Source organism: Equus caballus, chromosome 6 (genome assembly GCF_041296265.1).
Source record: "Equus caballus isolate H_3958 breed thoroughbred chromosome 6, TB-T2T, whole genome shotgun sequence".
In the NCBI taxonomy this organism is placed as follows: Eukaryota; Metazoa; Chordata; class Mammalia; order Perissodactyla; family Equidae; genus Equus; species Equus caballus.
The window spans coordinates 20061310-20297250 of record NC_091689.1 but is presented as its reverse complement, the minus strand read 5'-3'; the positions used below and the strand labels follow the sequence as shown (position 1 = coordinate 20297250).

General features: G+C 49.2%; 3 protein-coding genes, 1 long non-coding RNA gene and 2 other non-coding genes across 14 annotated transcripts; all 6 read right to left on the bottom strand.

Annotated features, from left to right (window-relative positions):
• Positions 1-205: 205 nt before the first annotated feature.
• SAG (S-antigen visual arrestin) lies at positions 206-35278 on the bottom strand. 7 transcript variants are annotated; one of them, XM_070269488.1, is made up of 16 exons: positions 28801-28915; positions 27997-28127; positions 24332-24392; positions 22448-22492; positions 20577-20770; positions 18940-18999; positions 16473-16549; positions 15342-15477; positions 14773-14857; positions 12086-12158; positions 9432-9569; positions 6492-6569; positions 5354-5377; positions 3171-3226; positions 1096-1111; positions 206-439 (listed from the first exon to the last, which is right to left on the bottom strand). In XM_070269488.1, exons 2-16 carry the CDS (start codon positions 28069-28071, stop codon positions 331-333), a joined length of 1227 nt encoding a protein of 408 aa, XP_070125589.1. In that variant the 5' UTR covers positions 28072-28127; positions 28801-28915; the 3' UTR covers positions 206-330. The 7 variants fall into 7 exon arrangements, with proteins under 7 accessions (XP_070125589.1, XP_070125590.1, XP_070125593.1 ...); XM_070269489.1 differs by having other exon boundaries at positions 27997-28099; positions 28801-28911; XM_070269492.1 differs by lacking the exons at positions 1096-1111; positions 28801-28915 and adding an exon at positions 35175-35278.
• Positions 35279-38544: 3266 nt separating this feature from the next.
• ATG16L1 (autophagy related 16 like 1) lies at positions 38545-76191 on the bottom strand. Of its 3 annotated transcripts, XM_070269486.1 has the most exons (19): positions 75868-76191; positions 71804-71897; positions 67473-67578; positions 66648-66721; positions 65489-65740; positions 61373-61438; positions 58889-58975; positions 58171-58227; positions 57901-57951; positions 57170-57272; positions 53978-54083; positions 50507-50577; positions 49760-49831; positions 44494-44614; positions 44117-44222; positions 41855-42004; positions 41683-41730; positions 40757-40858; positions 38545-40061 (listed from the first exon to the last, which is right to left on the bottom strand). In XM_070269486.1, exons 1-19 carry the CDS (start codon positions 75980-75982, stop codon positions 39968-39970), a joined length of 1875 nt encoding a protein of 624 aa, XP_070125587.1. In that variant the 5' UTR covers positions 75983-76191; the 3' UTR covers positions 38545-39967. The 3 variants fall into 3 exon arrangements, with proteins under 3 accessions (XP_070125587.1, XP_023498366.2, XP_023498367.2); XM_023642598.2 differs by lacking the exon at positions 57901-57951; XM_023642599.2 differs by lacking the exons at positions 57901-57951; positions 58171-58227.
• Positions 45128-45389, bottom strand: LOC111774085 (small Cajal body-specific RNA 6). The gene has a single exon (XR_002808928.1). It is a non-coding gene; the product is annotated as a small Cajal body-specific RNA 6 (non-coding RNA).
• Positions 55965-56240, bottom strand: LOC111774087 (small Cajal body-specific RNA 6). The gene has a single exon (XR_002808929.1). It is a non-coding gene; the product is annotated as a small Cajal body-specific RNA 6 (non-coding RNA).
• A 21044-nt stretch (positions 76192-97235) lies between the features above and the next one.
• LOC138924885 (uncharacterized) lies at positions 97236-99727 on the bottom strand. Its single transcript, XR_011440238.1, has 2 exons — positions 99527-99727; positions 97236-97705 (listed from the first exon to the last, which is right to left on the bottom strand). It is a non-coding gene; the product is annotated as an uncharacterized lncRNA (long non-coding RNA).
• A 2015-nt stretch (positions 99728-101742) lies between these two features.
• INPP5D (inositol polyphosphate-5-phosphatase D) lies at positions 101743-224945 on the bottom strand. Its single transcript, XM_001495662.5, has 27 exons — positions 223323-224945; positions 207312-207375; positions 172641-172791; positions 170213-170384; positions 166230-166370; positions 157794-157881; positions 153563-153643; positions 153355-153426; positions 152136-152259; positions 143084-143190; positions 140922-141024; positions 138778-138974; positions 138202-138319; positions 134438-134534; positions 133721-133859; positions 131082-131190; positions 130829-130917; positions 126377-126458; positions 122460-122549; positions 120083-120196; positions 118699-118781; positions 115808-115895; positions 112666-112815; positions 110255-110354; positions 107979-108245; positions 103914-104499; positions 101743-102895 (listed from the first exon to the last, which is right to left on the bottom strand). The coding sequence occupies exons 1-27, from the start codon at positions 223454-223456 to the stop codon at positions 102893-102895; spliced, it is 3549 nt and encodes a 1182-aa protein (XP_001495712.2). The 5' UTR covers positions 223457-224945; the 3' UTR covers positions 101743-102892.
• Positions 224946-235941: the final 10996 nt, after the last annotated feature.

Sequence of the window (235941 nt, the reverse complement as noted above, 5' to 3'; positions counted from 1 at the left end):
CAGCAGGCCCTGCTGGGTGAGCACCTTGGTTTCAGGATGGCTTCTTGCCTCCATGGGCCAGCGCTGAGCCGTCTGTGGAAGGCTGGCCTCCTTTCTAGATGCCGCCCTCCCCCCGCCCCAAGACTCAGGGACCACACATAAAGGCTGCAGCTTCTGTGCCAGTGACGTCACTCAGCCTCCCCAACAAGTCAGCCTGACTCACGACCAGGGCAGAACAAACTTTATTTCTGTAACAAAGACTCACACTTTGGTATTCAGCATAACTAAAGGGCTATCTGTGGAGAGTTGCTCATGCTGCTGACTACCGCATTTCCCCGCGGGCCGACCTCTTTACTCATCCACGGCTGCCGCCTGGTGTTTCTTCCTTTCCTCCATTTCTCCTGCGTCTTTCAGATTTTGGCGAGCAAACTCTTCAAAAACCAAATTTTCATCTTGACAACTGAAATAAAACATAGAACATTTTATTTTTCTGGTGAGGAAGACTGGCCCTGAGCTAACATCTGTTGCCAATCCTCCCTTTTTGCTTGAGGAAGATTGTTGTTGAGCTAATATCTGTGCCAATCCTCTATTTTGTATGTGGGATGCTGCCACAGCATGGCTTGATGAGCGGTGTGTAGGTCCGCACCTGGGATCTGAACCTGTGAACCCCAGGCCACCAAAGCAGAGCGCTACACCACCGGACCAGCCCCCAAAACAAGGAAGATTTTGATCGTGGCACACACTTTGAGGCTTGCAGTGAAATCTCCAGTAAAACAAGATCCTTGATCTTCCTTTGGCAGCAAAGGAACCGATGAAGATTTTCCTACATGATGGAACACGGGACTGCACCATTCTCTGCATAGCCATTCATGTATAATCTCTTTAACAAACAAAAATAAGAGAAAATGAAGGAACCCATGAGAAGACATACATACTCAGTATAACCCAGTGTGCGTGTGTGCATGTGTGTGCCCGTGTGCCTTGGTACTAGGGAGAAAAAGGAAAACCAGGACTGAGCGGTGTTGAGAGCATGAGCTGTGTACAAAAAGACCAAAGAAGGGGTTGTGCTAGAGGACGAAGTCCCAGAACACAGGGAAACCCAGGGCAATGGCTCACCTTTCCTTTGCCGTAGCTATAAGCATGGAATAGAGAGAGAGAGAGAGAGCTCTGTTAGCATAAATTCTGTGTAATAGCTGTACCTGGAAAATTCCTTCCTTGTTTAGGTGACTTTAAAGTTGGAGGGATAAAAGGCCTAGATACATGCATTTCCTGAGAATTGCATGTAATTCCCGCTTCTTTGCCTTTTCCCACTCTGAGAGCCTCTCTCCCTGCGTCTTTAACCATTGTCTCCTTTATAAAGTGCCACAACCTCACGTCTGGGACCCTTTCTCTGGTTAGCCTCTTCTCCTCTCATGTCACTCTTCTCTTTCCACGGCTCTTGTCTCTCTCATCCACCTGGAAGCCAGCACTGGGATATGCACCGCCTGGGCCAGAACCATCCTGGACCCCTACAGTGCTGAGCATAAAGTTGTACTAACTGGGACCACCAGCATTGAAGAGAACCAGTTCAACGCTCTGCATTCCGTACGGATGCTCTTGACAGGGGATAGATGATAAAAACTTGGTAGCATTTCCATAGCACTTGTCATGCACAAATTACTTGGCCCCTGGCCCTAGCAGGGCCTCTTAACTACAACTTACACTTTCTCTGCTTAGAGTCTCCCCTTCTAGACTCAGGGAGCAGGGAACTAGGCAGGTGAGAGGTGAGCGCGAATCTGTGAATGAAACTGGGGACTCATAAATCTCTGGGAATCGGAATTTTGAGGCCATGGGGTGATTCGTCCTTTTTCCCTGAAACCTCACAGTACAAAAGATCATTGTTTAGTCTTGACGTTGTGATGTTTCAGTGTAAGAGCCATGACGACTGGAACATGAAAATGTCATCTCCAGAAAAGGAGTAACTCCACTCCCCCAAGGTAAGTCAGAAAGTCTGTCCACAGCTCCAGAAAACAACCTGACATAAACTGTGCCATCGACGCAGGTCACGGTTTTAAAAAATCCTTTTAAAATGTCCTTGAAAGGAAGCAGAATGCATCTCAATCTTGCATTGGCAAAAAATAGTATTTTAATGATATAAGCATAAATGAATAAAAAAAAAATACGACCAGACTGTATTTATTCCCCAAGGGAAGGCTTTGGCAAAGTACGTGGAGTGTTTGAATCCAAAATATTTGGAAAAGATACTTTGAGACAAAATGTTTTTAAGACAAACCCAAAATGAATATGGGGGCTCATTCTGATATGTTTAAACGCCATTTCATTGTCAGTATAGAAAAGCTGTTTATAAAGTATAAGAAAAATTAACCCAGCTTGTTTATGCCACTTTTACTTAAAACATTCTTCATCACTGATAACTATGGAGAGTTCTCGTAGAGACAGGTCCATTTTTCTTTCCTGCCAACTAAGCTACCTTAACTCACAGTGGGAAGTTTTTCCTCTGAGTTTCTGAGATGGCACCTACATTATTTTTGCTGCTCCACTTATCTTTTTTAAAAGAGCCGTATTGAGACCTAATTCTCATACCATACAATTCACCTATTTACAAGCACAGTCCCGTGGTTTTTAGCACACACACAGGCTTGCACAACCATTGCTTCATTTGCTTTCAACATCCGTGCAAGAGCCAGTGGATTTACAATTGAAAGGAGCCCAGGTGTCAGGAACCCAGCCTGACCCTCTTTTCTAGGATTTTCTGTATTCTTGTCACAATTGCCACTGTCAAAAACACTCATCATCTTCTAAATGCCTGTTCATGTTTCCAAATGAAATGCAAAAGCCTCAGCCTCTCAAATTTATTTTTCACCTAAATTTTCCTTAAATCAAAATCCAGCTCTGTTCACAGCAGAGCCGCTTTCAAATCATTCTTGATAAAAACTAACGAGACAGTCTGTGTCCAAGAGCAAGGATGCTACGTCCTCCACACATTGTCTGAAGGTGGACCAGCCACCTGGCTCACGACTGAGTGCATGAGCACTCATTCCCCGGCCGGACCAGGCACCTTGAAGATGACATGGCATCTTGTACACCTGGCCACACTCCTGCTCAGAGATGTGGTCAAGAAAGACGAGCAATGAGGAAACACTAAATCTGCAAGTAGTAATACTAGAAAGCCAAGACAATTCGTGACTGACCTGGGTCCTCAGGCTGGGGGTGCATGAGGCGGAACGGCACCTCAGTGGCCACTTCACTAGAAAAAGGAAGAACGCACATCGGTGAGAACACGCGCGCAATTATAAATCGCACAGCAAAGAGCTGTGGCTGCCGAGATTCGCAAAAGATCCCCAGGCCCAGGCTGAGAGAGGATTCAGTGAGGTTCAAAACAAAACAAGCCAGAGATCAGGAAGTGGTCAAGTAGGAATTTTAAATGTATTCCCTGGAATGTGGTCCAGAAACTTCACTTAGGCCTGGCAGAGGCTGCAAGGATGTTTAGGTTCCCTTCCTCCTGGTTGTTAGTTTCAGGGACATGGAATTGTGGGTAGAGGAGAGGTGAAATCCTGGAGAAAGGAGAGTTTTGAAAAATATCCTTTGCAAAAACGTCCACTATTTTTTTTTTTTTTTTTGATGAGGAAGATCAGCCCAGAGCTAACATCTGTTGCCAATCTTCCTCTTTTTGCTTGAAGAATATTGTCCCTGAGCTAACATCTGTGCCAGTCATCCTCTATTTTGTATATGGGATGACACCACAGCATGGCTTGATGAGCGGTGTGTAAGTCTGCACACAGGATCCAAACCCCTGAGCCCCAGGCCACAGAAGCAGAGCGTGCTAACTCAACCACTACACCAGGGGGTCAGCGCCTCCACTATTCTTCATATGTTAAATCACTGTAAGGCTGGTGTGCTGGAGGCCGGGCACACAGTCTCTTGCTAGGGACCAGAACACAGAGGAGCAGGGTCTGCCAAATTCCAGGAGCTAATGGGCTTTGGGGCAGCTTGGAATTTATGCAAAAAGAAGGAAGGAAAGGAGTTGAGAAGGAAAGCAGAAGGGAAATCAGGACAAAGGAAGAATGGAAAGGTGAGGGATGAAAGAACAAGGGTCAATCATCGCTTCACCCAGGACCCCCTGCCTCCTGCCCCAGGGTTACCCCTTTGGTCAAAGCAACTCTGTATACAAGGCCACTTTCGGCAGACCCCGGGGCTGATGGAGTCTAAGAGGAGAGGTGTCCCCTGGTTCCATGTGAGTGAAGGAGATGATAACAGATGGGTGAAGGAGTATGTAAGGTCAGTGCCCACCTCGAGCATTTCTTACCTGCTGCCTCTTTGTCAAGGATATAAAAGGTAGCTGTCACCATTCACAACAGCCAAAAGGTGGAAACAACCCAAATGTCCACCAACTGAGGAATGGACCAACAAAATGTGGTCTATCCATGCAATGGACTATTACTCAGCCATAAAAAGGAGTGGAGTTCTGATACATGCTACACATGGACAAACCTTGAAAATGTATTGCTAAGTGAAAGAGGCCTGTCACAAAAGGACAAATGTTGTCTGATTCCATTTATATGAAATATTCAGAATAGGTAAATCTATAGAGATTAGGGGTTTCCGGGAACTACGGAGAGGAGACAATGGGAGAAACCACTTAATAGGTATGGGATTTCCTTTTGGGGTGGTGAAAATGTGCAGGAGTGGGGCCAGCCCAGTGGTGTAGTGGTTAAGTTCACATGCTCCACTTTGGCAGCCTGGCTTTTGTGGGTTTGGATCCTGGGTGCAGACCTACACACCACTCATCAAGCTACGCTGTGGCAGCATCTCACATAAAAAATGGAGGAAGACTGGCACAGATGTTAGCTCAGTGACAATCTTCCTCAAGCAAAAAGAGGAAGATTGGCAACAGATGTTAGCTCAGGGCCAATCTTCCTCACAAATAATTAATTAATTAATTAAAATTTTTTTAAAACGAGCAGGAGCTAGAGAGTGGTGATGGTTACACAACACTGTAAATGTAATTGATGCCACTGAATTGTACGCTTGAAAATGGTTAAAATGGTAAACTTCGTCTTATGTATATTCTACCACAAACACACACACACACACACACACACATGTAAAGGCAGCTGTGTGGAGTGTGTCAGTTTCCTGAGTGTGTGCGTCCTTGCCCAGGTGTAGACCCAGCTATGGTCTCAGAGAAGCAGCCCCAGCCTCCCACCGATCAGCCAAGATTTGTGTTATGCATCCGAAAGGCAGTGGACATCATTTCCTAACACCTCTGAGCAAAACCACCAGGGAACCAGATCTCATGGCTACTGTTGGAACCCCAGGGTTGTTCCCCTGAGATCCTGGGAATCCAGCAGAGAAGGAAGGTGACGAGGCTTACCTGGAGGTGAGCTCTCCCAGAAAGCTAGAAAACACAAAAGCACACATTGCTGCGGTGACGCGCACAGTAGTAAAACAGGACCTCACTTCCCGTCATTCAGAGGCGGGACATGCCCAGACACCCCCCACTCACAGCATCCAGGATCCTTGCATCCCTTACACTCAACTCAACGGTTCCCTCTATTTGAGAGTTCATCTCTTTCTCAAATTAAAAAGAGGAATCACTTAGGTTCAGGCCCTGATGTTCAAGAATAAACATTCCTTTCTCACGGCCACAAAGGTCATCGTGAAATACCTGTTATTCACTTGTCTTGACTGCTGAAAGAAACCCTACTGTTTTAGATTCTACTCTCTTACAGAAAATGAAAGAAAGCACTATGCACTTTGAAAAACACGACAAATACAAACACCATGTTAACGAAATTTGCAAAATCAACCATGTTCTACTTTGCTGCCCAATCAAATGGGGGAACTCTTTATCTGCTTAGAATTATGGAATATACGCATGCGCTTGCCTTTATGGCTGAACCACGGACGCTCATCAGGTAAAAGGCCAGAGCCTTTGGCAATGGAATTTGAAAAGGAAAATGAGGATTCAAGTTCTTCCCTTTTGATGAAATTTTAAAGATGGAAGAAATTCATATCATAAAGAAGTGGAAAACCATTCCCTCGGGACTCTCAGATTTCTGTGCTCTTGTATGAAAAGGAGACTCCCAAATCCTATGATTCCACGTTGGCGAGGGAAGGAAAGCGCTCCTCATTGTGGAGGGATGCCTCCTAAGAGGCACGTGAATGAAGATGAATGAAGAGTACCTTTCATAGCCATCCTTTTCTGAAGTTTGATATAACACTAACCTGATTTTTCTTTTTTGCACATCAGCTTCCACCATGTGAGCATTTGCACACCCATTTTTGCCAAGTGGTACTAACAGTGCACATGTTTCATAGTCTACTTTTCTACCTTTTTCCACGTGATGTTATACCTGACAGCACTGTGAAACTAGACCAAAACTACTTGGTAACCGGTAGAATTTGCGGGCCTTGCTTGCTTTCTGTCTCCCAATCATTCAGGAAAGGAACAATTCAGACTGCCCAAGGCCAAGACAGAGCAGACAGAGCATTGGAATGTGGACACTCACCCTGACACCATGAGCTTCACCTTGATCTGGTAGGACACCAGGATCCCCATGACGGTCCGGTCTATGCCCTCCTTGACGCTGCCCAAACAGAAAGGAAAAGGAGAAGATTGCAGAGGAGCCATGGAAAGCCAAGACTCACCTCACGCAGGCATGCCATCATCAGTTCTTGGGGCATTGCTGAAGTCAACCAAGCCGTCAACGTCCTGGAACTTTCCATACTCGGGGCAGGGGATTCCTCTCCTGCACTGTAGCTTGGCGGTTTCCCCTCTGGAAGTCCAGAGGGCAGAGCGTGTTTCTGGTTCTCCCTGCTCTGCTTCTGCTGATTCTCACCCACCTGCTTGTCAGCCAGAAACTGTCCTCCTCGCTCCTCCCTCTGCCCCGCGGCCATCCCTGGCCGACCACTGAGTCCTCCGCTGGCTTTTCCTGCCTGGATGATCTCAATCACTTCACCACCACACGCCAGGCACCTTCCCTGAGCTCTCCGCCGCTCTGCTGCCAGAGAGATCTTCCAGGGTCAAGACTCCGCGTGGCCCGGCAGGCAACCTTGAGCTGGCCTCTGCCTGCTTTTGCTGCCTCATAACCTGCTGTGTGCCCTAGTGTCTCCCGTGTGCCAGCCTCGCCAAACACAAACCCGCTCTGGAACGCCCTCCTCCTCCTCCGCCCCCCAAGAGCTCAGGTTGAAGTCGACCCTCCTTTGTGAAGCCTCCTGGACACCCGCCAGGTAGCGTGGGTCTCCCTCCTTGACGCCCTGGCTCTGCATCCCCAGCACCCAGCATCATGTTGAAGTGAAGGACACGGCACGTGAGGTCATTAGACGTGCCCCAAAGAGACAACAGTCTAAGTTTCCTCCAGAGAAGCTTCTTTCCAGATTCCACCAGCAGGTATTGACTTCTATCTGGCAGGCACCACGCTGGGAGTTTTAACACAGACAGTTATCTCATGTGATCCAATGTGGAGACATAGATATTTCAGAATATCCAATTACAGGAATTAAGATACAGAAAATATCATGAAGTGCTCGGTAAAACAATGTGAATGATGAAAGACGACCGTGGCTGAGAATCCTGAAGGCTTGAGATGAAAGGTAGGGCAGGGTTGTGCTGAGGGGGTCTGCGAAGGGGGCTGAGAGGGTGCAAAGTAGGTTCTGGACCTGGAGGAGACACCCGGGGAGCCTCCTCACGGGGGCCAACTGGGACACAGCTTCCAGGACCACAAGGCCCCCCAAAGAGCTCCATCGGCTCATCGGTGGCCGTAGCTGCTTGAAGAGGGTAAATGCCTTTATCTGGAATCATGGAGTGTGTCCACACACTAGGTGGGGAGAGGTTGCCACCCAAGGGGAAAAAAGGGGATGCAAGGCTGAGGGCCATGCCTTTGCAGGACTGACTCTCTACCTATCCTGGATGAGGCCAAACAGCTGGGGACACACTGTGCTTCATCTCGTGCCTGAGAACACCCTGCAAGCTTTCTCCCCTGCCGTCTTCCTTCAATGGGAGAGTCTGAGACACACAGACACATGTGCACACTCACAAGCACGCACGCACGCACAGAGATTGGTTAATCCGGCTTCTGCTGCGGTTGTCACTTTCTAGGGCCCTGGAAGGCAGCCCTGAAGGTGGTGGTGAATGAGGGACTCAAGGTTAGGAGTGGACTTTGCTCTGCCATTAACTGACCAGGTGACCTTGGAGGAGCCTCTCATCCAGGCTGAACTTCAATTTCCTCATCCACAAAATGAGCATAAATTCACCTTTCTCACAACAGCGTGGAGAGACTCACGTGTTTGTCAAACAGTCCCTCCACCATGAAACATTTTTCCAAAGGCAGTGTGCCCTTGTGGGCATCACAATCAACACGCCCTCGAATAAGTCGATCCAGAGCATCAGTCTCCCTTTCGTTCTTGCTCCCAGAGCTTCACAAATGTGCTTTAGAATCGAACACAACAACTTCGCAAGTTATCCTCAGAAAGTCCTTTGACTTCCACCATCCTGCTTTCTGCCCCATGTTCGCCAGCCCCACTGCCTGTCTCGGAGAACATGTGCTGCTGAGCCCCGGGGTCAGGGAGGTCAAACATGAGGGCTCTTCTGGATGCCATCACCTTAGAGGGTCCACTGGGGCCGTGGAGGGGACCCCAGCACATCACACGGGGGTGGCAGCAAATGGGCCTTGAGCCTGGGTCACAGCTCCTACCCCCAGCACTCAGGGCTCACCAACAGACACGCTCCTGGGAATGGAAGCCTCTCAGGATGGCCAGGAGCAGCCGTGGGTGTTCGACTCTGAAGCTTCACTCCAGTTTTCGCTAGATCTGCCCGCTAACTTCGGCCAGTGGTTCTCTGAGTGGGGGTCAGCAGCTCGGAGCTTAGTTTCAGTTAAACTTAACCGACATCTGTCGCTATCAGGACCTCCTGTTCTTTCCCTTTCCTGATGGAAATAAATACATGACATTTCCACCATCCCTGTCGCCATTGCAGGACTCAGCTCATATGCTTAGGGCACGACACTGGCTAATGATATTTTTAAGAGAGCTGACATTTCTGGAGCACGCACTGTGTAGCAGGCACCAGGTTTTACAGAGATTGTCTCACATAATCCATGTAGCCTCTCGAAGAAAAGGAACTGCTTGTCGGTGGCACCCCACTTTACAGACAGGATGACTGAGGTTCTCAGACAGCTCTGGGGATTTGCCCAGGGCGGCCCAGATGGTACACAGTGCAGCTGGAGTTTGGTGCAAGGCTGTCTCCAGAGCCCTAACCACCATGTCACACCAAGGGTGGGACTGGGGTCCCTACTTGGGCCACTGGGTCTGTGCTCTGCACCACAGATGCCAGCCGTCATGCTGCACGTGCAGGCTGGTGAGCCAAGGGGGCTGAGACAAGGAGGGAAGCAGACCACTGCCAGCCCCGCACTGAGTCTCAGGGGCTCATCTCCTGGGCTGCAAGGACTCACATGGTACTGGAAGCAAGATTCGTGTCCTCATGCTTGATTTTCCCGTCCAGGGCAATGCCCCTCCTTTCTCGGTTGTTTGCAAGCAAGGGCACCAGCGTCAGCGTCGTGGTCAAAGTGCTGTTTGGTGGCACTTTTTCTCTGCAGGAAGAAAACAGAGAGGATCTTTGGCTAATTGCTCTTATGGCCATAAAGCCACCATCGATCCCGAGACCTGATCTGCCATCGAGCGTTTTCCAGGATCCAAGTTCCCCTGCAACTTATTGGAAACATAGTTCAGGTGCCTGTGCGTCTGCCTCACAAGAAGCAGAACAGTGTTAGTGACATCTCAAAATAGGCTGGCAGCAACATTAGGACAGTTCCTCAAGTCTTTCGGCCTGCTCTAAGTGCTGAATGTCTAGAATGTTCTGTGGAGTTAAATAAGAGCAAGTGGCCCAAGGGTCAGGGACCACACCCAGTCTCCTCCTGAGACTTCGTGAACCACGCAGTGGGCTGGCCAGTACCAGCAACAAGCCCAGGCTGGAAGTCACCTGTCATCGAAAACTGTCGTTCTTGAGGGGATCTGTGTGTGCCCAAGAAGGGCGAGGCAGGGTCCTCTGCTTGTGAACCGTACATACTGGACTGGTTTGGGTTCAAAGCAGCACGTGCTCTTTCTCTTCCAGATCTTCTTCAGCGTCAGTCAGAGCCTCTGGCAGACACAGGGAACCCATGCCAAAGGGTGGGTGTGGGGGGTCTGCCCTGAAGCTGGGGACACAGCAGCGTGGGTTCCTCCAGGTATGGCAGCATCGTTGGCTCTCTGAGCAGCGTCTGGGGCTGGAGAGTTGGCTCTGCTCCTCACCCACATGCTGCACACGAGGCCTATGCCAAGAGCCTCCCAGGCAGCCGTGCCTTCTCTTTGATGGCAGAGCTCGGGCAAGCCAGCAGCCTGTGTCGATGCTCCCAGCACCCCCTCCATCCTTGTACCTGGACATCAGATGGCAGGGCTTGGCCCTGAAAACACTGCCAGGAGTTGACCTCAGGGCCCTGCTCCAAGACAGGCTGGAAGTCTGAACTGCCACCCTGGGAAGAGCCTCCCTATTTGATCTCCCTGGGGAGTGTAAAGCATCTGTGGCTTCTCCTGCCTCCAGGATACACAGGAGGCTCCTGGGCATGTGCTTTACAGAACCCTGCTTGAGCCCAAGGTGGCCCACATCCTCCCATCTGGGCCCCGGTGGAAGTTCTCTTCATGAGCTTGGTTTGGGCAGCAGAGTGACAGAAGTAGAAATTATATTGCAAAGGTGACCATAGCAGGGTCTCCAGGGGTTGGGCTCAGATGACGGCCTTTCCTGCAGCAGAGCTTGCTGAAGGTCTGTGCCAAGGCCCTGGGGCTTCCCAGCACCTTCAGGATCTGGGATTGGGTGATGGGCAGCAGCTGGGGGTCAGGTCTGACCTGGTTCGCAGAAGGCCTGCCCACTAGAGCCCGGGAGCCTCGGGGTTCTGGGCCGACAGCCCATGCTCTGCGGCCCTCTGAGTGGCTTCTAGTCTGAGACCTGTTAGCGCAATCCAGCCTAGCTTTCGGTCTCCCTACCCTCACCCTTGGGGGGACCCTAGAATGGTTTCCAGTTTCTTTGGAATCATTTGGTCCAAAATGCACTGAAGAGCTGAAAGGAGGACCAGATAACCGGGAAAAACTCAGCCAAGGGCCATTTTCCCACATCGTTGTTGGCCATATGCCAAAAGATGAGCCAGGAAGAACCCCAGGACACACAGATGTGCAAGGATGCTCCCCAAAAGGTAGAACAACCCCGGCCTGGCGCCAAGGAGGCAGGCGTGAGTTATGCTTCCTTCCTGCCTCCCTCCCCTCTGGACCTATATTTAAACTTGGGTCTGGATTGGCCTCGAGTAACAGTTTCTCTTGAAGTTGCCTTTTAAATATTATGTAATGTTATCTTGCTGAACCAGTTTGCCTTCCTCTCATGCGTTGATATTTTTGCATACAACGGTGCTTAGCACAGGCCAGCAAGACAGACAGAGAAAAGACCTTCCCAGGTGATCATCTGGGGCTGGGGGCTGGGGGTGGGGAGGCATAACCCCCAGCAGCCTGCATGTTAAATGACTATATGATTGCCCAGCACAGCAAAACTGGGGGGGCGGGGTGTCTCTCACGCCCCCATGAAAAAGCCAGTGCAGGATTCTCATTTGTTTTGAATCTAATGAAGGGAAAAAAGTCATTCACGACAACGGGCTGAGAACTGAGACATCATTCTAATCCAGTTGTGATTGGTACAAGATTTTCAAATTGATGAGCTCAAAAGATAGGGACCCCCTCGCCTGGGCTGACAGACCATTTGATTATCTGCTTGAGGGGCAGAAAGAGTATCAAGTTCCCACCAACTGATTCCAGGGGTAAAGAGGAAAGCTCCCACTGTGACATTCCCATCTTTCTTTCTCTGCTCTCCATCCTTCCTCAGCTGGACCGACTCTCAGAACTCTGGTGAGTGAGAACAGAATTGGGATGCTGATTTTATTTGCAGGCCTTGAAGTGGCAGAAGGGGAAGGAAGTGAAAAGCTAGTAAGCCAGCTGAGCGTTCCACTTCCCTCTTCAGCGATGAACAAAAGGGGAACCTGACAAAGAAGCTCGGACCGCCCAGGAAGCAGAAACCCAACCAGCTACTCACTGTGTTTCCTCCGTGGCCACCGGCTTGACGTAATAATCACTCGAGTAGAGAACCACATTGGCCACTTGTTCCACTGCAAAGGGAGGACAGGGGTGGGTGACTCAGGGTGGGGTCCTGCATGCACATGCATGGTGCCTTCTGGGGCCGAGGTTGGGCCTCCCTCTCTAGTGACCATTTGAGTCTGCTTCTCAGGCTCGACTTTCTCAACTCAAAGCTTAAAGGCTGAGATTTCTGGGGCCACGTCTGTTCACCAATAAGCTACTCTGTGTCCACTGCCACCCATGGGCCAGTCTCCTAACACTGCACCTCCTGGGAGACCCCTCCTCTCTGCAGAGCCCATGGTGTATCCCTGGGCATCCTTCCATGGCACACAATCCTCCAGCATCCCAGAACTCATCTCTTTCTCCCAACACACCCCCTCCCAACATTCTGTGTCTACTGAATGAATGTCTCCTTCTGGTTGTCCATGCTGGACACATCTGGAGGTGCATGGGATTGATGCACGGGTGTAGCATGGCGGGTAGGAAGGTGGCCTCTGGAGCCAGACCGCTTGGGCTCAAATTCCAGCTTAGCTGTCAGCTGTGCCACGAGTTACTTAACTCTTCTAAGCCTCAATTTTCCCATCAGCAAAATGGGGGTGATCATTGCATCTAACTCATATGTTTGTTGTGGTTTTTGAAAAAGATGGTTTTTAATCTCCATTAAAATCAAACTTGAGGGGGCTGGCCCCGTGGCTGAGTGGTTAAGTTCGCGCGCTCCGCTGCAGGTGGCCCAGTGTTTCGTTGGTTTGAATCCTGGGCGCGGACATGGCACTGCTCATCAAACCACGCTGAGGCAGCGTCCCACATGCCACAACTAGAGGGACCCACAACAAACAATATACAACTATGTACCGGGGGGCTTTGGAGAGAAAAAGGATAAAATAAAATCTTTAAAAAAAAAAAAATCAAACTTGAGGGGCCGGCCCCATTGCCTAGTGGTTAACTTCAGCTCGCTCCACTTCAGCAACCCGGGTTTGAGGGTTCGGATCCCAGGCACAGACATACATGACTCATCAAGCCATGCCGTGGCAGCAACCCACATATAAAATAGAGGAAGATTGGCACAGATGTTAGCTCAGAGCCAATCTTCCTCACTAAAAATAACCCCCAAAAATCAAATTTGAGGATTAAAAGAAACAAGTTGTTGAGGGACCAGCCTGATGGCATAGTGGGGTTAAATCTGTGTGCTCCACTTGATGGGCTGGGGTTCATGGGTTTGGATCTGGGGCACAGACCTATACACTGCTCATCAAGCCATGCTGTGGCAGTGATCCACATAAAACAGTGGAAGATTGGCACAGATGTTAGCTCAGGGCCAATCTTCCTCACCAAAAAATAAATTAAAAAAATTTAAAAATAAATAAAATGACTAATTAAAAAAAAAAGAAACAAGCTGTGTGACGCTCTGAGCACTGTGCTTGGCCTGTAGAAGCTATTAACATCTTGCTTCAGAAAAGTCACCAGCTTCTTTCAAAAATTAGTGGCTTTCATGTTAGGATTCATAAAACTTCGAGAAATAATTTTAAATCAAAGTATCAAATGATACTTTCTCTGTCCTGCTACTTTGTGGAACACTGTACTGGACACTACATACAACATGCTAAATAAATAATGCCAGGTCCTACAAAGACTTAAAGGCATATGAACTAACCTAACATAAAGCCATAAATGAAGCATTCATATTAGCATTAAGAAAAATCTAGAGTTCTTTAGTATGCATGCATCAAAATTCCTGAACCTTATCTATGATGGACACACAGGGAAAGCGGAAAGTAGTGGATGACACTTAAGGTGCCCAACAGTCCTGATTTGCCTGGGACTCGCCCCATTTAGCCCTTAAAGTCCCCCAAGCTCAGTCCTGGTCGACCAGGACAGCTGGTCAGGCTAACACACTGTAAGTCTAACTTTGTCTTGGTCATTGAGCGTTTGAGTTAGAAGTGAACTAGAGGTCACCCTCCAGGTCATTCTATTGTGTCTTTTTTATGCAGCCCATATAAGACGGTCATATGAGGCCATCCTCTGCATTTTGATGCCCTTTGAGCTGAGGAGGTGTGTAGGAACAGCAAGGGGGAGGCGCCTCTCTGCAGGATTCTGCGAGGCTTGGCCATCACATCCCGGCGAGTCAACGGTAGCGCTTTCCCATTTATAAAGCACTTCCGGTGTGACCAGTCCTCCGCGCCTCACAAACCTGGGAGGCGGACCGGAAAGCACTGCCGTGGGTGACAGTAGGGAGTCAGAGAGGACTTGCAGCACAAGTCCCCAGATTAAGCCAGCGTCCTCTCTCTGGTGCTTTTCCCCCTACGCTGCGCTGCACCTGTCATCAAAACTCATCACCAACCCAGGAAAGAAAACCCCGCTCATGGCTTCCCCTGAGATCTGGCACAGGGGCTGCTCGGACGGGAAGACGGCCTGTCAGGGGTGTTGTCCCAAGACAAAAGATGCCCTAAGCTGGGCGCGAGGCTGCGTGGGGTGACACTGAGGGCTTTCCTCCCTCTAAGGTTCTGCCGTCCATGACAACAGAGACAAACAAGCGGTTCCAACGACCCAGGAGGGCCTCATCCCACCAGAGGTGAGACCCTCGGGAGACACGACCAGATTGAGAAATTCTAGAAGACTCTGCCCTCCAGTTTGGAGCCAAGGTCCTACCTAATGCTTTAATCTTCTTCACTGTCTTCTCTGTGTTATTGGTCACCGTCACGGTCACAGGAATGGGTTCCCCGTGGAAATAGATCTGAAAAAGTTGGCAGATATGTCAGAAAAGGGGAACAGAGGATGGTACTATCTTTAGTCTCGCGGCCTTCCAAATCCGTCTCAATCCTCTAACTAGAATAAAAGTGGCTGAATTCCCATACTTTGAAGGTAGATAAAGTGATGGCAACATGTTTTTTTAAAGAAGGGCCTGGAACACATTCTGCCCCAGCTGTGGGATGCTGTGGAGGATGATGGTGACCAACATGGAGTGGAGCAAGGGTGCTCACACATGCATGTGCGCACACACATGTGCATACACAGAGGGTGTTAATGCAAGCCAGTTTGACCCTACTCTAAGGGTCCCCCTTACGAGCTCCAAATTATGAAAAAAAGCCAATCGTTCACAAATGTTGGTTGTTTTTCCCTAGAAACCAGACTCCTTGCAACACCTACAGCCGTGAGGGCCCCGGGGCCTGTCCCCAGGCCTGCTCCCATATGGGACACAGCCATGGCCGGTGAGTTACCTCTTTGCTGAGGGAGACTGCCAGGTGCAGGGGTTTGTCGGACATGAAGAACTGCCAGGCGGCCTCTGCTCGGGGCTGGGGACCCATCTTGGGGGGCGCATGCTGTACTTTACGGATCAGTAAACTCACGGAGCTCCTGCAGACGAGAGGCCACCAACAGTGCTGAGACCATCGCCCTGGACTCCTCAGGATGCCCTCCCAGGTCCCCCTACCCACACTCGTGTCGGGATTGCTCAGGAATGCTCCCAATAGACACCGGAGGAACAAGAAGAAGTTATCAGATGGTGGGCTGGGGGTGGGACCTGAGGACCTGGTTTCTGGTCCTTTTTCTGCGATTTCACTGGCTGGGGGTGTGGGGCTGGTCAGCTCTCTGGAAGGTCACTCCCACCCTTGGTTAGGATCCTGGCTCAGCCCGCTCTGCGGTGAAGCTGATGTGGGAATGTGTCATGTGCCTATGTGACAGGCTTCAGAGCTCTCTAGAAATGTGATGCACTAACACTGCTACTTGTTACTGTGGGTATCGGCAGGTGCGTGTGTTGAGGACGAGGAGAGAGTGTCAAGGGCACGACTGGAAACTGTGTTCAGGTATGAGAGGAACGCTGAACACTAGGGGCCAGGAGCACGGAGGGAGGGGAGTTATTGCCTAATGGGTGGAGAGTTTCTGTTGGGGTGATGAGCACATTTCGGGTATAGTCTGGGGTAGAGACAGTGGACAGGGGTGTCACTATGGTTACACAACACGGCGAATGTACTTAACGCCACTGAATTGTACACTTAAAGATAATTCAAACGGTAAACTTCATGTTAGGTATATTTGACCACAATAAAGGAATTATGAAAGAAGAAAACTGAAGAAAGAGGGAATCGGGCAGCTGTTAGGGGCTTACATGAGCCCTTGCGGTTGCTAACTCCCCTGCCATTTTCTTTTGGATTTTGCCCCAAATGATCAGCCATTGACCCCCACCCCGTGTGTAGCCAGCTCTGTCCTGACTGCCCTGACCTGGGGGTGCTCTATGACTCCAGCCAGGCCCCATGGGAAGAGCTCTGCCACGCAGACAGAAAATGAGGGGTGGTTTCTTATCCCCACTCTTTGTCCCGTAGACCCCTCACCTATTCCCACGACACTCTTACTTCTTGGGAGTTTTGTCCTCTTCGCCATCTGTGCTGTCTGTGGCAAACGCTTTGACCTCGAAGTCAACACCACAGCTCTGCAGGGGGCAAGAGAGCAGGCAGGCCCAGGTCAGCACTTCCCTTTCCGGGGGCCGCGGCGGGTCGCAGGGCACCTGGGGAGGTTATGTGGCCCTCTTTCTCAGCCACATCCTTTCAGGGTTGCACCATTAAGACGCGATTTTGAAGTGTGCTAGTAAGGAGATAATGACAGTAGCACAAGGAGAGTGCCATGAGCCCGCGACCCCCAGAGGAAGGGGACTCAGGACTCTGGATGTGTCTGCGAAGTGAGACTCACACATCCTGGCTGGTCCCCGCCTCCCACCACCTCACACAGCGCACAGGCCCCCGCCCCGACATTTAGTTGTCCTTCTTAGTTGTGACTCTGTGTGTATGTCACTGACAGGGCCAGCAGGGAGTCCACGGATGCCCATGCTGGCTGATGCGCTGACCCCAGCGGGCAGCTGCTGTTCAGCGGCAGCCAACTGTGGCCAGGCTGGAACAGGGACCCAGTGCCGGCAGCTCTTCCAACTTTTGCAAAGAAGCTGGAAATTGGATCCGGAGTGAAATTTTTACATTACTCCTGATTTTGACACTAACTAAATTTAAAAAATGCGTGTGCTGGCACCTTCAGCCCTCAGCCCCAGGGTGTGAATTCCTCCACAGCCTCGCTCATCGCTGCACGTTAACACATGGGATGGGGTGGGGGGCACAGAGGCGGGCATGGGCCCTTCACCAACGGCCTACAGAGAAAAAGAGGAATGGGCAAAAGCGCCTGCAGCCAGTTGTGTTGACAGTGGCATATAAGCCACAGTTTCATTGGTTCTGCAGCCATGGAATCACGGCAATCCTAAAACCCAGCTTGAAGAGCAACCACACCATTATGAACCATCACCCGGCATTGCTTAGCCGTGCTCCCGCTGTGCTCTGCTCTGCCCCCTCCCTTGCTTCTGCTCCCCTCTCCACTCCCACTTGATGCTGCTCCCTGCACAAGCCATGGCTTGTCACCCGTCTACCCTGGGCACAAGCTATCCCTTCCTCCTGATATGCCCAACGCTTCTCTCTCTCTTTTTATACCTGACAAACTCCCATGTATTCTCCGGGCCCCAGCTCAAAGGTCTCCTCAGCTGTAAGGCCCCGAGGCCCCCAGGCATGTGAATACTCTGCTCCCGGCCTCCTCTGACTCAGTTCATACCCCCTTTCCCAAAGCCACCTCGACACCTCCTCTCCTGGGACAGAGGAAAGGGTGGCACTATTTTTGGTGGCCCCCACTGTGATTAGTGACCTCACCCTCCTCCATCTTGGCTGCCCGCATTCCTGTTTTCCTGGACCAGTGGCTTTCAAACGTTTCAGGCCACTGTCCATGGGAAGAAGCAGTTTATAACGTGTGGCCCAGTAAACAGACACGCGTGTGTGAAATGGCTCTCATGAAATCACACTTAGCTTCGCTGGGTGTGACTCACTCTGAGATTTCCCATCCTTTTCTGCTTCGCGTCATTCCACCCAGTCCCTTTGTTTCTCTCCCTCAGGAGCTCACGCTTGGCCAACTCAACCTCACTCTCAGCACTGTGGCAAGAGGGATCTTCTGGAAAGCTAAGTCAGAACATATCGTTCAGAGCCCACAGTGGCTCCATCCACTCAGAAAAACAGTCTACGAGGCCCTTCGTGATCTGTCTGCTCCTCCCCACACCTCTCTGACCTGCGTCCACCACCTCACCCCTGCTCCCGCTCCAGCTGCCCTGGAACACAGCATGCATGGCGTTCCCACTGCCCAGAAGACTCTGCCCTAGGATGGGATGGCTTCTCCTTCACCCTCCTAGGGAGGCCTTCTTTTTTCTTTTTTTTGGGTGGGGAAGATTGACCCTGAGCCAACATCTGTCGCCAATCTTCCTCTTTTTGCTTGAGGAAGATTGTCGCTGAGCTAACATCTGTGCCCATCTTCCTCTATTTTGTATGTGGGATGCTGCCACAGCATGACTTGCTGAGCAGTGTGTACATCCGTGCCTGGGATTCAAACCCCCCAACCCTGGGCTGCCGAAGCGAGGTACGTGAACTTAACCACTACACCACCGGGCTGGCCCCGAGAGGCCTCCCTTAAACATGCAGAACAAGCACCCCACCAGACTCTCCATTCGCCTCTCACAAGCCTCTTGTTCTCCACGGTTCCTGCCGTCCTCGGGTGTGGCCTGTCCCTATTTGCTATTTGTTCTTACCTGCTGTTCTCCACTAACCCATGAGACTCAAGAGGGAAGGGACCCCACTGTTTTGTCCACAGGGTTGCTCCTGGTTAACACTCACTGAAGACAAGTGGTTGGTCCATTACGCTGTCTCTCTACTTTCGTGTATGTTTGCAATATTCCCTGATAAAAGGCTATTTTAAGAAGTCTTTAAAAGGAATGAATAAATCCATGGCATTTCTTCTGGAACTAACCTTCCCGGTATCCTGTGGAGCTGGCTGTAACATCACGGAGCAGGGTAAGTAGTCAGGAAACTGTGAAAAGAAAGAAAACAACATTGCTTTCAGAGGGGGCTATTCCACAGGAAATACATATTCCTCGTGAAAGATTGGAAAATGGAGATGAGGAGCAAGCAAAAAGGAAAACGTGGCCACCCATATTTCCAACATCAGGAGTAACGTTGACACAGCTATCCAAAATGTCCTATGTGCTCCCACACACACAACTGTATATGTGCATGTAAGTGTTGTGCAGGAATGGGACTGAATGCTGCACATGTCCTGTTGTCTGCTTTGCTCACTGCACCAATCCTAACCCTTCTCAGAATGCATCATGACCATGTTTCCACGCCGTGAAATAGAATTCTGCATTACCATTTGGAGGGCTTCTGTAACACCACGTGTAATTTAACCCATCCCCATGGTTGGCTGGTCCTTCATTAAATGGTCTTTATTTTTTTGTCTTATAAACAATGCTGCAATAAATATCCTCTTTCATACACCTTAGTACAGTTCTATCCAATTAACTCCATGGGCTACTCTCCTAATAGGGGATTGACAGGTCAAAATCACGTTTTTAAGGTTTCAATACATGTTGTCGCCAGTAGGTTATGTCACTTCAAACTCCCAATGCATGGGAGCACCTAGGTCCATAAAACAATTTTTTTTAATTGTGGTAAAATACACAAAACATAAAACATACCACATTCAGTGGCATTAAGTACAGTCACATTGTTCTGGACTCATCCCCACCATCCATCTCCAGAATGTTTTCATCGTCTCAAACTGAAGCTCTGTACCCACTGAACACTCACCCCATCCCTGTCCCCCAGCCTGTGGTAACTTCCACTGTACTTTCTGTCTCTAAGCATCCGACTACTCTGGGTCCCTCGTATGAAGGGAATCATACACTGTTTGTCTTTTGGGGACTGGCTCCTTTCCCTTAGCATCTTGTCCTCAAGGTTTATCCATGTTGGAGCATGTGTCAGAATTTCCTTCCTTTTTAAGGCTGGACCATATAACTCTGGAGGAGTCTATAATCTTAAGACACATAAGCACACCAGTACAGAGGGAACGAGAGCTTTCCCCACGTGGAGTTCACGCCCGAGTCTGAGAAGCATGATGCTGGCACGTGTGTAGCCAGGTTTCATGGGGGGAGATGTGGGGCCTCAAGAGACAGGAAGTGGCTTATCCACCGTGACCCACAGAGCTATAGACAAGGTTTCTTGTTTTGTTAAGATCTCCTGCCCGAGGGAGCTCTGTCCTCTTTAGAACTCCCCGGGGCCGACCGAGGGGCACTTCTCTGAGCTTTCTTTTTATAGATGAGCAAGAGAAAAAATAACGCAGGCACTTGTAATTAGGTGGTCGGGTGAAAGGAAATATTTAAACCGTACTTTGAAAGGGTGCCTTCGAAGGCTGAGAGGCTATTTTCAAGGACTTAAAAAAAGACAATCACAGCCCGTGCAATCCAGAATTTCCTCCGAGGGTGCAATTTGAAGGCCCACAAATATGAAGTCATTACCGTGTCCCCTTTCCTTGGTTCCCAGGACCATACAAGGTGCTGTGGGCAAGGGAGCCCGGGCAGGGGGTGGGTGGGGAGAGGGGTCACCCACCGTGAGCAGGAAGGGGTATGTGTTGCCCCCCAGCTTCTTGATCAGGCTTTCCTGCAGTTTTGTGTGGGTGCCGGCGGCCCCCACAGGAGGGAACGCCTGGACCCGAGAGAAGTACAGGTCCCTGCGGAAGGTCAGGCCCATCACGTCGATGTCTTCCTGGCCGTAGCGGAAGGCGCAGGTCAGAGACACGTACACTGGAAGGGAGACAGGGAAGGGTGGGCTGGGTGGGCAGGCACGGCGCCCCCTGTCTGAGCCGAGTGAGCATGCGGCCACCACCGACACTGTCGGTCACGGTGTCCGACCTGTAGCATCTGGAGGGGGTGGGAGACAACAGCCATATGCCCAGCCAGTCCACACACTTTGGGAGAACCAGCACCTTCCTCGGGCTTGTGTTAATTACTCCAGAGGGGCGTGTCAGAGGACTGCAAGGTACCTCCCCGAACCACATCATTTTACCACCTGACTCCACTGCTTCTTCCATCCCTACCCCTCCCTCCTCTTGACCCACCAGCTCAGGGACCTCGGGAGATTTTTCAACAGGGTTAAGTCGCTTGGGTTCTGAGGGCAGGATGTCTGGATGGAATTGAGCGTGAAGGTAAGAAGCAGAGAAAAACAGCGCCAGGAGCAAAATCCATCTGTGCCAGAGCTGGACGCGGGCCCGTGAGAGGAGCTGGAAGGGGCTCTTGGACCAAGTGGACGATGAAATCAAATCCGAGAAGAAATCCTCCTTCTCGCATTGCTCTGGAACGTGGGAAGCATCCCCTGAACCAACTCTTCGGAAAATTGTTTGATTAAACAGATGTAAATTGTGCCCCCCATGGACCAAAAGAATGATGCGTGGTCAATAAAACCACACAAAGCACGCTCTTCTTGAACATAAAACGTATCAAAAGTGCCCCCAAGTCCTTGGGAGTCGTTGGCTGAGCATTTTATCTGTGTCCGCCCCGAGGATGACCGTCCCTCGCTGCTAAGCTTAGAGAAGCCACTGATCACTGGCCTGTCCCTCATCCGATGTTTACAAGAAGGGGCCCAGAGGTGAGCCGGCTGTATGCCTCCCTCACCCGACAGCGCTGTCCTTAGAGCAGGTGCCCTTCCCTGGCGAGCTCATGGGCCTGCAGGACTCCAGCCAGGCTCCTCCTGGTGCCCGAGAGGAGCAGCGCCCCCAGGAGGCAGTCGGAGACAACGGAGGGAGGCAATTTTCAGCCACGATGCTGACAGCCCCACATCTGACACACTCCCTTGGGCACATCCAGGGTTAGGAACAATCCCTCACGGTTGCCGGTAGCAACCAATCAAAAAGGCATATTTAGAATGGAACTGACTCAGCGACATTATCAGAAGGATAACTTGAATCTGCTCTAATTTAGTTTACGAACTGTTATTAGTACCAAATTACTTGTCACACACATCCCAGCTGCCGGAGATCTTCGAGCGGGCTGTGATGCTGTGGTTCAGAACCACCGCAGTAAACAGAGAGAGAAATTCTGCCTTCCAGCTGGCTCAATCTCCCCCTTTGCGGGTAAACGCACCGAGGAGCCCTCCTGAGTTTCCCCGGCACTGAACTCCGTGACACAGGGGCCAGCGCACAGCTGATGGAGCCGACACACCTGGGCTCCAGCTCCGACTATCTTGCCACCCACCCAGATAGGTGGCTTCACCTTCATCTGGAAAATGGGGACAGTGAGCTCTGACGTGAACAGGACCCGTGACATGAGGATTATACCAGGGAGTGTGGGCAAAAGGGCCTGGCGGCGAATGGGTGCACAGGAGAGGGCCAGCTGCTTCCCCATCGCTCCTGCCTCACAAATGCCTCCTTCCGGAGCCAGCGGGAGACTGGGCTCTTCCACGGAGGACAAGAAGCTCCTCCTCACCTTTCTTTCCCTTCACCAGCTCAGGATCCACAAAGACGACACCATCTACACCAAAGAGAGAGAACAATGAGGACGGAGGAAATGAAAGAGACAGAAGGCCTTCTTTAAATGCAGATATATGTAATTGCACATGTAATCCATCTTCATTATATTAGAAAACAAAGTCACCCAAACTTCCACTCCCCAGAGATACCCGATGTCAAGATATTAGGGGAGAATTTTTTTCAGAGGTATATACAACTATATGAATGTTTTTCCTAAAAAAATGAGATCCTATTATACCTATTGTTCAGTTAACTGCTTTTCTCACTCAGCTATATATTGCAAATATCTCTTCAAACACACACACATGTATATAATATGTACTAATTACGTTAATGGCTGTACATTCCTCCATTGAATGGATGCACCATAAATTATGTAATTAACCCCCTCTTGTTAGGGCATTTGGTTGTTTCCAATTTTTTCCATTATCATTAATATTGCGATCAACATCCTTATACACACATTTTTATACACATCCATGGTAGAATTGAATTTGGCTTTTGATAACATACTGCCAAACGACCTTCCAGAAAGGGTTTTGCTGAGGGACATTCTCATCCTCAGAGCCTAACATTGTCCGTTTTTTACACTCTTCTTTTCTAAATAACTATTTGAGTTGAAATAATTATAGATTCACAGGAAGTTGCAAAGATAGTACAAAGAGGTCCCCGCATGTCCTTCATCCAGTTTCTTCCAATGGTTACTGCTTGTAGTGTAATTACAGTACAATATCAAAACCAGGAAGTTGACATGGATACAATGTGTTTATGCTTCCAAGTCATTTTGTTACATGCGGAGATTTGCTTCACCACCGCTGCAATCTGGGTACAGAACCCTTCCCTCACCGTAAAGATCTCTCTCTTAGGCTCTCCCTTTATAGTTGCACCCCACACCATCACCATCCTTAGCCCCTGGGCAACTACTGGTCCATTTTCCATTTCTATAATTTTGTCATCTTGAGAATGTTTTATAAATGGAATCATACAGTATATGGCCTTTCGAGATTGGCTTTTTCCAGCCAGCATAATGCCCTTGAGATCCAGAAGCTGTTGAGTGTGTCCACAGTTCACTCTTTGTCATTGCTGAGTGTATCTCATGGTAAGGAGGGGCCACACACAGCTTCTTTAACCTGACTCATCTACTGAGGGACATTTCGGTTCTTTCCAAATTGGAGCTAATGCAAATACAGCTGCTATGAGCAATCATATCCACATTTTTATGTGGACCTCAGTGAAAATAAATGTATCATTTAGTCCTGATAAATGCCCAGGGATGTAATTGCTGGGTCATATGGTAAGCATATGTTTAGTTTTTTAAAAAATTGCCAAACTATTTTCTAGAGTGACTGTTCCATTTGATGTTTCCGCCAGCAATGGATAAGTGATCTAGTTTCTCCACAGCCTCACCAGCATTTGGTATTATGACTATTTTTTATTTTAGCCATTCTGAAAGGTGTATAATAATATTTCATCATGGTTTGAGTTTGCATTTCCCTAATGACTAATGCTATTGAACCTTTTTCCATGTGCTTACTTGCCATCTTTATATCTTTCTTGATGAAATGCCTCTTCATGTCTTTTGTCCATTTTCTAATTGGATTTTGGGGGTTTTCTACTGTTGAGTTTTGAGTGTTCTTTATATATTCTAGAAATGAGTCCTTTTTCTCCCCTACACTTTTTAAAATTGTTTCTAATCAGCCAGTGGCACCTCACTGATGTTTTAATTTGCAGTTCTTTGATTAGATTATTAGCAAAGCTGATTTTAAAAAGACAAAACTAGCAGTTGTCTGCTGACTTAAAGGAAAACCAGCCTTAAAATCTTACTCCAAATTCAACTTACCCACAGGCTCTACTTGGTCCACATGGTCTATATAGTCTCTCTTCCCCAGGTAGATGGTCACCTGTGGGAAGAACAGGTGTGGACTGTAAATGGCCAGAGGGCGCAGTGAGCTAAGGCGTTCATCTCAAGAATCAGCAACAAACAAAACATTTTGATGAGTTGTGAATAGAGGAGCTGCCTGGCTTTGCAGCTCATCTGTCATCTCATCTCCCTCTGCTCTGCTGTGGCCAGAGACGGTGGATTGCAGGCAAGGTGTGCTCTTTCCTCGGCCCTCGTCCTGTCTGTTTCTATGACCCTGGCAGCAAAGGTCTCTTTACCAACCCCCTTTGTGGGAGAGCATGGGTTGGTTGACCACCACCCACCACTTTAACCCACAGGACTGTGAGTGCCTTGGTGGTCAGAATTCTGCCTTTTATTCATCGTTCAGCCATCACAGTATCTACCACAGTACCTGGTACATAACAGGGATTCAATCAACGTTTGCTAAGTGTACCGAGTGAGTGCATGCACCCCGGCTAGGCTTCTTCTTCCCTAAGCCTCTTAAATCCATATTTTTATTTCCATGAACACCCAAAAGCACTTTTGTTGGCCTTAAGTCATCGCCTATATTTGCCCCTCATATCAGATGTTCTGCAGTGAATCCCTACGTCTTCTGGGTTATTTGTATTATTGACGTTGAAGCGCCTGAAGGACAGCATGGCCAGGTGACCGGGACAGGGCGTGGGGGAGGTTTGGATGTGAGTGGATGCTTTCTGGGCAAAACTCTTCAGTGTATACGAAGCCCAGAGCCCAGAGGATGCTTCTGGAACTGTCAATGCTTTCACCTGCAGGTGAATGGCCACCAGATGGGGACTGGCTGATGCCAGAAAGGGTCTTACAAGGACCTGACCCTCAAGAATCTAGGAAGACGTTGAAACATTTGAAGCAGGATGACAGACCTGCAATGAAACAGCATTTAGAGTGCTTGGCATGAAACAGCCGGCAGGAAGCTAAGCACTTTATGCTATTTCAATTACCCTCACAACAAACCTGTGAGCTAGGGATTAAGCCCCTTTCATGGAGGAGAACACTGAGATTTGGATCATGTCAGCAGCAAAGTAGAGACCGCATTGGCAAGGGGAAGCCCGCTAGGCAGCTGACTGGCTGGGAGGAGGGGGGAGGGAAGAGTAAACGGGCACGAAGCAGGTGGGTAAAGAGAGTGAGTGTGTCTTCTTTAAGCTTTGGCTGTGCAGGAAGAAAGGAGAGCTCGAGAGGGGAGAGGGTCAAGGCAGGTTTGTTGTTGCTGTTTTATAAAGAACTTATTGTTATGCTCAGGGAAAGTCCTGGTAGAGAGGGAGAGGCTGCAGACACAGCCCAGGAGGGAAGTGATGGCGGAGGACCCTAAGGCGGTGGCGGACCGTGGGACCCAGGGTGTAAGCGGCACGCATCTCAGATGGGAGCAGAGGCCCCTCCTCCTTCTCCTGCAACCGGAAGGGGAGGGAAAGGACAGGGCCAGGTAGAGAAGTGGGGCTGGACAATGTGAGTCTGCAGCCCACCTGCTGCTTGCCCACCCGACAGCCACCTGCCCCTTCTTCCTGAGAAAAAGTCACCAGATGTGTTCAGAACCCACCACCCCCCATGCGGTCGTGTGTGAAGGAGGAGGCCAGACCCAGAGAGCAGTTTTTGATTGGCTGGATCCAATTATAATCATCAAATTCCTTTGGCTCGGGATAGGTTCAGGGTGGGCATGTGACCCAGTTTTGACCAATGAGATGTGAGAGAAGTGTGCAGGAGGGCTGCTGGGAAAATACATCCTCCCTCTTGAGAAGAGACCCCAGCAAGCAACAGCTGCTTCCTTCTCCTGGAAGGAAGTGAGGCTGAGATACCCAGAGCTGGGGCAACCATCGTGCCACCTGCCATAGGATGAAGCTCACAGAAGAGGGGAAGGTGGAGAGAATCCCAAAAAATGGACCCAGAGCTCTGGCACACAGTGCCTGGGGCCATACAGGAGTTGTAGTTGAAACGCTCCTAATACGTGAGATGTTAATTGATGACTTACTTTTCCCCCTATTTAGAAATTTAGAAAAAATTCTAAATTTCTTGGTTCAAAGGATGTCCCTCTAGGTGTAAGGAAGAAAAAAGTGGGAAAAAGGTATAGCCCAGCAGGAATGGTTTCTTTCCTCTTCTGCCAGAAGTCAAGATAAAGTGCACTGGAAAGACACAAGTTGGGAGAGAGTCTGGAGAAGAAAGATTGAGGGGCACTTAACTTGTCACCCCAAAGAATCAGAATACTTGATGAAAAGGATGGAGTTCCTCAGCCAGGAGAGGAGAGGGCAAAAGGACAGGGTCCGTGCAGAGCCCCACTCTCGTGTGTCATGTCAAGGATTAGAGTTTCATTTGGGCCAGGATAGGCTTCCGATGTCAACTAGAAGAACGACCTAGATCCACACTGTCCAATATGGCAGCTACTAGTTTCAGGTGGCCACTGGACGCTTGAAGTACGGCCATTCCAAATTGGCATGTGCCACATAAATGTAGCATACACACCAGATTTCAATGACTTAGAAAAAGAATGTAAAACATGTCGTCAAAAAATGTTTGTATTATTTACATGTTGAAATGATAGTTTTTTGGATACATTGGGTTAAATAAAATAGAGTATTAAAATAAATTTCACTTGTTTCTTCTTACTTTTTTTTTTTTTTTTTTTTGCTTGAGGAAGATTCGCCCTGAGCTAACATCTGTGCCAGTCTTCTTCTATTTTGTATGTGGGTCACTGCCACAGGATGGCCATCAATGAGTGGTGTAGGTCTGAGCCCGGGGAACCGAACCTTGGTCACTGAAGCAGAAAACACCAAACTTAACCACTAGGCCATGGGGCCAGCCCCTCTTCTTGCTTTTTTAATGTGGCTACTAGAAAATTTAAAATTACCTACACACTTGCACTGGATAGCACTGAGCTAGCTGGTCGGCCCCTAAGAAGCCACAGAGTAGAGCAAGGAGACCCCATCCATGGAGGCTGTGGGGTGGACCCTCCATCAGGCTTCCATTTCAGGAAGTTCACGGCACACCTAGAGCATCTAATGGGCCCCTGATGGAGCCGAGAGTGGCATCATCTCTGTTGAGTATGCAGGTTGCCAGGATATTAGTGGCTAGGCAGCCACACTGCAGAGTGGTGGAAAGGGAGCTGATGGGCTCCCTTATCCAGTGGCCCTGAGGCCCAGGGAGATCTGAGAGCGTGGCGGCTGGGGTGGGTGCACAGAAGGTAGCGTGGTATTGATCCAGCATTAGGGCTTTCCCCACGTAGGGAGGTGACATGATAGACAAAGGGCCAAGCGAGTGACAGGTGTCGACAAAACAGTGTTTGAAATGGTAAGTCATAGGTTCGAGGCTGGCTAGGAAAGAAGTAGAATTGGGAGTAAGGGGGTGAGGGCTGAGAGATCAGAAGAGTATTAAAGGTCTCAGGACTAAAGTCATGATGAGATTTGAAGAAAAGTTGTATTTCTGCAATTCACTCATTCATTTATGTCTCATCTATCGTCCATCTCAGACAGAGATAGAAAATAGGCACAGAGCTTGCCTTGACCTCACTGAGTCTTGGTATTGATTGTGTCTATTCTTGAAAAAGCTCCTTTTTTAACAAAAACAATAATTTCCATCAAACTACTCATTTCTGTACCACTCACCGACTTGTCCCGGGACGTCTTCTTGAAGATAACACGGTTTGGTGTAGCCCTACTGGTCTTCATGCTGGCTGCCATGTTAGCTGTCCCTCGCAGCGTCTTCCACCTTGGGACGCACGTCAGGTGTTAGAGGGCTGGGAAAAGGTAAAGCCATTCTAAATATAAAGTCGAGAACATTCTGGGTATGAAACCTCCTCCTGAGATGCTGTGCATCCATTGGACATCTCCTTTCACCTGCCTCAACACCCACGTTTGATTAAGGAAGCTCTTTGTTTAGTTTCTATTTCACTACAGTGCACTTCTTTTTTGAAAAATCTGTTTTATCTTATTTTTTTTGATAAGCCCCAAATATTTCCTAATGACCCTCACCGGGAAGTCCCCCCAGATTCTTTCTGACTAACCTTTGGTATTGTCACACTTGCCAGGTTGAATTTCAAATTCTATCAGGATGATGTCTTATGGCCATTAAATAGAATAAGTTCCTGAAAGCCGCAATACAGCCACTTCACAAAGATTATTTCCAATATATATGAAATCTCTAAAAGCTCCAGCAAGCCATTCAAACTCAGCAGTGCTTTCCTGTTCCTGCTCCCAGTCCCCAGCTTTCCAGACACTGAGGAGGCCGCCTTAGCTGTCTGGAGTTCGGTGCGCTCCCAGTTTCCTTAACAAGCAACGTCTCAGGGAAACTACACAGAAAAGGGGGAACCGGGACAGACTGGCTCCATGAGGGCCTGTCACCCTGCCCTTCGCTTTTCCCTGGGGTTGCCCCGAGTTTCTGAGAAGGTTTGTGCGAGGGCGGGCACATACCTTGTGTGACCGGCAGGGATGGGCCCAGGAGGCTAGGAGAGGGTCTCTCACCCTCCGGGGGAGCGGCCAGCCCTGCTCTGTCTAACCAGATGACCCAGAAAGGCCCCCGGCTGACGTGTGTGGGCAATTTGTAGGGAATCTAGGAGAGGGGGCCCAGCACCCAGGTCTCAATGTCCCAAAGCCAAATCCCATTTAAGGAGCAGAGTGGAAATTGGATTAGTGTTGAGCTGGGTGAACTGGTGGCTTCAGCAGTTCTCAGCATTAAGCGAGGGCCCCCCAGCCTCCTTCCAGAGGGGCCCATGGGTGCGGGAGCCGCCAAGCTCCAGCAGGGAAAGCGTGGAGGGAGGGACAATGACAACGGCTAAATGAAAGCTCCTTTTTCCCCTAACCCTCTTTGGGTTCTGGAAATAGATCGATCATCCCTTCGCTCCCACTATCACCCGGACAGGGGATTTTGGAGTGCTCGACAAACTTAATTAAACTCAGCAGGCAGCTAATGCAACCTGGGGATGGGGAGATAAACAAAAAGGTCAAGGAGAAATGTCAGCCTTAAGACAAGCCCTCGCGCTACGCAAGCCCACTAGACCTGTCCCTCTCCTCCGTCCCATGTCCTAACGGTCATGTCACGAGTCCTGTCAATCTCCCCCAGGGTCCCTGGAACGCGCGTGCTCCTGTCCCAGCACCTCCACCTGCTCCTCCCATTGCTCTCCCGGACTGTGGTGTCTCCTGCGCCCGACCGCGTCCGTCTCCACCCTCCAGGCCCTTCTCCGCACCGCAGCAGAGGGGCCTTTGGAGCCCGGATCTGTCACCCTGCTTAACCTCTCCCACTGCTCTCAGGACACAGGCGCCACCTTTAAAACTCTACCTGCCTTCCGCAGCGCCCCGTACCGCACTCCCGCTGTTCTGGAACAATCCTCTTCTCCTCTCCTTACTCGCTGACCCTTTTTACCCTTCAGATTTCGGCTCAGGAGTCCCTTCCTTGGGGGAGCCTTCCCCAACCTCCCGGACGAGGCTGGAGGCACAGCTGCTTTGACACTCTGTGCTAGACTATTTGCCAGTCTATCTTCCTGTACTCGACTCCAGGCTCCTTAAGGACAGGGACCTCAAGGTCCTGAGACCGTGCTGTGTGGTCTCCCTCACCTTTGTGTTCCCAGTGCCCAGAACAATAGCTGCTCCTGAGAACACTTAGGGAACGAATGGATGGGACGTTGTGGCCACTAACACATTTACTAACACACTGGACTTGAATGAAGCAAGTGTAAGCAGAAAGCCTGTTCTGACCTTTGAGGTGTTAGCATCTATTGAAACACTCCACTGGCATCCCACCTAAGTCTGGACAATGCCTGCAAGGCTCTGGGTGATCCGGCTCCCCTGTGACCTCTGACCTTATTTCTCACCACCCCACCCACTTTGCTCCAGTCCACTGGTCTCTTTGCTTTTCTTCAAATCTGCCTCAGGGCCTTTGCACTTACTGTTTCCTCTTCTGGAACACTCCTTCCACATATAACCACTTGGCTCACTCCCTTACTTCCTTTGGGTCTTTACTTCAGCGTCACCCTATCCATTTATACCCTACAGGTACACCACTTGACCCAACACTTCTACCCTCCAACTTCTTAGCACTTATCACCATCTGACATACATGACAATTTAACTATTGCCTTGTTTCTTGTCTGTCCCTCTACCCCACCGTTACTAGCATGTAAGCTCCAGGAGTGTTGAGATTTTTAACCATTTTGTACCTATCCCATCTCCAGCATCTAGAGCAGGGACCTTAATAGACTTTGAGCAAATCAATGAGCCATTGGATTGCAACAGTGTAATAGCTGGTAATAGCTACAGTTGAGGAAAATCTTTTTAAATTTCTAAGGGAGAATTTTTTTTTTTTTTTGCAGAGGAATGCCAACTTAGAAATGTAAAAGAATGATAGAATTAGAAAAACATCACTTGACAAGCTCTGATGGCATTAATCGTACCTTTTGATTTTCTGTATTTCTGATATGTTGACATCTGGGGCCTTGCCGCCCTGGGAAAGACTCAGGCTGGCCCTTTCCTAGGGGGTAAACGACTGCCTTTCCTATGCAAGCTAACCAACCCAGAGCCCGTACCCCCCGCCGCCCCCTCTCCTCCTGTCTGGCTCTGTTTGGAGCCACTGCTGCCATGCCTAACCATCCAGGCAGGCATCAGGCAACGAGGGGCAGTCCCTAGCCGCCAAAGCCCGCTGAGGTTCTTCAAATTAGCCAACCTCAAGCCTGCTTACCCCGCCCCTCAGTTCTTTCCCGTGGACACCACAGAAGACTCTCTCCCATGTTTTCTCCTTGAGCCCTCTGCCTCCTGCCCAACCCTGGTGCTTCCCCATGTGGCTCTGTGTGGCAGGGCCTGCCCCCTCCTTTTGGGAACTGTGAATAACAAACTATCTTTTCAATGGCAACTGTCTCCTGATCTGTTGGCCTCATCGTACCTGAATAATAGTAAAACCTATGTGTTAAACACTGATGAAACTGTTGTTCAGACAAGGATCGCTCATCGGTGTTGAAATCGCCAGGTGAAGAGTTGGTAGGGAAACGGCCGGCCCCATAGCACCAAAGTGGTGCCCGTGGATCCGGGCTCACCACGAGGGGCAGGCCTCACTGCGCAGCGGGGGCCGGGCAATCTACATCTCAGCAGCACCACTGGTCCGACCACACGTGATGTGTCACCTCAGGTTACCTGGTGACATGACTTCCAGTTTATGGGAGATACAGGGAACAGAGGAACAAACTAAATGACACGGCAAAAGAGCTACCAGATGAATCTGGAAAGCAGCTGGTGTCTTTCCTGAGTCAATGTCATAGAAAAGGGATGTACTAGATTGAAAGACACCTAAAGGACTCAACATCCAGATGTAACGTCTGGTCCCGTGTTGGATGCCTGATTGGACAGACAGGATGTATAGGACACTTTGGGTCCATTGGGAAAATTCAAACGTGGTCTAGGTGATAGGCAAGATGGAAATTACTGGAATAGTAGAGATTGTGACTGAAAACAGGTCACAGGACGGTATGTGTAATATGGTCACACTTTGCAAACACATACATATGAGCACAGATATGTGTATATTTATACATGCATGCACACACACATATAGGCGCACACACGGATACTTATACATATGTGCAAGCACACGTGTATGTTTATACATACGTGTATACACACATGCGTGTTTTCACACCCATGATATGCACAATCTGCAAGGTAGGCACTAAGGAGCTAACACTAGTGGTCTGTGTGATGAGAATGTTAGGTTTTCACTGCTTTAAAAATTTTTTTTCTTGTCTGTAATTTTAAAAATTTGTACAACAATCATTTACTGCTTCTATAACAGGAAAGTTACAATACAGCATTGTTATAAATTTAAAAGAATATCTCATTTTTCCCTTAGAAAATACAAAAATAAGAGGAAGACAAATGGCTAGGGCCCTTGTCTCAGGGTCCCCATCAGCGGCGCTGCCCTGAGCTGCAGGACCCGGCACGGGTTTGCAGCTGCGGGGGCTCCTGGGCCCCCCGCTCCCCTACAGCTTTGTTACAGCAGGCGTCCGGGAGGGCGCAGAGGGACAGGGCTCACTCACTGACCTGCCCACGCCTGGCAGGAGGGGACTCTCGGGGGGCCTGGGCGCCAGCCCTCACTCTTCTTGGAAATGTAGTCTCTGGTCGTCACTCCCAGCTGTTGGTCTGTGATGAATTTTCCTCTGGTTGGTGGGGAAATGAGGAAAATGACACTGGGATGTTTTCTTCATCAAGCCAAATGCAGTCACTATAAATGATTGTCCTTTTTTCTAAGGTTAGGAGGTGCTTGATTTTTTGATATTAAAAGTTCCTTCTTCTTTCTCCCTATCGAGGTACACTTTACCTACAGCCACATTTACCCATTTTAAGTCTCCAGTTTGAGGAGTCACCCATGACTATGATCAAGACACAGAACATTTCCATCGCCCCCGAAAGTTCCCCGGCAGCCATTTCAGGCACCTCCCCCACCAACTCCCCCGGCCCCAGGCAACCACGGATGTGCCTTCTGCCTTTCGTTTTGCATTTTCTAGAATTTATTATGAATTTTAGAATACAGAGAAAAGTTGGAATAATACAATAAACACCCACATAGTCAACACCGAGATTTGACAATGAACTTTCCCGGGCGTGTGCTCATCTGTCTATCGCTTTCTTCCTTTTGAATCATTTGAAAGTAAATTGAAGACATCGTGACACTTTATCCACAGTATGTCAGGACGCAGCTGCTAAGCATGAGAACAAAGTGTCGTTTCTTTTATGAAATAAAGATGAAAGTAGATGGTAGTTTAGGAAAAAAAATCATTACTTGGCCAAAATAAAAAGTTGTCAACCTTCCCCTACAATTCTTTTGGAAATTTACTGGTCCGTGAATTCAAAGTCTGGGAACCACGGGCTCCAGCAATATTTGTTGCTCTGGAGTCGGTGTCCAGCGAGATGAAGCCACAAGCCCCGTGTTTCATCTCCCAAAACCAAACACAGCACCAGCTCCAGGGGGCGGGGGACGCTCAGCTAAGCAGCTTATGGGCTTTGGGGTTGGGTTATCGTCTTAGGGGTTTATTCAGGCACATGCACGAGGAAAACTGGTACACTCTGCTGAACAGCAGCTACAAGAAAACCTCATGTTCTCATTGCCTCAGTTTTGCTGCAACAGAGAGCACTTGACAAGTTTGTCAAATGCATCTACGAAGCATGCCAGGGAATTAGAGCTTTTAAAAGCCACCTTAACTGCAACATGTTCCTCTCTGTCAGTTGACCTAAAAAATGGAGGGCTATTAAAGGCTGGGCTGGTTAATATCTGAAATCATAAATGGAATCCTGTGGGTTCTCAAGGCAGGCACAGACCCTTAACTGGCATTTTAGTTCACACTCCATCCCTTGCTTGGATCTTGCCTACAACATCCACAACAAGAAATTGTTGGATGCTTCCAGGGGTGGGGAAATCACTACCACATTTCTTTGAAACAGTGTGAAGCGTGAGAAAATTATGACGGAATGGGCCTCCCTTCTACTTCTCTCCATTGCTCCAAATTGATGTAGTTTCTTCCAATACGAACCTTTCATGATGAGAACACAGGTGCTCATTCCTCATGGGCGTTGAGATCCTCTCCCCACCCTGCTTGACGTATTGTGCTGAGAATGGTACTTAATGCTCCAGGTTCCGTGTCACAGGAGCATCTTGGGCAAACAGCCTCAGACTGGAGTCCGGGGGTCCGTGGCCCACGGATGAATCCACCGTGACCTTGAGAAGGTAGCTTGGCCTCACTGCTAGTTCCTTTTCTTCCTGTGTGTGTGTGTCGGGGGTGGGGGGGGGTGGCCCATGGCCTGCCCTGTCATTCAAAAGATGAGCCCCGTGCAGAGTGGAGGCAGAAGGATCCTGATGGAGGCTCTCACCGGCCCTCTCGGAGGGGAGGCCCCCATCTGCCTCAGGGGCTTCCTCACCCTCCACCATGCCACAGGGGCCCCGACACTAGAGTCGTCCTTGATGGCAATGAGGCTGCTTCCACAGACGAATGTGGGGTAGACCACCCACTGGGCTGCTGACTCTGAGGCTCCCGGGTGGGCTGTGGGATCTGGAAACCTCCTGAGGTTGTGCAGAATCAGGTAGAGGCCTTTTGGAGGTCTGTTACGGACTGAATGTTTGTGTCCCCCCGAACTCCCATGTTGGAGCTCTGGCCCCCAGTGTTGTGGTATCTGGAGATGGGCCTTTAGGAGGCGGTGAGGGGAGGATGAGGTCATGGAGGGGGGCCCTGCCCCGGCAGGATTAGTGTCCTCTACAGAGGCGCTCACTCACTGTCCCCACTCTCCACGTGCATGGAGAAGTCCCGTGAGCACACAGAGTAATGGCAGCTGCCTGCAAGCCAGCAGGCCTCAGAACGAAACCTACCTGGACCTGGGACTTCCCGCCTCCAGAACCGTGAGAAATAGATTTCTGATGTTGAAGCCACTCTTCAACGGTAGCTTCAACATCAGTCTGCGGTCTCTCGTTATGGCTGCCCGAGCCGACTGAGACAAGGCCCGTGCTCTTCTTCAGATAGATCAACCGCTATAGGTCAAAAAAGAGAAAAACCTGACACTATCCCAGTGTAAGACAGACCCTTTTTTGCTAGAACTAGATAGAGGCGGCGATGGTTGTACATTAGGAATGCACTAAATGCCACTGAATCGTTCACTTTAAAATGGTTAACTTGGTTATGTGAATTTCAACTCAATACATTTAAAACCAGTATAAAATAGTTTTTATACTGTGACCCAGTACATACACACATATATGGACAGAACAAAACGTCTATGAAACAATATTCACCCTCACTAACGTGGTTTTTTCTTACCTTTTTAAACTCCTCTCCCTCTTTCTCTTTCTTTCAGAGGGTTCTGACCTGCTATCTTGGGGCTGTTCAGTTTGTTTCTTGCTGATTCAACTCCACTAAATAAACACCTCACTCAGTGTCACTCTGTGCCAAGGACTGCTCGGCGCCAGGGGTAGGGCTGCTCCTGAGACGGCTGACTTAGCACCTCTCAGAACCACCTGGGCGGGAACCTGGCAGGGGGTGGTGGCTACAACAGGATTCATGGCACCTAACTAGAAACCAGACTTTTCACAGCCTCTCTTCTTGCTGGCCTGGCTCACAGCATACCTATCTATCCTCTCTTGAATCCATGTCTCTGGCAAAAAGAAGCCCAAGGCCCGAAGTCACCCACTCTCTTCTCCACGTCCTAGGGTCAGAGCAAAGTGATGGAAGCCTGGCACCCAGGGCTAATGTTCCCATGTGGGGAGCCAAACTTACTGCCTCTACGAGGAAAGTCAACCGAATCCAGTGAAGACAAAAAAAGTCAGCAACAGACACTGCTCTGGAATAAAAGACTTAGGAGGACAGAAGGCAGACGGACCATGGCCAACTGCCAGAACGGCCATCAAGATTCCCTCTCGTCCCCACACTGAGGTGGGGCTGCCGTGCCACCCACCTTAGCCAACGGCTCTAACAAAGGCGACTCAGGCAGGGTGACAGGTGCCCGCACACTGACGCCTGTTTTCTTGCTGTGTCACCTTGTTCCCCTTGCTGACTGCACGCCACCAGCTAGACACGAGGCCACCCTCTGCCAGGCAGCCGGAACCTGGCCAACCCACAGAATCCTGAGAAATAATGGTTAAATCATTACATTTGAAGGTAGTCTGTTATTCAGCAAAAGCTCACTGGATCCTGAGTCAAACAAATCAATTATAAAAAACACTGTTGAAGCAATCTGGAAACGTGAATACTGCGCTGGATGGCGGACGACAGACTTCCGGAGAATTCTGAGGTACAATGACAGTGTGGGTTCCTTCTGTGCTGACTTGGGGGGAAAAGGACGTGCTTGAAGTTTGTTATAATATACTCTTGCAAAATCGCTGGTGGCGAGCGGGAGCTCCAGGGTTCATCACCACTGTTCCCTCCGCCTCCTTCGGGTCCGGATCTGGCCGCCCTCGGTAGCAGACCCCAGGGCGACATGCACCGAGCAGATCGGGGAGGAAGGGAAGGGGGCAGAGGCCCGATGGAAGTGGGACAGCCGTGCTCTGACAGCAGAGCTCCCCGAGGCACGAGAGGAATCTCGCTGAGGTGAGGCAGGTGAGAGTCGTTCTCTGCATCAGTCTGATCTTTCACTGGAGTGCAGCACGTATCCTGTGTTTTTACAGAATCCGTGGAAAGAGGCACATTCCACTTCACCCGAGATGTCCAAGGTTGACTGGCTTGAAAATGTGGGACGTCTAGCGGGAGTGGGACTTCCAGCAGCACACAAAAGATGTAGTGGAGCGAAGGCAGGAAGGCGGCCCACCGGCCCTCAGGCCCAGGAGGTGTCGTCCGCCCGCCCCGCCCCCCGCCAACCTCCAGCACCACCGCCCCCCTGGGGGTCGGGAGTCTAGAACAGCTTCTTGTTTGGCGGTGAAACTTCCCCCTACTTGTGAAACGCGATGCGATACGATTCAGATCTCACAGAACTTGAGAGCCACAGGCTCCTCACCACCCCCCAGGCACCTCAGAACAGAAAGGTGGTTCCTGCAGCCCCCAGGCAGTCTTGCACCAAGTGTGTGTCCTGGTCACTCTCCTCTCCCAGGTAAGTACAGTACACATTCCAAAATGCCCAGTTCCCCATGGTAACAGTGCTGCTGTAGACGAGAAGACTCACAGGCAGGCCCGCTCACCTTGGACACTCCGCCATCTGGAACTTCCCAACCAACCTGCCCTTGGGGCTTGGGTCAGCACCCCCAGCTGACAGCAGCTTCATCCATTTCCCCCAGTGTCCACACAAACTTCCTGGGTGCCATGACGTGGAGATGCAGAGGGCCTTTCCAAGATTTAAAGGATAAAGGGCAGTGCGGGCACAGCATGTGCTTTAAGAATAAGGCATCCTTGGGGTTGGCCCAGTGGCCCAGTGGTTAAGTTTGCTTGCTCTGCTTTGGTGGCCTGGGGTTCACAGGTTCAGATCCCTAGCACGGACCTACACACCACTCATCAAGCCACACTGTGGTGGTGTCCCACATACAAAATAGAGGAAGATGGGCACAGATGTTAGCTCAGCGACAATCTTTCTCACCAAAAAAAGAAAAGAGAATAAGACATCCAACTTCACTTATCACACTATTTTGGGAAATGACTTAAGGAATATAAGCTCATTTAAAAAAATGGTTTAAAATTCTCAACTTCTGAGATATAGTAACACAAGGGAGCACACCAGCTCTAACCATGTGGGAGTCATCCAGGAAATTTAAAACTCCTGTGCCCATCTCCCACCCCGGCCAATGGAAGCAGCAACATGGGGTGGGGTCCACAATGGTTTCCACAGATGGGAGGGTGAAGACCATGAGCTGGAGGGAAGTCACACTCCACTGCGGCGGGGGCCCACACCTTTAGCTCAACCCTGGCGGTCGGGTGACCTGGAGAGAGCTGTCAAGTGTGGAGGAATCACACACGGAAACATGTCCGTTAACAGCAGAGCACAGCCGTGCCCCGTTCCAAGTTCAAAGAGAACAGGGTGACTGGAGGCTGCTGCGACGCTCGCTGTGGGCCTCGTAGAGAATGACTCGCCTCCTTCAGGTGACTGCAAAGGGCACCTTCAGCTTTGGGGGCGGCCAGCTGCCTCTGTGGCTTCAGATCACACGAATCTTGACTCGAGCCGCAAGGCTAGGCAGAGGTTCAGCCGACTCCCCTCAGTAGACAGCGTGGTGGCAGAAGGGGACATGTCTCTGGGGGACTCCGGGGCGATCCTAATTTGTTACGGCATGGGGCTGCTCGTGAGATCTGAGCTCCAGGAACAGACTGCCCCTCAGGGAGGTAACCCACGCCCCTTAGCAAAGAAGAGGCCAGGAGGCACTGAGAGCTCACCATAAGCCGGGGCAGTCTCCCGAAAAGGGGCTGGGAGTGACCCCGCAGTGGAGAGCAGCAGACGGCAGGAGCGACGCCAGTGTGCGGGCTCCGAGGCCGGCCGGTGGAACTCTGGAGATCCTTTGCAGGTTTCAGTGAAGATTTGCAAATGACAAGGAGCTGCAATGTTGAGGTTTACAGGCGTCCTTAACTTGGGCTTAAATGAAGAAGAAAAGGAAGACACTGGGAAAGTATTAAGCATTATTTACAAATGAGAAAGTATCAGGAAAACAAATGAAAGAAACAGCTTTTTTCCCCTTAAGCATAAAGGAGAGTAAAATCACCACCAGGAGGCATAGAGTTTGAAAAGTATATAACAGCTTTTTTATTTATTTACAATCAAGTTCTGTGGGGCAACATAATTAAATAAATAAAAGATGTGCCCTGGCCTGTGAATTCGAGTTCTCTGAATGGCAAACAGGAAAGGGGACGAGGGCAGGAGGAGAAGGGAGACGAGGCCCCTTGTCGAGCAGAAGTGCAGCTCACGCCCTCACTCCTAGCTTGTGCATCCACAACCGTCCAGAGAACGAGTTTAGAAGGGAAAAAATTAAAGTGCAAACTAAAAAGTGATAAAAATATTGGTGTTTCAGTCACTCAAGGAACTACAGTTTCATATGCAGGTAAAATGGTGAAGATATATGTTCTAGAAAATGCCAGAGGCCTGCTGTTCCCCGGCCTTAGCCACAACTCCTGAAGCCTACAGATGACAGCCCAGGCTCCCTGGAACGGGCTTCCTGTGCTAAAGCATCAAGGGGGTACTGCACGTGGGTGGCAAAGGGACAGGGACCCAGAAGCACCGGCTCCACAGTAACGCATCGGAGGCCGCAAATCCCTTGTCACCAGCACTGGAACGCAGGGACGTGAGGAACGGCTGTGGCGCGGGCACCGTCTGGGACCTTATAGATGGACACGGACACGCTCCTCACTCCTGCAGCACATCCACTTCTCTGGACTAAGGTTTCTGCACTTCCTCTTTACCTCAAAAGAATATTTTTAACCAAACTGAGACTTATGTCTTGACCAAGAAACAGGTCTGCAGAATTGGCGGGGGAAGGGGAGCCAGCAGCTCTGAAGAACAGGTGCTGTCCCAGAACACTGCAGGGCATCTACGGGAATCCAACAGGAACCACATGAGCGCGGAGTGAGAGCCTCGTAACAATGACACGGCCCAGCAGGGGCGACACCCCACGTCCCCTCAGACGTCAGGGCAGCCCCTGTGGACTACCTGAGGGCAGGAGCCGGCGCGTTCGGTTTCTGTTCGTCCACTGATTAAAGCAAGCTCACGGGAACGGCCTGGGGGGACGGGACATGCACTGGGCCACAGCTGGCTTTGGAAGGACGGGAGGAAGCACGGAGGGAGCCCCGACACCCGGCCGTGCGGGCTGTTTGGCACTGCCGCCCAGTGAGGACACCAGCGGTGCCTGTGCGCCCCCCACTGAGGTATGGAAGATCAGAGCCAGTAGTGTTTCCCACCCGAGTCAAGGCAAGAGCCTGAAGCTCTGCAAGTGGCTGCAGGCTCAGATCTTTTCACTGCTATTCTTTCAGGGCATCAGAGGCCTCAGCCAAAATCCTCAGGAGTCCTGGCCAAGGCAGGCCACCACACCACATGGCCCAAGCTCTTCTCTGGATGTCAAGGCTACACCCAGCACACCCCCGGCCAGGACAGAGCTGGAGGGCCATGTGTCTCTCCGACTTCGGATCCGCTCTCTCCCAGGGAGGTGCCATCAATACTCCGACCACAGCACAGCTTTGCTTCCTTTGTCCACACTGACGACGTGGGAGCCGGACGGGGACCACGCCACTGCATTGATGGATGAGCTTCGAAGGGAGAGGTCGGAGCATCTGTGAGACCCTGGTGACCTGAACACCAGGCCCCCTCGCACTCAGAGAGTCGGGCTCTTGCCAGCCCCCCTTTGCTAGCCAGCACTGCCCCTGCTCAGAGGCAGGCTTGTCAAAGGAACCCTGCACTGTGTTTCTGGAAGAAAAGGAGTCAGGTTGTATCGAGTTTAGCCTAAGGGAGCAGCTCTGAGCGAACTAAGAGAGTGACATCGCAGGACTCCAACAAGGGTGTGAGTACTGAGAGGCGGTCAGGGAGGAAACCGGGTCTGTATTCTAACCAGCAGGTGGGCTTCGGGGACAGAACAAAGCTAAGAAAAAAAAAGGGGTTGGCTATAGATGGAAGATGAAAAAAACAAGTATATGAAAGTCACCGTTGACAAGTTAATTTACTGAGAAAAGGGACTTAGAAGGGAAGAGGTGCTATACAGTCAAAGGGACAGAATGTGTTGCTCTGACTGGAATCTTCTGTAACATAAATAAGCAGAACACTGTAGTCTGTTGTACTGTGTGAAGGCCCCAGCTTCTCGCCACCAGCCTGGCTCACAGCAGAGCAAGTGAGCAGACACTGCCCTCATGGGGCCGACACAGGCCCACACCTGAAGAGGACATGGCCCCTGGGATGAAGTCACAGGGCCCGCTCACAACCTCAGTGGGGCTAACTGGGCTCATCTTACCCGTGCTGCTTCGAAAGGACCTTCTCCACTTTCCCTGAGAGCACACTCCAAACGTAGAGAGAGCCGTCGGCCGAGCCTGCTGCCACGTAACTGCCATCAGGGCTGGAGGACACAGGAAGATAAGGGTCAATGGCCTGTCCCTAATTCAGTGTCCTCAGGGACCTCTTCCCAAGAAGTAATGTTTACTCTTCATTTATGAGGCAAACACATGACCCTTCTCGTGTACCCAAAAATCAGAACGTGCTATTCACGACTCTTACAGCCAAAGCTGCTTCAGCCTGTTATCTCGGCCTCACCCAGCTATGAAGATTGGTGCCACCGCATTACTTCTCGAGGCCACAAGTCCCTAACCAGCTATCAGACTCCAGCACGGCACATAGGGAGATCAAGTCAACACCCAAACGGCCAAGGACTGCCTGGTGACAAGGTTCAGTGAAGAGCAGGAGAGGACAGGAGGAGGGAAGCATCGACTGTGGAGGAGCTTCTCCAGCACACTGGGACTGACCATGGCAACGTATCTGGGAGAAGCGCCACGTGTGCAAGAAGGGAGAATAGGACGGGGACCGCCCCCCTCCAGAGAGCTGCTTCAGCTCGGCCCGGCAACCTTCCCCTCCCCTAAGAGCTCTCAGAGTGCTTACAGAAACGCATGACGTGCTCACCCCAGACTGACCAGCCAGCCCCCCACTACTTTTTGGTACAACACACTTACTTTCATGCAACAACAAGGAGACACTAGAGAGAAAGGAGACAGTGACGGTGACCCCAGTACTGAACTTAACAGGTTCGCTCCTGGACACTCACTTGGGCTGAGACACCGTACTTGAGCTCACTCCCCCGTGGGAAAATGCCCACACTCTAACCTTGGACTGACCCAGGCTGGGGGGGGGAGGGGGGGGCGGGCCAGGGCAGGAAGCAGCACCACGAACCTGAACACAACTCTCGTCCAGTCAGAGCCGCACTTGAACCCAGGCGCGCTGAAACAGACGACAGGGCACTGTTACCCCGGGAGCAGCACACGCAGGACGTGAGGGCAGGGGCAGGGCCTCCGGCCATCATGCAGGCCTCAAGTGAAACCCAAACCAGCAGGCCCTCAGTTACCTAAAGGTCTGCCTGACCGCGTTTATCCGCAGGTCGATAATTTTCAGCAGGTCGTCACGGGAGCAGCTGAGGAGCTCAGTCCTTTCTGGGTTCAAGTCCAGGGCAGTGATCTTCCCCAGCAGCTCCATCTCTCGGACAACACTCTCTGATCTAAGAAAGAGATGCAAAGTCTGAGAAAATGTAACAGAGAAAGATCACAACTCTCACATTTTAACCAGGACGTTGTGCCATGGAGAAAAGCAGGGAAAAAGGCAATTCAACTAGAACGCGATACTCTTCAAGGGCGGGGAATGTGCGCCAACCTCACAAAAATAACGTCCGTGACCACTTTAATTAGTTTCCTGTCAACAGGTTCTATGGTAGTAGTTTTGAATACTACAACTCTGAACTGGGTAAGAATTAATTTCCTTGTCCATTTTGGGAATGACACAATTAACTGCCAATCAGAGCTTCTGATCAGCAGGAGCTAAGCATGGCCACTATCCCATTAGAGCTATTTCAGTTTCATCATTTCAACCCTTCTGGAGGCACACAAACTTGATCAGGTCTGGACTGTCTTACATGGAAGATGTGTGCTCTCCCGCAGGCTTCCTACCATTTGGAGTTCAGCTCAGGGGCCCTCCAAGGCCAGCTCAGTGACTCGCAGCATGGACCTGCGACTCCACGGCAGAGTCACCACCCTGAGTATCTCCTTCCTTTCATTCTCCCTGCTGCTCTCTGGGCCCCAGTACTCACCAGGTCTGTGACAGCAGTCCTGGGCAGGGCCCTGTTGCTGAGACAGCCAGAGGACGCACTGACCTCTTCTAGAGTCATTTTGTTGTAAGCTTTCAACGAAATTATTTCCTGCCTCAAACCTTAACTGAGTTTATCTTTTTATTGCTAAACACGTGGCTGGAAGCAAGCCACTCCACTTCCCTGGGACTAGAGAGTGTTCATCTGTCAAATCAGGGGTGGGCCAGGAGACTCCCAACATCCAGTTTAACTCTACAAAATTCCACGTTTCAGGTTCAAATTTCAGGTTTAAAAAAGCTAGCCAAAGGTTACGATTGCACCGTGAAGAGGTGTCTGGGAGCCCTTCTGAGCCGCATCTATAACCACAGGCTCTTCATGCCCCACTCTTCTGCCAATCAGATCACCCACTTATCTCCTAACCAAGAAGCCTCACCCTACTGGACTCCTCCTGCCACCCGACCCCTCCACGCCCCTAACTGTGGCTGGCATAGGGCTTTCCGGCTGGCTCGCTTTCTTCCCATTTCTGGCCGCTCCTCCCGGGGCAGCTCCCTAAGTGCTGGCCTCCCGTGGCTTTACGCGTCTTCAAGTAAGCCGTCCCCACGTCTTCAAAGGCCTCCTGCTCACTGAGGCCTTCTGATCTTTTCCTCCCATCCAGCTTCTCTCAAAAGTTCTGCTCCTGTTTTTCTGAACATCTATTAGAAACCACAAACTAATGTCCTAATCTGAACACGCTCTCTGCACCCCACCCCCATGTGTCCTGTATTCTCCGTCCTGCTTTACTTCCCCCTTCCTCACCCTCCACATCCAACTTCTCAATAAGCCCCGTCCAAATTCTCCCTCAACTGATGCCCCCTCCACTGCCTTGAGCTCAGATCCTCACTCACTCTTTACCATATCGCTGCTCCCCAACGCACCCTCTAAACTGCCACCAAACCCACTTGGCTCTGGGGAGCCATCCTTTGCAAAACACCCAATGGCTTACCAGATCAAGTCATTTACAAATGGCACAAAAAGCCTGTGGCAACCTGATCCCAACCCACTCTATTAGTCTCATCTGCCCGCCCTGACGTGCCCTCTCCAGCCACCCCCAGTGGCTCTGCTGTTCCGGTCGGGAACGTCTGTCAGGGCTTTTCTGCAACGTGAAGGCTGCTTGCCTGTCATTCTAATCCTGGGAGGCGCCCTCCACCATCCTAGACAAAGGAGCCCAGCTCTGCGTCAGCACACTGTGCAGACCCGGGTGTCTTGCCTGCCAGACTGCAATCGAAAGCACCTCCTACCGAGTCGTTCAACTGTGTGTATTTAGCAGCTGGGAAAGAGCCCAGTAAGTACACAGTGCATGCTCACAAGCGACGTGGAATGCAACAGTCGCTTCATGGTGAAGAACAGCACACGGTTAAGATAAACCTGAGCTGAAGCTCATTTCTGCCATTTCCGGGGAATTTAAAAACAACCCGTATACAAAGCATCATCATGGTTGTACCACGTACAGACCCCCTCATCTGCCTCCCCACCAACCTCTTGAGTATTTACCGGATGTCCCAGAAACGAATTTTCTTGTCAAAATGTCCACTCATTACACACTGCTCCGTGCAGACTATATCATTGCAGCTGGATCCTGCAAACACGGTCTTTATGCCTGAAAGAAAACCGAACACTGGTAATCAAGCAGAGGCCCCTCCATGGCTGTGCAGACAACATCCCGCCCTCTGACCCTGAGCAATTAGAACCACCCATTTGAATGAAGCCTCAGACATGAGACACTGTCACTGCCCCAGCGCCACTCTGAACATGAAACTGGACTTGAAATTCCCACTGAATCACACTAAAGGCAGGCTTTGACAGGAAACAAACACCTCCGTGGATACTGTCTCGTCATACAGATAGATAGAGAGAGTGAATTTCCTCACAGACTTTGCTGCGTAGATCCCAGAGTTTGAGGGTCCGGTCATGACTTCCAGAAACAATGCGCGCATTGTCCAGCAGGAACTTGGCCGACAGCACTTTGCCGCTGTGTCCGGTGAGTGTGTGCTGGGAGAGAGAAGAGGGCCAGGCTAAGCCTGGGGGCGCCACGTTGGGAGAGTCAGCTTCTCCGACGCCCCCAGATCCAGTCAGGAATGCTCAGAGAGGACAGGACGCTGGGGAAACACCCAGAAAGCCATCTCTGGGTGCTGTCCAGAAGTGAGTTATCAAGAGGAAGAGGATAAACCTCCTACCACAAATAACACTGAAAAAGAAAGTCCAACACTAGAAGTACAAATGCCACGTGTCCCCATCCTCAAAAAAAAGAGGGGCAGTGGGAGGACTTATTTGAAACAAGCTCTATTACAGACACCTGTCTGTACTGTTCTTGAAGCTTTTTTGTAAGTCTGGATTATATCAAATTATAAAATTCTAAAAGCCTAGATTTTACCCAGCGCCTCTGAAAGTCAGTTCCCTATCTAAAGTCAGAGTAGACAGGTTCCCTGCAGGCATAATTTACAAAAGGAAACATCAGGACTCTTTAAATAAACAATTAACCTCCCTGGGGGTTTTTCAATCAGAGGCCTCAGCTTGAACCTTCCGATCACAACCACAGATACCAGCACTGCCAACAATCAAATCCCTTCGTGACAAGCTGTGGGACGCCAACTACGCCATCGGCCCTGGGCTTGCCAAGAACACAGAACTGGGACCTCACGGAGTGTCAGCTGCCCCTTTGCCCATCAGAGCATCACTGGAGCCGGATGGAGAGAGGCATCTGGGGATGATGAAGACGCAAGGAGGGGACCTGGGGAGTCAGCCTTTTTACTACTCATCACTGACCTCTTTTCAACGTGGATCAACATGTTTATATGTGCAAAATTTCAAAGGCTCAGAAGGTATTCACTGACATTTGTTAATTAAAAAAAAAAAGGAAAGAAAAAAAGCCTTTAAAAGACTCTAATAGACTTCCCTGCAAGTGCTGACTTCCTGAGTTCCAACCCCCACTCTCGAGAGGCTCCTAGTTGTTAAACTTTGGAAACTGATCTTTCCCCTATGCACAGTGGAGCGACTCCACGTTACACTAGAACAGAAAACTTAGGCCACATGGACTTCTCCCTTTTCAATGGGCGATGTCTGCAGATTCTAAGACTCATTTCTCCCACACTTAAACCTCTCTGAAACCGGAACAGCATCTTCCAACCGCTGCCAGCCAGGTGGCAGCTGTGCCAGAGCTGTGTGAAAACCTCCCGACCCTTCTGGTAAGATCAAGAATGCTCCAGCAACGAAGTGTACATTAAATACAGCACAGGAAGAATGATTCTGTGCAGTATAAGGCACTGTACAAATCACGGGGAGAGACAGAACAGGTATGTGTAAATTCAGTTCTACTTTAGTAAAGAACCATTTCATCATAAAATGCACTATCTTCTTTCTTACTACAAAAGGAAAATTACATTTCACAAACACAAGGAGGAAAAGACATTGCTCACAATGGGCTATGCGATTGCACTCATTTTACATACTCTAAATGCACATGTTAAAAGTTAATATTTCCATAAATTTCATGTGAAATATTCCGAAAATTTATCCATTGCTCTTTTGACATTATAGCTTAGGCAATTTTTCATGTGACAGCTGAAAGGGCATGGGCTTCGGGGTCACACTGATTTGACTTTGAACGCCCTGGGTCTCTAACATCTATGAGACTAAACCCGTCCTCAGGCTGTTTCAGTGAGGATGCAACACGGTGCCCTGTGACAAGGCACACAGCTGACAGCGTTATTTCTCTTCCTTTTTGCACACTCCCTCTTAAGAGTCTTCATAGCTACTTTAACAGCTAAATAATCTTCACGTGATGAGACCACAACTGAATTGAACTGTCCTTGGCCAGCACACACTTAGGTCACTTTCAAAGTTTCAGGATCACAAATGATGCTGTAATGAACATTTCTGAGCATACATCTCCCTCTTGACTTACTTCCTGGTGGACTAACGGACAAAGAAGAGAGACGTTTTTATTTCCTGGCGCTCCATACAGAACACGAGCTTGCTTCTGAAAAGGTCTGGACTCCTACTGATCTTGTTCTTGGTGGAAACCGAGTCCCCGCCTGAGGCCGACCAGGCTCCACCTCCATGCCCTCATCACCTGGAAGCCAGCCCTAACGGGGGCCACCTCTCCACATGACCGTCAGAGAAGGAGCAGAGCGGTTTCTCCACCCAGTGCCTCAAGTCACACCTTCGAGAGCAGCCAGGCAGTTCTGCACTATCCTTTTAGTTTTTTTAAGATTTCATTTTTCCTTTTTCTCCCCAAAGCCCCCCGGTACATAGCTGTGTATTTTTATTGTGGGTCCTTCTAGCTGTGGCATGTGGGACGCGGCCTCAGCATGGCCTGATGAGCGGTGTGTGCCATGTCCGCGCCCAGGATCTGAACTGGCGAAACCCTGGGCTGCCGAAGCAGAGTGAGTGAACTTCAGCACTCGGCCACGGGGTGGCCCCTGTCCTTTCGGATTTTGAAGGGAGTCTGTAACACCTGATACTGAAGAGTCCTCCAACAGACTCCTTTCAATCCTAGGCTGTTCCCAGGACACCTCCACTGAAAGCACGCTAAAGCACCCCCAAGCAGCTGCTCCCTGCATGCGAGTCTTTCCCAACACCACCGCTCCTCATAAAAGCTAAGGAGGCCCTGCCCAGGGCTTGGATCTGGAGTCTCAGAACATGGGTGTCCATTCATGTCCTCCAACATCCTCTGCTCACTGGGGTCTAAGCAGAAGCCAGAACCTCCCACCGCAGGGAGCCTTCTCACTTCCTGGAGGTGGGTAACAGCTCCCTGCACTTTCTCTGGGCATGGAGAACCTGTTTAAAAGGCCTCCTGATCTCCTTCAGACATTTACCGAGGGACAGGACACAGGTGGGAGCAGACAAGAGGCCCTCAAGACCAGCCAGTCCAGCAGACAAGCCCCAGCATCACCCCCCAGTTCGTCAGCCCACAGCCTGCACATGGTGCCCCAGCCGTGGAGAGCACCCTCTCCAGTGAAACTCATCCACCTCTGCAAGCTGGCCGAGTAGGAAAGCTTGCCACATGACCTGTCTCCCAGGTCTATCCTCCTGCCTCCTCCAGGGCCCCTTCTTGCTATTTCGGACCCAAAGGCTGATGCCCACCTAAAATATAAGGAAGGCTGCATGTTCGTCTTCACTAATTAGACAGATTTACTGTACCTCAGTCTAGGCTAACCCAGGCCAAGCAAACAGAGGAAAGAACACAGGCCTCAATTCCAATTCTCATCTTATTTGTTAACTGTGTGACTAGGTAATTTTATGGGCTTATCTGAGCCTCAGCTTCCTCATCTACCTACCCCACCTGGCTCCTCCTGAGGATTAAAGCTGTAGGTACACAATATACCTCAGAACTGGGTCAAACGCACAGAAGCCACTCAAGAAAAGTCCCTTCTCCTTTAGGCAAGAAACATCTGCAGAAGTACTCAACCCTGTCTTAAATGTCCAATAAGAGACAGACGCTTAAATCAAGGATGGCATACCGCAGGCCAGACTGGAATGCCGCCCTGAGAACAGGCTGGGCATCTTTTCCGCGTTTAGGGTGCAGATCTACAGGCCTCCCACTGAGACCTGTGCGAGCGTTGGCCAGATGGGAGCTGGTGCTTGAGCAGTCCTGGCCTGCCCGCAGGCCTCCACAGTCACCTCTCTGTGCCCTCATTCAGATGAGAACACAGGGCAGGCCCTTCAGCCTTCACGAGAGAACATCATGTTTGTCATCTTCATGTCTCATACTCTGCAAACCTAGCCCTGGACCTTCTTTCAACTAAGAATAAAGAATTACCACCATCTTTCAGGTATTGGCTAGCACCTAATACTGGTAATTTTGCATTTAGCTGCTTCAAGAAGATGGAAGGCCTAAGTGATGTTAACTGTGTCTCTAAGGATTTTTCCAGCTCCATCCCTACATCATCAAATCAGAACACCAGAAACCACCTAACGGACCATTCTAGCGCAGCCCCCGACAACCTCCCTGTAGATTTATCTTTAAGAAGTTCATCTCAACATCACGCCATTTTCCATGTGAGTTGATACACAAGAGCTTGTGTCAAACATTTTTTGGTAAAAAGCCTACCAATGTCAAGTTCATCCTCCATTTTCTCCTTCAGTAGCCTTTATTTAGTGAGCTGAAGTGAAGACTCCTTCAAGCTTAAGGAGAAAAGCATGTCCACATTAAGCTGTTTTTCATTAGAACAAGGCGATATAACCACCAAGTTTTGGTCTTCATCGCAGAATCCAAGAGACTCCTGGGCAGGTTTGGGTTCAGATGCAGATTTCCTGAACATCTGAGCCCCTTGTTCTCCCTTCCTGTACACTTTGTCTCCTAGCTTTTATTTCAGAGCTGTTTCTCTTTATCACAAGCGCATCCTATTATGTACTTACACGTCCTACTTTCCAGCTATACTCCGTTGGGTAATTGCTAAGTCTTGGAGCCCATAACAAACACAATTCATATGCTGGTGTTAAGATTGCTGAAGTTCAGCTAAAACTGGTAACTATCAAGTTTCTGGTTCCTATAAGCAGGAGTATCCCAAATCTTTCACAGAAATGTCAGTGTTTCCTACTGCAATTTTCTTGTTTGCTTTTTTGTGAGGAAGATTGGCCCTGAGCTAACACCTGCTGCCAAACTTCCTCTTTTTGCTTGAGGAAGATTGTTGCTGAGCTAACACCCGTGCCAATCTTCCTCTATTTAATGTGGGATGCTGCCACAGCATGGTCTAATGAGCAATGCTAGGTCCGTGCACAGGATCTGATCCTGCAAACCCCAGGCTGCCAAAGCAGAGTGCACAAACTTAACTACTATGCCAATGGGCTGGCCCTCCTACTGCAAATATTTTTAACTGAATCTTGGACAAAGTAAGAGTATAAAGTAGAAATACAAATTTTTCCAATGAGAAAAGGCAGGGGGAATCAAGTATGGTTTTCAGGAAAACACACACTATTCTCTTCATTAATCAACCTGCCACTTCCCACATTTTGTGCCCCAGTAACCACTTGAAGTTTGGAGATTATACTCTCGGCCCTCCCTACCCGCAGATGTGGAACCTGGGGACACAGAGGGCCAAGGGACTCGGGCATCAGTGGATTTTGGTATCCACAAGGGTCCCTGGTACCAATCCCCCTCAGACAACTGTACTAATTTTCTTAACTGCATCTTACCCGCAACCGATAATCATCCACAGTCCAGATTCGGCTTGCAAAATCATTTGAAGCTGCTAAGAGGTAAGATCCCTATAGGAATAAAGGGGGAAAACAAATTTTAGCCACAATAGTGGAATTCAGTTCACACAATACAAACTCCCCAAGAGTCAAGTCCAAGGAGCTCTAGATGCCCCAAACCATTCACCTGATCCCAACACCAGGCATTATCACTGGTGTGCTATCAAGTCCAGACCCTTCTGAGCTCACTCAGCCTCGCCTGAATGCTGCAGACCCTCCAGCTCAAAGTAGAACTCGTCCTCCCTTGTTCATTTTCCCCGCCACATTCATGAACAGCAAATGCTGGTTTTCTCTACACACTGTCAAAGCCGGAGAGCCCAGAGGCACTGACTCTCCCCTTGCCTCTCTTCCCAATTAACCCCTGGGAGACCTGCTCATCTCCAACACATCTAGCTAGACCCTCTCCTCTCACTTGCACTGCCCTGGCCCAAAGCGGGGCTTTTCTCAAGTCTGCAGACACTGACTGCTGGGTACCGCAGACCTGCCTGCCCCACCCAGGCTCCAACATGGTAATGGTCAGCATAGGATTTATAATCTACCTGCATCCTCCTCTAACACTGATTTGACTTAAGACAGAGCATAGCAGAAAAATCAGATGAGTTACGTTTAAATTTCAACAACGAGACATCTTAAACTATTTCTAAAAACCTCTAAACTTGCCTGTCTCCATGGGTATTAGATACTCACAGCACTGTCAAATTCAATGCTTGTAATGCCTGCGTTGCTGCCGGAGAGGGAACCCTTCAATTCACATTTGTCTGCATAAAAAGAAAGATTGAAGAAAGACAGAAAGGTAAAGCTAACAGGTAAGTTAAAACGGAGCACCTGAAATACAATGGGAGCCGATTACTTTGTTACAGAATCAAAAACAGCAAGACAGACTACTAGACAAAAATATACCATTCGTCAGTTTCGAAGAGCAAGGAAGATGGACGCAGAGGCAGAGCCTAGCATCCTGCACGTGTCCTTAAGCTGTTCCTTTCAAGAAACTTAGTGCCATAGATTCTCTTCACAAAGAGATAAGTGCAGGATTTTGAAAGCATGTCAACAGACCTAGAGGCTGAGTTTATTCAGTTCTGTTATTTCTCAGTAAAAATTTTTCTTTTTTGAAGATCAGCCCTGAGCTAACATCTGCCGCCAATCCTCCTCTTTTTGCTGAGGAAGACTGGCCCTGAGCTAACATCCGTGTCCCTCTTCCTCTACTTTATACGTGGGATGCCTGCCACAGCATGGCTTGCCAAGTGGTGCTGTGTCCGCACCTGGGATCCGAACGGGCGAACCCTGGGCCGCCGAAGCAGAACGTGCGCACTTAACTCCTGTGTCACTGGGCCGGACCCTCTCAGTAAAAATTTCTAATTTACAGAAATACATCTTTGAATTTGATCAGTATTTGTGTCAACTTAACAATCCCTTTTGTAGAGCCTGACCATTAAATTTTCAGAACCCAAGGTGTGGTAATTCTCATAAAGATCTGAAGAGAAATTTTTTCAGTTCTGTGTTACTGGCTAGTCATTAGAATGCCAGTAAAACTAGTCTGGAGTTTCTGGAATTTTTCGTTACACTTACTCTATCTCCAGGAACCATATGCTGGCAATCTAACTGCCTGCCAGGGCGCTCCCCGCTCTCTCCCCAGACCCGGCCACCCACTCCCGGGCCCTGCTGTCAGACATCTTTGGCCACCCACACGGGAACTCTAATGACGATGCAGGCACAAACTCAGAAGTGTAACAGTCACAATGACGATGTGATTAAGTTCCTTTTTTAAAGGGTAGCTTAAGGATGACCTATACAGACAAGCTAGGAAAACAACTAGGAAACCACTCTAATGAAATTCATAAAAGGGGTGCAACAGAATAGGGAACATTTCAGTGAATACTCAGTACCTCTAAATAGTAATAATGATATGAATGCTGGTTTGGAGCTGTCAAATACATTTTAGGGCCAGGATTATTAACCTGGTCAATGAACCCCTCCTCTCAATTTACTTGCAAAATATAGCAAATTTAATGCCTTCTCCTGGATCCTAGCTTTCATTAGATTTTCAAGAGTCAAAAAAAAAGTCACCCACTAATTAAGGTCTTCGTTTAGACTAGACCTTCACAGATAGAAAGATAACAGCAAATTCTAAGAAATACCTCTTTGGCTTATGCCCAAAATATCGGTCTATTTGTTTGGCAGTTAACACAATGCCAAAATGCAACAAATGACCCATAAATATCATTCTACACAAGAGACTGATCTCAGAAGACCAAGCTCCTTATTAAAGCTGTTTTATCTAGAAGGCGCCAGGGGAGACTGTCCATACCATCTGTATAAGTAATTCCCAATGTTTCTCCTTTTGACAGAATGAGCAAGGACACACGCTCTACTGGGTAGAAAGTGCCATTCATCTGATGTTTTTAAAGGGTAAAAAACAGGACCCCTGAACTATTCCATAAAAGGCCTCTTGGACTTGGTCTCTTTCAAGATTCAATAAATATTAGCCAAGGGGAAAACCCTGAAGACTCAGGAAGTCCTCTGTGGAAGAAAGGCCCTATAAAAAGCTAGGACATGACTAATATTTGTTCCTAAAGACTATAAAAAATGCTGCCAAACATTCTGTTATTTCTGTAGACCGAGTAGAAACATCTCAGTTTATTAACACAAACTCTGTTCTGGCACAAATTATGTCAATATTAATTTTGATTAGTGTTGATTTTCTCTTCAGCAGCAAAAAGACAAGCCTATTACTAAAGGTCGGTATCCCTAATTTTCTTACAGGTATTTTTACTGACCAAGGAGTAAAACAAAAATACCTCCAGCGTTTTCTCTATTGAATTGCAAGGCATAATCAAAACAATCCGCTTAGATTTTTAAAAACCAAATTGCATAAAATTCCTATTCTTATGATATGGATTCTAGCATTGTTTTCTGTAACAGTTTCAGCAGTGATCACTTATAAGGTGTTTCTGGGCACAACGCACACATTTTGATGGGCTTCAACCGGCTGTAACGGCCAGGGATTTAATTACTGAGTCACTTTCCTGAAAATCAAGGCCAGTGAAGACAAGTGTGGTGCTTTACTGATAATCTATTATAATCAAAGGGATAAGAGACTGCTTTTGCCCTGAACACGTCAAAAGCAGCAACCACGCGCTTCTTGAGCGGCTCCACAGCTCAGAGGAGGCCACAGTGGAAAGCGAGGAGGGCGCAGTCTGAACACCCAGCTCAGGTGCTGGTTCTACTGCTCCCTTGCCAAGGGAATCATTTACTAGCCACGGAAATCAAGCAACTACGGACAAGCAGTGCTTCAGAGTTTCTGTGCTTTCACCTAACAGGGGCGACGCCCACCTTTCTAATCACACAGGGCTCCTGAGATCAGAGGAAGTAACGTGGACACAGGCGCACTGCTCCTCTTTGTGGCCAGACAGTGAGCAGGTATGTGCTACAACTAGGCAAACCTGACAAAGTGGCTCCCATGGAAACCTTCGGCCTCACTGGTGACCTTGCTTTATTGAAAATACGTGTATACTTACATGAATCTCAAGAGGATGAAATTGGGCTATGCCCAGCTTCAGAATTCTGAGACAGGGTTTCATTAACTCCCATTTCCTGTTTTAATGCCATCCCATTTCTGAGTATCTGAGGTCATTTCTGAAACAAGGTCTAATCAACGAGACTGAGTCTTGAGCTTAGGGCCCTTGTCTGAGAAGCTGTTTGTTCAACACATTTTTCCTAGTGACACACCCCTCTTCTCTATTCCCAAGCTCAGATACGACTTGAGTCACTTTTTTCTAGGCTATGGCCGCTGGCATTATTAACTGCATAAAACACAGCTCAAAGCATAGTTCAATTATAGAGTCCATGACTAAGATTTTGTATTTTCCTTCTAAAACCAGTACTGTCTGGGAAGAGGTTCTGATCAGTATATATCTGAGAAAACACAAACACAAACCTATCCATAACTTAACAGCATTTTCCAGTCACTACTTGGAAACCGAGCAGACATCCACTCAGCTGTCAAGAGTGACTGAAATGGAATGATGCTTTGGTCCCATGATTCTTTACACAAAATGCTGGATGTTTTGAGAAGATGAGTGATTCAAAGAATGTGTGAAAGCAAAGTCACCCAGATGTCACCAACACAACTTCCTTCTGTGCACTCCGATGGCATCTCACCTCCAGACACTTCCCAAAGCTTAACCCTCCGATCCATGCCTCCTGTGGCCAGCAGCCGGGAACCTGGACTGAACTGCACAGCGTTCACCTCCCCGTCGTGAGCATCCTGCAAGACAAGCGTCTGTGTCAAACCCAATCACTGTCATTCCCAAGAGGACTGAGCCTGATACAAAGGAACACTTTGGACACCTAATCAAAGGTTAATAAACACCCGCCCTTACAGAGAGGGATCCAATCATAAACTGACTTGGATTCCTAGCCCAGTGTCCCCTAAGATTCTATGATCATTGTATTGTTTTTTTTTAAAGATTGGCACCTGAGCTAACATCTATTGTCAATCTTTTTTCTTCTTCTTCTTCTCCCACACCCCTCAGTACGTACTTATACAGTCTAGTTGCAGGTCTTTTTGCTCGGCTATGTGGGATGCCACCTCAGCATGGCCTGATGAGCGGTGCCACATCCACGCCCAGGATCTGAACCGGCAAAACCCCGGGTGGCCAAAGCGGAGAGTGCGAACTTAACCACTGGGCCACGGGGCAGGCCCCTGATCATTTTATTCTTACAGTTACTAACTGCCTAAAGCTTTTCTTTGCATTAATTTTATTTCTTCTAAAAATAATGCAACTTCAACCTATACTCTACTATGATCTCAACAGCTCAAAAGTAAACCTATGATTAAGTGCCTCTCTTTGGTCTCAAATGCATTAATACTACACACTAAACTACATATGTCAAGTATAGTATGGCTTCTCATGATAAAGCAAGCTTTTATGGCTTTCCGGAGTATATGCAATGCAGTCCAAACATGAGCAAATGCCAGTCCACTGCTTCCCCTCGGTATTATAGTGGGATTCTACGCAGCTCTTTCTGGAGACAACATGGCACTAATGCCTGCAAGCAGTGTGACCACTGCCAAGTTTCATAACTTCCCAAAGCCTCAGTCTGCCCATCTATTAAAAAAAGACTTTGTAAGGTTTGCAGCCTAAGACTGTGCCTGACTGTGAGTAGGTCTTCAATAAAAATAACGGGTTATTTTGGGAGAATTTAAATTCTTCAGAAGGAAATTTCTGAGACTAATATCCACCCTGGAACACATAATCTGAGAAGATGGCTTCTGTGTTCAGGATAAGAAGGGAAACCAAGTAAAAAGCATCCACTCTAGAATGGGAAGAGAATACTAGAAGATGTTGCCATAATCTCTCTCAGAAGACCACGGACACTGAACGATTTATGGATGAGACACAACCTCTGGGATTTGTTTTAAATTGCTGTAGCAGAAGGGGGACAGATACACGAAGATGGGCAAATGTGGCTCACTGAAGCCGCTGACTGGACGGTGGTACCTGGAAGTTCTTTCATCTCTACCTCTGCCTATAACTGAAAAATTCCATATTAAAAAGAAAAAAAAACCCAAGGAAAACGTGGATTATAAATATTAGATCATTAAACAGGTCATCAGGGGGCCGGCCCTGTGGCCTAGTGGTTAAGTTCAGCAGGCTCCTGCTTGGCAGCCCGGGTTCAGATCCCGGACTCGGACCTATACCACTTGTCAGTGGCCACGCTGTGGCGGCGACCCACATACACATGTACCACATGAAGACTGGCACAGATGTTACTTCAGGGCAAATCTTCCTCAAGCAAAAAGAGGAAGACTGGCAACAGATGTTACCTCATGGTGAATCTTCCTCAGCAAAGAAAAAAAAAAAAAAGTCATCAATCACATGCCTAAAAAATCATTTTGGGAAGATAAAATCTAATCTTCACATTTGCTTGGGACTGAAAAACTGTAAGATGCTTGAAATACTGAGAGTGTGACTCTATTAACTGACAGGGGAATAAGCAGCACTTTATTATTACTTTGCTTGGTGACCGGATTTCCCAGCCCCCTCTTGTGGCCCACTGCTCAAAAGCTGTAGGACAGGTCACCAAACCTTTACTCCCCGCAATTCCCTTCTTTTTCTTTTTTATGCTAACTTTCTAAGCAGGAGGTCTCAGATTGAAAACTTGAGATCATGCACCGTCACACCCAGGGCTGCCGCTCATCAATCTCCTGCAGAACTGGTTCTGTTGGATACTTGTCAGCTGTGACCCATTCTCTCTCAGAAACACATGCTGACAGAATCCCCAACTGTCAGCTGCTCCATTATCCCAGACACATGACTTCAGTGTGACAGGAGGAAAAAAATGGGCTGCTGGGAGTTGAGGGCAAGGAAGGGACTGTGACATGAAGTGCAATCAGACCTTTTACCAATCATCATCGACCTCCAGGAGCCCAGGCCCCTTAGGGAATCAGAGGAGCGGAGTGAGGACGAGAAGCAGCCTTAATGGCCCCCAGTCCAACTCTTCCTCCAGAGCAGACTCTCTTGACAATGTCCCAGATGGTCAATCGCTCAGCCAGTTCACTGTGTGGTCATATCTAATTATTAAAGTTCTTCCCTATGCTTGGAACTGAACACACCCCCATATAACTCCATCCACTTTTACAAGAAGTCTTCTCTCCGAAAGCTGGCTCCTCTGACTCACTCTACACAACCCAAGTCAGCCCAACTACCTGGGCTCTCTCTGCTTTTTCTGCTTCACCTTCCACCCCAAATCCCCCGATACATCTGCTAGGCCTGTCCAGGGACTCTACATGTCCCCAGGCTGGTTCAATCTCTGCTCCATCACCCTCGCTGGGATCGGATCATCCTTTAGTACCAGGAGGCAGCTCTGAACTCCAGCTGACAGCCCTGGTATCACAGTGGCTTCTGCTCAGGACTATGTCCTGATTCAAACCGTATGCTCCTAATGGTCAGAGGTCATACAGATACAGGTGTAATTCAGGAAGCCAACAGCTGTCCTACTGGGCTTCCATAATAGACTGCCGTCTACGATCTCACTCTAAACTGGAGCCAACTGGTGACAACTGGATGAATTACTCCCCAATCTCTCACCATCCCTGATCAGTCTTCCCTTGCCCCATCTCTCATCGTACTGATCTCTCCCTCAGCCAGCCCTGTGTTAGGAAGAATGGTTGCAACAAGTTCCGTCCTCCACAAATATCAACCCCTTCCATCAGTCAGAGCCAACAGGTGTAAAGCCTGATAGAAATAGAACAATACAAGGCTTAGCTGCAGCAGTGGAAAGGATACTTTAATTGTCGGGCTGTTCCCATACGGAGCTTGGACAGGTTTGGGGATAAACCATACTCACAAAGACGCACAATGCAGTCGTTGGCACCCTCACTTCTTTACTAGAAGCAGGATGAGCATCCACGTTATCCTGGGGTGCTGGAAAGGAAGAGACAGAGCGCCTCCTGAGGAGTAACACGAAGGAGAACATTAGAGAGGACTGCCCAGGCTTACCGTCCGTCAAACCTCAGAAGGGACTCAAAGATGACCTTGGTCAACTGCTTCTTTTCCCTTCTCAACCCTTCAAACCACAGAACAATTCACCAAATTAGAAGCAGCCTCACTCAAATGACAGCTGCTAAGATAGCATATAACCTGCACGCTGCCTGCTAACTCACGGACTCCAAAAGTCAACACTGAAAAGCAGTCCTCAGGAACAGCTGCTTCCTCAGTCAATTAACTGCTAGAAAACTTTCTCAACAGAATGTAACTGCTAGCTCTGAGGAAGCTTGTTGGTATTTTTGTAAAACCACCTTGAGATGATTTCTATGCCTAGTTACAATCGTCCTCAGTATACACTTGTGGTCAAGGCGGAGTGGAACACATGCCAAAAGAAAGAGCAACGAGAGCGTGATTACTGCACAAGGAGCTCCATCAAATCGCCCTGCGCAGAGGGCAAACAGCAGTCCCAGCGACATGCAAAGCACCGGGTTAGCACAGGTACACTCGACGATCGAGGCAGTGAAGCGGTGATCAGTATGATTACCAACGACCCACACTTGCATGCTGGGCTAAGGAGGATAACGTTTTCACCTGGCAGCATCAGAAGAAGAGTGATGTCCCAAAAGGGGAGACTCGGACAGACTAGAGAGTCAGGCCAGAGATCAGCGCGCAGCGAGGTTAAGAGAAGGGAAGTTGAGGAAAAAAGGAAGAAGCTAAATGAAAAGCTGAAATCAAGGCATCTGTATACTCTGCACCACTGAAACTCTGGTGTACGTTTAAAAACGGTAATAAATCATGTACATATACTTAGGTATATTTACACACACAGTAACAAGGGAAGGCGAAGGTTTTCTAACCTACCCAAAGATATTAGTGATAGAATCCAGAAGGCCTCCAGCAGGCTGCGAGAGTCGCTTACTAAAGAGGAGGGGAGGATAGGTTTAAACCTTAGAAACACTTTGCCCAAATAATCAATCAATAAAAACAGTCCACAAAAATAGGTACCAGGGTGCATATTTTCCATTGAGTTCCCAAACCCCAGCCAAGAAACCCAACACAGTATTGAATCACCAGAAAACAGTGGGAAGGTAGGAGGGAAAACCCAGCTGGAAGTTTGAAAAGATACAAGGTTCCCTAGTGTTAAAATAATGTCCCTGGAAATAATGTTTTAGACAATGAAACTAACTGACCTAACCACGTCTGGCTGTCAATAACCAATCCCCATTCTTTTGGTCCTGCTTTAGCAAATAAAAAAAATCCTGGAGCTCAAGTATGAATGAAACAGGACGATCTAAACAATCACCCTGCCTGGGTTTAACTGTCCATCTTTCAGGAAGCCAGTACACTTTTTTCTGCTTAACGGCTAGTAGCAGCACTAAGGGACGGCTCGCCTACCTAAAGGTGACCTGAGACAGACAGGGACACTCAGGAAGTCACAATCCCTGTGGTTGTGCAGGAGGGGCCAGGTGTTCTAGCAACGGGGTCTGAGGGCATCAGACTGTCCTTCTGTTGTGTCCATGAACGTCCTCTGTCAAACTACAGCTCAAGCTCCCCTCTCAGGCCCAACCCGTCTACTTACGTGGCTGCCCTGCTGATGGCTCGCACGGGAGAGGTCTCCTCTGCATGATCGGTGGTTTCATCCACGATGACTTCAATGTCGTCATCCCTGGAAAGAAGGGTGAGAGGCCGAGTCTTTGATCCTGCTAAACAGGAGCTTTGTGATGAGTCTGTCCTGCCAAGGCCACACCATTTCCTAGTCACACACAGCCTACATGAGCTGGCTGTGGTGGTGACGGTTAAGAGGTCTCTGGAGAAAACGGAGGCACTGCCATGCTCTGAGCAACACAAGGAGGAAAGGTTTAACCTGTTCCAATCAAATCCAGAATTCCAACTGAAAATCACCTTAAATGTGAGCTTCTGATCCTTTTAGGTCTAAACACAGCTCCCACTTGGAAAGCAATCAAATAATGGCTTATTAAGTCTATAACCACTAACCAGTACCAACGTAGATTCTGCACATCAGAAGAAGTCTGGTTCGCAGCTGAAAGGCTCCTGCACGTGAACAAGTGGATGGCAGCCCTCATGATAAACAGTTCCCCTGAGATACGCTGAGCGGCACAGAGGATCGGTAGCGGTAGCTACGGAGTGCTAGGAAATGACAGTGTAGGGAGAAGGCCCAGGGGACTAAGAAAAGGGACTGTTAACAGGGCAGGGAAACTAACAGCTGCATTCACATCCCAGTCTTAAATATAACTTTAATAATAAAAACCAGGAGAGCGAAATCTAAACGCAGTTCATTGTTGCCTCTGGCTATTTTGTGCTTAAACACTAGTGCCTCTGACATTTGGGGAGCCCATCACAGTTCACACGAAGTAATCAAGTGCTAGGAACACGCTCCTTTGCTGTTGTTTATCCCACCGGATGCAAAGCACTTCTGGAATTCCCCCTCCTCCCTGTTTTCCTGGTTGGAGGGAAGGCAAGTAATTATTTTGGTCTTAATGGACTCCCACCAAGTTGCAATCTGCATGGAGAAGTAAAATAACAAAATGTAATAACCTAAGACCATCTCACCTCATTTCCGGATTCATAAGAACCTGAAAGCAAGATTTTCCCAGGATTTATTATCTGGATTACGTAAATATAGACTTAAGAACTTGTTACCTAGCAAGTTAAACTAGGTCGAAGTAAACTTATTTTCCTTGGCTCTTGACTCTCAGATTCTGTGTAAGTGAACCCAGTCTTGGCCAGGATGCAGATGAGAACAAAGGCAGGCCTGAAGAAACAGAACACGGCTGAGTGCTCCTTCCTTCTCGGCTGTGGTATGGGGCAGTCACTTGTGTTCACACAAGGGCGACAGCGGACCAGTGGAGACGGTGAGAGTGGCAAATCTTAGCTGAGCCCATGGAAAGGCTTTAAGATAGAATTTTACAGTCATAAAGGTACTTGGAACTGTGCAAAGGCCCAGGGCCATGAAAACCACAGGATGTGGCAACTGGTTATCAAAACCCATCAAAGATGTAAATGTCCTTTGCCCCAAAAACTCTACTCTCAGGGAAGCAAGAGATCAAGAACAGGCCTGTACAGTCTGATAGCCCTAGGTCTGCATCTTAGCTCAGCCCCTTCCTGTGTGATCTTGAGCAAGATGACTGACCTGTCTGTTATACCTACTCACCTGTTTATGCTGGCAAATAGGAGGCAGACAAATGCTGCTTTCGTAAGCTGTTATTTTTACGGAACCGACTCTCATTTCCAGGTCAATTATTTATTTACTCTGTAGTTTCGGGAAAATAGATGAGATTCATTTTCCACATCTGAGAGTATAGAAGAAATGTACATATGCTACATCTGAAGCAGAGGCTTAGTATAAGAGCCTTTGTTTTCTTATAAATGAAGAGCTTTGTCCGGTAGGCGACTCCTAACTGAATTTAAACCACTCTCCTCCATTTATAAGGAAGCAATCAACATTTAAAAAAATAGTGGATCATAATTCTAACACTATATTCCAGAATATATTTCAATAGAAAATACCTACTGAACTAGAGCAAAGGGAATTTAGTTATTAAAATATCCACCACTCTTAAAACAAAGCTTCAAATCTTAGGGAAGATCTTCCATCCCAACTCCAGATGAGAAAAAGCTCCAAACTGATTCAATTCCTTTTGTTCCAAGAGATCCTAGTTTTCACTTACGCTTCAGAAGTTTGTCCAAACCTCCACTTAAAGTCACAAACCAAGGAGAGAGCAAGAGAAAGAACCCAGGCCCAGCACTACACTGCAACAGCCCCAACGAGGGGCAGAAAACGGATCAACATGTCAACAGGAAGACAGTGATGCTGCCACTTGTTAAGGCTGCAGAAGTCAGAACTCATGCAGCTGATGAGGAGCATAAACTGGAACAACTTTCTGGAGGGTAATGAGTTTTTTAATTTTCTCCCTTAAACCTTCTGGCTTTCTTTCTCAGATCTACACAATGGTTTTATAGCAATAAAAATATTATAAAACTATTTAAAAAGAGCAAATCAAATTATTAAGAGCACAGTTTTGATTCATGTATCTCTACTTACTGTTCAACTGGTAGAGGTTCCTTTGCTGCTTCTGCAAGCTCTTTCTGTAGCCGGGCTTGGCGCCTCCTATTTTTAAGAAAGCCCATTATTTATGTCTGCTTAAAGAAAACATAGAGTTTTGGCTCTCAATAAACTACCAGTTCTGATAACACATTTGAATATTCAGTGCTTGTTAAATAACAGCTACCTTGGACAAAGACACCAAAGGCCCAAAGCCACGCCTGTAACATGAGCAGGGCTCCCATTACAAAGGACTGCAGAGCAAAGCCTGGAGGGATTATGTTATTAGAGAAAGCAGAGACCCAGCAAGGGAGACGCCTGCCTTCTGTGGGGACCCAGGCCCTCAGGACAGGAAGACCCATGCAGTTTATCCAGGGTCACTCACAGCCCACTTAGTTTTCTACAGCAAATCATCTTACACTAACATACCAAGAGCAAGAACAATAATAAAGATTTACTTAGAACTTCCTGGTACGTGGCACGGTTTTATTGTTTGACAGGTTTTAAGTTACTTTTTTAATCCTTATAACAATGCTTTGAGGTTAAGTTCTATTATTCCCATTTTACAGAGGAGGGAACTGAGGTACGGTGAGATTCCTGAACTGTCAAAGTGTACACAGCTTCCATTTACTAAGGCTGGACACCTCAGTCTCAGCTGTAGCAAAATTTTTCCGCAGTCAGCAGTCGCATCCGCTCTCCCCCCTCTCAGAACTATTTCTGGCTCTCCTTCCCAAGTCCTAAATTCAGCAGCTCCCTAATTTCTAACCTCGGCCTCGTTCTCTTTTCTGTGGCAGTTTCACCTCCAAGTGTGGCTTTACTCTCTTTGTGAAGGACCCCCAATCCAGAACGCTAGCACTGCTACTGAGCTCCAGTCAAGAATCCTGCTGGAATTTTTTTTAAAGCTTCTACCACAGTGATAATTCCCAAAATGAGGAAAAGTGCTCTGGGTGGCATATCAGAATCAGGAAGGGATGAGGTTGTAGCTTGAAAAAGTGCATTACACTCTTAATTTTATACCTGCAAGATGAAATGTAAGGGTTTTTGTTTGTTTGTTTTTGGTGAGAAAGATTGGCCATGAGCTAACATCTGTGTCCATCTTCCTCTATTTTGTATGTGGGATGCCGCCACATGGCTTGATGAGCAGTGTGTAGGTCCATGCCCAGGACCTGAACCTGGGAACCCCGGGCAGCAAAAGGGGAGCACATGAACTTAACCACTACGCCATAGGGCCAGCCCCTGAAAAGTAAGTTTTACAAGACAAACAACAAAAAATACAGCTTAACAAATTTTTCTTAGCTGGAATAGAAGACCTATGAACTATTTCTGAAGGAAAACCAGAATCTTAGTGGTAACACTCCTCTACCAGAAAGGCACCTGTCTGAAAAGGCGGATAAGGAGAGACCCAAGGTCACAGAGAGAAGACACACCTGCAGGCTGGCCTTCAGCTGAAAGGAAATGTCCTTCTTTAAGAGCTCACACATTCCCCGAGTATGTCTGCCACAGCAGCCACCGTGCCTGACTGTGGGGACACTCCTCAGCCTAATGAGGGGGGCAGAACATGAAGAGCTATTTCAAAACAGCGTGCTCTGCAAGGACCCAGGGAAACAAAGGCTGCTGGAAGGAGGACATCCAACCTGGGGGGTTGGCAGGAAGGGGCGAAGCTTCTGAGGAGGAGCAGAAGCCATCTGAGGGAAGGAATGAGGCAGAGAAGTCCCGTGCCTCACATCCCATTTTCATGAGAAAGTCTGAATTACTCTCCTGCTCCACTGTGGAGCTCAAAGCCGCCTCCTCAGCCTGCCCACTGCTCCCTCAAGCAGCTTTTCAATACGCAGCACGACAACTCCCAGGTAACCCTGCTGTCTTCACCACCCTCAGCTGCCTACGAGCTCCACGGCATAAGCCAGGCCATCTGACTGAAAGTAGACATGAGACAGAAAGAATACAAAAGTCATGTTTTCTTAACACAACAGAAACTTAAGAAAGTTAGAAAATATAGAAAAGTGTGAGAAAACAGAAACTATAATCTCGCCACCCAGAAATAACACTATTAACAATATAATTCCTTCTAATCTAACTCATGTAAAACATGGATGTTGTAGAACAAGATTTTATATTAACATTATATTAACTTATGTATTTTATTATACATATTAATATGTATTTACTATACATATACATACTGAGGGATACACTGCTTGTAATTTGTCACTTCCATGAATAATGTGCTAACACAAAATATTTGTGAACAAGTCTCATTACTTCCTTAGGACGAAGTCCAACAAGTTGGAACACTTTTCAGGCCCCCGGACATCCCCAAGTGCCCTTCAGGAGGTTGTAGCAGTGCCCTTTCCACCAGCAACATGAGGAGCCCTTTTCCCCGCCTTCTATGAATTACCTATGCCTTATGTCCACCTGTCTGAGTGCTCACCAATTCCTTACTTTATCCTAAGAATATTTATTTTATAATAGCATATCCTAGCTGACTGTTTTAGTGTTCTTTGATGTTAAGAAACCTAAAAATTTTATACAGTCCACTCTTTTTTTTTTTTGAGGAAGATTAGCCTTGAGCTAACATCTGCTGCCAATCCTCCTCTTTGTGCTGAGGAAGACTGGCCCTGAGCTAACATCCATGCCCATCTTCCTCTACTTTATGTGTGGGACACCTGCCACAGTATGGCTTTTGCCAAGCGATGCCATGTTCACACCCAGGATCGGAACTGGCAAACCCTGGGCCACCGAAGCAGAACCTGTGAACTTAACCTCACTGCGCCACCGGGCTGGCCCCGACAGTCCACTCTTTATTTCCATTACTTTGAAAGTTTAGAAAGCCCTCCAAAACTCCTCTTTAGGAATTTTTCATAAAATAGTCACGTTTTTTACTTCTACTTTATGGTTTCAGCTTTTCTACAAATTTTGAAATCTACTTGACTATATTATTTAGTAGGGTTAGTGCCCATTATTCTTCTTTAAGTCTTATTTTCAGTTATTCATTCCCTCAGATTAACTGCAATAATCTTTTCCAATTCTAAACTACTGGCGTGGGGATTTAAACTCTTAACGTTCTAATCTCTGTTGAACTCTTATTACTAGTTTCTCAGTTGGTTTTCTTAGATTTTCTAGGTGGATAATCATAACCTCTCCTTTATTCTAGTGACCCCGCATTTGGTGTCCTATCTGGTTGATCGGCCAAAACACCTCTCTGAGTCTCGAGAGGGCGCCCTTCCGTCTCCTGCTGCTGGTATTGACGGGCGCGTCTGGAGGAGGGCGCCCTTCCGTCTCCTGTTCCTGGTACTGATGGGCATGTCTGGAAGAGGGTGGCCCTTCACCGCCCATGTACTAGACTCTCTGGGGGGAATTTTCCACACACAATTCCCTCCATCCAGACTCCAACTCCAAGTGTCCTGGGTGGGAGGCTTCCCTGCTAAGTACACTACTGGCTCTTGGTTACAAACAGGTGTTTTTATTGAAAGGTACCCCCCCCCCCCCCAGGTTAAGGGTTTTTATCAGAACTAGGAATTGAGTCTGAGCAAATGGCCTTTTTCGGATCTACCAAAGTGGTCATATAGTTTATCATCTAATGTGATACATATAATTGATTTCCCAACAAACCATCTTTTAATTCCTGGCATAAATCCTAGCAGTACTGCAGTCAATTTTTTTAAAAAGCACCACCAAATTTGATTTGGGAATTTCACATCTACATCCATGTGACGCTGGACTATAGCCTTCTTGTATACCAGCAAGATCAGAATTTTTGGTACAGGTCTGAGCAGTTTTATAAAATGGAGGGAAGGGCAATTCAATCTTTTTCTAATTTTGGTTTAATTTATATTGTTCAAGAATGAGCTTTTCTCCTTGAAACAATAGAACTCCTCACTGGCAAAAATAGTAGGAGCCAAAGCCCTCTGGGGAAGTAATCCTTTGCTGAGCTGTAAGAATGTTCTCATAAACCCCAATCTCCTTTATATCCACCAGTGCAATTTCTAGTTTTGTTAGTGTTTTCTGGTTTCCCCCCCGACCTGTAGTTAGAGCTGTCGGGTTTGTTTCCTTCCTTTCAAAGAACGAGGTTTTACTTTCCTAACACTGGACACCAGCAACTGTGCACTGAGCTCCCACCTTGAATCCTTCTCATTCTCTGCATTTAGGCGGTTGGCTTCCTGGGCTTTCTCGGCCATCCATCGGGTGACCAGCTCCTGGTTCTCCTCAGTGGTTTTCCTCAGTTTCTCCTCCAAGGCCGTAAAAGTGATCTGCAGGGCATCATATTCATCCTTCAGGGTCTGATTGGCTTTCTCAAGGTCCTGCAGCTTACTGCGCAGTTCTTGGCACTCTGTCTCTAGGTCAGAGATGGTCTGCAAGCATTCTGCAATTCTGAAAAGCATGATATGCAGAGGAGGGATGGGACCGTGCAGGAGGCTGGCACCGATGGCAGAGGGCCAGACCGGGTGCCCGAGCTGCGAACCTGGGCACCAACAATAACCTCAGCCATCACACAGGCATGACGTGGCACACTCATGTTTATCACATCTCACTTAGCTAAGCCCAGCCCCACTGGTTCACAGGACAAGCCCAACAGGAGAGGAAACACCTAGGGTGAAATTCATCCAGACTGACTAGTTAAAGCACCTTTCAAAAAGCAGGTTTGAAGAGGGAGCTTTCGATACTTAAACAGAGTGGTAATGGGGGCTTCAAAGGAGGCTGGCAATCCACCAGCTCCATCATTCCCTGCGTGAGAACATCTGAGCAAGTCCTCCACCTTTCCAAGCCTCTAGACACCCTGTTCTGCACAGTACGGAAAGAGGCACAGACGAAACCCAGACTCCCCTTCCAGCTCAAAGTCCTAGGACTGAGAGCCCCTGTTTATCTTGTCTATCAGGCTTCTCCCTGGTCAACAATAATCCTGCTCACAAACTCATCTCTGTTCCCAAAGGCCACACACTCGGACATCTTGGCACAATCTCTACCACACAAGATACCAGCCCCCATATGCAGTGGCCACAGGGAGAACCGTGAATGCCTCGGGGACACCTCCAAGGGCCAAGGTTACTTCCCAGGCGTATGCTGGGAACCTGGAGCCTGAGGGCACTGTCCCGGCCTCTCCCACCCTTGGAGCAGGTAGAACAGGATCCCAGCTGTGCACGCACAGAAAGGAAACTCTTGCTGAGTCCAGTGCGGCTACTGTTTGCCACCAGTCACCAGTGGCCCGCTCACAAGAGTACAGTAAAACAGGAGTTGTGATCCCAGAACCAGTCCCAAAAAAGGTGTCGTCTCTACTCACTTTGCTTCATTCATCTGCATCTCCCGGTCCTTCTGCTGCATTTGGTTATTCAGGTCAATCACCAACTGAGCTAACTTTGGAGTAAACAAGAACATTTTCATAAATTAGCACCTCAGTTGGGAACTAAGTAATAGTGGGTTATTTCATGTGTAAGAAAGAAATGTTGCCCGTGGGGTTGGGCCAAGGCGCCAAGAAGAAAGAAGCTGGGTGGCAGAGAGGAGCTGAAGGGCCTGGGTTCACTCACGGGAACAGTGTGTGCTGTTCGCCGCTGAGGGCAGCCTTGGGTGGGTGAGAAGTGCTCTAGGTGACCGCCAGGTTCCTGCTGAGGACACCTGTCTAGCCCTCCACCCTGGCAAACTATTCAGACTCTTCAGCTGATGAAATGATCCATTCAGCTGAACTGACAGTAAACTATTTTTTCATAATTTGCCATCAGACCACTGTCCAGAGTAAACACGGCCCAGGACTTAATCCTTTCTCATGAGTTTTTCTGAAACTGCAGGGTTCATTCTCAAAAGCTTATGAAGGTGTAAGACCTTCAGTGGCCCAAGCCTCCTTTCATTACAGTTTCTCCACTCGTACCTTTCACGCCATGTTGGAACATGACAACCGGGTAGTTATCTCAATAGCTGGACAAAAAATAACCTCTTACTGATGGAGGTAGAGACATCATATCTTTCCAGTTGTTTCATTTCCACAGATGGAGCTGATGATGCCATATGTAGCCAAGACAGCTGCAAATTCTAGTGGAAGGGCCTGCCCGCCCATCCTCCCCACCGCAGGACCCGCACAGAGCAGAGGACAGACGAGAGCAGCTATCTCTACCTCTCCACGTTTCTTGTGTAATTCAGTCAGTTCTTCCTGGTGTTTAATCCTCAGCTGGGCCATTTCCTGTAGCTGACTATCATTCCACGCACCGTCATGTCCAGGACTAAATCCCCAAACCAGGCAGATGAAAAGAACATCCAAAAAAAGAGAGGAAAAAAAAATCAGACCCCAAACCCCTTCAATCAGGCAGTGGAACAAGAACTTCAGAATTTCAAACCTTTACGTGACAACACAGCCACGAAAGCCATTCAATTCCTCCAGGCAAATGCAGTTTTAAGCCACTACAACCCTGAAGTAGAAAGTAGGACATATGAGGCCCGCGGTAAATAAGCCAACCACAACCCAAACCACCAGTCGTGTCAGCAATGAAGGACGGGTTCCAGAACGAAGTTTTGGTAAACAGGGAAGAGACAAGGAGGTCCACCTACTCGGTAAGTATCTGAGTGCCAACTATGTACCAGGCACGGTTCCTGGAGCTGGGGGGAAGGCAGCGAAGACAATCTGCTCTCACGCAGCTGACAGTCAGTGAAGAGCAGACAATGAACAGTGCATCCAGGTGGTCAGATGTGCTGTGAAGGAAAACTAAGCAGGGTAAAGAGGGGAACAGGGCGACAGGGCTCCCATCCTTTGGAGGGTAATCAAAGAAGGCTCCAAGAGGTGCCCCACGATTGGAGAGTGGATAGAAGCGAGGAACAAGTCACACCACCCCTGGGGGTGGAGCCCTTGTGAGCAGAGGAACAGTAAGTGTCGGAAAGGCCCGGAGGCAGCCACACAGCCAGTGTACTCAGGAGGAAGGGCGACTGGAGCCCCTGGCGCAGCAGGCGGTACGGGAGATGGGTCAGGGAGGGGTGGGGAGATCACGCGGAGCCTTAGAGTTCCTCTGAGGACCGTGGCTTTTACTACACACGACTGGAAGCCATTGGAGGGTTCTGAGCAGAGGAATGCCGGATCCAAGGGATCGCTATGTTGCTGGGTGGACGGCAGACTGCAGGCGGCACGGGTAGAGGCAGGGAGACCAGTTACAGGCTACCACACAGTGCAGACTCGAGAGGGCAGCTCCGATCAAGGTGGTGGCAGTGGAGGTGGGGAGATCGGGCAGATCCTAGCTAGATCGATTCTGAAGAGAGACCACAGAATTCGCCTTTGATGAGAGGTGGGGTATGAGAGAAAGATGACTCTAAGGCTTTCAGCCAGAGCAACGTTTCAGCCAGATGAAATGGAGGCGTCACCTCCTGAGAGGGGAAGAACGACGGGGAAGAGCAGGTCTCGGAGGCCTGAAGGATTCAGTGTGGACATCCAAGTGGGTATGTCTAGTGTGAACTGGATGTTAGAACCTGAACTTCAAATAAAGAGGTCCAGGCTAGAGACTGACATGTAAAAGCTGTCGGCAAACAGCTGTACCTGAGGCCATGGACTGAGTTCAGATGACCTCAAGAGTCAATGGAGTTTTGGAAACTCTGCAGGGGTTTGCACACTAAATCAGAAACAGCAGTAGATGAGTAGACCTGGGGATTCACAGTTTAGGAGAAGGGTTTGGGCTGGAGCTACAGATATGCATTATCAGACTATAGCGAGTAGCTGACACCATCATCCAGGGAAAGCAGAGAGAGAGAAGAGGAAAAAAGCTGGAAAACTACGATACCGGTATCTGAAGGGAGGGGAGAGAACCTCCTCCTCTACATGTCCTATCATAAATAAAGGGGGCAAAGGGGGCAGGATGATGCTCCCTCCTAATTTTATGCTTGATCTACACTAGTATTTACTACACGTTCTAAGCAAATATGTCACCCTCTGAGGCAACCCAGTGCTTTCTCAATCTCAGCCCATGATGCAGAAGCCAAGAGAATAAAGTGGAACATCCCTTCCAAGAAACCATCCTAATTAGGCAGAAGAACCAACAGGCCTGGGTGACTGACTGCATATGGCGATTAGAAGGACTAGAAATTATTTTCATCAAATCCCTTTATTTTAATGCAAAGCAATGTGGAATATGCAAAATGCAAAGCTGGTCCCTTCTTCCAAGGAGCTGGGATTCTAGAGAAGAGATTAAGGACAGCAGAGCAAGGTCACTCATTCCACAGCTCAAAGCCTCCTACCACTTCCAATCTTAATCACAATGAAGCCAAATTCCTTACAGGAGCCCACTAATAGCCTTCACCAGGGAGACAGACAAATCACCCAGAGGGCAGGTCTACACACAGAGTCCTGGGCCCACCCCAGGCGCAGCAGATGTGAGATAAGGCCAATCCCCTGTGTTTCCAACATGCCCTCGGGTGAGGCAGCTAACTCACAGGCACTCAGAGTGCCATGGACTGAAGCAGTGGTTCTCAGATAGTCAGACTCACCTAAAGGGTTTCTTAGAGCGAATTACTAGGCACCACTCCCAGAGTTTCTGATACAGTAGGTCTGGGGTGGGGCCCAAGATTTTGCATTTCTCACAATTTCCCAGATGCAGTCCAGGAAGCATACTTAGAAAACTATCAACTATTTCCAGGCTGAAGAGTTTAATCTATTCAGAAGCAAAGGGATTAAAACACTTAAGAGGGGAGTCAGATAACTGATGCAGATAAAGCTTTTTAAACAGGGTGTGTCTTAAGATTAATTAGGACAGAGGGGCAGGATTTAAGGAGAGACAGAAGGAGGGAGAAGAAAACCAATTAGGCACCCATCTTCCGTGGTGCACTATCACACTAGCATTGGCCTCCCCACTAGACTCAGTTACTTGAGCAAGGACTCTGCCTTGCTCCTCTCTGCAGCCTTAATGCACAGCTCACACTGCAGTCACCAAATGTCTGAGTGGACAAGACTCCTGCCTGCCACAGTCCAGGGATGAACACATAGATAATAAACCAAGGGGGTGGCAAAATTAACGTAAACTAAGAGACAGATGCACAGGAGACTGTGGGCAAAGCAGCAACGGGCCTGGGTGACCGACTGCGTGTGGGCAGGGGGAGGATACTGAGGGAAAAAGGAATCATCGATGACTTGTGGAAAATACGGATCCCATTAATAGAAACAAGGCAGTCAGGAGGAGAGGCCTGACTGTGGACACAAGTGTGCAGGAAAGGAAGGACCCCCAACTAAGGAGCTCTTATCACCCCAGTGATGTCCAGTCAAAGGAACTGTCAGATATAAGATACAGGAATAGTCACCGAGAGTCTAACCAGATAGAAGTAAAATGTTTTAAGTTTCCAATTGATTGAATTTAGATGAAAAAGGTAAAATGGCACTCTCTACACCTAAAATTGACCAAACACTACAACTACTATTTTCAATACTACGGAAGACCTCTCAGAGACACAGCCAGGCACGGTCTCCTGTGTTGTTACGAAGCAGGGACAGAACCTGGGCCGGGCCCTCCATCCGTCTTTCCCACTCTGGTCTGCCAGGAGATGTCCTCAGCAGATGAGGAAACATGGACGGCAGGTGCTTATACGGCAGATTCAGCTACAGGAATAAACACACCGCGCTATCCCTAGCATTTCTGGGTTTTTTAAAAAAAAAAAAAAACCCTAAATTACTATCAACTTTATTTTCACAATTGCTAAATGTTAACTGATATGCAATACACCTAGGTAGATTTTAGAGCAATAATGGGTACCGTTCCCATACAAACCATCCAATTTAACGTGCAAACACGATGAACATACAGAAAAAGAGGGCAGTAAGACTCTAGAGTGACTCCATTTAAGCTGTTTTGATGAAGTCTGGCCTTCAGATTTTTTGAATCCTGACCCTCAAAAAAAAAATACAGTTTACAAGAAGAGCCCAAGTAAATACAGCAAACTCTCTATCACAAACACATAGGTGCATATTTAATGAAACAATACCCTTCCTATTACAATGCAGATTTTTCCTGTTCTTAACAAAAAAAGCTTCTTGCAACCTGCTAGTCTGATTTCACAATCTACTAAAATATGTTGAAAAACTGAACTACAGACCTATCTTGTATAAAAACCAATTCATGTTTCTGAGTCAATCAATCCTGCATTAACAAGATCCATGTAAATCTGCTTAAGAATGCTTACTTGTCTGATTATTTCGAAAAAGTGAACTCTGGTAGGCCAGAGGAGGAAGTGGCCTAGTTACCCACCTAAAGCAGCTTCTCAATCTTACAGCATTACGATCAGCCTTCTGGGTGGGCAGGGACCTTCAGAAAAACCATTTTAGTTACTTGGCTTCAGCAGTTCTTATTTGAAAGAAGCTGACAGAAACTGGAGCACAGAAACAGAACCTGGTTTGCTTCTGAGTTAGAGAAGTGGTAAGTGAACCGAGACAAATTTCAATTAAGGAGGAGATACAAGCAAGACAGGATAGTTTCAAAATACCTTATCTCATGCCTGTTTGGTGTGTCATGCTTGTCAGCTTGTAGCTTATGGGCCAGCACTGAATGAAGATCTGACTTCTCCAGCAACTTGTTATCTAAAAAAAAAAAAAAATCAAGTAATTTATTATAACCTATGTACACTTTATGTTTACTATCTTATAAAGATTCAGACTAAAAAATAACCAGAAGATGACTGGGTAGTTTTCACTTTTATTAGGTGTCAAAGTATCATGTACTGCACTTTGTCACCGATTGTAGCAATCGTCCAAAATGCAGACACGCACACTCCTTGGATATACCCCAGACTAGGCATGGGCAGCCCTGCCAAAGGAACCTGTGGGAATACCCCTGCAAGAATGTCCCCCTATTAAAGGCAGTCAAACATGCTTTCTACTCCCAGTCACCTATTTGTACCCCAGGAGGAAAAAGTAAAAAACATAGCAAAACACAATGTAAACATGAAATGCTATGCACCTCTCAGTAATACGAGAACTTTACCTTATTATTACATTTGGAAATTTTTAAAAAATTTTTCCTTTCTATCCCAAAGCCCCCCGGTACATAGTTGTGTATTTTTAGTTGTGCATCCATCCAGTTGCGGCATGCGGGATACTGCCCCAGCATGGCCTGATGAGTGGTGCCATGTCCGCGTCTAGGATTCGAACCGGTGAAACCCTCGGCCGCCTAAGCAGAGCATGTGAACCCAACCACTCGGCCATGGGGCCAGCCCCTACATTTGGAAAATTTAATTTTTAGATCAGGGCACTAGGGATACAAATAGGAACGAGAGGCCCTGACCTCAAGGAGCTCAATTTCTCGGATGGTTTCACAAGGGAAGATGACAGTCCAGGCAAGACTAGAAGAGTTGTCTAAATGGCCAGAAAGAAACGTTGGAGCCAACACACGCACGGGCAGGATGAGAAATTCAGACCTTTTCTCACTGGCAATGGGGAAATAAGAGATTTGACAAGCAGGCAGTGACATGAACAGGTATTTATTAGTAAGAAGTCAAACATCGGGCTGTGTAACGGTTAAGTTGGTACGCTCCTGCTTCAGTGGCCCAGGGTTTGCAGCTTCAGATTCCAGGTGCGCAGCTACACGTGGCTCATCAGGCCATGCTGCGGCGGCATCCCACACACAAAGGAGAGGAAGACTGGCAAGAGGTGTTAGCTCAGGGCCAATCTTCCTCACACAAAACAAAAAAGTCAAAGATCATTCTGAGGTTTCTTACTCAGGCAACTGGGCAGAAGATGCCAAGGTTGTCAGAGAACAACAAGAGTGGACAGCGTAAGGAAGAAAATGAGTTCTCTTTCTGAATGTGATAAATGTGAATTCCAATTCTTGCTAGAAATGACATGTAAGAATGACAGGCACACAGGGGGCCAGCAGGTCAGATGTGGATGGGAGTTACGCTAAGGAGAACAAGAAAGCAACCATGGGAAACTTGCAGAAAGGCTACACCTGATGGGGGTGTCACATCTCCCAAAAGTCTGAGATTAGAACTGCTCTAGAACAAAATTTTGATAGGGTTATGCCAGTGACTACTCTTGTTAGAGGAGCTTATCTTTTCTCTTTTTTTTTTTTTTTAAAAAGATTTTATTTTTCCTTTTTATCCCCAAAGCCCCCAGTACATAGTTGTATATTTTTAGCTGTGGGTCCTTCTAGCTGTGGCATGAGGGACGCCACCCCAGCATGGCCCGATGAGCGGCGACATGTCCGCGCCCAGGATCCGAACCAGTGAAACCCCAGGCCGCAGGAGCGGAGTGCGCAAACTTAACTACTTGGCCACGGGGCGGCCCATATCTTTCCTCTTAAAGTAGGACCCTCTTGAGTCCTACTTCTCCTTGATATCTGAAAACGGAACTCCTGGGCAGAAATAGAACGACTCTCTTCATCTCTATTAATTTAATGAATTAGCCCAGCAGAACAGGGAAGTGGTTTCAATCTTGGATATTCACCAGTGTCAAAGAATTCTAATAAGATCTTCAAAATGTTACACCAGAGCTGGGTGCCCTAGGATTACATTAGGTCTCTCAAAAGACACGAGGTATTCAAGAGGGATCCTTCCTACTAGTTCTTCTCACTAAGAAGAAGAATGGAGACCGAGGGAAGCCACTCCTGTCCCCACAGCCTCTCTTCAGGCTGACAGGCAGGAACTGCACAGGAAACACTGGGTTGAATGAGGGTCAGAGCGTGACTGGCCTGGGAAGGCTGGAACGAGGAGTGGGGGTGTTCCACAGTCAAACTTTGAAGTGATCTCTCTATTGTCAATCCCCAGCCTAAAGAGATTTTAACAGGCAGAAGTTGTCTTACTCTCCTGCCCCCGTAACTGGCTGTCACTCAGTCTCCTCTCCTAGCCCCTCAAGCACACACTAATCGCCTTTTAAAGCTATTTGAAGATGTGTTCCCTCTCTAGGATCCATTGCTCCCCACTTTTCTCCTGCATCCTCCCACCCCATCAATATGTCCATTTTCAATGCAGAAACACCATTCCACTTGTGTCAATGCAATTACAAACGCCTTCCGTTTATAGACAAGTACAGAGATGGCTTTGAAAGCACTCACACACTATTTTTATGAAGCAGGTAGGGCAGGTTTCACCCCCATTTTATAGATGCAGCAAATCAGACTCAGAAAGTAAGTGAAAGAATTAATAAAGGAGTGAGTGGAAGCACACCTTCAGCCCAATTTGCCTTGCAATGTGCACCAGCTTTTAAAGAACAGGCATTTAATAAACACCTGATGACCTGAGTGTACACAACCTATGAGAGCATCACGATTGAGCAAGAGAGGTTTCTTATGCTTCTGGCTTTCTGAAAGAGCACTTGTCTGCCAGGGCCTCTTAGAGTATAAGGAATGAGCACAACAGCGGAGCATCGTCCCCCTTTCTTACTATCTTTGTTAAGAGAACGGGCTCAGCGAAAAGCAAGGAAAGGACATTTCCCGGGGGGACCCAGTGAGAAAAGTAGATACCAAATGCCCAAGTTAGGAGCCATTAAGTCTGCGTTCAAATCCAGGCCCCACCATTAACCTGCTGTGCCTCCCTAGAGAACCTACTAATCTCTCTCAGCCTTGGTTTCCTCATGTGTGAAAACGGCAACAACAGGACCCACTTCATAGAATTTTCGAGAACATAAAGTGAAAAGCACATGCCAAATATTTGCCACAGCACTCAAACTTGTCTGCACATTAGAATTACCCGGGGAGCATCAAAAAAATACTGACACCTGTGTTCCAGCCCATATGCTGCGATTTAGTTGGTCCGGGCTTAATTTTTAAAAGATTCCCACGTGATTCTAAGGTGCAGCTAAATTTGGGAACCACTGATTTAGCACAATCTGAATTCAATAAAGGCAACCTATGACTGTGAATCCCATCATCAACATAACGTAAGAGACTTGTTAGGCTTACTTCAAGGGGTAGATGGAACCATAGGACAGAAGAGTACCCGTTTCTGCCCCCAAATGGGTCATGAGCTACGGTAAAATTGGGGGGAGCGGCAAGGAAATGCTAAGACGTATCCAAGGGTACAAACGTTTTTGTACCCAAATTGCACCGGGAATGGGGGGGGCCACCATCTCTTTCATATAGAAGTTTTCAGTAACAGTAAAGACTATCACGTCCCTACTAAAAAAGGGTGTTAAGAGTCACATGTCTAACAGTCAAAGAACGCCAAGGTGGAGTAAGGACGAGAGGTCTGAGGAAATCAAGGCCGAACGTTTCATTACATTCAGAGCACGACGTTAACCGCGCGAATCGATGCTTAAAATCAGCGCCTGTTTCAGTAACACGATGGGCGCAACGGGACGTTTCTGGAACCTGCCCATTTAAGTGCATCAGCACTGTGCGAGCTGCTGGGATTCACAAACAGAAGCATGAGCGGTGCCCGCCAGAGAAGAACACACAGCTCAGAAAAGGAAACCCTCTGCGGTCACCCCAAAGACAAAGTGAAGAGAAGAGGAAAAGATGTGAAAAGGGGTGGGGCGCCGGGGCAGCGCGGGGCTCGGCCCCGGGTTCCCGCCGGTGCCCCGCGTGCTTCTGCCCGACCGCCCGCCAGCTGCTCACACTGCAGGATGATCTCTTCGAACGCCTGCCTCTGCAGCCGGTCCCGCCGCCTCAGCTCCTCCGCGATGTGGCGCTTCCAGCGGGGAAAGTCGGCGGCGCGGAGGCCCGACGACATGTCGCGCGCTGCCCCGGCGCCTTAGCGCCACCAATCCGAGCGGAGGCTGGCGGCCGCGGCCCGCGGCATGAGGCTACCGGCGGGCGCGGGCCGGCAGCTTCAACACTCAGCTCCACGCACAGGCCGCCCCCGAGGCCATCCGGGACGGCCTTCCGGCTCCCGCCGGAAATGACTTTCGTGAGGACCGGAAGGCCCGCCTCCTCGCCGACGTCTTGCGCCCACGCACGCACGAGGCCGGCGCCAACGGAGGGCGCTCGCTAATGACGCCCTCCCGAGGCCGGAAACTCGCGGGGCAGAGAGGCGGCCGCTGGGAGGCGTTCGGGCCGCGCTGGAGGCTCAGCCCAGGGCGGGAAGGAGACAGGAAAGGGGCCGTTTCCGCCCGCCTGCTTGCCTTTCCGGCTCTGCTCTACCTCATTTTATATTTTCTTTCTTGGCCTGCCTCCCTTTTCTTCATCTCTCTTTGCAAGCAGAAGTGGGGTCCATCCCCACATTGTAACCGTGTGATCGTAGATGAGTGACAACCTCCCTAAGCCTCAGTTTCCTAATCTGTAAAATGAGGACCGTGATGATACGTACCCCACGGGGTTGCCGTGAGGACGAAAAGGCATAACCTATGTAAGGCAGTTAGCACTGTGCCTGGCACACGATGAGCCTAACTTTACCTGGACACCAGGTATCCTTCCTAGGTCGACCCGGAGTCTGGCCGCTTTAGCAAGAGCGACCCACTGACCTTGGAAACAGGTTTTTTGCAATGAAGAAATGGAATGCAAAGAACAGCTGAGAAAGAAGGGAAGAGATTGGCCATGTTAATCATTAGAAGCCTAGAAATTATCTGTGATCTCACAGTAAGTGGGTCCTTGGAAAGTAATCTAGGGGTGGGGATACACACAGGACTTTGAAAGAGGAAAAGGACAGTAGATGTTGAAAGGAGTCCATGGAAGATGCAGACTCCGGAGAAGATGGCGTTTGTCAGCTCAGCGGAAGGGAAAACCACAATCTGTTATAGAATCATCTGAGCTCCATCTGCCTTTGACAAGTTAGTGAATTTACTGCAGGAAAATGGAACTGGACAAAGTAGGAGGCCAGAGGAGAGAAAAGGAATGTCAGAAACTGCCTTCTTTAATAGTGTGTCTCAGACCAGAGGGAGATCCTTCAGAGACAGTTAGGAAAGCCTTTCCTCTCCTATGGAGCCCCGGAGTGGGACAGCCAGGCGTCTAGAGCTGAGGTTACAGATATTTCGTTGGCCGTCAGTATGGTGTGATCTGAATTTGTGGAAAGGACTCATGGGGATCAGAAATAGAAGGGAATTCCTCACACGGTGAAGACAATTGAGAAGTAGGTTCTTAGAGTAGGCACAACAAGAGTGCCTCCAAATTTGATGGTGGTACCAATCTCAAAAGACTGTAGCCTCATATAGCATCAAACCTTGACCATTCAACATGCTAATTTCCCAGACAAGTTATGATTAAAATATGTTAATGAATTTTCAGAACTAGCAATTCCTCTTGTAGGGATTTATGCCAAGAAATATTTGAACAAATGTCCAGATAAAAAAAGTTGGTCATGCTATTTTTAATAATAGTGGAAAGTTGGAAGTAATCTGTAGATCCAACAATAAGAGATAGGTTTAATAACTGTATATTTATTGCTCAAAAAATATTCCTAATAAAAGCAGCATATGGAATGAATCCAATTTATGTAAAATAAGCGTGTTGGTGGCTCCTCGTAAGCAAAATTTGTTGAGTGAATAGGGAATATAGTTTCTAAGCTATGGATACTAAACTCTGCTAAATTCTGCCCTCTCCCTAACTCACCAGCTTTATCTGGTGCGCACTGCGCCCCACTGGGCCCTCTTACTCCCTTCTGTGCACCATGCTCCCTCCCATAGCAAGGCTTTTGGATTTACTGTGCTTCTCTTGGGTACACCCTTCCCTTCTGACTTCTCCAAGTTAATTCCTATGATTTAATGCTCAGCTCGACTGTCACTGCCTCACAACCTTCAGATAACAGACTTTCACGGCTAGGTCAGATCTCCCTCCTGCACGGAGAGGTTAAGTTACTTATCTGAGGACACCTCGCTAGTTAGTGGCAAGACCTAGGTTCAAACACAGACAGTTTGACTCTAGCGTCTGTGCCCGTAACCATTGCCCTCCACTGCTCTGTCTCTATTTCAGCTGACGTTGCAGTTTGGCTTGACTAGAATATGTAAAACAGAGAATAATTTGAAATGATATGTAATTAATTCTTAAATTAGCCAATAGGCAGGGCATCCCGGTGAAGAGCAAAGTCAGTGATGTGAAGGCCTCAGGTGTGTTCCCAGGACCTTGATGGGAGTGGCTGGAGGGGGGATGAGTAATAGGAAGGAGGAAGAAATGAGATTGTCTGAATATTCTGGAAACAGATTATGGATCTTAAGAGAACAGTTTTTCTTTTTGTTCTCGGAAATAATGAATGTCTAAAGGATTCAGCATGCTTTGCTGGAAAACAACATCTATGTTCCAGAAATGGATTCTGACTGCCTATAAGGGATGTAAGAGAAATATAAAATATCCCAAGATTCCTGCAGCAGTGTGTTAAGCAGTGCAAATTTGCTCACAGAAGAGTGGAAGAGGCATTGCCTGTCCAAGAACTTTCTTTGTGGAAAATCCAGTCTCACTAAAGCAAAGTATGAACAGATTTAACCTAACAGCATTTCCACTGCTAAAACGTTCCAGGAGATTTTCGCCTTAACCATCAGTGCCTCCGCATCCCGTCTGGGAGATCCTCTAGAGATGCTCCAGTTCTGAGAAATTCAAGACTCACTTTCAGATAATTGTCTTGTTTGCTCTTGTCCTTTCCTTTTGGTCTTCCTGATTTCCTCCATCTTTCAGTCAGATGGGAACAGTCTGGTCCTAGAGTGGATCAGGCTCAGGGGTGAGCTCCCCGTGGGAGACAACGATAGCCCAGGCTCAGATCCGGACCTCAAGGAGGTCACTCTTTGGCAAGGGAGATCCGCATCTATGAGTGTAAGGAATGTAAAGTAAAAGAGGGCCGGCCAGAAGGCAGTGCCAACAGATTTTCTTCTGTTCTTTTTTTCTCTTGCTTTTATTCCTTTCTAAAATACGATTTCTTCTTTTTAAAAAATTGCTCTTGATCTTTAATTCTTTTTTTTTTTTGAGGAAGATTAGCCCTGAGCTAACATCTGCTGCCAATCCTCCTCTTTTTGCTGAGGAAGACTGACCCTGAGCCAACATCCATGCCCATCTTCCTCTACTTTATATATAAGACGCCTACCACAGCATGGCCTGCCAAGTGGTGCCGTGTCTGCACCCAGGATCCAAACTGGTGAACCCCAGGCCCGTCGAAGTGGAATGTGTGAACTTAACAGCTACGCCACCAGGCCAGCCCCGTGATTTTTAATTATTTCCACTCCTTTTCAGCTCTTGCCAAAATCTGATCACTAAAGGTGAGAGTAAACTAAGTTAACCGTGTGGCTGTGTTAACTGTCTGCTGTACAAACCTATTACCTGGTAGAACCAAAGGGTAGCCAAGAAACCAACCAACACAGGTTTTCAGACACTGATGATCCCTCCAAATGTGGTTTTTCGTGACAGTAATGATGCTCCCTTACAACCATATGTTGCCTGACATTTGGCTTTTCTCCGTTCTCCTTAGTATTGTTGCATTTGCCTATGTATGATACTACAGAAAAATCTCATTAGCAAGCATCTCTTTGAACATAGTAAATCACATGTAGGTCTTGTCCTCCACTCCATACGTGTGCTGACACTCAGATTTGATATTTTAATAATGACAGTGTCTGAGATGGGTGTTATCCTTATACCCCAATACAAGCATTATAGGAAAGTTCAACTTTCTTAGAGGAAGTCCCTGTTAACCCTCCTATGTGTTGGCGGCCAAGTATTGGGAGTGACACTGGAGTGGTCAAAATGACACGTCTAACCACCTGGGAATATGACTCCTGGCTAGAAAGTATGCGTGTTGAGGGGGGAGTTATCTCCCTTGTTTTGCTTCTTGGATCTTTAAAGAGATGGTAAAATTTCTCCCAGACACTACTGCCCTCTTCCGCTATCAATAATTGCTATCGTTTATTGAGTGATTTTTATATGCCGTGCACTGGGTTCTACAAGGATTAAAATATAGAATTCTCCCAGCACTGTAATGTAGGTGCTATTAACACTTCCTTTTACAGATGAGGAAACTGACACAGAGGTCAAGTAACTTGTCTGATGTCGCAGAGTTAGTAAGAGACATAACTCGGATTCATTGAGGAAAACTGGCAACAGAACCCACCCATTAAATCGTGGCACTGTGCCGTGTGTCAGGGTACCAGGGTTGTGACTGTTTTTTAGGATTAAATAGAGTATCAGTTAGAATACTTTTTTTTTTTTGAGGAAGATTAGCCCTGAGCTAACTACTGCCAGTCCTCCTCTTTTTGCTGAGGAAGACTGGCCCTGAGCTAACATACATGCCCATCTTCTTCTACTTTATACGTGGGATGCCTACCACAGCATGGCTTTTGCCAAGCGGTGCCATGTCCGCACCCAGGATCCGAACCGGAGAACCCTGGGCCGCTGAGAAGCGGAACGTGCGCACGTAACTGCTGCGCCACCGGGCCGGCCCCTGTTAGAATACTTTTGATTGCAAGCATTAGAAGTGAAATTTGAGCTTCCTTAAGGGAAAGTGGGGGGTTATCAGGATATGAGGTGTTGCACAGAGCTGGTAGCAGGGATGTGGCTGGACACCAGGAATCACTGGAACCAGGACACAAATCCCATCAGAACACTCAGCCCTTTGCATCTGCTTCTCTCTGTAAATTGCTGCTTCCTTTTCCTCTTGTCTTGCAGCCCAGCTCTTTTTGTTTCCCAGCCCTCCCATCCTGATGGTGAAGAAATGGCTCCTTCAACATCTCCTCAGTACAAGCAAGCTGCATACTGAGCTGGTATCTCCGAACCCCAGTTCTTAATTCCTGGGAGAGGATTCCCATGGACCAGCAGATGCCCATATCTGACAATCAGGGTGGCAAAGGGGCGGGATCAGTCTTCCCTCCTCTGGATGCGGGAGGAGGGAACAGTTCCCAGAAGAAGGGAAATGTGGGACACATCATCTGTTCAGACTGCCCAGCTCCATTTCCCTCGTTGTTTTATTAACAGATTCCACCCTCCTGGCTACATTCATGGTATTTCCATGCCCCTTCGTGCAACAAATTGATCCCAGGAGTGGGCACAGGAAACCTTGCCAACCACTGTCTTCCATGGGGACTTTTAAACTAGATCTGGGAGAGCGGAACGATTTTCTCCTTTGGTTAGGAAGTCTGAGGATATGCAGCAGGATCCACTAGTGGCCATGCCCCCTCTGATGTCTCGTGAAAAGTTTAGTCTGAAAACAATGGAGCAAAGGCACAGGGAAAAGAGGAGACGAGAAAGCAAGAATCCTGATGGCGTTGCAGACCCTTGTTCCAGCCACTCCGGCAAGGAGCCCAGCCCTGTTCTCCTCCCAGTCTGGTTACGTGAACCAACACATTCCTGCCTTTCATTAAAGCTGGTTTACACTGGGGCTTTATTTTCGCCTGCCACCCAAGAATCCTGACTAACACAGCAGGCTAATACCAAGACGAATGGCATTGCCCCCACAGGTGGTCACTAAGTCAGGGTTTTCCCCTTTAAAATCTTGATGAAATGGGGAAGGACAATCCACTGCCCTTCTCACCATGCACTTTTCATGTTCACCAGCAATCCTCATCCAAATTCTCTGGGAAAAGTTTCTGGATCTGCGATCTCCTGAACTGCTGAGGAAGTTAAGCTGCCTCCTAAATACTAGTGTCTGTTGGTGATAGAAAAATTTTAATAACCCAAAGTTATAATTAGAAATATGAGAACAGACCTGGAATATTAGAAATTACTCTTGCCATGTGTTAGAAATATTTTCTCTTTCCCCCTAGAAAGAAAGTGAAGGGATACCATTTCCAAAAGCACTGTTCAAATGACTCACGAGATATTAATAGCTCTGCTGGGTGTCCCACCAACACTGGCTTCTCACGCAGGAGAATGGCACACAGCAGTGGAATAGGATTTTGGTTAAATACATAGTGCATGTGATGAGATTTTTTTTCTGAGGTTTTAAGTTGATTTTGTCTTTAAAAAGGCCTAAAATTGAAACAGCAATTTATTGGACTTGCTCCCCAAATCCAAATGCTAGGCGTTTTCCCTTTGGGAAGCCAATCCCCAAATAAGGAGGAACCAGCCAGGGGTACAGCATCCTACAGAGATGGGGCTCAGGACTGGCTGCTCTGTGGTGGGTGACTGTACATGCATTCCAGCTTTTTGAACAGAACCTCTTTTTTCCAATAAGGAAATTTTTCTATCCCAATGTACACACTGGACCTCAGTCTCTGTTAAAGATTCCTTAGAAATCCTTGGCATGGCCCCCTTAATTTTGTCGAGGACTACACATGGATAAATGGCTGCTCCACTAACCTGGGTAACCCCAGCACAGCGCTTGTTCTCCTGGAGCGGAAGCAGTCCAGTCCAGGGCAGAACGGTCTAGCCTGTGATGCCTACGTAGGATCTTGGAAATGTTCGGTTGTCCTTCCCAGCAGCTTCAGGTGGTCTAGTCCAGCCCTTGCAGAGTCTACCTTGAGGTGGAGATTCAGGAATGGCTCCTCTGGTCTTTCCAACTTGTCTCTGAGATCTCCCATGAGTCTTGGCCCTGCCCTGGACCTTGGGGGTGCACCACTTGACCAAATCTGGGGTGAAGTACCCCACACTCTCTTCCTTCCACAATCTCTCATTCTCTTTCTTCCCTCCCTCCAATTTAATTCTTTTTACCTTTTTTTTCCCTCAAGGCCCCATCTCCTTGGTGTCCAACACGACTTCTGCCCCCATGAAGATTAAGTTTATCAACCATTCTCTGCTCCATTCATTTCCTCAGTTAGGAGTATGTGTATGTGTTTGTGTGTGTGTGTGTGTTAGTATGTTGGAGGCAAAAGTAAGTGACCTTTCTGGTCTGGCCGGGAAGTGGGGCAGTGGGGAAGTATCTAAAAGACAATCAGATCTTTGATTCTTGCTAGCGAGCCCCCCATACCTTATTAAACTGTAAGATTCTATTTCTCTTTGCAGGTCTGACTTCTGTTACAGAAGCCCTGCCCCCACCCCATACCCATTACCTTAACCTTAAGTTAGGAGCTTCAAGAGGTGAGGAGAGGATGAGAGGAAAAGGAAAATACCCATTCTTTCATGCAAGCAAGAAGGAAAGTAAGATAGGGTCTGCAGATTTGTGAGCCTGAATGTCGATGGACCAATTTCGATGGGAATTAGGATGACAAGCAGCCCTAAGTCAGCATCCCTGTGTCAGTGGTACTTACCCCTTGTAGAAGTTAGGAGGGTTTTGTCTGCAAGCAATATAAACCTTAACTTGTAACTTAAACCAGGGGTCAGCAAACTCTGGGCCATGGGCCAAATCCAGCCTGCCTTCTGTTTTTGTACAGCCCTTGAGTTAAGGAGAGTTTTTACATTTTTAAAATAAAGGAGGGCCTATGTGTTGGCGTTGAACTTGTGCCTCTCAGATCTCCTACTGGGGAAGTGTAATGGACTGACACCCCAGCTGCTGTGCTCTGAATCCACCACCACAGTCCAGCATGTCCATGCTCCCATGGATGCCCCACCAATGGCCAAGCATGGCTGGGATGCTAAGGCAGGACTGCTTCTGAGACACGTGGGACTCCTCGCATGCCCCCAAATTTGTGTGCCCCCAAAATTCATGTGTTGGCGCCTTAACCCCCAATGTGATGGTGTGAGGAGGTGGGGCCTTTGGGAGGTGGTTAGGTCCTGAGGATGGAGCACTCATGAATGGGATTAGTGCCCTTATAAGAGGGGACACCTGAGAGATGACCTTTCTATCAGTGGCTGTCTGCAAACCAGGAAGAGGGCTCTCACCAGATTTAGAACCTGCTGGAAACTTAATCTTGGACTTGCTGGTTTCAAGAACTGTGAGAAATAAGTCTCTGTTATTTGAGGCCCCCCGTCTATGGTGTCTTGTTATAGCATCTGGAACTAAGACAGACGCCTCATTGGTCCTGCTGAAACTTCGTTAAAATGTACTGCAGGCTGACAATCTTCCTACCCAACCTCCTTTCTTCCCTCTTTCCTTCCCTGGATTCCGACCTGCATGGTGGTCTGACGGTTCTCCTAGCCTTGTCTGGCGACCCCGCCATCTTTCCTCCCAGGCATCTCCCTCAATAAATCTCCCGTATTGAATTCTCCTTGGCATGTGCTTCTCAGGGAACCAGAGGAGGCTGCTGTGAACCCCAAGTGCCAGGAGAAGGGTGGGAAGGAAGGAACCGCCAACTCTGCTGTAGACATTTGGGGGGGCCCTGCCCCTCCCCAAGTCTGTCCTCTTTCCCTCTAGTAACATCATGTGCCTGGGTGGTAATGTTTCTACCACGTGACTGGACCTTTCTGACCAATCATTCATTGGACAAGCAATGGACTCTTGACCCAAGCTGGGTCAAATTCCTTTTCCAGGGGTCTGAATGTGGGGAGCTGGACTTCAGGGTCTGGAGCAGCCACGCTGAGCCAAGGCAAAGCCAGGGAGACTGGCAATGCACAGAGGACCATCTGTGGGACAGAAGCAAGAAACAGGTGGGCAGAGGAAATGTCCAGGGAAGACCAGGGTCCAGGCAGGAGCCACCCGCAGCCCAACAGCCCTGTTCCCAGTGTGTGTGCCTGAGGCCTGCTCTTCTTTAGCTCTCCTTAGCCTTACGTTGCTTCATCTCCATCTGTGGCTGGTTTCTTTTCCTTGACTAAATGGAAATTTAGAATTTTACAGCAGGAAAATCCCTTAGACATAATTTTATGGCAGAGACTCAAAGCAGGAAATTTCCACCCCATCCTGCCTATCTTTGCCAAGATCTGAGGAAATGAACCCATGTTTCCTGGAAGTAGCACTGAGTGCAACTCCAGGCCCTAGGTCAGGCGTAGCGAGGCTCCCCAGCAGAGGGAAAATGGCGTTGCTGTGCCCTTTCTCAGGCCCTGATCCATGGTGGGGAGGTGACGGCCTCTCACACAGCAGTGGATAAGGGGAGACGTCTGCCTGCCGTTTCTCCCATATCTTAGGATGACCTCTCGTGTGAGGGCCAAGAGGGCACGTCTCCTGCTCGGGATGAGTGGAACCTTCTCTGCTCCTCCCCAACATCCCTGCATCCCATGTCTCATGATTCCACAGCATCTCCGAGATCAACAGCTGAGATTTCGCTTTACCATGAGGAACCAAACAGCCTATTTCCGTTAATTTTTCCAAAGTAAATGAAGTCTGAGTAGACATTTTTATGAAGTCATCAGGAGGGCCTCTGCTACAGAGGTGCCACCTCCAGAAACTGGAAACTGCCGACAACCGTGTAAATAGCTTGCCTGATAAAAACTAAAAAAACAAAAACTTAAATCCCATTTGGGATGAACACGTGTTTTACGGGCTGAAGCTACTTTTTTTTTCACGAGTGAATGTCTTTCCTGAAAAATAAAGTATTCATTGTTGATGCATCTATTCTAGTTCAGAGAGAAAAAAACTCCACAATTTTGGTTATTTTTAGTGAGTGAAGTTCAAAGAGAAAGAAGATCAAGAGAATTCAGAGAATTTTTTAGATGGTTGTTTTGAATTTTGAAAATAGACTAGTTACTAACATGGCTCCATGTTAATAAGAGCCATGCACAGGAGGAAGTTTTTAGAACTATTGGAAACATGACCCAACTGTCAAAAGCACAAGAAATCAGCAATTCCAATTATGAAACTAAATGACAGTATTCTATTTGTCGGGCCACAGGGAAATGTGACAAAAATTGTCCTTGCATGCACGGGCGCATACACACACTCACACACAATGTTTTGTGAAGTCTGTGTCTGCCATATCTGGCATTTGTATCCCGGGGGAAATGGTTTGCATATTTTGATGCTGTATTCAGCTTCATCATCTGACTTATGGGCAAAGTCAACTTCAATGAAGAAAATGTGTGTAAGTGGCATTTCAGCCTGAGTTGATGGAGAATGTGGCAGCGTCCCACATACAAAATAGAGGAAGACTGGTCCAGTTGTTAGCTCAGGGCCAATCTTCACACACACACAAAAAGTTGTCCTTGTGAAAGAAAGTTAAACCAAAGAAAAATTTTGAAGGAATCTGTCACCAGCTTTCATGAGTTTTCTCTCTCTCTCTCTCTTTCTTCCTTCTTAGTCCTGCTATAAACCCCTATGGCTGGTTTCAAAAGGCTTTTCTTACCTGAATTTCAGGTTATTTTGGTAGGATAGGGTTCTGACTCTAGTAGGTCGGAGGTTATGAAGATAGCAAAGTCTATAAATACATCTAGCACGTAGTTTTCCATTAGCCTTTACCACTTGACACTTCCGTGCATGTGTGAAAAGATTTTCTTCACCAGTTTGTTAGTACAGTACAAAATCTTTCCTAGTTAGATAGATGACAATCGTGTCTGACTGTTGTTTTAATTTACATTTCTTTGGTTAAATTGAGCATTCTCCCATCTACCTGTTCATTCATCATTCATTCTCTTTTGGGTGATGTCTGTCTAATCCTCTGCCCGTTTTCCTTAGGCAAGAGATAAACAATTACCTGGGAATTGTTTGGGACAAGGCTAAGAACAGATGATTTTTGAAAAAGCATTTTTCTCAGCATTTGTCTAAGATACCTTCTCTGTAAGACAGACAGGACGTGCGTCTCAACTTGGTCCCTCAACTTCTGAGCGCGTGCACGTTAGCAAGCATCCTCTAAGGAAACTGTGAAAATTCCTCACTTAGTGTTTATGAAGCATCGCCGTATCTGAGTTATTCCATATCTTAGCATTTCCATATCTTTGGATGAAAAGTTCTGCTACCTAAGCTATTATCATCAGGGTGGTCACACTTTTCCCAAGCTGAGACTTCTGAGGGAGGGTAAAGACAAAGTTATTTTAGAAGAGCAAGTAGAAACTTCCCACCTTCTCAAGTACAGCAGCAGTGGAGGGTGGCACGGCTTTGAGCCGCCACTCAGAGTACATTGTAATGAGGACTTTGCTTTCATTTGGACTCAAAAATGATACCGTCCATGTCCTCCTGGAGGTGGGGGGCTCCTCCTGTAGGCCCCACAACACGCCTACTGGCTGGGCTAGTGCCCTCTTACACCATCTATTTCTCTAGGCTCTTGACTTTCTCCCTTCTTTGGGTCAGGGACCCTTTGAGACTTAATTAATTAATTCAACAAGTATTTATTAAGTGCTTAGTATACGCCAAGCACTATTTTCGGTGCTAAGGCTAGGCCAGTATTTTTGTCCCTAAAGAGCTTTCCTTCTAATGGGGAGAGACAAGCCGTAAACAACTGAACGGGGCCAGCCCGGTGGTGTAGTGGTTAAGTTCACATGTTCCACTTTAGTGGCCCAGGGTTTGCAGATTCAGATCCCAGGAGCGGATCTACACACTACTCATCAAGCCATGCTGTGGCGACATCCCACATACAAAATAGAGGAAGATTGGCAGATGTTAACTCAGGGCCAATCTTCTTCACCAAAAAATAAAATAAATCCAAAAACAACTGAACATACCAAAGAAGTAAATTATGCATGTGTAGGGTGGTGAGTACTGTGGACCAAAAGAAAAAGTGGAGCAGAGAAAGGGTGACGAGGAGGGGGTGGAGGTGCAATTTGCACATCAATAGGATGGCCGGGGTAGACTTCACTGAGAAGGTGAGGTTTTAGCAAGGACCTGAAGGAGGAAAGGGAGTGAGCTAAGAGGCTACCTAAGGGAGGAGCATTCTGCACAGAGGGGTCAGCTAGAGCGGGCTCTGGAGCAGGTGCACTGGAGCCCAGCCAGTCCTCTTAGCAGCCAGTGCACCCGGCCCCTGCTGGAATGGGTGTTGGCTGCTAAAGGCTCACGGACTTCTCTGGAGGCTTGCCCTTGGCTGACCAGAGCTGGCTCCCCTCCTACAGATGCCTGGGAGGTGACCAGTAACTGACCGGTAGGAGGGGGCATAGGAGCCCAGTGCCCTTGCCTCTGAATGAGACGCTCTCTGTGATGTGATGTATGTTCTGGAGCTCTGCACAGGACAGACGGAGGCTAGACTCCTAAAACTACAGTTCTGCCTAACCTCTTCCCCTGAGCCATCCTGCTTCCCTTAATGCCTACCCTGCTGCCTGGACTGAGAGCATTTCCTCAATAAATCAATTGCACAGGAATCCCAGTCTTAGGTTCTGCTTCTAGGGAGCCCAGCCCAAGGCAGCCCTACGGCCAGAGCTTGCCTGATATGTCCGAAGCCCAGCAGGGAAGCCACTGTGGCTAGAGCATGCCTCCCCAGGAAATGTGCACACATACACACGTGCAGACCGTTCTGCCTGAGGCACTATGGAACCAGAGTCAGCCGCCACAGTGTCTTTCTGGGCCCTATCTAAGGGCTGCTAACCCTACTGTTGACTTCCTGATCCACCACCCATTCCTCCACAAAAGGGTTGGAAGGGGACCTCCTCAGATAGAGTTTTCTGTATTCAGTTAGGAAAAGCTGCCCATTTGCGTCTTTCTGAAGCTGCTTTCCTGAAAAATTACTGGATCCATTTCCTATGAACTGAGTTGAGTCCCCCTAGAAATTCATGTGTTGAATGGCTAACACCCAGCGGGACTGTATTTGGACATAGGGCTTTTGGGAAATAATTAAAGTTAAGCGAGGTCATAAGGATGGGGCCCTGATCCAATAGGATCGTTGATCTTATAAGAAGAGGAAGAGAGAGAGAGATTTTCCCTTTGTCCCTGCCATGTGAAGACACTGAGAACACAGCCGTCTGTGAACCAGGAACTGAACGGTACAGTGTTTTGTTATGGCGGTCTGAGCAGACCATCAAAACTACAAACCCATCAAAACCACTAAAGTCAGTTTGGGAAATTCTGGAGTTAGGTTTGTGAAGATTACTTTTCTGATCCACTTGGGAAACAGCTCCTGCAATGCCACCGCCCAGCTCCAAGGAGCCAAGCCAGGGTGTCCTTCAGCATTGACAGAGGATTTGAGAACCAGGGGCACATCAGGATTCAACTTCCTTTTCTATTTCCATACTTAACCATAAGATGGAAGCATTGTAAAAGGTCTGAAGATGGAGACCAACGCAGACTTTTCTTAGAATTTTAATTATTTCCTGTGTAGCTGCTGTTCTGTGAATACAGAAGTAATCTCCTCTTGTATAGAAAATTCATTCTGAGAGGTAATTGGTTTATTTTTTTATGTAAAATGCTTAACCCACCTCCACATATCCTGGCATTACAACCAAACTCTTGACAAGGGATGGAAAGAACAGTTTTGGAGACTGGAGACTCAGCTCAGCGACTCGGCTCTCCACTTTTCTTGGGTGACTTCTGCCAAGTGCACCAACCTCCCTGACCCTCAGTTTCTTCCTCTATAAAATACACATAAGACCCACCCTACAGAGTATTGAGGATCAAGTCAGGAATGTGTATGACTGCATTTTTATTTGGTCCAAAGGCATCCAGTATTCTCACCTCTCTGAGCAATCCCTGAGGTGGGTAACCTGCTCTGTTTGTGTGAATTTACCTTGTTTGTGATTAGATTGTCATGTGGTCAGGCCAGGAGTTGAAGCGCTTAATCCGAGATACGCACCTGCCTCCAGGCCAGCGCTGAAAAGGATGCCTAGGTTGGGAGTCTGCTCACAGGTGAGGGAATAGGCAGGTACAGTGAGGGAGAAAGAGCACCTCCAGGAAAATGGACTAGTTAGTCCCCAGCTGGCTCCATCAGCATCACTTGGGCACTTGTTTAGAATGCATGTTCCCAGGTTTCACCTCCTCCCACCCGGAGCTGCTAAATCGGACTCTCTGTCGGTGGCCCCAGAGCCTGCATTTCTAAATGGGCTCCTCGAGCGATTCTTCCTACACCCAAGTTTGAGAAGCGCAGATCTGGTAGAGTTACATCAGGTTATATAGTCACTAACAGGTTCCTGTAGATTTTGTACCTAAGTTGTAAGTGAATGTTCTGAATGGTTTGCTTAGGATAGATTGCAGTTCAGTTATTCCCCACAATAAGCAGTATTCGTAGGCTACTTATTGAACAAAAAAATTGGAAGCTCATTATAGGTCATCTAGGATTAGTAATTACATTATATCAAATATTCCTCAAGTCCATATTATCACTACTCACGTCCAATTAGGGTGATTTAAGAGGAACAATTGGAAATTCTTTTTACATTTATTCACTGAAAGTCAATTAAGTAAAAGAATAAGAGAGACCCGAAGTGTTAGTTAGAATCTGGGCATAATCAAAACTGTTGCATTTATGAGTTCTGATAGTCGCTTTACTCCTTGGAGGTCTGAAGCCAAGATGCACAGCCAATTAAATGGCAACAAAATGTGTTGTGCAATGAACGGAGAGCAAAGGGCTCACTTAAATTTAGCATTCTGACTTCATTAAAAATTTTTATTCCAGCACATAGAACACGCTGTGAAAAAGAAATCAGAATGACATAAAACAACCCCTCTGTCATCCGGGAGTCTATATTTAGAATCATTTCTAACTGTTTCTGCACCACTGGGACTGTGCAAAAGATTTTCCTTTTCATTATGTTACATTATGAACCAGAACCAAAAATTTAAGACGGGTAGTTTTAATATTTTTCGTTAACAACATATTGTTGAATGATATAATGCCAACGGCGAGAGAGAATGGGTAAAAAAACCCTGTTGTCCATATGCTTGCAGGATGAATAATAATTTCTTGAGTGGAAACAAGGCAAGAGTGAGTCTCAAAAACTATGAAATAGAGGAAAAACAGTGTCTCATGGTGGGGTTCAGTGAGGGCAAGGACGCAGTGCTGGACATCAGGTGTCATCCGCATGGATCTTTGAAGGGAGGGCTCCCAGAGCCCCATCATCTTGAGAAAGGCTGGCTCAAGAAGCTTCTGGGTACCAATAGGCGGCGCCACTATGTATTAACCATGATTTTTGCTTTTCATTTATTACCTCCAAGTGTGCCCTTACGTACATCTGTTACCCTTCCTGCAGATGACAGTCAGAGATGGTAACTGGCCTCAACCAACCAATGGTGAAGTTGGGATTTGAACCCAGCTCTGACTTCAAATCATTCCTCCACTTTATCTCTCACACCACTCTCCCTCCTCTGTGTCTGAATCATGTGCCCAGACCTTGGGACAGCATTTCCCCAAATGCGATGCCCTGAGCACCAGCATCAGAATGATCTGGAATGCTTGTTGAAATTCAGATTCCTAGGCACCACCCAGACCAAGGGAATCTGTCATTCTGACGGGCCTGGGAATCTGCAGTCTCATAAGTTCTCCAGGTGATTCTCACGCATAGCAAAGTTGGAGTGTCACTGTTTTTGAGGAATCGAGAAGAAGCGCGAGATGCTCTGGCTGTCCTTCATGCTTTTATAGACCAGGTGGAGAGGGCGGCCCTTGTGAAACCAAAGCAAAACCTTCCATTTATTTTTGCATCATCTGCAGCAAATTGTGAAATATCAGCCTGGTTTCCACCTGGCGCTCAGTGTACTTTTGCGCCATCCTGCTTTGTGATGAGGTGGTATTTACTTGAGGAATCAAATCCTTCTATTAACATAAGCAAAACATAATTAGAAAAATCTGTTATAAAAACCATTCTGCTTTCCAAGCCAAATATAAATTACTTTGGAGTAAGTCATGCCAGGAATCCCACTTCATTAGTTCATGTAATTAAGAATGAGCGTCACGCCAGTTGCTGTCAATGTCTATTTTTCTTAATTGTTTGGGCATGTGCCCCCCACCCCATCTTTTACTCCCAATGTATGCATAGTTTGAAAGAGTTGCCGTCAAAAGATGATCTTAATTTTGAAGCAAGTTGGGCTGTTTTTTCTCCCTTTGCTCACCCTCCTCCCCATCCATTCGCTGCCCTTCCCAGTGTGTTCCTAGTCTGGAGGCTGAACCCTATGAGCAGTATCACCACCTGGGCTCCCTTACCCTGTGGCCTCTAGTTGGTTTGGCCAATGGGAAGAACCAGCGAGGGGTAAGTGGGCAGGAGAAGAGGGAGGCCAAGGGGTTTTTAACCCAAATCCTTCTTTACCGTGCTTGGTTTCTTTCATGGCCGCAGCTTCTGGCAGGGGCCCCTCTTCCTGGGTCCAGCTCTCACTGCCTTGGGTAACACCAAGCCCTGTTCAGATCTATGGGAGGTGATGGCTTCCTGCTGTTGCTAGTCCCTGGGTGCCTCAGCATCCTTTTCTGGATCTCTTAACTCTGCCTGCACCTCTGTAAATAGTGTCTTCATGAGGGTGTCCCTTGAGTGTGCCCTGTTTCCTACACAGTCAGGTGCACCATTTCTATTCATGGGTTAAGTGCGCACAAAGATGTCTAGTCTATCCAAATTACTGGGCTAACTTGCAAATATAATTACTGAGTTAAAAAAGTTCTGGGTTTATTTTCAAATGTATAAATATACATTGTATACATGTACACACATATACATAAAAAACATTAAAGAGTGACAACCTAGCCCCTTCCAACTTCTTAAGGAGGAAAGACTTCGTTGGTTCCATTGAGGAAATTGACAGAGATGAACTATGGGGAAAGGGAAAAGGTGAGAGTCTAAATTTAACTTGATAAAAAAGGGATTGCATGAGCTAGGACAGAGAAAGGAAAGTGGAAAAGAATAGGAGTAGAGGTGGGTGGAGAGGGGAGGGAGGGGCAGGTAGAGAGGAGCGGGCAGCAGGGTGCCATGAAGTGTGGACACATGGTTCTTGGGGAGAGAAATGAGAATGAGGATTTTAAAGAAGCTTTCTGTGGATTGTGTAGTATGACTCCTCTCCTCACTGCCTATCAGTTGTGATCAACATTTCTCTTCAAGGCTGTGGGGTTTTAAAACGTGTCTGTGAGTTCTTTGACACTTCTCCCATCAGAAGGTGGAATCTAATTCTCTTCCCCTGGAATGCGGGCTTACTTAAAAAGAATGAGGGAGGAGTTATTCTGTGTGACTTCAGAGGCTAGACATAGGTCTTCCAGCCATAACTGAGGTCCCAGCTGACAGCCTGCATTAACCACCAGACCTTTGAATGAATGACCCTTCAGATGGTTCCAGCCCCCAGCTTTCAAGCCCACCCAGTGATGGTGAATGGAGCTGGGACAAGCTGTCCCCAACAAGCTCTGCCCAAATTGCAGATTTGTGAGCCAAATAAGTGTTGTCGTTGTCTTAAGGCATGAAGTTTTGGAGCAGTTTGGTATGCAACAACAGTTGACTGGAACAAAGCTTTTACAGTCAATTTGGGTTTTTTAAACTGGCCTGAAGGTGGCCTAGCGTTTATCAGTGATAAGATGCTATGGAGAGAACAGTTTTTATCCTCTTAGCAGCCTTTCAAAAAATCTTTCTTAGGGAGAGTTATATATGTAATATTAGGATGAGCACCGTGTGACCAGCATGTGGGAGGTGCTTAATAAATTTATATTTTGGATGAGCAAAGAAGCCACGTGGAGTGGGGAGTGGGACCTTAGGGGGGATACTTCAGTAACAATAGCTATCAAGGGAGGGTTTTGATGCCTCTAAGGCACTCATTTAGCTCAGAACCTGGATAAGTAGATGATGTGAGTTTGGGTTGAAGCTCATTTGCTCTGTTTAATCGAGGAGGGAGCCAGGAGACAGCGCGATGGTGTATCTCTATGTAGGAGGAAGGAAAAATGAGTTTAAAAGCTACTAGTGGATTTTTCAGAGAGAAAACTATTTTTTTGTAGCAGAACGTTTTGGAGAGTGGTAGCTGTTTTGAAGTGATGACCCCTGAGACATGCCCACGATGGGCTTTGAGTGAGATGGAGAACCGTGTTGCTCAATAGGACGAAGCGAGAAGATTGTGGAGAGTTTCCAGCAGAGGGAGGGCCAGTGCAGGGGGCAGGGGGCCCTCAGAGAAAGTAGATCAGAGAGGAATTTCTGGTAGCCAGACGACTGAAGAGTTTTAAGGGCAAAGATGTCTAGTCGTTGTTTGTAAGTTGCTGGTTGTGATGTTCTGTGATGTAGCAACGATCCATTGCCCCAAATTTTAAGTGAAGTCTGTCTTACATGTGGATTTTTTTGATGGTGTTTTATGGAGCGACAGAATCAGGGCAGGGTCCAGCATGGGACAGGAAAGGGGCAAAAAGCCAGACATATGGAGGAAATATGCATGTGAAACTGGAGACCACCAGAAGAAGCAGAAGAATCCCCTTCTAGAGATTAAAATATACATCTTTAACACTTCACAGTCTATTTAGAGTTAATATTGCCCATTTCACGTAAAATCTATAAACTTTGCAATCGTACAGCTCCATTTCCCACCCTCCTCTATGCTACAATTGTCATAAGTATTTCACCTATATGTTTTATAAACCCTACAATGAAATGTTATAATTATTGCTTTACGCTCATATTTTAAAGAAATTAAGAGAAAAAAAGTCTTTTATATTTTTCCATAGATTTCCCATTTTCCATGCTTTTCCTTCCTTCCTGAAGATCTGAGGTTTCACCTATTGTCATAGCCCATCAGCCTAAAGAAATTCCTTTAGCATTTTTCAGGAGTAGATCTGACAGCAACAGATACTCTCAGTTTTCTTTGATCTGAAAATGCCTTTATTTCACCTTAGTTCTTGAAGGGTATTTTCACTGGGACTAGAATTCTGGGTTGACTTTTAAAAATGTCTATCGCTCTGCTAGATTTCCTATCTTTTTATTTATTTCAGGAGTATTTTCCTTTATGTCCTCAGGTGTCATAACATCCCATAACATCTTTGTCTGCTAATTCCAGTATCTGGGATGGAGTTGATCTCTGTGGCTTATTGTTTCTTTTGAGATAAGTCACATTTTGCAGATTCTGTTTATATGAGGCAATTTTGGATTGCATCCTGGACATTGTGAATAATAAATTGCACATCCTCAGAATTCTGTTATGTTCCTCAAGAGTATTGACTGTTTTTTTTTTTTTAAGGCAATTAGTGTGGGTAAACTCGAACTACAAATTCTATTCCCCCTGAGATGTTAAATAACTTGTCCGAAGTCATGCAGCTAATAGGTAGCTAACTTTAGGTAACTTATGAGTTAAATGGAACTTTGACAAGGAATATTTACTTTTCTCAGTTTTCATTTATCTTTAAAAATTCTTCCCTAAAACAAGAACCCCCTTAGCTTCCATTTGGTTCTCTTTGTTGAGAAGCCAGAACTTGCAGTCTGATCTGCAGTGGTGTTATTTACCATCACCGCTCTTTGCTTGCTACAGGCTTGTACCTTATACATTCGAAGATGTAGTGCCTCATTCCAGCTGTGGAAGCACAGTAGTCCTCCGACTTCAGGGGAGGGAGCATTTACCTGGATCCTCAGATGGATGGACCAGGGTTAGGGCGGCCAGAAACAATTCAGGATTCTCGGTTAAATTTTAATACCAGATAAACATATATAAATTTTTAGCATAAATTATTTGAACCATACTTAGTGTAGAAACAAACGGAGGCCAATCAAAGGAGAAAAGCAAAGGTTATTTATTCAGAGCTCGCAGCCACCATCCCTGGCGTTTTGGCAGAGACTCACAGGCGGACACAGGATGGGGAGAACCTTCTGGTGGAAAAAGGGAAGGAGCCAGGTGTGCCCTGATGGGAGGCTGTGGGCCTGGGGAAGCTGGGAGTGGCCAATTAGAAGTGGGGCATTCCATGTGGCTGGTTAGGGGTGAATATTTGGCTTTCTCCAATTGATCCAAAGTTGGAAATGGGGACAAAAAAGAGGGAAGCTGTCAGTTATTAAAGCTCTGGCCATTTGGGGCAATTGTTACAGGGCTTGTGGTTTGGCTTCCTGCATGGTCATAGAGACAGCGGTCTGACTTACAGCCGGCTTCCTTCCTGCCCAGTTGCTGTAGATACAAGGCAGGCTGCTGCAGGTTGTGGGTCAGAGTTTTATTTTTGTGTATAGACTGGCCACTGTCCATTGGTATATTCACGCTCTCATTATACCGTTTGGGATGTGCTTACACTGAGTATCTCTTCAGAGATTTCTCTCTGAGCACCCAAGAATGTCAGCCCAAAGGCACAGAGTAGCAATAGGAGAGGCCAGTGGCCGGTGGGCTGGCGTGATTCCAGGACTCTGTCCCGTAGTGCTGATCCTATGGGGTGATGGAGCAGACACATCAGTGCCCCACCCATGCCATTCCTGTCAGTCCCACCTCCCACGTGTGGCTCTTCGGGCCTGAGAGCTCTCTCTGGCCGCTGGAGTTGTCTGTGCTGCATAAGTCGGAAGAGCTGAGGAATGAATGCCTCCCAGAGGTAGCCCTTCACTGGGGCTCGTGCGAGCTGGTGGGTAAGCACCCGCTCTGTCCTCTCTGGATGGAACAACGCAGGCATGTGCTCCACACTGGCATCCACCGATTAAGCCCCAGTTGGTCACCACAGCACCCTGCTCCTGGCGCATCCTTTCTTGGCTTCCTTCCTCTCCTGGTCTCAATTCCCTGCTCCCTTACTAGTGTTTCCTGGAGTTACTTCCAAACACTTTCTTTGCACTTGAGTCTTTGTCTCAGAGTCTGTTTCTGGGGAGCCCAAACTAATAAGACAGGTGGAAACTACCCAAGCCCAAATTGACCTCCTGGGAGTTTTAAATGTAGGACATCTCACAAAAGGGCCAGGACTGTGGACCAAGTAGGGACAAGAGGCAGCAGAGTGGTGAAGATGGTGGGTCTATCACGGAGGGAGGAAGAAACGCTGGCTTCTGATGGGATCTTGAGACGGGGGCCCCGGGCTGACTCTGAGCGTATGAGGGCCTTCTGTACCCTGACTGCTGAGGGGGCGTTATTGCCGTTCCCCTGAGGCAGGACTGTGCAACATCCTCACTCCCGTGCACCCTGGTGACAGACCCTATTCCCTGAGGTGATGCCCCACATCTTTGTCCCTTGAAATGGAAGGAGCCTAACAGGCCTGGCGATGTTTCTACAGATGTGTGGGGAGCACCTTCTTCCTCCCTGTTTCCTGCTTTTGGCTGCTGTTGTTAGGCGTTGAAATTAGGATCCTTATCTCCTTCGAGAATGAATAGCTCTTTCTCAGGGGAGGTGTAGTATGGCAGTTATTCATTTCCGGGGGTCATTTTCCCCTCCCCCTCCCCCATTGGGGCATTTGGCAATGTCTGGGGGGTGTACTGGCATCTAGTGGGCAGAGGCCAGGGATGCTGCTCAACATCCTATGATGCTCGGGACAGCCCTGCCGCAAAGAATGGTCTAGCCCCGAATGTCAATAATGCCGAGGCTGAGAAACTTTGCCCAGTGGTGAGAAGCCTTTTTCTTTATTTTTAGTTCTGGATGGGTTCCTTCTTCCAGGAGTTAACCTGAAAATTGGAACTTGCTTGAGCCAGGTCTGCTGTTGCTTTGTTCTAGTCCATCCATGGCCAAGCAGGATTGGGAAAGCATAGGAGGACCAGGGGAAGGAGCGAGAAGACTGGTGCTTATGGAGCCTTGCTGGCACCAGGTGCTGGAGCCGGGGCTGGGCTTGGCAGCTTGGGCTGGTTGGTGCCTAGTGCCTACGTCATTTCTGGCAGACACAGGGCATCCCAGGCATCATGGGCGCGTCCTGAGGGAGTGACCAGGCTAAGGCCATGCAGCTTTTCAGATTTGGAGCCAGGACCTGGCCCAAGAACCCAAGCATGAAGGAGTCACCCAGAAGAGGGTGTTGTGAATGGCAAAAACTTATAGGAGCTTCTACATAAGTGGCCTTTGTAGCAGCTGAGGCTGAAATGGAAACATGAAGAATTACATTGTTTTTGTCAGATCATCATGTCAATGACAACTCATGTATACTGAGGGTTCACGGACAGTCAAGGTTATTTATCACCAGTAGTTCGTTTAATTCTTACAAGGACCCCATGAGGCTGATGTCATTATTCTCTTCTTTTTACAGATGGAGAAAAGGAGGCAATGCCAGGTCAAGGACTTAGCCAAGATCATACGGTGGGGCAGCGGTGGGGCTGAGATCTAAACCCAAGCAGTCTGACCCCAGAGCCCAAGACCCTCACCACTAAGGTAGTGATCCCTCTAAACACTAAATCATCAAACGTTTTCCCAGCTAAGTCTTGAAGGAAATTCGTCTCCCAGGGCTTTCGTCCGCAAACCTCTTACCACGTGGCCACAGAACTGTTAGCTGGGTGTTTGCCTCTTGTGGAAGATGGGGGTATTGCCTTATTCCTCCCGGGTGTTCACAGCCTGGCATGGAGCCTGGCACCTTTTGAGGGCATTTAGGCAATCCGGCTCCAGGATTTGTGCTTTTAGCCACCGGAACTGAACACTATTTTAAAATAACTAAAGCAAGACAAACCGTTTCTGGGGATATGCTCAAAATTAGGTAGGAAAATTGAATTTGCATCCCATGCAGTAAAACACGATTCCGTGTAATGCAGAGGGCGGCTCTTCTGTGTGCCCCTCCACCCCTACCCCCTCCTTCACAGGGCCACTGTCGGCTGCAGGTGGGAGGTCTCTGCCTGTCACTCACAGTCATCCAGCTCCTCCTCCTCCTCCCGGCTAGGCTGAGGCCAGCGCTTCATTCAAGGTGGCGCAAGTTCAGGTGGGCACCTGTACCTTTCGCACCAGGTGCCTCAGCCTATTCTTGACCTTCCTAAACACATGGGCAGCACATCACTGTCTGCTCGAGTCCCTGTGGCCCCCCAGTCCCTGCAGGATGCAGCACAGGCTCGGAGTCATTTACTTGCTTAGGGAAGTAGGAAGAAGAAGCCGATGGAGGGAGAAACAGAGGTGCCGGAGCTGGGTCTCACGTGGGACAGGCGCATCCAGAACTGCCATTGGTCATGGGCTGTTGTGTGGTGACTGGAACTGGCAACACGTCCCGAACGGCAAGGAGCGCTGGCGGGCACTGCCCTTGAGCTGCGGCTGGGTGCCTTTCCAAGACTTGCCACGTCCGCTCCCACTGGCTCAGGCAATCTGAGCAGCTCTGGTCTGTGTAGCTAAAGCAGTCCTACTAGCCCCTGGCCTCTACTAGTCCCCTGGATTCAGCTACCCTCTCCTCAGCTTCATCTAGACCATCTGGCCTCAACTAGTCGCCCGTCTCCAACCTGCCCCTGGTTTCCTGCCTTGTTTAGTCATGCTCTTGACCACACCTGTGAGGCTTTCACCTACCTCCTTCTAGAACATTCCTACAGTCCCTGGAGGCCTCACTGCCTGCACCTTTTCCCTCCTGCTCCCTTACGATGATCTCCGAGGGGCCCTCCCATGCTGTCTCATCTCCCAGGCAGGGAGGGGGCTAACGACCAATGACTGACTAACCTAGTCAGCACAACCGCACCTGCAGAAGCCATCTTTCTCCCCATCTTACAGACGAGGAGACTGAGGCTCAGAAAAGCTGAGGGCCAAGTACGAGATCAGATTTTTAGGAAATGAAAGACAAGACATTTAAACCCCATTCTGTCTGATCCCACAGCCCAGGATACACCACCCCTCCCCACCATGGGCCCCCTTAGTAAACGTGCTGGCCCCTACGGCCCAGCACATGCCACCAACATGTGGTTGAGGGAACGAAGGAAGACCCTGAGCTGTACACACCAGGTATGGAAGGACTCGCTGACAAGCCCAATGGTTTGGTCCCCTGTGACCTGAGAGAGAACCGACCAGTGCAGACGAGTCTCCCAAACAGAAAACAAGAAAACAAATTGTCCTGCACTCTTCCTGGCAGTGCTGGTCCTGGCACAGTGCAGATATTCCAAAAAGGGACCTTTCAGGGGGCGGGAGGGGGGAGTGCCACTCTCAGGCTGAGGGTGGGGTTGCCTATGCGGGTGAGACCAGACATTTGCATCATAAAGGGTCTCTCTGTTGGAGTGAAGGCTGGGAGCTGGGCTGCTGCCTTGCAGAAAGCTCTCAGGCCTTCAGATAGCTGCATCTCCATGGAAATTAGTTTGCCAGAGAAAGGAGCTATTTTAAGCCCATGCGGAGAAGACGAGAACCTGTAGGCTGGGGTTAGGGAAGGTAGCTGTGGGAGAGAGCTTTTCTGAATGACTCACTGATTTCCCTCCTATCGAGCTGGAAAAACTGGCATGGAAAAGCAAGCAAGACCCAGGATGGAGGGGGAGCCTGCAAGCCGACCCTTTTGCTGGGCCGAGGGCACCCAGTGCCGCAGCTGCCCCCAGGCCACGATGATGACAACACCTTCCCATTGGCATAGAATCTGCTGTTTTCAACCAGCTGTCATAGCATCATGCAAAGAAGGAAAATTTTGCTGCTTAAAAAGTGCGTGCAGCAGCTCCTGCAATCTCAGAGGGCGACAATTCAGCTTAGAGGGGTAGGGAGCAGCTTTGTAGGAAACTTGTTAATTAATCTGCCTTCTTGGTTAGGGCGCTGGATGAGGAGTAGCTGAAATGAAATAGAGGTGAATTCCTTAGGCGGTAAAGAGGTGGGAATTTCTAGGTCCCCCTCTCATCCTGCTGTAGGAAGGGGAATGGGGTGTTTGGGAGGCCTAGGGCCCCAAGAGATAGTGGTGGACCAGAGCCCAGGGAGAAAGGTGGTCAGGGACCCTGAGGGGTGGGCACAGGGCTGAGCAGTTGAAAAGACAAGGATGAAAATTCTTAAATGGCACTGTGCTTCCAGCTTCAGGCGTCGCAGTGGGCCCTGTGGTTCATGAACTCACAGTCAAAGCCCGGTTGGTGCTCAAACGGCCTCCTGGAGCTTCGGGGAGAGGAACAAGGGGCACCGTGCTTGCTCAGGCGACTGGAACTCAGAGCAAAAGTGATGGGGAGTGCAAGGTGCACCCCCCACTGCTGCCTCTGGGACCCCCTCAGGACTGGCGAGGAGGGCCTGGATGTCCATTCTAGGTGGGCATGGGAGCGCACGCTCTTTGCTCTTGCTGTGGCTGGGTAGCTGCAGGCACCTGGCAGCCCAGCATGGCAGCCACAGGCTTCCCCAGGTGCCACGGCCTCAATGCCCTGGGATGATGGATGTAGGGGGGTCGGCCTAAAGGATGTTTGGGTGTCTCCAGCTGTCCCTCCGCCCTGGCCCTTGGCCTATTGAGTCAGAAGGCTAGTGCCTGGGGCTCAAGTCGGGTTCGGTGGGGGGACTGGGAAGTGAGCCTGCAGGGCGAGGGGATCCCATCTGAGTTGGGTGAGGGGCTGCGGTTGCAGTGGGTTTTCAGCCCGGCCCCTGCTAGTCTCCATGTGCCATCGTTGAAGGGCAGAGAATGGTTTGCTCCGTGGCTGTCAGGGGCACCACTTCCTCAAGCTCTGCCTGGTGTCCAGGCCTGGTGTCTGTGAACCAGAGCAGAGGCCAAGTACCCTGAGGTGGTGGGAACAGGAGCCCAGGCCACAGCACCCTGGAAGTGGGGCCAAGCAGAGCTCACACTGGCCTTCCGGGCTGGGGACTGCTGCTTGACCCATGGGCAATGCAAGCTGCCCCTGAAAGCAGGGAGCTGGGGGTCCACCACCTGGGGGTTGTTTATATCTGTTTCATTTCTGCAGTTTAGCAATGAACACTTGTAAAAGCCAGGAGGAACTTGTGGCTGCAGGACAGCTGGCGGTGGGGGGTGGAGGCGCAATGCTGGTGGAAGTTGGATGGCTAGAGAGTGCCTGGGGTCCCACAAGGATGTGTGGTGCTCTTCCTGGTCCGCGTCCAGCGTCAATCCGGTTCTCCGGAGTCCTTCCTGGACAGGGCAATGCTTGCCCATCGCCACCATGAGCCTTGACATCCTCCGCTGGTGGCTGCTCCTCAGTCCCAACAGCCTGGAAACATGCCTGTGGCTGAATGTCAGGAAAAAATGCCACACAGACGGGAGCTGAGAGAAAGGCACAATTTATTGGTCACACAGACTGACACACATGGGCTGTGGGGTGCGTACCCATCCTCCTTCACTCACGCACTCTTCTGGATCTGGTTTCCTACATTAATTCTGTTATGTCAAAAAGCAACACAAGAAAAGACATCACCAATCTATTCTCCTAGTAACCAAGGAAGCAGGGCCGAAAGCCATGGAGTCTGGAAAGGAAAGCCTACCCTGCTATGAGAGCTGGGAACTGAGATGCCAGCCGTGCCTGGCAGCCAGGCGGGAGAGCTTGGCTTTCAGGAGCAACAGCAAAGACTCTTCTATTAGCTTGATAAGTGTTGGGGGCTCGGCTCGACCCAGAGCCTGGTGGTGGCTGCCCATCTGGAGGAGGGCATGGGGGACCTGGCACGGGCCTGGGCATCTCTAGCCTGGGCTGAAGCCGGATCTTTCCCCCAGAGAGTGGGAGCTGATTTTCCCTCTCCTTCCAACTAAAGGACTGAGAGGACCCAGAGAGGTTGCTGCTCTCCACACCGGCTCTGTGGCATCCCCCCTGCTTTAGCTGAAGCAGCGGGCGTCACTGAAGCTAGACGAGGCCAGGTTCGCAGTACCCTAAATGAGCCACTCGCTCTTCAGCTCCCTACAGCTGGCCCCGTCTCACTCCAGGAGGGCACCGGCCTTCACGTTAATGCTCTGTCCAAACCACTCAGGACATAGCGTCCTGAACGGGGAGGTCTGGGAATGTGGTTTTGGTTGGCTGAAGAAGACTCAACTCAGAATGTTCGGAAAGCACTTAGCGGAGTACCTGGCACGAGGCGAGTGCTCGATACACGTAGCCATTATTATTATTAATATTATTATTATTATTTATATGTCCACCCAGAAATCCGCACTTGAATTCCTTTCTTCAAAATGGTGACCGGAACAAGGCTCTGGGGTCCCAAGTACCAAGATCAAGCTGGGGGCCCAGGTGTGCGGGTCGGCTGCTGTCCAGTGGGTGCGCTTGTCCTTCCAACCTCGGCACTTGGTGCCAAGTGTCGCAGCAGCGCACTCTGCTGAGCACGCAGAAGCTGGGTGGGAGGAGCCAGCAGGGGGTCCCGGGAGAGGGTCCGAGCGGCTTCGTGCTGCTCCTCTGGCTCCATCTCGCTGGCAGCTCCCCAGGGGCTTCACTGTGGGACAAGAGCAAAAGACAGTCAACGCCTTCATCCCACCAGGCCAGATTTAACTACAGGTCCCCGCGTGCCTGCACACTGTGGGCTACGTCGGGCTTCCTTTAACAGAGCGCCGAAAAGAGCCGCCACGCTAAATACTTCAGATATGTTCTCATATACACGTACATATGTTGTATATATACACAGTATATAGGAAATGATACATAATGTATATATCCTATAGATACATTGTATATTTATATATACAAATATATAATGTATATTTACATTATAACATATAGTGATAATATATAGTAAGATTTACTCTTCCCTCTAAACCTATAAGGCTGGCCCATCAATAACTCCCCTTTTACAGATGAGTAAACTGAGGCTCAGGACATAGAGCCAGGAAGTGGGAGAGCTGGGATTCAAACCCAAGGCAGCCTGGCTCCAGAGTCTGTTCTTAACCACTACTTGTTTGCTCAGAAAGAAATCTATTTTATAGGAAGAATGGGGACATTGCAGCTGAAGTTTCCAAAATATTGGGAAAATTTGATGATAACGAAATATGTGATTTGAGCTCTTTGTATCTACGGAAGCTTATGCTATGGGTGGGCACACGAGGGCTCAGAGTTGATCGAAACCACTCCTTTAGCACTTTCAATGTAGGAGCAAGGACTGTGGGGACACACAGGCCTGGGTTCAGATCCTGACTCCACCCCCTTCCTCAAGGAGCCGCTTCCTGAACCACTGTTTCTCGGAACCTACTCCTGGGCCAGGTTGGCATATTATGCACATGCACGTGCACACACGCACTCACATGCATGAGAACCCATGTGCACTGGAGCACACTCCTGGGCGCGGTGGTTGTATCACATGCACGCACACATGCATGCATACACACTCACATGCACCCAAGCACACTCTTAGATGCGGCAATTGTATCACACACATGCACCATGTGCACCCGAGAGCCCTCCTGGGCATGGTGGTGGTATCACACCTGCACGCATGCGCACCACACCCCTGAGCGCACCTGCATGGCGGCCCTGGCGAGCGGTGGGTCCTCGGGCCGGGGCTTGCCGTGGTGGGGGAGCTCGGTGTTGTCGCGGTAGTCGCGGCCCTTGGAGTGCTGCAGGTGCAGGACAGCAGGGCTCTTGACCGGGAGGGGCGGCCGCTGCTGGCTCAGTTCCGACCTGGAAGGCTTGATGGGCCTCTTGGCGGGCACTGGGACTTGGGTGCCGGTGGGAGCCTTGGGCTTCCCCTGGCTCTTGTCCCCGCCCGCCGGGCGGCCGTCCGCGGACGATGAGCAGGTGAAGGAGCGGAGCCGGGGCGTGGGGCTGAGGAAGGGCGCTGGCGGGGGCACGGGCTTGCCTGTGCCCTTGTTGCCTTCGGTCTCCTGGGCTTTGGAGAGCAGGATGCTGGGCGACGAGATTCCTGGGTCCGGGCAGGGTGGGGGCTCCTTCCTTGGCATTTTGGGGGATTCCTGCTCTTTCCTGGGAACCAGCTTAGGGAAGGAACTCACAGACCCATAGAGCGGGTTCTCGAACATCTCGGGCTTGGTGAGCGGTGGGTCCTCCTGAGGCAAAGGTTCCGCCATATTCTTCCCCACGTCGCTGGGCCTGGAGGGGGAAAGAGGAGACATGCAGAAGAAACGCACATGGGGAATGTCTGCTTAACGGGTATAGGGTTTCCTTTGGGGTGATAAAAATGTTTTGGAGCTAGATAGAGGGGGTGGTTGCACAACACTGTGAATGTACTGAATGCCACCCAACTGTTCACTTTAAAATGGTTAATTTTAGGTTCTGTGAATTTCACTTCGATTAAAAAAGTTTTTTTAAATTGGAGAAGGTACTGTGTTACTCAGATGTTGATGATCTCGCAGGTAAGCCCAGTTCTTGCCTCGGAACTTTTCCGCCATAGAAACTGTTGACATCAGAGCATTAGGGAGCAAGGAGGGCTTTACCGAAGGGAAGAGCGGGGTTCCATGGCATCCCAAATATCAAAACCACCCCCTCAATGCTCACCAGAGAAGCCTGTCTTCCAGTCCCTGCCCCTCACTGCTGTTAACAGATCTCCCTTCCTGGCTTCCCCCCAAAATCCCACAGCCTCTCCTCTGCTGCCTCTGGCAAATTCTGTCCCAATGCTCAGGGGAACAGAATCCTTGCAGGTGACCAGATCTCCTCCTCAGTGACCACCTGTGCTACTCGAGGGTCCCAGGTCAAGGAGCTCCATTTAACAGAGGTGTAGGAGGCTCCTATGTGTGAGATGCTGCCCCAGGCACAGTGAGCCACGCAAAATCTGTGCTCAGGAGGCTAACATTTCCCAATTAACCCAGTATTCTTCCCAACGGAGTAAAGTCCTCTCCCTAGAGAGCCCCTGGGGGGGACGGTTTCCTTCACTTCCTCACATAGAGCCGGAGGGAACAAACAGCAGTCATGCTGAAAATACGAGGGAGCCTGGGGAGATGTGATCCATTACCGGGGAAAAGAGCCAGTAGCCAGAAAACAGGCCAGTCTGACTTCTGGGCAGAGAAGGAAGTGCATGCTGTAACCCAAAGTAGGTAAGAGCTGCTTTGTTTGTTTCCTGATTTATTACTGCTCTGAGTGAAGGTGATTTCCTTCTGAGCAAATCATGAGGACCAGGTATGGGGACACATTTTGCTTTCTGTCCAATGTCTTTATCTCCCAGGGGAGCATTCTGGGTTCTGGTTTCTGCAGAAAAGGAAGCTGTCATGAAGAAAATGCTGGTCCCTTGGAACCCACTGAACTGTTCAGGCCGTGACACCTCTTACTGATGGAATGTGTGCTGAAATGCTGCTCAGAAGTTGCTGAATGGCCAAGGCTAATAGACTCTCTGGGAAGAAGGTGTGGGCTCAGGGCACGGGGTGAGACGGCATCCTTGCACAGGAGCCAATGAGACAAGATGACGTGGGGTGTCAGGGAGGGTAGCCTTAGGGATGTGCCAAAGGGGGCTTGCCTGTAGACTCGGGTTTTGCTCATTACTCTTTGGAAAGACGTGGAAGCAGCTTCATAAGCAGAAACGTCAGGGCCTCGATCCAAGATTTTGGAAAGCCCCCCTGCCCCCCGCACCTCAGGCCATCCTCTGCACCCCCGTCTGGATCCTCAGAGACCTCTGCTATGAGTTAGCCCAGGGAGGAAGGTGAAGGAGGTACCAGTGGCACTGACTAGAAGTTTCTGATGAAGAGGCAAGGAGAAAAGAAAAATGCACGGCTGGACACCCGCAGCCCACTCTCAATGACTGAGATAGGAGGAGGGGCCTTGCCTCAGAGAATTCCATGCAGGGCGGGGAAGAGAACCCTGGAGGCGAGTCAAGTCTTCCCTCCAGGAGGGGGCTTCTCAGAGAGGGGAAGGCCCGGCGGGGGCAGGGGAAACCAGGGAGAAGCACAAAGATTCCTTTATAAGTCGTTTCCTTGACCAATGCTAACAAGGAACTGACTGCCATATAGGCCCCGGGGGTAGAATAAAGGAGCCAATATCCAGGGCACTGAGTTCATTCCTGTGGCCAAATGAGTCCCCTTTCCAGATTCTGGAGCATGTTCTTTCCTAAAGAAGTGAAGCATGAGCAGAGTCTGAGAAGGGCCTCTTTCTAATCACAGGACTGTAGTCCAGGCTGACCAGTCCAAGGCTTTTTTGGGACGCGGAATTTCTAGTGCTGAAATGGGGACAGTCTGGCAAACCGGGATGGCTGGTCACCCTACTTGGGTCTGCGGCAATGGAGGGAGGACACAGAGGGTGCTCCAACACCCCCTTTTCCACAGCCTTCGCTCAGGCTGAGCCAGGGGCCGGGAGCAGTAAAGAGGGCTGCAGGCAGGTGTGGAAGCTGCCGGCTTCTGGTATCTAATCACCTCCTTGGTGAGAAGGGAGCTTAGCACCTGACTCCGGGGCCCCTTGCCTACTTCTGCTCCCATCCTGAAGTTGTCACCCGTGAAACACATTCCCCGCCCAGTTCTAAGCTGTGTGCTGTGTTCCAGCTGTTAAGCACAAAGATACATTGACTTTGGGAACTCAAAAACATTCCACTTAATAAGCTCCGTGTTCTTTGCGGTTGTTTGCAGCTCCATTTCTTGGGGGTCACCAGAGATGACCTTCACCAGAGAGGCACATGACCACCCACCATACGGTGGCTTCTCTCCTCCTTTTTCCAGGGGAAGAAACTGAGGCTGTTTCTCCTTCCCCCATATTTCCTACAGAATGACCAGAATCCCAGAATATTATCAACAAATTCTGAAAACTAGAGGTACAGAGAGACGGCTGAACTCGGGGGCAGGCCTGTATATTTATCCTGTTCTCTCACGTCCTCTTCTCTTCCTCCAGCCCTTCCTTTCTTCCACTCATCTCTCCATTTTTTTTTTCTTTTTTTTTTAGAGAAAAAGCTTAAGAAATAAAATTGTAAACCGCCCCTCCATCCAGAGGACTGACAAGTGGCTGTGGCTTTGCCTGGCCAGGTCTCCTCCTCGGCTCCCATCCTCCTAGCACCTGCTGCCTGGACCAGTTCTAGACTCAGGTCAGCTTTCTCTAACTCCTGGTCTTTCTGGAAGTTTCAGAGCCAACCCCTTCCCTCTGCAGGCTAGCTGCTCTCCCTGCCTTTGGCGTTCCCACCCCCAGCTGCTGCTTTTTCTAATCATCCTCAACAGGACAGACGGAAAGTTGCACACGGGAACAGGTCCCCTCGTGCATGAGGAGAGGGAGGACCCTGGAGCTGGGGAGGCACAGCTACATGGAAATTCCCACCTCTGTTCCTTGCAGCCTCCATGGAGTAGGTCGTGCCTAAGGGTTCACTGGTTATAGAAATGCATTTTCCAATAAATGTAGTTTTTACAGGAGTGTGTTTTTCTTTGTCAGTATGTTTAAAATTGTGTATCCTATTTTAAAAAAATCTTTCAAGTTTACACCAATAGGGTAGGAACTGGAGATTTCCACACGCAGTTCTCGAGTGCTACCGTGTTCCAGACCATGAGGGTGAACCAGTGAGCAGAATGGACACACAAACCTGCCTTCACGCAACTTCCACTCCAGGGCCGGGTTTCCTGGTGGTGAAAACCAGGGCAGGGAGAGGTCTTGGTGAAGAGAAAGCTCACCTTGACTCCTGCGTCCTGGGGCCGGGGATTCGGCTTGTTGTCGAGGAGGAAAACTTCTTCGGTGATATGGGCGGCTGGGAGGGCGGTGTTGGTGGGCTCTCGCCCCTGCCAGGCCCCAGGGAGGAGTCCTTGAGCGGCTGGTCATAGCTCCATGCTGTGGGCTGCTGGTCGGGGGACAGGGTCTGCTTCATGTGCCCGAAGGGCGCCGCCCCTATGTAGCCGGGGTTGATAATTTCAGTGATGCTGGAGCCACCACACGGAGGGATCCTGCGGGGAGACACACAAAGTTGCACCTCAGGGCTCTCTTCCCTCCTCCGGGTCAGCACCAGCCTGAGGACAGTGTCCCCTGATGTCCCTCGGGGCCCCTGAGGTTCTCCTCAGCTACTTCACTTTTTGGTCAGGAGTCATCCATTCATTCATTCATTCATACAACAAAATAGTTACTGACTGCCTTGTAAGCACCAGGCCCTGGGGCAGGAGGAGGGAATGTGGTCATGAGCGAGGCAGCCATGGTCTCTGTTCTCAGGGAACCCACATCTGATGGGAAACATGAACAAAACAAGCTCAGTGACTGAGAGACACGGTATTTTGACAGTGCTGAAGTCTGACTGAGAGTAACCAAAGAGGCAGAGAAAGACCAGTTGAGGGTTGGGACCAACTGGGAGGGGGTGGCCAGAGAATGCCTAGCTGAGGAGACAAATAAGAGGGAAGGGAGGGGAGACAGTGGTCAGAGGAAGTGCAAAGGCCCTGAGGCGGGAGGGGCCTGACCTGTTCCAGGAACCATCTGAAGGCCTGTGAGCAAGCAGGGAGAAGGAAGGAGAGGCTGGCGAGGCTGGTGGGGCTGAGTGAGTGTGAGGGGAGGACAGGGTGGCACGGAGGTAGATGAAGAGCTCCATCTGGGACAGGTCAGCTTGCAGGTTTGTGTGTGAGGCATCAGAATGGAGATGGCCACGCGGTTGGAGTCACAGAGGTCAAGGCTGGAGCCTTGAAGGTGGGGGAGTCAGCTTAAGGCTGTCGAGGGGATGGCCCAGCCCTGGATGAGGTCACCCTAGGAGACACACACATTGGGCTACCTCTCAGAGATGGAACGTTATCCTTTGTAAGGCAGTGCTCACATGAGAACTAACTAGTAGAGTTCTGAGTCTGTAGGTTATAATGCTCCCCAGTTCCCATCTGCTCAACCAGCCTGGTTCGGCACATCTCACCACCATCCGTAGACGCCTCCTTAAGAAATGTGATAATTCTAATATCAGTCAAATGGAAAACCATTTGTTGACCTACACTGATCCTGATTCTGGAGGCAAGCAGACATTTGAGAACTAGGAAGCCTTCACTGATGGGATAATAGTGGGAGAAAAAGATTGAAAGGGAATACCTTAGTGCCCAGGCTACAGCTGTCAGAAGCTGGAAGTGGACTGGGGAAGGGGCTGGAGAGCGGAGTTCCAGGGTCCTCAGGGGGTGGGGTGGGTGTGAGGGCGAGGGCTGGATGGCCAGGGAGCATGGGGCCGAAAGGAGAGGAGGAGTAAGCTGGGCTCTGCGGTGGCTTCTGGAACTCTGCTCTGGCTAACGGGCACAGCTTTGCCCCCTCGGCAGGGAGGCTGGCACAGAGACCGTGACAACCCTCCCTGGCTTGATTCTGGAACTTGAGACCACATCAGCGAGCTGAGGTGACCCTGCTCTTTGGGGACTGCTATCCCGTAGTAAGATGGACTTTAATGTCTGGATTCTTCCTAGTCCAGTCTCTGCCAAGAGCAACCTACATGCATTCTCCCCTAATGATTCTTCCCCGTAGTAAGAGGATGGGGTTTGTTGGCTACAGAGCCACGACTGCTGATGTCCCCTGTCCAGGGGAGACACGGCACCCATTCCATGCACTCATCTCTGCAGATGCTTCCTCCTGGACTGGGCATCTTTCCACTAGGCTGTGAGTTCCTGAGTCCAGGACTGCACCTAACTTGCCTTGGTTTCTCTGGAACCTGACACATAGTTGGTGCTCAACCAGTGTTTATTGCATGGAACTGAAGAGTCCAACACAGAAGGTTCTCCCAGGCCCCGTCATGGTCACGCCAACATCCCCAGAGCCGTGGGTTTGTCGTCAGAAGCCTCAGAGCTGGACAGCTCCTCTCCTGGCCAGAGCCTCCTCTCTCCTTCTGGGTTCCTTTCTCTGTCTCCACTTACCTTCTCCTGGGTCCCAGGTCTGCAAAGCCAGACTAGTGTGTAGTGATGCCCTGCAATCCCCATGCTCTACCTGTTGGCGGGTCCCCCACCCCCCATACCTGTTGGTGGGTTCCCACTGCTTCATGGGGTCGTGGCTGGTGAGGCTCTTCAGGGACTTGGGCCCACTGGACAACTCATCTCGCTCAGTCTTCACAAAGTCTGCAAGGAAAGGGCCAGGAAAGATCATGTGAGGGCCCAGAGCCCAGAGTTTGGCCAGGATGGAAGAGAGATTTCCATTGGCCAAAGCTGGACAGTGACTAACGGCTGCCTGGGGAGGCAGGCTAAGCAAGATGTTGAGGCCTCATGAGTTCAGTGATTGATTGGTCATGCCTGCCATGGCTCCAGAGGGAGGGGTGTTGGCCCGTGTGACGCAGAATTGTCGTATCCTGGGACATTTCTAACTTGTTGGTGTCAGCAAGGCATAAAACAGGCAAATATTTCTTGGCAGACCTGAATAAAATTTAACAAGCTTGCTCCACAAGAGCATTTGGACCCAAAGCCAACAGAGCGGCCAAGTGCCCCTCACCCCAACCCACAGTCCTGCTAGAGAAAGGAGCTCCCACAGGGCAGAAGGGGGAGCCACACCCATGGGAGGCAGCACCCGTGACGGCCCAGAGCCTGCCCAAGAGCCGAGGAGGCCAGAAGGTCCATATGCAGGGAGTCCTACTGTCTCGCTATTCACATGAGAGGCAGGAAGGACCCCATCACGTGTATGAATTCCAGCTTAGCAGTGGATGAACTTGCATTCTCACCTTGGGCTAACTGCTTACTGGGTACTTGATCTTCAGCCAACCCCTTAATCTCTCTGTGCCTCAGTTTCCCCATCTACCAAACAAGGATGATACTTGGCTGTCAGGGCTATTGTGAGAGATCAATGAGAGGACATTTCATACATTGTCCAACTGTATAAAGTTAAAGCCCAACTCATTTTAGGCATTGTTCCTGGACTGCTTTTGAGCAGGAATTAAAGCGAAGAGGAAAAGGAAAAAGAAAATCACCTGTTGCCTGTGTGAAAAGGAGGAAATGCCTGATCAATAAATTTTGAGCAGTTCTGTACTTCTCAGCTCTTTCCTTATTTCAAGCAGAGCGGTTTTAGCGTGATGGATACTATTGAGAAGGACACATGTTAATTGCCAACTTTCAAAATTTTATGCAGGATTCACAGAACATGACAAATTCCACTCTGGACACTTCCTTGAGTTCTCTCTCTGTTAGTGGGGTCTCTGGGGCACATTTCAATATTCTCACGCAACGGAGTAGGGACAATTCTTATATCGAAGAGATGCAGCATCTGAAACTGTCTGATGGGAACCAGCAGGGTCTTCTTTGGGGACAGAGAGGGGATGACTCCCTGAGCTTGGCATTTCACATGGGGTTAGGAACGCCTGTGATGAGCATTTGTTCCCAGGTGTTGCTGCTTTGGTGTCATTTCTGAAGGCCACGATAAACGCATCCTCCCAACAGCCAGCCAAAGTAAGCAAGTGGTGTTTAGCAGGCCAGAAAGATTTGAGTGCAAGTTAAAAGAGGTGTTGGGGACCCTCCCAGGGAAGATAGGGCGACAGGTGCTGCTATTTTGGAGGGTGGCTGGGGCTAGAGGAGGGAAAAGCCAAAGAAATGTGCTAAGGATGAGAACAGAGCTTCTAGATGCATATGGGGTGTGTGAAAGCAATCTGGAAGGTCCAGAAGCCCTGGGTGGGTACCACGAGGGCAGGGTGCAGGGTACGTATATATATATATATATATATATATGAGTGTGCACCATCCGGCCACGAGGAAGAACAGGGATCACATGGGAAATTTAAATTTCACCTGCAGCCATAGCTTCAGAAAGAGTTTCAGGGTTAGGGTTATTACACAATCTTGGTCCTTCTGGTGGAGGTGCTAATAAGGAGAGATAAGGCCTGAAAGACTGATGTAAGGTGAGAGCAGAGACCAGGAAAATTCACAAGCTTCACATCCTTAAAGACCTAAGTTAACTGGGGTCGGGGAAGGGTGATTTGTGACTGTGGGGCATTTTGGTTCTGCAGGGAATTTTTTTTTTTTTTGTGGCAAGGAGGATTGGCCCTGAGCTAACATCTATTGCCAATCCTCCTCTTTTTGCTTGAGGAAGATTGTCCCTGAGCTAATATCTGTGCCCATCTTCTTCTATTTTGTATGTGGGATGCTGCCACAGCGTGGCTGGATGAGCAGTGTGTAGGTCCATGCCCAGGATCCGAACCCACAAACCCTGGGCGGCTGAAGCGGAGTGCATGAACTTAACCACTATGCCACCGGGCCAGCCCCAGTAAGGAAATTCATGAGACAGTGAAGGGTTGGGCCAGACTGTCTCTTGGGATCCCTTCTGATACTGGGTTTCTGTTCTGAGGCCATGGCAGAGAGACTATTCCGCGGCTTTGCCAAGAGGAACTTCACTCCTGTCCCTAACCCAGCATCATAGATGGGGAGCAGGGTGGGGGTGGTGCCCACTTACCATAGAGCTTCTCCCTCATCTTGCCTTGTGAGGTCTGCAGCTTAATCTGGCCCCGGAAGTGACCCATCATCTCTCCGTGGTGGGTGAGAGGCGTGTGGATGGGCAGCAGCGTCTCCGTGGCCTCTAATCGGAGAGCAATGCAGCCCTCGCCTAGGGAGGTGGGGGGACACAGTCACGTCAAGACCCGGCCATTTCACAGGAGAAACTGCACATTCGGCTGGAGATTTAGCCCCACCACCCAAAGACGATCCTTCGAAACAACGGCCAAGGCAGGGATTATCAAATAAACCTTTTAGATTTTCTCAACAATTTGGGGAAAACATCTCAAACCTTGCGGCAAAAACCAGCTCCACGTGGGTTAGTCAATATAAAAAGAATTAAATCGTACAAAATCCAGCAGAAAAACGGAATGAAATATTAATCTGACTGCTGGAGGGAATAATAGCTTTCCAAGGTCTGAGCAATGTAAGAAAGGACAAAACAAGACTGACAGATAAGAGGATGTAAAAGTTTAAAACTTCTGCCCAGAGGAAAAAGCGAAAATGAAAAGGGGATTGGAGAGAGAACATTCCCTGCAGTGGGGGAATAGTCCTCAAACTCTTCAAAATCAAATCCCCTGCAGATAAATGGGCAGAGAACCCAAACAGACGTTGGGCACAAAAGAACTGTAGCTGGTTCATTTCAATAAATGGAAACTAGTGCAGCTTCCCAGCCATCAAAGATGCAAATTAAGGCAGCGCTCGGCAACTCTCTCACAGACGTGAAACTGGCACGAAATAGGAGAAAAAGAACACCCAGTGCCAGTAAGGACCTGGGAAACCTGTACACTTGGACAGGGTGGCATCAACCTGGCGACACAGACCCTTGACAGTGATCAGTTTGATAACAAGTGCCAAGAATCCCGAATATATTTATACGCTTTGATCCAGCAAACACGGCGACTTTTCCTAAAGAGATGATCCAAAAGAAAAAAAAATGTGGCTGAAGGAAAATAAAAGATGTTCACAAAAGAGATCAATCTCAGCGTTATTGATAACATTAACAGAAATAACTGGCAGAGCCTCCATAATAGTAATAAGGAATACTTTTGAAAATGAGGATACGGGAAATCCGTGGAATATTATGAAGCCATAAAAAGCAACAACCATGAAGTCTGTGTAGGAGGATCATGGAAAATGTGCATTATCTAATAATAAGTGAGGAGAGCAGAATATAACATGGTATCTTTGTGATGATTATAAATATAGAAATCTATGTATGTCTATGATGAGGATGGAAATTGGAAACCAAAATAAAAATGACTCTGGAGTGGGAATGAGACTGTCAGTTGACTTTTATTCTTTGTTATTACTATCACATGCTGTTTGTGAGCATGAATATCAAGAGGAAGAAATAAAGGAGGAATACGGTATTTGAAGAAGAAAGTGGAATCATTAAGACCTGTGTTCCTGTGTCCTGCCACTGAACCATCAAACATTCTGGCACCAACATGGATCCTTTCTCTCTGTCCCGTCACGAGGGACAGGAGATCCCGATCCAGGGCCAGCACACCGCTCTGGCTCTGCCTGCCCCCGCCCTGGCTCAGGGACCCTCTTTCCAGTGCTGCACTGGGAGTGGGTTGAAGAACATCGTTCTGGAGCTGGGCTGCCTGGGTTCAAGTCCAAGGTCACACAGTAGCTTGTCAAGTCACTCAGTGGCTGTGTGACCCTGGGCAAGTCCCCTTAAGTCCTCACCTCTGCAATGAACGTACGTACACCCCAGGGATTTTGGTGGAGTCTGCACAGTGTGGACCCACGCACACGGCGACCCTTGACATCTACAGCCTCTTTCTGTGTCCTGGCTTCCACCAATCGGCATTAAGCACCACCTTCAAATCCCTCCCAGGAAAACGAACACCCTCCCTGGAGCCAGGTTCGCATGCTCATCTGCCTCACGGCCTCTGCCTCCTCACCCCCATTCACTCCCTACCTGCCTGTGAACATTGCTCTCACCAAGTCCACACGTGGTCCCTGAGCCACTGGGTCTAAAGGACACTATTTGGTCTTTATTTTGTTGGCTCTCTCGGCCACGTTTGCTATCATAACCATGCCCTCTTCTCGAACCAACTCTGACAACGTCCCCAGCACCACAGCCCTTTGCTCTCCTCCCACTTCTCCGGCCGCGCCTTCTTAATCTCCTTTGCCTGCTCCACCACAGCTGACCGGGTTCAGGAAACGGAAACATTAACCCTGCTACAGAAACCAAGAGCGTGGGGCCATCCTCGACTCCCCTTGTTCCACAATTCCCATGGTCTAACAATTTCCCTTCTCAATTCCTCTCTGTTTTATCCTGCCTCTCCATTTTTACTGTCACTACCTTCATTCTGGCTCCCTCATCTCTTATCTCGATCGTTGCAAACACACATTCAAAGCTGATCATCTCACTGTCTTCCTTGATCTTCAGTGGCTCCCTTCCCGACTGCCCCCAGGATAAAGTAGCATTTACCCCTAGCCTGGCTCATAGGGAGCTGCCTGATCTGGCTCCTGCCTCCAGCCTCTCTCTGGCCGCTTGGCCCTCTCACTCCATGCTCTAGCCACACAGAATGTACCAAGCATAAGGCTCAACCTGACACTGGGCTGGAGCCACAGGCAGGCTGAAGAAGACGTTACAGAAAACGGTGTCTCTCTAGTAGGACAGTTGGTGGGGCCACAGGCTGCCACAAGCCTGCCTAGTCTGGGCACTGAGCCATGCTGGGCAGACCTGGGTTCAAATGAGGGCCCAGCCAATTAGTACTTGTATGACTTGGGAATGTCCCTTAACTTCTCTGAGACTCAGTTTACTCATCTACTAAATTGGGAGAACAGTATCTGCTTCATAAGGTCTTGTCGGGATTAAATTCAATCAGACCTGCAGAGCCCGTGGCCCAGAACCTGACACAGGAAAGGCTCAACGAACAGGAGGTGAGTGGCTGCTGGTGTGACTCCCAGAAGCCCGCTGGGGAGGGAAGGATGACTGACCGGCAATTGTCGCACCACCAGCCCTGGGATGGGGAAAGGAGTGGCAGGCGGACTTTGTGTGAAGGAGATGCCACCACCACCCTCACGTCAGAGGCCACCGGCCAACAGCAGGTGGGGCACCTGCAGCCGCTGTCCTGTGGTCTTACCGTAGGATTCGTCGCTGTCGGAAGACTTAATGCTGATCAGGATGTGCTGGTCCAGCAGGTACTCGGGGTCGGAGATAATGGGCTTCAGCTGCAGAGAGACGGGCACAGCATGAGAGTCGACAGGTGGGGACCGGTGGGGGAGGGTTGCTGGCCCAGATGAGGGGAATGCTTGAGAAAAGAGGACTGTAGATATTCTTATTAAACAGATTCGAATCTCTGCTTTTCCTGCCCCCGAGAGCGGGAAGGAACCCATAGGTCCACACTATCCAGCAAGATGGGTTAACTTCCTTTCCTGTCTCCCCGTCACACTGCACCCCAGGCCCCAGGGAGAGGGCCTGATCCTCGCTCCATCGCCTCCCTTCTCTTCCTTCCCCTCCTTGGCAAACCCCAGGATCGTGGGGAGGGGGCCAGGCCAATTAGCAAATGGTAATGGGACCAGGAGCCAGGTCTGAATGCACCCCACTCCCCTCCCCTTGCTTCCTCGAGCAGAGAGCAGTCCCCTCCTCGGCCGTTCCAAGGACCACGGCTGCATCAGAGGTGGCACCGCAGGCCTGCCCTCCATCTGGCCAGGAGGGGGCCTCCGTGTCCACCCACAGCAGAGCCCCCCAGGTTGGCCTGGAGCATCCTGACAGGACAGATCCAGAATTCCAGCCTGTCCCCGACTTCCTGCTGCTCTGGCTAGGGGCATGTTTATGTCGGGCTTTGCACACTGGGGGAACCCAAACCTCACCAGCGTGGGGCCGGGTCCCCAAGCACAGGGAGGAGCTGTACGTGTGCACAAGCTCCTAGTGCTGGCTACATTGGTGACTTTTCCACAACTTCAGGCTGTTCCTCACGCTGACTCCAACACAGAGGGGCCTCCTAAAAGGGTCCTACGCTGTTCCAGGCTGGCCTCTTCCTTCCCACCCGCAAATACTGAGAGACCCCTTGTGCAGGCCTCTGGGCACCATATTGACTAACAGGGTCGACTCTATCTCCATTTGGAAAGTTCCAGAACAAATGAATGAAAATCACAGTGGGCGCTTTGGGGCATTCCAGGCTTTCAGGGCCACCAACCACTCGGTTCACTGACTTGTAGGGACGGCTGGCTGGAAGTTAGACCCAGGGCTGGGGTACTGTGGATGCGGGAAGACCCAGCTCTCCTGGGCAGCAGTGGGAACAGAATGGCAGACCTCTGAACAAGGCTGTCTGTGGGGGACAGAGTCACCATGGTGGGGGTGGGAGGTGGAGGGGAGGGCGCTTCTGTCTGGGCGCCTCGGTGGGGTTTTAGAGGGTGAAGAGAGAGGAGGCCATACATGACAGAGGCAGGGCGCAGGCTCAGGGAGCAGGAGGGAGTGAAGGCCCCCCTGAGGTGCTGTGTGAGCAGATGAGGCTGGAGAGTGAGGAGGGGGCTGGGAGCCGAGCTGAGGAGCTTGGGCTTGTCCCATGTGGTACCAGTGAGTTGACCGGATAAAGAGGGGGATGCCAGTATCAGAGGGGCATTCCAGAAAGATCCGTCAGGCTTCAGGATGCCTCAGCAAGAAGACAGGAGGGCTTGGAGACCCCCAGAAGGGGGCAGTGGGGTGGAGAGGAGGGGACAGAGGCAAGAGGAGGAGCGGGACTTTGTAGCATTTAGGAGGTGGGGACAAGGATGCCCTAGGGGTCCCTGGACTGGGCCAAGGGTGGCCCTGTGTGGACACTGGGATGCTGGTATATTTCCCTACTTGACTGAAGGAGGAAATAAGCCGGTTGGGTGCTGCATGGGAGAGGAGGAGCAAGGGCATGGGGAGGTAAGGCAGATGTCACCTTAGACTCCAGAGCCGCCAGGACTCAGATCCCTAAAAATAACCCCAAGACGGGGACTTCTGACAGCTACGCTCGAGCCTCACGGAGGACCAATCAGAACTGTACCCGAATTAGGAGATGCTCGTCTTCAGGCAGCTGCTTCTGAGATGATACGGCCTTCTTGTATGGCCCAAGAGTTGGCCCCAATCAACAATTATGCCAGCATGGTGGCCCAGCCGCCTGAAACCAGCCTGTCCACCCCAGCCTGAGGAGAGAACAGGTCCCTCCACCTGTAGAAGCCACCCTTTAAAACTCAGCTTGGGCATCACCTTCGAGAGAATCTTCCAGGAGAGCCCCCGAGACCCCCGCCCCGTGCGACAGATCTGCCCAGCCCTGGACTCCCCCTCTGCATACCCTCCATCATTATGTAACAAAGAAACAAGGTCCTACTCCACGGTGTACCCAGGATGAACTTTGAAAGTGTCCACTGTCAATTTAACATCACAGAAGCATTTGTGAGTTCCAGGTAGGAAACCATTTTTTCTGCAATAAAGACGGATGTGTTCCTCCTAAGGTTTGCCTACATGTTTTCAATGCGGGGCCACAGACACGTCAAGTTCTTTCTGCGTTCACGGCATTTGAGTAGGAGCCACTGGACTCCTCACAACTTTGCTTGATCCTCTGAGCCTGGGCTGAACAGGCAAAGGAGGATCACAGGGGAATCTGGGCCTTGGACATGGGTGCTGAGTCTGGCACTGCAGCTGTGTGATGGTAACAAACCTCTCTGGGATCTGCCTCAGTTTCCCTCTTTGCAAAGTCACATGGTTAACTGAGGAGATCTCTAGATCCTTTCTATGATCCGTTAGGGGAACTGAAATCCATTTAGGAATCTTGGGGCCGCAAGGCACAGGCCCAGCTGTAATGACTGCTGAAGAGTGTGTCTTAAACCGCCTCGAAAGAGAGCTCGCCCTAGGTGTCGGCACGAGGTCAGAGGTGGCCTCTTCTGCATTTGGCCAATGGGATTCCTGCTCCCTCTGGCCAGGCCTGGCTGGAGCTCTGCCACTGGCCAGCACCGCTGCCCTGGTGATTGCGAAATTCTCCCTGGGGACGTCCTGCTCTTGAATTACCTTTGGAAGGGTCTCTCCAAACTTCACCACCAACTCCCCTTCACTTCCTTCTTCATTTTCTCCTTCTTGACTCTTGACAAAGCCTGTTGGAGGACAAGAAGGCTGGCTTTCAGAAAACAGAACAGGAACCAGACAGAAAAGTCTCCTTGGGTTGTTCCACCCGGACCAGCGACGATGCTCTCCCTCCTCTTGTGTCTGTAGGGGCCTCAGCATCCTTAGGAGTCAGGCTGGTTGGGGATTCTGTTTTGGTGCAGGGGATGGTCATTTGCCAACACGGTTTAATTATTTTTAGGAGAATCAAAGTGATTCCCCTCCTTTTTGGCTCCTCTTTGCAACAAACCAGGCAACAAAGAAATCATCACCTCAGAGGCAAGGAGACTGGGAAACATGACAGCTCGTCCCACGCCACTCAAGATAGCAGCTTTTTGAAATGCTAATTTAAGCTGCCTAATATGCTGTTTCCATAGAAATGGATGCAAATGTCTCGACAGTTTATTAAAAACACCCGCATAAAATCCTCATCATTTTTGGAAGAGCTGTGCCCCTGCTCGGTGAACTGGGACCTAGGGACTTCACGGAGAAGGCGGGTCTGCCACCAGGACTGAGCCCGGGGTTGAGTTGGTGGCATGCCTCTTCCTGATTTCTGGAAGCATCCATCATCCCGCCACAAAATGCCTCGTCTCGTGGGGTTGATTCTGCACCCCCTACCCTCAGTATCCAGACCACCTCAGCGGAGCTAGAAACCACATGGATCTTCTCACCGTGTAACAGCTTTAGACAATATGCCTAGAAATGTCACCCAGAAAAGGTGTTTCTGAGTTTGTGCTAACTGTTGCTGGCCGAGAGAAGCCATCATCTCTAGCCTGCTTTCGGATGCTCCAGATCAACTGGGAAAGATGCCTGGGATGAAAGAAAAAGAGGGCCTTGGGAAGAAGGGACGGCTGCCGGAAGCTGCTCAGGCCCCGGCACGGGCCTCATCGGATGCTCCAGATCAACTGGGAAAGATGCCTGGGATGAAAGAAAAAGAGGGCCTTGGGAAGAAGGGACGGCTGCCGGAAGCTGCTCAGGCCCCGGCACGGGCCTCCACTCGGCCTTGGGGGCAGGGAGAGCATCCAGCTGTCCAGTCGCCTAGAAGGAGCTGAGGGGCGCTGCATCAGTGACTGTTCTGTCCCTCGGCTAGAGCAGCAGCATTGCAGGCCACTGGGGGACCCCCCACAGGAACTGGCTGTCCCCTGTCCTCTCCACCCACGTCTCTGACCCCCCTTGTGGCCCATCCGTTGAGTCCTTCCCAGAGAGAGAAATGGGCAAAGCCATCAACGAAAAAGCATTTATGAGAAGATGTGCCTGCCCCAACCTAAAGGCAGTCCCACAGCTGGCCACTCACTCTCCAAGCAGCTCGAGTGCAACTCTAGGTAGAATTTGGTCTGCGACTTGGTCTTCAGTGTGGCGTAGCATCGGAGAAACTCGATCTGCCCTTGGCTGTCGACAGTCCCGGGGCCTGGAATGGGTGAGAACAGAGATTCGGTCCCACAACGTGCCTGGAGATGGAGCGTTGCAAACCAGCCCCCCAGCACCGAGCTCCTCCTGAGGGTCCAGGGAAGGTGACAGTCCAGGTGGGGGAACTTTCCCTGACATCCCACCACCCACAGTGAGCCCCTCGACGAAGGAAGAGCCTCTGACGAATCACAAGCTGGTGCAGAGCAGAGCGGGAGGAGCAAGGAGTGAAGAGCCCTGCCCTCAGCTTTGCTACTAAAGCAGCGTGAACGCCCTTGACCTCACTACCTCGGTCTCCCCGTTTGTTCCGGCACAGAGAGCTCGTGTGATGGCTCAGCCGCTCGGTACCCAAGTCTGTTCCGTTTCTGAGTTCAGGTAGGGAGGGACACCCGCTCTTCCTTCCCAGACATAGTTACCTCCACTCCTCACTCTCATTCACGCTCAGTTAACTTGCCTGTAACGCTATTCATTTAGATGACGCTCTTACAAGCGTCCTCAGGCTGACTTTGAACAAGTGTTGTCCTTCCATAGAAATTCTGAGCCACTTCAGAGCAAGGACGGACATTCCCTTCCTCTACGCCCCCCATCCTTCCTTCTTTCCTTTTTTTTTCCCCTCCAGCTTTACTGAGGAATAATGGACAAATATAATTAGTGTACAATGTGATGATTTGATAAATATATACAGTGTGGAATGACTACCAATATCAAGATAATTAACACATCTGCCACCTCACATGGTTGACTTTCTTGTGTGTATGGTGAGAAGGTTTAAGAACTACTCTCAGCAAATTTCAAGTATACAATACCGTATTATTACCTGTAATCACCATGCTGATATCGGATCCTCAGAACTTATTCATCCTGTAACCGAAAGCTTGTCCACTTCGACGTACATATCCTCATTCCCCCACCATTCTATTCTATTTCTATGAAATCAGCTTTTGTTTTTTTTAAGATTCCACACACAAGAGATATCCTAAGTACTCGTCCTCATCTGCTTGGCTTATTTCACTTCGCTTTCCTTTCTTTTTTCAAACCCCACAGCACCTAGGCCAGGCTCTGCTCAGGGAGACATTAAACCAACATTCAACCCAGGTAATTGGTATTTGTGAGCATGCACTCTGTGCTGACTTCCAATGGAAGGGAAGGAAGCTAAGCAACACTGAGGGTGCTGTGATGGTCTTCATCGAAAGTGGGACAGCATGGGCTATCCCATCAATGCTGCAGGAACTCAGAGGAAAGGAGAGATGGGTGGAAGCCAAAAAGGAAGTGGAAGGTTCTGGAAAGGCACAGTGGCTAGAGCTAGGAAGGAGACAAGATGGTGGGTCAAAGCTTTCACGGAGAGCGGAGGACACACTGCTGGGGCTGCAGACATTAGACCCAACAGCATGGAGAAGAGAGTCCAGGAAGACTGTCTCAGCCTCACCACGTCCCATGTGTGCAAAGGACGTAGAGTGATAAAGACTTTCCCAACCAATACAGGTTGGAACCACTTAGCCTTCCAAAATGAGCCTGGACTATCTGCCGACCACAGAAGTGGGGAGTGAGCAAAGAAGGTGACAACACGGCTGCCCAGTCACCCAGACCCAGGGCTGGACATGCCACAGAGAATACCCGGCCCGTGACGGGATGAGGGTAGCCCGGCGACCAGGGCTGAGCAGGATTATTTGAAAAATTACCTGCAAATCTAAGTATTATTTACTCTAGCATTTCCCAAAACTCAGTCCTCCACAGCCCATCTTCACAATTTTTACCATTTCCGCCTACCACGCACCTGCACTAACATTGACTTAATATTTTCTTTAAATAGACTCTGTTTTGGAACTTAAATAAATGCATTTAAATAAGAAAGTATATCACAAGACTAAATGGGAAACCAGTGTTGCTTGCCTTACACAGCTGAGACAAATTTAAAACATATTAAAATAAATGCATTACTAATAAATGTTTATCCATGGCCCACCCAGAATCATCTTTGGTGGCAGACACACTACACCTTGGAAAACATTTATTTACCCAACTTTAAAGACTGTATGAAAACCAAGGCTTAACAAGCTGTCATATTTGCCAGAGAGAGCAAGAAAATGCTCTGGACTGAAACCGTGATGTGGTTTGGATGTGAAGAGACCCGACCGACGGACTGAGGACTTGTCTGGAAGGATGGGCCTTCCTCTAACACAGAGGACTGACCGCTCTAACCAAAGATGAGTGCCCACAGCCTCCCATCTTTGTGGAGAACAGAGGGATGGACACCACCCACGACTTACCATTCTTGGAAACAAACTGGGAGGTGACTCCTGCCTCAAATGTGGCAAAAACAGGGCTGTGGTCACTCGTCATGATGTCGCTGGTGCTGCCTGCAGGGGAGGGAAGGCATTTCTGATTAAGGAAGGGGAAACTCTTCTGGTCAAGCCAAGGATGGCAAACCCAACTTACACTTAGGGAAAGTTTCACGGTTTTGCACCTGTCGTCCAGTTGGCCTTCCACAACCACGCTCAAGAGGCTCAGTAAAAGTGTATGACGTTGTCTCTTCTGTGACTAAAATATGCTTGTGCCAGTTTTTCCTAAGACTTGTGAGTTTTTAAATAGATCGTGGCGTGTGAACCGTGGAGGTTTTTCTGGTCTAAGCACTTTATTTTATTGATGAGGAGCCCACAGTCTAGAGTGGGGTGGGAATTTAAGGTCACTGAACCCATCAGTGAGAGAAATGGCACCTTCCTCTATCCCACAATGCCTTGCAGGGGCAGGAGGAGTGGAAGGTGACGATGTCTAGACACTGAGTGTAGACAACACGCTTAAGGAGCTTACAGCCTGGTTGAGAAGGGAAGGCAGCAGAGCATATATGAAGGGGCTAAGAGAGAACACAGTTCTAGAAATACTGAGTTCTAAGTGCCTTTGATACAGCCAGGGGCAGATGTCCGGCTGGGTACACAAGGATGGAGACTTATCTTTAGATTTGGAGTCATGAGTTTAGGTGGAAGCGGAAGCCGTGAGGATGTCTGGGCTCCAGAGGGAAGACATGAAGGATGAAAAGAGACAAAGATGAAACTCCAGGATACACCAGACATTAACGGGCAAAGGAGAAACGGCACAGGAGACCGAGAAGGCCACGAAACAGATTTATATCCTTTTCGATAAAGCTTTTACAAATCGGCAAGAAAAAGATCAACATGCCACCTCTCAACCAACCAAAGGATATGGCAGAAAATTCATAATGGCTAATAAGTGGGAAAAAAATGCTCACTCACTAACGACCGTCAGAAAGACAAATGGAAACAATGAAAGAGAAGACAACAATGAGATGGAAAGGACAGAGCAAGAAGAAGGAAGAAAGTGGGGATAGCGGGACTGGGGGAGAGGGAGGGACTAAGGGCCCAGGTGACAAGGTGAGCCAGGAAGGGAGGAGGGCTCCCCTTCTCTGAGACACGAGGGGAGAGGTGGGAGGGACAGCAGCCTAAAACACACTTGGACATGGGCAGGAAGGAGCCAGAGAGGGTCCAGTGCTGCGTGGAGCAGGAGAGGATGGAAGGAGGGGAACGGGGCTGGAAGCATGTGGTGGCAATGGAAGGGGGGGGTCTTCCAGTGAGAAGTGACAGGGTTGACAAGCAATTTAAAAAAAAAACAACTCTCAAAACATTTTAGATACGTATTGCAATATATATAATATATATGTAATATGTAATATTACATATACATATGATATATGTAATAGCAATAGTCCTGTACTAACTGGGCCCTGAGACCTCGGAGGTGACTGTCACCTGGGTCACCTCCCTGTAACCACACCCTGTGCATCCCCCCTCTCCCAGGGAGTCTGGGCTTGGCCATGGAACTTCCTTTGGCCAAAAGGACATTAGCAAATGTGAGGCAAGCAGAGACTTAAAAAAAAAAAAAGCACTTCTACATCTGGGACTTGCAGCTGGGAACCTTGGGGACCAGGAAGAAGCCTGGACTAGGCTGCTGGATGACAGCAGCTCATGGCCCCTCCCCAAAGCCAGCCAACCCTGGATGTGAGTGGACTCCGGCCTGCGTGTGCCCAGCCAACCCCAAACAGAGATGAGCTGCCCAAGTTCAGCCCAGAGAATCGTGAGCAAATAAATGGTTCTTGTTGGAAGCCACCAAGTCTTAGGGTAGTTGGTTACGCAGCAATAAATAACAGACACATCCTGTTTTTGTCAATCACCATAGGAAGACCCAGGCCCCCATGGGAACCCCCATTTCCTGAACTCTGGACATCCATTCCCTGTTCTTTCCCAGTTCCTTGTCTCTACACCCCTTCCCGACTCGTTAAACACTTCTACTGTGGCCTCTGCCACTCAGTGAAACATTATTAGCAGCATTCCCTTTATGTTCAACTTGCCCTTCACGTTCCAAGCCTGGCCCTTCTGGAAGACTCTGCAGCTCCAGGTGAGCTCTGGTTTCCTCTCCCTCCCTCATACGTGGGCCCAGAGCAGGGGAAGGCGTGTCCTCCTTGCTCCTCACCGCTACTTCCAGAACAATCTCCCTCCTTTTTCCTAAAACCTTCCATTATGGAGCCATTTTGAACGTCACATTTAGGTTTAAAAAGCGGTCATGCTACTAAGTCAGCACTTTCTCCTGAAGCTCTGCAGAGGCCAGCTGGAGGAGGCAGACAGTTCAGTCTTCCTAGAGAGGAGAACTGGCAGGACTCATGGAGTTGCAGGATGTGAGAAACAGCCACTGCTGAGAGAGGACTGGCGTGGCTGACCGCGGCGTCCAGGCCCGGGAGGGGTCAGGGGCCTGGAGAGCTCCGGTGTGGAGAGGGGCGAGAAGGGAGTACACAGGCGAGGAGGCTGCGGGACAAGGGTGGGATATGGGCCTCTGCGGGTTTTGCAGGTGGAAAAATTCCTTGGATGTGGCTGCGGGGTGGGTTGCCTTTCCGCACATCTAAGCTGTGTGAAGTTTGTCTAGTGAAGTCGCTTCTGGGAGACACAGCTTAGGAGCGAGGGGAGTGCAGGGTGCCTGTCTTAAACTATCCCAGAGGAGTTGCTTGGGTCCCTTCTGGACATGAGGAAGCACGCACAGAAGAAAATGGAAATCAGCTCAACTTTACGGGGCTGGAGTTAAATGTGGGAGTTTGTCGGCCCCCCAGAGACAGGGTGGGAATCACAAAGGTGGCCATTGGACAGAGTAAGCCCCCCTTCTCCGGGGGGTTTGGACAGGGCTGGAGGGCCACTGTGGGACAGGCCTGGGGTCCTGAGCAGCCCATTACAGGACCCTGGCCTGTGACTTGGTACATGAGGTGCATGCCGGCGACAAGGATGGCCCTCCTTTGGATGTCAGTCTGGGAATTTGCAATGTTTTAAAAATAATAACACAGTTCTGAGTCAAATGTTCAAAGCAATTCTGCTCTGTGAATTTTTAAGGACACAGAGCGGAGCGGTTCCAGATAATGGAAACTGACAAGCAGCTTTAGAGGAAGTCCCTGGAGCAATTAAGAATTCCTTCAGCAAATCTTAAATTTCTGGGGTCAACAATTATTTGTTTTGATAACTTTTCCATAATTATTTATTTTAATATTGCATATTCTGCCTTTTTCATTAATTTATCTTTAAATCTCCCCAAATACGTGTGTGTAACCTTAACGATACGTATAAGGTTGAACCATATGAATGTCCTATATTTGACTCTTTTTGACCTACAAAAATACCACTTTCGTATGGTTCAAACTTAATATGTTCTTTTCAAAAGAAAACTGGGATTTCTTTTAAACAGTGTCCCATAGGGGCCGGCCCGGTGGCTGAGTGATTAAATTTGAGCGCTCTGCTTTGGTGGTCCATGGTTTTGCCAGTTCGGATCCTGGGCGTGGACATGGCACCGCTCATCAGGCCATGCTGAGACGGCCTCCCACACGGAACAACCAGAAGGACCTACAACTAGAATATACACCTAGGTACTGGGGGGCTTTGGGGAGAAGAAGAAGAAAAAGAGGATTGGCAACAGATGTTAGCACAGGTGCCAATCTTTCAAAAAAAAAAAAGTATTCCCTAATTCAAATGTTTCCCAAACCAGGGGATATTTATTATGTTGCAGCCCACGATGCGGGAGGGTGCATCAATTCTCTTAGGTCACCTGACCAGGGTTGCAGGGAGTTCTCCCATTTCACGGACGGATGGACTGGAGCCCTTCAGTTTAGGGCAGTTGAACCTCCCACCTTGCCACTCACCATAGGACTGACACACCACGTGCACCAGGGGGTAGGACTTCCAGAGGACCCGGTCACACCAGGAAGGCAAGTTGTACTTCATCTGCAAACAGAGCCACAAGCTTTGTCAAATGCCTGCTATTTTTCATACGTGTCAGTAAAAGCAAAGATTAACTCGTGGCCTCTGTAATCCTTGAATTCATCTGCTGTTGGTTCTATAAAGAATTTCCCCATAGGTGACTTTAAACCCTTGTCACTTGCCTCAAGTTCCAACTCCACTGCCACGCCCCGCACATTCAGATGCCCTGGACTCATGTTGTAGAATAAGATTGATTCACCTGGCTGTGCTCCCTTACCTGTCCTCCTCATTATTTCAGAATCTCTTGTATTTTTACATTCTCTTACTTTTTTTCTGACTCAGAAGAACCCCACTACTTGTATTTTTCAACCCAGTCTGTGCTTATCTTTTCCAGCTACTTCCTTTAATAACACATTCCAGCCACTCTCCTATCTACCTATTCACACATCCATCCACTTATATACTTATCCATCCCTCCACCCATCCTCTTATTCATCCACCAACCCATCCATCCACCTATCCATCCATTTATCTATCCACTCATTCACACATCCATCCAGCCATCTACTTATCCATCCATCCACCCATCCATCCACATACCCATTCACACATGCATGCATGCATCCATCCATCCACGTACACATTCACACATGCATCCATCCATCCATTCATCCATCCACATACACATTCACACATCCATCCATCCATCCATCCACACATCCATCTAGCCATCCAACCATTCAAACAATATGGACTACAACGAGCCCTCTCCAGGCTACACTGGTGAGCAGGATGTCCACTGGGAGTGATAGACATGGCAAACTGGCAATGATAATAACCCTCCTTAATCAATATCCTTATCCCCTTCAGTTCTAACTCTTTCTCCTCTGCCTATCAACATAAAGGTACTCATTCTAAAAGAGCCCACCCCTGCCATCTCCCTCAACTACTTTTGTCTTCTTTTCACCAATTTTCTTTCAAGAATATTCTATTTTCACTGCCTCTACTTCTGAACCACCCATCTACTTTGTTTTTTAACTTGAGGTACAACTTGAATACAGTAAAGTGTACAAATCTTAAGAGTATAGCTGGAGGAATTTTTACATTTGTATACACCCATTTAACCACTACCCAGATCAAGACAGAGAAAATTTCCATCATTCCAAAGCTTCCCTCATGTCCTTTCCTTGTCAAGACCACCACCTCCCAGAGGTGAACAGTATTGTGACCAATGTCTCCACTGATTAACTTTGCCTCGTCTTGAACTTGTAAATGGACTCACTGAGTATATATTCTTTCCTGTCTGGCTTCTTTCACCCATGTTGTTGCTTGTAGGAGTTCTTTCATTTTATTGCTGTGGTTGCCTTCCCCTGTATGTATACACATTTATCTATTCTACTGTTGACGGAAGTAGGGTTATTCTCAGTGTTGGACACTGTGAACAAAGCTGCTATAAACATTCTTGTACCTGTCTTTTGGTGAACAAATGTACTCATCTCTCTTGGGTATTCAGCAAAGCGGAATTGCTGAATCATAGGGTAGATGCGTGTTTAGTTTCACAAATGCTGCCAAACTGTTACTTCTTAACATTGCAGTTCTCGGCATCGGCTGCCCCTGAGAGTTACGGGTGGAGCTTCACAAAGAGACAGAAAGCGGGGCCCCACCCCAGACCTATCGTCTCAGAGCCCCTGGGGATGAGGCCTGCACATCTGTATTCTGCAAAGCTCCACCAGTGATCCATCCACACCCTTGGTAAGGAGCCGCCCTATCCTCTTGAAGTCTGGATTTCACCTCCAAGACTCTGTGCAAACTGTTCTTTTCAAATGCACCTTTAACCTCTGGAGCACAAGTCCAGCCCCTTATGCAGGGTTCACAGGAATGGCCCACGTTCTCCTTGATTCACATTCCATACTGGTGACTACTGATTCCTGAAGGTCGCTCACGCTGCCCGGCTTCTGTGATACTGAGCTGCCTGGTTGGTCCTCCTGCCACCAACCTGAGCACTCTTTTTCTGTCTCCTGTGTTGTCTCTGCTTCTTCCTCTCATCTCTGAAGGTAGATGGTCCCCACATCTGTCCATAGCTCTTCCCTTCTCATCTTCCATGCCTTGACAACTCATCTACCCCTATCTTCTCTGTTCAGACAGCTCCCAAATCTATGACCCAGCCCTGGCATCTCTCTTGAGCATCAAGCTAGTATGTTCAACTGTTTTCTGGATGTTTTCTCTGAGATTTTCCACGAATGTTACATAAGTCTGAAAACAAGCTCTATTTTCTCCTCCAAGACAGCTCTGCTTCTGACTTTCCAGTTTTTATCAGTGTCAAACATGTCTACCAACATATCCTGATTTTCTCTTTTTCTTTCACTTTCATTATTTTTCCCGGTCCAGGCCCTAGTCATTTCTCAGTTGGAACCACCACACCGGCCTCCTCCTTGGTCCCCTGAATCATTCTCATCTTTACAACAGGGCAGACCAGTCTTCTCTATGTATCACTGTGACTTTAGAACTTTCAGTGCCTCCTGTTGTCACGGGCTAGTGACCCCAAGGAACTCAAGGGTGAGTTTCGATATTTTAACTTTTCCCAAATTCTTCTTTTTCCTGCTGTTATGTTAAGGAGATGCAATCACCAACCTCCCTGAACCAGACCAAGCCTCACCACAAGCTTTGCCTTATTTGAAATGCTAAGATTTCTCCAGGAGTAGCTTAGGCCTTATTCCCATAACCTGCGGTGTATGTGGAAGCGTGTTTCCCAACTGAGCCTGCGTAAGCGAATACCCACCTCTCCCTTTTGAATATTCATTCCCCATCCCAAATAAAGTTCCCTGCTTCCCTTTGTTTGGGGACACCAGGACTTTGGAAATGACTCCTCATGGTCTCCTATTTGCCGCATATATACTTTACTTTGTGAGACAACTGCTTCTTGGTGGAGGGTCTGGTTTAACTCACCAGGAGGGAACCCACTTTGGTTTCAGTAACCCTGTTGCCCATCAAATAGCTTTAAACGCCTAACCCGGCACCTAGGACCTCCCTTTCTCCCACTGCAGGCACCAGTCTGTTCCTCCTTATACTCAAGTCAAATGGGACCATCCCCTCGCCTCCCCCAAACGTGTCCCCATGGAACTGCCCTGACAGTGCCTTTAAACCAGGTGACCCCACTGACACAGGAGCCAGCGGACAGCTCTTGAGAGGGTGTCCTGCCCTGGGGGTCTCAGCCTGGTTCATGGCAGCAGCCACATCTTTTCTCCTCCTCTCAGCTTTTCGGTTTCTTCTCTTTACCTCCTGCTCTCTTCTGGCATCTCCCCAGCCCTTGGTCTTTCTCTCCCACTTCCAGTTCCCCACTTGCGCCTGAGGCCAGGTAATGCCCTGAACTCTCTCCAACAGCTTTTGCACTGCTCTCCATTTCCCTAGGCCTCCAGTGGCGCCGGAGGACTCACCGCTCCAGCACCTCTAACCCTCAGGGCCCCACCATGGGCTGGCTTCCCTGGGTTGGGCCCTGGGAGGTGACGGACACCAGAAATTCCTGCCTCGGCATCTGCTCTGGCAATTTTTTCCATCTTAAATAGATCAGCCCCCCTAACCCCACGTCATGTCTATTTGTCAAAATCCAAGATGTCCTTTGAGGTACCACAAATGGCCCTTCTTTAAGAAGACCCCCCCCCATCCTTCCCTGCCATAAACGGTCATTCCCTCTTCTGACGGCTCCTCACTGCATTTGGCATCAGTATATTCCTTCTGGTCACAGTTAGTTGCATATTTGGCTTGTGTTTCCTATTATCAACTCCTTGGGGGCAGACATCGCACTCATCTGATCTCCCACCACCCAGGGGAGTGCCCAGCCCACAATAGGTCATCAGTAAATACTGGTTGAATAGGAATAAATGAATGCTTTATTGCAGCTTTCCCCAAACATCATTCTTTGGAACACAATTAGCTTCATAAGCTATTAATTGGTATTCCATGACCAACCGTGTTTGGCACACAAATTCCTCATGGAGAACCACAATGCGCATAAACCCATAAAGGCTCTGATAAGTCCTGCAGTGAAGCTTGTTTAATGATGATTCCCTCAGCAGATTAGCAGGTATAGTTGATCAGAGGACTTAAAAAAAAAAGAGTTCCAGAACCCAGTTAAGGAAATAACACTTTAAATCCTCTCAAAATCTTAGAATATCTGGACAGAAGGTTGAGTCTGGTTGCCCAGTCTCTCCTTAGGGGAGGGTTTTGCTCCGTGACACAAATCAACATGGGATTTCTATTTTTTTCTGTCTTTTTTTATTGCCTAGTGGACAAGGACGCTCTTCATTTTCTGCTCATCTTTGTGGGAACAGACACAAGAGGGTGAGACGGGCAGGGGGTGGAGGTGGAGGGCAGGGGAGGCGTCTATGAGGACTCACCCCAGTGGCTTTCTGCTTAGTGTAGGCGTACTTGTCTCGAGTCAGTCTTTCAAAGCGGTAGGTGGGCGCGAACGTGATTTCTTCCTCCTCTGAAACCAGACAGAAACGTCGTTTTGGTTTTGACGCCCCCCATTTCACATCCGGTCAAGTTTCCTTCTTCTCCAGGCATGGTCGTTCCCCCATCAGGATATTTGGGGAAACGGGGACAGGACGAGGGCTGGCGAGGGCCGGGGAGAAGGGGTCGGGCTCTTACCAAAGTGCAGGAAAACCTTCTGCTCCTTCCTCTCCATGAGCAGCTGGTCGTGGGACAGGAGGTCCGCGTACTGCTGCTGCCTGATCTTCTGGATGATGGTCTCTGCCTCCTGGAGCAAGGACAGGGCCAGCCTGCCGGTGAGACGCCCCCTCCCGCCAGCGTAACAAGGAGGCGCCGCCACCCGTCTGCCCGCCGTGCCAGGACCCAGAGCCCCCCAACGCTGCCCCAGACCCTGGTCCCCGTGTTTCTTAGCACTCAACCGTTTTATACAGGAAATCCAGCGAGAGTGGTCAAATTTCAACCCGATAACATAAGTTCCTGGCTGTTCCAAATTTGCAGAGGGACATTTTATTTTTCCAGACAGTCTTTTTTTTTTTCTTATTAAGGTTATGAAAGTTAACATCCTTGTGAAATTACAGTTGTACATCATTATTAGTCATGTTGTAGGTACACCACTTCACCCCTAGTGCCCTCCCCCCACCCCCCTTTCCCCTGGCAACACCGATCAGTTCTCTTTGTCCATATGTTAACTACCACCTATGAGTGGAGTCATACAGAGTTCGTCTTTCTCTGTCTGGCTTATTTCACTCAACATAATACCCTCAAGGTCTGTCCATGTTGTTGTGAATGGGACGACTTTGTCCTTTTTTATGGCTGAGTAGTATTCCATTGTGTATATATATATATACCATATCTTCTTTATCCAATCATCAGTTGCTGGGCACTTAGGTTGGTTCCATGACTTGGCTATTGTGAATAATGCTGCGATAAACATAGGGGTGCATGGGACTTTTGGAATTGCTGATTTCAGGTTCTTAGGATAGATACCCAGTAGTGGGATGGCTGGGTCATAAGGTATTTCTATTCTTAACTTTTTGAGGAATCTCCATACTGTTTTCCCTAGTGGCTGAACCAGTTTGCATTCCCACCAACAGTGTATGAGGGTTCCTTTTGCTCCACAGCCTCTCCAACATTTGTCACTCTTGGTTTTGGATATTTTTGCCATTCTAACAGGTGTAAGGTGATATCTTAGTGTAGTTTTGATTTACATTTCCCTGATGATTAGTGATGATGGGCATCTTTGCATGTGTCTATTGGCCATCCGTATATCTTCTTCGGAGAAATGTCTGTTCATGTCCCCTGCCCATTTTGTAATTGGGTTGTTTGATTTTTTTATTGTTGAGTTGTGTGAGTTCTTTGTATATTATGGAGATTAACCCTTTGTCGGATAAATAACTTGTGAATATCTTTTCCCAATTAGTGGGCTGTTTTTTTTGTTCCAGACTGTCTTTTAATATCATTTTTATTAACACTTCATTAGATAGGTAGGCATGTCTCCTACTCTTTCTTGTTCTCTCTGTGGGAACTGCGAGCCTGTTGGAAGGTCATGAAAGGATCTGGAACCCCAGCCCTCAGATCTGTGAGCATCAGGCCTCCCTGATCTGGGCTCGGACCCCGAGAGTCGGTGTGACACCAATGGGGCGTGCTGGCCTTGGAATCCAGCCGTCCTCTCTCCCTTGGCTTATGTTACCTCTGCTCTGGCGAATACACTTGGCTGAGCTCCTGGTGAGTGAATGGCTGTGACAGCCCCTTAGGCTGTGGAGGGGTGGGGGTGGGGAGGGTCCCTGTCCACCTCGCTCCCATCTTCCCACTCAGTCAGGAGGGCGAGAAGGAAAGCTGCCTGAGGAGCATCTTGGGAGGGACGGAGTGGTCGGGGAGGGTCAAAGGGCACAAACGGCCCCTACACTCCTCCTCAGTCTCTGCAGAGCCGCGAGGCCCAGAGGCGGCTGAGGGGTGTGGGGTGGCTGGGAAAACATCTGGGAAGTGGAGTCAGAAGGTCCAGGCTCAATCCCAACCATTGGAGATCTGTAACTGACCCAAGGCCGTTTTCCTAGCCTGTCTGTGCTCCAGGCTCTCCCTCTGCTGTAAGGTCAGTTCAGTTTCTGCCGACCTCCCCTCCACCCTCACAGGACGGCAGTGCAAAAGTGTTCCACATCTCTGTGAGACAGCGATGCAACGGGCTATTAACCAAGGCCTCTGGGCAGACAGGCACGGTTCTGCTCCCATGCCCGGGCCCTGTCTCATCTTTTAGAAGCACCAAAAAACAACCATGTCTGATTCGAGACACGTCCGGCAGCCATGCCCACCCACCCCCGCTTCCTGGGAAAGCCTTCACCCTCCCTGAGTGAACAAGGTCTCTGACCACTGCTCACGGGACCGGGTTGGGCATCCAACTTAAGGAATGTCTTCCTTAGGCTGGCAGATGACCTGTGATTTGGGGAGAAAATTGAGCTGGTCTCCTCAGATTCACCTGCCTTGGGGATTTGAGACCAACCAGCTGGAGGACCAGAGTGGCAGGTGGTGGTGAGGGGCAGCCAGGACAGTTATGTGGGATCTAGGTGTGAGCAGAGGTGAATCATACAGAAAGACTCCATAATGGAAACAGCATCGAGTCCCAGACGGGGAGTAGCTGCCTTGGCCCAGCTCGGTCTGTGGGGGTCCACGACCCTCTGCTCTGAGTGGACTCAAGGGAGCCTCTGTGTGCAGCCCAGCCCCGGGCAGAGAGCTCCTCACTCGGGGAGCAGCCACAGCCCCAGCCCCAGGCAGGCAACCCCAGCCCCACGCGGGCAGCTCCTTACCCAGGTGGGCAGCTCCACACGGTAGTTGAGGTCCCCGAGCCAGAAGAGGTGGGTGAAGCGGTGAGTGATGTTAAAGGGACTCAGTTTCTTGTCTCCCAGAGCCAGAAACCGGAGAATGTTCATATAGTTTTGGTTTCGCCTGATTAAATGAAAAAGCGGCCATTTAGCATGGGGTCGTTGGTTCCCTACTCCACCATGGGTGCTGGGGAGTGGGCGGGACCGAGACCTCAATCTCCAGCCCCTGCCACAGCAATCCACCCTTACGTGCCGGTGGGGCATGGCTGAGATGCAAAAGGGCCTTTTGGGCTGAACTGGGAACACAGGGCAGGGGCCCTGGGAGCATCTGCTCAGCAGGACTTCGGAATCAGGAATATTCTAGATGGCTGTCTTCATGACTGGGCCACCCAGAGGCAAAATGGACTTTGATCTGTAAGGTCCCCCAGATGAGATTTTCCCCTGGAGAAATGAAGGGGTATTGGGTGTCTACTAGGTTAATGATACAGGAAATGTCTGTTCTGTCCATCACGCAGGCTTTATCCACACGGAAGGTCACTCTTGTGCTAAAGCTGCCTTTAATGAGACCATGGAAAAAGCCCTTAGAGGCCAACAGGACCGGGTCCCAGCCTAGGGCTGGGCAGTCCTTATGGTATTGAGGGGGGTGAGGTCTACCTGGGCAAATGACCCCAATATAGGTTCTTGGGGGAGGAGTGCCCTTACCTGAGTTTCTTTTCGCTGCCGGAAGTCAAGTGGCTGTTGACAAATCCCAAAGAGGTCCCATTGAACATGAACGACACCCCCACAGCTCCCTTGTTCCCTAAAGAGGGAGGGAGAAGGAAGAAGTCAGAGTAACAAACAGGCAACCTTGCCACAGGGCAGGAGATGAAGATGAAGGAACCGTTTTAATAAAGAAGGAGAGAAGCAGGTGCGGGGAAGTGGAGAAGGAAGAAAGGAGAACAGGTTCCCTTGGGGTGGGAGATGCAACAGGTGACAGGGAGTCGGGGCTGAGATTCCTCCAGGACAACGAGAAAATGGGGTGAACGGCCAGCAGCCTCGGGGCTCTCCGTGGGGCTGAGGGAGGGGGCTGCTGGGGTGACCATCCCAGCATCTCTCTCCAAGGGGGCAATCAGTTACCCACCTGCCAAGCAGGCAGGATAACCAAAAGCAGCCAGAAGCCTTGGAAGGAAGATTCAGGAGGAAGGGGAGGCTGCAACTGGGTGGCTGACCTCCCACCCAGCTAACTCCAGGTTCCTGGGGAGACCAAAACGCTCACTGAGACCTCACTCTTTTTCCTGTAGAGTTTTAAGCTACCAACCAGGGGTTCTCAAAGTGTGTTCCCTGGACCAGCAGCATCAGCGTCACCCGAGAACTTGTCAGAAGTGCAAATTCTCAGGCCCCACCCTGGACCTGCTGACTCAGAAATTCTGGGGGTGGGGCCCCGTAATCTGTGTGTAACAAGTCCTCTAGGCCGGCGGTGGGCAAACGCTGGCCCCCTGCCAGCGAAAAATGGGTTTTACTTTTTAAAATAATAAAAAAAAAATCAAAAGAAGAATATTCTGTGACACGTTAAAATAAGATGAAATTCAAATTTCAGAGTCTGCAAATAACATTTTACAGGAACACAGCAACGCCCAGAGACAGAGTGGAGTCGTTGCGACAGAGGCTGCCTGAGCCACAAGGCCTAAAATCCTTATGACCTGGCCTTTTAAAGAAAAGAGTTTGCCAACCCCTGCTGTCAGGGGTTCTGACACATGGCAAAGTCTGAGAACCAACGCTGCCCAACACAGCAGCCATGAGCCCCACATACTGAGCACGTGACAGGCGGCTGGTCCAAACCGAGATGGGCCGTCAATGTTTCGTCGAAATTATAAGCCTCAGTAAGAAACTGAATGTGCAATATCCAAGTTTTTTATATTGAATACCTACTGAAATGATAATATTTTAATGTATGAGGTTTGATAAAGTATATTATTAAAATCGACTTCACCTGTTTCCTTTTAATGCGGCTACCACAACATTGACAACGACCTCGATGGCTCGCGCTCAGTCTGGCTGGACAGCACTGGGTAGGGCCTAAGCAAGAGGACCTTGGACACCACCAGAGCCTGCCTCTTTGGACCCGGGGGGAGCCGCAGCCCGGCCAGTGGTCCCCGCTCACTCTCCACTGCCCTGAGCATGACCAACAGCCCTGCTCCCCGCCCCCAGGAGGGCTCCCCTTTTGGCTTTCTCCCCCTCCTGCAGCATGGCCTGCATCTAAATCCCCGCCTACCACTTTCTTGTCGCTGGGCCTCCGACAGGTCAGGGAACATCACGGTGGCCTCCAGTATCTTGTCTATGAATGGGGTGAATGATGGTCCCTGACCCCACAAGCATTTGTGTTAAATGAGATAATACTCTTTTTTTTTTAAAGATTGGCACCTGAGCTAACATCTGTTGCCAATCTTTTATTTTTTCCTTCTTTCTCTCCCCAAAGCCCCCCAGTACATCGTTGTATATTCTAGTTGTGTGTCCTTCTAGTTGTGGCATGTGGGAGGCCACCTCAGCGTGGCCTGATGAGCGGTGCCATGTCCTTGCCCAGGATCTGAACCGGCGAAACCCTGGGCCGCTGAAGCAGAGGGCATGAACTTAACCACTCGGCCACGGGGCCGGCCCCATAAATGAGGTAACACTCTTAAAGCATTTAGCACATGGCCTTGTACAGGGTATACATGCTAAGAGGTCTTAGCTCTTTAAGATCAGTGTCCCAGCAGTCAACCAGCCTTCACCGAGCTCCCGCCCTGCACTGACCATGGCTGGGAGCCATGTTGGGGGAGCAATGGGGTAGAGGCCAGCCCCAGGGGAGGTGAAGGAGGGGCCGGTGCGTGGGAACTCCTCGCCTCCAAGCTGCCCTCCATCGGCCATAAAGCTTAGACTCTGTCCAGGCCTCCTGCCTCCCTCTCTGGCCTTACTCCCATCACCCACTGAAGCTGCAGCCCAGCGGCCTCAGGGCCCTTGCTTCACCATTTCTGCTGTGTGGAATGGTCTTCCCACACTGACCCCTCCTTACCCCTCAGACTCAAGTCCCAGTGCCCCTTCTCAGAGAGGCCCCTCGACCCCCCATCTCAAGAAGTACCTGGAACCCCTGTGCCCTACACACCACACACTCCTTTGCCAACACACTCACTCGCAGAAGCCATCCTGCTGCCTGTCTGTCCGCGAGAGCAGGCTCCTGTCTGCTGTGGTAACCAGCCAGAGCCTAGCACGGTGATGGGGCGGGGGTGGTGGGTACAGAGTTGCTCAGTCACAATGGAAGAGAGCTGGGGCAGCAGCCGGTGGCGAGGTCTGGCCGGGGAGCGGGTTCATCTCTTAATGGAAGGTTCAAGAATATCACACGCTGTTGGGAAGGGGCCAGTGGGAAGGAGGCAGGCAGCCCTGGCAGAGATGGAACAAAGTCTAGAAGGAGGTTCCTGGGCAGCAGAAGGGCGTGAGCTTCAGAGCAGAGCAGCCACTGTGACAGGAAGGAAGGAGGGACAAGGGGGTGTGGACACGGGCAGTTTGCGGTTTGTCAGCAGAAAAGTTGAGCTTTTCATGTTCGATTGCCGCAATTATTCTGTTTCCTGTTATCTCGGGGCCTCTGTCCTGTCCCTGACTCCAACCAGCAGAAACCGCTGGCCTTGCCCTCAGCTCCACCCACGGCCCCTGTGTGGGTGCACCTGCCCACGCGCACTCATAGACTTGCACACTCACATTCGTACACCTATGCACACACTCATGCACAGGCTCACACACTCCCAAACACAACTCATAGACTCACACACACTCACGTACACACCCACACACAGACTCTCACACTCCCAAACATGCACCCTCACACGCAGACTTACACATTCACTGACACACACACACACGTTCACACATGTTCATGGGTCCTCCCCTCTTATTTCAGTTCTCTGAAGCACTCTGATTGTCCCCACTGGCTCACAGCTGATACCACTGTTTCCAGATCCCATCCGAGTGGGTCCAGATCTAGACCAGGGGTTGGCAACCTACAGCCTGTGGGCCAAAAGGAACCCACAGCTGGTGCTTGTAAGCAAGGTTTCACGGAACACAGCTGAGCCCACTCATTCTCATGCTGTCTACCGGTGCTGCTGTGTGAGGGCTGCAGGGGTGAGGAGTTGCAGACGGCCTGCTAAGCCTGTAATATTTGCTATCTGACTCTTTACAGCAAGTCGGCCCACCCTTATTCTAGGTCCCGGATACTCAGGGCCAGCAGCACCAACACCACTGGAGCTTCTCGGAAACACGGAATGTCGGGCTTCCCCTGTAGCCGGGTCCCGATGTAGACCAGGTGATTAAGGCTGGGGGACAACCCTCCCAGCTTGCCCAACACTGAGGGGATCCCAGGACTTGAGACTCTCAGTTTTTAACCCAGGGAAGTCCCACTTGGCCCAGATGGGACGGACACACGAGGCAGCTTTGGAGAACATGGCCCCCTCCCTACTCACCCAGCGTGTTGGCGATGCCCGTCTTCACGTTGTCTGTGCAGATGTGGCTGATCCGGTTCTCGTGCTCCGGCTTGGCCAGCACCACGATGCGGATGTTCCAGAGGGTGTGGATGGCGATCTAGCAGGGAGGAAACATTGTGACCCTGGGCCACGGCACTGTGCTTGACCCCAGAGCAAGTGATTCACACCCAGCCCTCACCCTCCAGGTGTGGAGTATCTGCCTGTAATCCCAAAACTTCGGGGGACTCCTAATGATGCCCTAGAGAGGAGACACAGCATCTTAAAGATGAGAGTGAGGACTGACAAGATTTTAATGAAGGAAAGATGATCTATGAGCCCAGGCAGGGAAGAGAAAGCACTCCAGTGACTTTCAGCAATGCCCATGGGCCCCATCAATTTCTGAGTATATGTGCCCTCCTCTAGCCCTAGAAGGTGGGGGGCACCACTGAGCACCCAGGCGTCTTTGGAAGTTGAAAGCCGATAGGCTGAGCGCGCCCTTGCTCTGAGATGCTCCCAGCCGGTCTGGCGGAGCTCACTGCCCCAGAGTCCCACCCAGGGCCGTGGCCAGGTGCTCACTGTTTTAAAAGTCATGCTGGTGATTTCCTGAAGGGAGTGTTTGAGGATCTCCAGCCACTCCTTCTCTCCCAGGGGGTCCTCCTGGGTGCCGATCACGTAGATGTCGTGGGGGATGTAGTCAGCAGAGTCATCCCGCGTCTTCCCCTGCCCCTTGGAGAGAAACCAGGACGTGATCTTCTTGGGAGGGGGGGCGTTACCTTCAACAGCAAAACCCAACACCAAGTGAGTCAAACGTACATCAGTTTTGAAATTCAAATTCAAAACAGAGGTGGGGGGCAGCGTCAGGGGGTGGTCACATAGTCACTGAAAACCATTCAGGCCACCCAACGAAACACTTTAGGTGGAGAACTGGGTACCAATATCACCCAGGATGTCAGATAGGGTCAGAGGTCAGTTAAGTTTCTTTTTAAAGATAACGTTAAGTTTCAAAGACCAGGAACACCCGAAGATTCCATGTGGTGCCTTGAACTAGCTGCATGAGATGTCAAACACTGCCCCAGGCCTTGGGGCGACACTGGGAACTGAGACACAGTTCTGGAGGAATTTATATTCCACTGGCAAGACAGCCCAGCAGGCTGACAGGTTTAAGATGGAGGCTTCTAGCCCACAGTGGGAGACAACACTGGCTTCCTTGCAAAAGAGAAATCTTAGCCGAGAACAGAGAGATGTGCAGGTATTAGCCAGAGAAGTGGGGAGTCTGGAAACCCTCCTCCACCGCCATTTTGAAAAATGAGTTGAAGCAGCTCAATAAAGAACTGATGAAAGATTTATTTCTCCTTGCAATGCCCTTGAAGGTTGAGTAAAATTTTTCCCCAAAGACATAACCTTCTTGGCTCACAAGCACCAAGAAGCCGAGAACTGAAGTGCCTTGACCGTTGCTGAGTTCTGTTCCCCTCTATGGTTCATGTTGGGTGCACAAGTGTTGGGGTCTGGTGGCCTCCTTTTGGGGAAACCCTCCCACCCCACCTAGTATAGTCAGCTCCTTCCACACTGTCTTCTGTGTGAAGGGCCCCTCCTGAAGTGGTGCGACAGGACGGCCTTAACCAGGCCCAGCCAAATCTAAGACCTCCAGGCTCACAGAGGAAACATCGGAAAGGGGGCCATGTGCCCACGTGTGTGAACACCAGAGGTGATGAAATCAGGCGGCCAATTAGAAACACTGGAGGGGATAGATGGGGACATGGGACCCCAGGGCACAGACCAGAGTCCTCCTTCAGTGCCGCCGTGGCCCCTGGAATATCTGGGCATGAAGGCCTGGGGAGGGCCGGTGGCCGGTGGGATCAGGTAAGGAGATCTCCTGACCGCCCTCCAGGGAGCCTGGCCCATCCTCCACTCGGCTGACTGGCCAGGAGTCAGTACTGTGCTTTCATTCCAGGTGAGCCCCTGCCCCTCCACCGTGGGCTGCTGCTCACCCCCTCCTCCCCGACGCTGCTGGGCATTCTGTATCTACTTATTTTTTTATTTCTAGCTGAATACTTACACTCAACAATTACTTAGTATAACTTACATGTAGTATATAAAAATATATAAGTATATAGTAGGCATATTTAGTACAGTATATATTTGGTATATATTCAGTAGTTATTTCTAGCTGAACAGTTACACTAAATACTGAGTATAATTTATATTCAGTATAGTATATTTGTATTTTAGTATATACATATATATAACAGCATATATATTTAGCATAATTTGTATTTAGTATGTACGTATTTATTTCCAGCTAAATACCTATACTAAAAAAGTATTTATTATTTACATGAAATTCAACTTTAATTGGCCATCCGCTCTCTCTGTCTCATTCTGACAACCCCACTCAGGGAGAGTTCCTTATTCCAGGCCTGGGGTGCCCGGCGAGCAGCCTAAGGCTGGCAGATGTCCAGGAGCCCCTACACCTAGATATTCAGACTCTTTACTTAAAATTTTCCAATTTAGACACGCAAAGCGGCCCACTTCAGCTGCTCTTGGGATATGAGAATCCCAAAGCTCGTTTCTCCTGCTCGGTCTCAGGGACAGTGCGGAATTCCCTAGACAGGAGGCTGTGCAGGTGGGCTGGGGACAGTGGGTGGGGAGAGAGGATGCTAAGGCAGCCACGCAGAACCCAAGGAGAGGTGACGGGCGGCAGGGCAGGGATGTGGACCTACCCATGTTCCAGGTGCCGATGAAGATGGTGATCATGTCAGGCTCCGGCTGCTCCGAGTGCTTGTTCTTCATCTGCTGTAGGAGCTGGCAGAAGCCTTCTCTCTTCTAGGGATGGAAGGGCAGACAGACTCAGAAAGGCTTCTGCCTCCCTGCCCATTACACTTTCAAAGGACTTGGTCAGCTTCAAGAAAACTGAGAGCAGCGCAAATCAGTACGAACTTCCAGGAGAGGAATCTGGAAACACGTGTCCGGAGTCTTAAGAAGGTGGCTTCTCTTTGACTCAGCCATTCCTCTGCAAGGACCTGACTCTAAGAAAATAACCAGGAACCATACAAAGACCCAACCACATCACGGGGACTGCAGCACGTGTCAGTACAGAAAAGATTAGAAACAACCTTAATGTCCAATCTTAGGGGATGAATTCATAATTGTATCATGGGCCATCTATACACTAGAATACCATAGGGTTTTAAAATTTTCGTGCAGAAATACTTTATCAACAAGGATAGATGGTCAAAATATATTGTTAAGTACAAAAGGCCAGTTGACAAAACAGTATGAAGAGCATCACTGCATTTTTATCAAAAAAAAAAAAAAAAATCGGGAAGGGTATAGTCCCAGCTTCCCTAGTGGTATACGGATGTATTTTAAACTTTTTGCTTATTTGTTACTTTTTCACCAATAAGAATAGATTACCTATGTAATGAAAGAAAATTTAAAGAAACCGATTAAAAAGAAAAGGACACATGAAGGCTGTCAGAACTTCCTCAATATTCCTCCCTTTATTTGCCTGGTACACAGGAGGCAGGCACAAAGCAGACGCAGCTCTCTCTTAGCTTACAGTCGAATAGGCCAGGTTGACTAAACAAGCGTGCACAAAATTTTAGGTTGTCCCTGGTGAAATGACCAATTTTTGAGTGTTTCAGATCTACAAGGATGGCAATTTCATATGATTCAACCTAATAATGGCAAATCTCACTAAGTCTCCTAAGAAACAAACTTACAAAGATGTTATGATGGCTGTCTTTGTAGAAACCTACCCTTGGCTGGGGATGGCTTAAAATTCGGTGCCTGGGGCTGGCCCTGTGGCTTAGTGGTTAAGTTTGACGTGCTCTGCTTCCACAGCCCCAGTATGCAGGATTGGATCCCGGGTGCAGACCTACACCATGCATCGGCCATGCTGTGGTAGTGACCCACATACAAAATAGAGGAAGACTGGCACAGATGTTAGCTCAGGGCTAATCTTCCTCAGGAAAAGAAAAAATTCAATGCCTCAGTTTACCACTGTGTCTCGATCCTTCTGAGCTTGCAGCAATGGCAGAACTGGGTTTTGGACCTATGCCCATGTGCCCAGAATGCTGCCCAGTGAGATCTTTCTCTCTGCCTTCCTCTGCATCCTCGTTTCTCCCAGTCCCTTCTCTATCCTTTCTCTCAGTCCTTCCCACCCTCACAGCCAGCTCTGGACACCCCCCGGACCTCCCACTGGCCTCCCACAGTGCCTTGCTGCGTGGTCAGCCAACACCTGATGTGGTGGGAGCTTTGTGCCCTGAGGTCCATTTTCAGTGCCTCAAGGGAGCCGTACACTAGAGGATAAACAGGAAGGAGGTGATTGTGAGTTCTGGCCCCTGGGTAGCACATCAGAGGTGAGGGATCAGGTCACAGAGAACCCTGTCTCTGGCTCTACTCAGGCCCCACCTTGATGCCTGCAGACCCTGGGTTCTTCCCACCTCTTACCCACACCACCTCTTACTCCAGGAGCCCATCCTGGCAATGCATCCAACTTCTGCAGAGTGGGGCAAAGTGTGGAGATGAGGGAGTGCTGGTTGGGACTCAGATTCAAATCTGAGGTGCTCCAGCGTGCAGCCTAGCGAAGGGGAAGCCTCCCAATGGGGCTTGGGGCTGGATAAGATGCAGGGAATAAAGGATGCACCCTCTCAGGGGCAGGTGGCGTAGCAGAGGGGGAAGATGGAGCAGTGACTGCTCACATCCCAGCTGGCCTGGAACATGTCCCCTAACCCCTCTGGGTTCAGCTTTCCCAGGTGGGAAATTGGCTGTGAGAACTTAGCGAGCTGATGGAGCCAACTTGTGGGCACGTAGCAAAGCACAGGAAACGTGCGTCCCTCACTCCCTTCTCGGCCCCTCTTAGAAGTATATTGTCACTTACTTTGGAGTCAGCAAAAACGTATTCCTTCCGCAGGGTCTTCTCCTTCTCTGTTTCCACCAAAATCACCAACTTGTTCAGAAATTTCTGAGACTTGATGAGCTGCAGGACTTAAGACAAATGCAAGTTCGTTTATTCATTCATCCGCTCACTGCCCAGTGTGTTCAGTCTCCACTATATTCCAAGCAACTGACCAGCCTTCCCCGCCTTTCCTGTCCCCAGGCTGAGCCCAGAATGGGTGTTAGTCTCCAGGTCCCTCAGGTCCCTTAGCTCCCAGCTGCTCTTCCAGGGAAGGGCTTATGTGTGAGAAGGGTGGTGCCTGGAACAAGCAAGAGGTGGCCTGGCCAGAGCAGAGACAGTGGGACTGTCCGTCTTTTTCATCTTCTTCCTTCCCTCCCTTCTCTTTATCCCTCACTCCTCCTCCTCCTCTTTCTTTCTTTCTTTTTTTTTTAATTGCTTCATCATCTCTAGTTCGTGGCATTGCTGCTGAGAAAATCAATGTCGTTCTGATGCCCCATGTGCAGAAGAGAGTTAACACGGCAGGTCTGGCTGTTATCCTGATGGGGAGATCTTTGGGGAGGGCTCCCAGGGTCCCCTGAACTGATGGGAGCTGCTCTCTGTGCCTGCGCTGTTGGTACAGACAGTGTGGTTCATGCCTAACACCCGTGTTCTTCCTGGGAGTCTGGAATCTGGGTAGTGCCAGGCAGAGGGTGCCTGCACGACCAGCCCCCGGTAAAATCCCCGAGTGCTGGGTCTCTAATGAGCATCCCTGGTGGACGACACTTCGCACGTGTTGTCACAGCCCGTTGGGGAAGGAATTAAGCACATCCTGTGTGATGGCATTGGGAGGGACTCCTGGGGTCCTGCACCTGGTGTCTCCTGGACTTCACCCTGGGCGCCCTTCCCTTGGCTGATTTTGCATCATATTCTTTTGTTTTAATAAATCACAGGTGCACGACGCCATGCTGAGTCTCGAGTCCTCCTGGCGAATCACTGAACTTGGAGGTGGTCCTGGCCGCCCCCCCACCCCGACCCCGGCATGGTCTGTAATCTACCTTTTGCCTTGAAGTTTTAGATCTTTCCTTTGAACCCAGGGTTGTAAGACTTTCCAAGTTTGTGTGCGCTCCAGGGCAGATCTGTTTCCCTCCATTGTGCTGGGCACCTGGGGGGCCATTTTCAATCTGGAAACTGGCTTTCTTCAGTCCAGAGAATTTTTCTTGTGTGGTTTCTTTAATGAATTTTCTCGCTGTTTCTCTGTTTTCTCACTGATGCTTGTTATCTTGGTATTGGATCTCCTGGATGGGTCTTCTAATTTTTAAAAAAATCTCTTCTCTCCTACTTTCCTTCACTTTCTCTTTTGTTCTGCCTTCTGGGAGCATTCCTTGACTTTCTCTCTCCACCTTTCCACTGAGTTTTTATTTTTCTAAGTTTCCTCTATAATGTTTCATAATGTTTTGTTTCCCTTTCTTCTTCTCCTTCCCTTCCCTCCGCCCTCCTCCTTCTTCACTTTTATTTTGTTCTCGAATGTTCCTTTTTGAACAGCATTCTGCTCCTGGTTCATGGTCCCGTTTCTTTCCATCTGCATAACTTGTCTCCTCCAGGTTTTTCACCTTTTTGCTTTTTTTTTTGCCTTGCACCTCACTGTCCCCTATTCTAGGGTCCCCTCCAGGGTCTGGTGATCCCTGGCTGAGAGTTCCCGCAGTGACGGTGGGGGTCTGTTGAGCAGGGCTTCTCCACTGGGTGGTCTCATGGGCTGACTCATGGGGAAACCTAATGGCAGCATCTTTAGATCTTTGCCCCTGAGCTGGTCACGTGTTCCAGAGAAAAATCTTCCTGCCTCCCACCTGGAGGGTGTGGGCTTGGCTGGCAGCATGCCTGGACCGGACAGGGATGAAGGCTGGGGTCTCAGCATCCAGAAAGAGACTGTTATTTAGTTCTCTATCGCCAGTAGGCTCCTTTGTCCTCATTAAGGCTGGCGTCCCCTCATCCTTTCCCTTCTCCAGAGAATAAACATCCCATCTTCCGCCTAATGAGTGAGGGAAGCCACTGGCTGTGTGGAGCGGAGAGAGATCTGGTGCGTAGAACTCTTTTTAAAAAGATTTTCCTCTAAGCCTGCTGTTTATAACCCCATCTTCACCCCCACTCGAGGGGCCCCTGATGCTATCAATTCCTGCGCCCTTTGTGGGTTCTGTGGTATGAGTCAGCTGTCTCAGTTTTTCCTACTACACGCTTAAAATTTAGCTTTTTTGGTTTCCACAAGTCGGTTATTACTATCTGTCTGCTTTTTAGCATTCAGAACTTCGTTGCCATCATTTTCTCTCCTTCTCTTTGCCCTTGTGAGTTTTGCCTTTAGGAAGGGAACCGACAGTGTGTGCATTCAACCGCCACCTTGACCAGAAGTCTCACCGAGGGAAATTGTGGACATCCTGTGCTCTCAGAAATCCCTCCAGCCTCGTCAGCAGCCATAAAAGTCCCACGGCTTGATTCCCGCCGCTGCCAACCGGGACACCCCGAGACTTTTCCAAACATGCTACTATTACGCCACACCTCCTTCCCTCTGAATTTCTGGTTTTCCTTGACGTCCATTTGCAGGACCGTGTGGCTGCCCCCGAGATGGGACTGTGGGAACCTGGAATTGGCCACCCCAAGATATGTCTCTTTGGCATCAGGATTATTTGAGGCTGATTACTTTTGATAAACTGGGACAGGGAAGGAGGCTCTGAGGAATGGAACTTGCCCTTCCTTGGGACACATTTACATTTGTAAGGTAAATCTCTATCTGTAAAAGCTGCCTCCCTCTCTGTACCAGGAAGAAGAAAGGAGATGACCTTCTCTCTAAAAACTCTTAATCAATACCAAAGGCAAAGACTTAAATCTGCATTTTATTGTGCTAGTCTGGTAACCTCCTGTAACTGACTTCCCTCCCCCTCCCAACGCTGGCATCTCCTTAAAGATTAAGCATCTTTCTTTAGGCTGGGAACCGATTGCAGCGCTCATCTGTGACCCCCCAGCCCTAGGTAACACACCTGCCACCCTGCGGCGCTCACTGAGACAGCAGACCTATCTGCCGTTTCCATCAAGAGCTATGCTGACAGAGCAACCTCGTGACTGTTGTAAAAGGGACATTTCAATCACATGTGAAACACCTTGTTTGGGGGTATATATCCACTATGTGCACCCCACTTTTTTGGTGCCCTTTCTTCCTTCGGGAAGAAAGGCCCCGGGCCATGGTTCCTCATAAAGCTTTGTTTAATTTTCTCTTGCTATTCTGTCTCATGTGAATTTAATTCATTCTCCGGCCAGACGAACCCCCATTTGGGGAGAGGAAATGTCCTCCTCCCCTACAGGACATTTTGCTTGACCAGGATTAGCGTTCTCCCAGGGCCGCTAAGTGACCCACTTGTCCCCACACCTAGTAGACAAGTCCCCATTGGCCTTGCCCCTCTGCATCTCATCCATCGGCAGGTCCGAGAAGTTCCACCTGCAAAACATTCACAATCTGTCCATCTTCCCAACCATCTCAAGCCACCAGCATCTCTTGCCTGGCCACTGTCATGGCCTCCTAATTGGTCTGTCTGTCTCCACCCACCCCCTGCCATAATTTATTCTCAGGAGAGCAGCCCGAGTTCATTTTAAAGTGGGATCACACCACGCCCCTGCTTAAAACCTCCTAACAGTGGCTCATTGCACTTAGGACGTACCCCAAGCTCAGGGGTCACTCAGGGTGACACTCAGGTGTCTGCTCAAATGGCACTCCTCTGTCATTGTCATGTCACCCAATCTAAATTTCCAGCCTAGAGTTTATGACTCCCTGACACTCTCTTGTTTTATAGATTTGTGTCCTCACTTATTTTCTCCTCAACTCTTACTTGAATGTAACCTCTTTCAGAGCCAGGACCCCACCTGGTTCGTTCACTCCTGCATCCCCAGCGATGACCCATAGAGCTGCTCAGTGAGTGAATATATTACGATTTCCTCATACGGCAACTGGCTTCTCCTAAGCACAGAAGACCTTGATGCCAAAGCTACTAATAAACATGCTGACAGGAACAGGGCAAGGAACTCCAGCACCTGAGGCCAAAGATTTCTGCCGGGTGGACAGCACTTCACAGCAGCCACGATTCAAATTGACTGTGTCCGGGACAGGTAAGGACACGCCCTGTCCCGGTAGCCCTCACAACCCTACAGGAAGCCCCATTTTATGGATGCGGACCTTGAGGCTTCATGCAGTTAAGTAACTTACACATGGCCATACCGTTATTAAGCCATGGAGCCAGGACGTGAATCCAGTTTACCCGGAGCCCCTCACCCATGAAGCACACCGTCCCTCAGTGCCACTTATAAAGAAGACACCTGAGCACACAGCCGCAGGAACCGTGTTATTTCACGGGTCTAGAGTTCATGCATTCATTCAGTACATATGTATTGATCACCTACTCTCCGCCTAGCACCGTTCTAGACTCTAGCAATTTAACAGTGAATAAAAAAGACCCAGGTCTGGCCTCTGTGGAGCCCACCTTATTGGGGAGGGGGCAGGGATTTATGAGCAACCTTGCAAGCGCTCCAGCCAATTGGCAACCCGAGATGCACCTGCTGGGTACAAGGTCCTGTGATTCCATGGTGTGTAAGATAAAGACCCTTCTTGCTTTGGGGGAGGTAATTGTGTTCTGATGTGACAGATGCCAGGACAGAGGGTGAGCAGGGCTCCATCAGGACAGGAGCCAGGTAGGCCAGGCCCTCAGAGTCCAAGCTGGCAGGCTCTGGGCATCTACACTTCTCACAAACCTGCCCCGTAATAATCCATTCTTGACTTAAGCTGGGTTTTTGGGGGGCCTCTCATCTCCACCTTGGCTCTTCTACCCATCCCTGATTGACGGCAACTTTCCAGCTGTCCAGAATTCCACAAACGTGTGTATTCACCCTCCAGCCCATGGGAGAACATCTCCAATCCTTACTTTGGCATTCAAGGCCCTGCCCACATCTGGGACCTCATCCCCCACTATTCCTCCCTCCAGGGCCACAAGTGACATGTGATTTCCTTAAAATCCTGTTCAATTCCTTGCACTTGTCATTCTCAGTCCAGATGCCTTCCCTTGCCTCATGGTTGGTGAACTCCTATTCATCCTTCAAAGCCCCCAGACAGAGCCATCGATATGGTGTTGTCTCCCAGCACCACCCCACAACAGAGCGAATCGGTCCTCCCTCAGGGCTCACCTTGCATCTGACGCACGTTCTTACACAGGCCCACCTGTCAGCTTTCACTTCTAAACTGCAAATTCTTTGAGGGAGTACTGTAACTCAGTGCTGGTCCTTGGAAGATGCTCAAAAGAAAAACGTCCATGGAATTAAACTGCCAAGAGCTCGCAGTGCTTCTCAGAACCCTGGGAGACATGTCTTTCAGCCCAGAAGCGTTGAGTTTTTTTATAGCCATCAGGCACTCTGACAATCTCTTCACTCATCTTAGGCTTCCATTTCCTCTTGTCAAAGTTGGGTCCACCCCTTTCAGTGGTAACTCATCCTCCACGACAGATAACAGCAAAGTGTGGTTCTAAGCTGATCACTTTCAACATGTTCCAGTCCTGCTCAGACCCTCAGTAAGTCCTGGTTTCTCCTGTCCAACTTGGCAGTGGACAGAGCGGCCCTATGATCTCAGCTCTGTGTGGATGACAGCTTGTCACACTCCAGGCTCTGGGGACTTCGCTTCCTGATCCATCCTCCTTGCCGCTCTGTTCTGCCTTCCTCAGTCACCTGGGAAGATGACCGTAATGATGGCAGTGCTGGGAGACAGTTTTATTGAGCATCTGCTGGATGCTGGGCACTGTGTACTTTGATGTTTACCCATTTAAGACTAAGCAGCCCTACAGGATGCTACTGTACCCATTGGACAGAAAAGTAAATTGAGGACCAGAGAGAGGGCAATAGGCCATAGGTACAGGTGGCTGAGCTGGGACTCAAGGCTGGGCTCCTCACACCTCCTGTGCTAGCTACACTCTTCCCCTTGCTCCATCCCATTTCCTGCAAAGTCTGGTCCCCAGACTCCCATCCCTCCTGCTGCCCTGAGGGCAGCCCCTGGGCCTTGGTGCCACAGCCCAGGGGGGATTCAGGAGCAAGTGGTTGTAGGACGGGGCAGACCTCTCTCCCTGGCCTCTGCCTGGACATTTTGCCATGGGGCCAGCGCTGCTGCTGGGCACACGTGAGGTGCTGTCACATGCATTAGTTCATCTCTGCTCAGACAACCCTATGAGAAATCTCTTATTATTATCATTTCCATTTCACAGATGAGAAAATGGAGGCACAGAGAGGTTAAGTAACTAAGCCAACATGATACAGCTCGCAAGTGGCAGAGCCTAGATCTGAACCCGGGCAGCGTAGCCCCAGAGCCCACCTGTGCTTTTATCCTCTGTCCTATTGTGCCCAGCACAGGGTCTGGCACTGAGTCGGTGCCGAATATGACCTCCCTTCTCGCCCCTCTGGAGGTCCAACCCTAGGGGCTTCTAGGGGCAATGGGCATTATTTATAGGGCTTGGCTGTCAGGCCAGATATTTGCCAGCTGAATTGACAGCTCAGACAAACTTTCTGACGGGGTGAGGCTGTAGTGCGTGTCTTGGACCCTAGAGACCCGCGTGGGATGGATCCTGAGGTGCTGCCATTTGCCATCTCTGCTGGAGCCTGCTTCAGAGCTGGCGGTGCTGACCCAGGACAGTCTCTGAAGGCCACTCCACTCCTTGGGCTAAAGGCCGAGGGGGACAGTGTGGAAGTGCAGCCTGGGCTCCTTACAGGGCACCTGCGTGGCAAGGCTGGTGCATCAGGATTCTCTCAACTTTCCAACTCTGGCCATCGCCAATGGCAACTAGAACCTACTTCCAGAACATTCCACCCCACAGGCAGGCTTCTAACATAACCAGACGAGTCCTCTGCATCCATACAGCAGGAGAAAGAAAAGCTTCCAGCTCAGGGGCTTGAGTCCTTTTATATTTTTGGCCTGTGACCCCCAGGAAAAATGTTTCACATGATGACCCCAGGCACACAAATTTGTTATGTGTGTGCGTGCACATGTGTGTAACTCCAGCACGAGTTCATGAAAAAACGTTTACCTTTATTCTTCACAAAACCACTCTGATATTTTCTATTTTATCCTCTTTTGTTCTTTCTTTCTATTTTTTTTCTACTCCCATACTACTTTATTAAGAACAAAAGATGCTGATCATGCCTCGGATCGGCAGATAAAAGATAGGATGCCCAGCATTTTTCAGAAAAAGGAATAATTTTTTACAAGTATGCCTCAAATATGCCTGGGACACGTTTATACTAAAAAACTACTTGTTGTTTATCTGAAACTCAAATTTAACTGGGCATGCTGTATTTTTATGTGCTAAATCTCACACCTCTAGTTATGTGCTGCTAACCGGATTTTGAGACCCTCAAGAATGAAAAATACTGTCTGTAGACCAGAGGGTCTGAAAATGTCTTGAAATGGGATATAAGCTGTTGTGTAAAGATGGGAATTTCTTTCAGGGGAGAGTCCACAGCACTTTGCAGTGTCTCGGGGGACCTATTGGCCCCATACAAAAAGAACCACAGCACAGCAAGTGGTGACACCTGTCAGCCAGCTCAGGAAACTCAGGTGCTTTCCCAAGTCTTCTCGTCCCCACTGCTGGCAATCACCAGCCCATGTGGCCTCCGGCCGGGAGCTGGCATCTCCCTGCTCCTGAGATCCTGCTCGGCCTCCCTCACCTGGGCTCCTTGCCTGCCAGCCCCTGTGGGGACCAAATGCTGTGGGTCAACCAGACCTGGAACAGAGATGTCCTCTGAGCACCATCTCTCTCCTGCATCCCCTCAGTCCAGGCCGTGTGTAAGTCCTCCATCCCAGGCCAGCAAGGCCAACTCTTCCCACGGTCCAGAGGATGCCCCGTCTGAGCTGGCTTCTAGTAACTCGCATGTCCCCAGGCAGCGGGTGGCAGGGCCACATCTTGGCATTTTTCACTCCTCTGTGTTGCCATCCAAAGCCCAGCTGTCCTTTAGGGGTCGCTCCTCTGAGCCTCCCTCCAGGGCTCAGCCTTCCTTCTGAACCCTGGCCACACTGCCTGGCTGTCACTTGCCATCCTGCCCATCAGGGCTGCCAACTCAGTACTCTGCCCCCTCTAAACTGCCTTCCACCCCCGCTTACTCTCTACCGTTACCCTGTTTTGCTCAGAGCATTTACTCAGTAGCTGAAATCATCAAATCCATGTGGTTGAGTACTTATTGGCTGCTCAATGCATCGGAACGTAGATTCCAGGTAGGCAGAGGCCTCATCCATCCTGTTCACCCTGGATCCCCAGTGTCTTGCCCGCAGCAGCTTCTCCATAAGCATTTGGCATGTGAACATTTTCCATTTTATTCATGAACTCGATCATGTAAAATGCAAAACCTCTGTTGTCTAGATCGGCTTCTGCATGCTAGGCTCTTCCCTAACGAGCCTTATATGTCGATTATTCACTTGATCCTTATGATCCCCAGTTTACAGATGAGGAAACTGGGGCCCCGAGAGGTTAAGCAACATGTCCAAGGTCACACAGCTGCTCAGTGGCAGAACTGGGATGTGAATTTAGATAGCTTGGTTCCAGAGCGCATGTCCTTGAGCGCCACGCTAAACTGCTGTTTAGTCTATGCTACACTAAAGATGCTTCCAGATTCTGTCAACAGCCCTTGTATGTGCAGCACCCTGGACCAGGCACCGAGAAGTGACTACACGTGTCAGTCTGGCTGTTAGTGGGGAAGAGCGCACATACGTGGAACTGCCACCAGGGGCAGGACATGCCCAGCGTAAGCTCATTTCCCCAGGTTCGGAGGAAGGAGAGAGAATGTACAGGGAAAACCTCATGAAGGAGGGGGCATGAGAGGTGGGCCCGAGAGCTGGGTAGGAGTTCCACAGGCGGGGTGAGGGGACGGTGGGTACCCCAGCACAGGGACGGGACATGCGTGGCAGGACTTGCTTTTCTGGTAGTCTGCCCCGACCAGTCATCAGTTAGGACACCAGCAGAATGAGAGCCCTGTGGGGGTGAGAGGGTCTTACTTTTCTTGTGGCTGTAGAACTTGTCCTCAGAACCATCCTTGGACTTCTTAATTATCAGTTTCCCAGACTCAACATCGACTTTCAGCTGCAATTTCTGAGGAATCCCGAGAGATTCTGACTTCACCTGCAAAGAGGAAGAGGAGGAGGAGGGGAAGGAGGAGCAGGAATGGGGAGGAGGAGGAGGAGCGGACGAGGGAGGAGGAAGAAGAGGAGGGGAGGAGGAAGAAGAGGAGGGGAGGGGAAGGAAGAGATGCTGGTCATCCCCTCTGCCTGGGCTTTCACGGTGCTGGCCCACAAGTCCCCTGTCTGTATGGCTGGGCGGCCCTTGGCTGGTCCAGCCCTGGAGTCCCGTGTGGGGCCATCGGGCTCCTATTTCCGAGCCTCCCTCACCCCAGCAGCACATGTCCACGTTTCCAAGGGCAGCTTCTGAGAATCGCTAAAATGTGGGAAGGAGCCCAGCTCATCCATTGTGTGCACGTCAGCTGTTCTGCCAACCGGTTTTATGGAGGAAACAGATGAACTACTGGAAACGGTTCATTCATTGCTGAATTTGACAACATTCATTAATCCGATGTATCATCCACTTCCAGAAAGGATGTTAGTAATAGATGTAAGCTCTTGGGCCTTGTTCCAACTAATAATTGAACACTTACTGATAATTAGGAGAAAAGATAAATGCTTAGACATGCTCAGAAAGTGGAACTGCGTCCTAACACAGAATTATCATCTGGGCTAGAAAGGACGTTGGGGTGAGCGTGGGGGCAACTCATCCTGTGTTTCTGAATGTGGGACCAGTGCTGGGCTGCGGGCACCAGATCTCTGAGGATCATTAAGAAAAACAAATCTCTGGGAATTTCTGAGAATGGAGATTCTAACTCAGTCACTCTCAGGAAAATCACGGGAATCGTATTTTTTTTCCTAATCCCCGCTTGAGGCACTATTTTGCTGCCCGTTTGGGGGCCCCCTGTTTGATGTCACTCACCGCCGCCATTTTGAGAAGGGCAGCTCTTCCCTGGGGAGCCTCGATGTGAAGGAGACTCCACAGAGTCATCTGGGTGCCCATCTAACATTTAACCATCTTCACAGGGAGGTGGTCCCACTCACCGCCATTATTGGCCATTGGGCTCCTTGTCCTTGTACAGTCGAGCCAAAAGCTTTCCTTCCACAGGGACCAGAACCCCGGCCCCCAACTGTAGAGGAGAGGGCCACAGTCACTTACCTCAAAGGTGACAGGCGGGATGAGCGAACGCCGGTGGGGAGACTCAGGACCCTCATGCAGCAAGGCCTTGACCTGTGGGCGTAAATGCATAGGGCTCTTCAGGCTGGGAGGTGAAGGAAGGAAGCACAGAGCCTGCACACCTGGGCATTCTCTGAGTGAGGAGGGGACCAAAGAGGAGCCCAGAGAAGTTGCAGGATCCCCCAAGTACCTTGTCTTCGATGGAGGACAGTAGACTTGTCAGTTGGCTGAGCTTGGCCACCATGTTGACGAGATTGGCCTCGCCAGGCACCTGGGAGGTGAGAAAAGAGCCCATAAGGACAATAGTCGGAGCGCCAGCTGCGGAAAGGCATCAAGCTGGGCATGCTCCATGCTTCACCTCATTTCATCCCCCAATAAACCCGGAAGGACTGTTATCATCCCCCTTTGCAGACGAGGACATCGGGGATATCTCAGTCATCTCAAAATTATCATGACCAAAAACCACATCTTCATTTCTTCTTCCCTCTAAATCGGCTTCTCCCCCAGTGCTTCTCCTCTCATGCACCCAGATGCTTAAACAAACCTCTGGGATTGGCCTTTACTGTTACCTTTCCTCCTCCTCCATCTACGGCATCCGTGCTCTGGCTCTGCTTCTAAAATACAGCCAACCCCACTGCTTACGACCCTATTCTGGTTTCTTCCCGCCACCGGAAGGAAATTATCCAAACTCTGCACCCTGCCCCCCTTGGGGTCTTTATGATCTAGCCCTCACCCCAGCCACGCTCATCCTCACTTCTGAGCTGCCCGTGGCCTTGAGCTACACTTTCTGAGGAATCCCCAGAGACGTGGATTTCACCTGGGAAGGCCACCTCCTTGTCATTCAGTCTCAGATGCAGGAAGAGCCCTTCCTGACCGTGCTGGCCACAACAGCCACCAAACCCCCCACCGTGTTGCTTCACCACCACCCCGATCATCGCTGTGTTCTTAGTATGTATCCCCCGCTAGAACGTAAGTTCCAGGAGAATTGGGACCATGAGTACTGTGCTCACTGCTGGGCTTGGTGCTTAGAACGGCGCCTGGCCAGTGAGGGTGCTCAGTAAAGTTGTTCAATGCCTATCTGAGGCCCAGAGAGCTGAAGTTACTTGTCTGAAGCCACACAGCTAGTAAATGGCATAGCAAGACTTGAATCCATGTCTGCCTGGCACCAAGTCCATGATCTCAAGCATTTATTCACAGAACAAACATTTATGAAGCAGCTATTCTGGGCCAGATGTGCTACCGGGTGCTGGAGATGTCGAATTAACAAGATACCATCCCTGCCTTCCAGTAGGACAAGAAAATCAGACACCTGTATAACTTGAACATGGAGCAGAATGGAATGAGGCTCAACACCAACCACGTGACATCCCTTTACCCCACTCCTTGCTTAATGTCAGCCAGGCTGCACTTGCTTTTGACCTCAATTTTCCACCCAGCCACTTTAGGATACCACTGCCACCATCACTTCCATCACCAAGGTCAGCATCGCCACCACTACACCCTCACCACGACCGCTATCACCTCCATTATCACCATCGCTCCACCAGCACCCACCACCCCCAACCACGACTCTCACCACCATCGTCACAGCAGTTAATATTGACCAACGCCTTCTCTCGGATTACTTCTTGGTTTTGCCCTTGAGCCCTAGTAAAGCTCGCCATCAGTCTGTGCTTATTACTGATCAGGGGAAAGGCTCGTGGGACCGCAGCTGAGACTTGGGTAAGGGCAGAGCAGTCAGGTCGTCAGTAGATGGGACTGGCAGGATCCCCTTGTTTTTCTCACAAAGAATGAAAAGGTGACGGATTCAAGCCTCCTCTTTCTCCTACGTGGACACCTGGAACGATCGCTTGCTGCGCAGGGCAGTCGCCTTGAAGTGTTAGGATGGTGTCTTCCCTCTTCTCTGAATCTGTGTCTTTTGGGGCAGGTTTGGCAAAAACTTAAAAAGTATAAATGAAGTTACTGACCAACCCGGACTTAGTTCTTGGAACAAATGGATTAAAACAATGCTGGAGCTTTGCCTGCCTGTCTGTCTTGGATCAGGCAGAACGCAGACGATGATCTGATGAGCTCTTATGCCCCGACACCACGCCAAGTATATTTAAATGTGTTCACCCATCTAATCTCCATGTGTATTGATTCTTCTAATCCTTGTTTTGCAGGTGGGGAAATTGAGTCAGAGTTGAGTCAACGTGTCCCAGGTTACACAGCTAGCATAGACCTGAGATTTGAATGTAGATAAGTCCAGTGGGTCTCAGCTGGTAGTGATTTTGCCCCCCAGGGGACATCTGACAATGTCTGGAGACATTTTGGATTGTCACAACTGGGGGAGGCTAATGGCATCCAGTGGGTAGCGGCCAGGATATGTTAAGTTCTACAGGGCACAGAACAGTCCCCCACAACAAAGAATGACCTAGCCCCAAAAGTCACCAATGTCAAGACTGAGGGCATAATTCACAGCTTAGCCTGGAAGTGGGCAAATTGATCTGAGCGCCACCTGTGGGTTGACATAAGCTGGCCCAGTGACTTGTTTGCTTTTCAGTTGAACCTTTCAAAGGAGGATGTGGGCTCAAAGGTTAGAGACTGTCTTGGGTCTCTCCCCAAACCTCAGGCCAGCAGTCTTTTTGCACCTCCCAGCAGTTCTCAGATAAATTCCACATGGGGCTGCAGGGGTCCCCATCTTGTCTCATCCACAGAAGGGGAAGGGTCAAATGTTGATCAGAGTCTACCCAGGTCAGAAGTCTCACACACGCCATTTCCCCTCCTCCTCACTTAGTCCAGAGTGTTGGGTACCACCACACCCATTTCGCTGATGAGGAAACTCAGGACCAGTGAGGGTGAGTCAGAGGTTTCTGATCCAGAGGCTTCATGCAGCCTCGGAACTCCCTCCTCGATTCGTGAACTTCTGAAGGCATCAAGAATGACCTTGTCTGCTTTTCCTTGAAACCCAGGGTCTCCTAAGGGAAGGTGGGAGCGAGAACCCTTTCTCTACATTTGCGTCTGGCAGCGCCTGCCATCCTGTCCAGCTCTGTCCTGCCACTGGACATCTTTTCATATGTATATGAAGTTGTACAAATGGAGCACACATACATTTTCTCAGTAAAGACATCTAACAAACAATTTGGGCAAAACTGAAGTCCCCCTTGGCCCAGCCCCCTTCCGCCCCGCCCCACCTCCCCGGCAGTGATCAGAGTAGCTCTTTGGGTATAAATCCTTCCGGTACGATTTCCACGCCTCAATTGCATCATGGTTTATAAGATTGCATCATGGTTTATATACGGTTCCGCCAGTTGCTTTTTTCACCCAACAGCACGCCCTGGAGATCTTTCCCCATCGGCGCACATACCTTAGAATAGAATTCTGCACCATACTTTCTTTAACCATCTCTCTACGTCTGTGTGGTTTCCAATGTTTTTGCTTTTAGAGACAAAGCCACAATAAACGTCTTTGTCAACGTCTCGTGATGCAAATGTTTGGTTGTTAAGATAGCTGCCTACGGCTGCTTGAAGGATGCGTGTCACATTTTCATGCAAATGGCCAAACAGCTTTTCAGAAAACCCATTTCCACTCCCAACAGTGAGCGGTGAACACGCGTGAGTCCGACTCCCCACTTCCCAGCCAAGCCCTGACTCCGCCAGTCACCGTTTTGCCCATCTGATAGGCAAGCAGAGATCGCCCCACTTTGAAAGTCACTTTCCAGTCACGGAGGTGAGGTCGAACATCTTTTCATATGTATATTGGTCATTCCCAGTCCCTCTTTAGTAAAACAGCCTTTTATAGATCCTTTCTCCATTTAAAAAATTGGGCTGCTTTTACTTATTTGTAGAAGGTTTTAAAAAAAATTAATCCCTGGTCCCTTATATTTGTTGCAAGTACTCTCTCTCCAAATACTGCTTTTGCTTGTTTTTTGACTTTACTGATGACACCTTTTGACACATAGGTCTTTGCTCAATGGACATCTTGGCCTTGGCTCCCAGCCAGAATGTGAGCAGGTGTGCGAGGGGGGCGGGGGCGGAGGGACCTTCACTTTGCCTTTCCTGGGGCAAGGGGTGGCATCAAGCTTTTAGAAACCTCCTGTTTTTGTTTTTTCCAGTTTCTGATGAGAAGCGATGGGAAAACGCCCCGGCTTGGCTCATTCAGCACTAATATGTAGTTTGGCTGACGGGTGCGTGATTTGATATCTTTATTTCTCAAATCAGAATCAGGCAATGGAAATGCCTTACTGGGGGCGGGGGTTGGGGGAGGCACGGGTCCTGAGGCTCCCACTCCCCACCTCATGCTCTGGCTGTCCAAACAATGAAAGGCAGAGGGGGGTGGGGGGCTCCCTGAGCCCTCGGGACACTGTCTACCCACCTCCGCTCACCACCCCCACAACCCCCACCCCGCCCTGGTTTGTCAATCTCGTCTTTCCAACCCTTTACCTGAGGCCGTGGACGGAGGCCCGGGGAGAGCTGCTGGTCAAACACCCTCTGCAGAGACTCCAAGGATGGGAGAGTCCGGATGACTTCGCTGGGGGCAGGGGACAAGGTGAAGGTCACAGATTAGTGAGGACTTGGCTGAGCATTGCTCCAGCAGGAGATGCGGTCCCACCAGCTCTGGCCAAGGCTGGGATCCTCCCCAGAACAAGCCCGGGCAAAGATCCAGGCCTGCCAGCTCTGGCCCACCCCCCAGACTCTCCCCTTCCCGTCCCCCACCCTGGACGAAACTGGAGTCAGGATGCATAGACCTGGTTTACCTCTCTTTAGCCACACTCAGCTACGCAGCCCACAGAAAATTTGGATCTAGAATCCCAAAGCTATTTTGAAATCACTTAGGAAGCCACAGGTCCCAACCTTTAGTGTTTTTAAGAATCACACAGACACCAGAGTGTTAAAAATGCAAATTTCTGGGCCGAAACCTGGTTTGGTCTGGAATCTGCATTTTAAATGCGTGCCCCGGGGGCTTCCTGTGCTCACCGTCCGCCTTCTGGTTCAAGTGCCCCCCAGCCACTGAGAAGGACGCTCTGGGAGACTTTCTTATCCAATCCATTGACAATTCCAATCCAAGCGCTTTGCTGTGTCTTTGTTCCTGTCTCATCTTTTTCTATTGTCTTCACATTATTTTCAGCATGGTGGGCAGACAATTTCGAGTTCTATTTTTCATTTATTATTATACCAAAGTGGTTCATATTTTTACATATTTACCATTCTAATGGTTTCAAAATACTCAAACCAAGTAAATGTGTCAAAGTCCACTGCTAGATCTTCCGGTTATTTTGGGAGCTTGGTGATTATAAGTAAAGGCTGCTCTGAACAGCTTCGTTCACATAGCTTTCCTTATTTTCAATTCCAGTTTGAGGATAACCAGGGACTATGGTTCTTGATCAGTAATGCCAAGCCATTGAGTGATGGTACCAATTACGGGGCCAGCAGTGCTGCTGGAGCCCGCTCATGCTGTGTGCTGTCTGAATTCTTTCTATTCTTTTCTTTTTCTTTTTCCTCTCTCTCTCTTTTAGAGAGTATAACACTGCATTTCAATATTGACAAGTTGATTTACATGTCTTTAGTTTCTCGAATGTTATAAGTGTGTTTCTACATGGTTGGTTTCTAGTGTATTTTTCTCTGTATAAGCTATGCTTGTCTATATCAGTTTTCTGTTGAGAATTTTGTTAGCATTTTTATACATTGGTACAAACTCTTCACCCATTGCTTTGCTTTTTATTTAATCTAGGTGTTGTAAGCATTTTTTTCCATTCTATCATTTTCATCGTAGGTGGGCTGGATCTCATTATAAAGTGATTTATAATTTTTTATTGTTCTGTTTTTCACCTTTTCCTCGGTAATTTTTTTGCTTACCTTAGTTAAAAATTCATCATCAGCATTTACTAGGGAGCAATTCTTGGCTCATCTTAAACTGGTTTCTTACTTACTCTTTTTAAAGCTATGTTATATATGGGTTTTTGTGGTTGTTATATATTTTTAATTCCTTACCTCATCTAGAATTTTTTTCTTTCTTTCTTTCTTTCTTCTTTTTTTTTTTTGCTGAGGAAGATTCGCCCTGAGCTAACATCTGTGCCAATCTTCCTCTGATTTTTGGTATGTGGGCCGCCAGCACAGCATAGCTGCTAACAGAGCAGTGTAGGTCAGCACCCCAGAACCAAACCTGGGCTGCTGAAGTGGAGCACACTGAACTTAACCACTAGGCAACCAGGGCTGGCCCTAAAATTTTTTTTAAGAATGTGGTAAAACTATGTTCATCTTTTTCCAGATTGCTATTCAGTCTCACTCAACAGCACTTGCTCTTTTTTCCCCACAGTTCTCTTGGGCTCATCCATTGCAGGAGGTCTTCTTGAACACGGTAGGACTTGTTTCCAGGCTCCTTATCACTCATTCAGCTGAAAGTCCGGAGCCCCCCGTGTGCACTAAACAATGCCGTGTTCCCAGATTTACGATATCTCACCATTGCAAGGATGGTGTTTGAGCCGACTGGCTTGAAGTGGTCATCCTGGGCCTCCACTGGCAGGGGAGAGGGAGGGAAGTGCTGGGCGGACAGGGTTCTGGGTTTCCATCCCCCTTCCACCAGAGCCACTCTGTGCATCTATTCACACAGCGGTATTCCATTTACACGGTCATTTTACAAAAGAATTCCAGGCTAAAAAAAAACTCGAAAGCACTAATTCAGAACATGTGTTAACACCAAATAGAGCTCCCTCATTGTTCTCCTTTTTCAAAATGCTATCCTAAAAACACAAATACACAAACACAAACTGAATCTGTTGGATTTTCTAAGAATAATGCTTTATTCCTTGTATTTGTAAACTTTGTAAAATTTTGAGAAATCTGACTGGCTCCCAGACGTGTCTGGAGGTGTTGGTTTAGGGTCGGAATAACCAATGACACATGGGAACTTCAGCTGGAAGATGTAAGAAGAACTGCCCTTATATACAGAAAGGATTTGTCCAGGGAAGTGACCGTCCGCAGGGGCCCTGGAAAACTCACCGAGCCTCCGGTCACCAGCTCAGGCGAAGCTGGAAGCAAAGACACAAAAGGCTGCAGTCCTGGGGCAGGTCAGACCCCAGAGACAGCTCAGAAGGAGCCTAGGCCCCCTGCACAGCCATCCCGGAAAGAAAGCCACCTCCCACCTGGGTCTCCAAGAGCTGGTCAGTTTCCCCAAGATTCCCATTCAGTTTCCGCTAGCCCGTCCAGTTTCTCTGAACCCAGAACTCCACGCTCAGAACGAGCAAGTCCTGGTGTTTTTTTCGTTTCCTTAATTTGTGCTTCCCCTATTTTTTGCTTCTTTTTCTCATCTTGCTTTAGCCAAAATTTCTCATACAGTATTAAATCATCAAGTGATAAAGGGCAACTCTTTTTCTTTTGTTAAAATGTTTTAAGGGAATGATTTTAATGTTTCCCTGTCAGGTGTAATTAGTTTTACATTGACACATAATGCATTATTAAGGAGATATCTTCTGTTTCCTTTTTTTAAATGATTTTTATAAATTAGAAATGATTTTTAAATTTGATCACATCTATTGAAACATCTATGCAAATGACTCCTTTCTCTCAATCTTCTGCTAAATTATGGTGTTTTCTTTACACTGACTCATCGTTGAAGTGATTTCTTAGATAAAGCCTACATTTTTCGTATCACTAAATTACAGTTGCTAGAATATTACTGAAATATTATACATTTATTTTAATAAGTGAAACTATATAGTTTTATTTCAGGCTATTATCTTGATGAGGTTTTTGGATTTGAATTATATTTTTCTTGAAGATTGATTAGGCAGTTTTTGTCCTTCAGGAGTGGTTTATAGATTATGATAATTTTTATTCTTTGAAACTTCAAACGAGGGCATGCATGGTGATTTTTTTTTAATTGTTTTTCTCCCTTTATTGATCTGCTGAAATCTATTGAAATATCAATGACATTAAGGCTTTGGGCACAGCAATTTTTAGGTTTCATATTATGTAAATATTTGTTCTATTTAATTATAATTTGAAGATTTAATAGCCATGTAATGGTGCATTGTATTCTTTATTGACTTGCGAATTTTTAACGCAGATTATTAAATCTCCTACATTTCTAATTTTAAAAATTTTCTTAATAGATTTTTTCCTAATTTATTCCTGTTTTTTATCTTACTATTTTCCTCCTATTCTCTTCCTTTCCACTTGTCGTTATTGTTCATTCACTCAATGGCGATTTCTGAAAGACTCTGCTCTGTTCACTGCTTTATCTCCAGCTCCTAGAACAGTGCCTGGCAGGTGGCCAGCATACATGTAATCTTTGTTCACAAATATTGAATAAACAAATGTTTCAAGTACTTTGCTGGATGCTGGAAGTAGCAAAGTGATGAGGACGTGACTCATGATGCTGTCAAGAGACTCACTGTCTGGATTCACTTTGTATGTTTGACTCATTTTTCTACGCCTCTTTTCATAATAGAGCATTTAAAGCTACGGCTTTTCCTCCAACTTGTGCTTTGGCTGCATCACACAGAGTTCTGATATACAGTTGTTGATTACTCTACTCTGTGCCCCCACATCTACCCCCTGTAAGCGATCATTGTGTCAGTTCCTTCCTTAATTCAGCTGAGATTTAGGAGACGATCTAAACATGTCCAGATGGTTGGGTGGTTGTGGTTAGTTTCGTTATTTATTTCTATTTTTATCATATTGTCTTCAGGGAATATAGAATGAACAATTTCACTTTGGGTGTATTCATACCCAGCTGCTCAGTAAGCTGCTGGGTTCTTATTTTTAGGATCATCAGCACTCTAAAATTTCTGGAAAAAAAATTCTTGGATCCTTTTTGAAGTAGAGATGCATGATTAGTACATTTTCACAATTTGTTTTAAATCTGCAAGGACTCCCTGTGCTCTTGAAAGACGTCTAGGTTGAGTTAACCCCAAGTCAGTAGACTTTCCCTTGAAGGTATTGCTTCAGAATTCACATTGTATCATCAAGGAGTGTGCATACTATTAAATATTGTAATTTTTAACAGTAGTGATGCTGTTCCTAATTGGTTACTTTCTGAATTCATCTTCCCTGGTGGTTTAGGAACATCCTAAGAAGGGGTTTAGGTGTTGCTCTTGGTTGTTCTGATAACTGGATCTTTATGAGGTTTCTCAATACTTGGATTTAGCTCCTTTATGGGTCTGAAAAATTTTTTGTCTTTTATATATTGAGTCATCAATTATGCATCATTTTTTCCTGGTTCTTTGAGAGCCCATCCTACCAGCTATAAGTGGAATCTCTATGCCCTCTTTCCAAAGACTATCGATTTTTTATTGCACATTCTGTGCTCATGCTTCTTGGGTCCTCCTGCTTTTTTCTGTATATGCTTCCCTGAGACTCTGCTCTGTTTTGTGATTTGATTTTCAAATTTGACTTAAAAACTACAGGTTTATGTTATAGCTTCCAATGACACAGTTATAATGATGGTGAAGGATTTCTGTTTGGGGTTTATTTGTTTGTTTACTAAAACCTTTACCCTGCTCTCACTTAATGGATAAAACACCCTCTTCCACGCTTGGACATTTTATCTTAAAATGCCACTTGCAATCCTTCCCATTTCTCCATTCCAGTGGTTATCAAATATTTCCAGACTCTGGTGACTTTCTTCTTCTTCTCTGGAAACGTTTCTGTCGGGTTCCAGACAGCCTAACTTGGGGCTACAATCTTCCTCGAGCCTTTGTGCAGCTGAAGTGCTGTCTTTCAGATGCAGTACTGACGTCATAACGCCATTTTTGCAGACGAGGCCCTCGCACTGTTGCTCACTCCTCAGCTCTGTGCAGCCTTCCCACTCTCATCCTGGGTGTTTGTGTTGGGCCAAGTGGTCAGACCTGGCCACGCTTGGTGCCATCCTCTGCTCCCTGTTGCACCTCCTCCTCCTCTATCCCATCTCTACATGTTCAGCCTGAGTCCCCTTCTCTTTCACCCCCACTCCTCACTGTGGTGTCCTTAGCCCACTTGTCTCCCACCTTTAAGTGACAACTGCTTGCTGATGAATCCCAGGTGTATAACCCTAGTGCTGAGGTCTCCCAGGCTCTAACTTCCAGCACTAACTCCTTGGTTGGCAGCTCAGATGGCCAGATTCCTCATAGCAACTCAAGCCAATCGTAGCCCAGAGAGAGATCTCCCCACCTCCTCCAGCCCCTCCTCCTTGACTTTGACCTTTCAGTAACTGGCATCACCATCCACTCAGTTGCTCACACCAAAAACCTAAGGGTCACCCTCGATTCATCTTCCCTTCACCCTACCCCCCACCAGGCAGCAAGTCTGCCAGCTCTACCATCCACACATACCCCAGGTCACACCAGTTCTCAACACCCACATGCCTCCAAGCCCTCAGGGCATTACATTTAACTAATATCTATTAGCTGTTCCCATGTGCAGGCACTGTCTAAACCCCGGGACTCGGCAGGAAGCAAAACAGACACAGATTCCGCCTCTGCTCGCTTCCCTTCTGGCGGGCCACCATCATGCCACAACCACAGTAGCTCCGAACTGGTCTCCTGCTTTGGGTCTGCTTCCTGAGATCCATTCTCCACAGCCCGAACTCGGATCATGGCACAGTCCTGTCCAATCTCTACGGGGCCTGTGAGGCACACATGCTGTGGCTCCCATATTGCAAGGGATATACTTATACTAAAAACACATTTCCTATTTATCTGAAATTCAGTGAACTGGGCATCCTGCGTTTTTATTTGCTAAATCTAGCCACCCTATGCCTGTTTCTCCCCAACCTCCACTCCTAACAATTTCCTTCCCTCATTATGCTCCAGCCACACAGACTTTCTGTTTCTTGCAATCCTGCCTCAGGACCTTTGTACTTGGCATCCCTTTGCCGAATGGCTGGATGGCTAGCTCCCTCTTGTCACTGAGGTCCCAGCTCCATCACCACCTCAGAGAGGGCTCCTTGACCCCCAAAGGACACTGGCACCCTCCCACCCCATGTCTCTGTGTCTCTTTCTCCTGTTTTATTTTGTCATGATGCTTGCTAAAATCATCTTGGTTATTTACAGACTTAATCTACTGTTGCCCTCCTCACAGAGGCATCGGCCCCTGCAAGGTCTGCAAGAGCAGGGACCTTGTGCGTTGTGTTTATTGCCATATCTGCGTCAGCACAGAGCTCAGAGGAGGCCCTCCGCACACACTTCTTAAGTAAGTAAAGGAATTAATGAACTGAAGACCTGTTGCAGTCAAAGCAGTCTAAAAACTATGAGTTTACAGTTAGTTTCATGGAACAACATCCACAGGGGCGGCAGGGGTGATGGGAAACGTAATTTTGTTCCTAAGATTTTCTAAAATTCCGTCCCTGGGTTAACAGTCTCTAAGCTTGGCTATCACTTTGCCTATGAAGGTGAAGACAACCAAAGTGTGCAGGGGGAATTTAGAACGTCACAGTGTCCCTAATTGTAACTGGACGTTAACTGTTCAGTAAACAGAGACATGGAACGGCTAGAAGCCGACACAATGTAGCAGAGAGGCAGGCATGTTGGAGAAGCTGCTGTCAGCATAAGGAAGAGGTGACCCAGATCCTACGAAAGTCCAGGTGGCAGTGCAGGCTTGGGGAAGGTGCCCATTGACTAGGGGAAGCTCAGGGCACAGACTTACAGGTACGTTTCCTCCTGGACAAGGAACAAGCAAAGAACTGGGTCTCCACTGGAGCAGAAATCAAAGCTTGTTAGCAGTCATCACGAAACTGTGTTTCTTAGAAAGTGCCGTGTGTGCTTTCCCCAGTGATAAATGATTTGTAACAACAGCATCAAACGGAAAAATATCCCTCCGTGGAAATCTATAAAAATGATGGCTGTGGGTCCAACTGGCTGAAATTGCATTCATTGAAAGCCAATTCATTGAAATTAAACCCGACTGGCCAATTTGATGACTGCTCAATTTGTCAAAAGAAATTATTTGTCAAATTTACCAAATGTACGGATTGTGCTTTTAACAGCTTTTAAAAGGAAAGTTCAGTTTGATTACCGATGATGAAAGATTCTTTTTTTGCCTATTAGCTAAGCTAAGATGAATAAGGCACCAGAGAAACAGACAAGAGAATTTTGAAACTGCTGTCTGTGTAATAAAACACAAAACAGTATAGGCTGAAAAAACCTCACCCACATGAAACGCTATTTTTCCAACCAAAATGTTGACCTTTCATTTGTGATGGGATTTTTTTGGGCTCTTTATGATTTCTTTCAGATGCTTTTGACTGTTATTTTCTATTTTTTCAAGCATTTAAAATATTCTTCTGCCAATTCTTCAGATAGCATATCAGCTTTAATTTTGCACTTATAACAATTAAAATGTAATTAAACTTGAAATACATTTTAATATTAATTAAATTAAAACATAAAATCAAAAAAAATCTAAAAGAAACCGGAATTTTTGCCAATTGGTCATTCGATGAATTCAGTCTGGGAAAATTGAAGTTTTGGTGAATTGGCTCACTCTAAAAAAACTGCCACCCCTGGCAATGGTGGGACATCACCGCCCACACAGAAAATAGGCTGACTTTCATTTATTTCTTCGTGGTGCTCTTATGTGCTCGTTGAGTGTGTCGGCTGGAGCAAGAAGGAAGAAGAGCAGCCAGAGTCGTAAATGCTGGATCCTGAGCAGTGTGAAAGGGCTGGCAGTGTCCTCCTGCCCACTCCTTCCCATAGCAACTAGCCTCAAATTAACTTTAGTTAAAAAAAAAGGTATAGTTCAAATATCATGAAAACAAAACCTGAAAACAACGACAAAGATTTCTAAGCCCCTCCAACTGTGCAACTATTCTGCAGAGGTATTTGGACAGCCAGAGGTCACTCTATGAGCTAATTTCTTGGCCGGGGTGGCCCCTCCCTCCCACACCCCCGGGCCAGCCATTACCCATAGAGCTCCTTGCAAAGGAGCATGGTCAGTTTCTTGAGATGAGGGAGATTGCTGGAACCCGTCTTCACAAAATCAGAATCCAGGGCAAGCTGAGTGCTTAAATAATCTTGGATGGCTTTAAGATGCTCTTCTGGAAGCCTGGAAAAAATAGAAACATGCTTATCCTGTTCCTTTAGCCCCAAACACCAACAGTAACAAGAAGAATCAGTATTCTGAGAGCCTCGCCTGAGTCACCATCCTTCAGAACATCAGCACACCTGTATGTGCCCCTTGGTCTTACTGAATGGGTAGAGGACCAGGTCCGAGCAGGATTAAAGGGTGCCTCTTAACTGACCCATAGATTTTCTTCCCAAGATAAGACTTGGAAGGAAGTGATCTTGGTATAAACTTGGGCCCTCCAGGACCAGTTCAACTGACCCCATCTCCTATCAACAGAGTGATTAAGAATTTCCTTTCAGAAAATGTGCAAGGTCACATAGCCGGAGCACATGCAGAAGAAGAGATCTTGACCTGAAAGGACCTCAGGTCCAAAGATCCTCCTCCTCACAGAACCAGAGGACACGGACCCAACCGGAACTTGAAAGTCGGACTCTTATCAGAAGCGAGGGGTCCATCATTCAGGAAGATCTGGTGTTAAAAATTCCTTTCCCACCTCATCATAAATGTTTAAAACCTTACGATAAATGCTTGAAGCCCAGCAATCAAAGCCTGTCCCACCAGTGTTTCCACATGCCAGCCCGTTCTCCCTAACCTCTTAAATTTGCCCAAATCCTGAATCCGGGAAACAGATCTGAGGGCACACGCCCCCATCTCCCTGAGGGTCTATCTAGCAGAATAAAGCTGATTTCTCCCCTAAAAGCTGATGCTGTAATTAATTAGCTGTTTATGCGCATTGGGCAAGAGAACTCCAATTTTGTGTGGTAACATTGGCTGGAGACTGGGAAATGTTTATCCTTTAAAAAGGAGACAAAACAGCTTAGAAAATGGACCACGGACTTGTTCCCCTACCTCATCTATTCACAAAGACAGGATCTGAGGGCCAAGGGCTGCTCGAGTCTAGAGATGGCCAACGGCTCTAGCTCACATGCCAACTCTGAATTCACAGCCAAAGGCCACCTGGAGCTCGGTGTCCAGGAGGTTCTGAGTCTTCCCAGGCTCCATGGGGATGTCTCTGCGATGAGTGACAGGGCTGGGAACCCGGTGGGGGCAGCCCAGGTACCCTGCTCTTGCCCTCCAGGGTCTGGTCCAGCCCCATCAATATATGGATGAAGGGCATGTGACTGAGCAGGACTTGCTTACTGCACATGATGGCCCAGCAGAGGCTTAGCCCAGGGGCATCATGCCAGGGCTGCCACCTAGGTCTGGTCACACCTCTACATTCTATCTCCCTGCACTTTTTTTTCTGGATAACTTTTGAGTCTTTGTTCCTTTAATAATGAAAATTGCAATCTGAGCAAATATTTCCTGAGCGTAACGCACCAGTCACGCTGCTAAGCACTCAAGGCTCATTTTCTCCTTTAAGCCACAAATCAACGTTACAGGCAGATAGTATTATTATCTCTGTTTTACAAATGAGGAAACTGAGGCTCAAGGATGTTGCTTTACCTGTGTGAAAAAATTATTACAAGCCTTCGATATCTTTGTTCCAGCCTTGACATGTAAGCAAGTTGAAATTAGAGGTCACAGGTTTTTTCTGCGGGATTCTTGAAAGAATGAAGAGCTGTTGCTCTTAAGACTGGAAAGAAGTGGATTAGCCATTCTGACTTGTTTAGATTGAGAAGTCAGCAACTATTTACATACCGCTTCTCATAACATTTCAGTTTAATTTATACTTATTCTGGGTCTTGACATGGTAAAAATCCAGTTTCTGCTTAAGGGTGTTTTACTAAAAAGGACAAAAATCCCTCTTAGAGCATTAAGATACGTATTTTGACAGTTCTAACAACTATTGACTCGTAACTCTGAGAACACGAGTACTTGTTATAGGAAGCTATATTTGTTAAAATGTCTGTTGTAGAAAAGTGTCGACATAATGTAAGATGTAAACTCTGTTTATCCGAGAAGGTTGATTTTGCTCAGGAGTCTTGTAATAACCTATTAACTATGACCTAACTGATTAGATCTAATTAATTTGCACAAAAGACTATGCAGGTGTCTTATAATCAAAAAGAATCTAAAGGCTATTTCGCGGGTGAAATAGACTAACTTCAAGACACAAGGCAGAATCTGTTTTTCATGACCTGGAAGAGAACTAAGGGCAGGCACGGTGTCATCATGGTCCTTCTGCCCATGCTTCATTGACTCATCTGCATCTCCAAGCAGAAGGTTTAGGAAAGTTCCACTGCCATAATTAGCTAGGAAGCAAAACCAGAGAGAGCCGCTCCCCACCCCTCTCAGGAGGAAGCTTGGCTCCATGCCTCCTACTTCCCACGGGGCCCTGAGGCCTGAGGGAACATCCTCCACTCAAGAGGAGGGACTGACAAGGAGCTGGAGTTGATACAAGGTGTGGGAGAGTCGGGGGGAGTGGGCAGATGATCGGGCATCCTTGCCTGTTTCCCTAAGGAGTTCCTGCACGTAGCATCTAAACCTGGAGAGAACTAGAAACTCAAAGAAACCACGCGATGGGCTCTCCAGGGACTATTTTAATAAGCATTTGTTGTTTAGACACATATTTTGGGATAATCATGATAACATATCAACATATTCAAAACATTGGCTATTTAGCTGCTTGATAAGTAGCATGGGAGATTCAAGGAGCGTGCAGAGAATATAACCTGATGGGCCTGGGGAAGAATCTGAGGATATGTCAGGTGGGAATGAAAAACAACAGGTATCTTAGCAACCAGGTGGCTTATGTGTATCTCGGGCATTTCTTTTCTATTTTGCCAAATCGCAGGTAGGCCAGCAGCACGAGGAGTCTCAAATTGATCTTTCAAGTTGCATATGCTGCATTAGTCCTACCACTAAGATATTCTTTTTCTCACAAAGAAACAAAGAATGTTTTAAAATTATGAATGCATGGAAGTTACTGGGTACTAACTAATTAATTCATTCAACACGTATCTAGTGAGTGCCGGCTGTACGTCAGGCAATGTGCTGGGCACTGGGGACACAGTCCCCTCATAGAGCTTCCTTCTTGTTAAAGCCACCCCCTTGGCCTGTCTTGAAGTCAGGGTCTCTGATTTGCAAGACAACAAACACCCTTCCCAGGAGATACCCCACCGCCCATCACTCAGCCAGGGAAGTGCTGGGTCTGCTAAGGGAGAAGCAGGACCCTAGGGCAAAGAAGATGCAGAACCTCGTCAGTGTGGACCAGCAGGAGCCAGGATGGGACCACATATGGGACCAGATCCTGGGAACCCTGGATCAGAGCGAGGAGAACGTAAAGCATCAGAATGATTGCATTTCACACCTTCCACCGCAAAGAAAGGAGCGCCATGCTGTGTAGACTATGGAGTTCATACCACACAGGGAAATACTGCTCTGACCCATTTACTGATGACAAGGAAGGTGGCCCCCTTTGAGTGAGGCCCAGAGCAGGAAAGGGCTGTGTGGTGGGCCCAGGCCGCAGTGTAGGCAGCTCCTCTGCTTGGGCCATATGACTCAGCAGACCCCATGGCATTAGAGGAATCTGTGATGGGCAAAGATGCCATGTGCAGTTTGTGGCAAACCCCATTAAGGGAATCACATCGTGGGCCCCTAAAGTCTGGAGCACACCATGCCGTCGGCAGCAGAACCAGCTGTGTCATTCCAGACCCAGCTCCTGCCACGCTGTGGGGCCTGGTGGGGACGAGCATCTGAGCAAGGCCATGCAGTGCCCATGCGGCCAGAGCTGCCGCGGGAGCCGGGCTCCCTCAGACTCTATTGCAGCCCACCATGGAGTGGAAGGGGTGCCTTCGGGAGTGAGCGCAGAGTGAGCTGCTGGCGTGTTGTGGCGCCTGAGGCTGGCCTCGGAGGGGACCCTGCAGGTGGGGACTCACCCGCTGGTGTCCATGCTCTGCAGTCGCTGAAATAACGTCTCAGAGAGGCTCGGCCGGCTGACCTCGGTGGCTCTCAGATTGTCACTCAACAGAGGGACCTCCTTGGCCTCGCATGGCCCAGCTGATAAAGGGATGTTTCTCGGTGGCAGCTCCGGCGGAGACTGGATACTTTCTACCCAAGAGAAGAGCAAGAATGCCATTTGGACTAAGCACTAGCTTCTCTCAGGATCACCTGCCTACAGAGAGGGCCCTGTGGCCGACTCCCTGCGCCCTCTGTGCGGAGACCCTGCCCGACACACGAGGTCCAGGCCACTGTGCCCCATCTGTGCCCACACTGACCCTCCCATCCCCACTCCCTTGCCGACTCCCTGATTGGACAGGGAGCCTGCTGAGCGCAGGGACCTGGTCTTAGTGGTCTTTGGTCCCAGGCCCTAGCACAGTTTGTCCCACTGAGGCACTCAGCAGACACCTGTCATCTGGGGTCAGGTGGCTGTGCCAGGCAGGGCGGCTGGTTGGGCAGGTGGAGCCAGCAGCCTCAGGCAGCTCAGCTCGGGGCTGAGTCAGGGGCCCTGGACGCGGCAGAGGCCCAGTCCCCAGAACAGGAGGAGCGGGCCAAGGGGCAGGTAGGCCCCAGCCACACTGCTCTTCTCTCTCTCACTCCAGCACCCTGTCTCTGCCCTCTCTGCAGCCTCCGCCCTTCCTTCTCTCTCCCGCCAGCCCCTCCGAGACACATAAAAGAAACTGAGGGGGGTCCCTGAACCCAGAGAACTGAAATAGGAAACCAATGACTTGAACCCGGCCTGGGAGATGGGACTCCTGCCCACTTCCCTTTAGGAGAATGTCTGTCCCGCACGGTCCAGAGATGGGCAAGGGTTCTGAGCCCCTGGGGTCCAGGACCTCCTGCCTGAGCCTCTTCCCACACAGAATGGCTGCCCCATGGCCTGGTCACGGTGCTGCCCAGGGACACTCTCTTTAAAGGACGAGCTGTCACTCCCCACCCCACCCCCACCCCCCCCAGTCTGGGGTGCTGTAGACAGTTGCGAGTCTGCCTGGAGCCCCATGGGGACTGGCAGCACCCGAGGAGACCTGAGCCGAAGGAGACGCTTGGGCTGGGGGCGAATGTCGCGCTGCTCTGGGTCAAGCTGACAATTGGGCCTCATTTGGGGAAGTGAAGCCAGCAGTCACGAGATGAGACGGGGCTTCTCTCTCCAGCCCTTAGGGAGAGTGCAGCGCGTCGAGCTTTCTCCAGATGGCCATCGGGGGGGGGGGGGGGGGGGGGGGGGCAAGGGAAGGGAGGATGCCAGTGTGGGGGACATTTCTGAGGACAGCTCTTCAGCACCAAGGCCATCCCTGGGCCCCTGGGGACAACTGGGGGACGTGCAGCCGTGGGGCAATAAGGGACACGGGCTGCCTGGGTCCCTCTGAGCCTCCACGGAGCTGTAGTCCTTTGGAAACTCTGCCTGGCTCTCACCTTCTCCACAAGGGGGTGAGGATGCCCCACAGAGGTCAGCCACTCAAAGTGGGTGTTCAGGGAGAATTAGGAAGATGGACAGGTGGCCCACAAGCCTGCCCCCGGAGTGGGATGATAAGGGTGCCCAGCATGTGGCCGGCAGCGGCCTGCCAGGGACAGGCCGGGAGCCAGGCCAGGGACCTCGGCATCTCTGGTCTCATCTGCCCTCTCTTGGGGGCGACCCTGGAGGACCTGGTTGTTCCCAGGCTCTGGGATTTCAGAGGAGCCCTGACCAGTTGAGGGGTCAATTATGTTTCTCAGGGTTTTCTTTTAGGACATGAACTTTTGAGGGGAAAGGAGGGCCCCCCGGCTGAGCTCCCTTGCTGCCCTGCCTTTCCCTGTTGGTCTCTGTCCCTTCCCCCGACTCTCGCACACTTTTTAGGGGGTGTACTGTTTTTTCTTTCAATGATGATATAAAGAAACACCTTTTTCATCCTTCCAGTGAGGTGCAAGGATCTCCTCCTTCATTCTCTCCACAGTGAAATGCAGCTAATTATTTTGATGATGATGGTAGCTGCATTTATTGAGGGCTTACTATGTACTAGGCTCTAGGCTTTACATTCATGGACCCTTTTGATGACTCCCTGAGAGGTAAATATAAGTTTCACTGTCTCTTTAAGGGAAGTCTATGGTTCAGAGAGGTTAAGTAATCTACCCAAGGTCACACAGCTAAGAAGCTGGGGAGCAGAAAGCCCCACTCAGGTCTGTCTGACCCCAGAGCCTGTGTTCCCAACTTGTCCTTAACCACTGTGTCACCCTCTTTCCCTCTGATAATTGGACCCACTTAATCTACAAGCACTTGTGGTGAGAGAAACTCCCCAGGACTTCTCCGCCACGGTGCTGGCAGGGAAGGTTCCAGAAGGTACCTCTTGCCACAGGCAGCTGCCAGCCTCCTGCCCTCAGTCCATCCCTTCCTACCTGCATCCTCCTCTGGCTCATCGCCCGCATCCTCCTCCTCCAGGGGCACGGGGTATTGCAGGTGGGTCACCAGACCCATGTTCTCCTTCTTGTAAAACTCGATGAGCTGGTCCAGCTTGGTGAAGAACCTCATGGGGACGCCTTCGGATGCCTGAGGACAGAACCCCAAACAGAGGCACGTTTGAACCGGCTGGAACATCACCCAACCACAAAGGTCACCTGCCGCGGAGACCAGCGAGGCCGAGGGAGTGACCACGATCCAGAAAAAGCCCTGGACTCCTACGCGGTGTCTGCCCGACACACCCACACGCTCACACCCTGTAACCAGCAGCCCTAAGAACCAGTCTGCAAAAGGCACAAATAGGACGCTTTTAAAGTTTTTTTTCTTTGTTTTTTTTTAACTTTTATTTTTAAAAGTATTTGGTTATACAAGTAATACATTTTTATAATGGCAAAATTAGAAAATACAGAATTTTTTTGAGAAGACATCATCTGTTGTCCCACAACCCCAAGAGACCTATTTTCAATAGTTTAGAATGTTTTTCTAAAATGTGTGTGTGTGTGTGTGTGTGTGTTTGATGCTGGCAGTTATTTTTATTTCTCCCCCTCCAAAGATAACTTATTTTTAAACAGAGGAAAACCTATTCTAGCAGTTGCTTTGCTTTTATTTTAATTTTTTTTCATTTGCTATAATTCTGTTTTATCAAAACTCAGAAAACGGTTGCGGAAGCACAAAAATCTTCCCTGATTTGTGTCTCTGTTGCTAATGACTGAGGAGCCTGTGGGTAATTCTGCTGAGCTGTTCAAATGCCCTGGGGCCAAGTCCCCTTCTGCTGTCCCTTGGCTCCAGCAAGAAATTCTAGGTGGTCGCTGGGCAGCCAGCCTCCCTCGCTGAGGCCCCGCCCACTGAGGCCCCACCCACACAGACACCCCGCCCACCTAGGTCTCGCCCACGCGGAGCCCCGCCCCTGTGGGTTTCTCCTGAGAGGGTATCAGGCAGCAGGGCAGGATGCAAGAGCTGTAAGCATCCTGCATCCTGATGAGTCTTAAGTTCTCATCAATGCTGTACCCTACAGTTCCTAACTCAACGTGTCCCAACATCCTGTCCATCCTCTTCCACCAATCACCTGCCCTGTCTCTCCGTGGTGTGTCCTGTCTCAAGGAATGGCACCCTCATCTCCCCACTGGCCCAGCCAGAAACCAGAAGCATCTTGGACTTTTCCCTCTCTCTGGCACAGAGGACAAAGGAGGACAGTGCGAAGCAGGACCGATCCAGCCAAGAAGATGCTGACTGGGGCTGCAGCCCTGTGGAGGGGGAAGATGTAACCAGGCTCCAGGGAGGAGCAGTGAGGCCGGGGCAGCTGGACAGGAGCAAGGGATCAAGCTGGTGGTGGGTCCAGGGATGAGCGCCAAGGAGGCGGCCCCCTCTGGGTGGGGCTTCCCTGGCCTTACGGGAGCACAGCACCCCGGGTCCTCACACTAAGTGCCTGTGATTCACACCCGTTATTATAACAACCATCACATCAGTGACAGTCACGGAAGTTTAAAATGAGTTGAGAAGGTGCCATCTTTGAAGTTGAAGGTCAGGGGTCCAACTGCTCCCCTGGGGGCTACTGTTGCCTTCTGGAGGAAGGAACTGGGACCACCGCACGTGGGAAAGAAGGCCACTAGGTAAATAAGGTTGGAAGGCCCAGCCAGGTTGGTGTACAAGAGGAGCCTGGGCTGATTGTGGCTGGATTGTCTTGACTGGCCCACCTTCAAGTCAGATGCCTATTGCTGCAGCATGGTCGGGACTGACGTGGGAGGCTGGGGATGGTGCCTCCCACCCCAGGTAAGTGGGATGGAGAGATCAGACGAGACAGGATGACCCAGACAGACATGGGTATCTGGGAACGGAGCCAGACTCAGACCTGTCCCTGCACCCTTGCTCGTGGGGTCAGCCCCAGTTGTACTGAGGATGCATTTGCCTTCAAGGAGAATCCGCTGCCATCTTTCACCTTGACTCAGGACTCTCCACTTGGCTTGTCTCTGCTTGTCTCTGTCTCTCTCTCCATGTGTATTTGTGTGTGCACGTGCGTTGTCCACATGTATCAATCTGTCCATGAGGGTATGTGCCTGTGTTTGAGTGTGTGGCTTAAGCTATGTAATAAATTCGTAGAGAGTTTAACAAAAGGTTTTTTTTTAAAAATTCTTTCTAATAAATTCCCTTGTTTTCCCAAAGCCCCATGTTAAGCAATCTCTTTCAAACATTATTGAACCAGAAATACCTGAGCAGTGGCAGCCAGGCCTTCTAAAAAGTAGCTTGAAGAGGTTCAAAGCCAAAAGTGAGCAGAATAAGAAAAATAATTTGACACGACACAAGATGGATGAACTCAGTTCAGATAAAGCCGTCGTGGTAAGTGTCATCCTGCCAAGAATTTACAGCTGATGGATGACAAGCCATTAGGCATATGAAAAAAGGATATGAAAATCTCAAAGGAAGTCAAAGTGAAACGACTCCTGTGTGAGTCTGGAGAAGGGGCCGCGGCTGGAGGCCGTCTGGGGAACACGTGTTTGAGGGAGCACACGAGATATGAGATTTCAATGCACGGATGCGGTCACATTATTTTATGTACCACTAAAAAGGTAAAGCATAAACTGTGATACGCCATCAATTGTGGACCCATTCGATTTCAGAGATGTTAAATGTGAAAAAATAAGCATCTTGGAATTGATGAAATTTGCTGTGTACTCATTCTGCAGAGGAGCAGGATGCTCTAAAATTAATCTAATCCCTACAGATCCAGCAAGGAGGGAGTTGGGCGAGAGGACCCAAAAGCCAGTGGCAGGAGCGGAGCGCTGTGGGCAAGACAAACTTGCCAGGACACTGCTTGTGCATGGACTGTTCACGGAGCCGGGGGAGCCTGGTGCACCATGGCTGCTGGCCGCCCGGGTGGCCCAGGTGCCCAGGAAGGTAAGGATGAGGGTTGAGTCCAACCTCAGGGACAGTGGCGCAGCCCGTCTAGGGGGCTGGGTGGGCAAGCCAGTGAATGGCCACTGAAAGGCACTGCTTGGGCGGGATGCCTTCCCACCCCTCCCCTACAGCTCACGGGGCGGAAGCCCCCAGGAAACGCATGGAGCTCTGCAGGGAGCAGGTCTGCAGGCAGCACATACCGCCTGAAGCGAAGACTTGCCGTGTGCATGGGGTCAGAAGGGAGCAGCCTGTCTCAAGGACCAGCGCACGCAGACGCACAGACACAGAGGAAATGGTGAAGGCAGGGCGCCCACTAGCCAGAGTTATGGTCTCCTTGGAGGAACTGTTCCCCAGAGGGTGTCCTCATCAGTCTTTGCCCTGGCACTGAAATGCAAAGGGTTTCATAGAGACTCCTTTGAGAACTTATGTTCAAAGCACATTCTAGAACAGGAACAGGAACAGGAAAAGGTCAGAGTGCCCAGGGCTATGGAAGCTCCTTAGCTGATCCAGACTGGGCGGGGGGGGGGGGGGTTGGGTAGGGGTGGGGGTGAGGCGTATAGTCTAGACAGCCGTGGGGGGCTCCATATGCACAGGGCAGAAGGGAACAGCCCAGCCGCAGTGCTCTCATTCCTAAGCTGGACCTAGAAAGGTCCCCTGTCAAGGCAGGACAGCCAAGAGGGCAGGGCGGTGTGGCCGGCGAGGGGGTGGGTCTGTGCACAGGGCAGCCGTATCTGGGCCGAGTCAAAGCTGAGTCAGGAGTCGGTGGACAGTGCATTGACCGTGGGCCCGCAGGAGCACTGGGTTCTTGTGGGGATGGGGGCCTGGTCAAGTCCATATCTGCCTGACTGTGCATCCATAGTCAGGGGCCGGCTCTGCTTACTGTTGTATCCTCCGATGGCACCGTATGGCCTGCCAATCGGAGCTGTTTGGCGATAGTGATGGATGGACCTGCTGCACTGGGTCAGGATGACAGCTGTGCGTTTAGAGCCAGGAGGAAGGATGGCCCGAGAGGACCCTGTGTGGGCCTGGGATAGGGGATGAAGAGAAATGGGGGGGCAGGGGAGGCAGCAGGAGGAGTACCCCCTCTCCCCAGCCCCGACCTGATCCCCCCAGGTGGAGCCTTTTCAACAATAAAATGTCAAATGTCGAGAAGAAGGTTGTCATGTGTATCAGTCAGGTCCTGGCAGGAAGCGGGTGTCAAGTTAAACTGGGGGATTTGGGAGAATTTAGCGGACGGGATGTAGGGATGTAAGAGGAAGGCAGCACCTCGCAGCTACCAAAGCAATTACCCCCCATGGGGGCAGCAGACGCAGGAACTCGGAGAGGGCTGGCAGGCAAGAGCTGTGGCCTTCTGCAGAGCCGACCCCTGGGACCTCCCATCTCCTGGCTGTGCCTCCCATCTGCCACCCAACTGCAAACCTGGGGCCAGGGAGCGGGTGAATCTGGGCTGGAACAGAAGACACACAGTACATCAGGTCCAGGGTGACGGGACGCCTGTGGGACAGGTGGGACAGCCAGGCCCGTGTGTTCTGCGTGCCTTGGCCAGGCTCCCAGCAGGAGGGGGACTGGCCACACTTCCGGGGAAGGGGGGCTGCCCTCCATGCTTAATGGTGGAGGCCTCCAGACTTCGTTCCTCATTCCGCAGCCGCTGCCTTCCTGAAGAGATTTATCAAGTCATTTTGAAACAGAGAAGGAAACCCTGAAGCCCCACATTGGGGGGGGGGGGGGGGCTGCGAACGGGAGCCTTGCTCATCACAGACGTTCCCCGGGAGGGTGCCCATGGGTGACTGGATTTCTGCTCCGTGGCAACTCTCCCCCAACCAGGAAGGAATTCCTTCTCTCTTTGGCACATACCTAGAGCACACGACAGACAGCTTGATTTTGTGAAAGCAAAGAGCAGCATTTCCTACATTGTTAGTCTATTCACTTAATGGTGTGTACGCACAGAGCAGACGACCCTTCGGGGTTTGTGGTGTCAACAGAATGGACATGAACTTATCTCCATCACCGAAAGTCATGCAGAAAAACACGTGGTAGGAGTTAGTTCAGATTGTGAAACAAAATACCTATCTCTTCTCCAGTCTGTCATTAAAATCTCCAGGTTATGGAAAGTTCCAGGCACTTTCCAGCATGACCATTTCCGTGAGCCCCTCTAGACAGCTCCCTACAAAGCCCAGCTGTGTCTGCTTCCCCACAAGCTTGTAAGTCCTTGTGGGAAAGGGACCCTGCTTGGCTCAGCCAGCCTGTCATAGTCCCCCAAACCCCTTGCAGGCATAATGACAGCCCCCCCCCACACACACACACTGTTTGGCGAGACGTGCACATCACGTAAAACAGACCCCAGCATTGAAAAGTCATAGAAGGAAACGGATGTGGAATGCCAAGCTGGGCCTTTCAGGGAGGGGCCCCTTCACCCCATCACCTGGCGCCTGAGCTCACCCGGGTACCAAACTCCCAGAGAAGGTACAGAGTGAGGGGGAGGGTGGCCCTGAGTCCCAGGGTTTGGGGAGGGACAGCCAGCAGGATCTTTAAAACAAGGGACAGCTGAATGTCCGGTCTGTTGGAGGCCCAGGGCTGTGCACCCTGCGAGATGTGTTTCCAGAAATGGTTCTGAGGCTCTCACTTTCAGATGCTCTTCAGAGGAAGGGGGAGCACTGGAAGGCTGAACTTTCCCAAGGGGTAGCTTGAACTTCAGCACTGTCTGCTGTGTCTAAACGGGGAACTGAAACAGGGCTAGGGACTCGGGAGGAAGCGGGCACAGGCAGCCGAGGGGCAGCCGAGGGGCTCCGGGAGGACACTGCTGCAGGGCATGCGGCTCTGCCAGCCTTCCCTACAAAGGAAAGAGCACATACAATCGTTCTGGAAATTTTACAGATGATGGGAAAGTGTTAAAGAGAGGGGAGAAAAAAAGTCTGCTCGCTATCCCACTGCAGCAAAGCATTTCTTTCAAGTTCAAGGAGAAAGTCACTAAAAGGTCTTAAGCAGGGTGACAGTACCATTTGGCTGCCATGAAGAGAATGGCAGGGAGGGGTGAGGGATGGCTGGGGGCATTATTATTTCTATTTTCCTGGTGACGAGACCCTGGGCCCCTGGAGGCTGTGGAGGAAGTGTGCAGAGCTGGATTCAGCCCAGGCCCAGGGTTCCCACATCCCTGGAGGCACCACACTGATGCAGAGTGAGCATGGAATTTGGCTGTCCAGGCCCAGCCTCTGTGTTCTGGAACAGTCCCTCCCATCCCTGACAGCTCTGAAGCATTTCCTCCACTCACAGATCAGATTGGCAGGGGCTGCACGCCCCGTCCTGTCCACCTCTCATTGTCGCTGGGACCCACCTCCTCCTAGCCCTGCTCTGCCCTCTCCGGTCTCTGCCAGCCCCGGACATGCCTTCCTTGGTTTCCCTTCTGCCCTCAGGACTGTTCTCCCTCTTTAACCAGCTCCTCTCCCGCAAACCTCTTCCTAAGAATTGCAGACCTCAACGTGGGTGAAGAAGGGAGAGACAGAGAGACCAGACGGTGGGTCTCTCGGGTCTTTTGGGCCCTGCAGAGTTTGGATTTTGTTCTAAGAGTGATTTGGAGCCGCTAAAGGCTTTTAAAAGCTTGTGTGTGTGTGTGTGAGAGAGAGAAACTTGATAAGATTTACATTTTAAAAAACATCATGGACTATTGAATGGGGCAGGAGTGGAAGCTGGGGACCCCAGCACCTCCCCCCGCCCCGTGCTTGACCTGTGGAGGTGCAGTGGAGGGAGAGGGGCTGGACGGAGCTGGAACAGCCAGAGAGCTGCTTGTGAGAGACAGGGGGCCAGGGAGCTCACCCCAGATCTCCAGCTTTAGGGACCTGGTTGATGTCAGTGCCGGTTAGTGAGATGGGAGAGGCCGGCGCAGACAGGTTTGGGAAGATCTGGAGGCCAGCTTCAGATCCAGAAATCCCTCTCCAGCCATATGGCTGAGAATGGGCCCCAGGATATGTCTCCTGAAAAGTCAGCTCTTCCGCTTCCCCACCCTTCTCCTCTTTTCTTTAAAATATATTTATCCATTTGTTTCCTTCCCCTTCTCTTCCTTGAAGTGGCCAGGAGCCAGCAGGGCTTCGGGGCTGGGGCCACAGAGGTGGTCGGCAGGCAGAGGATGCAGCTGGAACAAGGAAGTGGTCAGGGCCTTAGCAGCTGGCCTGGCTGGGGCAGGAGGCAGCAGAGACTGGCTACACACAGGGAAACGAGCAAAGGATGAAATATATGGAGAAATGGGAGCCAGTTTCTCACTGTCAGAGAGAGGAGCTAGGCTAGAATGAACTCGGTCTGCAGTGTCGCATCGGAAGGGGAGGCATCAGTGTGAACTCAGGGTTTTTACCACCTATAGGTAAACACCGATGCATGTGTGAGTGTGTAGGTGTGTACACACACATTTCACTGCTCTGTCTTCCGAGAGGACCTAGAAGCAACAACACCCCAGTTGCAACTAGCACATTGAAATACAACCCTCCACTAAAGAGAACCAGGCTCCTTGGAGAGACAGACGGTTCTAGGGCTGGGGCGGGAAAGGTGTAAGGTGGGCCTGGAACATCCATTACCCAGAAGGTAAGGAAAAGCTCAAAAAATGACAAGGATTTGTCAAAAAGATCCAGGAACCAGGAGACAACTGAAAGGACAGTTGAAAGGACCATCTGGCACAATTTCAGCATCAAAATGAATAATAAAAATAATTACAATTCATTGAATAAAATAGGAACTCATGAGTCTGTACTGATGTAAATAAGTGAGAAAGGAAAGCTCTTTCTCACGGTAGAATGCCGATTAATAACTGTCTAACGAGTGATGGGAAAAGTCACCTTTCAGCAACTGATTCAGGCAAGAATCAACGGATGCTAAAGATGCTGAAACTAGTGGGTGAGAGACTGAGGAGGGACGGGACATCTAGATAGTCTCAAAGCATCTCCCCACAGAATAGTTAATAATTTAAAAGGGAAAAATGGTAACTTGACAACGAGGACACCTGGCAGACACCACCTTAACCCAGTGACAAGGTTGACTTCGCGAGTAACAGGACAAAACGACATCGTGCGTCTCCTGAGATGAACGCGGAGAGCACAGCAGTGCCTCTGTGGTACCTGTGTCGGAAATGCAGCGCCTGGACCCAGTCAAGTGGAAACACCCGAAAACCCCAAATCAAGGCACGGCCTACAAAATTACTAGCCTGTTCTCTTCAAAGATGCCAAGGTCATGAAAGACGAGGAACTGTGCCCAGTACAGGGATGTGGTAATTACATGTAACTAACACATAGTGCCCCCACCCCACCCACCAGCTGGTCCAGAGGCGGAGATTATAAGTAGAATATATAAATATAACAGTTACGTATTGCTATAAAGGGCATGGCTAAGACAACTGGAGAATTTTAAATGGTATCTAAAGATTAGGTGATACTATTTCATCAATGTTAATTTCCTGATTTTGACGATTGAACTGTGGGTATGTAGGGGAGAGGGCTCATCTTTAGGGAAAACACATCTTTAAGGTTAATGGGGCATTGCCAGCAACTTACTCTCCAATAATTCAGAATAATAATAATAATATGAGAGAGAGAGAATGATAAACTTCCAAGGCTAAAATGTACATTGGGGAAAGTGAGTGAAGGGTGCACAGGAATTCTTTCCACTCTTTTTAAAACTTTTATATGTCTGCAATTATTTTCAAAATAAATAGTGAAAAAGAAAAAAACAGTTTGGAAATGATCTATATCTTAATCTGGATGGTGGTTACATGTAAACATTTTTTTGAGCGTAATAAGAAAGATTTTTAAAAATTAGCTTATGTAACCCCACTCATTTAATTAACATGCACGCAAGAACACACACACACACACACACACAAACACACAAGGGAGTGGGGTTTAAAAGGCATGTTGTCTAAAAGTGTCAGATTTTTTTTTAAATGTACAAAAACATTCCTGGCCTATATACTTCTGCAGGTTTCTGTACAAAAATTACATCTTAGAAACATCTTCAACGTCAGATAATCGTAATAATACTGACGTACCAAGAATAGAAAGACAATCACAGAGAGTCCCTCAGCACGAGCGGGTGGAGGTGAGGTGGTGGCCACGGCCCCACAACAAGACACATGGCGGACGCAGCCTCTGGGCTGATGTGTGCGTTCTTGGGACTGACCAGAGGGGAGGGGCAGCGGGTTTTGTGGGCTGGGGCTGGACATCCAGGTGCACTGGGCATTGGGCGTGGCGGAGCTGGGTTCCTGGAAAGGTCCCATGCATCGGTGAGCAGGGCGGGTTTTATTTTGTGAGTGGGAGAGATGGGAGGCTGGAGGAGGAGGAAGAGGAGGGGCCTGGGGTAGATGTGGACACAGCTTCTGTTCTCTCCCAGGACCCAGGCACTTGGTTTAGATTCTGGGGTGGATGAGAGAGAGATGGAGACTGATGGCATGGAATTTGGGGGGAGCAGACCCTGGCAGACTGGTAGATGGGGCTTTTGGCCCCTGGTACAGAGCCCCAGGCCGGCACAGGAACCCTGGTGTTCTCGTGGTGCACAGGGGCCACACGAAGCTTCAAGTGTCCTGCCGCCACAGCCCGCACGAGCAGGAGCTGACACAGGAGAAGGGAACAGTATTCTGTGTGGCGCCTGCAGGTGGCCGGCCAGCAGAGGGCACATTTAGGGGTCCTCCAGAGTGTCTTAGAACTATTCATGGGACCTTTGAGGGGTCATTTTCTGGTAGGCAGGCTGCAGGTTGCTGGAGCTGCCATGTCTCGTGAATGGCCTGGTGTTGTGGCCTCATGGGGCTGGAAGGCTGTGAGCTGTAAATGGCACTAGGGAGGTGAGGGAAAAGGGGGCTGGTGCAGGTGGGACGTGGGCTCTTTGGGTCCCGGGGAGTGGGGTCTTGTTCGTCTTTCCTCAGGTCTTGTCTTGCAACAGTGAACAGTACCCTGTGTCAGCCACTCAGGACAAAGGACAGGTCACGGTGGCAAGAACACTGTTCCCCACCATGTGTCCTGTGCCAGGGGCAGAGGAGGTCCCTCTGAGGGCTCTCTGGCTCTTCCCAGGTGAGGATCCCACTCCCCAAAATGGAAGAAACTGGAACTGGGCCAGCGGTGTTAGGTATGTTATCTACTTTATATTGTATCTAACATCACAGGTGGGTGCCACAGCTCCATGCTACAGACAAGGAAACTGAGACTCAGATATGTTGAGCAACTTGCCTGGGTGGTCAGAGGCGTTGTCAGAAGAGCAGCACCCAGGGGGACGTTTCAAGATAAGAAAGAAGATAGGAGGCGGTGGGTGGGGACCCACAGGCTTTCTAGCTAGACAGGAGGGAGGGTACCAGACACAGGGAGCTGCCAGCTCGGGGTGGAACCAGGTGGTTAGAGATTCTCGGGCAGGCAGACTCAAGCCTGCAGCAGCTCAGTGGGTGGGCTGGGTGGTGTGAAACCCGGTACGTGGGAGAAGCTCGTATCCCGGGTGGCAGCAGGCCTGGCCTCTGCGCTGTGGTGGGCGGTGGGGGTGGGGGTGGAGGCGGCGAGGCTGGCACTTGCAATCTGTGGTCTCTGTCCTGTCTCCACTGGCTTGCCCCAAGGCAGAGTCCCCAAAGCCACATGTCTGAGGGCTTGGAAAGTGTGAAAGCCAACACCAGGCTTATTTAGAGTCTCGTATGTGCAGAAGAGGGTGATGCGGCAGCTCTGGGAGGAGGTAAGAAGCTTAAAGGAATAAAAGTGCAAACTGAGCGCCAAGCCTGTCCCAGCCCCACCCGCCAGCTGTGGCAGTGGGACATTGGCTCCAGCCCAACCGTGCTCATCCCCAGCTCCCTGGCGGGCACCAGCCAGCCCACTGGCCCTGTCTGCCCGGGTCCAGTAGGCCTGGCACTGGCAGGAGTGGGCTCTGTCTTACACCCAGCCAGCAGGCTGGAGTCTCCCATCCGCCTTGTTCCAACCAGCCCGCACATCCCAAAGAGGGTTCTTCAGCTTTTCTCTTGCCTTATTTTGGGCAGACTTCCCAGAACAGAACGGCTCGGGATGGGCTCTGTTCGCCTGCCAGTCTCTGTAATCGCTCCTAAATCCACACCCCACCCTTGATTCTCAGAGCTGATGTCCCCATTTCTCAACCCATGCTCCTTCCTTGGGCTTGTCATCCCCACCTCTCTACTTCTCAGTCCCTGCATCCTGTGGCCACTCCTCCCCAGGCTGGGTGTCCCCTCCTCCCCCACCAGCAGAGCCAGCGGCCCGCAGCCCTGCCTCCTGCCTTCTCCCACTGGGGAAACCCCCGGATGCCAGGTCATCTCCCATACTGGGCACTCACAGAGGCTTGTTCCACTCTGTCGCCTCTGAGCTGGGATCCCCATTGGGATGTTGAGATCATGAAGCCCCAAATCTCTGCCTTTCAGTCTCTGATATCTGTGCAGTGGGAGTCAAGTCGCTTGCTCTCCTCGCAGACTTGAGCGGCCTGTGAAGTGCTTTGAACTGCTCACATCAAAAGAGCTGCAGGCGGGAGGTCTGGGAAATTTACACCTCTGGCTGGTACTGAAATGACAGCTCTGAGAGGCATCGTCTGAGGTCTCTGTTGGTGTCACCACAGCTGGAGCGAGGGGCAGGGGATGACGATGCTCTGTCTGCCAGCACATGATCTGGGTGTTTAGATGGAGGACCCCCCCATCTGGGGAGAGGATGGGTCTTCTGTCAGTAGAGTCACAGTTGACAGCTAGAAACTATCCATCACACCCAGCATCACAGGGAGGTTGTCAGATAACTATGGAAATTGTTTCCAAGCTTTTTCCAAGAGCTCGTGTAAACAGAAGCCTGGATGACAAGGAAGGGGGGCTGGGGCAGAGGGCCCTCCCTGCCATTGAATCTTGTGGCCACACCCTTCATCCTGGCACCTTGCAACATCTTGCAGAGTGTGAAGAATTTACGTCTTTGCCCCACTGATGTTGGGCATGGCCATGCAACTTGCATCAACCAATGGATTATGGGCAAAAGCACCAGTTTCAAGCTCAGGGCTTACCGGGCTTGTGGGTTTCTGCTTGCCCCTCCTGGGTCCTGTGATCTGACATGAGAAGATATGCCCCAGGGAGCCTCTGGCCCTTCAGCACAGGCTGAGAATAAAGACATGAGGAGCAGACCTGGACCCAACCAAAAATCTGGAGTCCAGTCCAGTCCAGTCCTGCTGAGCCCAGGAGAGCCCGGCCTAGATCCCGCAAGCACAGCTGAGCCTCAGACCCAGGAGAGGAAGAGAAATGTTTGTTGTTATAAACTATGAAGATTTTTGAGCACTTGTTATGCAGCAAACAATGACAAATAGACATTTGAAGGGAAGAATGAACTTCTCCTGAGAGTCTTCCTCTTATTGAAACTTCATGACATGATTATCTCCGTTTACCCACGAGAAAGCTGAAGCTCCAAGAGATGAGGTGACTTGTCCAATGTCACACAACTTGTTTTGTCACCAGGACCCATCAAAGGGACACACCTTCAGGTTCCATGCCCTCATTCCCACCACATCAGCTCTCCAGCATCCCAGAGGCCACCACCCTTTGATCTTGTCCTCTGAGCAGCCTTCAGGACCCTCTGGGCCCACCATCTTTCTGATGAGCCTGAACCCCACTGTGGCCACCAGAGCTCCTGTCTGCACGGCACCCTGCACTCCCTGTACATCTGCAGGCCCTGAGTGTCCAAGCCACTAGCCAGGATCAGCTGCCCAGTCCACCCCCTGCGCCTGAGCAGGGCGGCCCATCAGACCAGCCACCACAGCCCCCACACATTGACCAACCTCTCGCCACACACCCCCCTCCCCACCCCCGGGCTCACTGTGGGCTTCTAGCAGGGACAAACCCAGACCCAGGCCTTGCCCGCAGTCTAGCAGAGAAGCAAGACATGGTACAGTAAACAGTTAAGTAAATAATTACAAGGTGCAGAGGGTGTGAGGAGAAGACCGTGCTCCGGGAGGGTGTTACAAGGGGACTCAGCTTGGTGGGTCAGGGAATTATTTTCCAGAGGACCAACACTTAAGCTGAGATGCCAAGGATGGATAGGAGTGGTCCAGGCAACAAGAGAGGGAAATGTCACGGCAGGAAGAGGGAGCAGCTTGTGCCAAGGATGGTGTTCATATAAATTTGTGGTTTCTAATCACAGTTATTAGGTCCTTATGGCACGCTGTTGCTGCCCTGCCCAATTCTCCCAGGATCCCTCTCCTGCTCTATGCTCCCATCCTCCTCTCTTCTAGCGCCTCTGTGCTTTGCTTCTGAAGGATTGAACCTGCAACCTTAGATGCTTCCCCTTGGGTGCTGGAGTCACCTCACTTATATGGAGATCCTGGAGAAAATGGAGAGTTCTATGTTCCCTGTGCCCATCCAAGTGGCCAGCGCACACCTGGAGTGTGTGTGCAAAAGCCCAGCTCTTTGCTTCGATGCAGGACAAGCCCCGAGGTGTAATTTACACTCCAGAGCTCCCTTAGGCTTCACCCCAAATTACACCTTTGCTTGGCTTCTCCCCTTCTCTGTCCTGCACCCCTTACTCTCTTGCAGGCTTCTCCTGGGAGCCTCTCTTTAGTGAAATACTGGTACCCACTCTCAGGGTCTGCTTCTGGAATAATTTGACCTATGACAGTCAGCTCCCCAAATCAATCCTTCGTTGGTCCATGTTGAGCCCTCTCTCAACAGGTGATGCGAGGATTTACCCTCATCCCTCAACCCAAGCCCCAAACAGCAGACGGTCTGGACCCCGACTTTATGGAGCGATTGATCAGACGTGAGGGCCTAGCTTCCTCTTCCTCTCCCTCCTCCCCCAAATGTGGCTGCTCACGAGGACCACCACCACCCTCCCTGCTCCCTGCCTCCTCTTTCCCACCCTGCCTTCTGCACGGACCATCCAAAACCCTACTCTGTAGCTGGGCCTCTGGTCCTGTGACTCCCTGAGCCAGCTCGAGGGGATATAGGATGCCCTAAATGAGGTTGGCCACACTCGGAAACTTGGTGTTTAAGTGACAAAATGCATCGCATATTTACCCCAGAGTTGAGAGTGAATGAATGAAAGTTTGACTATTTTTTCAGTATCCAAACAACCTTACTTAAGTTTCTCTTGGTCTTCCCATCTTGGAACAGGTGAAGAAACTGAGGCTCGGCAGGGCCAAATGACTTGCCCTGTAAGTGGCAGCCCCAGGACTTCAACCCCAGCCTCAGGTCCCTGGCTCTAAGCTCTGTGCTCCTGGCCTCTGAAAGGTTGCCGTCTTCCAGTTTCCCTGCCTGTGTGTTCTGGTACCTTTGGTACAAGGAAAGCCTGTTTTGAACTCCGTCTATAGGACTTTGTTTACTAATGGATCTTATATATTCAAACGCCCTCTCTCCCTCCATTCCTCCCTCCACATCTGTATTGTATAAAGAATCCTGGGAGTGTAGACGGGTGAAGCCAATCTGGAGAACAATCCCACACAATTTAGACAAATTAAATATAGGTATATTCTATGACCCAGCAATTTCACCCCTGGACGTACTCCTCAGGGCTTACAATAACCACCTATAGGATGGTCATCATAGGTTCGTTCATGCTGGCAGAGATTCGCAGGGAAACTGGGTGCCCATCATTGGGAGAGTGGACAAGGTAGAGTGTGGTCAAGGGGCACATGGGGTGTTATGCTGCAGCCAGAAGAAAAGATTTGACGTGTATGTTGCAACATGGTAGGATCTTGCAAAAGACCCTTGGGTGAAAAAAGTAGAAAACAGAATACGAGCTATGATATCACTTGAGTAAATGAAAAATGGACGCACACAACGCAACAATACACATTTTGTAAGAACGTAGTCAAATAAAAAGACACCCACTCAAATGGTTGCCTATTAAAGGGAGGGTTAGCCAAGTGCAGTATGGGGATAGAAGGGATTAAAACAGTATAAAGACATTGCTTTACAGTGAGCATGTGCTTTGGTTTTGATCACGTAGTCTGATTGTGAAAGATGAGTTCTCAGTTCTATGGTGGCCTCTCTGATTTGACCTGAATTAATTACAAAAATCTTCTGTCTCAGTTTCTTCCTGGTCAAGTGGGGAGGAAGGTGTGGGCAAGGGGAAGTAATATTTAGACAGAAAGCAGTGTGGCCCATAAGTACAAGCAGAAAATCTGAAGCCTGACACATTGAAATAGGCAGGGTGTGAGACACTAGGGAGAAGTGGGGACTGTGACACATTGGAGAAATGTCCCTTTAAAGGGATCAGCTTCCACTTAGCTCCAGTTATATCCCCATGGGGTCACATGGGACTAGAGTTGCCAGGATTTCAAAATATTCAAGAGAAGGTAAAAATCTAGATTCTTAGATGAAATCTCAAATTTTTTAATGCCTGCAACTAATTTTTAAAACACCGTGTCAGCCACCAATTCAAATCTTAGCCCCACCACCAACTAGTTGGGTGACCTCAAGTATGGTATTTCACTCTCCAAGGCTAAGCCAATTTCCTTGTCCATGAATGAAGCTTCTAAGATTTAGTCAGCCAGGTGTTTAAATGAGTTCATATGAGTCCAGGGCACGGCTCACAGTAAGAGCTGTTATCACCATGGAGAGCCTAGCTACGTGTTGAATATGCTAAGAGATCATCAACTTCTATTTTTCAGATGAGTCAATTAAGGAGTGGAAAATTAAGTAGAAGAGTTAGGTGGAAAAAATATCTTCCCCAAATGTGATGAAAAGGAACGGGTAAAATTGAATTAAAGTAACTTATAAATAAGCTTAAAGTTGAGGTTAAAAGGGCTTAAAGTAAAGCAGAACTGATTCTTGATCGTCTGACCCCTAACGAGCCACAGGAGTCTTTAATACAGACACTGACGGTTGCAGGGGCACACACATGCCCCGAGGGCACTAGCAGGTGGGAGCTGATGATACACGGGCCCCTCGTGTGCTGCTGCTGGCTCATGCCAGCTGGTGCCAATTTGTGCTGGCTCCATCTTCCCGGAACCCCAAGAGCTGGTTGTTAAATGTGGCCGCTCTGCTGGGAGCCAAGGTGAGAGGATTTACACCACGGCAATGGGCAAACACCGTACGTCAGGGCCTCGCTGTCTTCCCTGGAGAACTGGCTGTCAATGTCTGCCACTGATGAAGCCCAGCAACATTTACCACTTTGGCAGAATCATCCATGCAATTCTTAGAAGCCTGGCCTCATGTACACACTTCCATTTCCCTCTGCATGGCCCCAGTCTCTAGAAGCAACACTGGATCAGGAGAAAATACAGTCATGCATCGCTTAATGACGGGGATACATCTGGGAAATGTGCCATTAGGTGATTTCGTTGTTGTGCGAACACTGTAGAGTGTATTTACACAAACCTAGATGGTAAAGCTTACTGCACACCTAGGCTCTATGGTACTAACCTTAGGGGACCACCATCATATATGAGGTCCACAGTTGACCAAAACATCGTTGTGTGGTGCACGACTGTATCGTTGACACAAGATGGTTAATTATTCATCAAGGGGAACACGGAGGGAGATACTGTTCAGTGAGGAAAACATTTTTGCCCTAAAAATGGCAATGGCCCAGATCAAAACAGGAAGCTTCCAGCCTGTCTTGATGGGTAGGTGGGATTGTGGAAACTACGGGAAGCTGAAAAGGGACAGGAGCAAAGTGTTCTGTTGTCAAGATGTGGGGACAACTGTGAGTCTCTGGTTCCCCAGCCAGGCTCGCCCCGGACCTCTAGGGGGAAAAGGCTGAGTTTAGGCAGACAGGAGTGGACGGGCAGCCCGGGGTAAACATCGTGCCCTGCAGAGGAACCGAAAGTCACCGTTTGCAGGCTCCTGCTGCTCTGAGGAAGTGATCAAGGCACCCTCCATCATGGGACCGAAGCCCAAGGCAGAGGAGGGGCACGCAGCTATACCTGCTTCTACAAAATCCCAGCCTCATCCTGAGGAGGAGGGGAACTCGGAGTGAGAGAGCAACCTCGGGTGCTGACGAGCTGGGGCGGCGGGGGTTGGGGGGCGGTGCTGGCAGGTAGAGCAAAGAGGAGGGGGGTCAGGTGACTGAGGGCAGGCCAGGGAAGTCATGATTTTCACAATGCATAGGATGGGTTCTTCTGTAGTTTTCAGTTTAGAGAGCTCTGTGTCCATCCCAGAGAAGATTCTAGATCAGATTTCTAAAAGCGTGGGTTGTGAGATGTACCAAAGCAAGTAGCACCCCTAGGAGTTCACTGGGAACAGACCAAGTCAGGTGAACCTGTTTTTCTTATTTTATTTACAGAGTAGAGGCAAATGCATGTTTGCAAACCAAATAAATTAGATCATTTGTTGCCTCTGATGGAGATCACAGCGCAGTCGCCTACAGAGGTCAGGCAGGTGATGTAAGTGAGTGGAACAGGCTGGGAGTGAGGCAGTAGGGAGAGGTGGGGACTGTGGCACGTCAGAGAGAACTGCTTCATGGAAAGGGGGAAGCTTCCACTAGCTTCAGTTATCATGGGGTAATATAGGTCAAAGGTTATCAGATCCTCAGATTTTTCAAAAGAAGCTGAAAACTCAAAATGTTACATAAAAATCTCTGAACTTGTAAAAATGCTTTTTTAAATTTAAAATATTTTCTTCAATGCTTTTTATTTTATTTATTTATTTATTTTTGAGGAAGATTGGCCCTGAGCTAACACCTGTGCCCATCTTCCTCTATTTTTCATATGTGGGACACCACCTCAGCATGGCTTGATAAGCAGTGTTAGGTCCACGCCCGGGATATGAACCAGCAAACCCTGAACCTCCCAAGCAGAACGTGTGAACTTAACTGCTATGCCACTGTACCGGCCCCAAAAATGCTTTTAAGTGGTTGATAATTTTTAAAAACATATGTCAGGCAAATAGAACACTAAATTCAACACAGGGGCTACCAGTTTGTGGTCTTTGATATAAGAGATATAGATTTCAATGGAGCATATTGCGATATTCATCCGTGATTTTTTGTTGAGAACCACACGGAGGAACATAGCCCAGGGGGCGAAAACACTGCTGTCAGCCTGGACATGGGTTTCCGGTGCTGTGGGGTTCTCCCTCTCATTTACATCAGTGATTCAGACTAGGACCCGGGAGGTGGGCTTACCAATGTGTGGCTACCAGCAAGCGAGCAGGCATCTTAAATACGCTGGGTGACAAGTTGAAGCAGAGCTCAATGGGCTGGAGCAATGGGCTGGGGCAGAGAGAAGTCCCCATCGGGCACTGACCGCCTGGCTATACGTATCAGCTTTCCATCCACTCTGCCATTCCAGCTTGGGCACCATTTGGTTGATGCCCTCCTCTCGGCTCTCCCATCTGACTCCTTGTCTTTGATCTGCATCCTCCTCTCAGAGCAGAAATCAGAAGCAAGACAACACTGAATGCCATTGCCCCTGATCTGCGTCACCACACCACGGGTCCCAGCCAGCGCCAAACAAACCAAAGCAACTCCCCTCCCCACAAATCAAGGTATGGGAAAGAAGAGAGAAGTCTATCAACATTGGCAGGCATCAAGATCATGTCCTTAGAGAAGCCAAGAGAATACATTAAAAACATGACTAAAACGCATGAGATTATTCAGAAGGATAGGAAAGTGAAGCCTACAGAATCGTAATTTTCTTAGACATCTGCAAAACTCAATCAGAAAATGTCGTGGAGAAAACAGATTCTATTTGCCAAAGAAACTAAAACTATATCACACCCAGCAACAGGGAAGATTAAGAACTATATGGAGAAAATACAAAAGACAGCGTAAAAGATATAAAAACAAATCCGAATAAACAGACAGAGATGCCATGTTCCCAAACAGAAGGTCTCAACAGGATAAGGATGTGAGTTATCTTCTAATTAATGTATAAGTTCAATGTAATTACATAAAAATTCCAACTGGATTTTTAAGGGAACTTTATAAACTGATTATAAACTTCACCCAGAAGAGAAAAATGCATGGAAACCACAAAGAAATAAAGAGAAAAATAAATAGGAACCCTAGTCTACCTGATAGGAACACACACGATAAAGCCACAGTAATGAAAACACTATGGAACCGGGGCAAGAAAAGATTCATCAGTCAGGGGAACAGAAGAGTCTAAATTCAGATTAGGACCATGCATATGAGGGATTAGATTAGATTAGAGAATTTAGCACATAATATGATGGCCTTGTGAACCAACGGAAAAAGGACGGACTATCCAATATATGATATGGCTATCCATTGGGAGGATGGGATTATATTCCTTATTTTATGCCAAATATAAAAATAAATAAAGAGCTAAACATAAAATTATACTACGAAAGTGTAGGAAAAATGATATTTTCCCTGAATAAATAATATTGAGATGAGCGATTCACAAAACCCAGAATCTATAAATGACTACGTAATCCATAAAAGTCGCAAACTTCCATATGATGAGTGAACCATAAACAAAGTTTTTTTAAAAATGACTGGCTGGGAGAAAATATTTACACATAACTGACCCCCCAAAATTAATGTGCAAAATATATGAAGAGCTTTTTTAAATCAGAAAGATTTTTATAAAGGAAATAAAACTGAGAAAGAATAGAAATAGGCAATTCACAGGAAAAGAAATACAAATGGCCAATGCACATATGAAAATAAGCTTATCCTTTTTAATGAGGGAAATGCAAAATAAAATATTGAGATTGCATATTTCAACCACTGTGTGATAAAAATTACAGACACTGGTAATGTCCAGTATTGAGACGATTTGGGGACATGGTGGGTGCCAAATGACATTAGAGAGAGATGGCTCATTGGATGATGGCAGGGTGACTTGGCTGTGTCCACAATAAAAACATGCATTCCTTCAACCTAGTAATATTTTATCTTGAAGGAAATTTGCTCATGTGCACAGAGGCACACACAAGCCTTGCTTATTATAGCATTTGTTTTTGTAGCAATAATTTTAGAAAAGGGAAATTGTCTATATATCCATCTGTAGGAGGATGGTGAACCGTATTGCATGACAGTTAAGCACAAAGTTAAAACATAACAGTTAAAAAACTAGAGTTAACAGTACCGTGTTATATATTTGAAAGTTGCTACAAGAGTAGATTTAAAAGTTCTCATCACAAGAAAAAAATTTGTAACTATGTGTGTTGTTAACTAAACTTATTGTGGTAACCATGTCACAATATGTATCAAATCATTATGTTGTCCACCTAAAATGAATACGATATTATATATCAATTATATCTCAATTAAAAAAATAAATAAAATAGGCTCCCACCTCCCCCAAAAAAGCACAAAGATGTGTGAACTGACTTGGATAGATCTCAATGAGAAATTGCTAAGGAAAGAAAACAAATTGCAGGACAATAGGCACAGCATAATCCCACTTATTTTTACAAAGCCTGACATATTTGTAGAGGCTCATCTCTCTACGAAAATGCACAAAAAATGGCAAATGTCACACCATTGGCAGTGGCTGCCCCTGCGGAGGAGAGAGGGGTGTGGGGATGGTGAGGTCAGGCTTTCACTTTCTCCCTCTGCACTTCTGTTTTGTTTGAACACTTTTAAGAAGTATATTTATATTTCACTTGGGTTGAAAAAAAAAAAAAAAGGAAAATGAGAAAGAAAGATAACAGGACCTACCGCTTACAAGCAGACCTGCCTTCCTCCCAACAGGGGTCTTGATGCCCGGGGTCCCTCCGCCTGCAGCTGACCCGGAAGAGCTCCCGCCTGAGAAGAGCATTCCTGACCTGGGGACCTGCCTCGGAGACCCTATTCTTACTCACACAGCAGTGGCCGCCACCAGCAGGGCTGTACACAACTACAAATTAAAAAAAAAAAAAAAAAAAAAAATCCCCCCCACCACCCAGTTTTTGCCTTGAAGGGTTTAAATTCAGCACATATGCTTTTCCCAGACGGGCATCGGGAATAAAAGGTATTCTGTTTTTAAAACTAACTTTAAAATTGCTATTGTATGAGTATGGGGTTTTAATTTGGAGTGATGAGAATGTTCTGGAATTGGATAGAGACGGTGGTTGCAAAACACGGTGAATGTACTGAATGCCATGGAGTCATTCGCTTCAAAATGGTTCATTTTGTGTTACGTGAATTTCACCTCCACTAAAACCAGCAACTAACCAACCGACTCTGCCCGGCCCTCTGCAGTCTGCAGAACAGACTCCAAGCTCCCCAGCCCGGCATGCAAGCCCTTTTTCAATCAGGTCTCCACCTCCCCTTTCCCGGTCTTCTCTGCTGGGACTCCCATTTGGGACCCCAAGCTACGGCAACCTTCCCCCATACCTTCTGAGACGATCCCGTTTCCCGCAATGATAATTTTAATAAAGACAAGAAGTGAAATGTAAAAGAGAAAAAAAAATTATTGTTATAAAAGTTATATCTCTGCCACAGTTCAAAAAAATTAAGACAGCACCAAAGGGTATAAATTAGAACGCGGAAGCCTCCTTTTCTTATTGATAACCCCCAATGGCCCGAAAACCCCCATTCTCGTCCCACTGTTATGAGTTCCTTGGGTATCTTTCCCGTCACTCTGATGCATGTGCAATCCTGAGTGTATAATCTACCCTTAACAAACAACTCCCCAAATTCTCACAGTATAACAGCACACTGCAACTTCTTCTTGTTCTCTCTCTTTTTTTTTTTTTTGAGGAAGATTAGCCCTGAGCTAACTACTGCCAGTCTTCCTCTTTTTCTGCTGAGGAAGACTGGCCCTGAGCTAACATCCGTGCCCATCTTCCTCCACTTTATATGTGGGACGCCTACCACAGCATGGCTTGACAAGCGGTACCAGGTCTGCACCCAGGATCCGAACCGGTGAACTCCGGGCCGCCAAGAAGCAGAACGTGCGTACTTAACCGCTGTGCCACCGGGCCGGCCCCTTTCTTGTTCTGTTTTTAATTTTGGAGATATTTCCAACTTACTATGCACAGCTCTAATTTTTTAAACAACTGCATAGTCTTCCACTGGCCAGACCACAATTTATTTAAAGTCCCCTATTAATCACATGTAGGTTGTTTGCTGGTTCTTCTTGGTCCCCGATTTGAAGTGATGCTGTGGTGAATGTCCTTGTACATATCTTTGCCCATGTGACCTGCTGGACACAGTCCTGGAGCGGAGGGCATGCCTCGGGGGGCCCGGGCACTACGGATGTTCATGGATATTGGCAATTTGCTCACCGGAGCATTTGTCCCTATTTACACTCTATTTCCCCCACCTCTAAGCCAATCACTTGAGGATCTTGTTCGAATGCTAATTCTGAATCAGGAGGTCTGGGCCTGATTCGCTGCGTTTCTACTAAGCTCCCAGGTGATGCTGAGGCTGCTGGTCTGTGGGCCACTCTTTGAGTAGCAAGGCTCTCGGGCAGTGCTGTCCAATAGAAGTATAACGTGAGGCTTAAATGTAATTTCAACTTTCCTAGTAGCAACCTTAAAAAAAGTTTTTAAAACATCGGGTGAAGTTAATTTGATGAATATATTTTATTTAACCTAATATATCCCAAATATCAGGATTTCACTGTGCAATAAAAAGTTATTATGAGATATATTACATTCTTTTCTTCTTTGTACTAAGTCTTTGAACTCTGGTGTGTATTTTACACTTTGTACATCTCAGTCTGGACTAGCCACATTCCAAGGGCTCGATGGCCACATGTGGCCAGTGGCTGCCACATTACCCAGCTCTAGGGAACCTCTTGGTCTCTCCCGGGGAGGGGACCAGGGCAACATCTGTTTCTCGGACCCCAGGGAGTGCAGGGCTAGTAGAGTGGGAGGCAGAAGAGGGACGCTCAGGAGACGCTAGAGAGAACATATTCTTCAGCTAAGGGGAATGTTCCTGAAGCCGCCACGGGGCCGGCAGGAGGAGGGAGCCCTGGGCAGCACAAAGACTCCAAGTACGGATGCTATTATTAATGTTATTATTACTACCTGTTCCTAGGCAACATTCCCAATAACTTTATTTTTCCATTTTTTAAATTGATATATAACTGACATATAACATTATATTAGTTTCTGGAATACAATATAATGATTCGACATATGTGTCTATTTCGAAATGATCACCACAATAAATCTAGTTAACATCCATCACCACACATAGTTGAAAATTTTTTTCCCTGTGATGAAAACTTTTAAGATCCACTCTCCTAGCAACTGTCAAATATACAATACGGTATTATTAACTATAGCCACCATGCGATGCATTACATCCCCGGGACTTATTTATTTTAAACCTGGAAGCTTGTACCTTTTGACCGGCTTCACTTTTAAAGGGAATCACAGTGCACTGAAAATCGTGCATAGTTCGCTCTAGCCGACCAGGCCTGATACTATTAGTGCCGAATTTCTGCAACTCTTTTTCTCCCCAAAATATCAGAGGGCTGTCGACATTGACAAAATGCTTCAGTGAGCGCTCGATTTGCTTAACATAAAGTCACTAAGACTATTTTTAAGGTGCCAAATATATTACAGGTTCTAAAGTTAAATTTTAGAGAAACATATTTACATTGACCGTTTCCCAAGAAGCAAGGCCTATTTCAACGTCAGGGGATTTTATTTCCGTTTTGTGTTTTCGGTTTGAACTTCCTCACCCTCACTGATGACTTTCCTAAGAGAGAAAGCAGAGATGACAAATACTGATCTGCAGTAATCCTCCTTATTACCAAAAAAAGGACAGTGAGCTGAGAGAGTAATTCAGCGGGCCAAGCTGGGCTGTGTGAAGACGCAGACCTCACGCGGCACACAGATCAGAGTCTGCTTATTTCTCCATTTTCCTTGGGAATGCGTTCCTTGGTTTAGATGATTCTGCTGCTTTCTCTGTAACCATTTTCACCATGGGGTCGAAACCACGCCAGCAGGAATGTACCCTTTTAGATGCAAAACGCCAGGTGGCTGCGGGGTGCAGAGAGCTGGTTGTGGGGTAGGGAAGGGGAACACCAGAGACCATCACAGCCCTGGGGCTTCTCCGCCTGGCTCATCTGTCTCAGGTTTGAAGAGGGGGTGGGAGATGGGGGGAACGGGTGCTGTTGAGAGTCTCTAAGAGCTCCTCCACCTTCAATGGTTAACAGTTGCCTTTAAAATAGCCATTCCCTCCCCGCCTGCAACGAAGGAAGTTCAACTTGTTCACTGTTTCCATTTCCCCTTTTCTCTCTTCCCCCAAGCAAAGGGCCTGTGTTTAAGAGGCTGCCCGGATGAAACTCCTCTCCTTCAAGAATTTAACCACACATCTTTGGCAAAGCCGGGATACAAAGGGTATATATAATTGTCAAGGCTTGTGGATACTAAAGACCTGTACTAATCGTTGTCTTTCAAAAGCCTTCACAGTTCCAGGGGTCCCAAGAACTGGAGCGTTCTCAACTTCCCCATTGCCAGGAGCCGAGGAGGGATATTTTTATCCTTAATTACATATCTCCGAGACCTCTTCTTTCCAACTTGCTTCTTTCCTTTTTGTAAAACTCTCGAGGTTCTCCGGGGGAGACAGGAATGACAGCTGGCAGACAAGCTCTGTGTCCTCAGCCTGCGAGTCAGCCTGGAGAGGAGCTGCCTCCGGGAGATGAAGCCTGGGGCGGCCCCCTGATTGACTCTGCAGCTCGCCCCCAAACTCCCTGCCGCCCTCACTTCATCCCAGACCCTGTTCCTGCTGCACCCGCGGCGCCCCGACACCGCAGGGCGGCTTACGAAACAGCCGCCCTGAACAACCCCCTCTCCTAAACCTCTGTTGATGTCACTGTTAGACGAGGAATCGTAGAGTTTTAGAGCATGAAGGCATTGGGAGGTCTCTAGACCATTGTCCTCCTTTTAGAAGTAAAGAAATAGAAAAGAATTTCCTGCCTCGCTCGTTTTGCAAATTTACCCCTTCATTCAATCAGTTAGCAAATATTTGTTGAGGACCTACTACGTGCCAGGGGTTCTTCTAGGAGCTGTAGATAAAGTGGGAGCAAGACAGACAAGGTCTTAGCTCCCCTGGGTCTTACATCCTCGTGGTGGAGACGGAAGACAGAGGGAGTCAAGAAATCACGAAGATAGTTGCTGTGGGGGGCAGAACAACAACCCTTCAAAGCTGTCCACGTCCTGGTCCTGTAACCTGTGAAGATGTCCTGTTACATGGCATGCGGGAATTAAGATCGCTAATGTGCTGATCTCGATATAGGCAGATTATCCTGAATTTTTCAGGTGGTCTCAAGCTAATGCCAAGGGTCCCCTTAAGGGAAAGGGAAGGCGGAAGAGTCAGAAGCAGAGAGACGGCATGGTGAAAAGCCTTGACCAGCCATTGCTGGCTTTAGTGATAGAGAAATGGGCCACGAGCCAAGGAATGCAGGTGGCCCCTAGGAACTGGAAAAGGCAAGAAAACAGCTTTTCCCCCAGAGCCTCCAGAAAGGAACACATCCCTGCTGACACCTCGAACTGTAAGGTGATAAATTTGTGTTATTTTTAAACCACTGCATTTGTGGTAATTTGTTACAGTGGCAATAATAGCGTTGCAGATGGTGATAAGGGCTACGAGGAAAAATACAAAAGTAGATGATGGAGAATGACGATTGGGGGTAGGACGTGACTCCAGATGAGGGGAACTGGGATAATGTCAGGGCGGTCAGTTACATGGTGATCTGGGGGGACAGAGTCCTAAGCAGAGGGCAGGGCAAGTCCAAAGATCCTGGGGCAGGGAGGAGCTTGGTGTTCTCAGGAGGAGCTATCTCCTTGGTGCTTTCCCAGGGAGAGAGAGCCACGCCATTGTCTGGTTTCCCGGGAAGCCAATGGTCTCTCCCGCAGACTTCTGAGTAACCTTCAAATCTACTTGTGTGAATGTCTGATTTCCCTCTTTGAAGTCCCCGTGTCCTGTTCTTGTCACAGCGTGAGGTTCTGGGGCCTCTTCTCAGAGTGTATGTTTGCCAGAGACATTTGGATTTTGGAAAACACACTTCATCTCAAGCCTTCAGAAGCTTTTCCCTGAGGTCACAAGGGAGCATAATGACAGGGTCAGCCTCCCGGGGTTTCTTGACTCGCACAGTCAGGAGCAGCTGGAACGAAGGGACTCTGGGTACTCCCTACTCTCTTACGACCAATCTCTTTGTAAAAATGACAAACTGATCACCTACTAATTAATTCAGTGTTGGGGGGACAAATTTGGATTTTTCTATCCCGAGATTGCTCAAAATGGGGTACACCTCTGCCAAGAACAGGGGGCTTAAGGTTAACCTCGAAACGTTCCTGAGCACCAAGTGGTAAACAGAAGCACCCATCTCCAGCCGAGTCCACCAGAGCCTTTTATTCAATGAGTGGTCGCGAACCTTCTGTCCTGTACCAGGCTCTGGGGCAGACACAGAGGCAGAGGAGACCCTCACCCTTGTTCCTGAGGCTCCCACAGCTCACCGGGGGGGACAGACAGGGGCCGAGGACCACCCATCATGGCAAGGGTGCGGTAGCGGGAAGAGAGGAAGTGTGTGGGGAGCCCAGAAGAAGGAGCAGGCTCCCCCCATGACTTTTTTGAAGGATTGGCTGGGCTGTTCATTTCCTCTCATTTGAGGGGAGCTCCTTTCACTGTGGAAGTCTCCTGCAACACCCCTACTTCAAGATATATAAATTTGAGGCTCAGGTGATAATCTTGAGAGTTGCTTGTCATTGGTCTCTAAACTGAATATCCCATGAGGGCAGAGACTGTGTCCATGAGGTTGACTGTTGTACCCCCATTGCCCAATGAATATATGCTGAGTGAATGAGCAGAGGAGCCAACAGCCAGGGGGAATCTCTGAGCTGGGTCATGATGACCCTCAGGGTATGGTCAGGAGATATGGCTGTAAGACTGGCTGGACTAGGCTGAAAAGTAGGGTCATCTTGAGCCTCCCTCAGGAAGGTTAATGGCTCACATCCATACCACTCACAGCTGGTTCCACAGCTGGGGCCAACCTTCAGTTAAACATGGGGGCAGCATCAGACTCGGTCTGGCACCCACCTCCCAGTGGGGGCCCCAGGCTCTGGGTGCCTCAGTGACTAACAGCCAAGCCAAAGAGAGGCAGGGCGGCCTGGCCCTCAAGCCGCAGCATGGCAGGTCAAATGGCATCCCCAGTCTGTCACTGACTAGTTGTATGAACCAAGCAACAGTTTATCCCATCCGAGCCTTGGTCTCCTCGTATTTAAAATGGGAATAATAATAATGCCTCCCCACCTAAGATTAAACTAAAGAACTTATATCAAGTGCCTGGCTCCTAATGAGGGATCAATAAATGGGGGCAATGGTGAAATGGGATGATGAGGTAGGCCCCATGGGAGTTGTGGGACCTGCCGCTCGACCCCTTCAGCATCCTCACGGCTCTCTTTTATTGCTGCCTTGTGGGACCCCAGACACCAGCCCCCTGCCCTGACGCCCTGCCTCTGTCTTTCCCAGTTCTTCAAGACTGGGTGACACAGACTCAGTGAGCAGGCACGGGACAATCCCAGTTCTCTGGTAGGTCCCAACACAGACAGGACAGAGAGGCCCCAGCTTGGTCCCTCTTACCCCCCTTTCTGCTCCTGGGCTGTAGTCTGGGGCCAATCAGGATTCCTGGCCCCTCGTTCTTCTTCCAAGTCCCCCTGACTATCTTGTACCAATCCCAGGACTCCTGAGTCTTTTGCGTCCCCAAGTCTCAGCACTTTCTCCCTCCCCTGCGCCCAGCATCCTCCATCCTTGGCCAGTCCACAGGCCCGGGTTTCTGCCCGGGTGTTGCTTAGCTGACTGACCTTGGTGCCTCTCTCCTCCCTTACTCTTTATTGTAAAACAATCATTCACTGAGTCCTGCACACGTCAGGCACTGTGCTGCGTGCTGCACACCAGCCATCTCTTACAGTCCTGGAAACTTCCCGACGTGAGAAGTGCCGCCATTATCCCAACATTTCAGACGAGGACACAGACGCCAGAGAGAACAAGACCCAGAGGAAGCCTTCTCTGACGATGCTACTGCAGGAACTCGTAAAATATTCTGGGAAGCATCTCAGACATCCTCAGATGGATGTAAAAAGGCAATGACCCCGGAGTGAAAACCCACAAGAAGAGAACAGGAAAGATGAACAGACCATAGGACCGGTTAAAGAGGGAGATCAGCCAGATAAGGCAGGCTTGCACCAAAATGACAAACTTGATGGTGACATTAAAATCCAGGTTGGAGGGAGTTACAGCAAACCCAAGACTGAGGAACAGAACACCCTGCCCAGCAGGCAGAGGAAATTGACCAAGGCATGAAAAACAAGAGCGACAAGTCAACAGATACGGTGGATGCAGTGCAGACCCAATTTAGGAACGATAACTGCAACCAGGGCGAAACCAGTCACGATCGTAAATGAAACACGTGGCTCCTTTATATTCCTAAGGGTGGCAGCAGAATTAATTCATTCAAGAAATATTGATTGAGTGCCCACTATACGCCAGGAACAGTTCTAGGACAGACAAAAAATAAATAAATTAAGTAATAAGTATATAAAGTCAGGTAGTTACAAGTGCCACGAAGAAGGTGGAGCAGGGTGAGGGGCTAGGGGGTGACAGGTGGGGGGCAGGCAGATATTTTTATGGGGTAAACAGGGGAGGCCTCACGGGGTGAGGTGTGTTCTTAGAGGAAAGGCTCTTTTCTGTTGGGTGACTTTAAGTGGCCTCTTGCATATCAGAAGGTTAGAACCAGGACCTGACATTGAAGGGCGAAGTTGAGAGGAGCCAAACCCATTCTGCAATAAGCAAGTAATTGATAAAATATTGATTCGTTTTTGTGCATTTTCTAGTTTGAGATGGAGAAAGGGAGGTTGAAGCCCCGGATGTTTGCTATGGAGACACGTCACAGGAGATGTCTGGGAGGGCTGGGAGCCGGTCCTGGCAACGTGGTGCAGGCCACAGCTAAGAAGAGGGCAGAGTCAGGGACTACGTGTGTCAGACCGTGGTTTGTGGGCTTTGGGTGCAGTGAAACTTGACATTCAGTTGACAATGTTCATTTTCTGCTTTGCAATTCCCCTAAGATAGTCCAAACGTTTGCATGTTGAGATACTTTTACCTGCAGGCAACTAAAAACCCTAATTCAACTACTTGAACAAAAAGGAATTAATTATCTCACAAAACAGGAAGTCTGGGGGCAGGGCAGTGAACAGGCTGGTTAGTTCTGCTCAGTTAATTCAATGGCATCATCGAGGACCCAGGTTCATGTCATCTTTCTGCTCTGCCCTCTCTCTCCAGCTACCTCTCCTCTTGGTTGCAACATGGCAGCAGCAGCTCCAGCTATCACATGCTATGACAGTTTCCAAAGGTAGGAAAGAGACCATTTCATTCTTGTGTCTCTTTCTAAGACAAATAAACCTTCCCATGCCTAAACCACCAACCACAGCTGGTATTGGTCCCATGTGAGCTCTGCTTTAGGCAACGAAGAGGAAATGGGCCCAGGTCCTGGGGCAAGGTGGACCGGAAGGCTCTGGAGCACGAGAAGAAGGGACAAGATGGCCAGGGGGGCTGGGGAGAAAGTAAAGGCAGTCATTTGGAGGCAGAGATGACAAGTAGAAACCACAAGAGCTGGAATAAAAACTTAACTCAAAGAACAAACAGAAGAAAAGTCTTTGGAGACAAGACCCAAGTTTGCAAAGTGAACAGGCTGTACACATTCCAGGAACTATCGATGAAAGGGAAAATGATGAAAGTGGAAAAGAATTCCCAGCAGCTTCGAAGCAGAAAAAGAAAAAGAAAAAAACTGGTTCCCTGTGACGGAACCAGTGCCAGTTAGGCTGTGGATTCTGTATTCTGGGGCCATTTGTGATAACTTCTGAAGACAGTGGAACAACACCGCTATAGAATTCTGGGGGAAAACTCGGTCCCCAAGAATTTTATCTCCATCAAATTCCCTTTTGAGTGTCAAGGCAACTGGAAGATGTTTTGAGATAATTAGAAGCTTGGAAGACAGACCTGTCCACGCTCTACAGCAGACAGAAATAGAAAAAGTAAAATGCAGTCTTCTTGAATGTGCAGACTACAATGGCATAAGGGAAATGTCTGGCCACTGTGGACCCACCCCAGGCCTGCTGTGGACCCCCACCAGGCCCGCTGCCCTCGGTGTGGCCATGGAGTACTGCAGGGCGGCCCGGGCACGGTACGGCTTCTGTCGCCTGTGCCTTTTCTGCTCCCTCTTGTTGTGCAATGTCAGGAAGTGTGTGTTAGAGGCACATCCTTCGCCCCGCGGCTCAGACGGAATCTTTACCTCACTTGGTGACCACTCAGAACAATAACAGCTGCCACCCTCTTCCTGAGCTTAATAACAATGGCTCAACCGTTTACCCTCCCGGACACTTGTGACGGAACAGCTTTAAGAAAGTTGTTTTGTTTTCTTTCTCCAAAAGCCACACAGCCCAGGGCGACATGACAGCCACCTTCGGGGACCAGGAACTGAGTCATGAGTCTCTCACCCGAATGGCTGGAGCCACCGGGTTTTTCTTCTAAATCGGGAAAGAACACCGAAAGAGTCTGCGAGGCAGATGGTTTCAGATTCCCTCTTCACCTGCACTGCGTTAAACCCATGCGGGTTCCTGTCTTGACTTAAACAGTCAATATCCTGGATCCTGTCTCAACCAAAAGAAAAAGACAGGAAGTTCACAGCGAATGGCGACGTGACAGGGGACCAGGGGTGGTTTTTATTTTCTGCTTTCTTCTTCTTGGTAGGAAGGATGTCAGAAAAAGAGCGAGGGGCGAAAGGTTGTAGGAGTGTAGCGGAGGGCCCCATTTATTAGGACTGCAGCCTTGGGTTTGGGGCGGCCACTTATGTGCCGGCTCTGAGGGCCTCCCCTCGCTGGCGCTCAAGCTGGCCCAGCAGGATGCTGGTACTGCCTCCAACTGGTCCTTGATCTCCCGGCGGGGGCAGGGGGCAAGGTGGGGAGGGTCATTTCAAAAGGGTCACTTCCCTTTCCAAGTCAGGAAAAGAGTTGGGGCTTTATAGGAAACCCGCTCTCTTGGTGCTGGAGACTCAGGCCTAAGGGGTTGGGCCCACCCGCCTTCCTCCCGCCTCACACAGTGCTCAGAGGGCTGCCCATGTCCAAGGACCAGCAGCCCAGGCTCCAATCTAGAAGGTTCTCAGCACCTGAGGGTCAGAGCAGCTGTTGAACAACTACTTAACAATTCCACTGGCTGCTGAGACCTGCAAATCCACAGCTCAAGGAGCAGAGCTGAGGGAGACTGACGGCCACAAAATCTGGCCTCCTTCCCGCCACCCCAGGCACTGCCTAGAATCTTCTAGAACATGGTCTATCTCCCTCCGTCACCCTCTGCTGTCTCTTTGTCCTGAGCCCTCTCTTCTCAACTCATTTTCCTCCATTCTTCCTTCCTCCCTCCGCTGAGCACCAGGTAGAACCGGCCTGTGTTGGTTAGCAGACACGATGGTTTTGCTTGATGTCTGCTCCCTCTCACAGTGAATAAAGACAGTGATGGTGGCAGGTGGCGGCTCCCCCATGCCGGCCACTCACCTGGGCTGGGTATTTTATCTATAGTGTATCATTGAGTCCCAACCACAGCCCTGGGAGGCATGTGTGGGATTTCCATTTTCCAGCAGAGTTTAGTCCTCGCCCAAGGCTGCAGGGCTGGCAAAATCTGGACTTGAATCAGCTGGGCATGGAGGGGTCTGGTCTTAGCTCCCAGTACCTCACTGACTTACCACAAGGGCCAAATGCCGTTTGTGACCAACGTTATCTACAGCCTCTCTCTGTGAAAGTCTATATCGCCCTGCCTCCTCGTCCTCCTGGGGCAGTCCATCCTCCTCCAGGGGATCCAAAACCCAGCCAGGGTGGGACACACTTTCTGGGGTCCAAGAAAGAAGGTTTGGCTGGGGCGATCTGGAGACCTGCGTGTGAGCCCCAACTTCTGCAGGTCTCAGCTGCGTTCATGCTTAAAATAAAGGTGTCAAATGAAGTCACAGTTCACATCCTTCCTTCTCATTTCTGATTTTTCGTAAGTCTGAGAAAGATGGAGTGAGGGAGTAAGGTCACCAGGTATCAAGATCACCCTTCTTTCTGACCGAATAGGGCTGTCAGGGGCCACGGCGCACAGACCGACTTCACGAGGACACTCGGCGAAGAACAAAGATGGAGTGGCTGTTCGGTTTCTCAGAAAGACAGAAGCCCCAGGGAGAAGAGCTAAGGTAATTAAAATAAGAAAGCGATTGGAGCCTTTGGTGCTTTACTTGGCAACGTTTCAGGCCAGATTCTTATTTTGGGGAGCCTCATATCTGGTGGCACTGAACAGACTCAGGTGTAAGGAATGAGTTATTTAGAAACTGTGGCTAAGCTCAGAAAAGAGTATGAGGTTTTGCTTCAACATGAAAAGAGGAACTCGCCTTAAAATAAGCAGCCATCGATAATTGCCAGAGCTCCGTCAGATCTCAGACTTCGCCTAAGCTGGCGCCTGCTGTCATTTGCTCCTCAGTAGACATCTCTCGTTATTCTAGCGAGGTGTTGTATTTTTATGGGAAGGCGTAACCTCAGGAGTGGAAACTTCCCCAGGCCCGCCTGGGCCTCACGGCTCTCTGGACCCTGGCTACCTTGCGTTGGCTACCAAGGAGGTCACAGCCTCAGTGCTGGGTTTGGAGCAGACACGTCCAACAGGGCAACAGCTCTTCTACGAAACCTGCCTGCTTGTCACCCTAGTTGAGCGTGGGCCTCAGGTGACCACACTCTGCCTCCACAACTTGACCTCCATCTCCGAGTGGGCGAGCACCTGCTCCCAGACAGCCGATTCATACACAGAATGTGGCCACTGAAGAGAACGCCGTTGGTGGTGGAGCCAATTAGACTCGCTCTTGGGACTGGTAACTGAGAAGTGAGCCTGTTGGTGGGAGACAAGCAGACCCACAGAGAAGGGCTGAGCCGTGGCAGGTAGCATCCAACCCTCTGGGCCCGGGCCCTGGGCCCTGTCCTTCCGTGTCCCGTGCATCTCCATAAAGGCTGCAGGAGCACACGCTGCCACGGCAGCAAGGGTGTAAAGATGGGAGGGAAGAGATGCTAGACACAGTCTATACGTTTACAAGCTGTGGGTACAAACCCAGTACAAGAAGCCACAAAGTCATGTCTTTTCCAGCTTAAGGCCTAGTCATACTTAAAGTCTTCTTCCCTTTGAAGGAATAGAAGAAACCACAAGGGGAAAAAAGATCAAAAGCGTCGACCAACTTTCAACTTAAGAGACTTCAGACTCCTTTCAGCAAACCACCCGTCAAGGATGCCAACCCAGCTGGGAAAGTTCACACAGTCTCAGACTTGGAAAAAATGCCATGGAGGCCCACCGCCTGCCCCACGCGGGCCTCCCCTCGGGCCGCCACGTCCCTGACAGTGAGAAGCCCACAGGAGGGACAGCCATTCCCATGATAGGCAGCTGTCAAGTACTTGAAAGGACAGTCTCACACTGTGTGTGCCGACATTTGCTCCTGGTGACCATGCTGAGACATGTGGGCACCCAGATCAGCTAAAAACATTTAAGTGGATTCTCCTTAGATACGGGTGCAGATGCACAGACGGGAAGGACAAAGAAGCCAGAAGTAACACTCAGCCTGACCTCCACGGGGTGGAGCCATTCTGCTTGGGCCCAAACTTGCATCTTTCATGGAAGCCCTTCAGCAAATAGCCCCAACCTCCTGAGAAGGCAGCTTTGTGAGCACCTGGGCTGGCTCAAGCATGCCCCTGAGGGTGTCACTCTTTGTCCCCAGTGGCTCATTGAAATGAGTCTCCCCAGAGGCATTCCAATCAACACAGCTTCTCTCTCTTGACAGGTTTCCAGTGACTTGTGCCCAGGGACCTGCCTATTGTCCTCCCCTTGAGTCCAGCTCTCTTTCCGCTACTGCATCCTAATTCTGCACAAAATTCATCTTTCTCTTCAGGTTTTGGAATTAGAGATTGTTCCCCTCCTCTCTCCTTCCACTGCCACTTTCTGTTCTGCTAAACTCCACAGACCCTGTCACCGCTCCTCTATGACACGGTGTCGCAATCTTTGTCCATCCCAGCTGCGCTGCTCTGCACGTGGGTGCCCTTCACCTGTTGCTGCCTCTCACCATGGTCCCGAGAACTGAGTGTGGCTCTTCTGCCCACACTGAGAACACTGATAGTGTCACCTCCTTCGTTCTGCCCACCCCTCATGCTCTCTTAATGCAACCGGATGAAAATAGCTCCCCGGGCCTCCACGTCACTCGGTTGTCACACACTGTGGTCGCACAAAGCCCGTGGTGTTTGTCACACAAACTGTGCATAGGATGGCCTTCCCAGACTTGGACTGGTGCAGCCGATTTTTCTTTCAAGTTTAACGGCAAGTTTTACTCATATGGGACTTTAATGGCAAAATCAGATGCCATGAGCGTCGGCCTTTGACAGAAGAGGTCTCTACGAACGGAGAGATACTGCTTCGTGCCAATCTTTGGGCCGTCTTCGAGCCCCTCAGAAAAGGCGGTCTGTCCTCCTGCAATTCCCTCCTTCTCGCCTTCCTGGTCCACTTACTCCTCTGAGCGCAATGAAGAAAATAACCAACAAGCCACATCCCTCTTCCTTCATCTCTGGGCATCTCCCTTCACCATCGTTTTCCCTTCACAGCCAGGAACACAAATGATGTCTGTCATGCCCGCTCCATCATGCCACGGAGTGGGGTCACTTTGCAGGGTCACAGTTCACCCGCTAAGCCAGCCCCACCCATGGGCTTCTAGGAGAAAGACATGCTCAGCCAGGCCTTTATGTCCAGGCTGCTCAGCGCACGTGCTTTCTTCTCTTCTTCCCCTTTTTCACTTTCTCTGCCAATACAGGCTCCAGACAGGCTCAGCTTTCTAGTTTGTGGAGGTCTTACCTGAACGGTGAATTTATCCTCTTCGTTGGGCAGAATTCTGTACGTGTAAACGCAATTCCGATACCTGAAATAGACCAAGGATTTTATTAGATCCCGTGTGGGAAAATTCTTTTTTTCTGGTGACTGAAAAGACGAGACTTCCTGCCACGGCTCGAGGAAGCTTGGCGTGAAGTCTCTGCGCTTTGGAGCCGACCCCGTTCTGAGGTGGAGATCCATCTCAAACAGCCTGGCCTGAGGGGCTGCTTGTCCCTTCCCCACCCCTTCAGCACCCAAGGAGCTTCAGGAAAAGGCGGATGGGGTCTTTTGGGTGTGATTTACAGGGGCGCTTGACAGCCATGTGGCCCGATCTAAAGAATTCCGCCATCTGGAAGGGCTTCCTCAATATCTGAGCTGTCATGTTGGCCAAAAGAATAGAGCTAGAGGGGGTGTTTCAAGAAGAAGGAAGACTCCAGTGGGGCTGAACAAGGTGGTGACATGCCGAGTGGGTGTTGGGCACAGCCACAGAGAGGGGCCACACTGGCCAATGCAAAGTTTGCTCAGCTTTGGGTGGAGCATCACTCTTCTGATGAGGTCCCCCCACACCCTGTGGCTTCCTTCCCTGGAGACTTTGCCCCATAGGTTCATTTTCCCAAAAGTCAGCCACCATCCCTGCAGAGACCTGGATTTTCCCCAGTAGCTGGTTAGTGCGTCTTAGGGTTGCTTCTAACAAGGAAACGCTAGAGATCCCAGATTCTCTCCTTTTTCTAGAAACTCTACCTTCCTCCAGTTCAGGGGTCCCCGGTGTGAGGAGAAGGAGGAGCTACTTTTTTCCTTTCCTAAAATCTTTGAGAGGAAGGGGAAATTGTCAAGTCTGAGGACCTTGTGGGCACATTGGTGGGTGGTCCAGCCCGCAGAGGGCCTGGTGGCAGGAGATGGCCATGGAAGTCCACTGGCTCTGCCGCTGAGCCCAGAGGCATAGGAGTTTGGGGAATGCTATTGAAGTCTTATACTTTTAGTTAAACTGCTGGTCTGTCCTCTCAGCACCATAATCTCCTCCCATTTCCTCCACTTGGTCTTCTTCTCCTGAACCTTGAAAACTTACCCACCCACACTCCAGCTCAACAGATACTCACATTGTTTCTGCAATCAAGACAACGCTTCCTCACAAAAGTTTCACTTATCTAGGTCTTCACGTGTGCCCGGCACTTCACTAAGCATTTATATATGTCATTGCTTATTAGACAGTAGTTTAAAAATTTTAAGACCACACAGAAAGATATAAAATGAAAAATAAATATCTCTTTCCCCTGCTCCTGTGAGTTTCTCTTCTTAGATTTACTACTCCTTTTTGTAAATCATTTCAGAACTTTTTTTTTCTGGTAAGGAGAATTGGCCCTGAGCTAACATCTGTTGCCAATCTTTCTATTTTTGCTTGAGGAAGATTGTCCCTGAGCCAACAACCATGCCAATCTTCTTCTATTTTGTATGTGGGATGCTGTCACAGCATGGCTTGATGAGCCGTGTGTAGGTCTGTGGCCGGGATCCGAACCTGCGAACCCCAGGCTGCCGAAGTGGAGCACACGAACTTAACCACTGGGCTACCAGGTTGGCCTCCAGTACTTTTAAACATATGCACAAACTGATACATGCATATCTTTTAAAATGCAAATAATATCTTACGTATATACATTGCTCCGAAATTTGCTTTTTCACCAAAAAAAAATCTTAGAGGTCTTCCCAGGTGGTGTTCCACCGTGGGGTGGTACGGTCATTTATTTCACTGGATGGCAGTGATGGACAGGGAGATATCTTCAGCTTTTTGCTGTTATAAGTAATGCTTCAGGGAACATCTCTGTCCCCATATCTTGTGTATATTGGGGAATTCATGGTTTTAGTTTCCCCATCAGTAAAATGGGACAATCAAAACCAACATCTACCTGTTGTTGTGTAGATTAAGTGACAACGTAGGACAAGCATTTAGCATAGTGCTTGGGACACAGTGCACACTACACGTGCTGACATTTAATAGTGCTTGTGGATAAATCGCTAGAAGGAGAACACCTGGGTTACAAGACATGGACACTTTATATTTTGATAGAAACTAACAATTGCCTTCCAGTGAGGTTGTGTCATTTTTTTCTCCTGCTAACCGGATATGAAAGTGTCGATTTCCGCACACCCTGCCAACTGTCTGTTATCAGTCATTTTAATCTTTGCAAATCTGAGAGGTGAAAGAAAAATGATAGCTGGCTTCAATTTGCCTTTATGAGAAAGGTTGAACATGTTCTCATCTGTTTCACTATTTGCGTTTCTTTTTCCATGAATTTCTTTTCATGTCTTTGGCTCACTTTTTTGTTTTTGATCATCTTTTGTTTATTTGTAAGACTTTAATATAGTCTACAATATGTTTTGGAGTGATTAATTTTTAACAGTGTTTGTTGATTGCTTTTTTTTTAAGCAGTGTAGAAGTTTTACAATTTTATGTGGTCAATTTGACAGCCTTTTATGGCTTTTGAATCTATGAGTGTTGAGAGAAAGTTTTGGAGAATGTTTTGGGTAATGTTTTTCACTTCCACATGTCTCTTCATTTCTCAGAGGAATGTTTCTGTTTCTCTCTTCCTCTCGTCCCTTTAATTCACATCTTTCTGCTCGCTGTCCTGTTTCCAGAGCCTGGATCAACACCACAATCGGCTTCTCTCGGCCATGGCAAGGATGAGCCCCTAGCACAGCAGCACCTCACCTGCCGGAGACGGAGACGTCCCGGGAAACAAGGACCACCCCGCAACCCCAGCCTGACTCTTCCACTCTCATCACTTCCAGCCTCAACTCCTTTGCAGAGCCTGAAGGCAAATGCCAGCTCACCCTGCTGTGCTCTTATCTTTCACCGCTCCATTCTCATGACACTTCCTCCTGTTGATATGCAAACGCAGCCAGGGTGAGAATAGTCTCTTCTTTGGCTGAGGACAGCTAATTTGTGGAAGAGCTCGGGCAGGCCCAAAACATCAGCTTGTACACAAAGAGAGAACAGAGAGTCACAAGAAGAGGGACAGGGACAGCCACACAGAACAGGAAGGTCCCTTAGATAATCAAGAGCAACAAACAAGTGTTACGGCTTTTTCAAAGATATTCTAGAAACACTGGAACAAAGAAACAGCTCCATATTACTCAAACAGATCAGAATTCAAAAGCAGGTGCAATAGGAAGTAAGGATATTTTCCCTTTAGACAGTAACATCTCAGCATCTCCAATGCATGGGGCCGGATATACCGTCTCCTGGGGTCAAATCAGTTTAGATCTTCAAGGGAAAACGTGGGTTACCCCCACCACCACACAACCCATGGAGAGTAGTGGTTCCCAACTGCATGCCATGGGTGCTGAGGGCTCTGCGGGGAGCTGGTGGGGGCACTCCTTGGGCTCCCCCACTCCCCAGAAGCTGCACTTCACTCTGGTCCTATATGCAAACACATACACACATCTATATGCGTGCATGTGCATATACAGATAGGAACACACATATACATACGTGTGCACGCACACACACAGAGCCATAGTATACACACATGTGTGTTACATACACATACAGGTACACATATAGATACACAATACACACATGCATATGTATGTACACATACATATTTATAACATACATACATCCATGTGCATATACAGATACTAATATACACATATACGTACATGTGTGTGTACACACACAGATATGTAATATACACATATACATGTACATACATACACATAAAAGTCTTACATACAAAATGTTCAAAGCAAATATTCCACAACTAATGCAAATAGAATGCTACCCAGACAACATGCTTGTTGCTATCTGGGGCAATGGGTCCTCTCCAGCCTATTCCCAGCTCTCTGTGGTGGTTTAGTAACAATTTAGCATGCTAACACTGGTTTCCAGCTGCTACTTCTTCCACTGACTGGGTCACGTTTCAGGCCAATTGCGTTAGGAGTATTCCCACTGAAGACCCGGTTTGGGATGGCGCTAGGCCAGGAGCACGTACTTCTGCTACCAAAAGAGATCGCTTCAATCTCAAATGAAGTGGGGCTTACAGCAAATTTCCCATGAGACTCCTGACAGCTGCTGGGTGACGACAGGTGCGTACACTGTGCTAAGCAGGAAGATGCTTCCCCTGGGAAGGGCATTTCCAGATCAACCGTAATATGGTTCGATGTTTTACTCGAACGTAAGAGGACAAGCAAACACAAGTAGGAAATGCCGTGGCATTTTATTTATTCTCTCAGGTAAATATTACTATTTCTGGATGACCATTCCTAGCCAAACAAACACTGACAAGATTGCCCAGAAACATCCTTTACCATGGTGAGCCTCACAGAGACAGAAAGAGAGAAATCAAACTCTAAAGTTCAAGAACCTCGTTAGTGTTTCTGTCTCGCTCTGCTGATCAGTTTAGCACGCTCCTATAATTGTTTTTAAATCCCTCTGTAACTATCAAGGGTTTTCTCATCATGTGTTACAGACTTCTGGACAAGATGGGCTGGGAGCACCAGAGTTGGAAACTGCATTCGAAAAAGCCACTTGGATCAACGTAGAAATGAGAGAAAATGTACGTCACTCCTAGGAACCAAGGGTGTTCACCATTCACCACCAAAACCTCAAAGAATCCCAGCCAAAGAGAGTAAGAAAACGGATAAATTGAAAGAGGCCATTAGTCCAGAAGAGAGAAGGCAGGAGGAGGCAGCCCACGTAGACAGGTGAGAGGTGAGGTGAGGCAGCCAGGTGCTGTCGGGGGCCTGCTGAGCACCCTGCCCCAGCAGCATGGGGATCCAGCGAGTCGTTCCTTGCATGAGACCCCTGGGAGGGAGCCCACTCCTCCGTGCACCACACCACCCCCTCATCACCTGCCTCCGTCTTCTGGATCTTGGATCAAGGGGCTCCCCACCCCATCCCTGCCAGTCCTCTTTTATTTTGGAAGAGGATTGGGACATAAACCCACTCCAATCTCTAAAAGAATCTGATCCAATTTTTCCCAACAGTTCTTTGTTGAAAAAGAAAAATCACCAGACTTATGAAAAACGATCGCCGCTCAAAAAGAAGGGGCACCATTTCTCTAAGGACTCAAAGGTGTTCCCTTCATCTTACATAACATCACTGCAAAAAGGAAAAAGAAAAAAAGACATCCTGGAGAAGTCTGTTGTGTGAACTCACTAAGATTTAAGAGCCCACTGCCTCTCTGAAGCTGGAAATCTCAATTGTGAAAATTGAGTGAACTGAGACAAGGAAAGTGGATCAGCAGTGAAGAGCCTGGAGTTCTAGAGTCGGCATTAGACACGACAAGAGAGGCAGGAAATAGCAGCTTACGTACCAGAGAAAGTTAACAAGGAAGAAGACAAACTCGAGAAGGTCAGTACCGAAGGAAAAGACAGATTTTACAGTGAGAGGGAAGATGAGAAATATAGAAAACAGATCTCTGTCCTCAAATATATACACCATAAGCGTTCCTGCAAGGACAGGTAATTTTTTTAATATGAAAACAAAAAGCAGACTAGGTAAATAAATCTAAGAGCATATGACCTGAAAAGTAGAAAAATTAAATGGACAACACTTTGACAAATAGAATAAAGAAAAAGAAACGCAAGTGAGCTGGATAGTCTCCTTTTATCCTCTCCCCTTGCAACCAACCAGACCCACTCTATCCTTCTCCACCTGCCCTGTGTCCGAGAGGCTGACCTGTGTGGGCTGCTTCACCCAGGTTTGGCCAATGGGAGGCATTGGGAGAGGGAGAGGAGGAGGCGATGGGGGTGTTTGTTCCCCTGACCCCAACCTGCCTGCTGCAGATCAGCAGGGCCTGAGTTCCTCCACTGGAGGCCACAGCTCAAGTCAGATGGCTTGGTGACACAGCCCTGTCCCCTGCCTCTTCAGGTCCAGGAGTGGGAATGGATTCCCATGGTTGCTGGCTCCAGGCTGCTTCACCATCCCTAGGCATAGCATCCCTTTGGAATATGCCATCTATTTCCTGCTGGGATCCTTGCCACACAAGTAAACAAAAGTAGAAATGCGAAAAGGAAGATAGCAACAGCAATAGAAGAGAAACCTCAAAACTATAGAAAACCAAGCGTAATTGTATGCCTGAAAATTTGAAAATCTCAACAAATGGACTATTCACTGAAAATATATATAGCTTATCAAAAGTGACTTGATGGAAGGTAAAAAACAAGAATGAATGAATACCAATGAAGAAACTGAAGTAAATACTAAGAATCATCTCCACAAACAGATCTGAGGAAAAGCAGCTTTACCAAAATTTTTTCAATATTTCAAAAAATCAGATAATGATGATGCTACATAAATATCTTCAGGGTATTTTATAAAACTTGCATGACTCTTAAACTATAATATGACCCAAATCATAGAAATAACCTCACCTATGAATATATGTGCAAAAATCCTGAATAAAATTCAGGATACAATGGAAAGTTATCATAATCTAGAATACTTCATTTTAATCATGCAAAAATGGTTAATATTATAAAATCTATAAAATTAAGCTATTATAACAGAAAATCAAATGAGGGAAACAACATAATCATCTCAACAGATATCAGAAAGCATTTGATAAAATTCAATACTCAGTCCTTCAAAACTGTTTACAAAACCAGAGAAAGACAGCTCCTTCTTTGACATGACAAAAAGCAACAACTTTTATCAAGTGCAAACTATGTGTCAGATGCTGTATCAAGCCCTTCCCAGGCAGTAACACGCTAGATCCTCACAGTACTTCTCCCCAAGGTGGATATTGTCTCTTCCCAATGTCCTCCACTGTAGAAATACTGGCCAATGTAATAAGTTACGAAATCTGAATAAGAGTAATCAGCATTTGGAAAGTAGACCACAAAATGATCATAATTTGTATATGATATGATTGTCTATCAAGAAAGTCCAAGAGAAGCAAATGGAAAACAATTTGAGGTAGTGAGGCATGAGTTAAGCCACAGAATAACAGGCAATTTTATAAAATCTGTAACTTCCTTGTATGTTATCAGTTGCTACAACTATAGGGGAATAAGTACCATTCCTAACTGTAACAAAATTATAAAATAATCAGAAGTAATCATAACAAGAAATATGCAGGATCTATATGAAGAAAAGTACAAAATTTAAAATAATAGAGATAGCTATGTATTTTTTTTTAAAGATTGGCACCTGAGCTAATATCTGTTGCCAAGCTTTTTTTTTCTTCTTCTCCCCAAAGCCCCCCAGGACATAGTTGTATATTCCAGTTGTAGGTCCTTCGAGTTCTGCTATGTGGGACGCCACCACAAAATGGCTTGATGAGCGGTGCCATGTCCGTGCCCAGGATCCAAACTAGTGAAACCCTGGGTCGCTGAAGAGGAGAATGCGAACTTAACCACTCGGCCATGGGGCCAGCCCCGAGATAGCTATATTTGTTGTTAAGACAATAATACTATACTGTCCCTTTCCACAAGTTGTATTATGGATTTCATGCAATTCCAATCAAAGTCCCAATAGTGCTTTTTCCAACTTGACAAAATTCTTATCTAGTTGACCTGGAAGAATACTTGAAAACAATACACGTGAAAATCCTAAAGTAAAATAGTTTATAAAATTGTGGTAATGCACTTGGTATGATATTGGTGTAAGAAAAGCAGACATCCGTGGAACAGGGTGCACAGGCAAGAAAGAGGCATAGAAAACTTAGCATATGGTAAAAGAGGACTCACAAAGGGAAAGGGATAAATTACTCAGTAAGAGGTTGTGAGAAAGATGGTCACTTGAGACAAAGACACCTAAATCTTAGTCTTAAACCATTCATTAAATTAATTCCAGAGAGATTAAAGTGTTCAATGCTAAAAAAAAAAAAAATCCAAACAAAAAACCAATAACATCTTCATCTGTTTTTGCTAAATTCTGTGCTAAGCACGTGATCTACACTTTTCATTCAATCTGCCCAGCAACACTACTACATTAGTCTTCTCAGCTCTGGTTTTCAGATGAGGAAACCAATGCTCTGCGGAATTAGACAACAAGCCAGAGGTTGCACACACAGAGTCATCCTTAGCCTGAGTCTATACAGCTTCAAAGACCCTGACCCAACCCTCTTGCCTCCCACAGGAAGAGGGGAGAATCGAATTTCTATGCACAGAGGGACTCTCTACACTGAAAAGCAAAGGGGAAAAAAATCACAAAAGAAAAAGATTGTTAGACATTATGAAAATTCCCACTCTCTGAATGTCAAAAAAAATCATAAAGTTGAAAGGCAAACCACAGTGAAAATATTCACAACAAGCGTGATGCAAGGAATTCGTGCAAATAGGTAAGGGAAAAACTGCAGCTTCAAACGAAAAATGGCAAAGAGAATTGAACAGACCATTCACAAAAGAGGAAATTATGAAGGTCCATAATCTACTAACCAAGCTGGCCATGATCACAGTCCAGAAAGGCAGATCAAAATGAGCAGAATCAACCACCTTTCACCTTACAACTTAAAAACTTTTTTTTTTAAATGAAAATATTCAGAATAGGGAGACTGGAATGAGGTGGGCACTCTTGTATTGCTTACCGGAGCATAAATTGGAACAAAATTCCTGGAAAGCAATTTGTCATTCCGTATCAAGAGCCTTAAATACATCCCTATCCTTTGATCCAGTAATTCCACTCCTGAGAATCTATAACCGGAAGTGTCACATTTCTGCACAAAAACCTTCATCACTATCATATTTATAACAACAAAACACTCTTGGTAACTCAAATGTCTGACGAGAGAAGAATCATTTTGTAATTATGGTCCAACATGTATTAGAATTTTGTGCACCCATTAAATATGATATTTAGGGAGAAATTCTAACTAAATGGGAAAATGCTATAGCTGTTAGAAGACACAGCCTAGAACTATGTGGTTTTATTTCTATATATTATGGAAATTTTACATATACATGGAGAGAGAGGGAGAAATAGAGAATGAGGAGATGCACCAACAAATTAACAGATTTATGTTAGTCTCTCAGTGATTGGGAGATTATTTTCTTTCTTTCCACTTCGTGCTCTTTGTCTGTTATACTGAATTCTGTTTTTTTTAAGTTACTTGAAAGAAAGCTGAACTGTTTATCAGAAGATCTTTGTCACTTCTACTTTGCCACTGACGTTTGTGATGGCCTCAGCGAGACTCTCTCTGGAGAGCGGGCTCCTGATTGGCAAGCCAGGGGGAAGGACCGGCTGATCCTTTGGGGTTATTTATAATAACTAATTGAACCTGAAATGTTTGGGTCCTTGTACTTGTTAACAGAATGTTTCTCTAATCAGTGGGGGCAAAGGGAGTGTGAAATGAGCAGGAGAAAGAGGAAGGATCTGGTCCCACAGAGTTACAGGCTTGTTGTCCCCACCTCCCAGGGGTCCTGGGCTGCCTGTGGCCGTCAACACGCAGTCCCCACCTCATGGAGCATGCTGCGCTCTTCCTAGCTTCCTGAGACCTGTGGGCCTTTAGTCCCCTTAGTATCTTGCTCCTCAGTTGGAACCAGTTAGTCACTCTCAAGACGGCCTCCATTTCTTCTCGACTTTGTCTTCACTCTACCTGGTTTTCTTCAGTGGTTCTTCCTGGCATCCGTACCTCTCTCCCTCAGGCCTCCAGGCACTCAGCCCTGACCCCAGCAGCCACCGGCCACTCATGCGTCATTGAGTCCTCTTCCTGCCTCATCTCTTTGAGTACTTCCTCTGAGGAGGCCCCACATGACAGCTCAGTGTCTCCCGGAGGCTCCTGCAGCCTCTAGGAAGTTCCAGAAGTGACACGCTGCCTCTGCTCTCCTTTCTCTTTCTGTGGAATTTCCTTCACAGATGGGTCCTATACTTCTCTGCTTCCAAGACGTCACTACTCACTTGTTAGCTTGTAAAAAATAACGGTCGGCATTTAGTGAGTACTGACCATGTGCCAGCCTTGGGTTATACATGTTGCCCACACTCTCCCATTTTATCCTCTCAATAATTTGATGACAACAACAGAAAGACAACTCAATTTTTTAAGTGGGCAAAGGATATGAATTGACATTTTGCCAAAGAAGATACACAAATGGACAATAAACACATGAAAAGATGTGCAAAAATATTAATCATGAGAGAAGTGTAAATCAAAGTCACAATTAGATGTCACTTCACACCCACTGGGATGGCTATTATCAAAAAGATAATAACAAGTGTTGGTGGGGTCGTGGAAAAATTCGAACCCTGAGTCACCACTGATGGCAACGTAAAATGGTGCAGCTGCTGTGGAAAACAGTTTGGCGGTTCCACAAAAAGTTAAACATAGGATTACCACGTGACCCAGCAGTTCCGCCCGAGACAGTTGAAAATATACGTCCATGTAAAACTTGTACATGAATGTTCATAGCAGCATTACTCATAATAGCCCAAACGTGGAAATAACCCAAATGCCCACCACTGATGAATGGAGAAATAAAATGTGGTGTATCCATACCATGGGCTACGATTTAGCCATAAAAAGGAACGATTCATGCCACAACATGGGTGACCCTCGAAAGCATTATACCAGGTGAAAGATGCCAGACACAAACACCACATATTGTATGCTTTCATTTATATGAAATACGCAGAGTGGGCAAATCTATAGAGACAGAAAGTAGATTAGTGGTTGCCAAGGGGTGGAGGAGGGGGAACAGGAAGTGAGTACTAATGGGTACAGGGTTTCTTTTGGGGATGATGAAAATGTTCTGGAATTAGATAGTGGTGATGGTTGCACAACATTGTGAATGTACTAAACACCACCGAATTGTACACTGTGCAAAGGGTGATTTTACAGGATGTGAGTTATACCTCAATAAAAAAAATTAACCCAACGAGCGGGCATTTCACCAATGAGGATGTTGGGTGGGCACAGGGAGGTTCACATCTTGCAAATACTAGAACTCACATCAGTTCTGATCAACCACACAAGGCTTGCCTCTAAGGACTGAGTCACATGGCGTCAATTAGGGAGGGGAGAGCAGACGTCCTCCATCGCTGGGGCAGAGAGGAAGGCCTGGGGGAGCACCACGTCTCATCGCGATGTTTGGGTTCACACGCCAGGAGACGGGACCATTCCATGGAGAAGCACTGATGGCCGGCCGCAGGTAAATTCAACCTGTCAGGTAGCGAAGCTTGCAAAACACACCAAAGCTGGAGCCTACCCTGGTTCTGGGTGGATTGCTCTGGGGCACTGGGCATGGGCACCAAAAACCTGGAGACACTCAGCTTTAGCACCGTGGTTCTGAGTCACTTCACACAGAAGACACCATCAGTCAGTTAAATACATAGGCCTTCCTGGGCACACCGCTCCCTCCTGGTCTTGCACACACAAAGGAAACTCCAAAGAATTGACCTGGGACAACCTCTTACGTAAACCGGATTTCAGAAGCCCATGATACTCCTGGCTACTGTCTGTGCCAGCGTTTTTCCACATTTTCTGTCAATACTAGATACGAAAAACAGCGCTTTTCTGTGCATTTGCCCAAAAGTAATGAATGAGCAGGGTAAACTTTACTGAAACTTTGAAAGAGCACTGGAGGAAGCAGGGTTATGTCACACCCATTCGTACCACAGTCACTGGCTTTACACCTCTCCTGTCCTTCTTTGTGACTCCATCACCAGGGGTCTCGTCTCAAGGCCTCCTGACCCCACACATACCCAGGCTTGCTGGCTCTTCTCTCTTTGTGCCTCCCAAGAACAGCATGAGTTCAAGTCCCGGCCCTGCCACTGTTCGTCCTGTAAACGTGGCATGTTACCCAACTTCTCTGGGCCTCGCTTTCCTCTTCTGTAAAGTGGAGGAACAATAATACTTCCTCCAAAGGCCATTGTGGACCATGAGTTAATATGAGTGAAGAGCCTAGAACGGTGCCTGGCACACAGTAAGACCTTTATAAGTCTTTTGCTATTATTTTTAGGCAGAAGAGGTTAGCAACCACCTTTTGTTAGCAGAGCAAAGCTTGGGGCCTGCTCTACCTCAAGTGCTGTCACACTCTTTCTTCCCAAGTAGAATGCCTTCTCAGAGGGGACTTTTGGTGACTAAATGTCCTTCTTGTGCTTCTTCATCTTTCTGGCTGTGCTGACAAGGTCACCAAGTCCAGGCTGCCTGGTATACTGTCCCCGGCAAGGAGACTGTTCCAGACACTGTAGGTGGGCCTGGGCAGCTCATGGAAGGCCATGTGCTGGGGGAGACCAACACTGCCTCCCTCCCACAGCTGGCTGGACCAGGCGCTGGTTTCTGAGCCAAAGGCAGCCCACGCCTGCCCCCTCCCTCATGAGGGAAGCCGACTGTCTCCAGTGTGGTTTGGTAGGAACACCACCCAGCTGGGCAGCTCCATAATGGATGGTGGCTGACGGCCCCAGTCATATGTAGGCTCTCTCGGGGCCTGGGTTTCCTTACAGAGAGGGCATCCCCTACATGCTGGGCTATGGTTCTAGTTCTGCCCGGGTATGGGAAAGCCGGCCCCTGCTGACCCATGGCCCCTTGCATGGATGGACCCCCATCCCCAAAGGCATATCTCTTCTCTGCAGCACAAAGCCCCTGATGGTTGTGCTGGCCCCTACGTGGAAGTACAGTCCTGGCAAGAGAGGAGGGAAAGGGCTTGATGGCCTCTTAGCATCCTCCATCCAAGATGGGCTGGACGTCCCCCTCAAGGTGCCCCCGTGGACCCCCTACAGCAGAGCCGACTCTGCTGGTGGGTTTGAGGGGGGCCAGGTAAGCATGACATAGGCCCTATCCCAAAGAGCTCACTGTCCCTCGTGTTCTCAAGTCCTTTGCCACAAGTTGGCAGAGCTGGAAACCTTGTGGTCAGCTGCCTGGGTTCTTCCCCTGCCAGCTCTCTATGCCCTGAGGTCGGTCTGCGGGGTCCCCCTAAATTGTGGCTTTCTGCGTTGCTGAGGAGAGACCTGAGCTTTCCCACCCTGTGGCGTCGGAGGGGCTGACCTCTGGAGAGGAAATGCGGGTTTCCTAGGGGTGGAGGTGCGTTCTCAAGTCACGTGGGCGGCGCCACACTGAGCCCTTGTGTTCGAGCCTCCCTCGCTCCCCTCCCTAGTTCCATTTAAATAGTCAAATCCCGTCCTCCTCCTCAGTAGGAAGGCCCGATGGAGCTGCGCTCAGTTCCTGGAGCTCCAAACACACCTGCCTAAACCAGCAGTTGGAGGTCCCCCACTGTCCCCTCACTCACCCGGGGTGCCTGGGAAGAGGCTCCAGCCCACTGGGGCCCAGGCAGGGTGAGATCTGGGCACCCCGGGCCAAGAGGTCTTTTTCGGTATGGATATTTCTAGAGCCGGGGGCCAGTCTCCGCGGCTTCCTTCTGCAGTCCTGGCTCCCTTTTTAGAGCAGGGTCATTAAAAGGTCCTGGCCCCACAGCTGCACCACGCAGGGGCCCTGAGCTCTCGGCTGACTTCCAGAGAGACAGAAGAGGGGACTTTCAGAGGCCTGTCGCTTCTGAAACTGAGGATAGCCCGGCAGTGCTTCACCCCGTCAGGGTCCCCACCGCCAGGCTGTAGATCAGGACAGTGTGGCGCATTCCCCAGTTCACAGGGGACACAGAAAACCGAGGATGGTGGAGACTGTCTCTTAGGAAGTTAAATCTATGTGATTTAAAGGACTGGCTTTTTTTTTTCTAAAGGAGTATGTCCTTCCTGTCTTTTTAGTGTTAAAGGATGCTTTCTTTCACGAAATGAGCCGTTGGAAGGTGGTAGCTGGTTGTCTTTCATTTAGTTAGTTTTTACTTTTTATGTTTCCTTAACTAGCAAAATTAAGGATGGTGGCAGGAGGGGGTCTCCCGGGTTTTTGGAATGGTTGGTGGTCCATGGTATCCCATGACCCACAGTGGCTCCTGATCCTACAGGAAGGGTGGCTTCCCCCACAGAGTGGAGGAGAAAGGGGAGCCCAGGGTGAGGGTCTGGCTGAGGGGAGGGGCTCCCCAAGAAGGGCTCTAAGACCTGGTGGTGGGGCCAAAGTGGTCTCGGGGATGAGAGACTGAGGAGACGTCCAGGCCCGGGCTAAGAGGGTGGTGGACATCTGTGCGCACCATCCCTAAGGTGCAGACCCCTCCCATCTGCCGAGGCTCTGAGAGCGACTCAGTGCAGACGAGGGGAGGGGAGGAGAGATGGAGGAATGAATACTGGAAACCAGGCCTGGGTCCCCATTGGTCACCAGCCAGCAGGGCAGTGTGGACAAAGACCTTGACCTCTCAGGACTCTGTCTGCTCACCTGCAAAGGCAGAAGCTGTCGGCCTAGAGGTTCCCCAGGCCTCTTCCAGCTCTGCCTCTGGCTTGCCGTGATGCTGCCGGTTTGGAGTCAGAGAGACCCACGTTCCGCGACTGCAGCCTGGGCACGGCCACAGTGCCCTGGTCAAAGGGCTGCTGTGAAGGTTAGCGAGCTGGAACCAGGGAGCTCTCAGCACACAGAAAACACCCAACTGGATCAGCCCTCCACCAAGGTCCCGCCGGGACAGGAGAGAAATCCACATGGGCTGACTAGAGTCGGATTGAAATCTCCCCACTGTTTCTAAGGCCCTGTTGGCGGGTCCCCATGGGGGCAGTGCCTGCTGGGAAGTCTGGGCTTATGTCGCTTGCCCTGAGCGTGAGAGTGGGGGGCACAGGAAGCCGACCTAGGGAGATTGGGCTCCTGACGAAGTCAGACCTCAGACGGGTTGGCCAACTGCGAGCCTGAGTTGTTTTCTAGATGCTCCCAGCTGGTTCTTGTAAACACCCTGGCTTCTCTTGCTGTGACCCGGAACCTACGTTCACACCCAGCTTGACAAGGGCAGGAGTGGGGTGGCAGAGTCTTGTCTGGGTGCAGCCTCTGGGGGAAGAAGGCCTTGGTTTTGACTGTCATCGCTCGCTTAACCTGTCTGAACCTCAGTTTCCTCATCTGCAAAGTGGGGCAATAACAGGACCTGCCCTTCAGGCTGTCGTGAAGATGAAAGAGGATAACATAGGACAGATGCTTAGGGTCAATTCTCAAAACAGGTCTGTATTCAGTGACCCGCCTCCGCTCCTGCCTGGACAGGGCAGGGCCCTGCTTGCTCCGGGGGACCTTCCTGCAGGCCCAGGGCGGCTACCTCAGAGGTGCAGCTGGACACACCGTTCCCCAATGGCGCCCTGGCACTGCCCGAGGCCCGAGGGGGAATGGATCAGGCTGCAGGGATGACGGCCTCCTTCGGACATCGGTCAAGAAGGCTGTTTGAAAAAGGAACCTTCAGCAAGCGGCTGGTTCCTCGGTTGTTAGGACAACCGGTGCATTCAGCAACACCTCTGAGCCCGGGAGCAGGGGGCGTTGATGGTGGCAGAGGCCCAAAGGGGAGGGGACGCAGCTGAGTGCCAAGGCGGGGAGAGAAGAGGCTCTCGCTGTCGGTGATGGTGACTTCCTCTGCTCTCAGGGCCTGAATGCAACTTCTGGGTGAACTGAAAGTCCTCTCTTGAGTGAACACTCCCCATATTCGTTGCTCCCCAAATGATAGCTTCCTCTAAGGGCCCTAAGCCTGGGCACAGGACGGGTCTCCTTTTGTCACATCTGCTCTTCCATGAGGGTTTCCAAACTAGACGTCTTTCACCGACACCCGAGCTGACCGAGCCGCTTTCCAACACACTCACCACCACTTCACCCTGGTGGGCCCCAGCCCTGAGCTTCTGCCGACCTCAGAGAGCCCCAACCCCCTTCTCTTGGCCCCCAGAACCCCAGGAAAGCCCCCGGCACTGTGGCTCACGGGCAGCTGGGGTGTGCGACCAGGCCCCAGGGTGGCTCTGGAGGGCTCCACCACTGCAAAACCCAAACGCCAAGGCCAGCGGGTCCACAATGGGCCCCAGCTGGACCCACCAACAACCCCAGGGAGTGTGCGAGTCAGAGCACTCCAGCTCATGACATGAAAACAACCCATCCCAGTGCCAGGCCCCTGGTTAAGCCCCCGGCTGGCGTCCTGTTTCCCTAGTGGCACCTCCATCATCTCTGTGCCTGGACAGGAGAGGTTGGGCCGGGGGTGGAGGGGCCGGGTGGGGACCACTGTACTTACAGCACGCACAGCGCATACGCCCGGGAGATGGACTCGCTGGCCCGCACGAGGAAACTCCCGTCCTTGCCCGTCCTGGAGAGCAGCTCCTCAGCCTTAGAGCGGGTGATGTTGCCATGGTTCCAGCAGGGGACCATGGTGGCCGTGGGCCTCCTAGGGCCGGGGTGGCAGCCACCCCCAGGACCGACGTGCCACTGAGGGCCTCTGAGGCCCCTGCTCGGCAACCTGGATGTGCCGTCTGTCCCCAGTTGGTTGGCCCGGCTGCTGCCACCAGCTCACTGACCGACTTCCTGTTTCAGCGCTCAACGAGGGAAAGGAAACGAGCTGCAGAGAACTTCCTCATTGCAGAGCCCAAGCGAGAGAGAGAGCCGGCTGGTCCTCCACCTTCCCACCCCGCCCACCCCCTGCCCGCTGCCCCCTCCCCGGCCTCTCCCGCCCTTTCTCTTTCCTTTAATGGGTCTCAGTCCCCAGAGGGCCAAACGTCAGCTGGGGAACTGTCCGCCCCTTTGGCATCAGGAGGCTCATGGCTGACTTCTGAAATGTGGCCTAGCAGCCGTGGACGGGCCAAAGCAGTGGCCATTCCGGGGCCTGTCCCGATGCCCACAGGGGATGGCCCCACCCTGGACAGACTCTGCCCTTCTGCTCCACCCCAGGGCTTTTCAACTCTCCTCCCCGGCCCTCTGTCTAAAATACCCAGAGAACAGGGGCTCACACAGCAGACCCTTCTGCGTGAGGACAAGGCCGACCCCCAGGACAGAGCCAGGCTGAGGGGCAGGGGTAAAGTCGAGCCCCCTCCCCATACTGGAGACTCATAGCCATCCAGACACCACGCAGCCCTGGGAGCTGGGAAGACCTGGGTGACACCACCCGAGGGCTCCGAGGGCCCAGGTGACAGCTCTGTGACACCTTTATACTCATCCTCATGGGAGCGTGAATGTGGGCTGGGTTTTCCTCTCTGGGTCTTTCCAGGACACTCGGGAAGCCCACACTTCCCCACGGGCAAGCAGGCCCCCTGGCCAAGGGTGATGTTGCTTCCTGCATCCTACTTCTCAGCAGAGGTGGGGTGGCCAGTGGGCCTGCGCCTCCTCCGAGGCTGAGCATGGCCGTGCTTGCCCACGGCTCAAGGGGGAGCTGCCTCCCACGGGCCACCATCCAGGATCAGCACATTCTGAGGGCTCCAAAGTGGATGCCCACCCTCTTTGGATCCCAGACCGAGTGCTCTCCGTCTTTGGGTCAGGCCCAGCAGGGTGAAGGGGCAAGTGCTGACCTGTTGCACAAGGAGTGGCCCCCCAGTCCCCCATCCAGGCCTCGCCTCCCAGATTGGACAGCGGAACCCCCTCCAGGGGCCTGAGCCAGGCAAGCCTCCATGGGAACCCAGCTCCTCTGCATTCTTCTTCTCCAGGCTTCTTCTCTCTCTGAGCTGCGGTTTCCTTTTCTCCACCTTGAGGAAAGTTGCCCCTAAAGATGCTCATCTGTGCAGGGAGCCCAGCACCTCCCACTGCAGCAGCACATGCAGCAGGTGATTCTGAGCCAGCAAAGTGCTCTCATCCTGGCGGACTGACCGCAACCCGCTTCTGAGGACAAGAGCAGAGAGGCCCGGCTTCAGGCCTTCTCTGGGCTCCAAGTGAAGTTCCTTTCCGTAACTCAAGCCCTTTTGGTAACTCCCCTGTCCACACCCCCACTTCCCAAAGCCAGTTCCTCCCCAGGCTGCTCTGAGCTTCCTCTCCCCTGATGACTGTCCCCTCCCCTGACTCCTCCCACTGGCCCCAAGGGCTAAACTCCCAAACCTTCAGCAAATATGAATCAAGGGCCCTCTGGGCAGGCCCTGACCTAGATGTGGGGACACGGGTGGGTCTAAGAGCTGGCCTCCATACTCTGGCCTTCCCGAAGCCAGCTGGGCCCTGGGGATGCAGATGACCCAGCAGCCGCCGTGGAGGCCTCTCTTTCCCTTGTCCCCACCTCAGCTCCATGTCGTGCCCACACTCCCATCATATACTTTGCACCCTTCTCCTCACTTCCCTGCAGATCTCCACCAACTTCCGCATTGCTCTCCGCCTCCAAGTCCCCTGGTCTCTCTAGAGTCCACCAGAAGGAGCCTGGTACTTGACCAGCTCATCCCTAGCGACCCTCCACCACGTCCAGGACTCTCCCACTTGTTCCTGTCTTCCCGCACACTCTCCAGCTTCCCACCCTCCTTCTCCCACACCTCTGTTCCACTGAGTCCTACATCTCAGCAGAGTCGAGGGGAGGGCGGGAGGCAGCGAGACTGTCCTTGCCATCTGACTCCAGTGTGATTTCCCTTTGATGCACACAACACACACATGATACACACAACACACATGACACATACATGACACACACACACAACACAAACGTTTCCCTAATTCTTAAGGCCCATTCCATCTTCCTTTCCTTCCCAACCCAACTGCCTGAACCATCTGACATGGTCCGCTTCCTTGTGCCCCTGCCCTTCTGCCCCCGCCCTTCTGCCCCCCACATTCAGAAAACCCCAACATCTAGGTCAGGGCTGCCCTTATGGTGGTGTCTGGGGCCTGGGTAAATATTTTTTGTAGGGCCCCGTCTATATAAACAATTTAATTAAAAATGGTATTATGAAATTCATGGCCCCATGGGAGGTATAGTGATTTATCAATGAAGATTTAGAATAATGGACAGACAGGAGGTAATTATGTATATGTTCAACGTCCCATCAGCACACTTGAAGAGTCTTCGCGATGTCCAGGTCCTCTCGATGTCCAGGTCCTCTCTTCCTGTTCAGGTCCCGTTGATTGTCAAATGACCATTCCTGGTTGATGTCGCATCTTGTACAGCGAGAGGAGGGCAGCCATGCTGCTTTAGTCAGGACGCTGTGGCTCTTCAGAACTGGGTCATTTTGACAACACATAGATCTTCTTCTTGCTTCTGTGTTTCCTATTCCCATTTGTTTATCGCTAGTTACATCTTTACCAGTAACACTGCTTCATCCCTGTGCCGCCCGCGTACACTGGTCTCCAGCGATTCCCTCTGAGGTTGTTCCTTTGCTTTGTTGATAACCGCAAATGCCTATCTTATCCAGAGCATGCAGGAAAATGTTAACGACAATTCATTTTCTGGTCATGTTAATGCTACTGTTCTGAATTTTATAGCATGAAGGTAGAACAACACATCTTCCAACCATCTGCTCTTGAACTTTTAGGCTGTAATCACCACATCCCTGTATTGTGATCTCTTCCAATGATGACGGCACCCCTGCCCTCCACAGCCCCCTTCTCAAAGAATATCCATGCCGCACCTGGCATGATTAAGAGCATCCTGGAGAACTCGACCTCAGTTGACTGGAGGAGCTCATAAGTGTTGTAGGGCAATGGTCTCCAGAGCCATTGGAGGACTCGACAGTGCCTGATACCCACACGGGAGCTTCCAGAGGGGATGGAGTGACTGTCCAGGTGCTGTTGGCGGGGAGGCAGAAGGTAAAGGACGTCTGCCACCTTCCCTGTCACCCTCAGTGCTATTGAACGGAGGCACCACCGTGGGTAGAGCACTGTAGGTGAACGCGACCGGTAGGCCCTCACATGGTGTGGTCAAGGATTGGCCATGGACCATTCACAGCCCAGAGCCCTCAACTCGTCTCATATCTGACATAAGAGTCATCCCATATCAGGATCTCAGCATCATTCTAGAGGCCCAAATTTGTGCCATCGCACAAAAGAAATACCACACTGGTCAGAAGGAGTGACCTGCTCCCCAGGGGGCTCCCTTGAGCTACACCTAGCCATGGGCCTCCAGAAAGATCCCAAAGGCTTGAGTCTCAGAGCTCCTTGGGGCATCTGGTCAATCCTACATGTAGGACAGAGGGTTGGAAAGCAGCTGAAGAGGAAAAGTGTGGTCAGGGCTTATGTGGGCCCAGGACCAGGCTGGGGCACCCCATCCAACTGCACTGCCAGCCCTGGTCAATCCCAAGCACTGGAGGGGGCTTGGAAATTTTCTAGGAAGTCAGGGCAGTGAGCAGCATCAGGGTGGTCTGGCAGGTACCGGGTCATGGGCACTTGGCCATCTCTAGAAGCTCTGGGAAGAACAGACAAAACCTCAGTGTTGAAGAAATGAGCTTACATGGCAGGCACCAAGGCATAGGAGGGATTCTGTTTCTGAAAACTCATGTCAGGTCAGGTCCCAGGGACAGACTAGAACTTTCCATCTGAGCCCCAGGACAGCATCAGGGTAGGCTAGGAGAGAGGTATAATTCGGACCACGATTAAGACACTCGTCCAGGGTCCTTCCACCCTGGACAGGAAGCAGAGGGGTCTGAGAAGGGGCTGAGCTGGGAGATGGACCGTGAAGTCCCGGCTGCAGGGACGAGGGGTGGGGGAGGAGGTAGAGATGCAGAGTTACTCCACACATGACCGGGCAGTATTTCTGAGTATTAATCATCATGCTTCCCTCCCCGTCCTGTGCTCACTGAAGCCCTTTACTGTACCCCAGGGCTCCCCACTCCCTACCAGCCTGGACAGACAGGTGAGTGTCCCCCACTGGTTCCTACAGAGCCGGGAGGATGAAAGTGGTAACACTGAGTCCCCGAAAGCAAAGGAAGCTGTGATAGTCAATTTTGTGTATCTACTTGGCTGGGCCACAGAATCCAGATATTTGGTCAAGCATTACTCTAGACGTTTCTATGAAGACATTTTTAGGTGTGGTTAGCATTTCAACCAGTAGACTCTGAGTGAAGAAGATTACCTTCCATGTTGTGGGCTGGCCTCACCCAATCAGTTGAAAACCTTAACAGAAAAAGACTGAGGTTCCCAAAGAAGAGGGAATTCACTCTGCAGATGGCTTTCAGACTCCAACTGCAGCATCGACTCCTCCGTGGGTCTCCAGCCTGCCAGCCCATCCTGCAGGTTTTTGACTTGCCAGCCTCCAAATCACATGAACCAATTCCCTAAAATAAATCTCTCTCTCTCTCTCTGTCTATATATATACACATCCTATTGGCACTACTTCTCTGCAGAACTCTGACTAATACAGAAGGAAATACTGGACTATGAAGTTCGGAAGCTGCTCACTGGCGGGTATAAACAGAAGTGAACTTCCCTCACCTCCAGACCTGATAAAAAGGTATCTTGAGCTGGAGAAGGGGATGGGGTGGCCACTCACAGAGGACCAGCGGAGGACCAGGAGGCCTGAGCCTCCCGTGATCCAGCACCATCCTTCCCAGTGCCAGGGGGCCCAGGGCAAGTGGGCCAGACCTCCATCAGGAAGGAGTGACAGGCTCCTCTGTCCTGAGAATGTACCCTGCCCCCACTGCCACCCCCCGCAATCAAAGCCAAAGATGCTTACTGTTGACGCGGGGGGAGGGAGGGGTCCCAGTCTCTGATCAGATCTGCCCAGCTGGAGATCTCCTGCAGAGCTGGGGCGCCTCCAAACATAACCAGGATCATACCTCCTGACCCTCAGCCAGGAAGGAAGGGCTCCTCCTTCTTCAGCCCCGTCTCTCCCAGCCTACCCTCCTCAGTTTCTTTTGAGGTTCCATCAGGATGCCTGGCACCACCTGCCTGCCTTCTCCTCACGGGGAGTCTGGGCTCCACTTCTGCTGCGGGTGTCTTCAAGGTGGCCTTTCCAGATCCTCTCCCCCGACCCCTCAGACACACGTTTGGTTCAGTGGGCCTCTGCACGCTTGGCTGGGCTCCTCACAGGCCCACGAGCCTGAGGCCTCCCAGGGCCTGGGGCATCCTGAGAGGTGGGACACCAGGTCTTAGCACACAGCACGGTTCACCCTCTTTCCTCCTGACGTCTCTGATCACTCTGTTCCAGAGCTGTAATGACCCTGAATGACACACCCAGGAGCGAGGCGGGGGCCAGCTCTGCCACAAATATCTCACGTCTGAATCTCAGCTTGAGTCTCTCTGAAGGAGGTAGTAACACCTCCGCCGAGGGGCGGGTCTGAAGTTAGGGAAGGTGCCCCGCGCCCGGTGAGGGCTCTGGACTGGGCGGGTCCGACTGGTGCCGGAAGGGTGGGGCCTCGGTGGGCTCCAGCAGCCAGCGGCGTCAGACCCTCGACATTGGTTTAACAATCCCGGTTTGAAAGACAACAGGATTCTGCAAAAGCGCTGTTCACCTGCGACTAAAAATAACCAGAATGGGTCAGCTTCCGAGCCGGTGATTTCCCGCCACCAGGGGGAGCCTCGAACTCTGGCCTCCATCATTGAGTCGGCGTTGTCACTTTCCAAGAGCCCAACTCTCCTGTGCCCACAGTAGCAACGCCCACAGGGACGGAGGCGATTTCCCAAGGCGTCCAAGGGCCCACGGAGTCCATGACTGTGCTCAAGGATGCCCGTGAATACCAAAGACCCGGCAGCGAGCGGCTCTCCCCTTCACCGAAGATGCTGGAAACTCGAATGGGCTTGAACTGCAACAAGGAGAATTCGGCTTGACTTTGGAAAGAATCGAGTAAGGAAGAATCGCATCTACAAAAGTAACTTATTTCTCTTTCCGATATTTTTAAGGGCACGGGAAAATATTCGTAATACAATGGCAAGTTAAAAAAAGAAAAAAAAATCAAGAGAGAGATTGGAGATGTTGAGTCCAACTATGGAAAAAACTTTCTCTCAGGAAATCATTGAACATGAAGAGTGCTGAGTTAGGTGGCATATCCACGAGCAATCTTTTTTCTTCCTTCTATATTCCCAGATCTCCTTTACAACCACACACTACTTTTTTACAATAAAAATTAAATAAATAAAAAGACAACCCCAGTTCCAGAAGGTGTTTGTGAAATCCTGGAGGCTTTATGTGGAGAGCTGGTTGCATGCATTCCAGGAGACACCTCCCTTGGCGCCCGCCCCTCAGGACTCATAAGGAAGAGACTGACTCTTTCTCTTTAACCTTTTTTGTTTTTTGTAATTGAAAAGTAGTACATGCACATAGCAAAAATTCAAGCAACACAATGAAAATAAAGTTTTCCTGCCAGCCCAGACCCCATTCCCTTTGTCCCAGGGCCAGCATCTTGTGCTTTCTTGCAAAACTTTCTGTGCATGTGTAACATATTTTTGCAAGGCCTCTTTTCTTTTTCACTCTGTTGTACAGCTTGCTTTTTTCACTTAGTATTTCTGAGCATTTCCTGGAGCTTTTTTGTAACTACCACATTCTTTTTAAAGCCAGCATGCTATCGCGTGCCATAGTGCAGCGCATTGAACCAAACTCCTTCTGATGGACACTTAGATTGTTTCCGGTGCTTGCTGTTATAAACCACGCCACAATGCACACACTAGCCGTGTGTCTTTGGGCCCCGTGCAGTCAGTGTATCTGCAAGATAAATCCTAGAAGAGCAACTAGGAGTCAAAAGTTTGTGCATTTTTAGTTTTGACCGATTCCGCCATCTTGTCTTCTAAAGTGGTTACGCCAATTGCTTATACCCACTGTGTATAGGAATCAGGGCTCACGATTTCCTTCAGCCCAGAGGGACAATTCTGGAGTGTCCCACTTTAGGAAAGTGACATGGATGAAAATCCTGCTTATGAAATAGGTTTTTAAAAAGCAGGCCTAGCTCACTCGTGTTACAAAAGGATTCTTGACTTTCATCACAGTGTTCATTTAAAAATGAGCTGTCCCCTTATATTTATATGATTTGAATTTTTAAAAAAACGTATACATTCCCTTTCCAAGAAAACTGCCTGGGCGTGTTTCCTGGGCTGAACATGAAAACGTGAAGAGGCTGGCCCGCTGGCCTCAGAGGAGGTCTGTGAAGCTTTGCATCTTGCTTGTACCAAGCCCACACCTGGTGTGTAAAGCGAGGCTCTGGGATAGCCCCCACGTACCTGTGTTGTCATAGCAACCGCCCCCTCCTGACTGTCTTCCCCTTGGGTCAGATTTGCCAAACTCTGGAGACAGCAACTCTCCAGCCCCAAGCCAAGCCCTCAGCCACCCACCGCCTGCTGCTGACACGTGCCACACTGCCCAGGCTCCTGCACCACCTCCAGCCTCAGTTCTGGCCCCGGACCCTTCCCAAGCCTGAATCACGACAACTCTCCCTTGGCAGGGCCTGTTACTGCGTTTCCTAAATGCATTTTCTGCCAACAGCCACTCGCTTTCCGAGGCAATTGCGTGTCAACTGCTTCCCAGCTTCTTATTCTGCTCCTCTTCCTCTTTGCTCTCAACAGCCAGCGGCTCTCTTAACTGATGTACCAAAACCATAAACCAAGGAAGCCCACCCTGTAGGTTCCAGCCTCATTCCCACCAGAATCTTGCGACTTCTTCCTCCTGCGTGGCTGCCCCTGGGTCTCAGGAAGCCCCAGGTTTTCCTGACTACATCCTTGCCGTTGGATCGGCTCCTAAAACTGCATGAAAGTCACCTCTGAAATGCCCCTCCACCCCTGCTCTTCCTTCCACCATCCCTGCCACCCTCTGCTCCCACTGCATCCCCTCTTCCAGGCTGCCGGAAGCACAGGCTTTTTCTATTACTCTTGCTGAATATCGAATATTGTCCCTCCTCTTTGAGCCCCCGGAGCCCCCACGACTGTTGCCGGCTCTTCTCTCAGAGCGTTTTCCTGTCATCAATTGCAGTGTCTTTTATGCACCTCTCTCATCTTCTCATCAGATTATCACATTCTCGAGAGTCCACATTTGTCTTTTCATCCCTCACGGCTGTAGCATCGGCCCACACGCCATGTAGTAGGTATCTCAGTCAGCTCAGACTGCCACAACAAAATAGCACAGACGGGGCGTCTTCAACGACAGCCATTTATTTCCTCGCAGTTCTGGAGGGTCCAAGATCAGGGGGCAGCAGGGGCGGGTCCTGGTGAGGGCCCTCTTCCTGGCCTGGAGACGGCCGCCTTCTCCTGTGTCCTCACATGGCCCTGCCTCAGTACATGCACGTGGAGAGAGACGTCTCTTCCTCCTCTTATAAGGCCGCCAGCCCTATAGGATTAGGACCCCACCCTTATGATCTCATTTAATCTTAATTACCTCCTAAAAACCCTATCTCCAAATACAGTCACATTAGGGGTTAGGGTTTGAACATGTGGATTTAGAGGGAAACAATTCAGTCCATAGCAGTACTCTAATACTTGCTAAATTATGACAATAGCTAATGTCTATCACCTACTATGTGTAAGACATTGTGCTAAGCTCTCAGCATGAATTACCTCACTCATGATACCCCATAACATATGTCTTATTATTATCCCCATTTTGTTTGTTGGTTGGTGCCATTAAGTGGATTCTGACTCCCAGTGACCCTGTGGACAGTAGAGCGGAAGGAACCCTGTCCAGTCTTTTGGTGACATCCGCTCACCTTCTGGTGCCGTATCAGACAACAGTCTGCTGCTATTCCTAGGGTTTTCTTGGCCAGTTTTGTTGGAAGTGGGTGGCCAGGTCCTTCTTCCTAGTCTGTCTAGTCTGGAAGCTCCACTGAAGCCTGTCCACCTTGGGTGACACTGCTGGTATTTGAAATACATGTGGTATAGCTTTCAGCATCACAGCAACACGCAACCACTACAGTATGAGAACTGACAGACAGGTGGTGTGGTTCCCTGACCAGGAAACAAGCCCAGACCCAGGTGGTGAGAGTGCCGAATCTTAACCTAGACCACAGTGCTGGCTATTGCCAGGGCTCCGGAGAAATTGAGACCCAGAGAGGTTAAATAATTCATCTGCAAGTTAGTGACAGATCTGAGATTCTAGCTCATGTCTGCTTGATCTTATAACCATTGTAGGGGAGGAAGACATTTCCTCTCCCCACTGTGGGTTCTTCTGGCCGGAGAATGAATTAAATTCACGTGAGACAGAATAACAGGAGAAAATTAAACAAAGCTTTATAACATGTATACATGGGAGAGGTCAGGCAAGCTGAGCAACTTGCCAAAATGGCTGAAGCCACCACCTTAAATACCATCTTCAGCTAACAACAAAGGAGGATGTTGGGGGTGGAGGGGGAGTCGATCCTGGGAGATTACCACACAAGTACAGTAAACAAATGCATATTTAAGTCCTTGCCTTTGGCATTGATAAAGAGTTTCTAGAGATAAGTTCATCCCCCCTTCTTCCTGGTACAGAGAGGGAGACACCTTTACAGATGGAGATTTCCTTTACAATGTAAACGTCTCTTAACAAAGGATAAGTAAATTCTACTCCTCAGAGCCTCCTTCCCATCTGCAGTTTTTAAAAGTAACCAGCCTAAAATAATCCTCATGTCAAAGAGACATAGCTTGGGGTGGCCAATTCCCGTCCCCCACACCGCTATGCATGCTACACACTTTGAGTTTGGTGAGCCCCAAATTCTGTGCTGGACTCAAATTGTTAGGCCCATTCCTTTGCCCCTTTCACCTAGCTTAGCACCAGGACAAACCCACAGCTCCCAACCAGCATGGTGGCCAGCATCCTCTGGACATCCTCTCTGCCTTCCCTGTTGGCTGCCCTCAAAGCCTGTGTTTTTCCAGTTGACCTCACTTGCCTGCCTCACCTCCTCACGTTCCCCAGAGCAGCTCACTTCAAGAAGTCATCAAGAAATAAACCCCTCACTTTTCTGCTCACAAACAGTAGAGGGGTCTCCCAGGCCTCCTTCAAATGTGTCCCCATCTGCCTCTAGCCCCATCATTCTCCGTACCTCCCCTGGGTTCCCTCGTCACCCTGCTGGGACAGCTCCCAAAGCCACGCTGACTCTTCTGGATTTTCTCCTTCTCCTCCTCCTCACCCTACAAGCAGGCTTAAGATTTTTCCATCTTAAAACAAGGACAGCAACAACTTTTTCTGTCAGTGGTTCTCAGCCTTGGCTGTGCATTTGAAAGATCCCACCCTAGGCCAATTAAATAGGAATCTCTCGGGTGGCGCCTGGACATCCCCTGGCTGGTCCAGTGGGCCACCACGACTGAGAATCAGCTTCCACCTGCTTCCTTCCGGCTTGGGTATCACCCTGTCTTTTCACCTTAACTAAGACCTTTTTGAATAAATTGTCCTCATTCATTGTCACAGTGTCACCGCCTCCCACTGAAGCCTTCTCATCAAGATCTCCAACGAGTTCTTTCTCCCAACATCCTCGCTGTAGCCTGCCCGACAGCCCTCTCCTGCCTTTCTGGAATTCTTCTGATTCACGGCCTCCTCTTTTGTCTAGCCCATGCTTTCCAGGGCCTTTTCCCCACTATGCCTTCCAAATCCGCATTTCTAGCCTTGACCCCATTCTTGAGTGCCCATCCGCACTTCCTGCTGCCAAGGTGGATAGCCCGTGGACACTAGAGCCCCACCTCATCTGAGTTTTCCATCTTTACACCAAAAACCTGTTCTTCCACAGGTATCGCCTATCTAGACTCCTGTCACCAAACCACCCAGTCTCCCAGGATCCCAATGACATATTCATCCTCATCCACCTCCTATGGGCTGCAGAGCCATAGAAACTTCCGGAATCCACTCCCTTCAATGCACCCCCACTGCCCCAGCTTCATTCCACTCTTGCATAGTTTGTCTCCGGGACTTTTCACGAGGGCCTTTACTAACCCACCCTCCCTCAGGCTCCTTCCTACTCCGCCCACATCTCTCACTCTGTCCTCATTTCTACCGGGGTTCTCTTTCTAAAATGAAAATCGGGGTCAGCCGCGCCTCCCAGTGAGACCCCCTGAGATCTTCCCTCTGTGGTAGGAATGAATGCCAACTCCCCGGCAGGTCCCACCAAGCCCTTCAAAGTCCACACCTTTCCTGATCTTCTCCTCCTTCTCCCATACCCACTCTGGGCTCCAGTATGACCAAATCAGTACCTTGATGTGTCCATTCCTTCATTCATTCATTTAACAAATACTGACCAAGAGCCTGCCAGGTGACCAGACCCCAGGGATGCAGCAGGGAGCAACACCCCTGTCCTCCTGGAGCTTACACCCTGTGCTGGGACTTCTCGCCCTGTGCTGTGACACGTCCACCAGGCAGGAAAGGGCAGCCTCAGGCACTTGACCTCCTGCTCAGCCACTTACCAGAAGTGGCTTAATCCTCCTCTGCCTCAGTTTCTTCCTCTGTAAGATGGGGATGAGAACGAGGCAGTAATCTGCCCCATGGGGTTATCGTGAGGATAAATGCATGAACACCTGCTGAGGGCTCAGAACATTGCCTGGCGCACAGTCAGGCCTCAACAGACATTTGCTTTGTTTAGTACCCTAGCTTACTGCCAAACACCTGATGGGGAGTCAATGAACCTTTTCTAGTTGGGCCCTTCTGACCTCTGTGATTCTAGAACTTTCTGTGTGTGTCTACCTCCGGTCTTTCACCTAGATTATAAAGCACATCAGAGAGAAAGCAGGAACCATGACTTATGAATTAAAGAACAAATGCATGACTTAATTTTTCTGGGTGCTCAGGTGCTTAAAATTATAAAAGAAGAAAGCCATTTCAGGGCATTTTACCTCATAATGGGGAGTTGTGCTTGACGTTTGTGAACAACACATTTCAAGAGATCTCAAATGTTCATCTTGGACTCAGCAATTCAATTTATAGAAATAATCACAGATGAGGACCAAGATTTACTCACAAAGAGGTTCACGTCAGTGTATTTATAACAGAATAAAAACGGAAGTAACTTCAATTTCTAATACTCGAGGAATGCTTAATAACTCACAGTATGTCTCTTTGACACACTATTTTGCAAGAAAATAAC

Bases quoted from the DNA above. Each gene is read 5' to 3' on its own strand.
- SAG (XM_070269488.1), bottom strand. From the start codon at position 28,071: ATGGCAGCCAGCATGAAGACCAGTAGGGCTACACCAAACCGTGTTATC. The intron at 16,550-18,939 runs GTTAGTTCCAGA...TGCCCCCTGCAG, and splicing joins CTCCACAGGATACCGGGAAG to AGCTGTGGTGTTGACTTCGA. The intron at 6,570-9,431 runs GTGAGTCCTTGC...CTGTTTGGGCAG, and splicing joins AATCTTGCTTCCAGTACCAT to CGTCAAGGAGGGCATAGACC.
- ATG16L1 (XM_070269486.1), bottom strand. From the start codon at position 75,982: ATGTCGTCGGGCCTCCGCGCCGCCGACTTTCCCCGCTGGAAGCGCCAC. The intron at 61,439-65,488 runs GTGGGAGCTCAG...TCTTAAAAATAG, and splicing joins GAGAATGAGAAGGATTCAAG to GAGGCGCCAAGCCCGGCTAC. The intron at 57,952-58,170 runs GTAGGTTAGAAA...CTGACTCTCTAG, and splicing joins TCTATCACTAATATCTTTGG to TCTGTCCGAGTCTCCCCTTT.
- INPP5D (XM_001495662.5), bottom strand. From the start codon at position 223,456: ATGGTCCCCTGCTGGAACCATGGCAACATCACCCGCTCTAAGGCTGAG. The intron at 170,385-172,640 runs GTAGGAAGGGAT...TCTCTTGGGTAG, and splicing joins TGAGCCAGAGGAGGATGCAG to AAAGTATCCAGTCTCCGCCG. The intron at 133,860-134,437 runs GTAAGGGCACTC...TCATTTAATCAG, and splicing joins GGCAGCGAAAAGAAACTCAG to GCGAAACCAAAACTATATGA.